Raw genomic sequence first — 288,358 nt, 5'->3', positions numbered from 1 at the left:
AACAGCCTCCTAACTGGTGGCCTTGCATCTACTCTATCCCCCTTCCAGTCTTTCTGTTAGACCCACCGTTCCCTGCCCCTTGGTTAAAACTCTTTAGTGGATCCCCATGGTCCTTAAGATACAGGCCACAGTCTCTACGTAGGCCATGCATTGCCCAGTGTCTGGACATTATCTATGTCTTCCATCTTAGCTCTACCAATCTCCCCCTTCATTGTCCATGCACGATCCTGCAGTCAATTCTGTGACGTGCTAAGCCACTCCTCCCAGGGTCTGAGCACGTACTCTTTGGGCCTGAGAGACCCCTCCTTCCCTTCCTTTTTTATTGATTTCTCCTCATCCTTTAAACAAAGCTTTCCCTGAGCCGGAGCCCAAGTCTCCTTCCTTTGATAAACTGCCTCAGAAAATCTTACTCTTTTCCTTTGAAGCACTTAGCATGGGGTTATTATTAATATTGTGTGTTTATTATTACCAAATAATAAAATTATTTAATGTGATTATTTGTTTGTAATCTGTTTCTCCTAGTAGATGATGAGTCTCATAAGGACAAGAGCAGATTCTGCTCACTTTTACTCCCTGAGCCCCTGGCCAGGGTCAGCTTCATAGATGTGTCATCTATGCAGTTGCACAGGAGGTCTGGAAAGACACTATACCCAGTTTAATGCTCTGCTGTTACTGTCTTAAAATTCTTAATTGTTTGACAAGGGGCTCTCCACATTTTTCCTTTGAGCTTGGATCTGCAAATTATGTAGCTGGTCCTGCAAGCAGCATGATATTTGACACATAAAAGGTACGCAATAAATATATCTTCAATACGTAAAGCATAATTATACTTAGAATGATTAATATACAGCTGACTACGCAGCCAATCTTACAAAAGATACAGACTCATGAATTTTATGTGCAACGGGAGGGATCTTATCCCTGGATTCACAGAGCAAAATCAGTAACATATTGAAATCAAAGGCCTCCAAACCCTGAAGCTTGTGTCCATCTGATCCTAGAAGAATTTATAGACATCCAGGCTTCCCAATAACCACTCACCATCTAGCCATTCATCCATTCATTTTATGTAACAATAATTTTCAAGGCTCTACTATATACCACAAAGTTTGATAGATGCTGAAGGTATGAAATACAATGTCATAGAATTGGCTCAAGAAACTCACACTCTAAACTGGTAGCCCTGCTAACCATAATTTTAATGTGTAGTTGGACTATGTTTGATGTGGGGGGAAAAGAACATTTGAATCACAAGAAGGGAGCCTTTCATTATGCTCAAACAATGAATGAGGAAGCTAGCAGGACACTTTGTTTGTAACTCCTGCATGTAGTATAACATAGTCTGGGTAACGTAAGAATCATGTATATGTGTGTTGTCTGCTCTTTGCTGGCTCACAGTCTCCTTAGCAACCAAGAGGGCGCATTGTACTTCTCCATCCATCTCCCCAGTGCATGCACAGCACAGTGCCCAGCAATGTGCTATTAAGGTTCCTATTGAAATGAGTTGAATTAGAGATGCTTTTTGAGAAAGAATATTGATACTTCAAGTACAAGTAGCAAAAGACTGAGTGATGGACAGAAGGAGAGTCTTTCAAAAGCACCAAAGAATTGGGGCACAACTTGAATGTTATCTTTCTTGCCAAAAAGCTGCTGAAATCAATTTTTATGGACCCATGTACTGACTGTCAGACACTCAAAAACGATGACCCAACAAAAGAGTGGAATGGTCAATTTTGTGACTGGGATTCTTTTTTTTTTTTTAAGTGAATTTATATCCAACTACATTGGATATTTTAAAAGTAAGGAGCCCCAAAGGCTTTAAAACCATGTTCAAAAACTGCCACATGTGAACAGACCCAGTACCCTAGGCTATTTGACCTATTAAAACACAAAGGTTCTCCACTACCTCAGATAGTCATGGAATTTTTCTTTCAAATTTATGAATCAAGGCCTCACTGTGAATAGGCAGTGAGGGAATTTTTTAATGAATCGCCTCCCTATTATCATGGTTCATGACTTTTTACAATGCAATTATTGTGGCACATATCATAACATAATTGAGATTCTAGAAATGGAAATGAGAGGTAATTGAAAGGACAAAGTTACTCAAGAAAATGCAAATGCCATCTTATTTGCAAATTAAATTAAAAATAAGATGAAGTGGGTATAGGCATTGATTGAAAATTTAATTGAGAGAAATGAATTTGGAATAGTTCTGTGAGGGACATCTGTAAGGGATTCTTCTGCTCTGACCCACCTTCTCAGATAATAAAGCTCTTCTTCCTGTTAGCTGAAACTTGAGTGGAAGCCAGACCAAAGGCAGACTTTTAGAATGTGTCAGAATAGCCTGATTTATACACTAAGGCCAAATGGCGAACTCATGGACTTGCCTGGCTTTGAACCACAAGCAACAGGAAATTTTTCCAATGTAAGCTTCTCAATATTTAGGCTAAAGTGTATTTGTTTAACCTTTACCTGCTATTCTCTCTCTCTCTCTCTCTCTCTCTCTCTCTCTCTCTCTCTCTCTCTCTCCCCTTTGCTGATTAAAACAAATAAGTTAAACATACCAAGACATTTTTGTCTCTAAATACTTTAGCATGTGGCTTTTAAGAAAAAAGAAATTCTCTTTCATATTCATGATCTCATCACCACAATCAAGAATCAAGGTGTAAGGGTCTACATTCTATTTGTTTGTCATATCTCTTAAAACTCTTTCATTCTAGAACAGCCCATTACCGCTACCACCTTTTTTAGAAAAAGTTTTGCAGAACACTGACAGGTTGATAAGTCTAGGCCAATTGACTTGTACATTCTTCCCCTTTCTGGACTGTGTCCTCATGATTAGGTTCAGGGTCAAACAGGATCATCGTTTTTAAAAGTAGACCACAACAGTATTTACTGATCACTGTATCTTTTAACAACACACAATTCTTAAAAAGAAATAAAAAATATGAGTTGATCTTTCTAATATTTAACGTATCAAAGAGAAGAGGGAAAGAATTGTTGATTTGTTTTAGTACCAGATTCCTCATAAATGATTCACCCAGATTCACTCAAAAACTCCCTTTCTTCCTTTCCTGGGAGATTTTTGAACTTGAGAATGTAGAAAGTGATTGTTCAGTATCCAAACTCATTTAAAAGAGAAATAGGAGTAGGCGGCACTGTAAAGGAAGAATCTCTGTTGCTGGAATAAGAGACAAAATTTATGACTCTCCCACTGAATCCTCAGCCAACTCTGCCCTCCGCACCCCCACTTCTCCTGAGATTAATACATGCTTGAATTGGAGTAGGCGTTTCCTTCCTTCTGCTCGGTGCCAGTTCTCAGAGGAAAACGTCCACTCTGCTCTTTGATTCTTGTAGCCCAGAGACAGCAATGAAAGAACCTGCTGCTTCCTTGAGTGTGAGGATTTTATTTGGGGGGCTGCAGGGTGTGTGTGCAACAGGCGTGGGTGTGAGAATGATTTTCCCCAGGGCCAGTTAGTTGGCCTGGAGCCCAGAGTGAACCATTCACCCCCCTAAATTGCTCGATGAAACAGAGATGGCTGGGGAAGTCACTAAATGGCCCTGCCACTTGCTGCCAGTTTTCATTCTGCCTCCTTGGTGTGGGATGTCCTAGAAACTGATGCAGTTTTCAGTCTCCTCCTACAGGGGGAGCAAAAGATGTACTTCTCAGTGGGTCAGTAATCTGAGTGTAACTAAAATGTGAATAATTTTACCAAAAAAGCCAGAGTTGGATCTACTCCCATATTTCTATAGTCCTATATTAGCATATGCAAATACACTCTCTGTTTTTAATCATCGGTCGTATTACTAAGACCCTAGTGAATGGCATAGAGGAAAGTGCTCCTGATACAGACAGAATCTCTTCTGACATCTGATGCTCAAACATAGACCCAACTTGACCCATTTTGATCTACAAATGTTTACTTTTTACATTCAGTATCAGGTTGTAAGAAAAAGAAACATGAAATAAAGCACATAAATAAACCTTAAACATGAAATCAGTGTCTGGAACTGTTTCTAATTATGGACACATGAGTTGAAAGCCCAGGGTTGGTGGGAGGTTTGTTTTGTTTTTTTGTTTTTTGTTTTGTTTTTGAGCAAGAAGAAAAGTTTGATCAGGCCACATGCTAAGGATTTGGCCAAGCCTTGGGTGGCTGATTGTCCTGGTTGCCGGGACCTAAGCAATGTCTCAGGACAAGGGATTTTTCAGGGCTAAAACCAGGACGGTCCCGGGCAGATGACGACAATTGGTCCCCTAGCAAGCCTGCAAGTTGCACAGCCCTGAAACATGGACTGCTTGCCTGGTCCAATTGATCTGATGTTTAGACCGAAAAATTTAGAGAACTGAAATACTCACTAAATAGTGAGCTATTTCGTGAATAAAAAAATTCACTAAACAATATCTTAACATCTAAAAGATTAATAAGCCTTTAGAAGAGTCTGTAAACTTCTGATTAAAAATAGTTAAGTGGTGATTTTAGGAAAAAAAAATGTTCATTAGCATCTGAAATACTGACACAGGGTTTTACTTTTCTAGAATAGCCAAATAAAAATAAAAGAAATAGCATATCACAATTATAAGATTTTACTCATGTATCTGAATTTTGTGAACATTTGAGTGGTGATTTCTTCTAATTTATGATGGGCTCCACACATCAGTTTGAAATCAACCTGAGTTAGTTACAGTATATATTATTCTATTTGTATATAGAAGTCATACATCTCTAGTAATTGTATTAATTGATGAAAAATAAAGTTTGAACTGACCTATTTTTTACTCTAATCATGGCTAATTATAAGAACAAGTTAAACAAAAAAATGTGAGTGATTCTAAAAATTGCAGTGATTTTGAGATACTAGTGCAGTTTCAAATCTTCCTATTCATTTTAACACCTTTTTTAAAAAATTCTGTTAGTCATCAAAACTAGATATCCAGTGGTTTTAAAACAATGTTAGATGCTCTGGAACCCTGCTGAGTGTTCCTCTATAACTAAAAAGTTGAGCTGTCTCTGTCATGACAAATTCAGTAAAGTACATTCTTACATTTTTCAAATACAGGTGCTCCTTGACTTAGAGTGGAGTTATGTCCTGATAAGCCCATCCTAAATTGAAAATATGGTAAGTTGAGAATGCATTTAATACACCTAATCTACTGCATGTTATAGCTTAGTCTAGCCTGCCTTCAATGTGTTCAGAACTCTTCCACTAGCCTGCAATTGGTCAATTATCTTGAGCTTCATCTCAAGTGTAATTGCTTTCCTCTTCTCACCAGAAGCAGTAGGCACAGAAGGACATATTATAAACATGACAAGATGCTAAAACACAAAACACAATGTGCAGAAATCGCTGGCAACACAGAACACTGCATACTGTCCGTGGTTTACCTTCGTGATCACCTGGCCAGGCCTGAGCTGTGGCTGGGCTGCCGCCATCCAGAATCAGGAGAGAGTGCCATACCGCATATCTCTAGCATAGGAAAAGGTCAAAACTCAAAATTTCCAGTATGCTTTCTAATGAATGTATATCACTTTGGATGATCATGAAATCAAAAAAAATGTAAGTCAAACACTATTAAGTCAGGGAGCGTATATAGTTCCTGGGACATTTACAGTCAGGAATGGGATATTGGTGAGCTACTATTGCAGATTGGAAATTTAATATATTATTTTGGAATGCTTTTTAATATATAATTAAATTAACTTGTAATGATTAAATTTTCTCTTTGAAATGAAAAATCCATACTAAACACTTTATATATATTATTTGAGTTAATCTTCATAACAATGTGAAATATTATTAATCCCATTTAAAAGACAAGGGAACTGGGGCATAGGAGGGTTAAGAATCTATGGAAGCACAAACAATAAGAGATAATCTAACTCAAAAATCCTCACTCTTAATTACCATTTAATCCTGCCTGCAACAAACTTTTCCGTGATGCTAGAGGGAGGAGAGCCCATGTGGGAGAGAAACACAAGCAGGTTGGGATGGAGAGAGCCAGGACATGGTGTTGAAGAAACCAGAGTAACGCACAGAGTCCTCATCTGAGGACTAAAAAGCTCAGTTGCATCTTGGTCATGAGGGCAGTTTTGGTGACTTTAGTAAGAGCAGTAAAGGAATGGTGGGAACAAAAGCCAGATACCTGCATGAGATAAGAAAGAGATAAGGAAGTTAGGGGTCTAGCCTACTTTGAAAATTGGCTGAAGGGAGAAATGGCCTCAAAGCCAGTTTACTTATTTAGGAAACTCTGGAAAGGGAGAGGCAGAAGAGATGGAAGAATTGGGACAGTGACTATAGGAATGAGATGCCAGACAGTGCTGTTGGGAACCGCCCTGACTGGTATCAGAGGCTGAAACCCCCGCCTAGGCTAAAGCTAAGGGAACGCCCTTGGAACCGTGAGCCAGCAAGGAGACAAAAGCTTATCTCCCTGGCAGGAATGCTGCTTCTGCTGCTTTATTCATGACTGAACCCCCCAAAAGCTTGGTCGGTTAGCCAAAGACGGGTAAGATTCCCCACGGGGGAACGACCTAAGCCAGGCACGATCACTTTGGGAGGCCCCCCCAAAAGAAGGACTTGGGGGGCTGCAGCAAAAGGGGGGTGATGGACCCTCGCTCCTTGGCTTTGACATAGCCTGAGTTCTCAGCGTCTGGAAGAAAATCTCCTTATCTCTCGGTTGCCTTAGTTCCCTTGCTCCACCTAAGCCTGAAACAATGACAGGGTGGTACAGCTCGGTACTGAGAAGTGCGGATTTCCCGGGGTGATCAGGCCTAAGAACATGTAAATTACTGTGAAACCTTCTTTGTTTAGAATGCTCTCAGTTGAATGAGAAGGGTCTTAGGAGGAAGTTATTTTGTTCCTCAGCCTTACAGCTCTTTGACCCCCAACTCAATAGACCGGCAGAGTTCTTTGTTTTCTATAGTTCCTTACTTCCCCTAATGAGTACTGTACTTTACCTGAATTATTATGCAAAATGAGCCTAATAAAAGCAGGTATGGAAGGTAAATCAGCGCGCTCCCCACTAGGGGGGGTGGCCATTCCGTCCCTACTTCCCCACAGAAACTAGTTTGTCTCTGTGCATGTGTTGTTTTTTCTCGCGTATTGTCAAGCCATCCACAGCGTTCCGTGGTCACTGCTGGCCGGTGACCCACGCGCAACAGAGTGCCAAGTGGTTTGGAGGTCATGACTTAGGTCACTGGCCCAGAGGCCTTGAACTTGAGAAAGATGCAAGCTATCCTCTGAGGCAGGAAGACAGATGGAGGAAAACAGTGTGGGTGTGGACGGTACTCAGCTAATGGCTGATGAAGAGCTTACCTGGAATCTTAGTATCCTTGGCGTAAGGACAGCAAGGTCATTCGCTGAGACAGAAAACAAGAGCACTAAGAGGGGGTCTGAAATAGCCTACTAAGTATATGGGAAGTCTTTGGGGGAGCTCGAGAGTGCAATAACTGTGAAATAAAAGCATTGACGGGAACTTTGAGGACCCAGCTAAGACTGGAGGCCAGTTGTTGACAGTGTCCCTGATCTGCCAGGTGACACGGCTTTTCATCCTGAGCGTTCACTGCTCTGAGCGTGGGAGCAGGGGAGGAAGATAGATTCGACTCAGTTTTGTGCAGAAGCAGTGAAAGGATGTAGTAATCAGAAGTAAGGTTGTTACAGGGTGCAGCCAAGACGGGGGACCCCAAATGGGCATTTGAAATGGGGTCCAGAACTTAAGGTGTCCAGGAGATTTTAAGATGTCTCCACCCCCCGCCCCATGGTGTGGTTGGGGGAAGGGACAAATGGAGCAGGGCCATTGAGAGCTGTTTTGCATAGCAACAGCCTTGCAGCTAACCTCTGGCATGGTCATTTAACATATCTATAGCCTTTGGCTGGTCGCTTAGATATGTTAAATAGCTGTGGTCATCTCTGAGCCAGGGGAATGGAAATAACTTCCCCACCAAGATGTGACTGGGGGCAGATCACCCAAGCTACAGCGCCTGCATGGGAGCTCGGAGAAGATTGGCTCCAGGACATGGTGCCACACCTGCCCAGACTCATGATGGCAGCCCAGTAAAGCTGGAAGGATATGAATTCTGGCATGTGAAACCGAGTGTGGGAGGAGTCAGAAATGAGGCTGCAGAGGAAGATTGGCCGCGGGGATTTAAAACCCAGACTTGGTGGCCATTGGAAGGACAGAACCATGCAGCTTTAGCAGAATAGAGAGGACCTCAGCCATTGAGGGAGAACCATGCGCAGCCCTGAGAAGGAGAACCGTGCTGCTTTAGGAGAGAGAACCACGCAGCCTTGACAGAGTGGAGACTCCCACAGCTTTAGAAGGGGAACCACCACCTGGTTTTAGCAGAGATCCTGGCAACTCAGCTGAGGGTGCCAGGAACACAGGGAGGTGTCCCAGTCAAGATGGAGTATTAACTGGAAAGAACCAGAGGACTGCCTGAGCCATGGACTTCTATTTCCTTTCCTGAGATACATACAGTACTCTGGGCTGGGCAAAGGGGGAGGGAAGGAAGGACTGTGTCTGTTTGTGGGTGTTTTTTAGGGACTTTAGGATTTTTGATAAAGACATCAGGTCACTACTTTAAGTTTGTATAGCATTAAATAAACATTTCCTTTCCTTTTCACGAATCTCTGGCATTGAGAGACGTCTTTCCTAGGGTGGTGGACGTGACGGACCTGGGGGCCTTTTAAATAATAGTATATCGTCCCAGGCCCCCCTCGTCTGTTCTGTAACAAGGTGATGGGCAAAAATCATTAAGATTATTCAACTATGCTATTCAGGCCAGAAATAAAATGAGATCCTTGTACCAGTTGTTGGTGAGTTTCTTCCTCCTTGCCCCTTAGTTTCTAATGCCCCCATTCAAGACTTACTCAGCCACAAGTGAAATCATATGCCTAGAATACTTCCTTGAGAGTTCAAGTATTTCACAGTTTGGAAGCCTGGCCTGCAAACACTGCTCCTGGTGCGTAAGGTAATGAACTTGCAAGTCAGATCCTTGCACTGAAACATCAGAAACCAAGAAATGCGCACTAACCTCTACATATCCCACAAAGAAAACTGGTCGGTACGACTCAGAATTCCAAACAATGTCTTCAGTGTGGTCCTCAGAAGGAATTTCTCTCCCTGCCTGTCACAGTCAAGAATGCATTGGCTTTGACAATCACTCTAAGGTAACAAGGTCCTCTCCTGGTTCACATCATTGACAGATGTGCCACATTTCCTCGTCTGAAACAAAAGAATCTTCAAGGTGCAAGAGAGGCTTGACATTATTTAAGGGACCTCTTTTAATTTCCAGAGAAAGAAACTGCAGTCCAAGGAGGTAAAGCATTTTGTAGCAAGAGCTATGATAAGAACCTAATCTTGCTCTTATGTCGTCCTGTCCCTCGAGTTAGAACTCAACCACTTTTTCAGTGGTGACGTTTCCTTTCTTTGAAATTGCCTAATGATTCTTAATCTGAGAAACTTAAAAATAAGCATTTAAAACATTTTAGAAGCCACCTAAAGACATCACTCATGAAGTATTTGCAGGCACTGATAACTTAGACAAAGGAATTGTAATTTGCAGGTATAACGTAACTGAAAGCAGGGATTTGTGAAAAGGCAGAATATCAGACTAACGCCCTTTTCTCAAAACTTACTATTTGAGTGACTAAATTATTAAGTCAACCTCTCTTATCTCTTTTTTTCCCCTGCAGAATAGGTAGAAAAATACTATTTTACAAGGTTTTTATTAAAAAAATTGTAGGCGAACTAACCAAGACTCTGAAATGCAGGGAGTATTTAAAAGAACAGCTATTAGCATTGCTGTTGTGAGAAGACTGCTTCAACTCTCTGTGGTTACGGAGAAAACAAACGGATTACTTCCCAGATCAAAAGCTTTCAGGGGGCTCATAGCTGGCTTCCTCCAAATCAGCAGGGAAAACTTCATCTCTGAGAACATACTCTTTCCATTTGAGACTTAAGGACAGTTAAGTCTGCAACATCTCCAAATGCTAAGGTTTCGGTTAAAGATGTTTTATTTGCTTTTTAACCACCAATGGTGTGTGTGTAGGTAGTTGCTCCCTGCACTTACCTGCCTTTCCTCTCTGCCTCCCAAATCAGGAGGGAGGCACTCCCAGCCCACCTCATGCCCTCCCTGGTAACACTCACAACTTGCCTCTCTCACCGCACCTAGTACCGTTGTTGGGTTTTGTCCATCTTCCTCAACACATCATGAGTGCCTCAAAGGCAAAAAAAATAATCTCACGCCTGTTAGTATTCCCAGTCCTTAGACAGGTAAGAACTGTTTGTTAGTGATGAATTCACAATAGCAGGTCCTGTCCAGCCTCGCCTGTGCTTGTGCTCTTTGGAACACTCAGCTTCAGTCCTTGATTAGCTAATGGGCACTTCAGCTGATTAAACCGAGGCCTCTTCACATAGATCATTGACAGAAGTGGACAGGTGATTGCACTCTCTGCTTCTCTTCCATCCAACATCTCGATTTCCAGCTAGTTTCTTGAGGACAGCTAGTTCTGGCTAGTTGCTCTGTCCAGTGAGAAGAAGCCTTGAATAAAAAAGGAATTATAAAAAAACCAGGCTTCTGTTACCCTGGCTGGTGTAGCTCAGTGGACTGAGTGCAGACAGTGAACTGGAGGGTTGCTGGTTTGATTCCCAGTCAGGGCACATGCCTGGGTTGTGGGCCAGGTCCCCAGTGGGGGTCACATGAGAGGCAACCACTCATTGATGTTTCTCTCTCTTTCTCTTTCCCTTCCCCTCTCTCTAAAAATAAATAAATAAAATATTTTTTTTAAAAAAGAAAGAACCAGGCAGCCTAGCACATATTCCAGTAAAACTTAGGTGTTTATAACAGTGTTGAAAAAACTCAAATCCCTCACTATGTGAAAAGGTAATTAAGTTATTAGGTCAATATGTATTATACAAGCAGACTCAGGATAAGTTAGCAAAAGGGAGGGAGGGGAAAAAAAGAAAAAGAAAAATCCACTTTCCCCCATAAGTGAGAGTGTTCACATAGAACGGAAAATCTTTGAAGGCATTGGCCTGTTAGGGTCCGTTCTGGAAATGTGAAAAAGGGATACTGCACTCATCTGTAAATACAGAGTCAGATAATAAGAAAACATATAAGCTTTTATTCTTCCTTGAGCAGGAAAACTAAGGAGAAAGGAACCCTTACACGCCTGAGGTGAGAGAACCTGGAGAGAGACGGAGCAGGAAGACCGTGAACCAGGCTGACTCACAACCCTCCCGGGAACAGCACAGGGCCCTTTCGCACCAGACATGTGCTCCTTTGGAATGTAGCCCTTCTCCATCCCCTTTTTGATCCAAGTTTCACCCACACCCTTTCGGGTGGTGGAGGAGGATTGGAGATGGCACAGTGGACCATGGCCTCGGGGCACAGGATACAACTGAACAAACCCAAATAATGAGGGGTGGGGGTGGGCGCTGAAGTGTCAGTGCCTTGGAGGGAAGCCACCACACATCCTGCGGGTCGCTAAGGTGGAGGGGGTCTACTCATGCTCTCAGAGCAGCCTGTCTAGGTAGTTGTTTGTTAATCTACCTAATCCTATCACCATCCTATTTTTATGTTTACCTTATAGTAAATTTTAAAATCATTTTTGGTAGTATAGATCACTGGCATTGCTCAAGGGATACTTCTGGAAGCCTTCTAATGTCTCCAAAACCTGTAATACAATTAATTACAAGTAATTATTTCCTCTATCTTTCCAAAGGCTAAATGAGAGCCTAAAGAGAGGTTTGCATACCAATTTTTCAATGCCACTGACAGGAGGCCGATCAGGCCCACTCTCAACTAAGAGATTTGCTCCCACAATCCTGCCTTTGTCAAAGCCCGTGAAATTCAAGATGATTACAAATTTCAGCTTGTCGTTAGCCCTCAGAGGTAACTTGTGAATACTAAAAACCTCACTGTTCCAGCCTGTCAAGGCCCTGAGTCATCTCACCCCAAAGCAGTATGGCTGTCTTTGTGTACCACGTTTCAGGTAAATGCCAATATTTCTGCTCATCTTGCTTTCTGCATTCATTTATTGATTCACTGTTCAATGAAACACTGGTTGAGCCCTGACTGTAAATGAAGCCCACAAGATACAAAATTGAATAAAACACAACTTCTTGTTCTTACCAACTTTGTGATGTGCTGAAAGAAGATAAATAAAAAATATATATTGTAAGCAAACTGCTACGGACCAGATTGTTTTGTTTTTCAGGAGAATGACCTTTTTCTAAGTTATGAGCCCACAAACAAAAGAGATTCTAAGCCCCGGCTGGCGTAGCTCAGTGGATTGAGCGCTGGCTGTGAACCAAAGTGTCACAGGTTCGATTCCCAGTCAGGGTACATGCCTGGGTTGCAGGCCATGACCCCCAGCAACCGCATATTGAGGTTTCTCTCTCTCTGTCTCCCTCCCTTCCCTCTCTGAAAATAAATAAAAATCTTAAAAAAAAAAAAAAGACATTCTAAGAGCAAAATCCCGGACATAAAGATGATTTCTTTCTGGAACCATGGTAAATTATTTTAGAGAAACTGAGAATCGGGAAGTGTTCACCTTTGCAGCATGTACTGCTGATCAAACGAGCCCCATCAGAGGACAGTAAACGTGGACTGATCAGGTGAGAAGCCTGCCTGGAGGACTCCACGGGCAGGTGCTAGTCTTCGGCCACGTCACAGACATTAATGTTCATAGGGTTTGCCTGCAGTTCTTTGCAACAAAACTAGGTTGATGAGATTTCTTTGTAAAAAGTTTACCCAAGAAAATCTTTTGATATAAGAATTCACAAGAAATTTATAGTATACTTTTGTCTCTAGTTTAGAATGAGAAGCTGAAAACATTGGTGTGATGTGATGGTTGAAGAACAAATAAAAATATGAGAACAAACTATTATGATGAAGTCATAACAGTATACACAATATAGTACTTTGTAAATAACATCTTTATCGAGATATAATTCACATGCATACCATACATTTCACCCACTGGAAGCAAACAATGGTTTTTAGTGTATTCACAAAGTTGTGCAACTATTACAACAGCCAGTGTTAGAACATTTTCATCACCCCCAAGAAAACCCTGTACACATTTTTGCCCCACCCCCTCAGTTATAGGCAACCATTAGCCTACTTTCTATCTCTATGGATTTGCGTATTCTGGACATTTCATGTAAATGGAATCATATATGTGCATGTGTGGTGGGGGAGGTAGTTCAGTGCAACAAGAAAGTTCTTGGCAATGTGACTTCATGGCTGGCTGCTAACCCATCCCTCATTGGCTGGGAAGATCTATAACCTGAATCAGGGATACAAACCTACAATATTCATACAAAGCCATATTAAAGAGAATTGACTTCGGCATCTTCTTTGCCTTCCTAGAGAACCCATCACTCATTCCTTCAACAAGACCTGACATGATTTGTCCATTTTCCTCGATTCTATTCTTCACTGGATAAGGGATGGTAGCTAAACTTTGTTAATGACATAACTTGATGGAAGCATGTCTTTGCCAGGTAGTGCTGTCTTCAGGATTGGCGTTAGGGTGACAGGCCCCGGCACGTTCCCAGAAGGAGGAAAGTTTGTGCCCAGCCGACTCCCTCAAGCATAGGGAGGAGGGTCTACCATTTAGGACTCAACATGAGGGACTCGACAGGTTGATAAGAGTTTTTTATGGAACCTGCTCAAAAGAAGTTTAATATACTTCTAAAACATTTTTTAAAAAAAAACATTGAACCTAAAGCTGCCCATTGACTAATTTTTACTGAAGTTGAACATTATATTATGTGTGTAATATTTGCATTTTCTCTACTGTGATTTGTATGTTGGTGACATTTTTCCACTTTTTTATTATGTCATTTATGTTTTTCATATTATTTATAGGCTTTAATATGAGAAAAAAATAACATGATTGTCAAATAAGCAGCAAATATTTTCAAAGTTTTCATTTGCCTTTGTTTTGTTGTTTATGAAATTACTGATGTAGAGACACCCTTCACTGGGATGTAGTCAAATCTGTCCTTCCCACTACAATCTCTTTCATTGAAACATTCCTCTCTTTTATCAAACCTTACTTCACAAATCTACTCAACGGTTTCTAATGCTCCAGAGAGGTCTGGAGGGATGAGGACTGAAGAGGAGCTGTTTGATCAAGCAATTAGAATGTCTTTGATCACATTTAGAGAACAATTTCCGTGTACTTGTGAGTTTTCATTCCAGATTGCTAGAGTACAAACAGCAAATACAGACTGATGTTTCAAGAGCCTTTGCATGAACAGATAGACACTATCACAGTCTGTGGACGTGGGGAACCAAGAGCTGAGCTGAGGATACTGACCTCAGTCTTTCACTGTGGCAGATTCGATGTGTCTTCCAAGATACAGTGTCCTTTCCTGATGTGGCTGTGGCCATCCTGGGTGATTAGTTCTATACTCAGAAAGAAAGTCCTTGACCCTATATTAGCTAGTATCTCAGGAAAAAAGAAGTTATGCATCATCATTAGTGGTAACAAATGAGTTTGAAAGTTTTGAACCATTCATCCACACCATTTCATTTCAGCTTCAAGTGTCAAAATAAGATAGGTAGAGAGGTATCATTACCTGCATTTTATAGAAGAAGAAGAAAATGAATTTCAAAGCATTTAAGTAATTGACTAAGCCCAGTATTGTAGGTACTTCGGTGTGAAATACCAGACTATATTCCCATCGGAAGAAATGTATAGTCTTGTGAGTGACACAGGTATATTACGGAAACAACTAAGAGTTCCCAAGAGAATACACACCAGCATCAAATTAAATAACAATAAAAATACTATAGTGCATGGAGCCAATAATAGATACTGAACAGGTAGCTGAGAAAGGGTCATATCAATGTTGGCTGAATATTACATAAGTTTTCATGGAAATATTTGTATTTCAAATGAGAGTTGTATTTTGGCAAGTAGAGAGAAAGAAAATATTTCAGACAGGAACATAATGAGAAAGAATTAGGGTGGGAATGCCAGACCTGGAGTAGAAGGGGAGGCAACGAAGAAGTTGGCCTGTGGGAACAGCCTTATCAGAAACTGGGTATTAGGCTAGAGGGGTAAAGCCAGAACCTGAAGGGCTTAGAAGATCAGGTGAAAAGTTTGAAACTGAATGGTTAAGTGATGAGAACTATTACCATTGTTTTCGAAGGGGAGGGGAATAATTAAAGAAGCACTTTTTAAGGAGAGTGGTATGATAAGACCATGCAGGGCAGATAGAAGGGAAAGAAAGATAATGGAGGTGAAAAAAGAGTTAAAATGCTAAAACCACCATGCAGATGTGAAGAGATGACATCAGTATGGTGGTGGTGGGCTTAGAAAGCACAGGAATAAATTCAGAATCACAGAGGCTGAAAAACTGCTCCCCCAGAACTGAGTGCCAGAGAATGAAGATAGTCTGATGCCAGTGAATAAGGAGCAGCTAAGAGATCCATTTTATATCTATTTTTATATTTATATTTTACGTATTTTATAGAGTGTACACTTCATATGTCACAGAGTTTTTCATATGGTAGATATGCATTACATCATATGCACACACGCACCCCCTCCACCGTGCTCATGCAGCAGGCACCCAGTGAAGCCTTGCCCTGGGCTCCCCCTCCAGGGCCCAGGAGGTGACACAGCTTAAGAGTGTAGACATGGTGACAGGGATTGTGAGAATTGATGAGCCCTCAGATACAACGAATGTAGATTTTTTTTTTAAATTAAAGGCCCAAGAAGTAAGAATCAAGGAGCGTTCACAGTTAACAAAGAGGAGAAAATAACAAAGGCGATTAAAGGAACAGCAGAGGGTATAGTTTCCTCTGACAACTGCACAATTACCTCCTAAAGCATTGGGTTTAAAGCCTCAGATGCACTGTAAAGGGTGTCAGCGGTGGAGTTAATCGAGAAAGCAGAGTTATTCTGCCAAAGAGACCCATTTGAAAGTGAAATGGAGGTCAAAACCCCACTCTGACATGGAAATTGGAAACTGCCAGATGTTCCCATGCTATGGTTTCGTTCAAAAAGGGCAGAATTGACAGGTTATTAACCATAGCAGCTGGCATTGTGGAATTTATGTTTTCTTTGTTATGTGAAATGTACAATCATAACAGAAGCATTAAAAACCTGAATAGGTTCAAGGAAGGGTAAAACAATATAAATCAAAGTTTACTGTAACAAAGAAAACTGACAGCAGAGGGCGCCATTCAATGCCTGGCAAATTCTCAAGGCAGACAAACTCCAAACCGAGGAACTTTTTATTTTCTGGTAATTTCTGCTAGCAGTTGAACATTTTCATACACGGGGAGAGAGAAAAAACAACTATGCATTTGTAAGTAAATCATAAACTCAATATTTAGACTATCAGGTCCTAAGGCTCCATTCTTTCTTTAAATTTTTTTGTGCTTTTTGCTAATGAGAAACTTTATCTGAAGTTATTAATACAATTCAGGATGGTCTAGTTGTAAAATGCCTCAAGACATTACAGTGATTTCTATGACTTTTCTAATGCATTCCAGACTTTTCGCCTGGTGACACTGCAGTACTTTAGCCTGTGGTCTCTGCATTCAAACACACAACGTGGAAACACATGACTGCTGTCCTCTGCAACCAGGACTTGAACAAGTCAGGGCCTGGAAAAAGCCGATATCTAGTGGAACACCAAGATGTCTTAAAATTAAATCAAAATCCTATTTATATTTTATGAGATATTTTTAAATTAAAGTATTTTTAATTATTTATAAAGCACACTATTCAAGGTAGTAGATTATGTGGTTTGTCCATATTTTCAGCCAGCTATTTTTAATTTATTATGAAAAAGTATGGGTAAGAGTAGGCTTTGCCTCAGAATGTTGTCATTTGATTGGAACCTTGTCCTTAGAAAGTACACTGATTTTTTTCAAAGGACAGTTTTGCTGCTAGCCAAGTAGGGCGCTCTTTTGAATACGGATGTATTTCTGTTCAAATGCACACATTTGGTGGCTTCACTGGCTTCCAGAAGGCATGTCCTTAATCACACCAGGAGTCAGCACATTTCGCCCCTCCAACTCAGGGGCCAAAACCAGCTCACTGCCTGTTTTTGTATGGCCTGCCAGCTAAAAATAATTTTCACATTTTAAATGGTTGGAAAAAATTTAAATATATAATATTTTGCAACATAGAAATTATATGAAATTAAAAGTTTAGTGTTTATAACATTTTACATTTCATTAATAGAAATTTTGTACACATTTGTCTTCTCTCTTGTCACGTGAGTGTTTACACAGTATCCTCAATTTTGTCTCTTGGCCTGCATAGTCTAAAATGTTTTATTTACTACCTAGCTCTACACAGAAAATGTTTGCCAAACCCTGAACTATTCCAAAGCCCAAAACCATAATTTAATGCTTTTTAGACTCTTTATAAATAAAGACTTTGCCCCTTCAATGTTAGAAGCAAACAGTTTACAGTGGTGGTTCCCAAAACTGTCTGTACTTCAGAATCATCTGGGTAGCTCTAAAAAATCTGGACGATTATATCCCAGCCCCAAAGTGGGAGACTTCAATGGTTTGGGGCATTCCCTCAGTGTGGAAAGTTGTGAAAGATGCGTAGGTGGTTCTAACATGCAGTTTGGGAGCCACGGAGTTGTTCCTCTTGCTGATTCCTTAGCACAGGGCTCTCCACGGCTGCTCCAGACCCTCCAAACTCTTCATAAGCCTTTCATTCCTGCTCCCCCGGGCTCCATTTCTGTGAACACGTGACTGCCTCACCAACTTGACTGAGAATATCAAAGCCAAGTCATCACCCAGTCTGCATGTATTGCTTTCAGAATGGAATTCCTTCCTTAAGTTCCTTCTCTTCTGTTTAACCCTTCTAGAAGGAGTATACTCCAGTTGTTATAAAAGAGGTCTTGAATCAGGCAGACCTGACTTTGAGTCCCTGTTCCTCTACTTCCAAGACATGCAAACTTGAATAAATGATTCAATCAGTTTGACCATTCATTTCCTCATTCATCAGTAGTATTAAAAATAACACCCACCTCCCAGGGACCTTTGCGAGGATTACATGAGATTTGCTTGCTACTTTAAGTGTGGTCCTCAGACAAGCATCATCGGCATCACCTGAGCACGTGTTAGAAAGGCAGAATCTCACATCCCACCCAGACCTCCAGAATCAGACTGTGTCTTTTAATGAGATTCGCTGGTGATTTGTATACACACTGAAGTTTGAGAATCATGGTGCTAGCAAGCTTTTCATTCCACTGTATACCCAGGCTGGGTCTCTTCTTAGCCCTCCCACAACGATATTCCATAAGTATGATACTGGGGATGCCCTTGATGGTGACTTTTATGTATCAAAAAAGATTTTCTTGAGTTAAAAAAAAATGGTCTGTCAGCCATGAACAGGATAATTTGAAGTCAGAAGAAACTCGGATGGGGATAAAAATGGTTAAAAAGTGCAGGGTTACTTTGATGCAACTTAAAAAAAATGATACTCCCTCTGAGCACTCATGACCACAGAGCTGCACACCTGGTGAGCCAAGAGTCTTGAGCAATGTAGAAAAACATATTCCTCTGAGCTCCTGCTGTCTGTCTCAGAGTGCAAGTCTTGCCAGATGCACCAGGTACTCAGCCAGTTGTCCTTAGGCAGTATGTGGCAAATTCAGAGATAAGATTTGATGAGGTCTTGAACTAGGGTGTTGTCAATTGGAATGAAAAGCAAGGATGGATTCCAGAAAATGCCAAGTGGTGGAATGCAATTGGGGAAAAGGTAGAGTAGAAAGCAGGCCTGATATTGTTAAGAAAGACTTCTGGGAAGAGGTGGGATTTGATTCAGAGCTCAAAGGTTTGTATAATTGAGATATGGGAGAGGTAGAATCAAATATTTAATATGTTCTAAACAGCAGTGGGTTATGAGAGAGAGAACATTTAGCCAGGGGCACCAGACAGCAAGAAGGACTGTGGACTAGAAGGCTACAGTAGGGCATTGAGGAGTCTGGACTCATTAGACTACAAATATGAAACCATTTTGTTTTCTTTTGATAGCGGTGCCCATCTATGCTAGAACAAGGCCCTTCCCCAACAACAACATCTTAGCCTACTCCATGGTTTTTAGTCACTTTATTTGATTAAGACTTAATGTTGTATCTATCACATTCTTCTCCCTTTCCCCAGCCAAGGGCATGGTCTTAGCAGGTGCCTTCCCCCTTCCTCCTCTTCCCTGTAGTGTAACCTGTCATGTAGAGTTGGAGCAGGACAGAGTGAGGTGCCTATCTGCCCTTAATCACCACCCCTGCTTGACTGTGGCTCCGACATGCTTCCTCCTCCCCGACGTGCTCCCTCTAAGTCACACCTCTAGACGCTGGCGGTTCCTTACAAAATGGGGTCTCATCCCTGACTGACCCCAGCTGGCATTGTTGTGTCACATTCCTTTGTCCCTCACTGAGCGATTCCTCTGGAGATAGTTCCCCCAAACTCTAACTTTCTAGACCGGTTCCTAAGCCTGCGACACACACAGGTGGGAACCATCTCAGAGTCTCTTGAAAAGGGGCACACGTCAAAGTGGAGGACGAGAAACCCAGCAGCCTCTGCACACAGTAGTCCCTTCCACCACATACAAATGCTTGCACATGCGCATTTGTGAACACATACACACACACACACACACACACACAGGGAAGGGCAGAAACAAGCACTCCCCAAAAAGGCTTTTCTTCTCAGTTGTCTGATATTAGCAGAAAGTGAGAAATAGTGGAGGGGTGATGCCAAGTCTGCTGGAACAACTCTTCTCAGTGAAATATACAAGGAGATAGCAGGTCCCAGTAGATGCAGTTCTCAGGGCTTAGAATTTGGGGTGCATTCTCAGCATTGGGTCTTAGTAATGATTCTGGGACAATAGGGAAAATCTCACTTGGCCCTGATGATGCACTGTTACAAATCAAGAAATCTCAGAACAGGGAAGACATTTGCCTGATATAAAAAAAAAGGATGAATTTAAATACCAACTCCATGCTCCTTCCACTGGTTCTTGTTAAATCAACTTACCTATCCATAACTTAAAAGCTTCGAACTAGCTGACTGCTGGCGAGTGAGAGGGAATAGCCACATAGGCACAGCCATTGGTTTTTCCCCGTGAACACTACAAACTGATACAATTAGCCATAGTGCCGAGTGATGAGCCTCATTTACTCATAAGTTACGAGCACATCAACATGCTGTGTTGGTTTAAGACAAAAAGTAAAAGTCTGTCCCCATTACCTGTCATGTTACCTCCGTTGGTGGGAAAACAGCACCAGGCATTGGACCAGTGGCGTCAGACCAGACCTCAGTTCAGTGACCTTGGTACTTGAGTTCTGTCTAAGAAAGGATTCAGAGCCAAGACTCAAACTGTAAGTGCAAGCTTATTTAGAAAATCACAGAGGTGGAAGTGAGCTGTGGACGAAATGGGCTCAGGAAACAAGTTCCAGAGCCAAAAGAAGGGCCCAGGAGCTTGGTGGGGGGGGGGGCGGGGCAAGGAAAACAGGACTGAGGGAGGGGAGTGGAGACAGGTGTCAGCATGCTCCTGAGAGAGAGCTGTGCTGGGTCCTCCATCCTAAGGGCTTTTTCTTCTCTTTGTTTAAAAGATTGTATTTATTTACTTTTTTTAGAGAGAGGGAAAGGGAGGGAGAAAGAGATGGAGAGAAACATCCATGTGTGAGATACATGGTTGCCTGTCATGTGCCCCCTACTGGGGACCTGGCCCACGACACAGACACGTGGCCTGACTGGGAATCAAACCAGTGACCCTTTGGCTCACATGCTGGTGCTCAGTCCACTGACCCACACCAGCCAGGGCTTCATCCTAAGGGCTTTTAAGGTCGGGGATTTTAGGAGAGTTTCCAGAGGAGGATCTTGATAGAATATTCGTCAGCTTTCCAGGTGTGTCCTTTAAGGATCAATCTCCACTGAGTGGTTGGCCCCAGGGCAGAGGGTCATTAGTACAGCCTTGGCATCACTTGTCTGGTTTTGCTGCTTTTCTGGGCCTGGGGCTGAAACACAACTGAGGCTTAGATATATTTGACATGGATCAGAACCTCCTTGTTCTGGGGGCTTAATGCTTAAGGGCTATGCTCCAGCCCCCTTGTTTGTTCCTCCCCTGAGGGCATCCAACCTGCATGACTGCCTGACATACCAGAGGATGAAAGGTCAGGGGAGGGTCCGCACTGCAGAGCCAGCTAGGGGAGCAAAGGTTACCCTGGGGGTGAGGTCCTTGTTTTCCCAGCGTTGCCCATTACTAGGCACCTGGGGCTTCCTGCCCTGGTGACCTTCTGTACCTGGCGCATGGCCCTTGCTCTGCTCATGTCTGTCTAACTGCGTTCCACACCCCACAGACGTTGACTTGTTGAACCCAGGGCAAGTGTTAAATGCCATTAACATTTTGAGCAGCTAGTAAATGAGAAAGAACTTTCCTTGGGAACACTTCTACCTACATCAGGACATTCCAACCTATAGCCATGGACAGCTCTACAAAAGGCAGCTTCCTGTGCTGTCAGAAGGGTCAAGCTAGAGATTATCTTAACTAAACATTTATTTTTAAGTTAGGCTGGCCTACAAGCAAAGGGAGAGAGAATGTTCTGCCACTAGCCAAAGCATTTGGTTCATCTTCAAAAATCAAGCCAAGATCATTTGCAGATATGTTTGGAGGTAAGAAGGACACTGAGTATTTACATACTAAAATCTTCAAGTTACTGAATATTTATGCAATGTTTCATTTTATTGGGGATTAGAAGGTGTTCCTGCATGGGAGACACTAGTCTGAGAAAGCCAGTGCATGGTGGTATTCACAATCTGGCCCACAAATACCACTGGGTCAGATGAAGGTGCTTTAGAGGCGATGCAAGTCAAACGTTATTACTTCAGCGAGCAAGTATTTACTGAGCACCTCCGTGTGCAGCTCTGTGTGGGGGCTGTGCTTTATTACTAAACATAGCTGTACTTTGAGCCAGACATATTTTCTCCCCATGTTTTCTAAAGGCACGCTGGAGAGATATGGTGGTTCAGCCAGATCCTTGATGCTTTGTCCATCCCTGTTTTCACACTGGCCCGTGCTGAGTGGCTCCGATCTTCTTCGGTGCTAGCCAGATAAAAAGCCTGCTATCTCTTGCTTGATCTAATTCATGTTAAGTTGGGAAATTCTTGTTTGCTTCAATTAATTCAGTCCAGTCTAGATTTTTTAAAAAGGAAGGAAAGAAGAAAGCAAGGGAGCAAGGGAGGCTAAGGTTAATTCAGCCCTTAGGTTTATAGCTTAACACATGGTTTTTGAAGTGGAATTAACATGCCATTCTACAGATACTCAATTTGGTAAGGGAAAGAGCCCCAGAGAAGTATTCAAGCATTACTGTTAAAAGAGCCATCACTAAGTATCTCACTGTGGTTAAATGGTGCATTTCCCTCATTTTTATACGTATCCTCTTCCCCTTGACAAGTGGTGATCAGTAAATATGTAACGGATGAATGAAAAAATAAATGTCCAAAGACGCCCCGAGTGTTTACGTGCCCACCTGCAGGCGCAAATGATCTGTGACACCTGGTGAAAGGACACAAAGGCACCAAGAAAAGGCTCAGCAGAGTGCTGGTGCTACCCAGATGAGACATGTTTGGCATTTTAAATGTACAGCAGACACAATAGAAGTTGCTGTTGCTAGAAGATCTTTCTCGTGACCTGGAATAATGAAAATGTAACTTCCTTTCTAGAAATAGCTTAGCCCTGTTTAACACAAAAAGCCAAGAAATCAAGCATCTTATTGGAAGAGATTTTTTTAATGCAGAAAGTAGCAGGGAGGAGACAGGCAGTGGGGAAAGAAGAGAGAAAGATGAATTTCTTCCTTTAGAGCTAACAACGGGGTACAGAGACATAAAATAAAGAATACACCTCTTACTTTAGAGATGGTGTTACATTTGAACTAATGCCACCTATAAGACATCAATTTTCTGCTAATGTCACCGAGAAAAGATGAAGAGCTTCCAGTGGTTTGGGGGCAGCTCAGTGATGACCAGGATCCTGCAGTCTGTTTGCCAATTTTATTTCAGAAATGGGAGAAGACGGAAGTGAAACAACAAAATTTATGTTCCCCCTTGGCCCACAGCAGAAACATCAAGCTCCAGTGTGAGAGAGTAATGCAACAATATCATCCCCTCAAGTGTTTTGTTTCCAAGTATGTGTCTTCCTGCTCCTGGGGCACTCATATGTACCAGAAAATGCAACCACAGATAATCCAACTAATGGGCCTTGTTATGGCATCTGTGTTTCCCTTTAAAATAACTCAGCATAAACAGCATGCGTCAATTTAAGTAAAGCCTCAGGTGCAGTCTGTTGTCCAAAACAGAAATTCCCACCCCAGGGATGGTTAGTAAGCTGGTTAGTTAGTAGTGAGTTGGGAGGCCCACACTCCCGAGGCCAGCACTGGTCTTCAGGTTTCTTTTATTCTATTCATATCAGAGGCTTGGGAAATTAACACAAAGAGTATTAGGAATAAGCCTTCTGTGATTAACTTAATGACACTCTAGATATACGGAAGAGCTCAAATAAAATAGTTTCAAGAAACTTCCTACCCTAAAATAAGGACCTAAGGTGACCTCTGGCCTGTGCCCCCTGTCCTACATCCAGCTGAAATTGGGTCAGAAGACTTCTGTTTGCCTGATGTCTACTCTCAGGGTAACAGAATTCTGCCTCCAGGAAATGGTTGCATCTGCCTCAATTAAACCTCCCATGTACCATGGAGTCGGTTCACCTAAAGACAGAGAACTAGGACCTCCTCAGGCTTTAAAAGCAGAGAGAGGAGCTTAACTTCACCTGCATCACACTATTGGGATCTCCTATTGTCTCCCAAAAATAACTTCCGAGTTGTGTTCCTCCAAAATGGCCTGAGTCAGTTTACAGCAGATAAATCATTAACTTTCGTAGGAAGAGCTGCCTCTGTTTTCTAATGTGGTTTTTTGAGTGTTGAAAAGTACAGCTCAAAAGAGTGATCCTTGAGCACCAGGCCCCTCAAGCCTGAACGTGGACTATCCCAGGTGCTGATTGCAGGGACTGTCGCAGCTGTGACTTTGGCCTCATCTTCATGATCCCTGACACAGTTTGCTTCCTGCTGTGAATGCTGCTTTCAGCACTTCAGCCTCTACTGTGATTTCCTATCTTGCACTGTTTATATGTTCAATATATCTACATATTTACACACCTAGGATATTAATATGGAAGATTAGCGTAACAAGGAACATTAGTGAACATTTGAGACAGAACACATTCCACTAAAGTGAGGCTTGACTTCCAGAAATGTCAAATATGCCATCAACAATTCGACTTTAAGCCATATTAAGCACAAGGCATCAATGCAGTTGGTGTTCAGCAAATTCACTTTCAGCTGAGACCAAGTTGTCTCAAGTGGATCAAAACTTTGGGATAGAAAAAACTTAGGCAAACAGTATTTGATTCAATATTTAGGTTTGGTGATGGCAAACTGACTCATCACAACTAACATTTTTAAGCATATTTCTTGAGAGGGTCTCAAGACATTTAACCAAGGGTTTTTATTTCTTAATTTTTAAAGCATTGCTGTGCTCACTTAGCAGATGAGTAAACTAAAGAATAAAAATTCCTATGCTCAGTCTTCCAATAACATATGAAAGGACAAAAACCTAATGAAAGTAGGGACTCTAAGTGTATTTTGTTTAAAATACAATAATAAAAGTAGATATTCTTTAAAAAATCATTAGTACTACAGAGATAATAAAGAAAAATATCACTAAACTGCCTCACTCTTGCCCACACCCGTTCCTACTTTCCAGTGTCACCTAGTTCTCATTCTTTTAACTATTTTTTCTAAAAGTTATACACATTTAAAAATAATATCTCCATGCTGCTATTCTTACTTTATGCATTTTACACAGTAATTTATTGGTTTTCTATTATGGAAGTTGAAGTTTCTACCAGACTCTTAAGCCCATCAACAAGATTAAATCTATACAAAGACATTAGAATAAGAAGGGAAAGAAGATTTGAGGAGAATTCTTTGGAGAAATTTCCACTTTGACAACCCATTCCTTTTTCACCCGAAAGGGCAGGGATGCAGTGTCAGCTTCAACTTCCTTTGCTTCAGGTCAAAAGACGGCAGGCTTCAAAGTGGTCATCAGAGGAATTCACACATGGGCCCTGCAGCGGAACACAGAAAACATGTCTCTACTACCATCCAGGAAATCCTGAAGGAAAGAGAGGCCAGCAGGCTGCTTTGGTAGCAAGATACAGAGAAGCTGAGCCTCTGTTAGAAGAAACTGTGCTCCTCTCTGACAACAGGTCAAAGGTCTGTAAAACTCAAGGGTCGGGTGTAGAACCTGTGGTGGTATCGTGGATACCACCTAAGGTGACCTCCAATGAGTCATAGTCCTGTACAATCCCCTCTCACAGAACAGGGGCAGAACCTGTGACTTGCTCCTAGCTGGTAGAATATGGTGAGAGCGACCAGATGTCACTGTCTTGATTATGTTGCACAGTATGCCAATGGAATGGGAAGTTACCACCTTAATTAGGCAAAGATGATGGGACAGTCACTCCTGTCATTATATCACATTATATGGCTCCCTCTTTGCAAATGGCAGAGAGAGATTCTCCTGTCTTTGAAAGAGTAGCTGCCATGCAGTCAAAGGGCCTATGATAAGGACACAGGGCAAAATGTTGCAAGTGCCTCCTAGGAGCTGAGAACAGCCCTGGCTGATGGGCAGCCAGAAAACAGGGACCTCAAATCTACAGCCACGCAGAACAGAATTCTGCCAACAATCACATGAGCTTGGAAGAGGACCTCGAGCTCCAGAAGGGAACATGGCCCATCTGACCCCTTAATCACAGCTTTGTGAGACTCTGAGCAGAGGGCCCCATTTCTGACCCATGGAAAATGAGGTAATAAATGTATGTTGTGTTAAGCCCCTAAAGATTCCAGTCATTTTGTATGCATCAATAGAAAGCTAATATAAGAGGAATGCTGTTCTGAGGTGATATCAGAAAGGATCCTGTCCAGAGAACAATGGGCCCCTCAACAGCAGGAGGGCTGTGGGGTAATCACCTAAATCCAGACGCTCATTAAAGAATCTGAGTGTCCTGCCACAGGACAACATGCACTTGCCCATCCCCTCAGTGGTACCTGATGATGGGGTCTCCAGGTCAGGGCAGGAGAGGTGGACTGTCTGACAAGTACAGAGACCTCAAAGCCACCAAAGGCCATTGCCTAACCCAAAGGATGTTAGTAAAACAGCCGTCCAGAGGGAGGAGAGTCCATTTATACAGTATTTGCTCGTCTCTGTGATGTAGATACACCTTCCCTAAATGATCTCAAGCTGCCAACCATTTAACAACCAGCTGATTATTTTCCTGCTGTTTCACAATTGGCTCTAGGAGCCAGTGCTCTAGCACCCACTGTGCCTCGACTTCCTCCAGCCTCTCCCTTTGACCCTGGAGGACTCAGCCAGCCCAGCAGAGGAGGAGTCAGGGAGAGAGCAGATGTCGGACCATGAACAATAGGAACAATAGGTCTCCAGTGGGGGAGGGGGCAGGGGAGAAGAAACTTAACAGTGAATGGAGATTAATTAATGCCTCTGACTTGTCTGTTAGAGAGTTGAGAATCCATATTTGTGACCTAAAATGTAGAATTGCCTGTTACTACAAAGGTGGGCGAAAGGTCATGAAATCTACCCAGATTTTTATACACAGGCTCACATGTGCACACACACTCATACACAGGCACTTAAAATGTGCGAACAAAGTAGATTTTCTCTGCAGGTTAACTTCAAGACAGAGATAAAAATAGAGTGCTATCATTTTCTTTTTGCTTACTATTTCTTAATAGTCTCCTCTTTTCTCAAAATGAATGAGGTCGCTCATAAATTCCAAAGTTCTAAATAGACGAATGAATGATTAAATGGAAAGTCGATTTCCCAATGCGTTTCTCTTTAAAAGTGCTGTCACTGTGCCAAGAAGCCCCCTGCCTAACACTGTTCCCCCAGTTAAGCCCAGCCCGAAGGCATGCTGCTGTGAGACCTCTCGGGAGACTCCAGGGAAAAAACCATCCAACTTTAAGGCAGTGAGAACTGAGTGGCTTTGCACACCTAAACAGACCTGGCAGCTATGTGGGAAGACACATCAGACTAAACACGAATATTTGCTTCAGGAAGCTCACCAGATGCAGAAGAGAAAAGAGACTTAAACACTGCATGAATCTGGAATCAAGATGAATCTGTACTATTTCCACTCCTAAGCTCTCTGGTGAGTTATCTGGGAGCAGTTTGTGCAGTTACCATGGATTATGCTCCTTTTAGAACACCCACCAAGGGATCAAAGCCCTGAGATTTCCCTCCTTGTTTGCCAAGTTCTGGAAGAACATCATTTTGAGTTACACATCCAACAGCTGGGTAGGAGCTGCACATGGCAGGTGTTCTTTGTACACATGATGATGGCACTCCTCACACTAAACCCCTGCCTCCGTCGATTCCACTGCTAGATAGAAGGGCCTCAAAAGTAATGCGTTTCTTTGAAACACAGGGGGTCTGGCACAAATAACGCCCCTTTTTAATATAAAACCTTTTATTACAAAATCATGAGCATGGAATTCTGTAATATAACAATATCACACTCAAGCACACCATGTGGCATTTTAAATGAATTTTCAAATTAAAACTATAAATTATTCCACCCATATTGCCCTACTAACCACACTCAAGCAGGTGTTACTTCTGCTGGACCCTCTGTTTATATCTTCATAGAATTTTTGGACTATCCTTGCTTTCAGATGCAGACTTTAATTCTCACTTCACTAATGAAATGGAAGCAATTAGGAGAACATTTCCGCAGGCTTCTACCAAAATATCTGCTGCCCACATTCTCTGGGTCCCCACCTCCCCCATAGATGAAGTTTCCATTCTAAGGGTCAGCCCCTTCCTCTGTGCGCTAGATCCCCGCCTCCCGCCTAACCAAGGATGTCAGTCCACCAGTTCTTATGTCTATATCCTCAGTCATTAATTTTTCACTGACTTTTTGGATCATTTCTATTGGGATTCAAACATGCTATTATTTGTCCCATCTTAAAAAGAAAATCATCGCTTGTTTTGATCCCACTTTTCCTACCAACACTCTTCCTTTACCCTCCTTTGCAGCAAATTTCCTGCCAGTCTCTACCTTTTTTCTTCTTTGTGTCTTGAATCCACTCAGTCAAGCTTTTGTCTTCACCCTTCTAGTCAGACTGTTCTTGACAAAGTCATCAGTAATTTCCAAGTTACTAAGTCTGATGGTCAATCCTACTGTCAGCCAAGCATGTGACAAGGTTGACTGTTCACACTCCTCTACATGGTTTCCAGGATGACACACTTCCCATTGTCCTTCTTTCTCACGGGCCACTCCTTCCCAATTTCCTTGATTGGTTCTTCTACTTTAGGAAAAAGACTTAGAGTTGGGAAGTCCCAAGCTCAATCCTTAACCACTTCCCTTCTCCATCTACGCTCACTCCCTTAGTGATCTCATTAAGTCCCAGGATGTCCTCATCATGTATATGTGGATGACCTGCAAATGTAGATCACCAATGCAAACTTCTCTAGGTTCATATAGCCAACTGCCTCCTCCATATCTTCACTAGGATGTCTAACCTCTCCAATTTAATAGATCCAAAATGGAGCTTGACCTTGTCCCCAAACCTGCTCCACCTGCAACTTTCTCTATCTCACTTGGGGGTAAAGGCAACTTTATTCTTCTATTTGCTAAGGCCCAAAACATTAAAATCATCCTTGGCTCTTCTTTTTCCTTACTGTGCCCGATACAAGTAGTCAGCAGATTGCACAGGCTTTACTTTCAGAATGTATTAACATTCTGACCACTTCTCGTCAACCCCACTGCTCCCAGATGGATCCACTCACTGTCCTCTCTCATCTAAATTATTGTCGTAGCCTCCGAAATAGCCTCAACAGGCAGAGTAATTAATTTGAAACATAAGCTTCATTAGTCCTCTGTGTCTAGGGGGAAGCACTATAGCCCTCGGCATCCCCCTGCAGAATAACTGCCTAAACAGAGACATTGCAGGTTCTCTAGGCTGTAAGGCCAGTTTCCTGAGTCAGAGAGGAAAAGCTGCTTCTACTGGCAAAGTAAGCAGAATTTAGATGTTCACTTCTTCAGCTACATTAGATCTATCTGCATGTTTCTATCCCAGTTTTCAGGGTCCACTGTTTGCCCATCCATGTCATAACTTTAACACAAGAGATCCTGAGAGGTTTGGAATTCAATTCACTGCTTGTGGTTAGCATATTGACTGTGTCACATAGGTTTCATTATACAGTGTTTTTCTTGTCATTAGTTGTTGCCTAGTTTGTAATTGGGTTTGATATCCTTGTTAAACCAAGATAGCCTGGTTAAAATCCTTGTTTGAAAGAGTGCTTTTAAATGCTAAATGTGTATGTATGTATACATGTACATTTATATGTATATATTTACATGTATATATGTGCATATATACATACATACACATTTTATAGGTATATAAAGATATAATACATATATACACATTTTATACATATGTAAAGATATATATCTTTAAATTATTCTATCCTTGTTAATGTCTGCTTTTATTGTCCTGTTGTGAGATGATATGTATGGTTTCTTCTTTCTTGACTATATTAAAGTTTAATTTACATGGTCTCTCTCTGAGTTCAATCTTTTTTCAATTTTTTTTTACCAGCACCTTTTTCTTTTTTAAACTTTCTGCCATATGTGACTAACTTGGTTTGGGTTTGAAGTGTTGTGTTTTTTTTCCTGTCTATTGAAATAACTCTAGAGTGTTTCCGTTTGACAAGAAGCTTGCAAGTACAGGACGGCCATATGAAAATCTTACTGGAAATGTATCATGTGTAAATTTTCACTTCAAAGCAAAGGGAATGCAAAATGAAGATGTGGAAATAATTCCCTCATCTATAAATATTTAATAAGCTTTGGGGTTCATGGTTGTCAAGGGGAAAGAAAACTTACAGTATTGTATTTATAAATAAAATGCACAAGTTTTATGCAATTGTCTGTGTGAAAAGCTACTCAACCTAACCATTATATTCCTTATACTCAGAATCATTTTTGCCTTATTCACTAGTATATCGTTAATTATAATTATAAAAGGCAATTCTGGCTATGGCCCCTGAGCAACTGTTTGTTACAAAAAATTTAAAACTCTATCTAGGGGAAATGTCATAGGCAGAATCTGTCTGTCCTACAGAAAAGTGATTTTGCAACACTTGGAGTGTATGAGAACTTCCTAGGCCACAATTACGCAGCTTACCTGACTCATTGCATCAGATTCTCCCAGGTGGGGCCCAGGAATGTAAACTGAAAAACTTGCAAATGAGTTTTTCAAGACAAGTTGATAAGCCCTGCACAGACAGATGCTTTTTTCTTTCTTAGTTTTTATTTTGGAATAATATTTGATTTATGGAAAAATTGTTAAAGAAGTACCAAGTTCCCATGTACCTTGCATCCAGCTTTCCTTGATCTTAACATTTTACATATCCATGGAACACCTGTCAAAACTAGGAAATTAACACTGATGCATTGCCATTAATTTCACCAGTTTTTCCACTAATACTCTTTTTCTGTTCCAGGATCCAATCCAGGGGGCCACATTTAAGTTAGTCATTGTGTCTCCTTAGTCTCCTCTAATCTGTCAGAGTTTCTTAGTCTTTGATCATTTCAAGCTCCTTCAGGTTGGCTCCTGTTTTTTTATGACTTTGACACTGTTGAAAAGTACTGGTCAGATATTTTGCAGACCATCCCTCAGTTTCAGTTTTTCTGATGTTGTCTCATGATTTTGGGAAAGAATGCTCCAGAGCTGACATGCTGCACTCATTGCGTTATGTCAGGGATATAATGTCAAAATCACTTATCACTGGTGATGTCAACCTTGCCCATGTGGTAAAAGTGTTGGGGTCAGATAGATTTCCCCTCCCCCACTCCATGCAGGGACAATCTCGCTTCTTTTCTAATTACAATTTGTTAGAAAAGAAGCACTAAATCTGGCCTACACGGAAAGCAAAAACTAATAAGCTGATTTCTTGGAGAGGGATGTAGTATCCACATCTATTCTTGGGAATTCTTCTCTAAGAAAAATATGCTTTCTCTTCTTTATTCATGTTCGTTTATTTGTTTGTTTATCTGATCTGTTCTTTATATTAGTATGAAACCAAGGATTTTTCTTTTTTAGTTTTTGGAATTATAATCCAATATTTTAATTGCTCAAATTGTTCTACTTTGATCATTTCAAGCTCCTTCAGGTTGGCTCCTGTGTTCTTTTTGACATGCTGTACCTTTTTTTTAATTTTCTTTTTGTCTAGCACTACAAACACTTCAGGAATTTTCCTCACCCAGGACTAGAAGCAGAAATTTCTCCTTGTGTTGGAAAATGACATCTAAAAACCAAGGCCAAGGTGATGGGTACGCTTCCTGCTACTGGAGTTTCACTGCTTCTACGCCCTCTCACAGGACGGAGCTAGAGAATATATGCGTGTACACTAATCCATGTACACACATATTTATAATTATTTTTGTATCTATTTGTTCAAATATTAAACTAAACATGAGTTCATACTGATGTTTCCACTCCAATCCTGCACCACAGGGTTTGTCCCAGCGTTCCCCACTCCTCTCTATAACTGCAGTCCCTGACCATGAGAAACCTGGATCCCATCACCTACAATTATTTGCATATTTATTTAGTCCTTTTGTACTTGTAGTTCCAATCACTAATCCATAATTCTATAGGACATAAATTTACTAACTAAAGCGTTAGTAAATGTTTATACATAGTCAGTGTTTATACATATTTTTGTTGTTTTTAGTTTTATGGAATCTAGTAAAAACATTATTTTCCAAAGTTTCTTAGGTCAGGTTTTTTTAACCCCATCAGTTTCTTTTTAAATAATATTTTTTGCCTTGTTGCACAAGTAGCATGCACTCCATGTAGAAAATAAGAGCGGGTAAAAGGGAAAGAAACAGAACTCATCTCAATACTATGACTCAGCAATAACGTATAACCATTCCAGAGTCATGTCCCGATAAGATTCATATTTAAAAAGACCACCCCAGTGGCATGGAGAGAATACGGTGGAGGTGGAGAGAAGAAGGGAGCTATTGAAATCAGAAACGCTAGTTGGGCAGGTAGAATTATCTAGGCTGAGAGATGATATGTGACATATTGAGAGTAACAAAAGAGGACAGTGGATGAATTTGAGAGGCATGTCAAGATAGAATTGTCAGGATTTAGGTGAATGGTTGAATATGGAAGTGAGGAAGAGGAAAGAGTTGAAGATCTCTGACAGTTTAAGATGGAATGGATTTACCAACCATGATGACACTTACCAATGTCCACATAAAACACAAAGCAGAAGATAGGTTTTTACAAAGAAAGCATTTCATTTTCGGACATGTTGTGTTTGAGGTATTTCAGGTCTTCCATGTGTAGTTCAAGAAGTTTGTGTCCAGTACCCAGAGGAGAGAATCAAGCAGAAGGCAGAATAAGTACAAAAAGTAAAAAGGTTGTGGTTCACCCCAGCAGATTGGGGGGAACGACTCAGGGGGATTTGTAAAGCCGAAAACAAGAACAATTGATACGGTTGCAAATTTCTATAACATTTGGTATTTAAGCAAGAGAAAAAGAATCAGCAAAGCAGACAAATGAGAGGAGGAAGTGGTCCAAGAGCTAAGAAGAGAACTAAATGGGAGCGGTGTCTAGAAAGTAGAAAGTGTAGCAAGCTCAGAGAGCAGAATGGTCAACTGTGTCTGTCAGCACCACAGCCACAAGTGATGAGGAGGTATCTCAGGCCTGGAAGAAGCAGGCAGGAATGCTGAAGTAACACGTCAACTCAGGAATACGGAAAGGGAAAAGGGGGCTGAAACATAGTGTGGTATCTTGAGGGGAAGTTATTGTAGGTGAAAGGTATTGTTTTCTGTCTTTCTCTCCTTATTAGAATGACAAGACTGAAGGCCAAAAGGGTGGGAGATGAGAAGGCTCATAGAAATCTGACTGGGCCAGCTGGGTCTCTTGCCCTTTAAGTTACCTTTGTAGCCCAGAGGCCTAGTAAAGAATTATTGTGAAATGTGAAGAAAACCAAAGTTCTTAGTGTGGGTTAGGTGAGGGCAGAGCTGACAGAAAATATTGTGAGCCTTCACAATTTACATGTGGAGAATGCAAGAAGAAATAAAGAAGGTAATTTCTTTAAAATGGTGTTTGGGGAAGCTGTTATCATACATTACTAGAAAAACAGTTTAAAATTCTGGGATTGCCCTGGCTGATGTGGCTCAGTGGATTGAGTGCCGGCCTGCAAAGCAAGGGGTCACCAGTTCGATTCCCAGTCAGGGCACACTTCTGGGCTGTGGGCCAGGTCCCCAGTGGGGGATGCTTGAGAGGCAACCACACATTGATGTTTCTCTCCCTCCCTTCCCCTCTAAAAAAATAAATAAATAAAATCTCAAAAAAAAAAAAAACCCCACCTCACAAAAACAAAAACAAGTAAGCGCAACTGTCAGGAACATTCTTCCAAAAAAAAAAAAAATCCAGGATTACCTGAAGAAAACCATAATTACACAACATTGTGCTTTTTACCTATGGTATCATTTTTTAATGATACTCAGTCAATTTATAAAGCCCAGATGGTTGAAGAACAATAACACATTGTATTTCCTGTAGGGTTTCAGATATGTAAGAACTTTGAGTATGGATGGAAATCCAGTTAACCAGTGTAATACTGTGAGAAACATCTAAATCATAAAGAATGTACATTTCATTCTTCACCTGGGAGTAAATGTTTTAGATTCTTCTAACCAAACAACTTCAACATTTATGTTACATTTTATAGACAAATGTATCGAAAACATAAATAACACCGAACCAAAACATGGGTGGTTTATTTTTTGAATGGCTCTTTAAGAATAATAATAAAGTTAGTCACAGAAGTTAATTATTTCCTTTGTGATGACAGCCTGGAATTTCTTTTAATGTAAACAAAGATACATTTATTTACAAGTAAAATAAAAGGAATCTTTTAAATTAAAATAAAATCACTGGTTTAAATTCTACATTCAATGCATATGGAAATTCTATACTCTGTACTTTGTATACTACTACACTATACCATACATATTATACTATACTATGCTCCATACCTATGACAACGTAAGTATATTCTGGAAAAGAGCCTTAATGGTGAGGAATGAGAGAGAGTCTCGAGTCCCAACCCAAGTTCTATTGCCAAGTGGCAAGTCACTTGCCTTCTCTGGATTTCTGTGGGAGTGCATTTTATGCATTCTTTAATTCCAGTCTCCTATATTAAACATGTTTAAATCCATTTTCGTCTCTGAAAAGCAGAGAGAAAAATCTTTTGATGAAAAGATGAAGGCAAAAATAAATTCATCAACTTACTAAAGATAAAGAACAAAGACATCCAAAGAACCAGAAATAAAATAGAAACTCGCAGTTCACACCAGCATAGCACAGTGGCTAACAGCTCAGACTCTGAATTCGGAGTGCCTGGGCTCAAATCCAGTCTTTGGCACTTACTAGCTGGACCCCGGGAGCATTATGTAACATCCATATTCCCATCCTAAAAATGGGCTAACAATGGACCTTACTGCCGAGGGTTGTTGTAAGGATTGAAGGAGTTAATATAAGAAAAATGCTTAAAACAGCCTTATACATGTGAAGTCTCAAGAAATGTTAGTTGCTCATATAATTTGCACTTTTTTCGTCTTTAACCTTTAAGGGTTTGAATTCTTTAAGTCAAATATGGTGTAGAACTAGTGTTCAAAGAATCATTCAACCAGGAATAGATCCAGGTTTTAAGTGGCCTTAAAATTATGCAGTTTGGGAGGCCTCTTTAAAGAACAGGAACACAGAACACAATTATGAATTTTAAATGCAGCAGAGCCCCTGTTAGAAGCCAGACATTGGAGAAGCCTGAAGTTTAAGCGTCATTAGCATCCTTATATATCCCCTGCTGCTCTCCATCATCACATTATAGAACATAGCATGTTGCTATAACTTGGAAACTCCATCAGTACTCTTGTTGTAAAACAGAACAAATGTAAGAATTATATAATTCAGCCACAGCATAGTCCTAACTCTTCTGAGAGGTTCTTGGATCCCCTACAGCTCAAGGCTAAGAGACTCACAGAATGCTTGAAGTTGGAAGGCCAACTCGATGTTTTTGTTATTAAAGCATGCTTTATGTGCAGGCCCAGAGGCTAGCTCTGGAATTGCTGGGTCCTGAGAACCAGGAGGAGCAGGCGGGGAGTTGAGAGACTGCCAGGGAGCGGGGCCCCAAGCAGCTGCGTGTGGTGTGTGTGTTTGGAGCCGGCATTCTCAGACCGGGCTCAAGTTACCAAACGCCTGGGTGAAGTTAGCTATTACTTATTCCAAAAGAATAGAGTTGGGGAAGGAAAAGGGAGAAGATAAGAGTAAAAGAGAAAGAAAGCAAAAGGTATTTCCTGTCTTTCCTCTTGAAAGGCAATGAGGCATGTTCCCTAATGGCTTCACTCTGACAGGGCAAGACTCCCTTGAGGATGTCACCAGCCAGCAGTGAAGGGAGAGCCAGCTCTTTGAGAGCAGGAGCAAATAAAGGCAATCAGGGAGAGACTTTTACATGTTTTCTTTCTTTCTTTTTTTTTTCTGTTTTCCTTGTAAACCATCCATAACCCTGGCAGTTGTCATTTTTTATGTACACTAAGCAAGCTTAATCATGAATATACTGATAGAATTTCCTTTCCTTAGGAGGGTGGGCAGTGTCAGGAAGTGGGTGGTCTTATGCAAGAAGAAAAAGAGGAACATTGGAATTATCTTTTATAGCATATCTATAAAACTCCTCCTTTGAAGAAGGCAGTGCAGTTCATTATTAACACAGACTGGCTCCATTACTTTATTAGCCTTATCCTGGAAAATGGGTAAACCATTTTTTTCTTTTATCTTCATCCAAGGACATTTTTTCATTGCTTTTTAGAGAGAGAGGAAGGGAGAGAGAGATTGATATAGAGAGAAGCATCAATTGGTTGCCTCCCATACGCACCCAGACAGGGATCTTACCCCGACCAGGGATCAAACCCGCAACCTTTTGGTTATGGGATGGCACTCCAACCAAGTGAGCCACACCAGCCAGGGCAGGTAACCCTTTCTTAATCTTAGTTTCCTTCTATGTGAAATGAGGAGAAACATGGTGCCTACTCATGGGAGTGAGGAGAAGACAATGAGAGTACAGAAACCAAGCTCCTAGCAAAGCGCCTATACCTACTAAGTGCAGCTATTATTATGGTGACTATCAGGCATGACTTGATATTTTCTTAATCTAATGTATTGATTACTTCACTGATCAAGGGAAATATGGTTCAAAGTTTTCTTGAAAGCAACACATACTAAACTTTTATTCTTCTTCTTTAATGTTGACTTTTTTCTTAAAGTGTAAACTTGTTCTTTTAATTTTTAAAATGTGAAAAGTCACCAGCTAAAGGCCCCCAAGTTGACATTTCTCTAGAATGCTAGCTATTGCTGACATTTCTTTAAGAAATAATGTCCTTGATAAGAGCATAATGCTTGGAAACTTATTGTTAACATCTTATTAAAGTAGTAGTATATGTTGAAGTTTCAGTCTTCCTGAAACCTACTCCTGGAAGGACATCCAGACCAGTTGTAAAAGAAAGTGTGGCGCTTGGACCTGAGGGGATTATAATTTAATAGAGCAACTGGCTGTACACAGAATCACATCAATAAATGTAACAGAAGCACATAAGAAAATATTTATGCATAGCTGAGCCCAGCTGCTTAGGTTTACACAGGTGCTAAATAATGTATCAGAGAAAGAAAAATTAAGAAAGTAGTGGTTACTACAGTGCTTGGCAACTAGAATACAAAAAGTATAAGTTTTGAAATTGCATAGAGCTACACACACACGGCCTTCATGGCTGCAAAATGGCATGTTGACATTCAGGAAGCTCGGAGATTAGTAAAGAAGAAAGGAATTCCAAATTATGGGAAAAGCAAGTATAATGGATCAGAAATGAGTGGAGTTAAAGTGTTGTTGACAACTATTTATGACTAACATTTGACCACTTTCACTTAACAGGAATAGGGCTTTATGTGAATGATCTCATTTAACTCTCACAACAACCAAAAAAAGTTGTGTTATTGATACTCACATTTTACAGATGAGGAAGTTGAGGCTCAGGAAAACTGACTTGAACAAAATGTGGATGTAAGAGTCAGAAACTGCCTCAAATGGGATTTGAACCCAGGTCTGTCAGATTCCAAACCTGCCCTCTTAACCTATCCCTCTACTTCCTTGCTGAAAAGATAAGAGAGGTAAAAGGGACCATTTTAAAAATAGACAGTGGGATGAAAAACTATTTACTAAGCCCCTTAAAGTCCTCGATGAAGATCCTGGGCTTTGGCTTCTTCTACCAAACCAAACTGTGTAGAAGAAGTCTAAACAGTGGATTTGGGGAAGAGGAGCCTTGGATAAGGAGAAGCCTGCAAGAGGGGCACCAGAGGCACATACCCATCTTCCATCTACAGCAGGGCTGTCAAACTCCTTTTCACCAGGGGTCACATCAGCCTCATGGTTGCCTTCAAAGGGCTGAAATAATTTTAGGACTGTATAATTGTAACTACTCCTAAACTGTTAAGGAGTTGAAATTACATTCGACCCTTTGAAAGCAACCACGAGGCTGATGTGGCCCCTGGTGAAAATGAGTTTGACACCCCTGATCTAAAGCAATACTGACAAACTCTTTCTTTATTACTAAGAAAGTTGTTTTTACCTGAAAATGTTATCTCCCTAACAAACACTGCAGCATCACAATATCACACAGTAGAAAGTGGACCATCTCAAATTTGCATGGAGATAACCAGAGAGAGTTATTAGTTTCCACTTGGTGACCTGGCCAATTGGTAACTAAACTGGAGAAATATCTGCTGCCCTAATAATGACCCTATCCTGTACTCTGCTCTCAATGAGTTAGTTCCCTATATAGCATTCTCTTACTTTCCTATTAGGATGAGTGTGAGTCTCTGGGGAAGGATGGACCTGGATTCAGTAGAGTCCAGGCTTGGACACCTGTTGGCTTTGTGACCCTAGACAAGTTTCATAAGTGCTCCAGGGATCATCTCTAACATATACATAATAATTCTATCTTAGTGCAATGGAGTGGATTAACTAAGATGATACATGTGAAACAGTATAATGCTTGGCCCACAATAAGCATTCAAACATATAAGCTGTTGTTATTAAAGATATTATAAAACAAGTAAAGCCCTTTTAAGCTCTTCAAAGCAGTCAGAGGCATCCTTTCTCTTTGCTACTGAAATCAGCGATGTTATTCTTATGTTGGGGACACAAAAATCTGCCATTTAGTACTTCTGTGTTAGGCAAGCACGTTTTTGCTGTGACTGCAATTTACGAGGTCTTCCCAGAAGGTATCCAGCCATATAATATGAAAAATAGAGACATTTATTCAAGAAGATACAAGAAACATTGTACATAGGACAATGACACCTCAGTCCCCTTCAAAGTAGGCACCTTGGGATCTCACACAGTTCTCCCGATCTCCATCAGCTGCCCCATCGTATTTTCCTGAATCTCATCAATGGTCTGAAGTCTCTTCCCTTTCAAAGGTGATTTTTGTTTTGGGAAAAGCCAGAAGTTGCAGGGCACCAAATCTGGCCTGTAGGGGGACTGAGTCACCTGGATGTTTTCACCAAAAAACTCTGCACAGGACGTGATGCATGAGTGGGCATGTTGTTGTGATGAAGCTGCCAGTCACCAGTTGCCCATAATTGGGGCCTTCTGAACCATCCAAATGGTTTCCATGGAGGAATGTTCAAGCTTAACACAAAACATGATGCAGATCTGTTGCTCTACTTGCTCATTTTGAATGTGATGGCCACACAGTACGCATGCTCACTCAGTGGCGTCTACTGCCCCCATGGACTAGTACAGTGAAGTCGTCATTGTTCACATACACACATTCCAGTCCACTCTCCTTGGCCACCAGATTACATCGATGTCACACAAACTGATCTTGTATTAGCAATGTGTGGGCTTTTTCCAGATAGACCTCATATCGTACGTTGAACTCCAGTCACCAAATCCTGCAGCTTCAGTGGTGGCAGGGGAGGGGAGTCAACCACCGCATATTTGAACATTTCCTCTCAGGCTTTTTGTTTCCCTTTGACTTCCTGTAATGCTCACCCAGAAACAATTGCAACCAGGATCTGCAGCACAGTTTAATGTTTGGGTGCTGTTCAGTCAAAATGATGTGGGGGTGCAGGGGAGCATAATCTACTGCAGCTGTTCATCATTACCCCAGTAAGCTGGAGAAGCCTCCCAATTAATCTTCTCGTGTAATAAAGCCAATCAGGACATGAAAACAAGAATTTCTCATTTGCTGAAATGATATTTAGCTTGTAATTGCTTTCTGGGAATGTTGAACCAAGTAGAAAACATTAAGAAAATTGCCCTCCTCCCCACAAATTTAAGCTTGGTGATTTTTTTTAAAGGAAAAAGATGAAGAATGTCATTTGGTAGTCTAAGCTATTTTGTCCTGATTTCAAGGTAAAAATAGAAATATATATCTTTTGATGCAACATAATAGACTTAAAACATGCAACTTGGAACCTGAAATAAATTTATGGAGCATATAAATATTTTCATCAGTCTTTGTGGCTTCATAATTTAAATAACAGAAATGAATTTGAAAAATGTATTTTCCTTACCTATATGTTTCATCTTTTCAGAGAAAGAAAATAAATAAAATGTAGTGCTTGTATAAACCAAGGACTCGCCACACATCACCATAAAAAAATTTATAAAGCCAGTCAAATGATAGCATTTTTTGAGATCTTACTGGGTACATGTCACAGTGCTAGGCTGGATGGACAATATAATGTTAAGGGTAAGAAGATTAAACTTCATTAACTTTATCTCTAATAGGCCCTCAGATATTTACTGGAATGAATTGAGTTTAATGGCATTGAATTGAATTAGGACAATTATGAGACACTGTTACTGTACTTAAATCTCTAACCTAGCTAAGGAATTAAAATACAAATGCATGAAATTTTAAATAATACAACTAATTTTGAAATAATAGTAGACACAGAGGAGCTTCAAAAATAGAACTTGGAATTCCATGAACCCTTTACCCAGCCTCTATGGTGGCAACTTACGTGATGGCGATACAATATCACACTCAGTTTTCACCTGCCACTCATTCGTGTGCACACCCATATGTGCATGCTTGTGTGTGCACGTAGTTCTAAACAAGCTAATCCCATGTGTAGATTTGCGTGACCACCACAACAATCAGGATTCAGAACCGTTTCTTCATCATGAAGAAAACCCTTTAGGCTACCTCTTTGAAATTGGGTACCACTGGGTTGTTGTCCTCTGGCAACGACTAATCCTTTCCACATTCCCATTACTTTTTTTTAAATAACCTCTTTATTTTTTTGATAGAAAACCACAACAGGAAATCCTTAGTATATAACTATGTAAGAATATTTACATCCATACAATCAATAAATTTCTTCAAATTCGTGTTTAAAAATAGTTTGAGTGTTAGTTACAGGAGGGCCCTGATGGGATCATTCTGTGACTGGTTCACCTTTATAACAAACTCAAGACACGGCCTGCAGCATTGCTCACATCCAACATAAGCATTCTTGTCAAACTGTTTCAAAGGATTTGAAGTTTGAACATCTCCTCCACCATGATCCTTTGCCCATGAAGACATGGCAGATGTGGCCCAGCTGTATGCATATCCCATTCTGGGTGTTTTGTCGTCAGATAAGCAAGTGTGACACCACCCATTATGCAGAGTGAGGCTCCCAATCATCCAATGAACAGAGCAGCTCCTAGTTCATACTTTTGATCAACATAGGATCAAAGAATTCTGTTGTGATTTTGTTTACATACAGGGAACAACTGGTCATTGAGCACAGCCCTGACAGTATGGATACAATCCCAGCCAAACAAGCAATTTTAGTTCTGGCTTTCCCTAAGCCTCCGACCTTGGTGCACTTCATTCCAAATAGGGCAGTTATGGAACCGTAAAAGCCCAGGCTGAGAGCAGCGGTCGTAAGTCCTCTACGTGCCTGGATGTAACCAGTCACGTTGTGCTGAAGTGTTTTCTTCTGTCTGTCCATGGTTGTAAGGTTTCTCTCTAGCAGTGTTGAGTTTGTTATTCAAGATGATTTCTCTACAGTTTAGCTGTAGGTCCAGATTGGTCTTGGGAGGAGGTTAGTGTAGCTTTCACTTACTCCTCTACCATCTGGGATCTCCTTCGCTATTGCTTTTTAATTTCAATAATATTATATAAGAATCTTAGAGTATGTAAACTTTCAAGATTGGCTTTTTTCACTAAGCATAATGCCCATGCAATCCATTCAAATTTTTGCATATGTCAACAGTTTACTCTTTTTTAGTACTGAGTAATATTCCATGGAATACACATATCAGTGTCCATGTAACCATTTATCCATTAAAGGACATTTGGTTTGTTTCCAGCTTGGGACTATTACAATTAAAGCTGTATGAACATTCATGTATAAGTTTGTCTGTGAGTTTAAGTTTCCATTTCTCTGGGTTAAATGCCCAGGAGTACAAATACCAGGCTGTGTGGTGGCTGCAGGTTTATAAGGAATTGTCATACATTCCTACCCTCACCGCCTGTTTGGGAGAGATCCAGTTGCTCTGTGTGCTCTCCAGTATTTAGGTTTGCTACTATTTTTTTTATTTTAGCCATTATGTTAGGTGTGTAGTGATATGTCTCTGTGGTTTTTAATTTACTTTTCTTCAATATAGAACTATAATTTAAGAGAAGTTGCAGGAGAGTTAATCACCAAATTATGTGGACAAATATTTTCTTATATTTTGGTAGCTCCCAATACTGACTTTACATTGATAGAATCACCTTAAAAGTTTTAAAACCATCAGAAAGCCAAACTGTACCTTAAACCAATTAAATCCAAATCTTTCAGGGTAGAACCAGGCATCATTACTTATTTGTTAAAGTTACCCAGATAATCCTAATATACACCAATGTTGAGAACCAGTGCGGAATCTAATTACTATGTAGACACCAGAAATCCAATCATACTGAAAGCCTTTTGCTGGCTTCATATAACAAGTACTGCAGATAAAACCCAATCTCAACGTCAGACTCCCCCAGATCTTAGTCCCTGCCTGCTCCTCAAGCCTGATCAATAGCCACTTTCTGTCTCCCATTTTAGCTCTGGTAGTAACAAATTATTTGTAGCTTGTCATATATTATGTTCTCATAAATTACGTTTTGCATTACATTTTATGCAAAATTTCTGCAGTTAGAACCTGAGATGTGCATTTTTATCAAGCAGTCCAAATAATCCTGAAAGACACTATTTCCACAAGTTACCAAGTGATTTACTTATTTGTTTGTTTCTCTGTTCTTCACTTACTCACTCATCCAGCAAATATTGAGTACCTCATATGTACCAGGCACTGGAGAGAATAGCTTAGGGTGCAGTGGCGAAAGGTCCTGGCAGACAAGTAAAGATGTAACAAGCAGGACAGGGGTTAAGGGAACTCACAAAAGTGGCACACAGGTACAGAGTCTGTAGGTGTAGCTTGAGACTTGAAGGATAAGTAGGAATTAGTCAGGCAAAGAGAATCCCAGGAAAGAAATAGAGTTTTTCCTAAAAAGCATGCGTAGGCCTGGCTGTTGTGGCAAAATGGAGTGAGTGCTGGCCTGCAAACCTAAGGGTCACTGGTTTGATTCCCTGTCAGGGCACATGTCTGGGTTGCTGGCCAGGTCCCCAGTTGGGGGGCTCATGAAAGGCAACCATACATTGATTTTTCTCCTTCTCTTTCTTCCTCCTTTCCTATCTTCCTAAAAATAAATAAACAATATCTTTTAAAATAATAAAAGAAAAAATAAAAGAGCATGCTTAAAAGCTAACAATAAAATGACATGACTTATTCAGAAAAGTTTTATGACTTTTGGTATGGCTGGAACAGGAAGGGGAAGGTACAGAGATTAACAATGAATGTTCAAGTGCTGTAATTATATTACTTTTTCTAATAAAGTAATACCAATATGTAAGAATCAATGGCTGTGATTGGGTTAAGTCACTTTTCTTAATCAAACAGGAAATACTAATTGCAGCTTGAAGCACTTCGTGAAGATTCAGTTTGGAACTAGCTCTCACTTCATTCAAGTCTATTAACAGCATTTTTTTAAAGCTTCCCACCCTACCCAGGGGTGGTTGGCCTCAACTTCAGGGTCAAGAGAGTTGCTTTAGGCACTTATTTCAGACCCTAACTTTTATGGGAACTAAGTACTCTCTCTTAATGCAAGTGTTCATCTCTGATGGAGGAAATTACTCTGCTCCCTAAATAACACTAACACTCCACTTTTCAGATCACTTCAGCTGTGCTGCTGAGCATCCAGCGCAGATGTCCTTTTGCTGCCTGACTCATGGACTCAAGAAGCTGTCCCAGGGGATTAAAACATAACATCCAAATTGAATCAGCTTAAATTGCTAAAATCACCACAGTCTTTTATGGGAACCAAAAGGAGACAATTTCTTCAAATTAACTGTTGAAAAATTTATCATGAAAACTAAAGAGGAAAATAAAATAAAATTTCATTTTCAAAGTATAACTTTTTTTTTTCAAGGCAAGTCTCATCTCACTGGGGAGCTTCATTGCTCCAAAATGAATTTAAGTCACTTAGGGATATTTTAATTTGATTCATGTTTTGGCAAATTTATGAGCTACAGATCATTTCCTGAAAATAAGACATTTGTGTACAGTCACTGCCAACACTGGGGTAAATTTCACTGTATTAGTAAAACTGTCCGAACTCACAATTTAAAAAAAAATTATTCCAGATGCTCCAGAAGGACTTTTCTCCTTCCCCTAGCTCTCTGAGAACAATGAAAACGTGGTGCCCGCTTGTGGGAGCAATTCTGCAGCAGGAGACCCTGACTCGGAAGTCACCGGTGACCAGCTACAACTTAGGACCTGCCTCCACCACCACCACTGTTGACGTACGCAAGATGTCCAAACCAGCAAGAATTCTTATGAGTTTAGTTGAGCCAAACTGACAATTGCCAGGAAGCAAAATCATAAAGGATTGAGAAAATGCTCCAGAGAATGGCAGTTTTGCACCTTATTTTATATATTACAGTCAAAGGAGGAGGCACAAGAAAGGTCACATGAAATTAATTGCTGATAGATTAGGGAGGCGGGAGAAAGCAAAGAGCAGTGAGGGGAAGGGTCTCTGAGACGGGATAAAAAATAAAATGAAGAGATAAGTACTTCATTCACGTTGGTGGGTCCAGGATAGTTAACAATGAAAGGTTTTGTGGTCTCTTCTCTGGTGCAGTGATTATTCCCTGAGGGGTCTGGAAAAAGGAAATCAGCCTGACCTTCCAAAGGTGTGTTATCATAGATGCAAAAAGACAATGGACAGGCTCAGTTAAGGTAACGATTGACCTTTGTCAACACAGACTCTGGCCTAGGACAGCACTACCCACTGTGACTCTCTTTTAGTTAGGAAGTTTTGGGGGTTTTTTAAAGATTTTATTTATTTTTACAGAGGGGAAAGGGAGGGAGAGAAATAGTGATGGGGGAAAGAAACATCCACCAGCTGTCTCTGCAAGGCCCCCAAAACGGGGACCTGGCCCACAACCCAGGCATGTGCCCTAACCGGGAATCAGAGACACTCAATCAATCCACTGAGCCACACCAGCCAGGGCAGTTAGGACATTTTTATTTCAGACCATCCTATGTGGTTACTCCAGGTCTCTGAATTTGTAAGGCCACCATATAGGCCTCTCCTGAGCTTGTCAGTTTTAGTATGTGTCCTCTCTGTCCACACCACAAAGTTTTAACTAAGCTCATTTCTGGACATGAGACCATGTAGACAGTATAGGGGGAGGTCTTGTGATAAATTTGAGGGTATTTCAAGAAACCACAGAGCAGGACATCAGAAATCAGGACTATTTTAGAAAATCTAGGGCATATGGTCACTGCTGCTGCCCTCAACCAATTTATAATCTAAACCATGTTGTCGTGGAAAGGGATAAGTTGAAAGGAATATTAATCCTTGAACATGTAGTAAGCATGGTTAAGAATTTGTATCCTCAACCAATTATCTTTTGCTCCCTGTCAGCAATCTGCAAACCTTTGAAGGCTCAGAACTCTAATGGACATCAAAAAGGCCCCACCGACCAGCGTCTCAAGCTACTCATCTTTGCCGCATTATGGAACGAAATGAAACACAAAACTCTCTTAATGAGAACTGAACTAGAAATGGGTGTCTTTGTGTTGTGTGCATGGGTGTGTGTTGGGAGATGCCAGAGCTTGAATACAACATGTCCTTATTAAATATCTTAAGCCAATTCCATCCTTGGCTGCCCTTTTCGGGAAGTAACTCTGAAAGGCCAGCCCTTGGATAGCAGAAACCCTGTCACTTCCCCGGGGACAGCCTGAGAGTCCTTCTCTCCTGCTACCAGTCCCTGTTCACCCAACTTTGGTGCTTTGGTTAATATAAAAATAAATAACATTTAAAAATATCTTCCAAATCACTGCCAACACTGAAGCAATTGGTCTTCCCACAACTCCTACATTTTGTCTCTTCCCCACTCATCTCAGAAATCAAATAAGACAGGCAGAGGCATAGCAAATTTCAAACTACCATTTGCCATCCTTCCTCCCCTCCTCTCTCACCCCCAACAGTTCTGAGTCTTCGTCCTCTGCCCTAGAAGTGTCTTATTCCCCCCTCCCATTGTCCTCTGGCAGCCAAAAAGATTGAATGTGACTTGAAGAAATAACATTATATTATGGAAACATCCCTTTATTACGACAGCTGACAACATATGTTAGTGTGTGTGTTCATTCTTTAGATTGCTATGCCATTTTTAGGGCAGAGAGAGGGTTTGGATGGAGTCTTCATGATATTTTTCAAATTGTGTATGCTCTGGAAAAAAGGCAAAGTTTGCTGTTTTCAATTTTTGCAAGTTTATGAGGATTAGGGAGTATTTTCTCCACCCATGATTTAATATCAGCTTTGAAATTTGCCTGGTAACTCCTAACAAGATTTTGATATTATAAAGCCCTAGTAATCTCTGCAAAGAAAAAGCAAAATATAGCTAATTAACAGGATTCCTTCCAGGGAATGGGAAGGTACTTTTCCAGGGTCGAGCTCAGCAAAGATAGGAAAAGTGTTCTCATCATTGTGGCTAGTTCAGGCCTTCAAGCACCATTGTCTTTCTGCAAGTGTGAACTTTCTTTCAAGCTCACATATGAATCCCTGGCATGTTTATAACCTGGCTGTACTTCCCTGGCCTTCCCTTCCTTTCTCTTTTATAGCCCTCACTCCTCTCTTCCATGAGAACTAAGCTGCGGGATGGTGAAAGGAAATGATTTCATCTGGGTGGAGAGGGAAAAGTTGTAACTTTCATCCCAAATTGTGTGTGTTAAATGTGCTGTGCAAGCAAAGCAGCTGCTGAGCAGCAGGCTGTCTCTGTGAGAGGCGGGGCCCTGCTGCCACAGCTCCCTGAGGGACAGAGCAGCACAGAGTGGGGAGGGACATGACCAAGATTCTCAATTCCTTTCATCCTGCTGTCCTTCCCCTCTGTATTTTAGCAGGAACATTTCTCTCCAGAGGTCTAGAGCCCTGCTCTGGCTCCCATAACTTATCTCTCATATACTTTAGAAAGGGGTAAGAAACTACTCATCTTCTCTGCATTGGTCTGTGCAAAGTATCTGTTTCTTAGATTGTTGCATAACATACTGATTCTGAAAACTAATCTAGAAATATATTCAGAAAATAAGATGCTTTTAAAATCTTGGATCTGATTCGATCCGCAACGAGAAAAGCACAGTTAATCCTCAGAGAGAAAAAGTATTGCAAGGCATGTGCTATTAACTCACTCTTGCTCATGCTATTCTTTACCCGCAGCATGCTTCATGGAGGCATACATGCAGAACACATTGAAATGGCCAGGGTGTCAGGGTCCTGAGAGCACCCACAGTAAATGTCGTAAATGTCTGTGGGCTTCCAAGGACATGGAGTCAGCCTCTGGGCTCACCAAACCAAGCTACTAGGGAGTGCAGATTTGGAAATAGCTGTGAACTTACTACTTTGAGTACCAGTTTTGTTTGTGTGTGTCTGTTAATCCTTTTTGGATGGAGATTTAATTTTTTTATGGAGATCTTTTAATATTTCCATATATCTCTGTCCTCATAAACAGGACATTTGCATTATTTTAATTGTTAATGGCTAGGGTTTTTATTATAAAAGTTCACCATCTTACCCACCTCTTTCCCTCAGTCATCTCATTTTTTTTATTCTGTATGTTGCTGTAGAAGCCAGAAGAGGAGACCTGAGATAAGCTTATGTAATGTATTGATTTGAGGTGACTAGGGCCCTTTCAGAAAGCATTGTGACATTATGGTAAGAGCCATGTCTGTTTTCTTACCCTTGTGTGCCCATGTCCTACCATAGAGTTTGACCCCATAGTAGGTGCTCAATAAAATAGTTGTTGAATGGAATGTTGCATTTTAAAAACATGTTGCAGAATAACAAATATAATGTAAAAAATCACATTTGTTTTATGTGTTTATATATTTGTTTAGTATATATGCATATGCATATGCATGGAAAAAATTCTGGAAGAATACTCAGCAAATTAAAGTAGTTATCTTTGGGGAGTGAGACTAGATGGGAAATAGAAGAGAAGTACATCTGCTTTTATTGTAATTACTTCTGTATTCTTAAATTTTTATATGCATTCATTTCTTGCTAATTTTCATGTCAATAAAAGACATAAAATCATTGGAGAAAAGGGAAGAAGAGTGCAGAACGATGAGTTAGCCTTGGCAAGGGTCAAGCCCTCTTCTTCTGAAGGATAATAGTGAACGATGATAAAGTTACACGAAAGAGAAAAAACTAGGGAAACCAACTGTGTGTCTCAATAAAGTAGGAGCCAGTGTTGTCCATGAGACTGAGAGCAGAGGTGACGGACTGGCATCTGTGAGAGGTGGAGAGGGTTCAGAACATGGACTCAGTTTTAGAGCCAGGGAGACCTTGGAGACCATTCAGTTCAGCCACTCACTTTACAAAAGGCTTTGCCAAAGGACACACAGTTTGTAAGTGATGGTGTCAGTCCAGTATAACGGCTTTTAAAAATAAGCAAAAATGATTCAAAATGGATTAATAAATGGATTGCTAAGCATTTCTGAGGAACCTGGTAAGGTTAAAAGGAAGGACTTGTGGTAAAGAGTCTGCACTAAACTCTGGCATTCCAGATCAATGCCAAGTACCCTGTGAGCTGGAGCAGAGGAAAGGAGAAATAGGTACTGAATAGGCAAGCTGGTAAGGAAAGGTGGTGATGAGTCTTGAGAGGCAAAAAAGTGTTTCACAACAATAATTAAATAAACAGATTGAGGAGCTGGAACTTGTCAGCTAATGAGAAAAATTCTGAGCTTAGGAAAATGACAGCAAAATGGGAGAATGTTGCATTGATGATTGACAGATTGGTCTTTGGACTGATTGATTCAAATGAGTGACAGGCCACTTGGTTGCTCCACTTTCATTCGAAGAATCATAACTATGCTAATGTTATGATTGGGAAGTGGGAGGAGGTGTTGCTCCATGTAAAGGCAGTACCCACCAGCTTAATAAGACATGAAATAACATCGGTGAATCAAAACGTCTGCTGGTTCCCAGAATCTTCAGGATGAATCCTGACCTACTACTTTGAGCAACCTTAGCTGCAGTCTCAGCCCTCCACTAACGCAGTGGCTGGTTAAGGCTAAACATCTCGGCAGTTGTTTCTGGAACAGAGGCTCAGCCACCTGACCAGCCTGTTGATCACCCTGCTTGCATTGTGCCTTCTGCCCAGCTCAGCATGGCCGCTCCCAGACTGATGTCCTGCCACCATGTCCAGCAGGATGGGCAGTAGACCACAGCACATGGTATTGTCTGAAAAGGGATCGGAGGCAACTATTTAAGTTACTAGAAGAGTTGGGACTAAGGAGACAGAAGGCACAGAGAATGTTCTTCTGAACTCTCTGTGATTGCTTTGCGTTTTAATGCTCCCGGCCTGTTGCTTTTTATTTGAAACTTTCTTTTTCTTTTATAGTTTATCTACATGTCTGCATCACATGTGGATCTGAAAGGCTGAGTTTGCCTGTGTTCTGCTTTAGCCATATGTACTACTCAAAGCCACCTAATGGTCTCAGATTCCTTGCTGTTTTATTGGGTTAAATAAGAACATTTTTTGTGAAGGCTGAATTCTACTTAGTCTACTTAGCTTTTATATAATAGATTACATAAAATCTGTGAGTAAATAAGGAGTCCAAACCCCCAACTTTCATAATAATAATTCAACATGTTCCTAAGCATCTTGCACATAAGCAGATGTTCCTTGTTCTATTCAGTTTAGTCGGGCTTGTTTCTGCACTTGGCCTTGGGCTTATGAACTTCACATACATTTTGTTGTAGTTTGCCCTTTTATTTTTGCCAATTGTATTTATACATTTAGCATCTTCACAAAGATCAAGGATGAAATGATTCACAGCTAAGAAAGAAATAGGGGCTAACGGAAATGAATGGGATTCAACTTTTTTAACATTATAACTCAATAAGTATTTTTTTGAATGCACCTGCAGGTGAACTAAGGACTAGAATCCACTACCCTTTTCTGCCAGTAGAATCACAATTTCCTGTTGCAGTGTCCGGTGACGTTTGCCTGGTCTTTTGCCATCTCCAGAACTACCAGATTTGATGGCCTATTGTATAAAGGGCCAGTGAAACGCTGTATAATAGAAGGGTGAATCAAGGACAGGAGACATAGTTCCAAATTCTTTTCCTTTTGTGGTCTCCAGCAGCATTTATTATTTTTTTTTCCTGGGCTATGGTTCAGTATCTGGCAGAGTTCAAACTAATAACTCAATTTCTTTTCCCTTGGTTGCATTTCATTTGTTACATGACAAAGCCACAGGTTTTCCTAAGGCACCTAAAATATCGCTTCAGCCACAAATTACCAGACCCTGGACTTAATTATTCCAGCATGGAAGGCCACAGAATAGTCCTCCTGGTGTTGCTTTCTCAACCATCCATCTGCTCCTGGCCCTGGCCAGAACAGTCAGAGCATCTGGGGATCTTTTCTTTCCTAGAACAGGAGAGCCTTGATGCTGAATGGGACCCTAGGCTAATCTTGTCTCTCTTTCCATTTTATGCAAGAAAAGCTGGAAGGCCAGAGAACTTAAGAGACTAGCTCAAGGTTGTGACTAGTAAGGGGCAGCTCTGGGATAAGGACACCAGGTGTCCTTTTCTCCACCTTGTGCTCTTTCCCAGGCCTTCCATGGAGCTGATGGTCATCACTCATCAGAATAGCAGGTTAAAAATCACAGTAGACATTTCCCAAAGGATATCCAGCTGTATTAAGCACAGTAATGTCAGAGGGCCCATCTCTACTAGCCAGCTGGAAGATACGCTTATTTCAAGGTCTTTGGTACATAATCCTATTTACCCAGGAAATCTCTTCTCTTAGAATACAAGCCTGAGCCATGGCAAGCTTAGCTCTTAAAGTGTCTGTGCTCAGGTATTCTAATTAATAGTGAGAGAGAGAAAAGAAGACTTCTTTTTTACTCAGTTGTTTAATGAATTAAATGTCTCCTTCTATTCCATGCTATTTCCCGTCATTCACACAAATGAACTGCGCAGTGCTTCAGTCAGTCTGCCCTTGCCCTTGCCTAAATATGCATGAGTCTTCCCACTCATATGCTTATGTCTATGTTGGTCCATTTGCCTGAAATTCTCTCCCCCAGCACTCTCCACCTGTCTTCCCATACCTAATTCCTATGCCTGTGTGGAGATCCAGGTCCAGTCTATTTGCAATGCCTTCTTTTCTCTCTGAGCTCAAAGAGATCTTGTCCTGCTTCTGCCCCCAGGAGCAGTGGATACGTGCCTATCTTGGGCACTGAGTTGAATTGTAGATATTGCTAGTACCTACGTGTTATACATCTTCCTTACTTAGTTATAAGGTTGTCTCGTAAAATTATCCATAGCATTATCCACAGTACCTTGCACAGTGTGTTTATTATGCATATGTAGTACGGATGTATGGTTTTTCAAAACAAGTCTTTAAAAAAAAGTAAGGGATACAATGAAAAAATCTGATGTAAGAGGAATCTCAAAAAAGAAAAACTTGTCCAAAGCTAAACTCTGTTGTCTCCATTCCCCCTGACCTGCTCTTCCCACGTCCTTCCCATTCTACTAATGGCAAATCTATCGTTCAAGGTTTGCTCAGGCCAAAAACACGGACGTCAGCCTTGAGTACATTTTTCTCTCATTCCCCATATCCAGAAAATCTCATTGGTTCTACATTCAAAATAAACCCAGAATTTGATGGCTTCTCACATCTGATGTTAATATCCAGGCCACTGTCATCTCTTACCTATATTATTGCAAAAACCTATAAATGGTTTCCCTGCTTCCTGCCTCCTCTCTTTCCCTGTAGTCTATTCTTCACAGAGCAGACAAAATAAGTCAGATCATGGCACTCCTCTGCATAGAACCTTCTGAATATTTCCCATCTCGCTCACGGCACATGCCAACATCTTTATAATTATCTCAATGGTCATATATAATTTAACCATGCAGTCCCCTATTTTTATAACTTTATCTCCAACTACTCTTTCCCTCCATCAGTTCATCCAGTTCTTCTTCAACAAGGCAAGCACCATCCACCCTCTTCAGGCTCCATTCTCTATCTCTCTTACCCTGGTTTAGTTTTCTCTATGGCACTCACCATTTGACATATTTCTCTTTATTTCTGCATATTTCTCTTCCTTGAAGATTTATTTCTACCTCTTTCCTGCCCTTGCCTCAACTAGAATGTAAATCATGAAGACAGAAATTTTTGTTTGATTTTTTCTTTTCTGTATCCTCAAAGTCTAGAACAGTGCTGATCAGCAAAGTAGACTGTTGGGAACCACCCTGCCTGGTTTCAGGAGCTGTAACCCCCGCATGGCTAAGGCTGAGTAAGCAACCTTCAGACCAGAAGCCACTAAGGAGACAAAGCTTATCTCCCTGGCAGGAGCGCCACTTCTGCTCCTCTTTTCATAACTAGCCCCTGATGCTTGATCAGTTAGCCCATGACGGGTAAGATTTCCCAAGCGGGGAGTGATGTAAAACAGGCATGATCATGTGGAGGCCCCAGGGAAGGACTTGGGGGGCTATGGAGAAAGGCGGTAATGGACCCTTACCCCTCAGCTTTGACATAGCCTGAGTCCTCATTCTGCTTGCGAGAAGTCTCCTAATCTCTTGGCTGCCTTACTTCCCCTGCGTGACTTAATCCTAAAACAATGACAGAGGGCAGTGCAGCCCTGTGCTGGAAAGGGTGGGTATCCCTGGGTGATCAGGCCTAAGAAAGAATACATAAACTCCTGTGAAATTTGCTTCACTAAGAATGTTCTTAATTAAATGATAAAGATCCGAGCAGGAAATGAGTTTGCTTCCCAGAGTTTTGTTGCCCATTAGCTATCAGACCCTGACTCAGAACAGGCCCTCAGAGTTCTTTGTATGTTATCTATTGTTTCATCCTTACTGACCGACAATGATTAATGAAGTTTACTTGTATCCCTGGGCAAATTAAAAGCCAATAAAAAACCCTGTGAAGGAAGGATAGGGTTGCCCTCCCCTTGAGAGGGTAGCCATGCCATCCCTTTTCCTTCACACAGGACTCAGTAGTCCGTGTGAATGTCTCATGTCTCATCCATGACACTGCAGACACTGCGGGCCGGTGTCTGCACCAGTAGACATTAGAAATGGATGATGAGCCCTGGCTGGCATAGCTCAGTGGATTGAGCGTGGGCTGCAAACCAAAGTGTCGCAGGTTCGATTCCCAGTCAGGGTACATGCATGGGTTGCAGGCCATGACCCCCAGCAACCACATATTGATGTTTCTCTCTCTCTCTCTCTATCTCCCTCCCTTCTCTCTCTAAAAATAAATAAATAAAATCTTTTAAAAAAAAGAAACTTCTTTAAAAAAAAAAAGAAATGGATGATGAATGATGAATCTTATTTAGAGTGTTAAGTATTCAGGAGCTACAGGCCACCTAAGGGATGTGTTAAACAATCCTTGAGAATCTTTCTTCTACAGGCCTGAATCTATACATTTGAACTTTTAGAACGAGATCAGTTTCTCATTCATTAGAGAAGCAATAACTGTATGTGCTTCGACTCCAAACTGTAAAGTTCTATACAAATTCAAGGTATTATTATTGTTATGCTCTCCCTACATCTAATTTTTAAAATATATTTTATTGCTTATACTATTACAGTTGTCCCATTTTTTCTCCCCTTTATTCTCCTTCACCCTGCACCCACCCTACCACAAGCATTCCCCCCACCCTGTTATTCTTGTCCATGGGTCATACGTATAAGTTCTTTGGCTTCTCCATTTCTTGTTGGGAAACGCCCCACCTGGTTTCAGAAGCTGTTAAACACCCCCCCTCCGCCAACACACTCCACGTATGGCTAAGGCTGAGTGAGCGACCTTTGGACCATGAGCCACTAAGGAGACAAAGCTTATCTCCCTGGCAGGAGCACCACGTCTGCTCCTTTTACTTCATCCATAACTGCCCCTAATGCTTGATTGGTTAGCCAATGATGGGTAAGATTCTCCAAGGGGGGAGATGACCTAAGACAGGCATAATCACATGGAGGCCGCAGGGAAGGACTTGGGGGGCTATAGCAAAAGGGGGTGATGGACCCTCACCCCTCAGCTTTGACATAGCCTGAGTCCGCATTATGTCTGCAAGAAGTCTCCTAATCTCTGGGCTGCTTTACTTCCCCTGCCTGGCTTAAGCCTGAAACAATGCCTTAAGCCTGAAACAATGCTGGTGGTGGGTGCAGCCCTGTGCTGGAAAGGGTGGGTTCCCTGGGCAATCAAACCTAAGGAAAAATATGTAAAATCCTGTGAAAACTGCTTTGTTTAGAATGCTCTCAATTAAATGATAAGGGTCCAAGCTGAGAAGTGAGTTAGTTCCTGGCTCTTTAGCTATCTGACCCTAACTCAAAATAGGCCCTGAGTTCTTTGTATGTTTGATTCTTACTGCCTGATAATGATTAATGAGCTTTACCTGTGTTCTTGTGCAAAACAAACCCAATAAAAGCTTGTCCAGGCAAGGGTCTGGGCGCTCTCCTCTTGAGAGAGTGGTTAGGCCACTCTGAGGCACCCTCCCCTTGAGAGAGTAGCTATGCCCTTTTCCTCCACAGGACTCCATAATCAGTATGAATTTGTCTCATGTCTCATCCATAACGCCATGAACACTGCACGCTGGTGTCTGCATCAATTTCTTATACTATTCTTAACCTCCCCCTGTCTATTTTGTACTTACCATTTATGCTTCTTATTCCCTGTACCTTTTCCCCCATTCTCTCCCCACCACCTCCCCGCTGATAACCCTCCATTTGATCTCAATGTCTGTGATCCTGTTCCTGTTCTAATTGTTTGCTTACTTTGTTTTCATTTTTGTTTTTGTTTTTGTTTTTAGGTTCAGTCGTTGATGGTTGTGAGTTTATTGTCATTTTACTGTTCATATTTTTTATCTTTTCTTAAATAAGTCCCTTTAACATTCCATATAATAAGAGCTTGGTGATGATGAACTCCTTTAACTTGACCTTATCTGGGAAGAACTTTATCTGCCCTTCCATTCTAAATGATAGTTTTGCTGAATAGAGTAATCTTGCATGTAGGTCCTTGCCTTTCAGGACTTTGAATACTTCTTTCCAGCCCCTTCTTGCCTGTAAGGTTTCTTTGGAGAAATCAGCTGATAGTCTAATGGGAACTCCTTTGTAGGCAACTCTCTCCTTTTCTCTTACTACATTTAAGATTCTCTCCTTAACCTTAATGTTGGCTAATGTAATTATGATATGCCTTGGTGCGTTCCTCCTTGGGTCCAACTACCTTGGGACTCTGAGTTTCCTGGATGAAAAGTTTTCTTAGGATCCGCCAAGGAATAAGTGCTAATCAGCCACAAAGTTAGGCAATATAGAGCTTTATTGGGGTTTGAGCACCCGGGCGAGGTTCCCCGGTCCACACGGTGGGGCCGAGGAAGTCGCGCCCAAACAGGGAATATGGCGGGGTTTTATTTTGGGTTGGCTCTCTCCGTGGGAGCTGGGGATTGGTCCCTTTTGAACAAAGTGGCAATATATTATTGGTGGTTCTCTTTGGGCTCAGGTTGCCATGTGTATATCCGTTTTGGCAAAGCCCGCCATTTCGGCTCCCTGGGTTGACGTCAGCCGTCTTTTCCGGGCTGTAGTTCAGCCGCCATTTTGTCCTACCCTGCCCATCCTGACACTGGTCATCCTGGAAGTCTATTTCCTCAGCCAGATTGGGGAAGTTCTCCTTCATTACTTTTTCAAATAAGTTTTCAATTTCTTGTTCTTTCTCTTCTCTTTCTGGCACCCCTATGATTTAGATGTTGAAACTTTAAGGTTGTCCCAGAGGTTCCTAAGTCTCTCCTCATTTTTTTGAATTCTTGTTTCTTCATTCTGTTCTGGTTGAATATTTACTTTTCCTTCTGCTCCTAATCATTGATTTGAGTCCCAGTTCCCTTCCCTTTACTGTTGATTCCCTGTATATGTTGCTTTATTTCACTTTGCATAGCTTTCACTTTTTACTCTATTTTGTGACCATACTCAACCATTTCTGTGAGCATCCTGATTACCAGTGTTTTGAATTCTGCATCTAATAGGTTGGCTCTCTCTTCATCACTTAGTTCTATTTTTAGAGCTTTGATCTGGGCCATATTTTTTTCTTGGTATGCTTGTTATTCAGTAAAGGGCAGAGCCTTAGTTATTCATCAGGGCAGGGCAACCTACATCACCGCATCATGGCGCTGTATGTGGGGGAGGGGTCAGAGAGGGAACAATGCCACTCACTGGGCTTTTGCCAGACTTTCAGTCACTTCCCCCACTATCCACAAGCAAATTGGGCCCTTCTGGTGCTGATTCCCAGGTATGTGGTCTTGTATACTCTCTAAGACTCTGTGCATCTCTCCAGTGAACTCTCCTGTGAGGCTGAGAGTTTCTCCAGCTGCCACAAAACCCACAGGTTTTTACAGCCAGCGGTTTTGAGGCTTTATTTCCTTGTGCTGGAGCCCTGGGTTGTGCAGTCTGTCTCACTCCCCAGTTGTTCCTCCTAGTTTATCCATACGCAAATGTGGGACCACCCAGTCTGCCAGCTGCCACCACACCAACTTGGTCCTCCAGCAGCCACCTTGCTGTGTCTTCTCAGTCCCTGGTAGGAGGGGCAGAGATGGCTGCCAGTCTCTGCCCCTCCCACCAGTCTGAATGAATATTTCTCCTTTAGTCCTTGGTTGTCAGACTTCCATACAGTTCAATTTTCTGGAAGTTCTACTTGTTTTTTTGTTTTTAAATTTGTTGTTGTCCTTTTGGTTGTGTGAGGAGGCAAAGTGTATCTACCTACACCTCCATCTTGGCTGGAAGTCATCTAATTTTTTTTCTAAAATCAGTTGATTTCCTAAAGTGAGCACATCCAGCATGCATTTTCAAGAGGATAATGGAAGGGATGCAGAACCAGGCTATAGAGCTTTTCAGTTAAGACCTTACAGACTAGTTTCTGCTGCCCCCTACACCAAAGCAGGTTAGAACATATTTAACCCTCCATTCTGATTACATATCCAATATGGTGACAGCAATCCTTCTCTTAACCCTTCTCTTAAGTAGTCTTCTCTTCCCTTTATAGTGCTATTTCTAAGCTAGTCTTTCTTGAATGTTACACAATTCTTTTTTTTTTTAAGATCTTATTTATGTTCATAGAGATGGGATGGGAAGGAGAGGAACATCAATGTGTAAGAAAACATCAATTAGTTGCCTCTCACACACCCCTAACCAGGGACTAGGTCCACAACTCAGCATATGCCCTGACCAGGAATTGAACCAGTGACCTTTCAGTTCACAGGACAATATTCAACCACTGAGCCATACCAGTCAGGGCTGTTGCCCAATTCTTAATTGTATCATTTCGTTATCAAATTCCAGAAGCTCCTGTTTTATAGTGATCTCATCACTGAGCTAATGGATGTTGACACATCTGTTCTCTGTTGGTTATATTACTCCTAAGCATCAATCATTTCCCTTCAGCTTGATGAACTAATTATCCTAGTAGATGGAAGAGATGACCACATCTGAGATCATCAATAATCCTGGTTAGGGCCATTCTCTTTCATCTGTTTGTTCCACCTTTTTCTCCATCAACCTGAACCACTTGGATTGGGAAGCCCTAATTGCAATTATTATTCCCAAATACTCCTTGAGCGCCCCCAACAGTTTTTGCCCCTGACTTTGGGGCAATCAGAGCTAGTGTGAGCAAAAAGGGCTTCCCAGCTTCCTACTGGTCTCACTGCACTGCCCTCCAGGCCAGGCCCCATCCACCCCAGATGATCCTCTCAAAATTCAAATCTGAATGCTCAGAGCTATTCACAGTAACATATTATAGTTACATTGACCTGGAGGAAATTTTTAAAATGTTATGTACATTTGGTTCATTTTTCTAAGAAACTAATAGATTAAACACATAAGATGAAATATGTATATATATTTTGTATATACAAAATACATAAATGCATGGAAGTTAATGAAACACATGCATACATTGATGTAAGAAGTCCGAAGTATTTACACTCACACATTCTCAGTGTTGGAAGTCATTGCCCCCAGTGTGGTGTGACTCCCAGTGACCAGTATTTCCCACTTTTTTGGTATCTAGAAATTCTAATTATTCTATGATTAAAATAGCTGGTACATTTTAAATTCTTTAAATACAGATATGATCGGGTCAGTCCTGGGCTTAAATTTCTTACCTTAAAAACAAGTGACAACAAGTTTATGACAAGATCGTCAAGGAGGCAAGCAGGAGCAACCCCTGCTCGGTGGTCAGCCGTGAGGTCCCTTGCTGACCGCCCAGCGGCAGGAAGCTAAGGTGGAACAGGCCGGTTCTTTCTGCTCCCACACTCCTCCTCTCAGGCTGAGCTTCTCTTTTGTGAAGGATTCTGGGGGATGTTCAGGCTTTGGGGGAGGAAGAACTGCAAAGGTGCTAGGTGAGGATGGGGACCACCTAAAAGTTGTTCTCTGCTGTACACATTGTGCCTATAAATAGATAACAGAACCGTATTGTGCACTTCAAAACTAGTTAAGAAGTTGTATCTCATGTTACATGTTATGTGTTTATTTTTTAATTTAAAAAAATAGTTCCTTTTTCCATTCGTTTTCTCAGGCTTTTGTACAGGATGTAAAAATGACTGTGACTCACTCACCAGTATTCAGATTTGCATTTGGGAGGATCCTTCTATTGCACAGGGGCTTGAACTGCAGGGCAGGGCAGAGGGACCAGTAGGAGACTAGGAAGGCATTTCTTCGCACACAATTTCCGTCGCCCAAGCGGCCCTGAAGGCGTTGACTGTGCACTGTGAACAGGGGGGCTCAGCTAGCATTTGGCAATCACATGGCTTCCACGCCCCTCCTGTGGCACCTAGTCTCTGATGCTTTTATTCTCTGCGTTAGCGGTTCCTCCTGGAGCACCATCCTTCCCTCCTCCTATCAGATAGGACACAGAACAATTGCCCCCTTTTTTCTGAAACTTTTCCTGACTCCCCCTAATCAAGTCTAGGTAAAAGGTTTGTTCTGTACATTTTGTTAGCAGCATGCCTAGACTTTCCTTTTGAACTCCTGTTAATCACTTTGCATTCTTTAGAAGGTCTACTTATGGTCTGTCCTACCAGACTCTTCACTCCTTGAGAATTAGGATCGTGATTTTAATAATTTTACCCTCAACATGTAACCTGCCATACTGTGTTTAATAAGAGCTGATTAAGTGGATGGATGGATGGAATGCAGGGACCACATGCTAAAGACAAGTGAGGCTGTGATGAGTGCCATAATCAGGAGAAAAGACATATACTATCCACCTCCCGAACAAAAGCCTGAGAAATGAATGCTCAGAAGAACAACTTTTAGGCACCCTCGCAGCTGCTGCCCTTCAGATCGTCTGAGCTATCTGAGTCTTTCACAGAGGAGAAGCTGGGCCTGAGAGGAGGGGAGTGAGCTGAAAAGGAGACATCCTCTTCCACCCTCCTGCAGCTTGATTGTTGGCAAGAGATTGCAGGGCAGGGGATTGCTCCTGCTTGCTTCTCTGACCACCAATCTCATCATAAACTTGTCACTAATACACAACCACCCCCTCAACAATCCTCTGGCTAATTATGTCCAAGATTAGCACCTAAACATCCAAAATAGCATCTGATGTGACTTTCTATTTACAGAAGGGCACACGGGAGGCATTAACAACACCCTCACTAGATTCCTGGATGCTGTGGACAAGCCCAGCCACCAAGTGCTGAAGGGAATGGGCAGACTTGATAGTCATCTGCTGATAACTGCACTAGAAGACTCAGAAGGGAATTCCAGCAACTTCTTTTGATAAAGCCTTCAAACCACCAGATCTGCTGCTGCCAAAAGTAAAAATAGCTTGGTCTAGCAGGAAAAGCATTGGTCTGGGAGTGAGAAGATGTGGGGCCCTCATTTTGCATGAACTGGCTCAGTGTCCTTGCCATTTAACCTCTTAGCCTGTCTGAACATCGGTACTGTCTTCTGTGTACTGGGAATAACGGGGCAGACTCTTTCCGTCCTGGAGTAGGTGGGAGTCCCAAAGGAGATAATGGACATGAAAGCACTTGGTGACTGCCTGGCCCCAATCTCAGGAAAGCAAGGGAGAGTCATGATAAGAAAGCAGCCACAGTGGAGACACTCCCCAGTTGTTGTTTTAGCAAAAATAAAATCCTCTCACATTCAGGCCTCTGATGGTCTGGGAGTGGCCCTTTGCTGTAAAACAGTCAGCCATGCTGTCCTTGTGTGTGTGTCCTGGGATCTGTGACTGCCTCATTCATGGTTAGCACAGGGGAGGCCCACGTAGCAGCCAGAAATATGAACAGCTATTCTCAGCAAGTGGGAGGTTACCCAAGTCACAGGATAAATAAACATGGCTATTTTTCTTCTTTAAAAATAGTTATTCTGTTCTTTTTTAAGTCTTTAAAATACATATATATTTAAAGAGTATATAATGAGCACTATTTGTCAACCTGTATTAACACTTTATTTATATTATTTCATTTACTATTCATAATTAACTCAGTGAAAGAGGTATAATTATCCCCATTTTACAGATAAGGAAACTGACATTTAGAAGCACTAAGTCATGTGTCAAGGTTCCAGAACTTCTGTAAGCAAATCTAAGATGTATTGTTTCATTTAAAAAAAATGCTCCTGTATATTATGCTGTTTTGCCTTAAAAATAATGATAGTATCTGCAGGAAGAAGAAGAGTTAGAAGCATATACTTAATCAAAAATAAAAGTCCATAGGTCTTGGACAAATATATTGCTACTCACACCACCCAAGCCTTTCATATAACTGGAGCTCACCACCTGTTGAGCAGGAGAGGTGGCCCTGGGTCAGATTTAAAAAGTGTGTGATTGGTTGACAGTTAACAAAGAAAAGGACAGGATCCTTCAGAAAACAAAAATGAGAAGAGCTTTTCTGTACTACAGAGGTCTACATCTGAAGTCATAATATGATGTGTACAATTATCATCATTATCGTCATTACTACTTAAAGTTCTTTTAAAGGGAGAGTGGGACAGGATGATTGAGAATCCTTTTTCCTCATCAGAGTCTGGCCATCTGTCTCCCAACAAGTGTCTCAGAGAACCAGCAGTGGGTGGAAATGGGGTGACACAGTAAACCTGACAAGCTCAGGGGAGGCCTTCATGGTGGTCTTACACACTCGACACTGAAAGTAACCACACAGGATGGCCTGAAGTAAAAATTCTTACCCGAAGGCCAGTCATAAAAATTTAGGCTTGTAGCTTCCTTAGCAAAGGTCAGTCTTAACTAGATGAGACTGATTATTATCTTCTTGCATCTAAGATAACATACATACCTTTGAAATGTCAGTACTCTTTTCCAGGCCCCTCAGGGCACACCCCACCCTAGGTATCAGAACAGAGACCACAGAATCCCTCATTGTTACCTTATTCCCAAATACCAGCTCCACGGGATGTAAATGTTAATTATTAACTATCCTGTACCCACCCAGGTAAAGATGTAAAACAAGTGTCTCTGTCTCTCCATTCTACTTTTTATCTGATCCCAGAAATATGCCTGCTTTGCTTTCTCAGCCCCTTTAATCAACCACCAATATATGTCATGTAACCCTCTCTCCGTCTCCTTTGGTTTTAATGTACAAAATAAGCTGCAAAACTGACACTCTTCAGAGCATTTTCTCAATCCATTGAGATGTTTGCTTCCCAGAAATTGTCGCCAGTTTGGCTTCAATAAACTCATAAAAATTCTTGACAGGTTTGGACACTTCTTACAACCAAACCAAACATATATTTTTAAGTTCTTTTATTTAACTTAGTCAATTAACCAGTTTATATGGAAGAAAATGATCATAATTAGGCTTACTGCTTCATTGTAACACTATTTTTATATCTTAAAATGAAGACATTACAAACATTTTGGGATATATGGAAACTTTGGGCTTGTTCCAGCTTTGGCACTTTTGTATCATACCATTTTATCATTTACCACAGGTGACTTTAGCATCAGATTTACCTGGGTTTTACCAAATGTGAAACAGTACCTATCACGTGGGAAATAGTGGAGATAGAATTAAATGAGGTAATTTATGCAAAGTCAGGGTCACATAGAAGTAGTCAAAAATGGGAGTGCCATCTCTCCTCCCTCTGAATTCAGGGCCTTTGTTTCACGAGTTTCCAGCATTGCAAATGGAAAAGACAGTTATCACTAGTGAGGTCTGCATTCAAACCTCCAGTCAGCTTTCTCCCAGCTGTGTGACCTTGGACAAATGTCATAGTCTCTCAGAACTTCCCTTTTCTTCTGTGAAAAGGAAATCATAGTCCTCTCTCACAGGAATTTTGTCAGATACTTGGCATATTTATTTGCCAAGTATCTGACATGTGGTTGGTACAGAATAAATGGTTGTTTCCTTTATCCTTAGATAAAATGACTGTTGTCCTATAAAATAGAGCTAATGATTAGGTTTTCTGAAAATGCTTTATTGCGTAATTGCTAGTGATTTCAAACACCTGGAAACTTACTTGATATCATTATATGTTTGTCTCATCTAATCCTTTTCGTCAGGTTTGGGTCTTGTGGGAATGTTTAAAACTCCATTAAAAAGCCAGTGTAAGCTGGGATACCTATCAGCTGTAGTGGCCACTGACCCATCCACAGGGGTAGCCAATTTCTCCCCAAAGTCTTGGAAAGGTTACAGGACTCAGAGATGTAGTAGACAAGAGATTACAAGCCAAGAGGAAGAGGTAGGGGCTGTGGGCAGTATATTTGACAGGCTCATACACTGCAAGCCTTGTTCCGGCCCCTTACAAAGCACCTCTTTAGGATGAAAACAAGATGTTCTTTGTAAATAAAAGTTCATGCATTTAAGTAATGAAGTCATTTTCCAGCACTGCAGTGAAAGATATTCTTCTCCGAAGTCCTCTGGGTGAGGACTGTTAGGAGGAAGAGGGGTAGCCTGTCAGTCTCAGGAGAAGATATTTGCACAAAGAGTGCAGAAGCCCATCTCTAAAAACTGAGAAACCTTGTTCGAGAAAGTGAGTGTCCTTCCGCTCTGCATCTGAAATCATCTACCTCTAGCTCCTGCCTCCAGGATCCCTTTTCCACCCACTTTCCTGCAAACTAGGGGTGGGGGTGGGGGGACATAAAAGATCTATATAAATATAGATAAGACATCCCAGGCACCTTGGATAAATAAATAAGAGATGTGAGGAAGCAGTCACAAAAAGCTGAATATTCATCTGGGTTCTTTGGAGGGGCTCCAAACTGACAGGGGAGGGGAGGCCTCAGGGGAAAGCCCGACCTCAGTGTGTGAAAGGCCAAGTTGGAAGGGGAGGGCCTGGAAGTAAAAGGTAAAAAGGGAGTGGTGAAAATGGGTGTGGGACGGGAGCCAGGACTGCGCAGCCCTCAGTCAGACCGCCGCCCGCCCGGGGACAGGAGGTGGCTGGCGCTGGCGGGGCTCGCCCAATTCAGTCTGCCTTTTGATGCTTAGCTTTTGAGTTTCATCCATCTGTATGTTCTTCAGCCAGAACCTCTGGGAAGAGAGAGAGGCAAACCGTAGGGAAAGAGAGGAGAGAGGAAGGAGGGAGGGAGGGAGGGAGGGAAGGAGGGAGGGGAGAGAGAGGAAGGGAAACTCACAAGCATACTCTGCTTACTCTCACTCCCCCACCCCACCCCCCCTTTTTTTTTTTTCCTAAATTGGCCCTTGGGCTGCCTTGCCTTGAGTTCCCACATCTGGATACTGCAAAGGCAGAGAAGGTAAAGTTAGTGAGGCATCTTCGCACCACGGAGGGTCCCATCGAGGACAGTTGCCGAGCCCCTGAAAGCCCTGCTGGATGTCAGCGGACTGATGGCTTTGAGCTCAGCCTGGTGCTTAGTCCTGCCTCTGGGGCTCCTCTGGGGCGCTGCGGGCTCCGGCGAGGCTCAAGGGGACGACAAAGCTTTTCCTTTTGACATTGAAGAGAGCTCAGCAGTTGGCAGACAAGACCCGCCTGAGACCAGCGAGCCCCGCGTGGTTCCCGGAAGGCTGCCGCCTACTGCAGAGGTACGGTGTTCCTGCCATTGTCACCCCGCGGGGCACCTGCGCCCCGCGGGCTGTGTGCGCCGCGCGCTCCTGTCCCTCTCCTCTCCCCTCTCCTCTTCTTCCCTCTCCTATCTGCCTTGAGTTGCACCTGGATCAGGTCAGTTCAGAAACTTGAAATAAAGAGTTTGACTTTCTAAGTTGGATATAGACCCTGTGAGTCGAGAGCTGAGGCTTTGGAACTTGTCACCTTTCAAACTGGCAAAAGTGCATATGTCCTGTGTACTCTCAATCAGCCTGCTAGACGGTCACCGGCGGCTGCAGTGGCACCTCCAGGGCTTTCTGCTCCTCGGATGCTCCAGGAGAGCCATTTTTGTCAAGCCCTGGTGCGTACTGCCCGTGCCCTGTCACTGGCTTCCTGCTCCTCTGTGATGTTAGGATAGAGCGAACAATAAAGCAGGACCAGTCCTTGTGTCACAAAGTAAACAAAAGGTCCCCTGCAATGGGGGAGAGTGAAGGGGTGCCTGTGGGTGACCGGGCACTGAAGAAGTTATTAGGAAACTGCAGAGCAGATGCCTTAAATAGACCTGAGCCATTATATTCCCAGAAACAGGACTTACACAGAAAACCGAGCCCTATCCCAAAAGATATGCTGTCGATGATATGCTTATTTAGAGTTGTTTATTGTAACATCTTACCAAAGCTTTTAGATTGAAAGCGTACACAAAGTGTAGAAATTGGGTAAAAAGATGAACCCACAGTAAGTGATTTAAGAGCCCCTGAGGCAAAACAGAAAACGAACAGCACCTCCAGGGTGTGGGAGATGCTCAGTAGGAGGAAAATGAAGTCGCCTAAGTTCATGGGAAAGGAAGGAACAACTGATCTAACACACACACACACACACCCTATAGGGATGGTTACAGCAAGGGTAGAACCAAAGCTGTTATGTGGATTGACACCATTTCCAACAACATAGAAGTCTGGATAATTGCTGTTAATTTTACTAATTGTTAGTATAACTGTAGTTATTAATTACTACTGATAAAATAGGTTGCATGAAGATGGTGCTTCTCCAGGAGTGAGCTCTACCCATGCCCCCAAAAGAGGAGATGTGGGTAGGTCCAGAGCACAGCAACCTCCCACTGTAACGCTGAGCACAGCCACTGCGAGAAAGGGGGCAAGGCATCATCTGGTCACCTTAGCACTCAGACAGGGGCCCAGCCAGAGGCTCCTGGGAAGTCCTGAGAAGGCACCACTTCTCTTTAGCCTTGCGTGCCACCCTGGGTGGCATTGTCTCCACCTGTAGCTTTGAGCATAAAATGTCCCTGAATGCAATGCTTGCCTTAAGAGTAAAGAGTTGCCAGAAACAATACAAGCTGCTCAATTAAATTTGAATTTCAGATAAACAAATAGACTTTTTATGTTACAAATATCACATGGGACATATTTAAACTAAAAATTATTCGTTGTGTATGTGAAATTCAAATTATCTGAGCAGCCTGTATTGTCTGCTAATTCTAAAGAGACAGGCATGCATAACGTTTTGTAACTTTCTTCCTGTAAAACAAAACAAAATAATTATTAGGGAATGTTGAATTTATTAAGACCCTGAGCAATTTCTTATGTATTTGTATGTTCAGTGAAATGATAGGAAGATGGCACACTGGAGAATTTACTTGTAGATTTGGCAGTCTAATGATCCCAAGTTCAAATTTCAACTTATCTGCTCCTTATGTCAGGCAAACTATAGATGCACAAGTTACAGATTAAAAGAGGTGAGGAGTTATTAATGTCTACTCCACATTTCATACAGTTTTTGTGATGAAATTAGCTAAAATATAGAGTGCTTAACACAGTGCCTGACATAGTATAAATGCTTTATAAATCCTAAGTATCATTATTATTATAAAATACATGGATGAGTGGATAAAAAGAAACACTTATCTGGGAATATTTCTCAGAACTTAATTTTTTCCGTGCTGTTTTACTTAATATTGCTCATCTCAGTCTCTGTCCTTCCAGCCAGGAAGAAAGTCCTATAGTGAGTTAAATTTGTAATACTGTCAGAGTCTTACAGGTTCAGAGAACCAGTTGAGGCCTTTCATTTAGGGAAACAGAAAGACACTATTAATCGTTCCAGGAAGGTCAAAGTATATGATGTAGAATGGGTTGGATTGGGTAATTATGTTCCCACTGCATAGTTTCACACGATGCATCCAGTTAGCCTGCAGTCCCACAGGATCCCAGAGCCCCACCGTTGGGTTTCCCATGCTCTTTATAGCCAGTGTGGGGACCTTAAACCAAATACATTCCAGAGGTTTAACAACATGGTACAAGCATCCTACTGAGTCACTTCAGGAGATTGTATCTATTATCTATAGCGGAGAAGAACACAGAAACATACAATACATTATCTGTGAGAGGCTGGAGTTGTGAATGGAGGGACATTCTAAAAAGACATTCATTTTATTTGAATTAGATTTACATGAATGGTTATTCCTCAACTCCCCTTCAAGGGGAAGGAAGAAGAGTACTGAAGCAAACAGGCAGCATTGGGAGGCACTTGGCAAAGGTCTTTTAAATTCCCCGAGCTCCTCGATAGCAGGGCTTGTGTCCTCTTCACCCCTGGGTCCTCAACCTGTGACATGGACTTCGGCACACTGTGGTGCACAGTGACAGTTAGGGGAACAAACACAGGAATTACGCATAGAATGGAAGGTTGAAGAGCACTGTCTGTGCAAGGAGAAAGCCCCCTCCTTTCCTTCCGAAACAAGTCCCAGCTCCCTTCCACCCTGCTGCCACGCAAATAATTTAGAAACAAGAGCATCCATGGGTAACTCTGTGCTCACTGGGATGATGTTCTCACCTTCTGCTTTTTTACAAGCAGTTTGTTGAGTCCATATTTGCTGAGTTTATGGTGAGAATAGTGATTCTTAGGAGGTGGAGGTAGGCAAAGGAGAAACTAGGCAGTTTCAAAAGTATATTCAGTGTTCTGATACTTCACATTTAAGAAAATAAAGTCTTTATTGTGTCATAATCACTATAGCAAGTAAAACTAGACAAACGTCTTAACCATATGGATGTACAAAAGAACTAGAGGGTTGGAGATGGAAACAGTCCCCAAGGAGAGGCTGTCAGAGTGTTCTTGGAAGGAGTGACATTCTGTCTATCAAAATGAAGCAGGACTTAGAAACAAGGTCAAGAACACTAGGCTGGAAATCCATACTGCATGGCTGCAAAGAAGCCACACAGAGATTCAGAAGGAGAGTATGGGGACTCTGCTGGAAGGGCAAGGTGGGAGGCAGGCGGTGGAGGGTCGAGGTGCTGTTACTGCCTTTGGCAGATAATTGAGAAAATAAGGGATGTAATTGACAATATGAGCAAACTTCCCCAAGAGGAGAAAACTGGAATTTATCTCTTGGTAATCTGATGAGTGTTGTTGTTGTTGTTGGCTTCCATCCAAGAAAAATCTATTGCCCTGTGAGCCAAATGTGCCAATGTACTCCATCCACACTGGACAAACTTACCTACTAAATAAAAACAAAGACTATGAACTAGACTAGTTCGGAGGGACTTTTGTTCTGGACTCTTTCCGTAGTTGATGTATGAGTCTAGTGCTCCAGCACAAACATGCCCGGCCACTAAAAGGCTGCAGAACCTTTATTGAAAGCCCAGTTTAGATCTCCTTCACTCTCTCCTTTCCTTTTCTGTATCCTGGCCCCTTACTTTGAAAAAGGCCATGTAGAGTCATACTAAGACCTCCAGTCACTGGCTTGCTCAAAACCAACGAGCAGGTTTTGACCTTACCACACGCAGAGCAATAAAGTAGGTACCAAGAGGGACAGAAGGCAAGCAGTTACATCCCTACCCTCAAGGAGTAAGCATTCTGAGAAAGAAAAATATATACAGAGCCACTATATAAAGCAGATGAGTCAACATTCTGTAAGAGAGGCTACAACATAAGTTCCATGAACATAACAAGGAAAAGTATTACTCCTGAACCACACCAGTAGGGTACAATTACCTACTCACCAGACAACCCAGGAAGCTTCCTGGAAACATTATTTTAGAATGATCAGAATATTGTCGTGGCAGTGGTAATAATAATAGCATGGCCTATAGCTAACACTCATTGAGTATTTATCATGTACCAGACACTGGGCTAAGCACTTTCCACGAGCTATTTCCTTTAACCCTCCTGACAACTCAACAGGACTGATACAGTTATTTTCTCATTTTGCAAACATGGAAACTGAGACACAGAACTTTTGTCCTGGCACCCTACCTGGTGAGTAACACAACTACAAAAGAGTTTATGAAAGTAATTTTGACTGTGTAGGAGTATCTAGGAAAAGGTAGTTAGGTAAATAGAACTCTATACAGTTGTAATTTCAGTCAAAGTTTTAGGAATTTCTTAATATGAAGATATATAAAATGCTATTCAAAGAACATTTATGTTGTGCTTGCTGGATGAATAGCATTTAAGTAGCATAAATCTTAGGATGACCAAATAATTGAGATAACTTCCCTTCCTGCCCTGTCTATTAACTACTTCTTAAACTACTACTCAAATAGAAAAGGAAACAATGAACACTTATAGACTTCTACTATATCCCATGGACCTACATGCATTATCTTATTTAATACTCACAGTGAAAATTATACCCATTTCACAGATGAGCAAATTGACAGGGATGGTCTACAGCATGGATTATTGGTCTAGTCTGAAAAAGGACTTATTTTAACACAAGTGTTATTGCTATGGGGTTTCTGAATTCCATTCTCGTTTTCCAAGCCTATCACTGGGTCTCCTTGATAGATTTCTTTCTTCTTTTTTCTTTAAGTATAGAATTTTCCTATATCTTGTTTTCCTTTTATAAGCATGTTCTAGTATGTTTCCCAGCATAATACTACAGTCTACTTTAGAAGCTCAATTCAAAACAAAAACACCTACAGCAGTATATACAAGGACTATTTTGCAGAATTTATTATAAAATTCCTAGAAAATAGAGAACAGCTTTTGCTATTTTCAGGGTCCTCTGATTTAACATACACACAAAAGGGTTTTTTTAGTTGTCATAAGTACATATAACATAAAATTTACCATTTTAACCATTTTCAGTGACATTAGGTACATTCACATGGTTATACAACCATCACCACCATCCATCTTCAAAATGTTTTTCATTCTTCCAAACTGAAACTTGGTCCCCATTAAACAATAACTTTTTATAAACTCTTTCCCCCAGGCCCTGGCAACCACTATTCCACTTTCTATCCCTATGAATCTGACTACTCTAGGGACCTCATATAAGTGGAATCTAAATATTTGTCCTTTTGTGCCAATATTTGTCCTTTGCTTCATTTCACCTGGTATTGCCTTCAAGGCTCATCCATGGGTTAGCATGTGTCCAAACTCTTCTTTATTTATTTAATTGTCAGTATAAATCCTATTTTGTTTATCTCTGTACCTGCCAATGGACATTTGGGTTGTTTCTACCTTTTGCCTACTGTGAATAGTGCTGCTCGGAACATTAGTGCACGTGTGTAAGTTTGAGTCACAATGTAAGCCCTTTTGGGTATACACCCAGAAGTGGAATTGCTGATCATATGACACAGAGAACGTTAGAAAACTCAGATTCTTAGAGAGGCCAAACAAAACACATCCCGTGAGTGATGGAGCCAAAACAACAGGAGAGGAAGGGGCGCCTCTTCCAGAGGGGCAGCGATCTCTCCATGTTGCCAGCTCTTCCGCTTTTTTTCAAGACAAGACAGAATCTAGATTCTTAAGGGAAATTGTTGACTCAATTTTTAAAAAATGCTCTGTGGGAAGTACATCTGATGGCCCAATTCAGCCTGAGGCTTGTTTATTTGCAGTCTTGAATTAAAACGTTTGAAACTCACCTTTCATCAAAGGCACAGTGTGGGCATCTAGCCAGACGAATGTGCTATGAACCCAGCTCCACTACTTTCTAGCTGTTTGACTTTGGGCAAATTTGTTCATCTTTCAGAGGCTGCATTTGTGTGATTGCAAAATGAACAGGAATGTATTTGCCTTTCAAGACTGTTGTGAAATTTAAGTGAAATAATATGTATATAAGCTGCCTAACTCCAAGTCTGCCCTCAGTTCTTTCCCCCTTCTGTACTTCACACCTCACCTGTCTTTCTTCTACTTTGTTTTTATTCCTCTGCAAGTTAAGATATGTAGTATCAGTCTATTTTTATTTATTCTGTAAATTGATTCCTTCCCCCCTCCTTTTTTTTTGCTTAGAAATTTGTGGACTATCCAGCGTTGCAGAAGAAAGAGACTGTAGTTTTTATAATCATTGTATCCCTAATGGTTCTTCAAACATAGCCTTCTGCAGCAATAGGGTGATCTGAGCAGTTAAGAGAAATGAGTTTTTCTAAATCCTCAAAAATCAAAAAACAAACAAACAAAAATAAAAACAAACACAAACTATCTTTGATATGACAAGGACTATAACTTCTTTTTTCTTTCATAGTTAAGATCTCAAATCTGACTTGTCCCAGTTTCTTGGAGTATATAATGCCAAAAAACACTTCTCTCTTTTAGGGTTTTTTCTTGCTCAAAGTAATTATATAAATATAATGATAGCCAGACATAATTTTGAGACATCTGATCAATTAGAAACCATTAAAATCAGATTGCCAATACATGCTTTGAGTTCCAAAACTTAGCATTTGCAAACAACTACTTACTTGTTTTCTAAAACAAGTAAATCTGCAAGTTCATCATGATACATGACCACAGAGAAGAATAGTTGTATATCTACTCCAGCATTTGCCAAAGAAGAGCAGCATTTTTTTAACAGTTTCTCTTTTTGCTCCTAGTGTGGTAAGGTTAAATTCTGGGAAATGGTTTACTAAAGGGAAGTTTAGCCACAGATGTTTGTAATTCCAACTTAAGTTTCCCATCAAAGTCTTAATGAAATTCAGCTGCCAGCAGTTCGGCTCTGCATCGGAGTCTTTTTATCATGAGAAACTTGGGGAAAACGGCATTCCAAGGCTGAATGGTAGTGGGAAAATGTTCATATACAAACCCAAGTCCTCTGCATAAAGAAAAAAGTACATAAATAAACAAATTCTGTTTTAAAAACAAAAGGAGAGAGGGGTGGTTAAATGTACTTTGGGTAATATGCAATATGACCCTTTTTTCACTTCCAGGACTTTCTTAGTCCATGTAACATATTTGGGTGGAAGCTAGTGAGCCAGTGTTTACCTAAATGCAGTCAAGGGTCTCCATTTATGACCGCATGAGAACGGATGGTTGGAGAAATCCCGTAACAGTAACAGCTACACTAGCCCAAGACTCTTGCAGCCCAGACCAGTAATCCATGCTGTATACCACAGTTAAAAAGACCCCTGAGCATAGTACAGATTTTGTGTATTAATATTTATTCAGAAATTATGCCCTCCAATAGATGAAGTGGCATGATTACTTCAACGGAAATCAGGGAGTCCAAAGATCAAAGGTGTTCTTACTAAAACTCACTTCAAACGTGACTGTTACATGCAGTACTGCTGCCTATTTACCAAGTGAACTGCAGCATGGCATACTGAATGAAGCAGCTCTGTAAAGCCACATATCGGCCCCCCAAAATGCACAATATAAACAGCAGCTGAAGGCAACAGAAATGTCTAGTGAGCCTCAAATGTCTAGTGAGCCTCATATGCTAGGGCTGCAGAACCATCTAGAATCACAATGAGAGCCAGAGCACATATCCAGCATCTTAGACTTAAACTTCTGGCTGGCCCCTTCTCCCAAAGCAGTTATTCCACACTGCCTTCCAAGTTTCATGGCCACATGTGTGTGATTCCCCTGGGCCAACAGTGATAGAACCTGACAAGCTAAGAGCACCCTAAGTGTAACCTTCCTTCCTGCTGATATGACATGAGTCCTAGGAGCATCAGAGTGGTTCTGTCATCTGTGATTCTGTCAATCCTCAGACCACAGGTGAGGGGTGAAATGCCTGTTATTTGAAGATCAATCAGACTCTGAATGCCTGGAGACGAACCAGTGTTTCTCTGTGGTGCACGATGAACTGCCTCCTTCTGTTTTGTTCCCTTGGAATTGCTCTGTCAAGGTCAATGCTAGTAGAAACCATGAAGTCCCATTCATAAGAGACAAGCCCTGAAGCCTCTGCTGCCTCACAGAATTCAGCATAAAGGGGGCCTGTTTGAATGCAGAGCCAGTGGGTGGCTATTATTGGATGTATAACTCTATTATACCCTGCAATTTAGAGATCCCATCCCCTCATTTTGTAGGTGAGGAAACTGAGTCTCAAGAGGGAGTTGGGGTCCTTCACTCAAGGAATCAAAGCTCATTAGCAGCACTGCCAGGAACTTCCAGCCTTATGTTCTTCCACATTGTTTCAGTGAACTTAATCATCCTTAGCTTTAGAACTGGAGATAATTAAGGGAAAATATATATTTTTTAAAGAGAAAAATTGTTTACATCTAATGTACCGTTATTCACTTTCCTCTTTATTGTTTCTACTTGTCCCTAAGTTGATTCATTGGTAGGAGAGTCTCACAGAATGGAGTGAAACGGGACAAGCACTGCACTGTGAGTCTGGAACTGGCTAGTCTGGCTCCTGGCCTTGCCACTACCAACCAGATTACCTTGACTAGTGAAGGGAAACTTGGCAGGTCCCTTCACCTCCCAGGGCCTCAAATTCTACAGATTAAAAACAACAAAGCAAAACAAAGGTTACTACTACCAACAAAATTATATAATTTAATAAATAAATCAAAATGTATACTAATTAAGGGGAAGCTGGCTTAAGGAGCAAAATCACTCAGAGTCACAGCTGCTATTCTAGTTAGAACCTGGAGATTTGGGAGCCCAGAGCCTGAGGGAAATACTGGCTGATCTGGAAGGGCCATGGAGTGTGGCTGTTGTAATGGAATCGTGTTTCCTGCTTCTTCACAACCCGAGGTACAGGGCTGAGGATGGCTTGCAGGCCAGAGCAATGGCCCATAGACATGAGCCTTTCCAAAGTGACACACCAAGAGGCATCCCAGATAGCATTAGCTGCAGATGCCTAAGGGTGTCCAATGAGTGTCAATAGTCTCCCACACCAGGGTTCCTAGGTGCTGCCACCTGCCTTATCCAGACCATTCAGGATGACTCTGAACATGAAGCTCCACACAGAGAAACAGGAAGGATGGCAGTGGAAGAGGTAAGGGACATGGAGAACTACTGAGAGGAGGCTCATGTCATGCGTCTCATAGCAGTTAAGTGGCATATGACAGAAGGTCAAGAGAGGAGAATGTGTTTTCATGCAGTGCAGAAGGAAGAGAAGGCTGGTGACGGACTATTGATTCATGATATACATCCACTAAAATCGTGGTATAGCATTCACAGTCTGGCTGTCCACTGAGCCTTCATGATCTAGACTGGACAGAAAGCAACATTTGGAAGCAAGTATTTTCAGGAACCTCTCTGGATGTCAAAATGGTCACAGAATGAGGGAAACTGCCCTGTTGTGTGAATGCTCCGATTGCTACTGGCTGTGGGGAAGAGGAGTCTAAAGTGTAGTGGCTCAAAGTGTGGTCCAGGATGGCGGCATCAGCAGCACAGGGCACGTGTTAGAGATGCAGCCTCTCAGCTCTCTCTCCCAGATCAGAACCTGCATTTTCACCAGATCCCCAGGTCTTTCATATGCACACTGAAGTATGAGAAGTGTGAGCCTCTAAAATGCAGCTGGGTTTGAATTTTAATGGATTTACAGGAAATTAAGAATACAGGAAAGGGAAGCTGTTTTGATATACTGTAATTATAGGAAGGCCTAAAATATAAAACCAAATCAGGGTTGTGTGAGGCTAGTGAGGGACTCACAGGCCCACCCAGGTACTAAGCACTAGCCTCTGGCCTGAAAAGTTATACTTTAGAATTTAAAAGAAAAAAATGCTTCAAAGCAAACTGTTGCTTCAATATATCTGAAGAATCCGCAAAGGTTGTATCACTCACTGGCCTACACACAGTAGGTACTCAGAAGCGGTTTTAAGGATAACATGAAATGATAGGGAAGATTTCCTACTCCTACCTACTTCCCAGCACCCCTAGACTAAACTACAACGTCTGGACACCCTGTGTCCTTGAGGAGAGGGGAGGGGAAGCAGAGGAAGAGTTTATTTGTGGAATCTGCTTGAAAATAGGGTGTTGCTCATACTCTTCAGGAAATAGTGGGATTGTAATGTTTTTCTTCTTAACAAGGGAGGCTTCCTGATCAGGTTAATGCATCTTCAGGGAGTGAGGAGTATGGTCTTCGGTCCTAGACTAGAAAGATAATGTTAGAAGATAAGGAACAGCTAGTTTCCCACAATGGACATTGCCCAGGCTAGTGCTCAAGCTGGTACTTTCCTAGAGGAATTGAGATCTGCAGGAAAGTGCTCTGAAGTCAGAGTCTGGGCCTCCCCAAGCAACAGAGGAGGCCTGGTGATCTCCTGGCACAGTCCAGGTCTCCTCGACACAGACTCAGCCCTGAGAGGGCCCCTGGCTGTTTTATAACAGCCTTAAAGAACAGCAACTATCCCCTATTCTCATGCCCTGAACCTGTTCAGAATTGATAACTGGCTGATTTCGAAGATCCTTTGAACTTTAATTCCTAAATCCTTGATTAGCACTTGCTGTGTCCAAGGCATTGTTCCAAGCACTTTGAGTATTTTAGTTCATTTATTTCTCATACCATAATAAGGAAGGCACTACTATTAGCACCATTTTACAGGTGAGAAAACTGAGTTATGTATAAGTTGAGCAACTTATCCAAGGTCACAGTTTAGGAAATCTGGCTTCAGGATCTTAAGCCTTGTCCTGTAAAGACTCTCCAAACAGCTGTGTTTTTAAATCTCAGGGTGTCTTAGACTCCCAGCTAACAAGACTCCTTACCCAGGAATGCCAGTGGTCTCAGTAGATCAGGAGTCTATGAATAACATTTAAATTAGTGCTAAGCATTAGTCATTTCAGTGGAATCCTGAGTTTACTTTAGGGACCTACTACTTAAAAGAACTTGAGGGAAGGATAAGAAAAGAACTTGAAAGGGAGTAAGAGCAGCACCTCAGAGGAAATGATTGGACAGAGTGTGTCAATCATAGAAAAAGTGAGTGAAAGTTTAGAAACAGTTTATTTTTAAAGTTTTTTTTTCTATAAATGACAATAATTTTTGAAAAAAGGAAGTTTAGCAACAGAAAGGATTTATCAGACCTAAAAGAAACAGGCTGTTAACTCCTTTCTTGGAAATTTTTAAGCACTGTATGAAACAATGTGTCTGAAATAAGTGAGTTACTGGCTCGTTGCACGCTAAGAGCTGAGTGCCAGAGGCACCACCCGAGGCACCCGCGATTCCCTGTGGCTCAGTCCCAGGTAGTCTCTGCCCTCCTGGACTAGGAGACCAGCTGTGGGAGCGGTGAAGACCCTTAACTTGGGAGGGGGAATGTATTACAGTGGGGGTTCCCCCAAATTCTCATGCCCAAGAATCTCTACTATTTCTTCTAGTCCTCTAGCCTTGTGTTTTGAAATATTTTGCCTAATGTATTTGTTTGCTAGGGTTGCCATAATAAAATATCACAGACCAGGAGGCTTAAACAACAGGTTTATATTCTCACAGTTCTGGAGGCTAGAAATCCAAGACCAAGGAGCTCTCAGGGTAGGTTTCTGGCGATTGCTGTCCTCCTGACTTGTAGATAGCTGTCTTCGGTCCAAGGCCTCCCGGGGCCTTTCTTCTGTGTGTATGGAGAGGGAGAGACATCCCTGGTGTCTCTTCCTCTGTTATGAAGATACTAGTTCTATCAGAATAAGGTCTTACCCTTATTTATGACCTCACTTAACCTTTATTCTTTCTTTATAGACCCTATCTTGTATATTAGGCATTGCACCTTCAACATAGGAAACGGGGGTGAGAGGAGGTGCATAATTGAGTCCATGCCGACAAAGAAAATTATGCTAATCAATAACTTATTTTTTTTTTAATGAGGCAAAGTAATTTGTAACTGCAAAAGAGAGTTTCTGGTAAAATAAGATAACCAGTGTTTTCTGTATTAACTTCAAACAAAAAGCAAAAGCAAACAAAACTTAGTATTTCATCTAAATATGAAAATTTAGCATTTCATCTTAGTTGTACATTTTCAAAGGGTATGTCACAATTAACTCTCATGAGATATTTTAAAATATGAAAAATAGGGGGTTGGGCCCTATGTTGTCACTTCGTATTCCTGAGATGACTTGACTAATCAGCATTAATATATTCTCTTATTTTAAAAGAAGTTACCCACTACCTTTTTTAAAGCAAGTGCTATGTATTCTACAAAGGTGAATAAACATGATCAAAGAGATAAAACAAGTGCATTGGTAGTGTAATACAGCTAAATTGGTGTGTTATTAGAAAACATTTGAAGGATATAGAAGGAAGGTCCACTCCTGGTGGGAAGTTCACAGGCGACTCATGGGAGAGGTGGCATTTTAGTGGAACCTTTAGAATGAAGAAAATTTAAGCTGAGCAGACTGGATCAGTAAAGACAAAAGACACAGGATTTCTTCTCAAGAGGCATATAGTCTCAGTGGGACTGAACAGCAGGGAGCCATGGAAGATTTCAGAGGAGAAAAGAAACTCATGAGAATTGCATTTCATCAACATTGATCTGTGAACGGGCTGTCGGATGGATTGGGCAGCAGGCAGCAGAGAGCGTGGCATCGGGGTAACCTGTGCCGTGCTCCAGAAGGGAAGAAGCAGATCCCAGAGTCATTGCAGAGATTCTATCCAAACGACTTGCCATGTATTTGGAGAGCAAAAATGATGGAGAAGTCCAGGTGTTTATAGAAATATATTACATCATGGGACAAAACAAACTCTTAAGAGAATTTTTAACATAAGTCCTATTAAATCACTGGCTTTCAAGCTAAGATTTCATGGAAATGACTCAGGTATAACTTGGGGTGGGAAGGCTGAACACTAGGAAGTTGGGGTTCTGCTTCCTTCAATCAGAGGATCTTTTAAAATTGTTTTATGGATGAGTTCCATATATGGTTTCACTGGGATGGGGTGGTAGCGAGGAAAATTTCTCTGTTCTAAAGTGTTCAAGAACCATTATTATGCTGGGATATCTCAAGCTGATATTCTAAATCATGACAGTTCTCCAAATTGTTACTCAAAATCTTGTGCAAACCAGTGCCCCCCAGGTCATTTCCCATACTACACGCACCGCCTTAGGCCAGGATTTAGTGCTGATAACTCAGCTGCCGATCCTCTGAGCTCCTCTGTTGTGGCTGCAAACAGGAGCTAGCAATCTCCAAACAATTGTTGCTCTCGGAGAGGTATTTTTATGCTTCCTGTTCCCTGTCTGAGGATATTTTTGGCTCTTTCTTAGGAAATTAGGAGATTCTATTTTTTGTCTTAGTTATTACCTGGGAGGGCTGAGGAAAACAACAAAGGAATTTTGGAAAAAGGATAGGGTGGTAGTGAGTAGACCAGACAACTGTTATCTTTTGATCCTCATAGGGAGTGGTCGGATGTTCGCTTAGCTCTTGTTTTTCTAAACCAATTAGTCCATCACCTTTAACAGCATCTGATCCTAAGACCTAAACCACAGTTTCTTACCTGCACCCTGAGCTAAACAAGGTTGTTCCTAGTCTCTTTCCCCTCCATCAACACAGTGTTATACCTGTCTGTGGTCCTTTATCTCCAAAAGTCAAAATGCTTCCACTATAAATGCTATGTCTATTAAAAGGGAGAAAATAAATATTAAACAGTATTTTATCCTTTCTTTTTCATTTGAGTGAAAAAGTAACACCTGAACATTTCAGTGTCGTGAAAGCAAGCTGCAGCTTGCTTTGTTTGGCTTTATGACATGTGTGCAGAACACCAGGGGAGAACTGGTCTTTTGGTGGATTAGGAAAGCTTTCTTTATGTCTCAACCCATAGCTTGAAGTATTTAGCATTTAAAAAGCTATTGATATTGGACAAATGTTATTCACAACTGCAGAGTACTGGAATTTGCATTAACTACTAACTCAGTTGAAAATAATGTTAGTACTTATAAAGCTCCCATAGATTGTAAGGTATATTTCTACAGACTTCCACCTTCATTCCTCACAATTGTCTTACAAACCAGGTGATTATTAATCTAATTCATGAAATCATGGAGCTGTTAAGTCATATGCCCAAACTCTCACAGCACATAACCTTATTGAGGCAGCAGAAAATTTTATAGAATTCTAGAATGTTAGTGTGGGAAGAGCCTAAAAATCATCACACCACTGATGTCATTGAAAGAGGAGCAAACCAGAGCCGGAAGTGTAGTCACTTCCTCGAGGTTTTTAGAATTGGAAACAGAACCAAGTTTCCTGGCACTTAGGTCGGTCCTCTTCCCTTTGTGCATCATAGCAGGCTTGCAGAACAAACAATAGGGGTGAGGACCACCCGGTGATCTGTGTGTTGGGACATTGAACAGGCTGGATGAGACAACAGTATATCCATGTTTACCTTCTTGTTATGTCATACGGCACCATCTGTGCCTGAGTCCTAAGTAATTTAACTACTAACATATTAGAAGTTCTCTTGGCCTTTGGGTCATTATGTTTATCCCACTTTTGAATTTAATTTATAACCACATTAATCATGCCTTTTCTTTTATTTCAGGGATTTTTGCTTTGGCCTCATATGGTTATTGACCCCTGAAACTATGCTTTCAGCATATGTACTTAGAAAGCTTTCAAGTACAATAAGATTTTAGAATTTCCGGCTAGAGTTTTCTCTTGGTCATGTAAAAATAAACAACACGTACTGGACCTTAAAAGGAAGAAAGAAAGAAAAAATAACCACTTCAAAAATGAACAATGATGTTTTTGTTGTAAAACAATAGGAAGAACTAATTTCAAACATTGCCTAATACATAATGTCGGTTATTGTCCCTACACACCATCTTTTAGGTTTCCATATAACCTCAGAAACTCTGCAATCATGTACCAAAGACATTGAAACATGAGAATTAATGAAGAATATGAAATATGTGATAGCACCAAAGTGGTCTACCCTGGCAGTCACAGCCCACTGAAACCTTCCCAACCAGCCTTACAACCATTCTGAGTTTCAGCTTCTCCATTGTATTTGTGGAGCTTTTTCACTGCTGATTTCAAAGCCAAGTCCACCAACTCTTCTAATAGCAAGGAAATACATTAATACCTGTTTCTCAAAGAAAATCTGCCAACTCCCAACAAACCTACTCACATAGTTCATAAAATCCAGGGACTGCCCCATGAATAACATCCGCTTAGACGAGTCCTGCGTCTAATAAAGGGTAAAAAACAAGAAGGATTTCAAGGGGTTAGGGAAGCCCGCATAGGGTGAACAAGATAAGAAAGACTTTGGAAGGCTGGGCAGCTCTAACCGGCTGCCCACTCAATGATTCATTTTCAAAGTGCGGGCACTGCCACCCCTGGCCCTCTCCCCTAGTCTCTGATGTGAGGAGGATCCCTGGTACGGTGAGAGTAATATACTGTGTACAAGGTGATATAAATGTCTTCATAAGATCAGAGTAATAATCTCGGGAGGGAAGGAGAATACTCTTTGTAAGGTGCTTAAAATTTCTGGGTTTTATTAAAGGGCTGGGCACTTTTCTACTCTCAAAGAGTATTTGTGATTATTTTGGCAGATGAAGCACATTTTTCCTGTGACCTGTGTTTTTAGATCTGCAATATATCAAAATGTTCAGTGGAAATAAGCATTTTGTTGGTTTTATTCTGTAGAACATTTTTTTCTCTGCTCTTCCATTTGATTATTTTGAAAACTAACAACTGTTGGATTTTTTTTTTAAGCTTTATGATATTATATCTTCATCTCAGGTTATTTAAACTGTTTTTGATTTTTCTTTAATTACACTCTCTTTTCTTTTGATCTGCTAACATGAACTCATGTTAATCTAGAAAATGGGCTTTCTCCTCAAAGTTGAGTCAGTATGAATTACCTATGAGATTAGTTCAAATCATCTAAGAAATTTACAAATTTTGTACTGGCTGATGTGGTTCAGTTGATTGAGTGTTGTCCTTCAAACTGAAAGGTCTCTGGTTTGACTCGCAGTCAGGGCACAAGCCTGGGACGTAGGATCTGTCCCTGGTCAGAGTGCCATCAAAAGGCAACCAGTCAGTGTTTCTCTCTCACATCAGTGTTACTCTCCCACTCTCTCCCTCTCCCTTCCCCTCTCTCTAATAAATAAATAAAGTTTTTAAAAATTTTTACAAATTTTAGAAAAAGGAAAAAAACTGAAATGAAGCCTTAAATGAGGAGAGTTTTTGCTCTATATCAGCTGTTCAAGAACTGGGCTATTGACAATAGACTATTGAAAAACCCAAACACCAGGTTCTTGCTTTAATTCTTGGTAGGTGCTAAGTCAACTAACTCAATTTTGTAGCTGCTCAGAGAGCCACACAACTAAGTATTTCCACTACCATTCTTTTGCTCATCTCACTTTGGACAACATAAATTAAATAGCAGAATAAAAAAGGATAAAATAAAAACATTTTCTTTTTGTAGTTGAATGACATTCTCCCTATGCATAAATTATAATTTGGAAATTATGGTTGATTTTCAAATTCCTATATTTTAAGCTATTGGAGAGTCACTTATAAATCCTGGTGACCACAAAGAATTAATGTGGCGTCTAGGCACACCTAACTCTTATTTCAGGAATTAGGCCATATCTTCAATATTATCTACAAAAATATAGAAAGAGAGGGGTGGTATCTCTTCATGAGCAAGCTGTTAAGTCAGAAGGTTGCTGAAGACATTAAACAAGTGTAATCGCTGATATTAAACTAATCCTTCCAAAGAAGTTGCCAGCAAGTAGGAAAAAAGTAAGTCCTTCTGGTACCTTTATTGAAGGAAATTACCAGAAAAGGAGAATGCCATTAAACAATTAAAAATGCCTTATGTTTTCCAGCCTTTCAGCTTCAGCTTTCCTCCTTCCAGAAAATCCTGCTCCCATGCCCCTTCCTCCAAAGAAACATTCTCCACCCCACCCCCCCCATGTTAAAAGTAACCTATCTTCCTTCTTAGTCTCTCAGCATTTCTCTGTGCCTCTCTTATATGATAATTCTTAGCACTTTCTGCTTCATATTACACATGCACCTTAAATGCCCTGTAAACTCCTGGAGGCCCGCAGTGTCCTTAATTCATCTTCTCATTCCCCAGACTGCCTGGCCAAGTGCCTTTAGTATCAGAGGTGCTCCAAAAAAATAAGTTATGCATTCTTCAGTTACTTGTTAAATGCCTGATGTGTGCCACACCCCGAACCGAGCCCCAGGTAAACAGTGGTACGTGAAACAAAGAGAGAGAATGAATGTGTGACCATACCAAGTACTAAAAGCCAAAATAGTGCCGGGTATTCTGCTGGTAGCACATACACTACATATGGACGTAATTTTGTCATGTAATTCTGATGAACAAATCGGCTTTCAGTTTGACATCAGTAGGGAACCATGGTATTCCTAAGCTATTCAGTCCAGGAGCTCTGCACCCCAGGCGAGAATGCCTTTTAAGCTAAAAGTGTTGTCTTTCCCACTGTATATGGAAAAATTGACCGTGCACTTTCATGGAGAAGATCTAGCTAAGAAATGTTTATATTGGAACAAGCCCCATCTCTAAATCTGGGCTTGTTGCTGAATGGTATTTTGTTTCCTTGGATCAGGGAAGGGGTCTGGAAACATCTGTAACAAGAGTATTGTTTTAAAATCAGCACACTTTCCCCCCCTCAAATGACAGATAACAGAATTGCTTTAAATCAAACATTCTCAGCCTTCCCCATCCATTTCCTTTCGTAAATGTGTATTATTTTGTTGTCATTAGAGCGGCAGTGCGTAGAACAGATCTGTAGTACCCCAGGCGCTGCCACCTCCTCTGCAGTCATTTTCCCTCACTTCGGTGTGTGCACTTTAGCTGCCTTTTGTGAACTCTCTGTAACACAGTGACTGTCTGGATCCCACCTTTACTTGCAGGGGGTGGGGCGGGGGGGGGGGGAGGTTTTAAAGCTACAAACAGATAACACCACATCTTGAAGTGATTTTGAAACTAAGCTCCAGAATTTTTACTAAAAAGAAATTTGCAGATTATATATGACATTCATAAATGTAAAATAGAATGCAATAAAGGTGTAAATTAAATAGTATTTTACCAGAATCATAACATGAAATCTTAGCGGAGGGAAGTTAGGGAGAAAAATTGCAGGAAATAATTCCAAATAACAAGCAAAGAATGGAAATTCTGTGCCAATTTTGAATATCACTCGTGTTCTAAAAAGAATAGAAGTAGCTTACAAACACTTCATGATATTTTAGTTAACATTTTGTTAGTATAGATTTACACTTGTTGGAGAAGTTTCTTTTTTTTTCTTTCTTTTTTTGAGAAGCTTCTTTTTTTAATTGGTCCCCCAAATTAAGGAGCTAAATTTTCAGGATGGTAACTCATTTGCTTTGCTTTCTGTGAGCAGTTAGTGTTTGATATATTTATTTATGAGCGATTTGAAAATGGACCTATCAACAGAGTTTCTGAATTAATGACCACTCAAATATGTTGATCTTGGTCTGAAGTTTCATTCTTCTAGACTTCTAAGCCTCAGAAGATGTAACACATAATAAAGATGTAAAATATTTGTTTAATGAATTCTACTGCTCATGTTTTACACAGAAGGACACTTGAAGTAGAGTCTTATTGTCATTTGTCTTACAAAATTTGCTCATAAAATACATCCATGGCAGTGTGCAGGGTCAACACTCTTGTCTTGAGCCCATCGCCAACCCTCTGAGGGATCTAACCTCCCTAAGTGTGGAAGGATGAAGCAGTTGGTTTCATGGCTCAGTCAAAATTGGAGTGATGGCATTTTATTAGTGCATTTGTGGGCCCTAGTTTTCCTGTTAGGTGGGACCAGACATATGTCAAGCCGTCATACCTTCCCCCTAACCAGACATCTGCTTCTGATTCATAAGGGGAAACACCTGCACACTTGCTGGTGCATATTTCACAAAGGGGCATCCTTTCCAAGACTCATTGTCAGATCCCTTAGCAGAACAAAGGAGGTGTCAGGAACACAGCTGGATGGCATACAGTCAGCTTTAATAAGGGTTGCCTTCTCTAATGACTAATCGGTATTACTTCCTTGCTGTCCTCTCTATCTGCCCTACATAGAAACTGTTAAAAATGGAAATATCAGTGTAAATTATTATACTTAAATTAAGAATGATTGCCATATGCCAAACCAAGTAATTACTGAGGAACAATGTTTCCTGCCTTGACCGAGACACACACACAGAACAACCCTGAATAAGGCTTAAAAGTGTTTCCTCTCCCTTTATCCACCCTTGCTTCTTTTTTTTTAACCCTCAACCTATGATATGTTTATTGCCTTTAGAGAGAGGAAGGGAAAGAGAGCGAGGTACAGAGAGAAACATCAATGTGAGAGGAAAACATTGATTGGTTGCCTTCTGCACACATCAAGACCCAGGAATGCACCTGCATCCTAGGTATGTACCCTGGCTAGGAATCGAACCCACAACCTTTCAATGTACAGGACAATGGTCCAACCACCTGAGCGATCCAGCCAGGGCAACCCACTTCCACTTCTCCCCCCAGTTCCACTACTCTTTCCTTATCTCTGTCTGAGGAGTAGTAGGTACTAAGACCTTTTGATGATCATGGTGGCACTCAATCTGTAAAAACAAGGGAGATGGTACTAATGGAATAAATGGAATGATTTTGATAAATCTGATAACCATGAGCGAGTTGATTTTTATCCCAGATGTACCTGGGAAAGGCAGACGTGGACAGTGTGCCTGCTTGCAGCCCAGAAGGGATGTGAGCTACAGCATGACCCTGACAATTCTCAACATCATTTTCTTCTTCATCATCATCATCAAAAAGTGTGGTTTAATGGAAGGAGTACTAAGGGTGGCATTAATCTGCTCTATGTAAATGACTTTTGGTGAGTTCCTTACTTCTCTAAGTCTCAGTTTTCCCAAATTCAAAATGAAGGGTCAGAGGAGGTAACCCCTAAGATCCTAGCCAGCACTGGAATCCTGCGATTCTGTGATGCCGAGATACATTCCACACATATTCACTAAGCACCTGCTATGCAAGGCACTGAGGATATAGGACAAAATCAGACAAATTTATTTTCTGTTCTTTTGGAGTTAAATCTTCAGAAGAAGAGAGGCAATAAGCCAGTAACCTCAGGGGTCATTGCGAAGCTGCGTGCCATAAAGAAAGAAAGAGTTACAGCTCATTGAAGAGCTACCAGTTAAAACAGATGACTGGCACAGAAACATCCAAAAGGAAGGGAAGAAACTAAGAGCTACTAAAGCCTTTCCAGGCCTTTCTTTTGGACTGTAACTGCACAACATTAGTTGATCCTCACAACCACTCTAGGAGATAATATAGATCACTGCTGTTTTTTCAGAAAGGGGAACTGAGACCTAGAGTTAAATTACCTGGGTGAAGTCGCCCAGTGGTGAGCTGGAATTGTAATCCAAACATGATCTCATGTTTCCCCCTGTTCCAGTTGTCTCCAAAGGATGTAACCCTAGGGAATGATGGCTGCTGTAAGCAATAGATTGTAGTGCATCCCATCAATGCACATAGGAGATAAATCAGTGAGGTTTAGAAATTGGGGGTATATCCTGAATTCAAGCATATTTGGAGAAGTTTGATTCATTCATTCAAATATTTATTGAATGGCCAGATGCATGGTTGACAAATGGGGACTTGAATATAAACACACATTTGTGGTTTTCTTAAAATGCTAAAGAGTAGATTTTCATTATATTCTGGCAATTTGGGCTGAAATTCTTTTAAAAAATTACCTAAAGGTATGTGTTACTGGGGCAGGGAGAGGATTTGTAAATTGTTAGAAGAATAAGGAAAAGAATACATCTGAAAGGCAATTCTCCTCCTGCCTATGAAATGCTCTTAATTTTCTTGGCTTACCAATGAATTTACCACATTACATTCAGAAACTTATCAAAACTGATTATTTGAAAGGGATCCTACCTTTAGGTACTCTGTCAACTGAACAGGGGAAATAAGCAACTTTTTAAAAAAAGATTTTATTTATTCATTTCTAGAGAGGGAAGGGAGGGAGAAAGAGAGAGAGAGAGAGAGAGAGAGAGACATCAATGTGTGGTTGCTCGGGGTCATGGCCTGCAACCCAGGCATGTGCCCTGACTAGAAATCGAACCTGCGATGCTTTGGTTCAGAGCCCATGCTCAATCCACTGAGCTATGCCAGCCAGGGAGGAAATATGCAACTTTTTAAAAAAATGTTACAAATTATGATAGAAGAGTCCAAATGTCTGAAGTGCAGTCCATCTTTAGATCCTGCCATTTTAATCCCTAGATGGATAGAATTCAATTTGTTAGCTGTTTTCAGTCCTGTACAAGCTATTCCAAAAATATGTCTTGCAAGAGGCATATATATCCATGCTTTTTACTGACTGTGGCCGCTAATAAAATTACTTAAAATTCTGTTGTCACCACCAAATTAATGTTTGGAATAATTACAGCTAAAAAATTCTTTTTAACAAAGAATAGTTATTGCCCAGGAGTTGATTAAATTTATGTGAAATGTAAAGTTCAGTTCAGGATGTTGGAGGAGGTGATGGGTATGGTTATGATTTTGCCTGTTTTCGGAGGCTCATGCCTGAGGAAGGCTGAAGAAAAGGCTCCCCAAGGAGGTGAAAACCACAAAGGAGGGTCACTGCTCTCCACCAACAAAGATGGTGGTGAGAAGTGGGGTCATAAGGAAGTGCGATTAAAAAGAAGCAGGATGTAAATAATCCTAAACTTTAGGCCTAGTTCTAGCTCAATCCACACAACCACAGGAATTTCTGGTATCACCTTTAATAATTTCTAACAAAAATTGACTTTGCTTCTGTTTCAAGGTTTAAAACCATCCTAATGATAAATTAACATTTTTTAATGAGCCTTCAAAGATTTAATAAAAGCAATTTGATTATTTGAAAGTGGCCTTAGCCTAGGACTGTCTGAGAAAGAAAGTCAAGCAGATGTGATTTCACACGTCTACCAGACCATATGATAGTCCCCAGATAAGGAGCTGGCAGGTCCTCTATTTCCTACCATTACTTCAATACCCACTTGTGAGAATGGGGGTGTGCTGGTTATTCTGCACCTGCCCGAGTTCATTCCCACTGCATTCGAGCTCTGCCTGTCTGCCTACCTCCTTGCTCTTTCTCCAGAGGCTGACCTGTGCAAACTGCAGCAATCAGGCACCCTTGCTGAGCCAGAGGTGGGCAGTCTGCCCAGTTGCCTCTCTGCCTCAGCCCTGCCTCTTGGGCAAACCTGTAACCTTCCCAAGACTGCAGCTACCATGGCAGTCTGTTCTCCACACCTCTGTCCTCTCCCTGGGTTAGTGTAACAAGCTTTCTTTGCTCCCTGGGCCCCAGGGGTGATAGGACTTTGTCCCCTTTGGCCTGCCCACGATTCTGCAAACTATCCATTTGTTCTTTTTCTTCATTCTCTTCACTTAAACCATCTGAAGTGAATTCTCTTTCCTGATGGGCCACTGACTAACTGACTGACTATGTCAATGACAACTCCTCTTTCAAAATCCGTGACTTTTTCCATTTCCTTTCTGGTGGAGAAACCCTTTCCAAAAACGCCTGCTGCAACCAGCTGTTTCAATTCCAAATTATTTTAATTTTATGTAAGGGAATAATGGAGAAAAGACTACGCCAAAAACAATTAGCAAACTATAAGAACTAAATCTTAAACTCCACAATTCAGCTTCATTTGGTTTGAATCATTGCATATTTCCCTGTTCCCCCATTTCAGCTGCAGACCAGCTGGAGAGGGCAACCTTTATTCAGCGTTTGTGGGTCACTCTGCCGTGTTCTGCCAATGCAACCAGGGATGGTTGGGGCTCCCATTATACCTGTCTTGGTCCCTGAGGAGACAGGGGTTTCTGTGTTTGGACCCCAACTCCCCTCTTAGGACAGAAATCTAGCCTGTAAGCCCTCTTGCTTGGATTTTAACATTTTAGTTTCTCAGGCATCAGACAATGGGAATATTGTTCACTGTTTTACCTTTGCCTAAAATTAGTACGTCCCAGCTAGAATGAATAAGTACCCCAGACATCCCCCAGGTTGTACAGGTAGCCTGATATACGCTTTCATTGAAACAGATACAGACATGTGAAAGGCTTCCACAGGGGATGTGGTCGCTGCTGGCTGTTAAAATGAAAAACAAAGGAAGAACAAATTAAGAAAGGAATGTTCTCATGCTTGTTTTTTTTAGCTGTGTATAATGATAATAATACATAAAATGAATAACAAGGAAGTTAGGGAAATCATACACAACATCTGAATCTATTGTCAAGACCACATTAGTCACTTCCTAGACTTGGTGTTTTAGAGACCTCACCAGGTCTAGACATGGAAATCCAATATCCAGCCAACCTAAGTGGGATCTTTTGTTTTCCTTTTCTTTTCTCTTCCTGTATTTCTCTCTTGCCTTCTTTTCATAAGCATTTTGTCCCCTCCATGTAACTTAAGAAATAAAATATTGCCCATATAATTAAAGCCCATATACCCTTCTTCAATCTCATTCCCCTCTTCTACCTTCAATTGGCCTGATTTCTCATATTCCCATTCATTTCTTTATACTTTTTTATATGTGTGTATCTGTATACAATGTGTTGCCTGTGTATCTGTATACAATGTGTTGCCTAGTATTATTTTGCATGTTTTTTAATGCAATGTAAATATTATATTGTTTTTGTTCTGCAGCTGGCTTTTTCCCTCAACATTATATTTAAAAGATTCATTCATAATTGGAGATCTTCATTTGTGAAATCTACCAAATCGCTCTCCAAAGTTTATACATGATTTGCCCTCACTTGGCTCACTCTTTACAGATTCAAATCTATTTTGTCAATGTATTTTCAGTATCTACTTGCTATTTGCTAAGCACTGTGATAGATGATGAGGATACAAAAACAAATAAGACATTATCACTGTTCTCAAGTTGTTCACAGTGATTTCAGAGAGTCAGGAGTGTAAATTAAAAATTGTAATAGCATGTTCCATGTGCTCTAATGAGGTGTGTGCAAAGTGCCATGTGAGCACAGAGGATGTGCAAGTGAGTCAGAGACCAAGGAAAGTATTCATAGGTGTTGGAGGGGAGAAAGACACTGTAAGTCTCTATGAAAGTGTGTGCAAAGTCAGGGTGGGCAAGATAATGACATATTTGGGTGGGAGAGGGGAGAAAGGGTGGTTGGACTAATTAGAGCAGAGGCAGTAGAGGTTGACCCTAAAGAGATAGTTTGGTTGGATTATAAAAGAGGAGACTTGTAAGTCATGCAAAGAAATTATATGTAGTCGTGTAGTCAATAGAAAACCAGTGGGAGTTTTGAAGCAGAAAAGTAGTATAATAAGGATTTTTTTTAATTTGGTACTTAACAGTAGACTTGGAAGAAAGAAAGTCTGGTGAGTAGAGGCAATTATAATAATCCAGAAGCAAAACACCATTGTCCTGAACTCAACTGTGTATTGGGAGCAAGGTGGAAGAATTATCTTGGCAAATATCTCAGAGGTAGAGGGTAAACTGTATGTGGCACTGGTTTACAAAGGATCACCACAGTCTAACCTGCCTGGAGGCAGTGAGGAGCACATTGTGTGTAGAGAATTTAAAGGCAATAATAAAATTTACTAAACCTCAGTCTGCATTTCATTATCACCCTGTGTCAGCAATTCTAAACAATGTCAGCAACAAGATTCTCCTCCCTGAAAAATCATTTGTTGTCTAAGTTCTAAGCAGTTGTGGTTACTGCTCAGCTTAAATAATATAACAAATATGTAAGTTTCAAATGAGCACATTCTGATCACTTAACCTTTAATAAACATTGTATTCTACACAGAAATTAATTCAATGAACTTCTAGTCCTGCCGTTCCCCTAAAGAGATAGAGGTATTAGTTTAGAAAGTAAATTTATAATAGCTCAGAACTACGTAAGATTATTTCTGACTTAAAACTTTACCATTTGAAAACCATAGATTTGAAATAAACAATGATAGCACCATATTGTGAGTGCTTAAATTTCATCATTCGATGTGCACACTGTTCGCTGATTTCTGCAGGGTTCACTCTTTTGGAAGTATTTTCCAAAAATACAGTAATGCAAAATACATTAATAAAATTTAAAATATTAATCTATTTTTCCTTTTATGTTCTATAATATTTATCACTAACTGGGATATCATATAAGGAAGAAACAGATTGGGGAGAAAATACAGAAAGGTCAGTGTAGGACACATTCATTTCCATGTGTCTATAAAAGCAGAGATGGACTTGTCTACATAACAAGCACTATGAACAAGAATGTGGCATGAAAGAGCAAGATCGAGGACAGTGGAGAGATTTGGGAGTCCCCTAGAGTATATGTGGAGGATGAAACCGTGGGAGAGGTCAACAGCATGAAGTATGTACCCAAAATGTATATAGAGGAAAAAAAGGGACATGGAATTTGTCTTGGAGAACAACAAAAGGGACAACTGTGGAAGAGGAACAATCTTCTCTTCCTCCTCCCACAACTCCCCCTAGAAAAAAATACTGAGAATGATAAGCAGGAGAAGAAACCCTAAAGTGAGACTTGTCCTAAAAAATAAGAGAAGGGAGAATTTTATGGACGGACTTTCAATAATGTTAAGGACTGGAATGGTGACAAGTAGTATTAGAAAAGCCAGGCCACAAAGACACCAGCCAACAGTTTGCCAGGGCAGTTTCAGCAGCACGATAGAGGCAGAAGCCAGACAATAGACAGAGGTGCAGATTGGCATGTAGGGAACACCGCAAGTGTGACTGAGTTCTTACTCAAGAGGCTTGGCTGAGCAAGAAAGGATGAAAACAAAGGGCAGGCGGAGCTGAGGAAAGGTGTTTTTAGTATCTGAGCCCAGAGGACAAAGTCAAGGCTCATCCAACACAGGATCCAGCACCTAATTGTACTCTGCCTCTTCTCACCCCTGTGGGAGCAAAGAGATGGATGGGTCTGGGTCTACAGACCACAGATATGTATGTCCCAGGGCACAGAGAAAGGATTAGTCTTTCCTCAAATGAGAAGCACTACCTTGTCTGAGGTGGGCACAGGACGTTAGAATGAGTCAAGGTGAATTTTGAGACGAAGAGAGATAGTGTGAGATCTTACATCCAATGGCCTTTATTGTCTCACTAAAAGAGGAAGCAAGGTTATCTCCTAAGAATAAGTGGGTGCAGTAGAGGTTGGGAATGCATTTCTCCTTTCCTACTAATGCACAATAACATCTCTTCAGTGATGCATAAACCCTGAGGGAGAGTATAAGGAGACAAAGACTCATCCTGACACCCCTTTTGGCTCTGCATCTTGTGAGATCCAGGATGAGGGTAGCACTGAAGTGCATGTGGGTGCCACAGGACAAAAGCAGGTGCATCCACTAACGGAAATGAATGGAATACCCCAACCAGAGAAGCCACCCAAGGAAGCACCGCTGCCTGCCCTGGGCACACTCAAGAGAAGCCATTGTCAATGGACATATAATTAAACCTCCCAACTTCTTTCAAAAAGGAAAGGTAATTTAAGCAGATTTTTACAAGAATATGGGCCACTTAATGGTCATGATCAAATTAGAATGTTTATGAAAGCACTTAGTGCCTAGTGTCTGTCAGTAAATATTAGCTGTTATTATTCATCAAAACCCAGAGGAAGGTGACAGAGATGTCCATCATCTCACAACTTTGGTTCCTGCTCTAAGTGGTTAAAGAGTAGTATCAAAATCCCCTGAATGCCTGAGGCTCTGAAGCCACAGCTCTTCCTTTCTTGGAAATGTGTCCAGGGCATTTGCACTAGTAAGTTAAATTAAACTGAGTCACTTTTCAGATATAAAAAAAATCTGGCAAAGGTTATGTTGTGTAACCATAGCTCGGAAGGCGAGGAGTGAAAAGAACAAGCCAGTTATGTGAGGTAATGTGAGGAGGACCTGAAGCTCAAAGCCAGATGTTCGAGGGAGATTTTTTTTTTTTTAAGGAAAATAAGACACCACTAAAGCTCTATTATGTTATATAAGTGGCAATCATTACTATAAATGAGCAAGTTAAGTGTTTTAAGTAACTTTTCAAGAAGAAAGTTTTAAAACTTTTTATCAAAATTCATGAACATAATCACCCCAAATTCAATATTTCATAAGGAAAGTCTTTATGGCTTTCTGGCCCTAAACCTTCTCATTTGATCCTTTTAGTTACACAACTAAAGGTAGCTATTTATTAGCAAGTGTGGTAAGTACTTCATCACAGGCTGAGTCTCTTGGTATCTATAGTCCAAATAATCATTTGATTGAGTGCAGGATTTGAGAGCAGTTGAGATCTCTGAGCAAAACACTGGTTTTCATGTCTGAGGGAATATGCCCAGGGCCCATTAAAAGTGCTGAATAATGTCCATGTAAATACCACATAAATGCCATGATAAATGTCTCCCTACTTTTCAAAGGGACCTAGCTTCACTGTCAAGACAGCTCTGTACTCTTCAGAATTCCCCAGGACCTGGATTATTCTCTATTTCATTCGGTGGTTAAATTGAGAGCTGGAGTGTTTTTGCAAGATGGCCCAAGGCCTGGCAGACACAAATCTGAAGCAATAAACCCAAAGGAAGCTCCCAGAACCAACTAGGAGAAACAGGCACCATAGTTTGTGTCCAGCTGATGCGCTAGCTTCAGTCTGTCAATCCTAAGAAGAAATACCTTTGAACTGGATAAACCTCTGAGAAATGTTGAAACTACTTTACTCATAAAACTATGGTGAAATCACTGTCAAACTCCAAAATTTGACTTCGCCTACTGAAATGCGGGGAATTTCAATTTCACAAACAAGAGCTTAAAGAGACCCAGGGGAGGCTACATGGGAAATTCCCTCAATGTCCAAGTAAAATTAATCAAGAAGCCAACTTTTTGCTAACTAGAGCATGTTGTGCAGTACATTTAACTTATTTTGGCACTTTGAGAACAGCTTTCTATGTGAACAATCAGAGCTTGTTAAGCCCCACTTCAAAAAAAATATAGAGCCAAACTTATCAATAGCTTAATTCAGAACTGCTTTCCATCCCGCTCTGTCTTCTATTTTTATAAACACAGAAAAAATGGTCTGTGAGATGCCAACCCATGTAATAAATGCATATGTTCTCAGAAGTCACTCCTCTTCAGCAAAGGCTAAACTGATATTTTTGAGATTAAATTGAACTATGGATCCCTACTGGAAGATTCCCAAATGCTGCCTAATTCCTACGTCTGCCCACCTTTAAGCAGATGGAAGTCAACGTTATGTAGGACCCATGGACTCTGAGTAAAGGCACAAAGCTTTAGCTCCTAACTGAACATAATATTTATATTAAGGTGACTAAATTTTAAGCTGACTCACTTAATAAAACAAAAATTGGAATTCACTAAAACTAGAGCCAAAATCTTTGTTTCCTAGGAACAAGAGGAAGTGGATTCATTAAATACAAACAAAAACCTAAGCTTGAAAATGAAAGCTCCTTGAATGTGTGTTGTTAAATTTGAAGAATACTAATTTGGAAAGTAGCAATAACTCAGACACAATCGAATGAATTCAGAGAGGTTTGTTTTTTTCAATGTTTCCACATTGAGCCTCAGTAAATTAAAGCAAAAGTTGATGAATAAAAATTCTAGAAATCTAATTCAGAAAGCAAAGTGAGTCGATATTTATAAAGTGTTTGTAGATCCTTGGTTGAAAGCACAATGCAAATATCTATTCTAACTATAGGTCAAATCCTACTAGAATGGACACCAGGACTGTAGCGTGTGCTCTTGGCAATGGAATTTCAGTTTAATTCATTGTTGTCTGCTGAAGCTGGAGATTAGGGTCTGGTTCTCTAGGACACGAGTACCTTCTTTTAGAGATCTCCAAATGTAGCTCACACCCTCAGAGGACAACTTCAGACTCCTCCTAAATCCAGTCAGTTTTTGCCACTGTCAGTTACTGGCTACTTTGTTTTAATGAGTGATTTAATGAGTGAGTGGAGACCGTAGATTTCTAGAGAATGCTATTAGAACATTTAAGTTATTTAATCAATCAGGCTTTTTTTTAAAAGGAGATTTAAAAAAAACTATATTTTATTGATTATGCTATTACAGTTGTCCCATTCCCCCCCCACCTTTATTCCCCTCCACCTTGCACACCCCCTCCCACCCACATTTCCCCCCTTTAGTTCATGTCCATGGGTCATGCATACAAGTTCTTTGGCTTCTACACTTCCTATACTATTCTTAACCTCCCCCTGTCTATTTTCTACCTACCATTTATGCTACCTATTCTCTGTACCTTTTCCGCCGCTATCTCCCACCCACTCCCCCACTGATAACCCTCCAAGTAATCTTCATTTGTGTGATTCTGTTTCTGTTCTTTGCTGTAGTTGTTTGCTTAGTTTGTTTTTGTTTTTGTTTTAGGTCCAGTTGTTAATAACTGTGAGTTTGTTGTCATTTTACTGTTCACATTTTTTATCTTCTTTTTCTTAGCTAAGTTCCTTTAACATTTCATATAACAAGGGCTTGGTGATGATGAACTCCTTTAACTTGGCCTTATCTGGGAAACACTTTACCTGCCCTTCCATTCTAAATGATAGCTTTGCTGGATGGAGTAATCTTGCATGTAGGTCCTTGCCTTTCATGACTTTGAATACTTCTTTCCAGCACCTTCTTTCCTATAAGGTTTCTTTGGAGAAATCAGCTGATAGATGAATGGGAACTTCTTTGTAGGCAACTCACTCCTTTTGTCTTGCTGCATTTAAGATTCTGTCCTTATCTTTAATCTTGGGTAATGTAATTATGGTGTGCCTTGGTGAGTGCTTCCTTGGGTCCAACTTCTTTGGGACTCTCTGAGCTTCCTGGACATCCTGGAAGTCTATTTCCTTTGCCAGATTGGGGGAGTTCTCCATTGTTTTTTCAAATGAATTTTCAATTTCTTGTTCTTCCTCTTCTCTTTCTGGCACCCCTATAATTTGGATATTGGAACATTTAAAGATGTCCTGGAGATTCATAAGCCTCTCCTCCTTTTTTTGAATTTTTGTTTCTTCATTCTGTTCTGGTTGAATATTTCTTTCTTCCTTCTGCTCCAAACCATTGATTTGAGTTCTGGTTTCCTTCCCATCACTGTTGGTTTCCTGTAGATTTTTCTTTATTTCACATAATGCAATCTTCATTGCTGCCTGGGTCTTTTTTATGCTGCTGAAGTACCCAGTGAGTTCCTGGAGCATCCTGATAACCAGTGTTTTGAACTCTGCATCTGATGGTTTGGCTATCTCTTTGCCACTTAGTTTTACTTTTTCTGGAGCCTTGAACTGTTTTTTCGTTTGGGCCATTTTTTTTTTTTTACCTCTGGGCATGCCTGTTCCATAGTAAGGGGTGGAGCCTTAGGTATTCACCAGAGCGGGACAACCAATGTCTCTGGCTGTCTGTGGGGGAGGGTCCAAGAGGGAACTGTGCCACTTGCTCCACCCTCTGCTGGTTTTCAGTCACTTTCCCTGTTTCCCACAACCAAATTGGGCCCTTCTGGTGCTGATTCCCATGTGGGTGGGTTTGTGTACATTCTGGGACCCTGTGGGTCTCTCCAACTAACTCTCCTGTGAGGCTGGGAGTTTCTCCTGCTGCCGCCTCAACCCCCACAGGTGTTTTCAGTTAGAGGCTTTGAGGCTCTATTTCCCGGAGATGGAGCCCTGGGTTGCGAGGTCCATCTCGCTCCCCAGTTGTTCCTCCCAGTTATCTGCACAAGAATGTGGTATTGCCCAGTCTACAAGCCACCACCTCATCTGGTCTGTCAGCTGCCACCTTGTCCACCCCAGTCCTCCAGCTGCTGCCTTGCCCCGAGTCCTCTCCATCCTGCTGCCTGTCTCTGCCCCTCCTACCAGTCTGAATGAATGTTCCTTCTTTAACTCCTTGGTTGTTGGACTTCCATATTGTTCTATTTTCTGTCAGTTCTGTTGTTTTTGTTTTTAAATTTAGTGTTGTTCTTTTGGTTGTGTGAGGAGGCACAGTGTGTCTACCTACACCTCCATCTTGGCCGAAAGTCCTCAATCAGGCTTTTTGACAGAAATTCTGAAGCTCTCAGAAATTTAGTGTCTGTGCAAAAGTAATGGCTTGTGGCCAGTTAAATAACTCCTGTGACAACATTTGCAAAACACAAAGAGATTTTTGTGAAAGTTTTCCATGTAAATTGATATTACATAGTTTGGTACTATATTTATTTAATTACCCCAACTGCCTTTTAGAGTTTTCTACACCTAGAGGGTGCATACTATACTACAAAAGAGCATGTGTTAAAAGGGATGAAGCAAAAAAGAAAAATGAGAGAGAGAAAGAACTCATGGAATGAACTACAGTGTGCTTATTGCAGGGAGGAGAGGAGTGGGTAGAGGTAGAAGAGGGTATAGGGAGGATAAATTGTAATGGAAAAAATACAATAAAATTTTTTAAATCTAAAAAATGAAAATACAAAAATGTTCAGTACAATGAGAGTAGTATTGGTTTAAGTCTATTGTTCTCAAGGGGACTTCAAATGAGGACAAAAATGATCAATCAGCTACATAAATGTTATTCTCTTTGTTAAAAAACAATTTTACTTCATTATAATGATATCTTATGAAATAATTAATATTATGACTGCATGATAGACCTCTGGAAATAATGCCCCCTGCAATGATATGAACATATATGTGCAATGAACATATATTGTCACTCAGTTCCTTTAAATATAAGTGGCACATGGGCATACCACACTGATTTACTCTTGAAGTTTCATCTAGTTCTAATTTCTATAAATATAAAATTGGTCAAGTACATATACATTGATTTTTACTCCAAGCCAGACATCACACGAATCGTAACCAAGTAAGCAAATGGCAATTTTCATTCTTATTCTTCAAAAGTAGAAGTAAATATTTTTGATTAATCCCATCTTAGTGTTAGAGCACAAGGCAAGCTGTAATAATAAGGTGGCTTAATAATGGAGAACTGTAAGAGGTCTGTGAATGACTTAGTGGCAAGTAATTACTTGGTCAAAATAACAGTTTGGCTGAAAGAGTTTAAAAAGTAAATATTCCAATTCAATGGTTTTCATATATTAATAACTTTATATATTTCTAAGCATGTATCTATTTTTTAAGTTTTTTTTCTGGGGCTTGAAAAGGGGAATTTTTATATTTTTTATTCATTTCAGCCTGTGTTGGACTGTAGCACCTAAAAACTGATTGTAAGACTTTTTCTCTTGCTCACATACAAATATGTAGGTATACACCAGCTTTGTTTAGTAAATTCTGGAGACTATTCCAAAATAAAGCAGACACTCTTTGTGGGGGAAAATAGTCAGCTTTTGCGGGCCTCTAAAAATACAGGTCTTAGAGTTACTTACCAAAGACACTATTAACCAGGAGCAAAGCTAAAAAGGTCTCTGCTATTATTCCTGAAAATATCTACCTTAAATAACAAAGGCCAGTTTTACCAGTTCCTAGAGAATTTCAAGAAGAGATTCAGTAAAAATTGAAGAACTTTCTGGAGGAAAAAATAACAGCATTTCTAAAAATAAAAAAAAAATTAAAAAACAAACTTAAACAGCTCTTCCTAGAGAATACTCAAACATTCTTGAGCTACTTAACAATTTACCACTCCAAAGAACACTAGAGTTCCACAGCACAAGGTTATGGGGATTCTTTCCCAAAATGTGACATTTGGGCACGTCAGTTTTTTTGAGCCAAAGGCAATCAAGATACCGCAAGCTCATAACCACATTTTACCTTTTCATTAAAGAGTTTAAATTAAGAACCTTGCTCCTAATAAGAGTTGAGCTATCAGCAGAAAGACCTTTTTATGGCCTATCTAGAGGGCAGGGCACACTTCTAATTGCTGAACATCTGCTCTTCTTTTTGTCCTGTGTATGACCTTCCTTCCCTGTCAAGCCCCAAGGCTCTCACCTCATTCCTTAGCTCAGAATATCGTTATTACTCCATTTCTCACTGTCTCTGAACCTCTCATGCATGTGGGGTCTCTGACTCTCTTGTGTATGTGGGGTTCCCATATGTATGAATGCAATTAAATGTGGTTATTTTCTCTTGTTGATCCATCTCATGTCAGTTTGACTATTAGACGAGCCAAAAGAACCTAGATGTATAAAGAAAACTTTCTTCCTCTCTCACAAGATCCAAGGTATCTAAGTGTGTGATAGATTCTAGTTTTGGTATCAGAAGCTTCCCATGACTAGGGTTTCCATTAGTCTAGGTGGTGCCTTTATGTGAATTTAGAAATGGTGACTTACCTTTGGATAGATGAGTTAGAAAATATGGTACTTTCAGGTGTGCAAAACCCAGCAGGAAACAAGTTGGCCAGGTTCCCACCCCTCTACCTCACCCTCTTGGCAGAGGTTGTGTGCTTCACACAACCTTATTCCTGCCCCCCTTTTTCTTCCCATCTAATACAGTATAAGAGACCGGAGCCATGTCATCCTTCACACAAGGTCAGAGCCTTAGGCTAGGGAGTGAATAAGTGGATAATGTCAGATTCTGAGAGTGAAGTCTCCTCCTTAACTAGACATAACATAGAGATTTCATCTTGCACACAGTCCAGTCTATACAGTGGCTGCCAGGACTGTGTTGAGAAAGATTGGAGACCAAATCCAGCACAAGCAATGAGCGGTGGGTGGATTAGCAATATAAAACATTCGTTTCCAACAGCGCATATGCTTTCATTTTCCTGTCCTGATCCAAACTATTAAAATAGCAAGCATTCACTGAGCAATTAACATATACAAGTCACTGTGACTGATGCTTTGAACCAGTTCTTCCAAATCTGGTCACACACTGGAATCTTTGAGGTACTTTTAAAAATACAGATCCTTTGGCTGTGACCAATGTGGCTCAATTGGTTGGGCATTGTCCTACAAAGAGAAATGTCATTGGTTCAATTTCTGGTCAGGATTCATGCCTGGGATCCTGGATGGGTTCAGTCTCAGATTACGGTGTGTATGAGAGGCAAACAATCAATGTTTCTCTTCTTTTTACCCCTCCCTTTCCCGCTCTCTAAAAATAAATACATAAAATCATTTAAGAAAATACAAATCCTTTGTTTTATTCAGAACTTCATGGAGTTAGTTTACATGTTGGATAGCTTACATCTCTCACTGTGAAAGCACTGGTGGTACTGGAGTCACAGGCTCACCCCACCTGCATCTGCACACATTTGTAGCTATTGTATTCCTGATGATTTGCTGGGCTCTGTCTTCTATAGTCACACTCTAGCACTGACATATTGAGTTATGATGCAAAACCAAACAATTTTCCCTTGCTTTACATGGTATTTTTGTACTTGGAAAATGCACTGCCTGTTGAAAGCTTGCAAAAACATTTATGTTTAATATGAAAAATAAAATTAGGTTGTGGGTTCAGAGAAACAGACTTTTAAACTAAAGAAATACTCTGTCACCCGACATTACCAAATATTGCAGGATACAGGATAATTCCTTATTGTGTGGGACCCTCAAACATTGCACCATGGCCAGCATGCCCTGCTTAGGACACGCCAATGTGTCCCACATTCTTCCAGAAGGTTCCCTAAGGCCTGTAGAAAACAAAAAGATCCTGTTTAATTTTCTGTAAACTAAAGCTATTCTAAAATCCAAAAATTACCAATTACTTGGTTTCTTTTCATCAGTTTTTTTAATGTTGTGACAATTTTATTTTTATTTTTAAAAAAAATGAGTCTTGATTTAGCCAGGGCCTCAGGGATATAAGGGATTAGCCACTGTCATATTCAAAGTGATGCATTTATTCAGGGCAAGTTTTAATTTTCTATGTCTTCTTCAGAAGAAAAAGCCATAGGAATGCCTAAAAGACTATAAGTATCATCACATTGAAACAGCTTTACTGACACTTGATTCCTTGAACCAAAGGAGTTGATGGTCCTCACTGTAGTTGGTGGGACAAGTAGATCTCATGGACTGCTCCCAGGCATCACCACCAGACTCCCTGACACCACAGTGCGCTTTTCTCCTGCAAATTCACCTCCGATCTCTGCCCCACTCATTGGAACTCATAGACCAGAGACCAGAACGGTGCTTACAGAAGATGGGGGTGGAGGAAATGGACAGAGGTTGGTCAAAGTGTATAAGCTTCCAGTTATAAGATTAAAACATTATGGGGATCTAATGTACAGCACTGTGGTTAGAGTTAATAATACTGTATTCATCACTTAAACAATTGCTAACAGTAAATCTTAAATGTTCTCAAAACAAAAAGAAATGCAGGTTATGTGACATGGCAGAGATGCTAGCCAAAGCTGTGATGGTAATCATTTTATAATATGTGTATCAAATTAACACATTGTACACCTTAAATTTGCAGAATTTTATATGTCAGTTATATCTCAATAAAGCTGGGGCAGAAGAATTAATTAAAATTTTAAATTTTAATACGATATTTATTGTATTGAAAAATACTGATTCTTTGGCTTTAACATCAGAATTACTGAACCAGAGGCTCCCCAGATACCTGTAATTTGGTCACTTAGAGAGCTCAAAAACCACCCTTTGGCAGCGACTAAGATGACTAATTCAAAGTTCCTCACTACTTCCATTCATTTCTCTTATAATTACAACTCTCCTAATGTCAAACTGCAAGAAGAAGCATAGTTAACATAATCACATTAATTTTATGTTTTATGAGCAGGATATATTTTTTAAATAAAATAAAGAAGTTTAAGGTACACACACACACATTCAGAAAAATGATACATATGAATGTATATATATTGCATAACAATGAAAACCTGTATTTTTATATTTTGAAACAAAAGTAAAAAATGTGAAATTAGATAGTCTGAATTAAATGCCTCCAGCTACAACTTTAGCACCTTTCCCCCTCTTTTGTTCTCTAGTGAAAATTAAGAAAAAGGCTATCACCCACAAACTCTCCATTATAAATTATAAATTTGTTGTCACTCTGCCTTACTATTATCTCACTTAGTAAAATGGCATTTCTATGTCTTTTCTTTATGAGTTAATGTCATTATACTGCATTAAATTTCTCCAAATGGAATACATTACATTTTAGTTTTAGGATCCAAACTGGTGGTGTTTTTATACTGTGAATGGTGTCCAGTGAAGTTTTTTTCTTTCTTTACAGAGGAAAAAAGTAAGAGGAAATGGGTTTGCATAGCAGTCAGAGGGCCTTCAGCCAGATATAATGAAAATTTCCTGGTAGCCAAGACAGTATACAAACTACAGTGAGTCGATTGGGTGGTGGGAAGTGATGTGAAATCTCCTACTTTGTAAGTTTGAGGAAACAACCCAGATTCTTATCTGTCTGGAATTCTTTAGATGTAAATCCATCTGGTGGGTAGGGAGTAGACTTCCAAGACTTTAAGGCCATTTCTTCCTTATGTCATCGAGACATGCCAAACAAACATAAAATACATATCTATAAACCATTGCATAAACCAGGAACAACTTCACAAAGTCTCAGCCAGAGCACTAGTGACATCTGGGGAGGGCAATTCGTGGTCATGCAGGCCGAGGGGTGCATTGGAAGGTGGTTTAACATTGTCACAACCCAGTCAGCACCTCTGGGTCTGATTATCTTTTCACTAGAATGAAGGAAGACAATGTGTTCCTCACAGAGTTAAGAGGATAAATGGAATGTGTGAACAGCACCCACACAGGATCCACCCTCTAAGATTTTAGGGCCTGAAAAGATAAAAATTTTAAGAGCACAAGCTTATAAGAGACACGGGTCTCAGTTGTTACACCATAGCCAATAATTTCTGAAAACAATTTTTATAGGGTGCATGATGCTATTCCTCACCCCAATAGTCATGATTTTGTTTCCTTTTTTGTTTTGTTTTGTTTTGAGAGAAAACACTAACATTTCTTCTCTTTCACTGTTACCCGAAGTCTACTGATTCTCCCTTACAATGATGGAATACTGTTGAAGTTATTCCTGTTTTCCTGCAGAGTGAAAGAAGAGATTAAAATATTTGTAACAAAGAAATTGAATATATATTATCTGTCACTGAATGTTAGTATATATATTTTAGTATGTTTTGTAAAGAAAGGTTTGGATAGTTTCATAATCATCTCCCCTTATTACTCTCAGAACATAGTGACCAAAATTGATCTTTTCATAAGGAAAATGCTTGTCCTGTGTCTGTTTCAGACCTGTGACGCTGGATTCTTCCTCGCCCACTCAGGAGAATGTTTGCCCTGTGACTGTAACGGAAATGCCAACGAGTGCATGGACGGCTCTGGACTCTGTGTGGTAAGTCTGGGCCCCTCATCACGTCTCACGTATTTCATTGTCCCTTTGCATCTTGGGTGGGAATGGAATATTCCTCCCGGACGTGCGAGCTACCTAGGAACAAACCACTGCTAATCAGGCTCTTTTTTTGTACTTTTCACCTTTTCCTGTAAAACACCTCATATAAACTGCTTGGGACTGTAAGTGGCCACCAAGACGTATGACTGAATGTGCACTGTGCTCCTGGGGCAACTGCCTCACCACCCTCTGCAGCTGGCTTCCTGCGGTGGGCCAGCGAGCGACTGAAAATAACACTCCTGGGAGGAAGTCACCCATCCAAATTCCGCTGTAATAGTATAGTTTGCCATATGTTTGGCTTCACTCCACATAAACTGGGAGAATAAAACAGTTGTTTCATAGTCTATTTTACAACTTATAAAGTAGTCAGGTCTATAGATCAAAATGTTAAAAAATTAGGTTTGAACCAAATTACTACTAAAAATGAAAGTTTTGGCCTTGTGGTATTTGCAATTCTTTGATCAAACTCCCAGAAGACTTTTTTTTTTCTCTTAACTGAAGTGAATTCTCCAATAGACTATTCTTCAGTGAACTATAATAGAGACTTATGAAGGAGACTTAGAAGCCTTCTAGCAAAAAAACTACTTGCTACATATTTCCCATTTTCCCTGAATGGACTGATATATAAAGTGGAAATTGAAAATTTTACCAGACTTAGCTTCTGTAGAAGTCACGGGAAGCATTTTTAAAGACCTGTGCCCTAAGATCATATTTTCCTTTGTGAGCCAGGCTACACAGCAGGAAAATTAGGTTCTTCATATTCCTGTGAGGCAAGAGGCTTTCCAAAACTGCAAGAGCATTTTTGCATAAAATATAAGAATAATTAATTGAATATACCTATTTACCTCAAAATTAACATAATTGCTCTGTTAAGCAGATAATTTTGATTATAAATGGCCTCCAAGGTGTGTACATTAAGGTGTTATTTTACCCATGATTTGCATTAAGATGTGAATGAAAGCATTTTCATTTATTTTAAACCTAGCAGTTACCATTTTTCTAGGGATAGAGAGAATTAAGTGGCGAACCCTCACCGTCGCTCTCTGTGTGGTGCTTGTCTAGTCCTGGTGTTTCTGTTTTCCCCCTCCCCCATCTTCCTAAATACCCGTTACATCCAGGATGTCCTCTGTAGCAGTGTAGGCACATGCAGCTGCCAAAATCGACCCCTTTCTAATGCTTCCATCTCCGGTTTCCTGTTATTTTAATCCCAGTGACATTTGAAAAGAAAATCCCATGGATGCACTTGAACTATTAATGTACAGCTCTGATAGTTTGACTAATTAAAGGCTCTTTGTTATCTGGTTTATTAAAATATAAGGCAATAGGAACTGGCAAGTCCATTGTCAGGCAGTCAATAAGATGGAGGACAAATAAATGAAAAGGAAATAAGTTCCTCCTGCCAGTTCTTTGGAGAGCTATGATAAAGCCACTCATAGCTGACAATGACATGGTCAGAATAGGAGCTATCATGGTTTTTCTGTGACTGGACATGACCTAAGGGGACAGTTATCATGTGTTTCCTTCACAGCACCTGGGGTATATGGGGTCCTAATAAAATTTGGGGATGGGTAGGGTTATAAACACTTTTATGCACACTCAAGGGAGTTGCCAAACTTCCTACAATTTGTTGCAAAACAGACCATTTTTAAAAAAAAGAAAAGAGAAAGAATAACCATCCTATTCATCCTAATGGTTGTTCCTCCACCCCACCCTACCTGGAGGCAAATACTTTTTCTTACTACTTAAGTAATATATGCTCAATGTAGGAAAAAAATACAAACAAAACAACTATACAGGTATATATTGTACATGAAATTCAAAGGGAAAAATCTTATCTCCCAGAGCTGAAATATTAATATATTCTTATTAATTTAATTTACAAGGACTGAGAATATAATTTGTGTTTAAGCACAAGTGAGGGAGCAGAGGAGGTTTGCCAACATAGAAAAAAATATGTTTTGAAGTTTTTTTTTCTTTTATTGATTCTAGAGAAGAGGGAGGGAAGGCAGAAAGAGAGAGAGAAACAGCAATCAGTCACCTCCTGCACACACCCTGACCAAGGACCTGGCCCACAACCCAGGCTTGTGCCCTGAGTGCTGATGGCAATTGAACCAGTGACCTTTCAGTTTTCAGGATGATGACCAACCAACTGAGCCACACCAGCCAGGGTTAGAAAGAATATGATGCCATTTAGTTGACAAATACATTGTCCATGATACCCGTTTCCTTTTGCATCCCTGTTCTGCCATCTGGTCGAGCTGGGCCCATTTCTCAGCTCCTGCCTATTAGCCCCTGCTCATCTCAGCTCTCAGGGAGCCGAATAAGCAACAGCTCCACATGGACACTTCCTTGCAGCTCACTGGGCACCAGAGTTTCACTCAGTTGTTGCAGTTCGCCTGGCCTAACTCATGTCTTCCATCTTACATAAGCAACTAAAATTAAAAGGCCTTCTTTTATTTCATTTTATTTTGTTTTTATTTTAAAGGCTTATAACGCCTCTTCTCTGTCCTCCCTCAAATGTTTCTAATTCTTCTTCCATTCCAATGTCCAATGTCAATTTGACCTTATATTTTGCAGACTGATTTTAAGGAACTCAGCCATTTGACAATAAAATTTGTAGTTACTATTTTGGACATATGAAAAAAGCTTAGAGATTTTTTTTTCAGAAGAGGAATGATAACTTTTCAAATACAGAAAGGTGGCTAAGTAAAAAGGGGCTTAACTAATGAAATCCAGCTTGCATTGGGTGTCTCTCCAAAAGGCCACCTTTCATCTTATCAGAACTGGAGCATGTTGGGCTAAGTCTGTTAGGCAGTGCCCCCAAAGCCAGGCAACTCTAGTGGGTATGGCAGACTCCCCAGGAAAGCTTCCAAAAGCATGAAGGAATTAGGAAGCAGATAGATGGCTCGTAGTAGGAATGCCTACTCCAGACTGTCCCTTCCCTGATGTGTCTTCCTCACTAGCAGTGGAGACACCTCTCAAAAACAGAGCCTAATCAAGGCACCTGCCTTTCTAAAATTCTTTAGGAACTTCTATTCCAGCCCCACTGAGCTTCTCTCTCAGAGCCACCTGAACTCACCCTGTGCTCTCACACTCTGTGTTGAAACTTGCTCCCCTGTTCTCTGCCTTGGAGTTCTTCCTCAACCTTCAAGTCCTAATTCAAATGTCACCACCTTTATTAACCTTTTCCAATTTCTCAGGAAAAGCTAGAACCTTTCCCTCTTTGTCCCACAGCAAGAATGTACTTAATACACACCTCAGTCCAAGCACAGACACTATATTATTCTTTGTTATCTCTTTTTCCTTCACAAGTCTGTGAGCTGATGGGACGAAGGAACCAACCTTTCTTCATTTTAGTAATAGTCACAGCTTGTTATCTGTCAGGATATCTATCAGCTTAATCCAGGTTTGTCAAGTGAATGAATGAATTGGTTGATAAAATAACTGAATTTATTTTAAATCAAAGAAAAAGCCTTTGATTTTATAATTTAGGAGACACTTGGGTCAATATTTCAGAAAAAGGTACTGCCTGTTATGCTGGAGACTCAGGCTCAGGTTCAATGCTGAGGAACTAGCAATGTTACGTCTTCTAGGTGTTTCTAACCAGACACTTGCTTCTCAAAGTTCAATCTAGGCCAGAAGCATTGACGACACTTGGAAGCTTGTTAGAAATGCAGGCACACAGGCCATAGCCCAGACGTCCTGAATGAGAACCCGCATTTTCACAAGATGCCCAGGGCGTTCATGTGCACACTGAAGTTTGAGAAGCACTGCTCTAGACAGAGCAGCATTTCTCAGATTTTAGGGACTCATGAATCCTTTATACTTCTAAGAATTATTCAGGTCACCAAATGGCTTTTGCTTATGTGAATTATATCTACCTATATTTTCTGCATTTGAAATTTAAAACTGAAAATTTTTAATATCTTCCTATTAATGTATTTGAAAATAATAATAATAAACCTGTTGCATGTTAGTATTTTTATAAAAATAAATGTATTTTGCAGATTGAAAAATATTTAATGTCTGGTTTAATGGAGGGCAACTGGATCTCATGTCTGCTTCTGCATCAACCTGTGGTGACATCTCCAGTCTTGCAGCATCTGGAGAACTCCACCTTATACACATGAGGAAACTAGAGTGCAGAAGAAAATGAAATCTTAGTATTATTATAAAAATAGTCTTCACCTCCCTGGGCATACCTTGATAACCACAGATCTGGATAGACTATCGTTTTGCACAAAGCATGTGACAAACCACACCAAGGCTAACCTGATCCCTCAGGCCTTCTTCCTACATTATGCTGGTATTGTGGCCAAGTCAGCAAGAAACATCACTTTCCGTGTGAAAGAGACACAGCTAGTATCCAAATGTCATTCCTAATACTAACGTGCAATCCATCACCTGGATAGTAGCTTTCTTAACCACTGGCCAAAGATTAGAATTTTTTTTTTTATGTTTAAGTGAGGTCAGTTTTATTTAAAAATAGCTGTTCTCCAACAGCATACTTGCTGCTTGTTGTCATTTTGTTTTCTGGGTTTTTAAAAGGGAGAGCCTTGAAGGTAAAGGGGTATTTGCAATATCAGAGTAAAAAATTTTCAGAACTACAGAAAACATGATAGGCCATCTAATCTAGATCCTCATTTTACAGCTAGAGAATAGAGACCCAGCAAAGGTCTAGTGACTTGTTCAAAGTCGAACGGCTAGAAAATTGAACAGCTAGTCCCTGCTTCTGGCACTCTCCCTGCCCATCTGCCAGGCTGTGCATCAATGCCTTTTAGGGAATTTTGTTACAAACCCTTTTAAAGGAGGCAGATGAGGAAAGTCAGTGTTTGCACACTGAATATTTAGAGGTTGGGAGATTTGGTAGCTTTGCTCTTGAGGGTAACTGCCTCCTGTGGCTGCTGTGGCAGGATTAGAGCCCTGACAAGGAATCCAAGGCATCTGCTGAGCCATAAGGGACAGAATTGGGGATTAGCTCATTTTTTGCCACTTAATAGGCATTTCAGGCACCAAAAAAAATGCCCTGCACAGATGGGCTTCATCTGTCCAACAAGGACTCAGACAAATTTGACCCTGGTTACGAGTAGCCTGGTCGGATTGCTCACGGCATAGATTCCTGGCAGCTGGTCAAGGCTTGTTGGTTTTCCCTGGGATGAGAGATTGCCACTGGTTTTCAGTTGCCTTTGGGTTTATGCTAATTTCTTTTATTTGCACCAGACACTAATTGACTAATTTATTCTTTGTCACTTTTTCATTCATTTTTCCCCAACAAATAAATATTTACCGACAACTGACTTACCATAAGATACAGTATTAAGAACTTTGAAGAAACAATGTTAACATCCTGTTGTTTGCACATCATACTTTATTTTTCAGAGTTTCTAACTGATCTGTCAGGCAATCTGAACTATCCCTTAAATTCTTTTCTAACATAATTCTAATCAGGGGCCAAAGATGACCGATTTAGTGTGCAAAGGGTGTTCAACCAGGACAGCTTCTTGCCCACATTAGGGCTCCTCTTTTTGACTCGTGTGTTGTACTTCATCTGAAGCTCAAGCTGTTCATATAATTGTGTGGCATCTTCTCACGCATTCATTTTGTGACACTTTTGGAAAGGAACGTTTCTCTAACACACTGGAGGAGACGTGTAATGTGGGAACAAATAGCCTCACCTCTGGAGCCAGATTGCCTGAGTTTGAATGTCACATTTGACACCTGTCATCTGCATGACATTGGGAAATGTACTTAACCTCTCTGTGCCTCCATCTCTTCGTATGTAAACTGGTGGGAAAATATAACTTTCCCTAGAATTATTGTGAGAATTAATCTCTGTAAAATGTTTATAGTGGGGCCTCACTATTATTCTATTTTGAACCTCAACATATAACATAAAGACAAAAGAGCTCAGAGTTCAGCCTCCTACTACTTCATCTTGCCTTCCCCAGGCTTCCTCCACAGAGCACTGTTTGGAAAAAGAATTTCTTTTGAAGCTCTCTGCATAGGTCTTACCAAAGGAATTGTTTAAACAGGAGTGTGTCTCTTCAATGGGATTCTGATTCTAACGATACAATTTTTTACCGAATACCCTATTCAATCTCTAGCCACTCTGATGACTGTAAAGATGAAAATACTATAATACAAATGGCATTGCCTTGTGCAATCCCAGCCAGTCCAGTTGGAGAAAACTATCAGTGAACTAGCATCACTGCCTCTTATGAAGAAATAGTCAGAAACCAATCCATTGTCTTGACAAAGAGCTATGAGTACCTACCCACTCAAGCTGATGGCAGTAGTGGTTAAAGATTAGGTGGGAGCAGATGATAACAGTACAATGTAGACAGTGGTAGGAGGGGAGCATCAGGGAGGAATTCCTGGAAGTTCTGAGACCAGGTGAAGATTTTGAATAATGAACAGTCATCTGGCAGAAGAATCAGCCTGTTCTGTTCTTTCTTTCTAATGACCCTCACAACAAATGGAGAAATCATACCAATAAACAAGCTTACTATTTCTTGTATGTCACTATCCAAGATACCAATCCATTAACAGGAAATTCTTTATCTACCTTCTACTCCTTTTATGCTTCACTATGACACATTTGTTCTTCCAAGCCCATAAATCCTTAAATTGTTCCCACTATCATGGGTAAGCACCAGAGAAATTTTATTTTATTTTTTCATTACATATTCATTGCAAGTCAGTTAGCTGATGCTACTACAACATCCAGAGTTTGATCATTCTGATTATCATTCTGAATTGAAATAAGTAACTCATGAGTAATCCCCTCTCTCACAAACTCTAAAGAGAGTCCCAGGCTGCCAGCACACATACCAAGTACAGGATGAAGCCATGCATCATCAGGCACGCTTTGTAGCACTGACTGGGCAGCTCCTTTCCGATGATCCGTACCGATGCACACCATCTCTTCTGTCAAGCCTGCCATCGTCTTTGCTAGAAGTATTACTTGGTTCCCAGATTCACTGTCTATACAAATTCTTTTATGTACTTTTCAATTTTCCTATCTCTTGTCTCATAGAACTGCCAGCGGAACACGACAGGAGAGCACTGTGAGAGATGTCTAGATGGTTATATCGGAGATTCCATCAGGGGACCCCCGCAGCTCTGCCAGCCATGCCCCTGTCCCCTACCACAACTGGCCAAGTAAGTCCTAAAGGAAAATGGGTTTTTCTGCTGCTCATCCCCCTCTTTTTGGCCCTGTCCAGAGTTCTGAGGTTTTTTCCATAGTTAAAATTGTGTACCTCATGTTGAGATGAAACTGGAAAAAGTACTGAAAGGGTCTTAGCCTAAATACACCTTCAGGGAAGCTTAAGCACATGCAGTATAGGTGATGACTCTATTCCCAAAATATTATGATGAATAATAAAGTTAATGAAATGTCTCAAGTTTTATAAGCAAAGTTAGTCTCATCTTTTCTTAATTATGCCTTGACCTAGAGAGATCACAACTGTTAATGCCAACAGATTTATTATAACCCAATATTTTCAATGGGAGTGTTTCTTCTGACTCTGACAAAGCAGACATTCCCTACATAGGCTTTTCAATAAGAATTAAAACACAGATAAACAGAATGCATGATTTAGGCTAATTACTTCATAGAAGATCTCTAAGAAAACTAATTTTCAACTCTGGTTATGTTTTGACGTGAGTGAGAAATTAAAGAGAATAGACATGCATCTTAATGGAAATAATGATTTTTTTCAGGTACCTAATATATATATAAATCCACTAGTGAAGTCATGACTAGCCATTGTATTGGCTTTAAAATGACCAAATGTAGAATTAAAATGGTGTAGTAGTGTTTCATTTTCCAAATATTATCCAATTCTTCAGCTTTTTAAATGCCAACTCAGTATCCTACAATCAATTCAATTCTGCCACTAACTACCCAGAGTTAGTGCAGACCCCAGAATTTAAGGACTCAGTCCCACTGCAGAAGCCAGCCAAAATGAGGTCTCCAGGCTTTTCTCATTTTTTCCAATTAACTACAAATTTGGGGACTCCTCAGCCCCACTTAGGTTTGGCAATTATCTAGAATGAGTTACAGAACTCTGGAAAGTGAGTTTTATTATAAAGGATAAAAATCAGGAACAGCCCAATGGAAAAGATGCATAGGGTGCAGTATGGATGAGGAGTTGGGAGGGACCGGAGCTTCTGTGTGCTTGCTCCCCAGGGGCACCACCTTTCCAGCATGTCAGTGTGTCACCAGCGCAGCAGCTCCCCAAACCTTGCTTGAAGAGCTTTATTGGAGTTCTATTACATAGTCCTGATTGATTAAATGATTGGTAATTAAACTCAACCGTCAGCCCCTCTCCCTTCTCCTGAAGTCGTAGAGGGATAGGGTTGAAAGTTCCAGCCTCCAACAGTGTGGTTGGTTCCTCTGACAGACCAGCCTCCATCCAGGAGCCATCAAGAATCACTTCATTATCATCAACTCTGCTATGGTTGAAAGCAACTCATTATGAATGATAAAGACAGTCTTGAAATTCCAAAGTTTTAGGAGTACTGGACACCAGAATCTGAGTCAAAAACTATAAATATAAAATACTTGAGGTAGACAGAGTAATGAAACTAGTTTAATAACTGTGCTCTGGCAAATAATAGCTATGTGATCTCAGACAAGGTCTCAATTTCAATGGGATTTGGGGTCCAGAAAACTAGATTCAGATCTTGTTCTATTCATTGATGTTTTCAGCCACTCTCATAGAGCTTGGACTAGGATAATATGTGTGGACCATTTGGGTTGGTGCCTTACACATGGAAGGTATATGGTAGGTGTTGGATTTATTAAATTCATACTTTATATTTTTTCTGACACTTATATTCTGCTTCCTCCATGGCAGGCACTGTTCTAAGAGTTTGGATGTAATATTTACTTGATGGCTGTTGTAAAGATTAAATTAAAAAATGCATGTAAGATAAATAAAAAAGGCCTGAATAGCTGCCACACATGCGCATGCATACACACTTTCTTAAAAAGAGAAAAAAGATGACAACCAAATATTCCCTAATTTTTTGTCCTTAATTGCATACCAATATTGACGAACATTTCACCTAATAGCTTGTAATTTGTTCAAATCCTCCGATGGCTCTGACAGCTGGTGAGGAAGTCAGACATTTTGCAGCCCCATCTTACTTTAAAAATCATTAAACTGTCTCAGCTGTTCTTTGCATTTTTCATGTCTGGTGATATTAACAATGTGTGCAAAATTGATGGTACTGAGAGTGAGAGTAGAAAACTCCAACATTAGATGTTCTGTTATTTCCTCTCAAGTGCACCCAACTTATGAGCTCCCTTTGCCTCATCTAGGTGTATTGTTTCATTGTTCACTGATATTCTGTTCTCAAACATCAGTCTTAACCGCACCTAATGACATATTTAGCATGCTGCTCTCTTACTTATATAGTCATTTTGTTAAATATATTTACTTCCAGCTTCCCAATAACAGGTTTCACTCATTTGCCATGTAAACAAAGAGGCTGTATAGCATTAACTGTTCAAAACCAGTTTAGAAGCTTTGAACTGCAGTTTATATCAAAACAAACAGATGAATTAGAAAGGAAATCCCAAATGCTAAGTGTATTGTCTGACTTTTGCACTTCTTATCACATTCCTATGACAAGACTTTCTTATCTAAATTATTTGATGTCAATGTCTTGAGACAAGAGAAGAGACTCTTGAACCCTTACTTCTGTGGATTGAGAAGTTTTGTCTGCATGCAATCAACAAATATTTATCAAGCACTTTAGTGCCAGTCATGTACCAGTCACTGGTGACAGTGGTGAAGAAAACCGTTCAAAAGTCCTGCCTTTATTAAGATAGGTCAGAGTACAGCAGCACAATGAAACTCCTAAAGCAAATGACCTTTTCCCATTTGAGCCAGATTATCCAGTATTTCACTTGATTAAGAAGCTATTATGAAGGCTGCTAACTCATTTAAATAATTGAAGCAGAAGCTTGCCAATTGGGTAAAACCTTCTTGCCTTGAAAGAGGAAAGTTTCCATAGGCATCAAGGATCACCATTTTTACCATATTCTTTCTCTCTGTGAGTGGATCCCAGTTCCAAAGAACAATCAAAAGTCTTAGGGAATGTGCTGTGCAGTTGGGAACGTGTTCACAGACACGAAAACTGAAGTATCCATAGTACAGATTTAAGATTGGAAAACCTGCTGGAAATTAACACAAAAACAGAAATACATCACCCACAAGTAACATATGTGGGGATGTGGAGGAATTGGGAAGGGTGTGAGAGGCCTGCTTGTGTTTTGTTTTGTTTTTTGTTTTTGTTTTTTGTTTGTAGTGGCAATAGTTCTGCTTCTTGAATCCCTTGTGGTAAAAAAACTGGCTACAAAAATGGGAATGGGAAGGTAGTCTGTGATTGTAGAACAGGACAAATCCGCCTGTATCCTACGAAGTTCTAGCCTTTGACCTGGACTTGTTATTGACTTAGTTAATGGATCTCAAATGTTAATCAAATATATTATCAAAAATCAGCTATACCATTGCCTCCTTCATATTTTTTAAAATTCATATTTCTACTTTCTATAAAAATGAAACTGTGAGTACTGTTATTTAAGCTCTGAAAGGCACCAAGTATGAAGTCTAGATTACACTTTCAAAGATCCGCTGTTTGAGCCTACAGACCCAGGATTTGGATTTCAAGTTACAATAGCCACATTGGAAAGCAAGGAAATAACGTCTGAGGGAGTTAGCAAACAAACAGTGCTGCCTCTATTTTTCTTTAAGTTGCCTGTGGGTTTTCCGAGAGCAAAAGGCTCCCTTCCCCTTTGAAAGGGTGCCATGGTTGTTATTATGGCTTAGAAAGGTGCAGTGTTTTCATTTCCTTAGCTGAGACAGACTTTACTCTGAGGAAAATACAAACAATGAATGCTGATGAAAAACAAAAAGAGGAACCCTCAGTGTCTGGTGTTGCCTCTGAGTCTCCCACCACAGACACAAATGGTCATGCAGCTACTCCCAGGGACCATTTGCACAGAATTCATTTATTTATTTTGGGGTTGGCCAGACATCCTCCATGTCTGCTAGTAGCTATGGTAATGGCTCCAATTAAGGAAAATGTCATCTGTATGAAACAGCAGGACATTAGCTCAAGGCAGACGACTCCAGACACCGACAGATGTTTCAGTCCTTCAAGCAGTAGGCAGGCTGCTGGGTGAAACATCTTCAAAGAAGCCTGTGTGAGGGTTTGTTCGTGTTCTGGACTCTTAACTGACAGTGTTTCTTTAAGCAGGCTAAGGAATAAGAGCAAGCAAAATAAAGAGTAAAGACCAAAGACATGTACTTTTGTGGGAATGTTTTTAATCAAACTGTTAGAGAAAATAAATTGTGGGTATTACCTTTCACTGAGAAGCACATATTGTTTTCTGACTGATTGTATAAATATCTTCAAACAAAGCAAACACATCCATTTGCTTTCCTCCAAAAGCCCATTAGGGTAAAATTGCTGAGACATGCAGGAATGTGAGAACAGCAGATCATAGTCCATCGATTGCACAGCACCTAGGCCAAAACTAATTTAAAAGTCTTTAAAACTTTCCACCCACCTCATATGGGTGGGTTCATGTCTCGATGTAGAATTTTCCAAACATGAGGAGAATAATATTTTATTTCTCCTGCCTCAATATTTAAGATGGTTATTTATTCTGCTGAACTAATATTTTTATTACTTTTCTGTCCTAATTTTTATTATCTACAACAAAAAATGAAGATGAAGAATTAAGAGAGGGGTTTCATAGACTAGAATCCTTTCACTGTGGGTCCTATTGCTTGAGTACTTGCTTCGTGACTTTAATCAACTAAGCCCATCCCTCCATTCTCCATTTCTAATCTTCAAGGTACACATAAAAGAAATTAAGGTTCCGTGAAGATTGGATAGAATTATACAATAGTTTAGAATTGGTTCATATCCTTGAAGAGTGGCAGAGATCTAGGGAAGAAAAAAGGGTGGGGCAGACTTCCAAACTTATATATAAAAAGTGACAAGAATAAGAGGAAATTCTCATATAAATCTAAAGTTGCAGGCAAAATTTGATTGTTTTATTTGTCTTTGGAATATATATGGTTTTCCGATATTCCCACTGCTCCAAGGAAAAAATAATGAAATGCCCCTATGAAACCTGGAAAATGATTTCACAAATGGAGTGGCACTTTCTGGCTGAGACTGTTGGTCTAAACTTTCCTGAAAGCAAGAAGATTTATTTAAATAAAGCAAATGACCACACTCATTTGCAGAATGTCTTTTCAATGATTTATGGAATTGACTTCTAATATTCCCTTACAATTCTAGTTTTGCAGAATCCTGCTACAGGAAAAATGGAGCTGTTCGGTGTATTTGTAAAGAAAACTATGCTGGGCCTAACTGTGAAAGGTAAGCTAATAAAACATACTCTTTTCTTTGTGGGTCAAAGGAGGCCTTCTGTTTCTTGCACTTATCACCTCTGCCTTGGTCCCCTTCAGTAGGCCCTGAAGTGTGTGCTTGAGAGAAAGGAGTGGGTGACGGTGCTTCAAAACCCTGTGGGGGCGCTTTCTTAATCCCCTCCCCCAGATACAGATATAATGACATGCTCCCTAGGGGTCCAGGCCAGGGACACGTCAGGATAAATGCATGTGGAAAGATGTAATGAGTATGCATATTTTAAAAAGATTTTCTGGGTGGTTTTGGTAACACTTACCTCTCTATCACTGAGAACCAATAGTATAATTAATAGAGATTCCTCGGCATATAAAAAGTGAATCCAATCCTCTATTAGAGCAATACATTGAAAATACATTGAGATGCACTGAAATAAAATGGAAGCTTGAAAATATATCCTCTATCAGGAAAATCTACTGAAATATAGCATTCTTTACACCACTTCCTCTCCTGAAAAATGAACACATTTCATAAGGCTTTGTTTCTGAGTCCCTGTTTGGTATTTACACTAACTCTTTTGGTGGACTTGCTTGGGGCTCTGCTCAATCAAGAAAGGCCTTGGTGGTTAAGGACCTGAGGCTCCCTACTGAATTATTTCTTGGCAAGACATTTCCCATTCTCCCTACCTGTCAGCTGTTCACAGTTTTCTATAATGAAGTGGTTTTCACTAAAAAAGCCTCACAAAGAGGTCTTATAATTCTTAAAAGAAATACCATTAACATTGGCCACATCATTCTGTTTAGGCAGCAAAATGATATGTGGTGCCATAAAGACAGGGAGGGAAGGGCCAAGAGGGTCCAGTCAGACTTGTAGTCTGACATCGGCAGTGTGGTCTCCTCACAACAACACACTCCTTGCTGCCCTGAAGGTGACTTACTTGGCCTCGGGCTCAAAGTGTAAACCTTAAATTATAAGCCATCTCACTTACAAAGAAGAAAAATAAAATACCTTCCACCCCTCAAAAATTAGTTCTGCAACTCTTAATAAAAAGTCACAATGTCTATGGTACAGGGAAAATCTCTGCACTCAGAGGTCATTGCTATTATGATTATTAAATGTGCAAAATGTGAATAATTCTTTTCCTAAAGAGTTGTGTGGGAATTTTCTTTTTCCTTTCTTTCCTTTTTCCATTTTTTCCCTCTCTCTCTCTCTTGCTGTAAAGTGGGAGGAAAAGTAAAAGCTGAGGGCCCATATTAATTTTATCCTCTAGAGATGATCAGATTACCTTTGGTTGATTGTTTGTGACACATTCATGCTGTATTTCCTTGGGGACCCAGTAATATGAGGCACTTGATTTACTCATTTCCTGGCTCAGTGGGGGCCTGAGAGGACTGTTAATCAGCCAGGGATGGAGCTTTTTCTCCCTGATGTCCAAGGTTAAACTTGGTTTAGTCTGGTAAGGATTGAGCTGTATTACCAGATAATGAATGTTCAGTGGCTCCTGTGAGGGGAATTAATGGCCTTAAATAGATCCCTGCTAACCTCATGCAAGAACTTCCAGAAGTGAAGTAATCTTAGCCCCAAAAGCTCAGTCCTGCAAAATCACACAGAGGTGCAGCTAAAGTTCTGTCAGCAATAGTGGGGGACCTGGCACAGGAAAACATGCCCACCTGAGAGGTAGGACTGTAGATGATAAATCCCCCAACCCACATGAGAGGCTCCTGGGACCTGCCATTACCAGCAAGGCCAAGTGGGACTTGGTGCTTGTGATGGACCTGGATCGACAGACTGGAGGAGACAGCACTAGTTTGGAAAGTGGAAGTGGACCCTGACTGAGTTGGTATCTCAACTCTAGCCCTTTGTGATCCTCCTGGGCAAGTTATCTTGACCTCTAAGTTATTTCTACATCTCCAGAATGGAGAAAATGAAAATACCCACCTTATAAAACTGGTTGTGGGGTGATACTGTCAAGTTTTTAGTATGGCACCCAGCACTTAATAAAGGCTCAATGAAAACTAACTGGTGACAGTACAGGTCGCTGTGGTCCTTCTCCAGTTCCCACCACTGGCACAGTGTGTGTCTAGGACATGTTGGCTCATTTCCCTGAATCTCAGTTTCCAGAGGTAGAAATTATGGCTTTGGAGTAAATAGTGCCTTTTACTGATTGTCTCTTGCGTCCCCATTGCTTTACATTCCTCATCTCTCAGGCTGACAACCCTCCTAAGAGGAGGCATATTTTGTCATTTGGTAGATGAGAAAACAGAGGGTAAGGGAGGTGATGGGACTTGTCTTAAGTCACATTACTGCTATGTGGAGGAACCAGGATTTGCAGTTTAACTTAAACATCTGAACTCTCCTCTTTCCCCTCCTGCTTTCCCCAAATGTCTTCCTATTTTAAACATTGACAATTAATGAATTAGATGACTCTCTTACATGCAGGAGAAAAATCGTTGGTCTGTTACTAATTTCCTTCTACAGGAGGCTACACCTGCAAAGGTGCTAGAAGTAAGCGTCCCTTCTAAGTCCTTTTACCTGCGTTGGGGTAGGATCAATTCGAGCAACTTTTTCTTCTCCTCTCCTTCTCTGTCCACCCTTCCTCATACCCAACACTTATAAAGAGAATGTACTGAGGTCTTTTACATCAAAAGTTGACTTTACAAACCAGGGGATTCCTCCTAAAAATGGAAATGATCACTCAGCACATTGGTGGAGTGGGTAGGGATGCAGAAACATCTGAGACATGATTTATTGTTCTCAATGAAAGTCAAGGCCAGGGGAGGAGACAAGCCTGAAAACCATCCATTACAAAGGCAGAGAAAAAAAATGCTAAATAGAAAAACAAGCAAAGACTCTTCAAGAGTGTAGTGGAAAGAGTGAATTCTTTCCCATGGAGAGGCAGGATCATTAAAAAAAGGTGGTCTCAGCTGCTTTTGATTTGTGTTTGACCCTGGAGAGGAGAGAGAATATCTGTTTTGAGTTTAGCAGCCAAGTTGTGAAGTTGTCCCAGTTAAACTTCACCTAATCTATGCTCTCAATGTACTTGTGAACTTGGACTTGTCCACAAGATTGTTTCAAAATATGCAGCTGATTACATGGGTATCTATTTCAAACAAAAATAAAAGTCCAAACCAAGAACATTCTGGGTGTTTTCTGTACAGAGAGACAATTTAATCAAGTGTTGATCTTCAAATCTGACTGTGTGTGAGTATCTCCTGAAAACCTTCAGATTCCTGGGCCCTCCTCCAAATCTCTCCATGCCCCCACTGTAAAAGGACCCCTAGAAGTGAGTCCAGGGGCCCGTATTTTGACTGTGCATTGCATTCTCCCACCAGTCCTCCCACTGCACTGTGAACTGCTGCCACGTGTCAATCTTCAACACCACACCCACAGAATAAAAAACAGGTTTCTCAAACTGTGGCTCCAGGACCCTGGTATCCTTGAAAATATTTGTGAAGTTTTATGGGTTCTCAGTAAATATTAATTTTGTGTTTAATTTCAATGATAATCTTGATTTTAAAAAGTTAATTGAACATGTTCTGAACTTGCTGTACAATTTTATAATAAACAGCTGGGGAGAAAATAACAGCCAATGATGTGTCAGTGACACATTACAGACAACGGAGGCTGAAAGGCATGACATCAAAGCAAACAGAGTTATCACATAGCTCGGGGCAGCATATGTGTGCTGAACTCAGACAGTCCCGCCATGTCATATCACAAGTGGCTATTTGCTTGTAACAAGACATCAGCTATTATATTGAATTAATACTGTTAATTTGAATTTGATTAACTTTACTTTTTTTTGTTTTATTCAGAAAATTCATCTTGGATTTCAAGATCTTAAAAGCCACAGACATAAGGAGTTTCTACCTATGTTTGAAATATTTAAATATTTAAAGATAATTTAAATGGACACAGGACAAAGTATTCTATAAAATGTTTCTTGTATCACAGGGATTCCTACCACACACAAGTTTGAGAAACGCGGTCTAAAGCAAAAACATGAGCCTCTCACTGTACCGTGTAAAACAGCTCAAACACGTGTTTTCCCAGTGAGGTCAACATTTCTTAGCCTGCTCTGGCCCCTGCCTGTCTCTTCCCAAAGTCCTTTTCCCACCTCACAGTTTAAAATTCACCTGTTGCACCTGCTGCTCTCAAAGTCCACTAGACCAACGGTAGAGCTCACCACATTGTATTCTGATGATGATGGTAAAAATGATGGCTAGCATGTATTGTATACTGTCTGTCAGGCCCTAATGTAAACACTTTACATACAATGATACATTTAAGCCAAAAAGATCCTATGAGATCCATTTTTATTCTTTTACAGAAGAAAAGAAGTGAGATACAAAGAGGTTAAGATATTTGCCCAAAAATCAGAGAATTTTTAAAAGATCTGAACTATTAAATTATGAGTTTTTCAACAAAAATAGCATAATTTCTTTAGCCACTCTTTCCCCATCACAGTATCGCATGTGGTAGGCACTTGGTTATATTTGTTTCCATAATGCTTTATTTTTTTTTTTACTAAAACAACAACAGTATTTTTAATGTCCGTTTAAAAGACACCATGTAGTGAAAAGTCAGTCCTTTCTTCCCCCATGTGACCCCTCACTTCCTACCTCATGCCAAGAAGTAGAAAAGGGCTTCCCAAGTTACTGTCCTCTAGCTGAACAGAGCTTCCAAAGAGAAGTTACCTTCTGATACAAACAACCTTAGAATGCACAACCTTAGAGATAAGAGATTTTCAATTCTCATCCCAATGTGATCTTTCCTCTGCTCCTAAAAAGTACATTTCAAAGATGATGACTCTGAGGTTCAGAGCCGTGTGGAGGTTTAATCTGAGGTCACACAGGCAGTTAGTGGTAAACCTGAAACCAAACCTACAACCTTCCATATTCAATCCAAAGTTTTCCATCAGTAAAGGTATATGATGTCAATGCTTCACTATTCCTCATTGTCTCTGATGGCAGCTTTAATAGCATGCCTTTATCCGTTCGATTTTGCAGTGGAGTGAGAGACATGCTAAGACCAGGTGAGCATTTATTATGTGGATCATGTTGTTTAAGGATCGGAAGAGAAGAATGGGGCAAATTAAAGCAAATCCCAGTGGACCTTACAACCCTAACAAGAAAGGTTAATCATAACATCATAATAGATGATGATGATAACAGTGACAATGATTTTGATGTTGGCTTTGATGATAGAAAAGTAAAGAAGAGGAGGAGAATTTTTTTCTTTTTTCTTTTCTCATTTATCAAGGTTATTATGATTCAGGGGTTTATTTTGATTCTTTCTACAAGTACTAAGTTTTTCAAAGTTCTGTTATCTGTAAAGAATGCTTCTTATGTTTCCCTACTCTCTGCCTTGCTACACTTCTGGATTCCTGTCTTGTGACCTTGATGGGTTGCTTACATTTTCCTAGTCTTATGTCCTTGTCTTTCATAGAGAAGCAGAGAGCGTTTATATGCCACCTACTATGCAACAGGCACTTTTGTTCATCATTTAATTAAATCCCAATGACAGCTACAGAGAAAAACTTCTGTGCCACCTGTGAGTTTTGGCATCTTCGGTAAAGGCATTCACTGACACCTGTGGGGCCCTGGGAGAAGAGGCAGAGGAGAGGAAAAGAGCTCCAGAAATTCCCAGAATAATAATTACTGGTAGAAATTTAGTGTGATTTCAAAAAAATATCCTTTTGTTTTCCATTTTGCCCAAACAGCATAATCACTAACTGATATGACAACATTCATATGCCACAATTCTTTCATTTAGACTCTGAATTTCTTAGCTCTATTTCCTCTTAGTGAATCAAGTCACCAATAAAGCTAGAAATTAGGTTATGGAGGAAAAAAAAAAACAAGTGAGACCAAGATTCTGGGTACCAGAGCTCCAATACTGACTCTAAATCCAACTATTGATCCTTTCATATCCTTTCTCATTTTTCCTTTGAAGTCAGGAATAGGATGCATTGATATCATTTGATTATTCAACTGTTATAATCATTAATTGATCACTTACTTAATGTATATGAATGCCAGACTTATGGAGTAGAAAGAGGATTAAATTGGGAGTCCATTAATTGGTTTGAGCCCTGTAGCAATGAGCAGATTTTTAGCTTCTCCGTGATCTAGTTTCCTTATCTATAAAAGTAGGGAATTCTATGAGACTGTGGGTCAGAAACCTAGCTATGTGACCCTATAAAATCTGCAGGGTTGAAGTTTGGACTATGACTTCAGAGTTGCCTCTGAACTACCATCAAAAAATGTTCTCGAAACGCAAGGTAACTTAAAGTAGGTTTCCACTGTGATTGAGATTCTGACTTACAGGATAGAGAACTGGGTTTTTCTCTTGTGCAAGACCAGGGTACAGTCTATGGAGATCAAATACAGTGGATTAAACAGAGAAAAGAAAGTAACTGTCATCTGATTTCTGTGAGCTTGAGCAAGTCCTTTTGCTCCTGAGACCTCAGGATTCCCAGCTGCACATTAAGGTGACAGATCTGGTCCCATTTCAGTGAGCCCGAGAGTCTAATACTCTGGTGAACTGTAGCAAAGGTTAGAAATTCAATCCAGCCTCGTGTTCCATAGAGGAATGATTTATGCTGGCTTGGGGACCAGAGGGCCAGTAAATTAGAGGTGCAAAGACATGAATGAGTATGAATGCAAAACTAATTAAACATTTTCTCTTGGGGATGTCTCTTTGTAGGTTGTGTAGCACTTAAATTCAGTCTTATCTTTATCATAGACTTTGATTTCTACAGTTCATGATATTATGTATAATTATGCTTAATTTGTTTTCTGTTCTTTCAGTGTATGGGCTATGTGGTTTTCCCTCTTCCTGTCTCTCTGTGCCTTTCATAAAGTAGCTATGAATTGTCCCTCTGTTGGATGAATTCACTCATTCATTTATAGCAGCAGCGCTGTGATCCAGCATGGAGTGAAGGAAAGAACATGAGGGTCAGAAGGTCTGGGTCTTGTGCTGTGACTTCCTAGCTATGTGAGCCTGGGAAACCAAAGTAATCTCTCAAGTTTAGAATGTCAGGCCTGTGTGGCCTACCTCCCGGTTGTCTGTGGTAACTAAGGAAACTCACCTAAGTGAAGCTATGAGCTACAAGGCAAGTTAAGGATGTAGAGATTGAACATACACAGTCATTACAACTACACCAAAAAACTGAGACATAGGAATAAGGTTGGAAGATTGTATGCAAAATGCTGAACAATGATTTTATTAGGGTCTTGGGATTACAGGTGTGTTTTGTTTTTCTCTATTTTTCAAATGTTCTTTTTTTGTGTGATGTAGTTCTTGTTTTTATTTCTTTTTTGTTCTTTTTTTACCTTTATTTTTTTATGCTTTTTTATTGCTGTTCAAGAACAGTTGTTTCCATTTTCTCCCCACCACTCCTCCCCCACCCCAGCCATCTCCACTTCCCACCCTTGATCCTAACCCCCTTTGGTTTTGTCCACGTGTCCTATATAGATGTTCCTGAAAACCCTTCTCCCTTTTCCCCCCCATCCCCTCCCGCCTCCCCTCTGGTTACTGTCAGTTTGTTCTTAATTTCTTGATTATGATTTTATTACTTTAAATGGGAGCTTTTAAAAATGTAGCGTCTTATTACTACTAGCTAGGTGTTACTAATTGCCTTGGAAAGTTCTACCTTCCTTTCCATTTCCAAGGCCAGTGCTCTATCTCAGGCCCTCCACACCGCAGCCGGTCTCCCCAGTCCAGACTGCAGTCCCCCTTACACCCTGAGGCCAACACTGGCTTCCTTACTTTCATCGCATTCAAAAACCTTCACTAGCTCTTTCTTTTTCTCTCCCATGTCAGAACTACCTCCTGTGCCTGAACTTCAGTCCCATGATAATATGATTGCACATTCTTTCCAGCCACTCCCGAAGAATCTTCAGCTCCAGTTGACCAATCTTCAACACTAAGTTAAGGTCTACAGCAGAAAGGAGGCCACAGCCAGCCAGCAAACATGTATAGTTTGGCTCATACAATATTGTTACAAAGTTTGAGCCAACCTTGAAAAGTTGAGATTTCACATAAAATCCAAATTTTAATTTCTCTTTAAAAAAAGAAAGACATATAGGTCCTTCCTTCCCTCAGGGCTACAATCTGGCAACAGTTGACAGGAGCCAAGTAGCAGCTGGCCCTTAGATGGAGTCTGCAGTCCCGCCACCCACAGCAGGGCCTTTCCTGGCCCACAGAGCACCTTTGGGAAAATTGAGAAAGGCATTTCTTCCTCTGAGCAGAGGCAGACCCACCCAGAGTGCACAGGTTGACAAGGCCAGCAAAAGTGGGATGGGTTTCAGTTACCACTCTCCAGCAGGGCTAGGCTATCTCCTTAAGGGCCCAGCCAGCGTGACTATGGGCACCAGCTGTGCCCCCACAACAAATGCAGTTAGGTGGCCGGCCTCTGTGGGCTCAATGATATAAGATGTTCAGAAGAATGGCTACCTAGGCTCCAACTCTGTTGATCTGTGGTACTCTCTCCTGTGCCCTCTGCTTCGTCTCCACATTGCCTTCCCTCAGTCACAATATGACTGTCAGAGCTAAGAGCACTACCTGACTCCTCATTTACCTGCAGATGAAAAGAATGCCATCCCATAACCCTCAAACAAGAGCCCTGAGCTTTACTCCAGTTGACTCACTCTTGAGCCAATCCATTTCAGGTTTAGGTTATCTGATCTATAGCAAGGCGAATGGTGACTTTTACCAGTGTTTCTCAACAAACGTATTATTAACATTTTGAGCAGGAGAATTAGCTGCATACTAGTGGTGGATCTCATTGCAGTATATTAACATATCTGGCACCACCAATCACATGCCAGCTGTGCACTCCAGTTGTTGGGATGACCCAAAATGCCCACATACTAGTCACATCCACACACTCCTGCATCTGGAGGTTTGGCCAAACTGAGTGGACTGTAACTGAGTAAGGAGGGGTAGTTTCTTTAAAAAGTCTAGTCTTATTAGAAGATGAGAGATGTGGATAAATTCTGGGAAAGCAAACCATGAATATTAACTACCCTTTTTTCTAGGTGGGAAAGATAAAAAGGAAGAAAAGCTGTGGCTGCTAAATTTTTCACATGTGATTCCCCTTCAGATGTGCTCCTGGTTACTATGGAAACCCCTTGCTTATTGGAAGCACCTGTAAGAAATGTGACTGCAGTGGAAATTCAGATCCCAACCTGATTTTTGAAGACTGTGATGAGGTCACTGGCCAGTGTAGGAACTGCTTACGTAACACCACGGGATTCAAGTGTGAACGCTGCGCCCCCGGCTACTACGGAGATGCCAGGATAGCCAAGAACTGTGCAGGTGAGCGAGTCAAGGGGAGAGCTTAATCATCCTTCAGTTTCCTCAAGTTGTCAGAGCAAATATCTCAGGTAGAGTATAAGAACTGACTCCAGTTAGACTGAAATGTACACATTTTATTCATACTTTTTCTAACCCATTTGCCACATAGAGTGAAGCTCTTCAGAAGTCAAGTTAAATCGCCTTCCTCTAGAAATAAAGGAAGGCTGAGACTGAATATTTCTTACTCTTTTGTGACTTTGAGGGGAGGAAGGGTGAGGAAGAGATATTGTACTCTTGTGGCATGATCTTTTTGGAAACCCCCTCACTAAAACAGAGTCCCCCTTAAATAGACTTTAAGAAGTGAAAAGTTTCATACTGAGAAGAAAACACATGTGAACTGCAGAAATCACAATAAAGCAAACATGTCTGCAAGAAAGCAGTCTGCACAGAGGCACAATACCGGGATGATGCAGGGAAGAAAGGAACTCTGTGTCCAGCCCGACTACAGAAGAAACGCGGGCGTCAGAAAGAGTGCTGACAAAATCAAGGCCTTAGACATCAACGTTCTCATTCTCAAAACATTTCCTAAACTCAGGCTTAAACTGCATAGAAGCAGAACACTCTTAGAAAAGAAGCTAATGTTTGAAGCAATAAAGCATGATCTTGCTGAATTGTTTAATAAATCTACACTTTGTGAAACACGAAACAGCTGAAATATAATAAACGCATTGCCCCTTAAGCTAAATTTTTATGATTTTTCTGTAAGGACAGTTAAGAGGTAGGAGAGAATCAGCTTATTTTAACATGGATAGCTTAGGAATTCCTTTTTAAATATTATGAATTTATTTCTACTCTGAAACACAGTGGAAAATGAACAGACTGATGAGATGGGGGTTTTGATTTTTGTTTTTTCCCAAAAGACTTTCTTGGAAGACATCAGTAAATGAAAAACGGGCTCTCGGGTCTTCTAAATTTATGTAAATATGTTCCTAGTTCTTTCCCTGATATTATTCTTGCATCCCACGGATAGCTCTCATTTGGAGGTTTGGGCTCAGCCTTGCCAAGGGTCAAGCACTGTGGAAGCCAAGATTCACTCTTGGGCCTCCTCACTCTCTCCTCGCTGGGCTGCTCCTCCCTCACACCTGGCAACGATCAACCCTGCAGTTGGATTAAACTGGAGAATCAGCCTGCAATGAAAGGCTGGCTTTCAGATTCCAGTTGAATAATGGGCTCCATGACTATCTCGTACCTTGTGAAATTTACTCAGCTCTTTCTGGACTGAAGCAGTCGCACAGTCATGTCAGAATGCCCCCCAAATTGGGAAGGGAGTCCTAGGAAATTTAAATTGCTTTTGCCCCACGGTCATCTTTGAAAATCTCACAGGGCTGGGGCTTAACTGGGTGAGGGGCACAATCTCTATATTATAGAATAATTAATCCCCATTGAGTAGTTATATCTGATAGCCAATATTTTTAGAAGCCATGAGAATGCTGCCATATTTTAAGCATTAGGAAATAATTCCCTAATCTCTTGTTTTTGTTTCCCACAGTGTGCAATTGTGGGGGAGGCCCCTGTGACAGTGTAACCGGAGAATGCTTGGAAGAAGGTTTTGAAGCCCCTACAGGCATGGACTGCCCAACCATAAGTAAAAATAACAGTACATGATTAACTAACCCCACTTTCTCTAATGTGCTGCAGGTGTAGGATTAAGGAGAGCTATGCAATACCCTCTCTCTAGAAACTGTCTGAGTTCCACCCGACTTGAACCCTGTCTGTGCCTCAAACAAAAGGACCCTAAACAAAAAATATTCAGTCGTCTCCTTGATTTCAATTAGCAAATAGGTGATTTATATTTAAACACCTCTATTTTACAAAACATATTTTCTCAGGTCTTTAAGGTTAGCATCTTACCTAATGGGTAAAGGCAAATTCAGAAATACAATTCCCAACGCCTGAGTTTATTTTAGCTCCCTTTCCTCTTCAGGCCACCAGATAATACGACATACAGACAATGCTTTACAATTCTGAGAAAATGAGATGCCAAGAGATTTCCGTGGCTTTTCCCAAATCACTCCAAACCTGAAGTGACACCAGAAATAAAATTTTCAGGCCTTATGAAAAGGATTATGTCCTGGATTTCTCCTGTACTCCTGTCAATCAAATCATGAGCAGTCCTGATGGTATAAGGATCTGAAGGAACATTTCAAGTTCTGGGAACAGGGTCCCAGAACTGATCTTAATAACTTTTTAAGCATCCTTCAAGCCCTTAGTCTAGAATAGTCCATTATTGATTCTCAGAAGGATTTAAGGAAAGCTTTGCCCTAGAAAGCCTTCTATCAAGAAAGTAACTAATATTTACCTTTACCTAGAATGCTTTAAAGACTGTCTTAACATTATGTATCCCCTCCCCCAAACAAAAGTCTCCCAACCTCTGAGTCCCTCTGAGCACAAGAGATTAATATTACACATGAATCACACTGTAGAAGATGGCACAGACTGTTAGGCACAAGCAAGGCAAAGTTTACACACTCATGCCATAGGTGGTCCCCTAAGCAAGGTCACTTTAAGGACATCAAGATGCCTGCCTGGCCCATCATCCCCTCCTGCCTGATGTTCCTCTGAGAATGGATATGAGTAAGACCATGTTAAACTTCATGTAACAAATTAACATATTAACGCCTATTAACACTTCAGTCTCCATTTATCGGTTCTCTGGAAGAAAGCACAGTCTGGGAGAAAGAGATTGAGAACAGGGAAGTTTCAAAGGGTATCCCTGTGAATGTGCCCAACGGGGTCCTGGGTCCCTGCAGGGCGATGGCAGTGGTCAGAGGAACTCTGCAGGGAGCAACAAGAAATTGCAGTGACCCCACCAGACAGGAGGTCAGGCCATGGGGAGGCACAGAGTCACCCCTGGGGTGAAGCTAAGAGGTGGTACTAGAACCTGAATCAAGGTGAGGAAAGGTGATAGGGAAGGAGGAGTGCCTAGCAAATAGCCATCTTCACCTGCAGCACCAAGCGAAAGCCCAAAGCCGACGTGAAGGGAGTCATCACAGAGGGCTGTGCAGCACTGAAGAAAAGTGGGCAGAGCTCTGCCCTGCCTGCCCACCTCAGATGGCTTGCCCTTTTGTGCTTTCTTTCTGTCTCATTCAGCACTCAGAATTCGTGTTAACCTGCTTTCCCTGCTGCATGTGTCATGTGCTTTTGTCATGTTTTAAGTGGCAGTAGTGCTTGGTGTGCAGTTTGGCTCATCTCGGGCTCTTCTCCACTTCGAATACAAGGACTGGTTCTGTGGCCCAGAATGGCACCTCAAAATGCAAACATGAAAATAGCATTAACTAAGGGAGTATGTAGAGTGATGTACTTAAAGCAGCCTGCTTCGCAGCCAACTCTTGATTCCCAGGAAATGACGTACCCGTTCTACCTCCAGGCTGTGATAAGTGCATCTGGGATCTGACGGACGACCTGCGGTTGGCGGCGCTCTCCATCGAAGAAAGCAAGTCTGGTCTCTTGAGTGTGTCCTCTGGTGCTGCTGCCCACAGACATGTGAATGAAATGAACTCCACCATCTACCTCCTCAAAGTAAGCAGCGATAGTGTACCTTCTCCGTGTTTTCCTTCTGCTTCCACACAGTCGCTCCTGCTAACTCCTCTCCCTTTTGGTATCTGAGCCTCAGGGCTGTATGACAGATTGTGAGACCTGGAAAATTATGAAAATTTAATTGTAAACATGAGCTTCAGCCTAAACCAAGAGCTGCCATCTATAAAAGACGTTACTACAGACAATGAAATGACTAAAAAGCTAGTATCAATGTACAAAGCTACTGAAGAATGTGAAACACTCATTTCCTTGGTGAAGCTGCACATTGCTCATTCAAGTAATCACCACAAACTTACCATTACCTTAGCCTCAATTTTCAATGTTTTGAGGAGTTTTTCTGGAAATGTCTCTGTCTCTCTGTTTCTGCCTCTACCATTATTCTTTCGATCTCTATCTCTACCCCCTGCCCTTAGCTCTCCTTCTCACTGTCATACTTCCTCTCATTTTCCCACACTGCACACACACTCTGTTTATCCTCACAGGTCTGGTGATTAATCTCTAATAAACAAGTGAAAGGCAGGCAACAGACTAACTGTGCTTGTGTATCTAAGCTTTCCGAAGTGGTTTTATTTTCTCCCTCTAAACCATGGGCTTCTATCACAACCAACAGATATTTTAAAAAAGACAACAATAACAATTAGCTAAAAGGACAATAGAATTAATACCAACACACTTTTTTGTTAGTTTAGTATAATAGTTAAGAGCATAGACTTTAAATTTAGATTGCTTGCCTTCAAATAACAGTTCTGACACTTACTAGTTATGTAAACTTAAACTTAGGTAGATTATTGAACCTCTTTATTCTTCAGTTTTCTTGTGTGGAATGAGGAAAACTATTGAACCATCTTGTGAACTGTTCAGAGATTCAGTGCGATATGTGTAAAGCAATTAGAACAGTATCTAGCATAGCAAGTGCTCTTTACTTTTTGGAGATGCAAATGACATATGCAACAATGGGCCAAATATGCAAAGTGCAGAACAAACAAAAATCACAAAATTGTAGAGCTGGATGAAACCTTAGTGAGCCTCCTATTCCAAACTTAGAAATTGTTCTAGTCCAAACTCATCTGTTTGGACACATGAAGGCACTGTTCTCAGAGGAGTCACCCAGACGCAGGCCTCCTGATACGGCTCAAATCCTTTCCCCGGCGGCACAGTGTCAGCGTAGACATAATTTCAGCTGACAGGAAGGCTGTGCCCAGACCAATGCACTTACTTCAAAGTAATCTGAGGAAAGCAACATTTGAACCAAACTCCTCAAAAATGAAAAAGAAAGGCACAAATGGTCTGAAATAAAGAGAATTGCTCTCCTTATACAAAAAAGAAAAAAAGAAGGAGGAGGAGAAGGAGGTGGGAGGAGGGAAAGGGGAAAGAAGAAAATTTCTAAACTCCATTTACATTGATCTATGTGGGTTGACCATTTCTTCCTTCCAAAGAGATTAATTTAGGCCTTCCAAAATTGGCATCTTAAAGCACAGACACCCAAGGCCACCACCAGTCTATTTTGTGCATTTGTGCCAATTAGAAAAAGGTGTCGTTTCCCCATGGCCAGCACATCCCAGACCTGGGTCTCCGCCTGATGAGCAGAGCCCAAAGAATTTTAGCCCCTAGGGCCCTGAGAACCCTGCTGCAGACCCCAACCTCCATGCCAGCCTGCCACAGCCCGCAGACCCCACTACATTAGGGGCAGAGGTTCACATTCTCCTCTGCGTCCTCTAACACTGGAAGACTTTTGTGTTCATTTTTTCAAACCTGGTATGTATATCTACTGATTATTTTCAAAACATTTTTTTCCACAGACAAAATTGTCAGAAAGAGAAAACCAGTATGTCCTCAGGAAGATACAAATCAACAATGCTGAGAATACAATGAAAAGCCTTCTGTCTGACCTAGATGAACTAGCTGAAAGGGTAAGCAGTCCATGTCTGGGCCTGACTTCAGAGAAAGGATTTAGCTGGTGTGAGCCTAGCTAGTCACCAGCAACTGAGGCTTAACACAGCTCAGAAAATATGCAGTGACTCAAGTACCTTAAAATAAATCAAGGGTATACTTAGACTCTACTGTTTCTTCCTATTTTGACTGGTTTCCTTAAAAAAAAACTATCTTTTATGGGGAACTTTTTAAAAATATTTGCTGCTGGTTAATATGGTTGATATGTTTCAATTAAGATAATTGTTCAGGTGTTTGCCTTAGCATTTTATTATTAAGTCATAGAGCATCCAGATATAAGCTTTACTCTATAGAATATAAAGTGTAAATGTTTGCTAAAGGATGAATGAAATTATAAAGGGAAAGAAGAACTGTGCAGAGAAAGCAATTTTGCACTTTGACAGGGAAAAAACTCACTTTCCACCCTCACCTTTTACCATATTCTAAAATAAAATTCCAGATAAAGACTTAAGTTTAAATCTCAAATTCACAAGAAAACAGAACTAAATATTTATTTAAAAATGAAATGAAATAAAAATACATTTAAGTACAGCATAAGGAATTACAATAAAAAGATATAATAGATTGACAAGGTAAAAGTTCAAATACCGAGTAAAACAAATAAATAAATGAAAAAGTCAACAAGACTAAGAAAAATATTGAGGGAAATATGACGTGTACAATTGAGCAGAGTCAATGTGAGAGACTATTAAATACACTCCCCAAAAAGCTAGTGGAAAAATATCTATTCTCTGTAGTAATGAAAAAAATGCAATTAAGCCACAAGGCACCAAATTTAACATATTAAAACCTTTAACACATTTTTTATCCTTGTTCTGCTCCACCAGTGCCGCCCAGAGTACTCAGGGATTTCTGCTTTTCTATACTGGTGTTTGACAGAAACTTTTGAAATGCTTTTCAAAAACAATTATCATTTTCCATAAAAATTAACTCTGGTAATCTCTTTTGACCTTGGAGCCCTCAAACTTCTAAGAGATTAAGCTTCTAAAAATATTAATTGCATTAATTGGCTCCTTGGAAAATTCAACTACTTTGAAATGCATATGAAAATTTTTCTTGCTTCCCCTGCAATGCCACATATTAATCCAACTCTCAGCATTTGAAAAGCAGTGAGATTTCTTAAGTTTCAAAAGAGATACCAGGAAAGAAATCTTTATGAAAAGCTCATTGTGATTTCATTTTAGTATCAGGGCTGGAACTTGCCAAAAGTGTCTCAATTTTTGAGGAAATGTTCTCACCAAGATTAAGTCCTCCCACAGCTCAGACTGGGTGTAACAAATCATTTTGTTGTGTAGTTCTTCAACTTTTGATATAAGTTAAATGCATGCTTTCACAGGGAGAAATAATGCAAGCTTGAAAGTAATATCCTGGTAGAAAAGGCTCCTGGGCAAGAACACACCACCAACACAGGACGTTGATGAGAACACTACTGGAACGGTCACCCAGCTGTTTCCACTGATTCTTACTGAAAATAGGTGCTTCTGACTACAACCGTTCTGACAGTACAAGAACCTGCTGAAACATTTCAAAATAAATGCCTAGAACTTTTCATAAGGACTTCTCAAGTATCCTCAAGCCCTTAGTCTAGAAGAGTCCACAATTGATTCTAAGAAGCATTTAAGAAAAGCTTTGTCTTAGAAAGCTTTTAATCAAGAAAGTAACTAATGTTTGGTTTTAAATAGAGTGAGAGATTTCACTGTAGATTCCCACAGTGATAAAAATCACACTAATGCTGCTTCTTGAACTTCAAAATAACTCTGTATACAAATTACCTGTCACATGAATCTCATGTAACCCAAATCTCACAAAATTTACATTAACTGAAAGTTATTGATTTTGTCCCAATACCCATATCCAAGTTCTCTAGCCCCTTTTTAGGAAATCCTATCGCACTTTAATACACCCTGCTTCTGGGACCACCCTAAAGGAAGTCCACGCATTCAATGAAAACAGATCTTTAGGCCCTGACACGTGTGGCTCAGTTGGTTGTAGTGTCATCCTGTAGACCAAAGAGTCACGGGTTTGACTGTTAGTCAGGGCACGTACCCAGGTTTTGGGTTCAATCCCAGGTCGGGGCATGTATGAGCAGGCAACCAACTGATCGTTCTCTCTCACACTATTGATGTCTGTCTGTCTGTCTCTCTCTCTCTCTCAAAGCAATAAAAAATGTCCTCAGGTGGCCCTGAGGCTGGCATAGCTCAGTGGATTGAGCGCGGGCTGCAAACCAAAGTGTCGCAGGTTTGATTCCCAGTCAGGGCACATGCCTGGGTAGCAGGCCCCGGCCTCCAGCAACCACACATTGATGTTTCTCTCTCTCTCTCTTTCTCCCTCCCCTCCCTCTCTAAAAATAAATAAATAAAATCTTAAAAAAAAAAAGTCCTCAGGTGAGGCCGAAAAAAGAGAGATTGATTTAGGAATGGAAGGAAAGTAGGTCACCTCCACATATCAAAAACATCTTAGTTTCCTTTCTGATTCTGACAAAAAGGCAAGACAAAAAATAAAAATATGTTTCAATTCCAAAAGAATTACTTAATACTTGGTATATAACCATAATTGTGCTAGGTGCTACAGATACTGAAATGAATACAATAAAACCCCTGGTCTTAACTTACAGTCTAGTAGGAAAATGAGACATCTGAAAAAAAAGTATAGCAGCATTCAATAATTGAGATATGATACAGCCTAAAAAGATAACTCTAAAGAAGAAACAATGAACTGATTCAGCAGGGGTCCTTTAGGGAAGACTCCTCAGGGAAGATGAGCACTGACCTGTGCGTTGAAAATGACTAGGAGTTTATCGAGTACTTCCAAGCAAGGGAAAATTACCGCAAAACCGGGAGATATAAAGCAACACTTTGTATTCTTGGCCTTGGCCTTCTAGAAAATTAATTTAAGACAAGAAGCAGGAAATAATGCTAAAAAAATTCTCAGAGGCCAGACCATGAAGATCCTTGCTCACCATGCTGGGAACATATGAATTTCATCTTGTGGATTTTGGACGATATTGAAGCATTTGCTTAGAACAAGGAGCTTATCATATTCTGAATTTCAGAAGCATTCCTCCTCAGTAAGGATGCCAGACTGGAGAGTAATGACTCTGAAGACAGGGACACAAATTAGGAGACTGCCACAGCAATCTAAACCAGAGTGGCTGACAGCTTTGTTGTCTTCACTTGAAAAGAATTGCAGTGAACAGGGATCAGCTGAGACCTGGGAGTGGGGAACAGGAGGAGGGCCCGAATGGCAAGTGGAATAAAAACAATTTGGTGACCAATTGGACAGGAGGATAAATAAGGAGGAAAACCTCTGGCTTGCAGAAATGGATGGCTACGACTAAAAACCCAGAATTGATTACCTTGGACATTTTAAGGATGAGGAATCTAAGGATAATGTCAGAGATTTGAGTCTGTTGCTCAGGGAAGAGACCAAGGCTGGAGAGGTATTTGGAAGTCTTAATGTTTAGGAGGTGGGCAAATCCACAGAAGTAGGTATCATTGTACAGATTCTGAAGTGGCACACCAACATTCCTACTATTTTGTTCAAGACCGTCCCTGTTTATGCGTTTATGCTTATCTCCCGGAATGGTTATTACAGGCTCCCCGCTTTCACTTTCAAAAGTGTCCCCTTTTAAACAATAAAATATATCATCACCCTAGATGGATTTGAGTATTATCCTCATTTAATGTGGTTGATTTTTTTTTAATTAGTATTCTAGGTACATTACTCTTTATGAACTTTATGACAAAAACTTATTGTGACTTTTATATCAAATATGTACATGGAGAATTCACTATTTATGTGAGTAAATGACTACTCTGTTTGCAGCGTAAACCATTAATTGATTTATGGTTATGAAATAATTTTTTAATTTCAGCTTTTCTTAAAGCAAGGGGCACCTGTTTTACCATGTACTCATTTCATTAATTTTCTTCCATAAGCAAAGTTACATAAATAAAATGTAACATTTACATAAGTATGTATTATAGCCAGTAATCTTGCAGTTTTAAAGTAATAGATGTTCCTCTTTGCCCCTGAGTCTTTTGTTAAGTATAAACAAGCGCCCTCTGGTGTTTGTCAGAAGGAAGCAGTTTTCTTAAAGACAACATCCTCCAGCTGTCTTTTATTGCTTCAATTCAAAGTTTCCATAATAAGTTAAATGAGCACACTAATAACAACAACATTTTTCCTTGAAGGATGAAGCCGAAGTCAGAAATATGATGTTGTGCTCTGCAAATGTAACTCAGTTTAAACTAGACCAAAAATCAACTTAATTTTTTAAAATGTTCTAAATGGTTTTGTTTATATTTTTTAAAAGGCTGAGGTGACATCAAGAATAATATTCATCTTATTTTCTGCATCATCTAATTTTAAAATGACCACAAATTTTGAGTCACTGGAAAGCATTAGAGCAAGCCAAGAGAAAGCCGGGAATTGGACAAAGGAACACACTGACTCAGAATGTGGTGTCTGTTCAGAGAGCCCACTGTTTAGGGAAGGGACCGATGGCTGCGTGACTGCTATGCAGGGAGCTTCACCTGGAGCGGATTTCAGACTTGCCTGATAAAGAAGCCTCTAGGGCTTACGTTTCTTATGATACAATTTCTGCACTCTCTTCCCTGAGTAGGGGCCACTTGCTTAGGTTATTCCGGGAAGGGTAAAAATATTCCAGGTAGAATCATAGCATAATTTTCTGGCTAAAACACTGGATGAAAGGAGAGAAGTCTGAAATGCCTACTTCCCTGTCCTGGGTAAACTGCAGCGGGTCGACCAGCGCTCTGTGTGGTGGATCACACTGCTATTCAGGTACCATAGCCCTTAGTGACAGAGCTGGATTAAAAAACACACAAACAAACAGCACCAGATGAATAAAGTGGGCATCTCCCAAGTGCCTGACTGAAGGAATTCTCCTCCTCTTAAATATAACCCAAGAGTCAATCTTCTAATGCCAAAAGGAAGTGCACGTCCCCCAGGCCTTGCACACTGACCAGCAGCATCCTGTCCTTGAACCATTTCTTGGATCAGCTCTGCCCTTAACACATAGAGATAAATAACATACATACACACGCACCCCCACACATCCTTCAGAAGCCACATTTGAGTTGGGATGTCGTTTTAACAAATACTATGTGGGAACTCAGAAACAGAAGGTCCCAAGTTGAGAGAATGGAGTCAGCTTCTCAGAGAAGAGCCCCATTCATTCTGAGCCAAATCTGCTGGAACAGTTTTTTGTGCACAAGGGCCATAGAGTGTTGATGAGAATCTGAAGAGCAGCACTGAAAACAGCATTGAGCCCAGTGAGCACAACCCTTTGAATTTCCATGGTGATTCAGTTTCACCAGCAGCTGGACCACCCAGGAGCCATGGGGTGCACGGAGAGCTTCAAGATCTGCCTACTTTCTCAGCATTTTTCCCTTTGAAGCTTTAAGCTCTTTAGTCAGCACAATGTCAAACTGATCAGCACACGTGGAAAATCTAGTCTGGCATTTTGAGATACAGTGAAAATTCATAGGGCAAATTACCTATGAAAGCTGGTCAGTTTGGATTGAACTGTGACTGATGGCACAGGAGTGGCATTTGATCTTCTAGCATTCTGTAATCCTAAAGCTGGTCATCACTTCAGCCTTCGTGCATGGTTTCTGGGACCATTTATTGTGTTACAGAACTTTCTTAAGTCAGGGAAATTTGTACTTAAAAAATACATTATACCCACCCGCCCCCACCTACACAAATGCAATATTCCTTTCTTGTAAACTTAATCTGGTGTTTACACGGATTATTTCTAGGAAAGTCAAGCCTCAAGAAAGAGCCAACTGGCTCAGAAGGAAAGTACGGATACCATTAACCATGCAACTCAGCTTGTAGAGCAAGCCCACGACATGAGGGATAAAATCCAAGGTAAATATATCCTCTTCTGGTCCAGTTTAATGTCAAGGAATCATTCCTGTTATTAACAACAATAAAAAAATAATAGCTACTGTTAGTGCTTACGACTGTGCCAAGAACTGTTGTTAGGGTATTACAGGTTTGAACTCACGTAAGGTCTGCCTTTCAACTTTGTTTATCTGGGATTTCTGAATACTAAACCTTGCTTACAATCTGTAAATTTTCAAGAATAAATGTACAGAATCATTCTCTTCCCAGGCCTTTTACAAAAGTGGAATGCCAAAATGGCTTTTTGGCAGAGGAAATTGTATGCTATGGAGTCTCTAAAATGCAACAGTTGAATAGAATTCATATTTTTCTTGATTATTTGTAGCAAAAACACCGCCTTTAGAGTGGCAGTAAACTGTCCGCTAACCCAACTAGTCCTGAGCTGTCTCTGATGCTCTTTCCCAAGAACCAGGCAGGCAGCCTGCTCTCATCTCCAATCCAGAAGAAGAGCAAAGCTAGGGGTTGGGGGGCAGGGGAAGCTTTGTGGTAGATTTTACCTTCTGTCTTGTGGGTTCACTTATTTGTGCTCTAATCTCTGGTAAGTACAGGTTACATTTTAAAGATTATTTTAACAATGCATTGAAAACCAGGCTTCATTTACCAACAGAAAACAGGCAATTTTGTTTGTTCTAAGACACAGAGAAATTTCTTGTGTTATAGTCTGCTAAAAAGCAGTATGTGTGTCTTTCCATAGTTTTTATTATCCTAGATATTAAGAGCTAGACAACATCAAGTGCATCTCAGGTCACAACAGCAGTAAAGGGACCCACAGTAGGAGAGCCATATTTTTATACTGAGGTATGGGGGGGGGGGGGGCATGTTCCAAGAAAAAAGATATATCAAGCCAAAATTAATCATTTTCTATATTTCCTTTGGTGCCTATAATGCACAATAAAAACAAATGGCATACATTTGAAACACTTCCCACTCCCCTCATCATTATTGCATGCTTTTGCATCTACCAATAAAATATCCTTTTCCTATAACATTTTAGAGTAAGCATTGATTTGTTCTAAAAGTAAGATTGAGCCTGGATTAGCTGACCTCATCTAATTAAGAAATATATGTCCCTCTAGGCAGCACACAAAGCCAGCATCCTAGTAAGCCAATCAGAGAACATAATTCACCTTTGCTTTCGTAACTCAAATTTTTATTCGAAAGCATTTTATTAGGAAAGTTTCTAAGCCCTCTATTTGACCCTTTAAGCCAGTGATTTTCAAACATGTTTGTCTCATGGAACACATAAACTAATACTAAAATTCTGCAGCCCACCCAAAAAAAAATTGTTTTGCAGATCTGACCAAAAAAGGATATAATTTTGATTCATTCACAGCAAATGACTACTGTTGTGTTAACTGCTGTCATCTTTTTGTTTGGCAATCTAAGGGGAAAGAGGTCAATGTCCCTGACTGAATAGTGCAGTATTGCATGTTTTAAAAATTTTGTAGCACATCGATTGAAAATCACTGCTTTAAGCATAAGAAAAGATTTTTAAAATTATGAAAGAATGTAAATGGGAAACAATAATTTTCATCAGTTTTTACCTTTTTGTAATAAGGTATGAACAGTCTCCAAAGGCCAAAGGCAAAAATGCTATTGTCTACATTTCCTGTTTCTAATTCCACCAGAAGCAGCTAAAATAAAACAGACCAAAACTGTAAATATAACATTTTTATCAAAACCAAAGAATTTAGCCTTGCAACTGCTAGTTCAAAGGGGAAAAAATCTATGTTTACTTTATTTCAGGAGTTAGTGTTTTAGAATTTCTTGAAAAGTGAATGCTTAATCCCTTCATATTTTTAGCATATCTAAGTGTCCCTATAATGTTCTCAGTAATATTTCTAGCATTCAATCCTTTTTCCTCACTTGTCTCCCTTCCTTCCCAATTCAGGAATGTTGCCCAACACCAATAGTGTGTCATTCCTACTCCCAACTGTCCCTCAGATAACTACTGGTGACCTTCAAGCTATTAGCCATATAAAATACAAGCTCTTATTTGGTGTGATTTATGTGAATGCAATGTTTGTCTGGCCAACCACATAGATCATAATAAACCAAAGACATACAATTTCATTTATGCCAGGAAGATAAAATGCTTCCTGAGAAGACAAGGTGGAAATTATAGAATTTTCATCTGATCACATGTAACGAAAACAGGGAGTCAGAGAACTCCTCAGCTCTGCTGGTGTTTAGACCACTCACCCAGTCCCTGGGAACCACAGTGGGCCTTCCAATTCTGAAATTCTCTATCCAACTTTTGGGCGTGGAGTGAAAATGGTCCACAGTCAAAATAACACAATCTTGACAAACAGTCATACTACAGAATGAAAATAGCAATAGCAAGAAAAAAAAAAGCATGTCAGAACAAATGCACAAACCTTTATATTATATCTAGTCTGTAAAACAAAATGAAAAACTCACTTGAACAACTATAGTATACTCTCATGTTGACTTAAAGCCTTGATAAACCCTTTGCTAAAGTATAATTAATACATAATTAATAAAATATACATTAAAGTATAATTAATATCTCTAATACATCCTACATATGACAGGAAATACCTCAGAATATCTCCATGTTTTGTGTGACTTAAATGTTTATGTTTTTTTAATCACTGTGGAAACCAGGTACTGCTGAAATCAGGGCAGGCTTTGCATTAATCCCATCCCCATTCTAAAGACCCTAATGAAAAGCAAAGAGGAGTGGTTTACTTAGATTTTACTTCTCCCTGGAATAAATGTTGAACTCAGATGCTGGATTCAGTATTTGCACTATGAACATCAGTATGCTGTCTTTCAATGAGTCTGTCTTTCCATGTGAGGACCAGCCCTGCCCTTTGCCCTCACTTGCCCATGTTTTCAATGTAAAAATGCCTAGTCATCTCTCCCTGCTGTCTTCATCATGCCCTTCCTTTCAGAGATCAACAGCAAGATGCTCTATTATGGGGAGGAGCAGGAGCTTAGCCCTGAAGAAATCTCTGAGAAGCTGGAGTTGGCCCAGAAGATGCTGGAGGAGATTAGAAGCCGTCAACCATTCTTCACTCAACGGGAGCTTGTGGATGAGGAGGCAGACGAAGCCTATGAATGTAGGTGCATTCAACTCCTACGGCCTAGCACATCTCTGCTTTTTTTGTGGGTCCAGGGCAACATTTGGCCAAAGCAACCAATTCCCAATATTCAGAGCTATTTCGAACTTACCCGTGGCCTCAGGGAATCATTCAGCACAACTTGACTAGATGACCATGGGTTTTAGATCCAGGTCCACTCTTAAGCTTTTGAGAAACAGCTGAGGTTCCATGAGGAATCTATCAAACTTTTACTCCTGAGAAGAAGAAATGAAGACTTAGCTGTTGCTGAAAATGTATAAAACAGAGGAGGGAAGGCTAATGGGAACCAATTCCCTGAACTACAGTAAGTAAAATTATGTTGAGAAGCCAGTAAATCTACAAGTTCAGCAACATTCATGTTCCAAAGTCCATGAATGACTTTTAATGAGTTTTAACCTCAGTGGGAATTTAATATTTCCTTTAATGATGCATGTAGACATCAAATCACAATAGTATTGGTGAACTTCTGAGTTGGTCCCTACATCAGTTATCAATTAATCAATTACTGTCTAACAATCCACCCAAACATATTCATTTAAAACAGTAACTATTTATTTGCTCATGATTTCACGGGTTGGCTACTTGGGCTAGACTCAAGCTGAACAGCTCATCTCCGCCCCATGTGGCATGGTTGAGCTCACTGACATGTCTGGGGCCTTAGCTGAGATGTCTGGGCCTCTCCTTCCACAGCTTAACCTCAAGGAAGCTAGGTGGCTGCCTTCCAAGGTGGCAAGAATGGAAAGTGTGAGGTCTCTTGAGGCCTATCCTTGCAACCCAACAATGCCGTATCCATTCTATTGGTCATGGCCAACCCAGATTCAAGGGCTAAGGATATAGACTCTACTTTTGATGGGAACAATTGCAAAGCATTTGTGTCCATTTTAATCTATACAACTAACAAAAGAAGCCACCGGTTTGCATATTATATTTTAACTGTTGCTGTTATCTCAAAACATTAAATTCATTGATAATTCAAAATTATAGTAGTTATTAATCCCACCTCTAAATCTCATTATTTTATGCATTAATAAGGAAACATATTATTATATTACCAATTTGTTTTTAATATATCAGTCTCCTTTTTAATTCTATGCATTTTATTTTACGCATTTAAAAAACATCACAAAAAGGATTTACTAGATTACACCTGCACAGAAAGGATTAGGAACACCTGCACTGGACCATTTCCCTGGGCAATTGTCATGATCAATTTCTGCTGACAATTAATGTAAACACTCTAGAAGAGGAATGTTCTTGGGAATGCCTATTATGATAGCAAACGAACAAAATCAGAGTAAAGCCAAAGTAGAATCTCAGGTCCCATTTCTGAGTCGAGATGAAGCCCGCAGTGAGGAAGGCTGACACTCCAGTTCACAGCCAGAGGCTTCGACACTCCTTCTGTTTTTTGGAATGTAACGAGACGGCCCCGGGGAAATGGGGCCAATCACCTCTCCTACTCAGCTACCTTCCACCTAGTGACAGCATCTTCAACCACTTTCCTCACTCAGCCATGAACTTGTGTCTTCTGCTCATGGTGAGGAAAGAAAATACAAAACATGAACAAGGCAGACTGATATTCCCTGGAGGAAAAAAAAATTAAGGTGCCTGGTCAATGCATGTAACTTTGATCAGAGAACTAAAGCATGGTGAGGAAAGAAAATACAAAACATGAACAAGGCAGACTGATATTCCCTGGAGGAAAAAAAAATTAAGGTGCCTGGTCAATGCATGTAACTTTGATCAGAGAACTAAAGCATACACAAGGTTTAAGAATAGACCATTGCCATTTCATCTTCTTTTCATCCAAAATAATGATTTAGGTTTGACGGAAAGGAACCAACTAAAAACAGTTAGCTGGAGAAAATACAAAAAAATGAATGGTCATAAACATCACTTGTCAGTAACAGACCAGGTAATTTTGGTTATTTTAATAGTAACACTATAATATATCTAAAGCCCCTTTAAATGGTAAAATTAGGAATAATCTGGGCAATAATCAGCATAGTATAATGCCATGGTTTCCACCTAAAACATAATCTCAGTAGGAAAGCTGACTTTTGGCTGCCTACCCTCCAGGGGCTCTTCAACCCTACAAAATAGTATATATTTTTTTACTTCAAATAGAAAACATGGGCTTATTTTGTGAACAACACCATCAATCTCTATTGCTAAAGAAGGCATAGCCTGACAAGTTTGCATCTCAAAATGCTGATGGAAGGGGAGGAGACCGCAGAAGTGCAGACTGACTTTCCATGTCATTTTTCTTCCCAGTGTTAAGCCAGGCTGAGAGTTGGCAGCGACTATACAATGACACCCGCTCTCTGTTTCCTGTGGTCCTGGAGCAGCTGGATGACTACAACGCTAAGTTGTCAGACCTCCAGGGATCACTTCACCAGGCCCTTGATCACATCAGGGATGCAGAAGACATGAACAGAGCCACGGCAGCCAGGCAGCGGGACCACGAGGTACAGTGGACACTAGAACTGTCAATGCATTTCAGGCATAAGCAACACCCCACAAAAGTGTGTCGAAAGGGTGCAGTCGGTATACAATTTTTAAAATACTGGCACATTTAAATGTGCCAGTATTTAAATTCACATTTTAAAAACATTTGTACATTTTGCCACTATAATTTGTTAATGTAAATGTGTACATTTAAAATGAAGTTGAAACCATGAAAATTGCTTAGATTTTGCACTAATAAGAATGCAATCATTCTTGGTGTTTGAGTTCTCCTGTATGACTGTGTTGCTCTTGCAAGTGATTAATTATTGCACTGTTCTTGTGCCTAACTTTTATATTTTTATACTGACAGCACTAGAACACCAGAACAACCCAGAACCATGTTCCTGTGGGGATATGCGTAATTTTTGGAAAGGCATGACAAATAAATCTCACAGCCTGGCTGGTCAGCAGCTGCAGTCATAGGGAGTTTAATTCAAGCCAAGGTCATGCAAATACAAAGAAGTGAGGAAAATCCCAGATGTGTCCATAGCTTGCAAAGGCAGTTACCCCTGTGGGGCCAGGATTTGTGTGTGCATACAAATCCAGAGCTAAGAACAGCTGTGGTCACTTGTGTATTCCAAGCAATGCATGCACTCACACCACCACTGAGAGGAATCCTCTGATGAAAAGACATGTGCGCATGTTGACATACTTATGAATGCTAGAATGAAAAATTAGGAAACTATGAGCAACTTCATTAATTCACGTATGTTTATTTTTATGGTGGGCAAAATCAACTTAAATTGGGCTCTTCACCTGATTTTCAGTCATCACTGCTTCTCTGTAAGTCCTTGTAAAATGTCCTAAATAAAAGTGAATTACATATATCACCACCATTTTCTAATAGCAGCAATCCCTCGGCCAATATTTTTTAGAATATTAATGGTCAGGATAGCATTCTTTGTTAAACAAATGCATGATTACCTTATGCAACAAAATTGTAAGTGTAACCAAGATAATTCCTTCAAGTAGATTTCAAGAGAGTTACTGAGACTCATCCTTATTGTTGAATTTCCCTTCTTTCTCACCTCCCACATGTAGTCAACCACAGGATCTTGCCAATTTTACCATCGGATTATTTTTAGTTTTGTTTTCTCTTTCTCCATAACTTCTCCAGCGTGGGAGAAGTTATTTCTCAACCAAAATAGCCTCGTCCTCCTTCTCCTCCATTTCTGCTCCCTTCCAAGCCATCCTCCCATCTTGCCCGAGTGGGAGGCCCCTCCCTCTGGAGTGCTGACCGCTGTTGTCCTTTTGCCTTACAGCCTATACAATGCCTTTAACACTACAGCTTTCAACCATTTGTTGCTGAGGTTTTCAACCTTTTGCGTCTCATGACGCACATAAACTGACTACTAAATTTCTGCAGCACACCAAGGAACATACTGTTTGTGGCCAATCTGACAAAGCAAAATAGGTATAATTTTGATTCACTCATACCTAACGACTATTTTTGTATTAGCTATTATCTTTTTTTCCCCCAATTTGGCAATCTAAGAGAAAAGAGGTCAGTGCCCCTGACTAAATAGTCAGGTATTGCATGTTTTAAAAATTCTTTCAGCACACTGGTTGAAAGTCACTGATTTAGTGAATCATAAAATAAGTTTTGAGTGCTTGTAACCAGCATTTTTTTTTTTTGAGGAAAAAAAATTTCTATTTTAGTTAGGTATGGTTACTGGATTGCAACATATTGTAAAATACATTGTTTTCCTGTGAGTCATGGTTAAAAAAAAATTTGAAAGATACGTCCTATAAGATAGTCTATGCTGTTTCACGTGGTACATGGAAGTCTCTCCGAGGGGCCCTTGCCAGCCTCCTCAGCTGTACCTCTTGCCATCTCCCTGCTTCACACATTCAGTTCAGCAATATCACTCTACTGATAACCCCATGTGCCTGAGAAGCAGACTTCTTTTCTCCTTTACCTGGATACCCCCAGGTATCACCTCCTCCAGGAGGCCTGCCCCACTCTTCTGAATTAGCAGGAGCACCAATGCAGCAGTCCTATAGGATGCCTTGCACTCATCTCTTTCTGCACCGTGACCAATCTCTTAGTGGGTCTGTCTCCCCAACTACTTCTCCTTGTGAAGATAAGAATAATTAACCCCAGATAGTCACACTGTATTAAGCTTGATGGATACCGAGATTTTTAATGTTCTTGCATTATGAGGATGTTCAAATGGGATTCTTTTCTGTTCCTAGACCTTCGTCTTCCCCTGTAGCAACACGTTTGGAGGAGATGGACTCCATCTTCCCTTCCACTAAATCAGGAAAGGCCTCAGGCAGTCAGAAAAACATTAAGATGAACTTAGAAAGTTTTAATGTATATCCTACTATATCTGGGCTTCTCTCATTATTCCTGGGATATCCTAGATTATACCATCACTTACATATTTCAACCCCAACTCAAATTATTGTATCTAAAGTAACTTAAAGTCATTTTTTACTCAGATTGTAAAATGAGTCTTTTACTTTTTCCTCTTAAAGTTTCATTTTGTGTCGCTCTCAAACTCTGAACTCATTTGAAGCTCCATAATATTTCTTCACAATCACAACATCCAGTAGTGAAGGTGGAAATTCAAGCATTCATCAAGAAATATATTAGCAACTTGGGCAATTTCCCTTCTCAAAAATTCTGAGCATTTAACATAATGAGCTCAGAGTGGAAGAAAGCAAGATCACAATTTTGTGCTTTGATAATAAGGCCATTTTAAATTTTATAAAGGACATTAAGATTGTTTTGTCTATGCTTTATTCCCATGCAAATGAGCTATTTGTGCCCCAAGTTAGCACATGATAAACACTTTTCGAATTCGTTCATTTTCCTGTTATTGCAAATGGAAAGCTTACCGTTCAATCCTGTATTCATAATTTCACTTTATATTCATGAAGAGTCAAGTGTTAACTCTGAAATAATAACAACCACGTTTCAAAGCTCCAAGGTGCTTCCTTCTGTTCTCTCCATGTCGTAAATGAGAAAACTGAGCATTCAGAAGGTAGAATTCCCCAAAGTCACACAGCAATTAGGTAGGTGGTGGGGCTGAGATTGGAACCCCATCTGTCTGGGTGCAAAGACAACGAGTTGACATTGACCACTCTGTCCCATGCTTTCTCTAAAGCCACCTTCTCATCCTCCCTCCTTTGCTCTTCCTTCCTGCAGAAACAACATGACAAAGTGAGGGAACATATGGATGGGGTAAACGCTTCCCTGAGGATGTCTTCAAACTCTCTGATAATCCCTCGTCTGACCCTTGCAGAACTTGATGATATAATAAAGGTAAGAATGCATGTGACCTGTTCAGTTTTGTACTGATAGCAGATTAGAACAGCAGCTCCGTGTCACAGAACAATTGAATCCAGTTCAAATCTATCAAGTTAGCTGGCATTATAAAAATAAGATCAGGTGACTGATTTTTTCAGTTTCATTGAACTGTGGCCACTACCCATATATGGCTACTTAAATTTAAATTTAAATAATTTAAATTAAAATTTTAATTCCTCAATCACATTAGCCATAGTTCAAGTGCTCAGAAGTGCCACATGAGGCAAGTGGCTACTATAATGCCCACTCCAACAATTCTCTGGCCACATGGAGACCTCCTCCACTTCACTCATCCTTTTTTCATATCATCTCTGTATCATCTCTTCCCTCTAAGCAGCTAAAATTATCAATATAATCATTCTATAATCACAGATATCATCACAGAAAGTTCTGTTAGAAGTGCAACTCAGGAATATCCTAACTGTACTCATAAGTTGTGTGTGTAATACAGCTGGCTGTCAAAAAATAAAAGTCATACTTTTTAAAGTAGAAAACTTCCAATAAAATGTAGTGAAACAGGCTGTCACCAAATTACTCTTAGCTGATCTTTACTACTTTTGAAAGTTATCTGATCAGCCCTAACTGATAATGGCTCAGTTTGTTGGAGCATCATTCCATAAACTGAAAGCTCATGGGTTTGATTTCTGGTCAGGGCACATGCCTAGGTTGCAGGTTTGGTCCCTGGTCAGGCCAGGTCAGAGTGCATACGAGAAGTAACTGATCGATGTTTCTCTCTCACGCTGATGTTTTTTTCTCTCTCTCTCTCTCTCCCTCCCTTCCTCTCTCTAAAGTTAATAAACATATCCTTGGGTAAGGATTAAAAAAAGTTATCTGATCACCATTCATTATTTCAGCACCAATCTCCCTATCTTCCTCTCCATCCCTACTCCCATTACCATCCTTAGAGAGATCAAGATCCAGAGGGATGAGCCCACCAGCTCTCAGACCTCCAGCTCCCTCAAGTCCTGTCCCACAAGCTTTTCTTCCCACCTACTCCTGTAATGCCAGTTATGGCCACACCCAAGTCTTGTCATCAACAACAGTACCTCTTCCCAAATCCCAGTTTTAAGCACTTCCTTCCCATAGTACCATCTCTTAACTCACTCACTCTAGAATGTCCACTCCAACAATTCTCTGGCCACAGGGAGACCTCCTCCACTTCATTTATCCTTTTCTCATATCATCTCTTCCCTCTGAGCAGCTAAAGTTGTCAGTATAATCATTCTTTGCAAACATCCTTAACTTCCATGCTATTCCCCTACTGTATTCACCTAAGAATTCTAACCCTGTTTCCCCAATAAACACAAGTACCCCCAACATCATAGCCACACCCAGCGCCGCCAACGTAACTGGTGGAAAACTCACCTCCTGTTCTATCTGTCTGGCTGGTGAATTTGCTTCATGCTTCGCTAAAAAATTAAGAACAAAAAGAACTCCCCTCATATTTCCACCCCAAATCTACCAGCTCACCTGCATCTGTATCAAGACTTCTACTTTCCTTCCTGTAATAAATAATAAAGCATTCTTCTTCCATCACAGTCCCATCCCTCCACCTGTTTTCTAAATCCTACCCTTCCCCACCTTGACAGCAAGGTAACATGGTGTGGCTCCCGAAAGCATTCCCTCTCTGATTCACCCAGTTCTTACCCTTCACTGGATCATTGCTGCCAATGTACAGACATGCCTAATAGTCCCTATCTTTTAAAAATTAAAAAGAAAAAAAGCTCTGGCTCACATTCCCTTTAATGCCTGCCTCATTACTATTATGAGCTTCATAGCAAAATATCTGAAGTCCTTTACAGTTGCCATTTCCACCCGCCAGCCCCACACTGTCTACTGTACTCAACTCACACCAAATGAAAGTCCATGCCCCTCCACTGAGGCTGTGCTTGTCCAAGGTGCCAGCAACCTCAACGTAGCCAAAACCATGGCTGCACTTCTCTCCTCAGCATTCTCAGCCTTGCACTGTGAACCTTTCCTCCTTATTTAAAGATCCCGTCCTGGGTCCTCCAATACCACACTCAACCTGGCTCCTCTCCCACCTCATCGGTCATTTCTTCCCAGCCTCCTTTGCTGGCTTCACCGCTGCACACCCTCTCGGTGGTAAATATTTCAGGCTCTGCAGGCCAAATGTCCTTCCTTATTCTTTTCTTGGTTTTTGTTTATTTTCATTTTTTTACAATTTTTTTAAAATGTAAAAACTATTTGGGCTTTGGGCCATACAAGGCATTGGGCCAGGTTGACCCCTGCTCTGGACAATAAATGGCCCACTACTCAGTCCTGGGCCTTTCTGTCTATTCACACTCTCCTGCTCATTAATCCCATTGAACCCCGTGACTTTATAAAATAATTATGTGCATTATTCCATGATTTATACCTCTGACTCCGATACCTTCACCGAATTCCAAACTCTTGTATGCAAATGCTTACTTGATGTTTTCAAGTAAGAACTCTGCATGGTTTGTAGCAAAACTACAATTTCATCTACTACTTTGATATATAACAGGCATATCAAATGTAAATAGTCTGAATAAAATCTGCTTTGGTTTTCTAGTCTTCCCCACCTCCGTACATAGCACAACTCATCAGCTCAAATCAAAATTCTGGAGTCATTCTTGATTTCTGCTTTCTTTTCACTCCCATTTCAACAAGACCTGTTGGCCCTACCTCCAGGATAAATGCTTACCCTTTTCTCTGCTGCTACTCCTCAGTCTAAGTCTCTTCATTTCCAGTGTGATCTGCCTCCTACTGATCCGTTTGCCTCCACTCCTGCCCCTCAAGACTCATCCTCTGCAGTAGCAGAACAGTTCTTTAAGTACATAATCAGATCACGTTATTTCTCCTACATAAAACCTCCAGGGACACTTAAAGTAGGAAACACCTCATTTTACCATGGCCCAGGAGACCCCAAGTGACCTAGCTCTGGCCCCCGCTTCTGACGTCCTGCCCCACTGTCTCCCTCACCCACTACACTCCAGACTGTCACACCCCAGCTCCTCTCTATTTTTCTAACACACCATATTTTTTTCCTACTTCAGGACATTTTTACCCGCTGTCCCAAAATTTTCCAATGGCTAGTGTTCTTGTGACCATTCAATCTAAGTGGGCCTCTTACTTCTGATCACTCTCCAACACCTCTCACCTGTTGTATCTTATTCAATAGGCTTTTACTTCCTGAACTTAGCTTGCTCACTTATTTTATCACTTGTTTACTATCTGTATGTTCCCAGCAGATTGTAAATTCCTTGAGAGCAGAGACTGTGTTGCAACTAGACATTCAATCTCCTAAAAGAGTGCCTGGCACATAGTAGGCACAAAATAAATATTCTGTGAATGAGTCAATGAGTAAAGGTAGAATGTCCATGGCATTTTTTCTGTTTATACAATTAAAAATATGTTTTTAAGTATTGATCCCCAGGTGACCAACCAAAATGCTAGAGGTTTAATACTGCCTCCATAAAAAGAAACCCTCTGTGCCAAGAAGTATATTACATTCTGGGAATGCAAAATACATTAAACATAGTTTCTGTCTCCCAAGATTGTGTAATCTGGTGAGTGCAATATTCAAATGAAAGGATTACTGTAATGAAGTATGTAGATTTAAAACCTATGTGACCACACTGAACTCACCCTGGAGAAGCTAGGGATAGCTTCATAAGGGAAGTGATATTTGAGATGAATGTGGAAGGATGCATAGAACTTTTCCAGATGGATGATACAGAAAACAAGGGAACAGTATTCTGCAGACAGAGAAAATAGTATGTGCAAAGACACAGGGGCCTATGTAGTATGGTGAAGAACGGTGAGAAATGAAATTGGTGTGAGAGAAGGGGGTCAGTTGATGAGACATGCTAAGGGGTGCTAAGGAATTGAGTTCATACCTGCAAAGCAAGAGCTGATTTTGAGAAGGGAAATAACACAATCAGATTAGCCCAATAGAAGGATCAGCATTCCTGCAGGATGGCAGAGAATGAATTCGAAGACTTCAAAGACTGGGCTCAGAGAAAGGAGTTAGATTTCTTGGGAAGAAAAGGACTGAGTCAGACCCTGAGGAACACCGGCTTTTAAGTTCTCCTTCCTGACCAGAGAAATAGGAGACTGACTGGGAGAAAGCAGCGACACAGATGCTAGCTTAGTTTAGTTTTCAGGTCAGAGATGGCAGAGCATGTCTGAATGCTAGGAAGAAATGTATAGAGAACAAGGAATTGAAGATGCAAGGGAAATAGATAAATATTGATATCTACTTATAGAATTGTAGGCTTATGTTGACCTGGCCTGAAATTGACTGAACTGTATAATGGGGAATGATAGAGATTACCTTTTGATGCTCCCTGGGGAATATGTTTTTAAGTTTTTCTAAATTAAATTCATTTTTAAAAATATTTAGAATGCATCGGGGATTTATGCTGAAATAGATGGAGCCAGAGATGAACTACAGGGAAAGCTGTTCAACCTAAGTAATCTCAGTCATGATTTAGTCCAAGAAGCTGTTGACCACGCACACAACCTTCAACAAGAGGCTGATGAACTGAGCAGGTAATATCCTGGTTTTAGAAATGCAGATATCTATATGGGCTGATTAACTTATTTTTATTCAATTCCATATGCCAGGGTTACTGGGATATAATGTTAGCAGGTTGGTTTAAAGATTGGATTTGTTCATTTATTGATGGCTAGTCTGAGAACCAATAATTTTTTTATTATAATTGCTTTGGGGAGGCAGTTTTTCAATTTAAAAAAATCTGTCAGATCATAGACCTGTGTTTGGGGTGAAGGAGGTTCTGTTTTACAGTTATTAATAGAATGGCCTAATGCATTCACTTAGGGTAATAATTGTTGCAAAAAATATATCAAATAAATCAGATCCCTTTACAAGGTCTAAGTCTATCATTACCGTATTTATTTCATAGGCATTATTAGTTTTCTACACTTAAGTGTCTTAAGTAAAGCTGGTTGGAAGTTGGCAATACAACTGACTTCAGGTGAACACTCTCAGCACACCGCAGTTCCCAACAGGATCTGTTCGATCTCGACACCTATTAAGAGAAAAATCAATGGACAATTTCCCTCATAGCATTTAGGACAGAGTGGTGCATCCCTTGAGCAGTCAATTAATGTTAATTGAAATGTGCTGAAAAATTGGCATTGAATTCATGATCCTGAAATAATAGATAAATAATGAGATAATTATAGAGAAAGGACTGCAAATCTGGCAATTAGGAGCAAGAATCAGTAAAGGTCATGAACAAAATAAGAACCAACAGCAACTTCTGTTCAAAACTTAAATCATCTTTTTATTCCTGATTGTCAAAAATTTCAGATATCTTTCCAAGTCTCCTGAGAATTGAGAGAGAGAGAGGGAGAGAAGTCACATAAAGTCTAGGTGTATGAGATGGCACTATATCCAGCTCTGTGTCATGCTCCCAGAAAATGTGCTTTTGATGAAGACAATAAAATGGGACTTGGATGAAATACTGCTTAGATAATATGCTATATTGGCAGAATATTATTTTTGAGACCCAGTTTGTGATAATCTTCAACATTCCTTTGTTATTGTAACAACCAGCCTACTGATTGTAGGCCACACACACATCTCTCAATGCCGCTCTGCAGCAAGCAGTGTTCTAGCACGGCTCTAAGTTACAGCATGCTTTCCATGAAACGTGTTCAGGAATATCAATCACCCTGAGGTCCCTTTTGTGTTTAGGATATTTCTGACTAAAAATATGCAGGGCAATATCCAAATGTATAGGCATATTTCCTTTCAAATGTGTATTTTACATACCCAATGATTTGCCTGCTGTGCTTCAAAAATAGATAAAGATAATTCATCAAGAAGCTTCCATTTCAAAAGCATGTTTCAATGTGTATATTTATAAAGTACCTGTTTTGTGCCTATTTATAAAAGCAAATAATGAAGGCTTTGTTTCAAGCTCCTTGGTACATCTTCTTACCACTCTAGCTCGAAAAATTTTAAAATATTAATAAATAGTTGTTGCATTTTATTTATTTTATCCCTTTGTTTTAAAACTTCCTTGGTTTTTACTTTCTAAGCCATTTCTGAGAACAAGGGGTTGCAGGGAGGAAGAAGCAGAAAATCAGAATTATCTCTGCAGAGCAGCGCTGCCCTGTGATGTTCATGCGCCCTAGGTACTTTTGGCTCTGTGGGCTTCTTCCCTCATAAAAAGTTAAAAATTATATATCATGACTGCAATAATATAAAAACAAAACAGTATGGAATTTCCTCAGAAAACTAAAGATGGGACTGCCTTTTGACCTGGCAATTCCACTGCTGGAATTATACCCTAAGAATCCTGAAACACCAATTTAAAAGAACCTATGCACCCCAATGTTCATAGCAGCACAATTTACAATAGCCAAGTGTTGGAAGCAACCTAAGTGCCCATCAGTAAATGAGTGGATCAAAAAACTGTGGTACTTTTACACAATGGAATACTACTCGGCAGAAAGAAAGAAGAAACTCCTACCCTTCACAACACCATGGATGGAACTGGAGAGCATTATGCTAAGTGAAATAAGCTAGGTGGTGAAAGACAAGTACCAAATGATCTCACATGTAAGTGGAACCTAATCATCAAACAAACAAGCAAGCAAAATATAACCAGAGACATTGAAATAAAGAACAAACTGACAGTGACCAGAAGGGAGGAAGGAGGGGACAAGTGGGGGTGGGGGGAAGGATCATCAAGGAACATGTATATATAAAGGACACATGGACAAAGCCAAAGGGGGGTAGGATCGAGGGTGGGAGGTAGGGATGGGTGGGGTGAAAATGGAGGCAATTATACTTGAACAACATTAAAAAACATAAAAATAAATTAAAAATAAAAACAAATGTTATCATTATACTCATTTTTTCTTCTGCTAAAAAAATTAAGATGAAAACATTTCTGTGGGCCCCTACTATGCCCTGTGGATAAGTCAGCCCTACAGCAGAAGAGCCAGAATACTAATGACCTTGAACAATGAAAGAGGAGGAAATTGCCAAGGATACACAGAGGAAGTCGGTCAGAGCCTTAGAGAGCATACAAGAAGTGAAACTGGATGCAGGAGACTGAGAAACCATTCACTGAGCTCAGCAGGTCAGGGCATTTGAAGCGATGAACCAATGTGGGATCTGATATCTCAATACTGATCACAGAGAATCTTCTGGAAGTTACTGCTGAATTAAGGGATATTACTTGCCAATGTTTGAAACAGAAAAAAATGTGAATCTAGTAGATTTAAAACTGACTAAAATTGAGACAAATAACTGAGCATGAGCCACAGAAGAGGGGGTGGCATTTATGTTATAAAGGAAAAAGAAGTATTTGTCAATAAAATGAATTATTGACTAGTTTGAAATTACAATTCAGGAAATACCTTGCTATAAAAATAAATCCTGATGTTTACCAAATGCCAGGCATGGCTCTAATCATTTCACATGTTTTACCCCTGTTGTATGAGTTCTCTGAGACAGATACTGTTATCAGCCCCTCTGTGAGTGTCCAGTGCATTACGGGTACTCAATATATATTAGATAAACATTACAGAAGCCAGAAAGGGACAAAAGCAGAGAACACGGTGTATAGGGCAGAGGTCAGGGAGGGTATGAATACAGCTGTGTGCTTCAAGGAGGCAGCTGGGCCTCAAGAGTGAGACCAGCCTTATCAATGTGTGCCTTGGGCAAGCAGTGTACCCTCTCTCAGAGCCTTACTTGCTTCTGTAAAAAGGTCATGGATATGTTAAGAGCACATATATGCTCCGTGCATGTTATTCTCTTTCTTAAGGAAAAATATGATCTGTAATATAAGGGAAATAGGAACATATTAGAAAGGAAAAAAATAAGGTTGAATCAACAGTGAAACCAGCTGATACCTAACACTGTGCTGAGGTTGTACACTGCCTCTGAGACCCTTGGTTTCTTCTATGGAGAGGGAAATAGCAATGGTGAACCGGGTAAGTTGTAGATGGAGATGATTGTGGGTCCATTCCTCTGCCTGACCGCCACCACACATAAACTCTGGTTTGAAGAAGTTGAAGAGGTGTACAGAGTTGTTTTTAAATTATTTCCTTTTCTTGTGGCTACTGCCAGGCAGGCAGCCACCATGGAGCCAAAACAGTGGTTTTGGAGTCACCAGAGGCAGAGGAATGCAGAGAAGATGTGCCCCTAGGAAAGGAGCTTGTGAAAACCTTCTCAAGCCAGGCGACTGTGAATAACAGGAAGTGCCTGGGGTCCTGGCAGTGTCCAGTCAAGCCCCACAAATGGCCCTGTTTCCCAAGGAGATAAAATAGAAAAGTAATGACAAGTTTGTTCATTAACAGGAATTTACACAGTTCAGATATGAACGGGCTGGTTCAGAAGGCTTTGGATGCTTCAAATGTCTATGAAAATATTGCCAATTATGTTAGTGAAGCCAACGATACAGCAGAATTGGCTTTGAACATCACTGACCAAATTTATGATGTGAGTGTTCCTTTATTTTAAAGTTAATTTATATAATGCCTTTTCCCAGCTATGACCTTTCTGTTTCCTAATGTCATCTGTTGAGCTTCCAATGTAACAAAATGGCAGAAAGCAGAACTAAAAAATCATTTTATTTATGTTATGAATGTTTCAATAGTGCAAGTTCTTCAAGATGTATCCTACTCCAGACAGCAAATGCCACTTTCTTGTACAGTGTTTTTTTAAGCCATGGTCCTGAATAAAACATATTTAAGACTAGTTCCTGGTGATAGAGAATATGCTTATGCATATATTCAGATTTTTTCTTTTGTTTTTTCAATTTATTTCCCAATTACAGTTGACATACAATATTATATTAGTTTTGGTGTACAACATAGTAATTAGACATTTATATACCTTACAAAGTGATCAACCCTATAAGTCTAATACCCACCTGGCACCATACATGGTTATTAGGATGTTATTGATTAAATCCCTATATTCCCTTTACATTTCCAGGACTATTTTTATAACTGGCAATTTGTACTTCTTAATCCCTTTCATCTTCTGATTTTTTCAACTCATAAGTTGTTTATTGATGGCTTCTACATGGCAAGCACTCTTATGGGACCTCAGCCAGGGACTATTCCTGGTTCACTGAGCTTTCCTCAAAAAACATTTATCTTGAAAATGCCAAGGACATTATTGTCTCATGTTCACATTTTACCTTACTTTTGAGCTATGAAATTGAACCTGTATGAATTTTGCTTTGTGTTTAGCAAATAAACTGCATCATTTAAATCCTAAAATCACGAATAGCTCTTCTGCGATCATTCTTACTTTCTCCACTCAATTCCTTTGTAGGCTGTGAGTGGGATTGATACACAAATCATTTACCATAAAGATGAGAGCGAGAACCTCCTTAATCAAGCCAGACAACTGCAAATGAAGGCAGATTCCAGTAAGTATCTTCACTTTCCCAGCTTCCTTCAGATTTATAGCTGCTTCCTCCTTTCATACAATACTCTTGCATGTAGACAGATTTCAAAATTCTATGATTAAAGAATAAATGATATTTCAACTGAATTAGACATGAATAGTTCCTGCTCAGAGTCAAGGCATAATAAAGCACAGATTAGATATTTTAAAATAAATTGTGAGTTTTTAAAAAATCCTTTCATATAGTTAAACATGTGATAGATATTATTTTATGTTTTTAAATCTTCACCTGAGGATACATATTTATTCATTCTAGAGAGAGAGGAAGGGGAAGAGAGAGGGAAAGAGAGAAAAACATTGATGGGAGGCAGAAATATTGATCCATTGCCCAGCGATCAAACCTGCTGTGCTTTAATGTACAGGATGACACTCCAACCAACTGAACCACCCAGGCAGGGCCATGTGGTAGATGTTCTTGCTAATCAATTAGACTGATTAATACAAACTTACCATAAATACTAATTTTTACAGAAATAATGCCATAAAATATACATAACACTCAAACTATATTGCATATAATTCACACTTTCTTGGACAGTTCAGGAGTTTCCTTAAAATTTTACCCGTGATGACCCATTCAAGTCATCACTGTGAGTTGGGACGGTAAGGTACCTCAAAGCTGTTCTGTTATTTATACTTTCTTATAGTTTGTGTTCAAGTTTACTGTAGTTAGGACAAGCCTAATGACCAGAGAGAAAGAAGCACTTTCAAAGGCTGGTGTTTGTATCTGCTAAAGCAAGTACCTCCAAGTGTGAGAGGAGAGGAAGAAAAAGAGGGAATAACTTTAGTCAATTTTGTATCTTGCAAGTTACTCTTAAAAACAATTGAATCGATTAAGAATTTCATTGAACATTATTCATCTCTGAGGTAATGAACTCATTTCTAAGGATATTCGAGCATTGACTAATGAGACTGAAATCCATTATCTAGCTAACTTCCAGCTACCACCTAAAAACAAAGGCCAAGTTTGAAACTGAAAACTTCATGGAATTTTATCAAAGCAATTAATCTCAAGCCTAATTGTGCTTTTATTTTTTACAAAGAAATACATAGAAAATAAATGCACTTGTTTTTCATATGAAGAATATTAACTATTTAATTACCATAAAGCAACTATTAATTTATGTTTCTGGGTAAAGAAAGGCAATAAAAATGCTATTAAGTTTCTCAGTTCTAATTAATTATATAAGTCCAGTCTTGAACATACTCTTTAGAAATGAATTAGAGTATGAGCAGTGAAGAATTTGATTCGTAGTACAATATTTTAAAATAAATGTTGCCATATGTATGTATTGCTTTTGTTTCATGTGGTGTGAAAACCAGAATATGCAGATCTTCATGATTCAATGACTTAAATAGTTTATTCTCTTTTGTAATTTGCAAGGTATTTTCTCAGCCCTGTCATTATTGACCTCATAAAGCAATTTTTCCACTTTGGGAATATCTCTTCAAAGTTCCGTATTTTGTATACAGATAAATCTCTCTGCATTGGTCTCTTTGAATGTATTATAGATTTGGTCACCTACTTCATGATTTTGTTTGGTTAAATCCCTTCATTTATTTATTTGTAAAAGGGACACCGAAGGACAATTAAAACTGTGTGGTTAAGAACTTGTCTCCCTTTAAACAATACACATTTGTGATATAAATCCAAATTTTCAAACTGAACCATATTCATCTACTGAGTTACAATGTAATTTCAGATTACTATTAATTTATATCCCAATGACGTTCAATGATCAATCATCTTTATTTTCCAGCTTTCCTTTTCTTCATTGTCTATAGAAAATAGCAATCTATAATAAACTCAGGAAGCAGCTATTTAAAGGAATTGTCTATTGAATCCATTTGTAAAATTTGAAAAAACATTTATGTAAATCATGAGTTCCAAATAGGACATACTATTTATGAAACATTTCTTCTTATAAACATCCAGCCCAAAATAGATTTTTGTTCTCTTATTTTTATCAAGAGCTCCAAATATAGAGTTAAATATATTCTTTCTCAGTATATCAGCCAGTGTTTTTTGCAGTCACAGGATCCAAAAAGAAGAGCTAAAAAGATTTTTTGTACCACAATATTCAAAAAATAAAGCTAAAAGAGGGAGAGTGTAATACAACTAAAAAAATATGTTTAAGTCCCTCATTGAATTCTGGGAAATTCTTGGGCACTACCCAGAGGAAATAAGAAAGAAGTGCTGTTACTTTGGTTACATTGTACTTGATGACAGAATCAACTAAGCACCACCCATTGTATACCCATTATACACGTGGGAGGAAAAGATAACTGAACAAAAACCAAGCACACCAGACTATACAATAGAAAAGAATAAGTACCCCATGGGAGAGTATAAGTTTATTTATAATCCCATTGGAAAGAAAGAGTATAATGGGAAATGAAAAAAATATTTTTCTGTTCATTGAGAAGCATAAATTCCTTGATGATTTGTAAATTAAAGAAAGCATGAACCCAACATTTTGGAGAAGTTGATTTTTCAGTTCAGATGACAAGTTTTATTCCATCTTAACTTGTCTGGATTTGGTCCAAGATAACCCAATTTAAGGACTATGTTACAAGCACGCTTTCAAGAATCATTTTTTAAGAAAAAGACTATCAAAAAAGATACAAGGACAAATAGAAAACCCGATGGAGAGTATATACATGCATAAGGTATAATAAATTTAATCAGTAATTAAACCCTTCCCAAGGGTTAATTACAAGGAAATCTCAAGTCTCTGATGGCTTCATCAATGAATCTTCCAAACTTTTTAAGAAATAACACCACTCATATATAAAATCTTCCAAAAATAGAAAAAGAGGAAATGCTCTCTAACTTACTCTATGAGGTGAACAAAACTTAGGTACCAAAGTTGGACAAGGATATTATAAAAAAGGAAAATTATAAACTAAATTCTCTCATAAAAAGATATAAAAATCCAGATATAGAAATCAAGATATCAATAAATCAAATCTAACATACATAAAAATGATAATATGTGATCAACTTAAGTTTATTCCAGCCTTCAGTTAGTTTAAATTTAACACTTAGAACATCAATTGTAATTCACCACTCTTATAGAATATAGAAAAAAATTTATACAATCATCTCACTATGTGCAGGAAAATTATTTAACAAAACTCAACACTTATTCATGCTTTAAAAAAACCTCATGGCAAAACAGACATAGAGTTAAGCTTTTATAATTTAATAAAGAATAATGAAAATAATATTCAGCAAATTAATACTAAAATATTGAAAACTTTCCCACCAAGAATGAAAGCAAGACAAGGAAGCCCCACATTACCAGTTTAGTTCTATGTATACCAATTAAAAATTAACTTTTTAAAATAACACCATTTGCAATAGCATAAAATACCTAGCAATAAAGCTGATGAAAGATGCTAAGATCTCTACATGGAAAATTCTAATACACTACTGAAAGAAATTATAAAATTTCTAAATAAATGGAGATCAAAACCAGAATTTAGACCTAAAGAACAGTGATTAAAACTGTATTAATTAAGACAAAATCTCAAATTTGTAAAAATGGCAATTTTGAAAAAATTATCTATACATTCAATATAATACCAATTAAAGTACCAGCACTATATGCAGAAAAATTCTAGAATTTCTATGGACATGGGGAGGGGCAAGAATAGCCAACACAATCTTGAAAAATAGAAACAAAGAGGAAGACTTAAACTACTAGGTATAGCTCGGTAAGACTTATAACTCTACAGAAATTAAAATGGATACAAAAAATAAAAAAAATTATAGTAGGGTATTATTTTTTAATACAATTTCAAAACAGATACAACTAACACACAGATATAAAATTCGGAATAGTGGTCATCTTTGGGTAACCACAGAAGGCCCAGTAAACTACAGGGGTGCTAATAATATCTTATTTTCTTGACCTGGATTCTGGGTACATTTTGTGTTTGGTTTGTGAAAATTCATCAAGGTGTGCATTTATAATGTGTGGTCTTTTCAAGATGTATGTTGTGGATCAATTAAAATTTTATTGAAACAATTCAGAAAAAAAGAATTATTCTTACATAACCAGTCATCGCCATAAATATAGATGGGTCTTTTCAGCTCTTAATCAACTGTGCTGCTAGGTCTTATTAGTCACAACAGTGCTATATTTTTCAGTCAGAGAAATTAGCCAGTATCTCTATATCTTTTATGAGTCACTTTATGGCATCTGAAATTACTCTCAAGCAGCTACCCAGTTTCCTGTACTCCCATACCTCTTAGTTGAAATGCCACTCTCCAGAATTGGTGTTCTATGATCATGCCATATTCAGAACATTGCAGATGACCCCATGGTACAAATCAGAATTTTTTTGTTGAAATGGATATCTTTTCCTGGCATCCTGGCCCTACTGGAACTTCTTTCAACTTCTTCTCTACAGGCAATGTTGAGGCTGTGGCTGACACCAGCAGGCGTGTGGGTGGAGCTCTAGCAAGAAAGAGTGCCCTTAAAAACAGATTAAATGATGCCATTAAGCAACTGCAAGCCACAGAAAGAGGTAAGGATCAGACATAATGGACAGAACTTAAGCCTCACCTGTTTGTTCACTGGTATTAAGATTCACCTTTGAGGAAGGAGTAGGTGATTCCTTGCTTATAGACTGTTTTATAAATAAATATTATTTTCTGATGACAAAAGAAACTATGTTCATATCACACACACACATTCCAAAAAATAAATTCTGAAAAATAATGATAAAAGCTGTAACCACACCATGTAGGGGTGACCATTAAATTTGAATTTTCCTCCAGTTGTTTGTACATGTGTGTGTTTTTTCATAGAATCATACTGTTTATATGTACTGTTCAGTAATCTATTTTGTCAACATCCTTCTTTATTAATAAATATTCCCTAATATGGTTATTGGGTTTCTCTGGCCCCAACTGTAAACAGCTGGCCTCTGTTACATGCCATGTCATTCTTATAGTGCAAGCAAGGAGACCAGCGAGCCAAATGGAGAAACAAGAGTGCTCACTCATGTTGCCTAATCTGAGACTACACTGGTATTTTAGAAAGACCTGATTGGAAGCAGATGTGCCTTCCCCAGCATGGTGGGAGTTAAAACATGACCACTAGATGTGGACACTTTACTACACAAAGCAAGTCCAGCTACACCAAAGCCCAAGACAGGATAGTGTCATCCATTGAGAATCCCTGTCATCAGCACCATCAGAGCCACCACATGCTAGGCACTGGGCTGTGTTTTTCATAGATTATCTCACATGGGAAAGTATCACCATTAGCTTTAGGCTGATGTGAATCTTGAGGCTTGTCAAGGTCAGGGAACTTGCTCCAAAAGGCGCAGTCCCAGAAAGGAGCAGACCCAGGAGTTAACACTATTTCCCCATTTAAAAGAAAAAATGGAGCTACAACCCACCTGACTGATTTTTAATTCTTTTTTTTTTTACAGAAATAATGCATGAGCATTATAGAAAGATTAGAAAATATAGACTAGGAGAAAGAATAAGAGAAGAAAGATATTTTATTTTCTCATTACCTAGGAAAAATATTTTGTTGTAAACATTTTTATATTATATATATATATATAGACTTCCAATAAAAATTGAATTCATTATATACGCTCTTTTGAAACTTGCTTTTCTTATTCAAAAATACTTTTCCTTACCAGTTTACTCAGGACTAGAGCATCATTTTTATAGCAAAAATTGTTCCACCTAGAAGAAAGTGACATTTACAATAAATTTCAGACACAAACATTGTATGAGTTAATTCTCACATGCATTTTCTGTGGCTTTCTTACCAGATCTCTAATCTAAAGAAATAATAATTACTCTTTTTTTTAAACTTACTTCTAATTGGCAAATATTTTAAGTGAGCTACATAATTTTAATGAGACTTTCAAGTCTTTTAAACTTACTTATTGATATTACTTACAATATTCTTGTGCACCTAACTTATACCATAATTAACATATATTTAAAGATCTTAGTTTGGCTTAAAAGCTCTAAGTTTAACATCTGTTTTACCCATTGATTAAAGGGCTGTTAATGTTCCCAAGAAACGTCCTGCTTCTCTGCATAGTGACTGTCTTTGTGTTCTGTGTGAAGGTGACACTCAGCAGCGCCTGGGTCAGTCCAAGCTGATCACCGGGGAAGCAAACAGGACCACAGTGGAAGTCCAGCAGGCTACCGCCCCGATGGCTCACAATCTAACCAACTGGTCACAGAATCTTCAAACTTTTGACTCTACTGCTTACAACACTGCAGTGGACTCTGCCAGAGATGCAGGTATCCCTTAGAAACACCTCAATTTGCATCCAGTTGAGGAATTGGCCATTGAATTCAGCACATAGTTTGTTAAGAAGCAATTTTCTTTATTTGAGTTTCAGATTGGAATACTGTAGAAGTTAACTTAGAAAAGGAGAAAAAGTTTTTTAAAGAGATTTATTTACTTATTTATTTATTTTAGAGAGAGGGGAAAGGAAGGAGAAGATGAGAGACAGAAACATCATTGTGAAAGAGAAACATTGACCAATTGCCTCTTGCACCCACCCCAACTGGGGACCAAACCTCAACCCAGGCACATGCTCTGACCAGGAATCAGACCTGAGACCTTTTGGTTTGCGGGACTATGCCCAACCAACTGAGCCACTCTGGCCAAGGCAGGGAAAAAAACTTTTTCTCTGTTCATCTATCAATGTGTGTGTGTGTACACAAGAAATATATATATATTTCACATAAACACTAAATAGATTGGTTAAAAGTCATAATTATTTTCTATGTGAAATATGGTACTATTTGTTTTTATGTATGTGAGCCTGACCTCCTCAGGAAGGTCAATCACATGTTAGGGTAAATAATCTTCACAATCTTGCTTTCAGGAAAAGAAATTCACTAAGCAGTAACATTGCTTTATGCTTATTCCAAAAAAAGCAGGTTGTAACCAACAAGTACTGAATATGACCAAACATCACTGAAGATTCTCACCAAGGACAGTTTGTCGGCCAACTGGAACACAAATTTATAGCAATGAAAATTAAATATTTGGATGCCTACCTAATTTATTTAGTTTCACAAAGATGTTTAAATCACATCTTGGGAAATTTTCTTTTTTCCATTCTCACATTTCTATTGCCTTTAATATCAATGTCTTTGTCATGACTAGAACTTTCTGTTCTCAAACATGGTTTCATGTTTGTGTTTTTTTATTTTAACTTTATGTTTTAAATTACAGTTAGCATACAATATTCAATTTAGGTGTACAACATAGTTCATCTGTGATTTTGCAGATCATATTACCTTTACTTCCATCTGAATTAAGAAATAACTTTATTAATCCATATATGATCACTAGAAATTTGATCCAAAGTTGCAAATATCCATTACCATAACTTCTATTGTTCATTTTTTAAGTATATAGTCATGAATTCTTTCATGTCCCCACTCACTTCATTGCTTTTAAAACTTGGTCTTTAAAGAGTTGCCTACATTACATTCAACATTAACATTTATAAAAACATCATCTCAGAAATATTTACTAAATCTGTGTTGAATTTCCCTCTCTTTTTTCAGTTCTGTTTGTGCTTTCAGTGAGCATTCAGAACTAGCACTAATTGAAACAGTTTCAATTACTCTGTTTTCCTCAAATAGCATTTTGTGATTCAAAACAAGTGAAAGAGCATACCATAATGTAAGATACTTTATAAAGAATCTCATATAAGGTGGCTTTCTTTCTCTGAGAGAAGTAAGGGCAGGGGAACCTCTTCATATATATTTCCATAATCAAAATTTAATATAATACTTTAAATATACTTTATTACCTCTATTTTTAAAATATCATTATATTATAAAATGCCTATTATGACCAGTGATCCAAACAACAAATATTTATCTCTGCATTAATTAATACAATAAACTGATAGTTGCTATTATTTTATTTAATCCCATTCTCTGTGCTGGAGAAGCATCTTGTTTCCTAAGTACAAAACAGAGGTATTTCCTTGGTCCTTACGGATGTAGTCTCCTCAATCTGAGTTTAGTTTGGTTTCAGTAAGAGGCTTGCTCTTGTCCAGCTTCTAACACTCAGTGACTGTGGCTCTGCCCTTGTGTAGGAGAATACCCACAAGATACTAATTTTGAGTCCACTGTTTCTCAAACACTAGTGTGCATCAGAATCATCTGTGCCCCACTCCCAGAGTTCCTGATTCAGTAGATTTGGGGTGGGACCAAACAATTTGCATTTCCAGCAAGTTCCCTGGTGAAACTGACACCATTAGTCTGGGAACCACACGTCTAGAACCACTGCTCCAGTTCATGAGACTTTGGACAAAGGTGTGCCATTCTCCATGTTTGGGGTTTCTTTCAACAAGCTGTATCCTTATGGTTTATGCCCTTTTCTCTGTGTATCTTATACATCAAAAACAAAACATAACCTAAAAAGTCAGTATGATCTGCTTGTACCATCACCTTTGTTGGGCCCATAGCCCATAACAGCCCACACTCCCCTTGGCACAACTACCACTATTCTGGGTGCTCCCTTATCTCCTCCGTCCACCTCTGCCCCTGCCAGGCCCATTGCAGCAGCAGTGTGAGGTGTGAGTGTGTGTCCTGGAACACAGCCTTTCCCCCTCCTTGTGCCCAGCATTTTTAAACTGTTATATCAGTTATATTGGAAATGCAAACGGAACCTATGCTATGTAGTGAAAAGAACATCTGCATATTTGTTGTGGATCCTGCTTTTCAGATATTTACTCTATAAGTCAGCTTGTTCTGCATACATTTATAAATTGATATGTGCTATAAATATCACAGACTAGGAATCAATTATGCCTGGAGTTTAACTATTAATTTTACAGAATTAAAAATAATTTCTTAATAGTTCTACCAGAGGTAACATGTTTGTCTCTTCACCTGATTCCTGAAAGCTAGTTAATAATGAAATATTTACTCACATGATTAATTTTTATTAACTGCAGTAAGAAATCTGACAGAGGTTGTCCCTCAGCTCCTGGATCAGCTTCGTACAGTTGAGCAGAAGCGACCTGCAAGCAACGTTTCCACCAGCATCCAGAAGATCCGAGAGCTCATTGCTCAGACCAGAAGTGTTGCCAGCAAGGTAACCCATGAAAGGAGTCATCATCATCAGTCACTCAGTGACAATGAGAACAGGAAGAGCAGCTTCCAGAGACTTGTGTACTGTATTATCCAGCTCTGTACTTCTCAGCTCTCTCTGTTCATCAGAATCACATGAAGAGCTTTGAAAACTAAGCCCTCTCCTAGTCCCAGGCTCAAAGCAATATACCAGGCTCTCAAGAGAAAAGGTTCAACACCTGTATTTTCTTAAAGCTCCCAGTGATTCTAATGTGTAGCTGAGATTTAGGACCACAACTTAACCTAGTCAACAAAGCTCACAGAGCAAAAGAAATTGAGTATAACCAAGCACAATAAAAGACTCACTTATTATTTTTATTATTATTAATTAACAGTTATTTTAGTGCAATTGCTATGTGGAATAATCTTGCCCATCCAACCTTTGCAAAGAATTTTGTGGCATAACACAGAGGATATGAAGCTTTTACTGACCCCTCCACAGGCTTAACTGAGGAACCACATGCCAGTTAAACTGAGTAATCTCAACAAAGACCCTATTCTGAGCTGCTTGTACAGAAGCAACACAGCAGCACCACACTAGCACCAGCATTGGTAGGAATTATCCCGATGCAACAGCTAACATTTATAGTGTGGCAAAACACGGCTTGTTCTTGGCCTTCTTTTTAATTTTTTCTTTATTGATTTATAGGCCAGCAGCATTTTTTACATCCAAATTATAGGATTTTATTTTCTCAATTGAGAATTGACCTGAACAGACAATTAGCCTGAATTACTGACAGAAATAAGAGTTGAAAATCAGCTATTTTGTAATGAGGGAGATAACAAGTGGTAAATACACCTGCCCTCTGAATGATACATGGTAATTGATTCCACATCACAAATTACTTTTTTTAGATACCTTGGAGAACATTTCAAAACAGGTTTATTGTCAAGAAATGACATTTCCAAAGCTGGGTTCTCTGTGAGTGCTTTCTCGTAATTTTATTCGTATAGAGTAGAATCTGGGAGCCTTAAACACCTCAGATCATTTTCTAAAGCGTCTTGGCAATGACTCTGGAGCCCACTAGGCTTCTCAAAGTGAGATGCTTTCTGTGCAGATAATACATCCTCCTTCAACTCTCAGTTTTTACACGAATTCCACACACTGCTTGATTATTTATTAAGATGTGTTGATGTCTACTCAACTGACAACATAGGACAGCTGCACTCTAAGCACCTGGGAATATAATCTTGAGCTCACTCACCATCACTATTAACCAAATCAATATTAATGAACTGATGTAGATACATCCAGTCATTCAGAAATATTTGTATAAGTGGCATGCATATACAGTCTAATCTGCTTATGAATACTCTGAAAATCACCTCAAATCAGACTTATTTAGCATATCATATTGGGCCTCTTAGAAATACATTTACTGAGTTTTGCTTTGTTGTGATGCCATTCTGAGAATCGTTTTAAAAAAAACATTAATGAACTCATCCTTGGAATTGTTACAATGATAGCACCAGGTCCTAGAAAGCATTTTTATGTGTATCATCTTATTTCATTCTCACAACAGATTTATTGTCCTCATTTTACAGATGAGGAAACTGCAGGTTAGGTGATGTGTTTGTGATTATGTAACCAGGAAGTGGCAGAGCCAGGTTTCAAGTCCTGTCTCAGACTTCAGAGCTGGGTCTAGACCCCTCTTAATTGTCCAGACTCACCCATGCTCTTCTTTTAAAGACCCTGGGGACAAATTCCTATCTGTACTATTACCCCAGATTAGTTATACTTCTCCTGACCAGTTCATTGCTGTTAATCTTATAGACCCCTGTGAACTGTATAACTAAGTATCCCTTCAAGCTGCTAAATTCACCATGACCAAGTATGTAGTTCATTGTGGAGTTCATATTTATAATCATTCTTGGACTAACTTTGTCACCCCATTTTAAATTAAAATATTTTATTACCATCCACCTTAAAGCCTTCCTCTAACAAGGTGAGGACATAAGTAAACAAAGGCCCAGAGGAGAGAAGGGCTCAGAGGCACATCAGGAATGAGGGAGGCCCACTGAGAGAACCATGGGAAAGCTCTATGCCCATTTCTGCCACATACTTTTAATGGAATAAATTTTGTAACTCCAGATCCAAGTCTCCATGATGTTTGACGGCCAGTCCGCAGTCGAAGTGCACCCTAAAACCAATGTGGAAGACTTGAAGACCTTCACGTCCCTGAGCCTGTACGTGAAGCCTCCGGTCGTGAAGCAGCCAGAACCAGCTGGGACCGCAGACCAGTTTATCCTATACCTTGGAAGTAAAAATGTAAGAATGTGAGGTTTTATTTGTGTTTTTTATTCTTATTTTTCAATTACAGTTTACACTCAATATAATGTTTGTACTAGTGTCAGGTGTACAGCATAGTGGTTAGACAATCACATACTTGACAAAGTGTGCCCCCTGTTATTTCCAGTACCCACCTGGTACCGTGCATAGTTAGCACAATATCATTGACCGTATGTTTTATTTTACATCCTGTGACTATTTTGTAACTACTAATTTGTACTTCTTAAAAAGAGGGAATAATATTAAATGGAAAAATAGATGCTTCTCCCTTGCCTTACAACAAAGCTACGTAGGCCAACAACAAAATTCCCATTCTGGTAACTCAAAAGGTATAGATTGTTTTAATGCCCAGACTAAAGTAGTGAGTTAAAGGCAAGTAATTCTTTCTGTGTGGAATATTTCAAGGCTTGCTTCATATCATCCTCACACTGCTAACTTTGAAGTGTCTGAAGGTAGCATTTCAAAGACCTTCAGAATACAGAAGCCTCTTCCGTTTGATGCTGAACTCTGTTTGAAGAAGCATAGCAACTGGTATTGCCCAGCTGCAATATGTCCCTGGCTAACTAAGCAAGGTTAGCACACTCTCCTGGCAGCCATCAAATGTCCACAAGCCTGCAGTTGCTTGCCTCCCTGTCCAAATGCACATGGACAAGCTCAGGGGGACTGCAGACTGATACCGCCACAGAGAGGAGGGAAAGGAAGAGGCACTGCCCAGTCTAACAGTAACTTTGGTAATAATTCATCCAGACACACCTTGATACAGCCAAGCATTGGAATTGCTTATTGTTCTTTAAAGAAATGAAAGCAAAAGATGATATTTATTCATTTGGATTTTATTTAAGCAATGTCTTCACATTTCAGGCCAAAAAAGAATACATGGGTCTTGCAATCAAAAACGATAACCTGGTATATGTTTATAATTTGGGAGCTAAGGATGTAGAGATTCCCCTGGACTCCAAGCCCGTCAGTTCATGGCCTGCTTACTTCAGCATTGTCAAGATTGAAAGGTAAAGTGAATCCATGACACAGGGCTTGTGTGCACATTTTATAAGACACAAATACATACACACCACTTAACAGTCTTCCTGTGGATGTTGTAAGTAGCATTTTCTTTCCTTTTCTTCCTCCTCTTTCTTCCATTATTCCTGTACTTCTTCCCAAGTATCTTAGTGAAAAACAAAATATTAGAATATATAGTCATCATTTTTTTAAAAGATTTTATTTATTTTTAGAGAGGGAAGGAAGTGGAGAGAGAGAGAGAGAGAGAGAGGGAAACATCCATGTATGGTTGCTGGGGGTCATGGCCTGCAACCCAGGCATGTACCCTGACTGGGAATCGAACCTGCGACACTTTGGTTCGCAGCCTGCGCTCAATCCACTGAGCTATGCCAGCCAGGGCTTATAGTCATCATTTTTAGATACCAATCTGATTATTAGATCTTTTTATCTGGCCAACCCATGAATTAATTCAGAGATGGAATGTCTTTTTTGCCCTTCCCATTGATTGTTGACATTCTACAAATGCTTATGAGTATGACAAAATCAAATCACCAATTCTGTGACAAGGTAACGTTAACATTGTGACATTAAAAATAGGTATTTTCTATAAATTATTAGGCTAGTAAAGAGTGTAAATTCTTTATCTCAACAGGGTAGGAAAACATGGAAAGGTGTTTTTAACAGTCCCAAGTCTCAGCAGCACTGCAGAGGAGAAGTTTATTAAAAAGGGGGAGTTTGTGGGGGATGACTCTTTGTTGGATCTGGACCCTGAGGACACTGTGTTTTATGTTGGTGGCGTGCCTTCAAACTTCAAGGTAAGCTCTCTACCTATATTTTGGTTTATGGCAAATCTACAATAATTGTTTTCAAAAATCCATAAGACCTACAATGATTTGGGGATGGGATAGTAATTTTGATATTTTAAGAAAGAATTGAGCTCAGTAGGTAGTAGAATTCTGAACCAGGATCTATAAATCTGGTCTCTGCTGCCATATTTTTATAGTGTCAAATGCACTCAAGCTGTAGCTAACACCTGAATATCAGTTCATTTCATTCTGATACATGCATATGTTGTTAATATTACTACCATCTACGGCAGGAGTATCTGTACCTTGTGGATTTGTATCTTCAGGTTCACAGATGACCATTTCAAAAGCTCAGTTATCTCAATTAATATAAGCATAAAATAAAATACAAAGGAGGGGTGGGACCTGGGGGAAAATGTTAGACCTGATGAAAGGCAAATAAAGGAAAGACCCAAGAAGATGGGGAATCAATCTAGGATTCAATTCTAGGCTTTTTACTATTTATAGCACATTATTGAGCCTGAGAATTACTTTCTCTTTATATGAGAACAGGAATAACTACTTCCAAGAGCTGGTATAAGGATTGATTTTGGTGATGAATTCATTGCCCCGTGGGTGTCTGGCACATAGTATATGCTCAATAAATCTTACCCTCTCTGCTTAGATATGTACAACTGAAAAATCATGATTTAGCTAAATGGCTTGGCATAGAGTAGACACAAACTCAGGGCTAGAAAGATGTCTATACCAGTGGGTAGATCTCCTAGACCTGCTATTTGTTAAATTGCCTGTTCTGTGTCCTCCTGGTGAAATGTGATCATGGGACAGTTGACCATGCTTTGCCTGTTGCACAGCTTCCTGCGAGCTTAAACCTGCCCGGCTTCACTGGCTGCCTGGAGCTGGCCACTTTGAATAATGATGTGATGAGCTTGTACAACTTTAAGCACATCTATGATATGGATCCCTCGAAATCAGTGCCCTGTGCCAGGTAAGAAACTGTTGAGTATGGAAGACTTTGAGAGCCATACCAGAGCAGTGGATAAGACAAGTGTGAGCCCGTATCTAGTTCTCAATCTTTTCTTTGGGGAAACTGGTTTTGAAGCTGCATAATAGCCTGCAAAACACTTTTCAGATTTTCTCTTCCATGGATGAACATGAACAGTTCATCCATGGGTGTTAAAGTATTTGTTTGCAGCATTGATTTAGGATTCCAGAGACTGGGGTTTCACTAAAGACTTCTGTTCTCTTAGCACATAGGGTAAAGAAGAAACCCATTAAAAACAATTCATTTACCTTACCTGTAAATGCTTCTGTATGTCACCATTCAGACCTCACGACCTCACTGAAATCCTGGAAGGTCCAAGGAAGATGTCATGAGATGGATTAAAAGGACCTCCCTTGAAAAGCACAACATTGCAATACTTATATGATCCTTGTGTTTTTATTTCAGAGATAAGCTGGCCTTCACTCAGAGTCGGGCTGCCAGCTACTTCTTTGATGGCTCCAGTTATGCCGTGGTGAGGGATATCACCAGGAGAGGGAAATATGGTCAGGTGACTCGTTTTGACATAGAAGTTCGAACACCAGCTGACAATGGACTTGTACTTCTGATGGTCAATGGAGTGAGTGCAAATCAAAAGTCCCACATTTTCTCCTTTATTTCATTTACTTTCTGCTATGCATATATCTAGGAACCTTCCAAGGTTGTGTCCAGCTGAAGTTTTAGTTTACAAATCAAACTAAAGTTTAGTTTACCCAATCAAAATTGGGTTATTCTGACTAAACTGGATGTCAGCAAAAGTAAATGCAGCCCTGAAATGCATTTCCATGCACTGCATTTTATTAAATATTACATGTACATTAAACATCTCCTCTTTAATACACTGAGGAAATTTTTAAAAATCAGTGCCAAGATAAAGAAAAAGAGTGTGTCTACAGAAATTTAACACTGGCTTTTTAAATTATCTGCCCCAATCAGTAAAAAATAGTTTGAATGTTTACTATATATGAAAGTGTGTATCTACATCTATATCTATATAGTTCTTTATTATACCATATATGAATAGAATATTCAATATTGTGAATAAAAGACAACTTATATAAAGATAATATTGAGTAAAAATAAATGTTATTTTAAAATAAAGATGAAATTAAATAAACTCATTTATTTGTTAATGTTACAAAATTATTCTTAATAGCAGTTTTCAAACAATGCAATTAAATATGTTTAAGTATTTTTGAAAATCTCAATAACCAATTTGTGATAGAAGGATTCAAAGTCTTGTCCAAAGTCTAGTTTACTTCAATTTTAAGTTTTATTGGCTGTTATAACTGGACAGGATACCTCATAAAGGTAAAGCTATAAGAAGTTTACCACTGGCTTTGCTTACTAACTCATGATACCATTTTTCAGTCTCATTCATCAACTGGCAAATTTAAATTTGTCTGGTACATTTCCAGCATTTCTGATGTCAGTCTTGCCAGCTAATTATATATTGTGTCATTTTGTGCACTTTAACAAAAGAGTTCAAAACCACTGGAAACTTCATCTGGAAGATTTTTAAACAGATTAGAAGTTTCTTCCCAGAAGTGTTTTAATCTTGCAGATACGAGTGTTTTTATAAGGACACTCATTGTGTTCATCAACAAGTTCACTTCATAATAGAAAAATTTCCAAACATTTTTTTGAAAACCATCTCTTCCAGTGTATAACTTTCTTCACAAAAATTTACTATCTCATCAATTGTTATAATACACCCACCCTGAAATGATAGATCACATGTTGTTTTAAATAATGAATAGGTTTCATACTACTGAAAGACACTAGTCATCACAGATGAAGGTGAATAAACTTAGAATAATTCATTTTATAAAGAAAAATGTCTAACTCTCTTTAAACATCAGCATTTTTAATAATTTGCAGTATGTAATCTGCAAACATCTATGTGTCTCAAAGTACTGTCACTTACTGTGTCTCAATAGAAAATCAATGTAAATATTCCATTATTTAAATCATCTTACCTCTAAATGCACGTAACCAAGCTCACTCCAATAAACTGCAAGAGGCTCAAAGTAAAGAAATGGGTGAGGGGCTACTGCCAGCCTTCAAGTGTGGAGCTTCACCCTTTACGCCTCATATGATGCGTGAGTCCCATGAAACCCATTCATAGGACAAACTGAAGGCCTAGGGTCAGTCCATGGGTTAAATATGAGAAGTTAGTTTCTCTTTATAGTTTAGAGTGTTTAAATGAGTATAAATAGAAGTTGAAATATTTCTTTATGTTCCCCAATGGATTGTTGTCCACATTCTCAGGAGAATGCAAAGTCTACTTGGAATATCAATTTCTGTAAAACAGGGACTTTGCATAATACCTTATCACTCAAATCCATTGAATTCTTGTATCTATGAACTATCTTCTGAAACGAGCAAGCCTGACTAGTGAGTATTATAGTGTAAGTGTAATATTCAAGTGACTATTACAGAATTACTCTGGTTCTTGAACATAATGTGGTCCAAGTGAATAATAATTTCATATTTATTTGCAAGAATTCAGTGCATCAGGATAACACAGAAATGGCCTTCTTTTTTATATCCATATTTGCTGATAATTTTTAAGGCTCTTTTTGGAGCCCCTTGGAATTTGTTTTAAATATCACCAATGTTCCTCTTAAAATTAAATGCAATCACATATATTGGCTTGTTATAACTTTCAAAAGTTGCCTGGAGAAAAGGCAGTTGAATGCATTTTGCCTATAATACTCTGTTTTCAAAATTTTTAAAAGAAAAGGAAACCTGATTTTGGTGGTGAACACACTAGGATATTTCATGTAATTGTATACCTAAAACCTATGTAATTTTATTAACCAATGTCACTCCAATAAATTCAATACAATGAAAAAAATTAAAAACTAAAATAAAAATTTTTAAAGGTCAACAAGGTAAATGTGTAATTTTATTAATTCATAGAGTAAATAAAAACAACAGAAGATAGTTATTTAAAATTGTATGTAAGTATTAACATTCTGGTATATTAATATGAAACATAACCACTGATGTAGTTATAATTTTAAGAACTTCATGAGATATCCTTAGGCTTCCAACAATTTCAGTAATACAGAATACAGTATTACTTCTCAAATTCAGCTAAATCTGCACTTTTATAATAGCAGATGCTCACATTATAACTTCCTTTTCTCCACAGAGTAGATTTTTCAGCCTGGAAATGCGCAATGGTTACCTGCACGTGTTCTATGACTTTGGATTTAGCAATGGCCCTGTGCATCTTGAAGACACTTTGAAGAAAGCTCAAATTAATGATGCAAAATATCATGAGGTACAAATCATTGCAATTTGAGTAGTTACTCTGTTTTATTTGGTTTTGTTTGAATGTGAATCTATTGATCAATAGATTGATCTAATCTATTGATCTAATCAGATGTTCAACTGAGAGAGGTGGGAAAATAATTACACTAAACACCTCTGTATCTAAAGACTGACTGAAGGACTCTCATCTGCTTAACTCAGGGATGATATTTGCTTTAAAAAATGGATGTTTTTGTCATATTGACTTTTCTAAAAAGAGTCACTGAAAGATGCACTGTAGTTGCTTCATTAACCAAGAGGCCCCTGTCATGCTCACTATCTTGATTACAGTGACACTCCTGTAGAATCCTTCTGTACATTTGTTGAAAATGCCAAAGGGTAGTTATATAGCCATTCGTTTACTTATCCTCTGAGCCCCACTAAATACAAAAAGAGTACATATAAGTAAATAGAGAATCTCCTTTTAAACCATTTATCCAGAACTTAGAAAATACCAATATAGTTTCCTTATAAAGAGAACCGACAAAGAACACTCTTTAGTCTTAAAACAGATGTGTAGTATACATCTATTTTTATTAATAACTACTTTAACTCTACAACTTAATAAAATGTTAAAAAGGCATAATATCTTTGAAGTTGAACTGAAATGCAGAGAGAAATAAGAGGCTACATTTCTCTTCTCAGTAAGTCTATACCCTTCATGAGGATGGTTTACAATAAAAGATTGTTTTAACTATTTATCTGACTAGCATTTTTGCAGATTTGTTAAGGCTTCTCAGTGTGTCACCAAAAAGTAACACCTGGTAACATGCAGCCTAGGTTCCAGGAGGTACCTGTTTATAGTTCTTTCCCCAATCTCCTCAAAGGGACCAAAGAAATCAACTGGTCTCGTGACAAATTTTCCCTGAAGTAGTTCCTTCCTCATATAGAAATCCTTCTTCAGGAAATGTGAATTTCTGCATGTCTGTGATTAAAAAAGGAAAACCTGTTCTCCATTTTGTAAACGAACAAGCATGAGAACATGGAAGTCCAGCTGTTTTAACCAGAATAATTAAAATATACAGTAGTCTTCAAAAAGTTGCATGTTAACCAGTAGTCAAGAGTTACTATGCCTTATTTCTCCCAGATCTCAATCATTTACCACAACGATAAGAAAATGATTCTGGTGGTTGACAGACGGCATGTCAAGAGCATGGACAACGAAAAGATGAAAATACCTTTTACGGACATATACATTGGTGGGGCTCCCCCAGAAGTCTTACAATCCAGGTAAGTTTTCTTTGTTAAGTGGTTGCTTGTTCCTAACAATTTACTGGCTGAGTATTCAACACCCAGGATAGGTCTAGCAAAAGGTTTAAGCTCCCTCCCTTGCTACTTTCACACATGTGCACAGGCACATGCACACATGCATGTACTTTGGGCCCTCTGCAGCCAACCCTCATGACCCCCTTAAATCAGTATCTGCTAGATGTGATCTACGGATTTCTTTAATTGTGTCCCTTTACTTTTGTTTTAGTCTTCTTTTAAATTTATTTGAATTCTCAAATAGCATCTGAAGGTAAAAAATTTAAGCTTATCCAAGTGTTTGTGAATTATGTATGGTGAAATATGATTCTAACATATTCAAAAATTCACTGTCTCTTGTTACATTTAATTCATAGCATCAGAGACCTGAAAGACTGAGAGACAACTTTATGATATTCCAGTCCAGTGGTTCTCAACCCTGGTTCTCTTTAGAATAACCTGGAAAGCTTTCATAAACACCACTGTCCATGACCACTCTCCAAAAATTCTGAGTGCTCCGAGATAAAGCCACAATATAAATATAAAATTAAAAAACAAAAACAAAAACAAAAAAAAACCCTTCCCCAACCAGGCAATTCTACTGAGCAACTAGGGCTGAGAAATGCTGATAGAGTTCACCCTCTCATCCAATACAGAATCCATATCTCCATTAGCCCTCACACCTCTCTTTGAATAAATGTGATGATGTAGCTATGATTAGCTGTGAATGCAAAAAAAATCAGCTTTAATGACTTCAATTTTTATAAAGCTTTTCCTTATATTGAATCACAACTAGTACAATCCCCCTTCCATGTCACAATGCTCCATATGTTTAAAAGGCTCCCCAAGATTCCTCTTCAAACTAAATAGCCTCTTCAGTCCTTCAACTGTGTCACGCTAGACCTTTACCCGCCATGCTTGCCATTATGTGCACCCCAGTCCGTCCATCAGTGTGACCCTCCCAGTATGATCTTGTTGGTGTACAATATAGGGGCCAGTTAACTCCTTAGTTTGGCTAGTGTTCATCTTAAATACATTGAAGACATTGTAATTTGAATAAAACTAACTTCATTCAATATCCAATAACACATTCTTGGGTACTCCTATATACTAAGCATGATAATAGGTACTAGGACTACAGTACTGAGAAAAATGCCATCCCTTATCTTATAGACAAAATATTTCTTACTTTCCTAATAATCCCAAGGCCCAGCATTCACACTAGCATTAGTTGATTAGAGTGTGTAACAAATTAAACCAAGAAGATAAGTTTACAACCCAAGTGGATTGGCAGAAGACTGAGGACTGTATTGAGATCCTCACTTACCAGTTGTGACATAAGAAATTAATGTTTCTCAGTTTATTTTGGTAACTTATACCATGTGAAATTGCCAAGAACTGACCATTTTTACCCTTTAAATAAGTCAGTTATAAATGATTAGAAATAAAATTAAATTGCATGGCCTGTGTACATAGGGTAACATTGTCCTCACAGCTAAAGAAGTACATATATAAAGAAGTACATGTATCATTAAAGATTTTTTTTTCAGGACTCTAAGAGCACACCTTCCTCTAGATATAAACTTCAGAGGGTGCATGAAGGGTTTCCAGTTCCAAAAGAAAGATTTTAATTTATTAGAGCAGACAGAAACCCTGGGACTTGGCTATGGATGCCCCGAAGACTCTCTTGTAAGTACCAATCAGAATCTTTTTAATAAGAATAAATAATAGATATAAAAGTTATCGCTCTCAAAAGTTGTAAAGCTCTTTTCAGCTTCTTTATAATCCTAGGTACACCTTGGGCTCCGCTCTGCCACCGTCAGAAAGAATCATTAAGCCAGGAAGGCCTGTGGGGTTTCTCTGTGACTGGTCCAGTTTGCCTCAGTTTTCCAGGGGTGGGGCTTCCAAAGCTCAGAGAGGCTGTGTGAGCATCTTTACTCACTCAGGGTAGAGGAAGTAAAGAAGTTGAAACCCCATCTGTTGTTAGAGGAACACAGAAAGAAGGTTCACATGCTTCAATTTCATTATAAACCAGAAGTTTAACAAAAGACTATTAATACAGAAACTAGCAGACAAGACCTCTGGCATGTCAGAATATGCATTTTAAGCATTTGATAATTATCACAAACACTAAATTCACTCTTTCAACACACAGATATCTCGCAGAGCATATTTCAATGGACAGAGTTATATTGCTTCAACTCAGAAAATATCTTTCTTTGATGGCTTTGAAGGAGGATTTAATTTCCAAACATTACAGCCAAACGGGTTACTCTTCTATTATGCTTCAGGGGTAAGTATTTGTTTTTCCCCAAGGAAACATCTTTGTAATGTTTGTTTTGTCTATTAAAAATACTTTTAAGCACATGAATAGTGCTTAGAGATTTTTTTATTCAGATTCATTTTGACTCACATGTACACACACAGAATACCTCATTGCATACACTTTATAAAATATTATATGTATTGTACATCAGAGGTTCTTAACCTGGGATTCATGTACCCTAACCCACTCCTCAAGGGGTCCTGAAAAGAATTCAGGAGGTCTGTAGATTTGGGTAGGGTTAAATCGCATCTTTATTTGTTCCAACTAAAATTTAGCATTTTCTTCAATTGTGAATATTGACACAAATCACAATAATATCAGCAGTACCTCTAACTTTTTTATTAATAGAAATCATAAGTAGTTTTCACTTCACATTTAAGTTATCACAGATATCTCAAAATATTAGTTTTGCTCATAGCTACTTCTAAATTACAATAGTTATTAGATCTAATGCTAGATTTTATTATTTAATGCCTTCATAAAAAGTACATATATGACTCTACCACAGATTTATTGTTTTGGTATCTTAAAACTGTATTTCAATGTAATTTGTTTCCTTTGAGTTCTTACATATTTTCTTTTATGCATATTAAAACATTATTTCATGAAGGGGCCCATATGTATCACCAAACTGCCAAAGGAGTCCATGGCAGAAAAAGTTTTAAGAACCACTTCATGTTAAGAACAAACATACATGTGATTTATGTTATAAATAACTAAAAAGAATGTACTTCTCTCTTCTTGCATTTGCTGAACACTTGGGCTCAACTTCAAGATACATTATTTCAAGAATAAAATGAGATCTGTAGAGGTTCAGTGATCTTGGTCATCACCAGTAGATACACTGGGGGACTAAGTCATAATATACGTAATTTATGACAGCAGCTTTCACTGTTTGTGCTTACTACTTTGTATCTATCACATACATATTGAATTTAATTTCAATCAGTAGCATCTATGAGAATCTACCCAAAGCACTTTTTAAGCCCTCTGTCACCTAACCTGCCTCAGGTTACCATGGTTAATTAAATAACACTTTTGGTCCCCCCAAAAATAGTTACATGCTGGGCTAGCTGTAGAGTTTGGTGACCATATTGGGGAAGAGAAGCAAGATTATCATGTTGCCAATATTTGAAGACAGATGATAAGAAATTCAGAAAAAGAGATGTTAAACTGCTTTTTAAAGTATTTCTCTTCTGTCTCTATATATCAAAAATGTGAAACATTTAAAAAGCCAAACTAGCAAATTAATGTTTGCCTCGTCACCTAGCTACATCCTCAGGGAGATTCCAATATTGCCTTGTGCACAGGGATTAAAAGTGAGACGTGGTAGAATAGAAATGCTTGAGTCAGGAAAGTAACTGTAACTGACATTAAGACAACTCTTAATATGATAAAATCACCAGAAATATTCAGTTCTAAATATAGTGGTTTTTTTCCGTTAAAACATGTCTAATTTTATAGGTAATATCAACAACAAGCAATTAAGTATTTTGTTTTTGTTGTTATTCATAGAAAGTATTTTACAAGCAAACTTCCTTCACACTGGGTATTCCTTTAAGCAATAGCATTAAGTAAATGTTGAAAACACGTTTACCTTTTGGATACATGGATCCCTACTTGAAAACCTGTGCTTGCCTTTCAGTCAGACGTGTTCTCCATTTCGTTGGATAATGGCACCGTGGTCATGAACGTGAAGGGAACCAAGGTGCAGTCGACAGATAAGCAGTACCATGACGGGCTGCCCCACTTCATCGTTACCTCTGTCTCACCCACAAGGTACCGCTCCTCCCCATGTAGTCTTCCCATCGGATGGCTTTGTATGTAGGGCAGGATTCTGTCAAAGGACCACTCTGAATAATAGGCTATCCTACTACTTTTCCAGTGTTAAAAAAATATATTGAAAGGAGTTATTTAACTCCTGTTTTTAAAAATTGCTCTTAATTTTCAAGACATGCAAAGTAAGTCACTATAAAATTACTTAACATGAATATAAAGGTTTTTCCCCCAGTAAAAGTATAGGCTATAATCTCCTTGAGAGAAGTGCCTGGATATAGTACTCACTCAGTGGAGGACAGTGATTGGCACATAGAAGGAGCTCAGCAAAAACTGGTTCCATTTAGTTTTAAATTTGGCAGTTGAGAATGCCACATTGATGGCAGTATTTTAAAATCTCTAATTTTATTGTTAAAATATATACTGAATTTCATTTCCACAATAAGAAAACTTTCTGGGGTAAGACACGAACGTCTGTTGTAGACTGCTCCTACATGCCCAGTTCCATGGGCCCCTCCCAACATAGGAAAACATAATGGGCCTTTTCTGGACTCCGTTTCCAATCAGAATTAAAACCACTTAGTGAGCATTTTACAGTGGAAATGCTCTCCCACAAATGTGTTTAAATGATCACCATGAAGTATGTTCTGGGGTTTTTTCCATCAAAAAGAAAGAAAAAAACAATGCTGATGACTAGTCATCTTAACTTCTTGCTTTTATGGGTTTAAATTCCAATCATGGTTTGGAAGTTCTTTCTGTGTTTGGAAATATTAATTGTTTCATCCTAGGCCTCATAAAGAGTCTAGAAAACTACTGTTTCTTTATTAACCAGATGTCCCATTTCAATTCCATGAGAAAATCTGCAACCTTGAACTCGAGGTAGAATGTTAGCTGTGTGGTACGTAAACAAGCCTTGTCCTTTGCAGATATGAACTGATAGTAGATCAAAGCAGACTCGGGAGTAAGAACCCCACCAAAGGGAAAGCGGAGCACACACAAGCTGGTGAAAAGAAGTTTTACTTCGGTGGCTCACCCATCAGCCCCCAGTACGCTAACTTCACCGGCTGTATAAGTAATGCCTACTTTACCAGGTATACTTTTATTTTTTATAAATCTGCATGAATGATAAAGAAGATCAAGTCAGTAATGAAAATATTTACATCATTGAAACAGCTATGAATGTGTCAGAGGCATTAGGGTAGTATTAGAAGCTTGCACAGCTGCTTGAGCAGCTGACATTCTTGGGTTTGCAATTACATTTTCTTGCCCTTTAATTTCTGTATGACTTGGTGAAGTAAACTGTTATTACTTCACCTGCACAATACAGATAATAGTAGTGCCTGCCTGGTATGCTTGTTACGAGGATTAAATGAGATAATACACATAAAGTACCAGGCATACAGCGAGCTATAAACATTATATGTGATTATTTCTGTACTTCTTATTAAAGATACAGCACAGAGCAACATACTCAAACCCTTGTTAGAGGCTTAAGAAAGCGTTCTTAATTTAATGCATGACTTTAAACAAAGACATTAATCCAGGCCCTTAGCAAAGACAATGAGGACTCCCTGAGTACAAGAAAAAGCAAGGGAGGAATTTCATACAGATTAAGGAAGACAGAGGTAGCCCCAATCATCCAGAGTGTGGTGAGGAAAATCATGTTCATCTGTCAGAGTGTGCTGGTACCAGGCACAAAGTTATTAGTAAATTGGTTAAATGATCATATCAAGGATTCTGATTAAGGTAGAGGTTGATGGATACAGACCCATCACACACACACACACACACAAAAATTTAATGGCTAAAGTTCTCTGACTTCCATAGTTTTTGTCATGTAATTCTGAACAGTATTTTTAAATCTTTTTTACCCCATTCTTACAAACATAGGTTGGACAGAGATGTGGAGGTAGAAGATTTCCAGCGATATTCTGAAAAAGTCCACACTTCTCTTTATGAGTGTCCCATCGAATCTTCACCATTGTTGCTCCTTCACAAAAAAGGAAAAAATTCCTCGAAATCTAAAACAAGTCAGAATAAAAAGGTAAAAGATAATGCTGTGCTAAGTTCCCAATTGCCCTTAGATAGTCCATGCATACGACTTTACATGCTAATGCTTCGGAGAATTTACCCTAGTTTACAAAGACAGGATTCTTGTAGTAGCAGATATTCCAGTTTCCCAGCTTTGTCACATCTATTCTTGTTCCTTAAAAAACAGTTTGAATCCATTTTTACCCATGCTTCCAACTACTTTTTGATAGCATCATATATTGCTCCATACTTAACAATTTGTATATATCATGTTATTAGTACCTTTTATTCTTTAGTATCATTTGCTTTTGTGCAGCAGTCTCAGGCTTTTGTCGTAATCATGGATATTACTAAAGTTTCTGATCTTACCCTTGTTTCCCCCTCTTTCCCCTCCACTTCAACCACTCACATGTACAGTTGATCTGTGTCAACTAGAGCTGCCATCTTAGCTTCCATTATCAAAACCTTGAGTTTTATAAAATATATTTTATTGATTATGCTATTACAGTTGTCCCAATTTTTCACCCTTTGCCCCCCTCCACCCAGTACCCACCATTCCCTCCAGCAATCCTCCCCCTTATTCATGTCCATGGGTCATGGGTATAAGTTCTTTGGCTTCTCCATTTCCTATACTGTTCTTTTTATATATATAATTTTTTAAAATTTATTTTGAGAGAGGGAAGGGAGAAAGAAAGAGAAAGAGAGAGAAACATCAATGTGCAGTTGCTGGGGGCCATGGCCCGCAACCCAAGCATGTGCCCTGACTGGGAACTGAACCTGCGATGCTTTGGTTCTCAGCCCACGCTCAATCCACTGAGCTACACCAGCCAGGGCTTTATTTCCTATACTGTTCTTAACATCCCTCTGTCTGTTGTGTATCTACCAATGTGTACTTCTTAACCCCTGCACCTTTTCCCCTATTCTCCATCTTCCCCCTGTTTACTGATAATCCTCCAAATGGTCTCCATATCTATTATTCTGTTTCTGTTCTGCTTGTTTGCTGACTTTGTTCTTTAGATTCAATCATTGATAGTTGTGAATTTATTGCCATTTTAATGTTCATAGTTTGAACATTAAACTATGTTCTTGATCTTCTTCCTTTTCTTAAATAAGTCCCTTTAACATTTCATATAATAATGGCTTGGTGATGATGAATTCCTTTAGCTTTACCTTGTCTTGGAAGTGCTTTATCTCCCCTTCCATGATAGCTTTGCTGGATAGAGTGATCTGGGTTGTAGGTCCTTGCTTTTCATCACTTCAAATACTTCTTTTCAGTCCCTTCTTGCCTGCAAAGTTTCTTTTGAGAATTCAGCTGCGAGCCTTATGGGAACTCCTTTGTAGGTAACTTTCTTTTCTCTTGCTGCTTCTAAGACTCTCTCTTTATCTTTAATCTTTGACACTTTAATTATGATGTGTCTTGGTGTGGTCCTCTTTGTGTCCATCTTGTTTGGGGCTCTCTGTGCTTCCTGGACTTGCATGTCTATTTCCTTTACCAAATTAGGGAAGTTTTCTTTCATTATTTTTTTCAAATAAGTTTTCAATTTCTTCCTCTTTCTCTTTTCCTTCCAGCACCCCTGTGATTCAAATACCAGTGTGTCTGAAGTTGGCCCAGAGGCTCCTTTCCCTGTCCTCACTTTTTTGGATTCTTTTTACTTCTTGCTGTTCTGATTGAATGTTTTTTTTCTTCCTTATGTTCTAAATCATCAATTTGATTCTCAGCTTCATCCACTCTGCTGTTGATGCCCTGCAATTTTTTCTTTATTTCACTTCATTTCAGCCTGGGTCTTTCTTATGCTGTGGGAGTACCCAATGAGTTCCTTGAGCATCGTGATCACCAGTGTTTTGAACTCTGCATCTTATAGACTGATTATCTCCATTTTGTTTAGTTATTTTTCTGGAGTTTTGTTCTGTTCTTTCATTTGGGCCATATTTCTTTGTCTCCTCATTTTGGCAGCCTCCCTGTGTTTGTGTCTATATATTAGGTAGAGCTACTTCCTTGTCTTAGTAGCATGGCCTATTGTAGAAAGTGCACCCATAAGTTGGATAGGGCAGAGGCTTAGGTAGTCACCAGGGTGGGGAAACCCATGTGAACCAGGTTGATCGAGTCTCAGATTAATGTTGCTGCTCTGTGGCTGTGTGTGGAAAAGAGCTCAGAAAAAGGACAATGGCTGATGCCTGGCCTCTGGAGTTTTGTCCTGGAGGAAGCCGTCCCCAAGAACTCACCCTAATGCCAGATACTTCAGTTTCTCCCCATATGCCACTCATGCCCTTCCAGCTGCTTTCCTGGGGCTAGAGCCCAGAAGGAGTGAATCTGTGTAAGTCCTAAGTCCATTGCAGTTCCTGTAAGAGGAAATGCCTGAGAATCCTGAAGTTTCTTCTGCCACTCCAACCCCTACTGGTTTTTCCAGCCAGAAGTTATGGGGATTTTTCTTCCTGGCACTGGAACCCTGGGCTGGGTGGTCTGGTATGGGGCTGGGATCCCTTGCTCCCTAGGTATCCCTCTTGATTTTTATCCACCACATGTGGGTGTGGGATTGCCCATTCCACATATCCATGTCTCTGCCCCTCTTAACTGTCTGGATGAATGTGACTTCTTTAATTCCTTGGTTGTTGGACCTCCATACAGCTTGATTTTCTGATGATTCTGAGTTGTAGTTTAGTTGTGATTTTTTCTGTGGCTGTGTGAGGTGGTGAGCCATGTTTACCTATGTCTCTATCTTGACTAGAAGTCCAAAATCTTGAGTTCTTTTTTTTTCAGATTTTATTTATTTATTTTTAGAGAGGGGGGAAGGGAGGGAGAAAGAGAGGGAGAGAAACATCAATGTGTGGTTGCTTCTCATGTGGCCCCCAGTGGGGACCTAGGTGGCCCACAACCCAGGCATGTACCCTGACTGGGAATAGAACTGGCAACCCTTTGGTCCACAGCCTGTGCTCAATCCACTGAGCTACACCAGCCAGGGCTTAAATCTTGAATTCTTAAATTGCATTCTCTGACTACCACTCTTTCTCATTCTTTTAGCCTAACATTTCCCACCCATCCTTCCCTGTGCAATTTTAACAATGTGCTCAGGGGCCAATGTTTCCCCCCAGTCCAAGCCACTATCATCTCCCATCTGAATTACTGCAACAGTCTCTCAGCAGGCCTCCTCGCTTCTATCTGGCTCTCCAACAGTCTCTTCTCGACACAACTGCCAGATTCTTATGAATATATTATATTATGTCACTCCTCTGCTCAACATGGACCCCAACTTCACTCAGAATAAAAACCCAAGTTCATACAATGTCATCACAGGTCTTATATTATCCTTATTCCCTCACATGTTCTTCCCCCCACACTGATTGTCTGGCTATCCCTAGAATGGACCATGCACACTCCAGCTTTAAGGGGTTTACTTGAGTTTTCCTTCTGCCTAGACTACTCTTTCCCCAAATATCTGCACAAACAACTCCTTCTCCTCCTCCTTCCCTTAGGATTGCTCAATTTTCATCTTCTTAATGAGGCTTATTTTTAACCCCTTACTTTAAGGTATACTCTTGTCTTCTTTCCACAACACTGTCACCAGTGACAATGAAGTCCTTTCACAGAGTCACAAGTAAAGCATTGCAGGGCCCTATGTATGGGAGGATGGGAGGTTGTGACATGGCAGTAAGGTTTATTGAAGCAGCTGAAGCAAACACTGGGGTTCAGCTCCGGTGCCTCATCTCCATCTGTCTCACCATAAAAAAATGTCTAGCCTTGTCTTCATCAACTCCAGTACAACGGCCAAGGTCCAAAAGTTCTGTGCCATTGGTTCAGCCCAGTCCAGTCTTTGTCACCATCTGGCTGACTTAGTCTGTGTTCCCGGCTGTGTTCCAGCTCACTGTGTACCCAGGCCTGCACAGTCTGCTGTGGGCACCAGGTGGCTGCAATAGAGAGAAAATGCACCAGCAAACACAGCAAGCACATATTACTGAGGGAGAGAGTTTCTTTGTTAAGCTGGGATTATACTATCTCGGGTTTGGGATGGATGAGGCACTTCTTCAAACTAACCAATCGACACCCCAAGCTTTCATGGGTTTGCATTGGATCCTCCCCCTAACCAATTCAGATCCTAGATGAGGGTTCTTTCTGTGTTCCTTCTACAACCTGAACCTTTTTCCAGGCTAGACAGACAGACCTTTATGGTCACCATCTTAGCTGCTTCTGCAAATGCCTCGAAGTGGAATTTTACCCCCTCCTTAGCTTACCCCCTCCTTACCTGCCATCTTAGCTTCAACTGGGCATGTGCCCACATGGAGAATGTCTCCTTTATTGTTTTATCCCTCCCCATAGTGATCTTTAGGGAATGGACCAGTGGTCCCCTGGGGAGTGTGTGAAGTTGTAGCTTCCTAGTGAAGCAGGCCCAATATTGAATTCAGCTTCCCAGTTTATTGGCTTCTTAATGTGTGATTCTTTTTCCCCCTTTTTTTTATTAATACCTAGCTACCTACACTAATAGTGCTACTGATTTCCTTTGCCTTCTTCTGCTTGCTCTTTTTTCCATAGTGCTTGTCATATTTTAATTGATTATGTACTTTATTATGTTTATTATTTATTGTCTGTCTCGTCTGCTAGAATGCAAGCTACTTTGTTTTATTCACTGATACATCCTAAGATCTTAAAGCAATGTACATAATAGGTCTTTAATAAATATTAGCTGTCTTCATCATAGGGTTGAGATAAGGGTTAATGAGCTAATGCATGAAATGCTCTTAACACAATGCCTGGCATAGAGTAAACATTCAGTACACAAGCCATTATATGTTTATAAAGCCTCATGAGTGTTTCTGGAGGTCAATTCCTAAAAGTGGAATTGCTTAGACAAAGGGAATTACACTGTCACAAGTAGCATTTGAAAGAATCTATAGTCCCTCACAATTGCTAACACTAGATATGGTCAAATTTTTATAATTTAGTCAATTTAATGATCTCATTTGGGTTTTTAATTTGTATGTTCTTGAATGCTAGTGAGGTTGAGCATATTTTCAGGGGAAGAACTAATTTCTTCCTAAAACTGGCTTTGGAACCATCAGCAGAGGGGAGCATGCCCACCAGCTTCTTGGTTCTGATGGTTTTACACTACCCATGCGTTCCAGGTTATGTAGGACCCTTCTTAGAATCCCTGTGAAACTTCCCTTTGTTACATGATTTCTTTATCAGTGTTAATAATTTTGTTCATGTGTGATAAAGTCTTAGAAGTTTTTCAGGATTCCTTCCTGAATTTCACATGAAAGATTTTATGAAGTGATTCAGGCAGACAAATAATTTCAGTAGTTTTTATGAAGGATTTTGCTAAAGGATACTTGATGTGTGGGTCACCGGCCAGCAGTGATCACGGAATGCTGCGGATGGCTCCACAATACGCGAGAAAAAACATGCACAGAGACAAACTAGTTTCTGTGGAGAAGTAGGGACAGAATGGCCACCTCCTCTAGTGGGGAGCGCACCGATTTACCGTCCAAACCTGCTTTTATTGGCCTCATTTTGCATAATAATTCAGGTAAAGTACTTTACTCATTATGAGGAAGTAAGGAACCATAAGACTTTGAGGAACAAACTAACTTCCTCCTTGGACCCTTCTCATTCAACTGAGAGCATTCTAAACAAAGAAGGTTTTACAGTAATTTACATGTTCTTTCTTAGGCCTGATCACCCGGGAACCCGCCCTTTTCAGCACAGAGCTGCACCACCCTGTCATTGTTTCAGGCTTAGGTGGAGCAAGGGAACTAAGGCAACCAAGAGATAAGGAGATTTTCTCCCAGATGATGAGAACTCAGGCTATGTCAAAGCCAAGGAGCGAGGGTCCATCACCCCCTTTTGCTGTAGCCCCCAAAGTCCTTCTTTGGGGGGCCTCCCACGTGATCGTGCCTGTCTTAGGTCGTTCCCCCCTTGAGGAATCTTACCCGTCTTTGGCTAACCGACCAAGCTTTGGGGTTCAGTTATGAATGAAGCAGCAGAAGCAGCGTTCCTGCCAGGGAGATAAGCTTTTGTCTCCTTGCTGGCTTACGGTTCCAAAGGCATTCCCTTAGCCTTAGCCTAGGTGGGGGTTTCATCTTCTGATACCAGTCAGAGCAGTTCCCAATAGATACTTTGAAGGATTTTTCATAGGAGACTAGAAAATTATAATAGAATCCTACTGTAATCTTTATATTTTGATGCTAAAAAGTTTACTCTGAGAATTTTTTAGCTGAGCAATGCTCAGTGGATCATAGAAAGCAGGTTAATATCATAGGCTGATGGAGAACATCAACCTTCTAAAGCAAACAGTTTATCCCTTTAAATGGATACAGCTTTCTGTATGAAGCTGTCTACCTAATGTAGTTTCCCAAACAAACATTCATAGCTTCAAGGTTACAATCAACAGCTCTTGGAACTATTAACACAAATTTTTCAATATTGTAAGGACCTCTTAGTCTTTATGGTAAAAAGTCTTAGAAACTCAAGTTTGTAATAAGATACAGAATCAGTATAGATCTTATCTACATTATTTGGTAATTAAAATGACATTGTTTGACAAGCAAAATATAGCCAAAGATACTGAAATTGAGAATAGGCTGACAGTGACCAGAGGGGAGAGGGGAGGGAATTTCATGGGAAAAGGGGAAGGGTTTGCAAAAACAAGTATAAAGGACACTTGGACAATAACGGCGGGGGGGGGGTGGAAACAGGAGGGAAGTGGGGAGGGCTGGGGGAGTAGGCTGGGATGGGGGAAAGGAAGCAAACTGTACTTGAACAACAATAAAAATATATCTATTTAAAAAAACTATATTTATATCTAAAAAATTAAATTAAATTAAATGTCAGTGTTTGCTAACTTCTCCTATATTTTTACCCTTGTATCAATAGCTTCTTAAACAGCTACCAAGAAAAACTTTGGCCTCTAGTTTAAATTTTTATCAAGGCTCAATGATGGCAATTTTAGCTTACAATAATTTTCTTAAAGATTTTATTTATTTATTTTTAGAAAGAGGGGAAGGGAGGGAGAAAAAGAGGGAGAGAGACAAATATTCCATTTTATGCATTTATTATAATGTATTTAACCACTAATAGACTTCCAGTTGTTTCCAGTTTTCTTTCTTTTATGGATAAAGATCATAGTACATTAATCTTTGACCATATTGCTGAATAAATTTTTAGGATGTATTCCTAGAATTGGAATTACTGGGTCAAAGCAAATTATTTTCCAAAAAAGTAAAAGTGATTTTATATTTCTTCAATTGTATATAAGAGTACCTGTCTTACCACCTATGTTCCAGCCTGAAAGTTTTTTGTAATTTTTATGTTTTCAAATTTAATTGGAAAATTATCTTCTCGTTTGGTGTTTAATGTGATAACAAACATTCTCTGCATTGTAATAGACTCATTCTCAGATATCTGGCTAACTCTGCCCTCCTTTGAGAACTGACTCCTTACCTGCCAGGGAGCCCCAGTGTTTTAGGTGTGTGACTTCATCTGCATTGATATGGATGATTAGACTAGTGTAGATCATGTCAGCTAAGCTGTGCCATCATGTTCTGTTTGTGGAAACTCAGAACCCAGAGAGACTAGTCTAGGCTGCTCATTGAATAGAAAACATGTAAACCTAAGAGCTCAATGTTAATCCTTAGCAGGGGTGTCCAACCTGTGGCCCACGGGCTGCATGTGGCCCAGGATGGCTGTGAATGTGGTCCAAAACAAATCATAAATTTAATTAAAACATTATAAGATTTTTTGTTTTTGTTGGTGTTTGTGTACTTAATGTGTCACCCAAGACAACTCTTCTTCTTCCAGTATGGCCCAGAGACACCAAAAGGTTGGATGCCCCTGAATTCTACAGAAAAAGAAAATTGCTTTACAGAGAAAGAGAAAAAGGCAGAAAGCTTTCTTTTAGATAAAGAATAACAGACATTCTGAGAAAAACAAAGCCGAGATACCAGAACTCCCAGAAAAGGAGTGCCTTGTGTCTTCCTAGCTTTCCAATTCCTGATTCTTACCCCTGGTAGGACCCCACTATACTATCTTCTCTTAGATTGTGTTCTCAAGACACTCCCACATCCTTATAACATACTGCCCTTTTTTCCTTAAGTAACTTAAATAGTTTTGCCGTTACCTAAAACAAAAGAATATTGCTAAATTGAAATTAGTACCACTAGTTGGATTGCAACTAATAGACCCTCAGAGAAGTAAGTTACATGGGGAAGGTCAGAGTCTAATGGGGTTCAGTGAGAATCTGCCCTCCCCCCACACACACACACAGATATTTTAGGATAATAAAGTGTCTCTGTACTTTGTGGTACTGAAGTGATTAAATTATAACCTCTCTTTTTTATTAGCATTAATATCCAAAGGAATTATAGTGTTTGGTTGCCATATATAAAGATATCAGTGTTTATTAATTTTTGTAGAAGGCAAGAGAAAGAACCTAGTCCATGTATTCCCACAGTGAAGCACAGAAAGACAGAGCAGATAAACTGAGATTGTCATGGTCCAATAACCTTAGGCTTTGCTGAGCCCCTGTAGTCTAAATCCACTGTTGCTCTCTTCCCCTAGTTAAGTGGGTGCACTGACTGAGAAAGAGTGAGATCCTCTCTGTAGGAATGGAGAGAATGAGGGACAGCCAGAATTGGAGCAAACCCTCAACCCACCACCACCCTCTCACCCCCACCTGCCAGGCCCCACGCAGAGCATTTCCTGTGCCCTTCAATGAGACAAAGATGATCATATCTCCCATTCTAAGGCATGTTGCTTCACTAAGATTGGAATACGGCATGGAGTTTGGGGAAATTTCCCAAGTTATATTGGAGGAAAAGTCTCCCTGAAGCCCTGCTCCGTCCTCTTGTGCCCACTCATGGCTTGAAGCTAAGGCCATTGTTCACAGGTGAGGGACTGGGCCAAGACACACCAGTGACTGCATGTATTTCCTCCATCCAAGAGAGAAACCTTGTTCTGCAGCAGGAATCAGGTTCCAAGTCCTGACTACTATGTAAGGAAGGGAAGAGGAGATGGGGGAATGAGGTGGGCTTTTCTTTAGGATGGGTCTCTGAGCACCACCTCACTTTCTCTAACCAAACCGCCACTGTGAGAGTCTCCCCTGCCAGAACCAGGCTGAGAACTGTTGTCAGAGCAGAGCACTGGCACAGCTGCTCTGCCCTCTGCCTTCTGACCTCTGCCTTCTGACCACCACACTTGGATTTGAGAGTAATTCTGGCTTTTCCCTGAAACTGATTTTGTGGTGAGGTCCCTTCTTTTACCCACATAAAAGTAAGAATTTTGTTGTCAGTCTGTTTCAAAGTATCTTATATCTCCTGGAAATTTTTGTACTGCTTTGTTCTTCTAGTACAAACCCTCCTAGATGTCCAGGACTAGGATGGATTTATTTTTATGTGAATAGTTCCTCTGACATTTCAATAGGGATTAAGGAGGGGTAGAAACTAAAAGTGTATGTTCATTCAATAATCTGGAACCTGGATTTTTTTTTCCCCTACCTAATCCTGTATCTCACTCATCCTGGCTCCTGCTGAGTTCTCTAGTTCTCCCCACTACCCAACATTTTCTCTATCTGCCATTTCCTGTGTTACAAGCTTTCTTAAGTGGATCAAATCTGGCAACTCTCTGCTTTTAAAACCTTTGTGACTCCCCATCACTTAAAAAACAAAAACCCATCCTGTAGCAAGTAATCTAATCACCAATTTGTCTTCCAATTTATTACTTATATGCCTATCCTTTTAAATAGATTTTCATTTTCTTAAAATACAAGAACAATTTCTCACTCACCTTTCTATTCCCTACCACACACTATCCAAGGAAGCTTACAGAAACATTGATTTTTTTCTCTTTCACTCTGCCTAATAGGTAATCAATAAACATTTGCTTGAATAAATGCCTGAATGATCAGATTTATTTGCATTTGCTTTTGCTTCAGAAAGACTAAATAATCATTAAATAGTAGCCTATAGTTTCACAACTCTAAATTTTAAAATCAACAGTGCAATTTTAAGAATGCAAGATAATTTTGTAAAGTTGTTCTATATCCTTCACATAAATGTGTGCTACATATCTTATCACCAAAAATATTCTTAAATATTTTGAAGACATTCCTAAGTATTTTACCTTTTTACACAGCATGTATAAATAATAATGTGTGTGTTAAAGTGATATTGTTGCCCATAATATGTGGATTTTATTAATTGATGCTTTAGGGTTATTTTATTGCCAACTTTGTTGTTCTTCACCATTGGTTAAGATGTGCATTTAATTTAAATGATAGAGCATTACCCCTGTAGCTTCAGTTTAACTCTGCTTTACTATTGCAGACTAGAATTTTGGATTTGTTAACAAGTTATGTTGCTGCTGGTTGCTGCTGTTGTTGCAGCCACTGCTGTCATTTGCTTATGGTGGTGAGCATAAATACCACTTCATTAATGGGAAATGCACAAACAGTACCTCTGTTAATTATTTTATTGTTGTTATTGTTGTTAAGGAAATAACAAATGAATTTTTGCTACTAGTATGTCACTTTTATCCCTTAATGTTATTTGTTTCCTATTCTTATAGGGAGAGAAAAATAAAGATGCACCTTCATGGGATCCTGTTGGCCTGAAATTCCCAGAGAGGAATGCTCCAAGAGACTCCCATTGCCACCTCTCCAACAGCCCTAGAGCGATAGAGCATGCCTATCAGTACGGAGGGACAGCCAACAGCCGCCAAGAGTTTGAACACTTAAAAGGAGATTTTGGTGAAAAGTAAAGTATCACTCTGTTTTTCCCAAAACTTAATACCATGACTGGGCTTCGTCTTAATTTACCATGCATCATCTTTTTCCTATAATATGTCCTCTCTGGGCCACCTTAATCATATTATTTTACCATCAAAATAAATAATAAATAGTATACAATTTATGCTTTCTGATAAATTATATTCTCTGTGACTTTCTTCCCAAAAGGTGTATAAAGCAGCATTTCTCCTAGTTTTCTTGTGTCTTACCAAAAAGAAAAGACAATTAAAGAAAGGAAGATGGGGCAGATTTCAAGGCCTCGTCTAACTCTGACATCACCTTCCGTCCCACATACCAACTGCTTTCAGATTATAAACAGGAATGCTTCTGAACTGCTGGAAGGTTCATAAGGAAAGACACTAAAAATACAGATATCCTTCCATCTCTGTTGGCCCTCGGGCTATCTCTGTAGCCTCTCATCCCTTCCTGGTATTTTACAAATCTCTAGGTTATTTAGTATTATTGAAATTTCCCTTAAAGCATGAGCATCCAAATATTCTTATTTAGGTCTTTTATATAGCTCTTTCAAATACTTATACAGGCAGTGCATTCAATAAGAAACCCCTACCTAATGCCTTCTAATTTGCTATTTACCTATAGAGAAAATCAGTATTTTGTATTATTCAAGAAGAATTTAGAAGTTAACCTAATAAGTGTATCTTATCTATGACCTGGAAAGTTTTAATTTCTACATACTTTGGTAGCTGTGTTTAACATGTGATATCCATCAATTAGTTTTTACTGGGAAAAAAATGAATCTGTATTTTAGATAGGATACAAATCATGTTGTTTTTAGGCAAATTTCTATATACACATTAATTACTCAATAGTTTGTCCACATGAATAAGCTTCCTGAACATACAGATTTTTGCTAAACTAATTGCAACCACATTTTTAAAGGAAGGCACAATATGATCCTTAACTGAAACACTTCCATAAACGTGGAATGTATCTTGGTTGTATAAGGCAAAGGAGAAGGATTTACATTTTTGAACTAGCTATGCTTACCCAATATTCATTAATAATGCTAAGGGATCATTAGAAGCAATGCTGCTTGGGAGTAGATAACATGGCTCCTTATTGCTTTGGGAAGTCAAAGATCACCTGCAGTCTCAGTTTACAGGTGGTAAACTTCTTCTTTTCATTTACCAGGTCTCAGTTTTCCATTCGTCTGAAAACACGTTCCTCCCATGGGATGATTTTCTATGTCTCAGATCAAGAAGAAAATGACTTCATGACACTATTCTTAGCCCATGGCCGCCTGGTTTTCATGTTTAATGTTGGTCACAAGAAACTGAAGATTAGAAGCCAAGAGAAATATAATGATGGATTGTGGCATGATGTAAGTTGAAGGCAGAGAATATTAGTACCTGCAAATACCCACCACTGGCAAATGAACTGACACTATTACCCTACTGTGACTTTCTCTAGAAACCATCTATTTAAAAATTATTTCTATATGCTCGTAGTTCAGTTTCAAGAACTTTTATTAATTTCTTATAAAAATCCTGAAACACACTATTTAAAAGAGATACAGGTCGAATATAATTTTCTGACCAATCAACTTTTTTATTTTAACGCAATTATTTTGACCAAAGAATCAATGGCCAACACAAACTGAAGTTTGGTTTCCAAGAATTTTTCCCTTGATTTTTTTTCCTACTGCCTATAATGTTCTAAATATTCAACAACAATTGGTGAATGTCTTTTATGGACTAAGCTTGGAAGATACAAAGTGAGAAGTATATCTGTTAAGAACACAGGATATAACAGGGAGAACTACCTAAGTATTGAAGGAAGTCAGTGTGTATGGATTGGAAAGACTAAACAATATAAACTGACTTAAAATAAATTGCAATAAATTTAGGAGATAGCATGTGGGCTGGCCAACTGGGAAGAGCTCTGTTAAATATAAGCTATATTCAGAAATTAAGCCTGTAACTTTCAGTCAAGCATTAAAGGAAGAGACAAACTTCTGACCTTCAGAGAAAGACAACTTTTTCTAAAGAACTGTTACAGATTTTCCACAGTATTGCAATAAGTTGGGAGGAAAGGCAACATAGCCTTTCCCCTAATCCTGGAATGTACTTGAGATGTGCTGTTTTCCTTCTCTCCATCTAGGTGATATTTATTCGGGAAAAGAGCAGTGGCCGATTGGTAATTGATGGCCTTCGAGTTCTAGAAGAAAGTCTTCCTCCTACTAGAGCTTCCTGGAGAATCAAAGGACCTATTTATTTGGGAGGTGTGGCTCCTGGTAGAGCTGTGAAAAATGTCCAGGTAAGCCAGGCTGTGACTAGGTGGAGTCATTTAAAGCTGGAAGATCACTTAATCCGGCCCTCATTGTGTGATTAGGAACCTGGCCCGTGTGAAACTATAGTTCAGCTGGAGATAGGGTATCAAAGTGAGTGCAAAGTTAGGAGTGGTCTTTCAATTCTAAGGTAGAGGTGAAATGAAAAAAGTTTCAGAGGTATAAATTGTCATGAAAATTTATGTCTCAAGAAGATGCTGATTATTTCAGCTAGTACCCATACTTTTAGAGTAAAAAAAAAAGTCCTTTCATTATGCATTATTGGGTGAAAAAAATCTTTCAGGCAATTATGTAAACTATGATCTCATGTTTGTTTCTTACACACACACACAATTTGTAAATGTGCAAGGAAATATGGTTACTGCTAGGCAGAAGTGAGGGTATAATAAGAAGCATGTTATTTTTATAATTTAAAAGTTTAAAATATTATAATTTAAAAAACTAGCATTAAAGGGAATGCATAAAGGACTAAATTTTTCTTATATAAATGTAGCTTTAACATTGAGAGTTAATACATTTCTAAGACTCATTAATATATGCAGTTAAAGCAAAAAAGGGGAGGTGGGGTTTGTGTTTAATTAGATTTTAGGTAAGTAGCCCTTTTTTTTATGAAAACTTCTTTAAAAGATTTCCAAAGCAGTGTGAAATCAGTTATCCAAATGGGCCCAGCTTCATGTCCTGTGTTATAAATGCTCAAGCACAAAAACAGCTATGAAGCCAGAAATACAAGCTTTCTGTTTATCTAACTGTAGTATTGATTTAACAGTTAAAATTTTCACTACCCCTCATCAGTGTTAGGTGATCTTGGGCATAACTATCATTCTTGAAGGAAAAAAAAACTAGGATACTTCTAATATTCAATTTGAAAGCACAGCTGCAATTTATTTGGTCATCACATATGTAAAAATTTTCATAGGTTAACTATTTCAGGCTGACATTAGTCAAAAACAAAATTCCAGCTTCAAAGAATTAGTTAAAAAGCAACTACCTAGAAAACTATCGATCATTCAGATAGCTGAGATAAATTAGGAATCGCTTGGTTTCTTTCAAGATTCAAATCCCTTCTTTTGATTCCCTTTGGTGCGTCTGTGTTGAGAAAATGGATTGTAAGAAATGTCTTCTTCTCGCAGATAAACTCAGTCTACAGTTTCAGTGGCTGTCTCAGCAACCTCCAGCTCAATGGGGCCTCCATCACCTCAGCTTCTCAGACATTTAGCGTGACTCCTTGTTTCGAGGGTCCAATGGAAACAGGAACATACTTTTCAACAGAGGGAGGATACGCAGTTCTAGGTAACAATGACTTGTGTTGAAAACATGAATCATGAACCACTTTTTTCCCAGAGGTGGCTTACAGAGAATTGGGGCTGAGTTAAAACATCAGAATGCCAAACTCACTCAGTTCTAGTGAACAGCCTCTTTCCCAAAGGACCACTTTCTCCCTTCCCACCTCTCCAAACAAGACACCCATACCCATGCCTGTTTTCCCCGCCAGAGCTTCTCCACAGCTGCTGAACCTCCAGACGTAGACCATTGGGCTCCTTTAGAATTCGCTGTGCTGCTTTGTGGTCTGCTCCACTATCAGCGCTCGACACCCAGTTCTCTAGGTCTTCCCTGTTCCCTCAGAGCATGCATGACCCATTGCCCCTGCTGAAGGAAGTTCCACGTCCTCCCTTGCCCTGCAACAGCAGCAGACGGCACTAACCTGCAGAAATTTTATTTCTGAATTTTTACTCTCCTTGACTATTACTCTCATTCATTCAACAGTTTTTATTGTGTGCTTTCAGTATGACAGTCCCTCTGCCAGGTGATGGAACATAATAGTTCTAAAAATAAGTAAAATCTTAACAGACTACACACCATCACCATCGAATACATTGCAACAATCTTTAGCGCAACCATTAGGTGTGAGCATCAGGGGAGGTGTTGGGAAAGAGGACAGGAAAAAAGTATGAAATGTTCCACACGTTCCCTGCTCTCAAGCCCCTGAGGCACTTTGTACGTCCCCTTGAATAAAGACATTCCAGTGCAGCCAAGTGAACCTTCTTAGACCACTGCCGTGTCCAGTGGAGTAACCGGAAGAAATGTTTTCTCTCTCATCCAGCTCATGATTTTACTTTCCTTTCCTTTTTCCCTACTAAAACACCTACACTCACATTTCTCTGTCCTTCATTAAATTTCAGTGAGAAGACACAGAGATATGGACACCTTAAATTGATAGCAACCTGTACAATTTATGTTCTCCATAAACATTAACTATTAATAGCAGGAAAAATTAAAAAGTGATTTATAAGAAGACACATCAAGTGAACATCATTAAGGTGCCCAGTTTGCATGAGTCTCTTGGAGGGAACTGCTATTCTTCAAAAGAATTCATTTTCTTTCATCATTGCAATAGATGTTCCTAACTGCCTTTGCTGAACGCACTTTCTTATAAAATGCTCTGCAGCCCTGAATCAGTTATCTTTTGTTTAAGAATTTGCTGTATAATGCAGATCTGATCAAGTCAGCTTTGTTGTTTAATGAATTCAAAATAAAATCTAACTTCCGTGCTTGCACACAGAGCCCCTCCACACTCACCTTGCCTCCTCCTCCCTTCCAGGGGACAGTCCAGCCACACTGGCCCCCACAGTACTCTCCGAACATTCCAGCCTCTGTACCTGTTGTGCCCTTCCCTCCTTTCTCACTTTGGAGTATTAAATGGGCCTGCTAGTTGGAATCAGTTCCTCTTCCCCAGAACTCCCACAGCCATAGCGTATTTTCAGCGTGCTGTCCCCACCCTCCACCCCACAGGAGTGATGTGCCAGTACCTCCGTCCTCCACAGAGCTTTCCACAGTGTGTTTGACATGGAAAACGCCACTTTCTACTTCTCTGCTGAACAATGTGTCAAACTTTCAAAAACAGATACAAAAACATATTATTACAAAATCACACCATAGTTACAAACATTAGGTTGCTGTTCTTGAGACCTAACTACTATTTCTTTCCACAGACGAGTCTTTCAATATTGGATTGAAGTTTGAGATTTCATTTGAAGTCCGTCCCAGAAGCAGCTCTGGAACCCTTGTCCACGGCCACAGTGTCAATGGGGAGTACCTGAACGTTCACATGAAAAACGGGCAGGTAGTGTGTCAGCAATTGTTTTAACAGTCTGTCTCCTATGCCCTTGGATTCTAGATCAAAAGCAGATTTATTTTACAGAATGATATCATTAATTTTTCCTAACTGGAAGAAAAAAACACAGGGAAGCTAGTGCATAAAATTCAATCAAATTTATATGTTGGGAATTCATTTGTTTAGAACAAAGGGGCATGAAAATGTGGCATAGATTTTAAAAAAAAAGATCATTAACTATAACCACATAATTAAAGAGTTTTAACAAAAGAGATAGACCTTTTTAAAACAAATGGAAACAACATACATCCTCAACCATCAAAACGAACAAACATTAAAACATGTATCTATTATATATACCAGGTAATAAGTATATTAATTTTAAAGCTAGAAACAAAAATTGTTATAAACACCAATTTCATTCTAAAATATTACCAAAGAACATTCATGAGATTACTCAACTATAAGAAAGAAAAAGCAACATATTATATTTTATTGGTGTCCTTAACTTGATACATATAATTGATTTTTATTTGAGTTCTGATCCATCCTATTAAAATGAATCCTTATGTGGTGCTTACTATGTGTGAGGTGCTATTCTAAATGCTCCATATGCAGCAATTCATTTAATCCGCTCGGTAGCTCTGTGAAGCAGGTGTCATCATCATCATCCTTGTTTTACAAATGAGAAAACCAGCACAGAGTGGCAGAGCTGGGGCACCAACACAGCCAGTATGGCTCCAAAGTCCATGCCCTTCACCATCACCGTAACTGCTTTGTGTAATGTCTTTAAAAGTTAAAGGAATTAATTCTGTTAAGGAATTCTGTTATCTTATAGCCCCTCCCCATCTGTCCTATCATCATTTTGTTCTCTCTCTTCGGAGCATTCAGTTTAAACTATTGCTGCAGCCTACCGCAGAGTGACCCCTTGTGTTCAGATTCCATAGTGTGTATGGATGTTGGTTAAAGTATTGCCTCCCTGGGAATCATTTAAGAAATGTAGTTTTATCATGATGAAGAGAAATGAAATTAAGATGTACAGCGTACCCGGTCTGTTGCAGGTCACAGTGAAAGTCAACAATGGCATTAGAGACTTTTCCACCTCAGTAACGCCCAAGCAGAGTCTCTGTGATGGCAGGTGGCACCGGATCACAGGTGAGGAGAGCTGTGCGTGCTGGGTTTGCTCTGTAACGTGCGTCTCCTCGCCCACCTGTGGAGTGGTGTTTGGCAGAACTACGACGGTAACTTACGTGATGGCACAGATGATAAATGAGAGTCTAGAGTCTGCCAAGAAGAGAATCAAATGTTACTGTACTAAATTGTGTATATTGAATCCACATGTATTTGAAAAAATATGAATGCTGCCAAAATAGTCTTGGGGAGCTATTTAAATAATACATAACGTATGGGACAAAAACATGGCAGTGTTTTAAATATTCCTAAATATTTACATGAAAAGAGTATCTTAAATATCCTCCTTCAAAGGAAAATGTCACGACGACTGCTTGGCTAGACATTGATGTTTTCAATGACGTAGAAAAAAGTGTGGATTTATTCTGAATAAAAGCTATTGCTGTGATAAATCAGCCCCTTTCACATGAAAATGGGTTCCTGCAGCACCACCTGTGACCATCTCCGCCCTGTGTTCTAGTTATTCGAGACTCCAATGTGGTTCAGTTGGATGTGGACTCTGAAGTGAACCACGTCGTTGGGCCCCTGAATCCAAAGCCAGTCGATCACAGGGAGCCTGTGTTTGTTGGAGGTGTTCCAGGTAAGAGCTGCTTAAAAAGGACAAGTTCCAAATCCAAAAACAATAACTTTTCACCATTGTTGTTATGATATTAAGAATTGAGCTGTATGTTATCATAATTTACCTAACAACTCTAAGGACTTTATGTGCAATGTACTTTCATGGGGAAAAGTACACAGACAACTGTGACTCCTCCCAACAAAATAACACCTAAGAATTAGACCCCAGCATTCTAATCCGTAAATATTACTCTCCCTCTGCCAGTTTTGCCTATTTTTTTTCTTTCCCCTTTACGTAGCCAACTCAAATACATACAGCGAAACACACACTATTTTATCGCTAACACAAAGAACACTCGTCTTCTAATACTGCTCTTGGGTCTGAGAATCTTGGAGGACTAAAAATTTGCCAATAATTGCTCCCCTTGCTTAGTAAGAAAGAAGAGAATACACAGCTCTCCCTGTCCAGATTAGGCCGAATTTCACAGACAGTTGTTCCCATGTAGCGACATCTCCTAAGAGAGGTCCCCAGCTGCAATTCTGTAATCATCATGAGCCCCATTGCTGCTGCCATCTGCCAAGAATGCTGTATAATCCAGGATGGCGAGAGGACAAAATTTATGGACACCCCACAATTGTTTTAAACTTTAGACGCAAGGACCACGACCTTTTACTGAATGTGTTTGTTTTCAAATATTTCACTAATTTGGAAAAACCGAATGCTATATATAGCTGAAGAGAAAGAAATAAGAAGATAACGAAGCTTTTACATCTGGAATTTGGTGTGGAGTTTAAGGGAAAACATGTTGAAACTAAATAAGCCTTGCCTCCTAACTAGGTTACTTTAGACTGATGCATGTAAAGGCAAATAATGCTTTAATTAGGAGAGTGAGAAACCACACATAAAATTATACATCTGACTTTGGGTACTCCCAAAGTAGTAATAACTAAATTTTCTTCTGCTTTGTAAAATGTAAATTTTTCAAACACTAGTGTTGACGATGACAGTAACTCACAGATGAAAGAAATATTTGGGGCACCCAGAAGCAACCCTTCCTCTCCTTTATTTTCCCACTCCCTTCCCATCTCCATTCCCAAACCCTCTCCACCTGCTTCTGGTTTCCATTCCAAAAGGGAATCTTGGCAAAGGCCACCACTACATTCATGTGGGTACCATGTAGAAAATGTGTCACATCATTTCTTACATTGCCTCACATTGTTTCCATTCTAGAAATCACAGTATAGTTTAAAAAAATTCAAATTTCCTAAGGGCCCACAGGATCTAGTTGAGCACGGTGTGCAAGGTCCTTAATCATCTAACCGCTCCTTGCACTGCCTTTGGGTCTTCCCACACCTTCCGGGACTTGCAGTTCCCTGAGTGCTCAATGATGCCCTCTGCTCCAGGCCTTTGCACAAGTGCACAGGGCCTCAGTTTCTAGAAAATGTTCTTCTGTTTTTCCTCCCCTAGTACCTTTCAAAAATCAAGTTCTCCCACTCCTCCCCCAACGCAATTCCTTGTTGGCCTTCAGGACTCGGCTCAGACTTCTGCTTGCACACATGTGCCCTTTCTCTCCCTAGGATGTGCTATGCATACCACTGTTACAGCATTTATAACACAATGTTGTTGAAACTAAATAAATGTACGCTCCTTGCTGCCAAGGAACTGACTTCATTCAGCACACAACAGAGGTCTACTAAGCACTGTGCTAGGTTCCAGAAGATGGACAAAACAAGCATAGCCTTCTTCATGGAAGTTATAATATTTCTTCTCTACTTTGCACTATATCATGCAAACAAATATTTGTCTGATTTGTGTTAGTTTTTAAAGTCGGATCCCAGCATTACATACTGTCTTCATCGCTCACTACAGCACTGGCTAAGCTCCACAGACTGGGTAGGCAAGATGCACCTGAAGCCAACTTCAGCCTGCCTGAGACACATAATGAATAGCAAATGTTAGCTAATGAGCCAGCACGCAGGAACTAGCAGGCCAGGGGGGCCTAACCACCAGCCCACAGCTTTTATTTCCTTCCAGGAATCATGCCAGCAAACTTAGAACAAAAACAACTTTAATTTAAGCTGAATGTCATTAACTGCATCATTTTAAGCTGTTCAAGATTAATTCCACCAAAATTACATCAGAAATTGGGGCATGAAAGAAAATAACTAAAGGAAATTAGACATAAATAAAACCCCTACATGAACTGAATTCCCCTGGAATCCCGACCATTTCTCTTTTACCACATGAAACTTTGGTGACATTATTTCTATTAATAAAGTTACTGTATTAAAATTCAATGAGACATATACCAAAATAAGTCAACTTTACTGTATGATAATTTAAAAATCAAAATTGGAAGTAAAACAAATTTAATATTACCAGCAGAGAGAGAAAAAGAGAGAGTTCTGACCATTCATTCCTCTACTGAAAATCCTACATTTTTCTGTATATGGCCAAGCTTTCAATCTGAGGAATGTTCATTCTTAAAATCATGTATCAATTTTATTAATCATTTACATTAGGCTTCTGGAGCACTTTATTGTCTTTACCAACAATAAATTGTGTGGTGAAATATGCACACCATAATTTCTGTTGAATTATTTCCTCTAGATGATGTCCCCATGAACTAAATGGTATAACCTTGGACAGAATCAAAATCCATGTTCTAAAACTAGTCTCCAAAATGGGTAGAAGAAAATAGATATTTCTACCCTTGTAGTCTTTCCTGTTCACTCGTTTTTATTCTGATGATATATGTTGATCAGGCTTGAAGAATATATGTAGTCACACTAATCTAGACAAAGAGAGAATTGATCTTTCAGGCCTCTTCCAAATCTAAAACTTTATAATTATTGTAAATATGAAATGCTATTTCCATGATTTATTTTCAGTACAAAGCTTCTGCATATTCTTAACCCATATTGCTTAGAAAACTTATTACAGCTGCTTGATGTTTAATTTGCTAAGCTGTTTTATGTTCCTTCCTGACTTACTGATTTCTAAGTGTTTTGCCTTTTTTATCTGCTATTGCTCACATAGTTCTTTGTACATAATAATAAGCTTTGACTAAATGGATTTTAATTTCATGATCTTTCTTAGCTCTCTAAATTGCTTTAAATTATATTTCTTCTATCACCCCAGTACATTTAATTGTGTCTGTACAATTAATAAGCATAAGGCTTCTTCTAGATCTCTAATTAAGATAAGGGAGGAAAGTTCTCCTGGCACCTCTGCCCACACGAAGACTAGGCTAGTTATTACTCTATTTATAGTTCTTAAACCCAGAGCTCAAAAAAATTAAAATTTGGTTTATTTAATTATTTTCTCATTATATTTTATTAGCTTGGCAAAAATGTGGAGGCTTAAGGGTGAGCAATAATGATATGAATTAAATAGAAACATTAACCAAGTCTAAAATTAGTATAGAAGCTAAAATCTACCCCCAACCCTTCTCAGCGAAAGACAAAATAAATGAGGCTCATGAGGCTCATAAATGAGGCTTTTTGGAGTGAACTCCAAAAAGCATAGGTAGATCCTAAAAATTTACCACTGAGGCATTATGTGTAAATGGCAAAGTGCAGCGTTGTAAGACAGCTAAAGCATACTTAGAAATTTGATGGTGACAAGCATGGCAAACAAAACTTTATAATTACCACATGTTCAAAAGCAGATTATTTTCCTGAGAAAATTAGTGAATAACTACATTCCATGTTTGATGCATGTATCATCTTGATGTGAGCAATCACTATGTATATTTTTACCATGAAGTATTATCTGGGCTTGGAAGCCTGCAAGTGCAATCCTGGATTTCTTTCTTTCTTCAGAGTCTCTACTGACCCCACACTTGGCCCCCAGCAGACCCTTCACAGGCTGTATCCGTCACTTTGTGATTGATGGCCGCCCAGTGAGCTTCAATAAAGCAGCGCTGGTTAGCGGCGCTGTGAGCATCAACTCCTGTCCAGCAGCCTGACACAGCAGAGCGAAGACGCCCAAGCACAGAGTTCTTCAGAGCACTGAAAGAAACACGAAGCCAGCCAGGAGGAACAACAACTCTTCCTCCGGTGGAAGCTTTCAACTGGTGGGGCAGGACTTAAGTGAATCATCAGGGACTGGATGTTTATTATTTCTCATTTGGATTCTTACCTTGGATCCAGACTATCTGCAATGTATGAAAACTGAATGAGAATGAGTGTTAAACTTACTTGTATTACTTCCTGCTGGTGAAATTACTGTTCCTGTTTCTAATAAAATAGAAGGAATTCTAAATAAACACTGGCACACATTTTTAAAGTGTGGCTAGAGTCTCAGATTCATCTTTTCCTCCAAAGGTAACTTTCAATCTAAACCAAAATATTTTTGGTATACTTTTCTTTATTCCTAGAAAGATTTTTCTAATCTATATAAAATCTAAATTTAGAAGACAGATTTGCTTTTAGCACTTTTGTTTGGTCTGTAAGTATCATAAGAATATTATAGGTTTATAGCTGTTATCAAGCTTTACTAAAGTAAATTTCTAACAAATCATTAGCAAAATTAAAGTATAATTTGATTTTTTCTAGATAATGAATAAGGAATTAAACTACTCTTTTCCTTATTTCTTTAAAATAAAAATAAAGCTGTACATAAGGGGAGGCTTCTATAGAAATCCTCACAAACATTAAGCAGAAAGAGTAGGACAAAATAATAAATTTGATTTAAAAGTATAAAAGTCCCTTTACTAAAAATTTTCCTACATATCTGTAACACAACTAGTTTTATTTCTAAAATTGTATGATCTTTTTAAAATATATATATTAATAAAGACTAAAAAAGAAAATAGACTTGAATAGCTGGTGGAATATTAAAATATAGAAACTGAAATAAAATAATTATACATGTAAGAATAATTAAACTCAAAAACAAAATGAGGGAAAATAGGCCCTCATATCAACAAGATTAATGATATGGAAAAAATAACTTTGGAGCAAGGGTAGGGAATGAAATATTTTGAGGAATTACTAAGGGAATAATATAATCCCTTACCTTGGAAATGTTATATATATACACTTAAATTCCCTTGCTACCCTTCTGTCTCAGATACATTAATAATAATGTTGAAGACATAAATAAAAATAGCTAACATTAATTCATAGAGGACTTACTAAGTGTCAGGCTCCATGATAAGCTAAAGTTAATTTCATGTGATGATCATACTAATCCTATAAGGTAGCATTTGCAGATGAGAAAGCTAAGACTTCGAACAGTAAAGTAACTTGTCAGTCGTCATTCAGCCAGAATGACAACTGGCCAAAGAGCCAGGGTTTGAATGAGGGGCAGGGTGATTACACCCCTCGCTTTCTGCCTCCAGAGGACTATCTGCCTTCAGGCCAGCTCTCAGCTAGTCTCTAAAGCTGGGATCACAAACCCAAATGTCCATGCAGCCACTGAAGTGCCGTAAAGCAGCAAAGCTGGTGGGGTGTGACTGAGCAAATCAATAGGGCACTGGCCATAGCTGTCTAGAAACACAACAGGTGCTCAACGCAGCTGACTGTCACCATGAAAGAACACAAGTCTTTTTTTTTAATATATTTTATTGATTATGCTATTACAGTTGTCCCATTTCCCCCCCTTCACTCCCCTCCACCCTGTACACCCTCTCCCACCCACATTCCCCCCTTTAGTTCATGTCCGTGTGTCATACTTATAAGGAAAGGACACAAGTCTTAAAGGGCTGGAATATCCAAAAGAAGCTGGAAATATGAAATGGCAGAGTTTGAGGGTGGGAGAGGCAGGAGGTGGAAATGACCTGATTTTTCAGTTGGTAACTAAATTAAAGCACCAGCCACCAGAATAGGAAAATACCAGACTGACCAAACCAAACCTGCTGAGCCATATAAGACTTTGGGACTAAAACTTCTGAATCCAGGAGTCTAGGACCTTAACTGGTACAGACTGGAACCCTTGCTTCAAATACACCAAACCCTCACAACATTGACTCTTTAAGACCTAAACAGTAAGGAGTGGCTCTGAAACTGTCTACCACTTTCTTTTCCAAAAGAGTTCTTGAGGCATTCTGGAAGGCCACTCTACCCTCTCATTCTCAGCAGGAGCACAAAGCAAACCAAACTAGCCGAGCTGCAGATCCTGTCTGGACCTCCAGCAGCTCTGGCAGGCATGTGCACAAACTCACATATACACAGACTAAAACCACAAAAATTCTTCTACCTGCTCCAAAATGTAGGGAGGAATTTGCAGAGTTAGTCCTTCATATTCTTATACTCGGCAAAGGAGAATCTATTGGCCCATATACCTCTTATGACCACACGATGACTTTCTGAAACTTTGAACTTAACATTTATAAGAGCTTGATTTAGTTCTTAGATGGGACCCTCATCTTCTCCAGCTTCTGTCTAGGGAGAAAATAACTAGATCTTTTTTCTTTCAGTCAAACAGGATATGGGAAGTTCATATAGAGAAATATGGATTGGGTGCTCCTACTATCTTGAGCAGTTATTTTCATGGTCCCTGCCAGCTCAGAGCCCCTTCAGAATGGAAGAGGCCTCCCATAGCCCCAGCACAAAGGACTAACTGCGTCCACCTCCTCCTCTCCTGGCCACAGCTGATTAGATGGGGGAACCATCCAATAGATTCCCAGTGAAGCAACACCCCATTATCTGATGGTATGAAAAGAGAAATTCCAACAATTTAATATTTTCTCTCAAAATTTTGAATTGAGAAACATCAAAAGAATCAAACAGTAAAAGCTAAAGCCAAAATGAAACTCTGAAAGTATGGTTTTAAGTGTTTACTGCAGGCACATATAGACACATTTTTTAAAAAGCATTTTCCATTCTGTAGACCTAGGAGAATATATCAACCTGCCTTTATCTAGTACAAGCCACCACAGTTCTCAGCCCAGAGTGTGTAGGAGTGGGAGGAGGACAGATTTCAGCAGATACTGGAACACATTTGTCTTCTGAACTCCCACGCCTTTGTGTGCAACATGGCAGTAGAGGGTGTCAAGTAGTCTTTCCTGTTTCCATAAATTTGTGGCTACAGCCTATAGCTGGGACCATAAAACAATAAATACGCCACATTTTAAGTTCACCAAACTGAAGTGTGGAGCCAGTCCCTTCTATGTTAGGACTGACTCAGGGAAGCCATGTCAGCACAACCAGCAATGTGACACTACATGCCCCAACACAACACACACACACACACACACACACACACACACACACACACAATCTAGAGACTAAAAAGGCAACACAGGAGGAGGAACTGTGCAGAATGTAAGCTCCACAGATTTTTGTGTTATGCATGGTTGTGTTATAAAAGCCTAGAATAGTGTCTGACATGTAGATATATACTCCATAAATATTTGTTGAGTAAATTTCAGGAAAGCAGAGTTTTCACGGAAGTTATCCCTTTACCTCACCTTCCTAAGCAATCACTTAGAAAGTGCTTGGGAGTCTGAGAAAAAGAAAGTGGATTCCCCTGAGCCTCAGAGATCTCTGACTTGCTTGAGGGTGTGGCAGCGTGGTGAGGGAAAAAATGGCAGCACCTAACAGCAATACAGAAGCACTTCCTCACGTCTTTGGTAACGTTTAAGTCCTGAGAAGTCTCAAAAAGTTGGGAAGAAAGTTGACTACCACGGATGAAGCCACTTAGTTTATAAACTTCACACCAGAGGGCACCATTCCCGGATGACACTGTTAGGGGACAAGATGGGGTGGGCAGGGGCCAAGCTGAGATTGAGGGATGAAAGTCTGATATCAGTTGCCAAAGCATGGGACAGGGAGGCACACACTTAAGAGGAATGTAGTTTGACACTACCTATCAGAAGTAGCAGTTGATTCCCTCGAGAAGTTTCTGAAATGCAGTAACGGTGTCTGCTTAGCATTAAGTCCCATAGTGAGTTTACATACTGAGTGTACAGTGTGTTAGATCAGCCACCTCAGTAGACCATGTTTTCAAATGATCATGTCCTAAGACAGCTGATTAATGAGCTGATGTCAACCTGGAGGCAGATTATAAAGGAATGAGGCTGTGGGGTTGCCCTAAGACCTGTTTATAACAGTCCCTTATAGAAAGATCATATCTAGGAACATAGTCAATGTGTGAAACCATTTGTTCAAGTCAGAAGCTTTAGAAGACTAAAGAATTCATCATGTTAAAAAAAATCTCATTTATCCTTTTAATGTCTTTATGATCTGTAGTAATGTCCCCAGTCTCATTCCTGATATCAGTAATTTGTCTTTTTTTATCTGATAATTCTGTCTAAAGGTTTGTAAATTTTATTGATCTTTGTAAAGGATCAGCTTTTGGCTTCATTGATTTTCTCTACTATTTGTCTGTCTTTTATGTCATTGATTTCTGGTTTTCATTATTTCTCTCTTTCTGCTTATTTTAGGTTTAGTTTGTTCATCACTCCTCCTGCTCTCTTAAAGTAAAACCTCTGATCATTGACTTAAGATGTTTCTCCTTTTCTGATAAAAAAAATTAATGCTTTCTAACCACTATTAAACTGCACTCCATGCATTTTGATATGCTATGTTTGGATTTTCACTCAGTTTAAAATAGTCTCTAATTTCTGCATCATTTCTTCTTTTATTCATGGGTTATTTGGAAGCATCATTTGATATCCCAATATTTGGAGATATCCCAGATATTTTTCTTACTGATTTCCAATTTTTTATGGAACATACTTTGCATATTCTGCATACCTTGCCTGCTATTCAATTCATTGAGACTTGTTTTGTCCCCTACGTATGGTCTATTCTTGGTCAATTTTCCACATGTGCTTGAATAGAAGTACTGTTGTACTGTCATTCTACCAGTTGTTGACAGACGTTGAAATCTCCAACTGTAAATATGGAGTTCTTTCTCTTTTCAATTTCATTGTTTTTATTCATGTACTTTGAAGCTCTGCATAAATATTTTTGTTATGACCCCTTTATCTTCTTGAAATGTCTCTTTATCCTTGGTAGTATTCCTTGCTCTAAAATCTTGTCTATTATTAATGTGGCTACTCCAGCATTTTTTACTTAAAAGCCTTTTTTTAAAGATTTTATTTATTTATTTATTTCTAGAAAGAGGGAAAAGGAGGGAGAAACAGGGAAAGAAACATCAATGTGTGGTTGCCTCTCATGTGCCCCCTACTGGGGACCTGAACTGGCCCAAAACCCAGGTATGTGCCCTGATTGGGACTCAGACTGGTGACCCTCTGGTTCAATTCACTCTGTCTACTGAGCTACTCCAGCCAGGGCTGACTGAAAAGTCTTGTCTTCACAATATTATTTGATGGTTTTAAAGATATTGTTCCATTGCCCTTTTATTTGCATGTTTCTGATGAAGAGTGTACTCTCATTTTTATTTTTGTTCCTCTAAATGAATGTGTCATTTTTCTCTGTCAGGTTTTAAGATTATTTCTTTATCATTGGTTTTCATATACTTTAATTGTGTGGTTTTTGTTTGTCTTCTTTTCTACATGTTTATTCTCCTAAGATTGGTTAAGCTACTTGGATCTATGAATTTATAGTTTCCATCAAATAGGAAACAATTCAGCCATTATTTCTTCAAATATTTTTTTGTCCTCCCTCTCCTCCTTCTGGAAAGCCACTTACATACAGGCAAAAGTAGGTTTATAGTTGTTCATATGGAAGACAATACAATCCCTAATAAATAATACAAGAGTAAGCTGTTTCATGTAATCACAAATGTAAACCTACTTTTGTCTTCATCCTTATATTTTAGACCGCTTCATATTAAAATATAATATTTATGCTTTTTTCAGCCTTTTTTGTTGTATTTTATTTTCTATAATTCAGAACTGTGTCTTCAAGTTCATTAATATTTTATCTCCAGTATCTAATCTACTTTTGATCCCATTCAGTTTATATTCTTTTTAAGTATTTTTTATTGATTATGCTGTTACACTTTTCCCAATTTTCCCCTCTTATCCCCCCTCCACCCTGCCTTGCAACCCTCTAGCATCCCCCTACCTTAGTTCATGTCCATAGATTGTACATACAAGTTCTTTGAGTCCTCTGTTTCCTATACCATTTTTTATCTCTACTCATCTATTTTATGCCTACTAATTATGCTTCTTCTTCCCTGTACCTTTTCCCTCCTTCCACCTCCCCACTGAAATCCCTCTGTGTGATGTGCATTTCTCTGATTCTGTTCCTGTCTGGTTGTTTGCTTAGTTTTTGTTTTTGTTGTTTCTCTTTTCTTTTGGGTTCATTTGTTGATAGTTGTGAGTTTGTTGTCATTTTACTGTTCATTTTTTATCTTCTTTTTTCTTAGGTAAGTCCCTTTAACATTTCATATAATAAGGCCTTGGTGATGATGAACTCCTTTAACTTGAGCTTATCTGGGAAACACTTTATCTGCCCTTCCATCCTAAATGAAAGCTTTGCTGGATAGAATAATCTTGGATGTAGGTCCTTGCCTTTCATGACTTCAAATACTTCTTTCCAGCCCCTTCTTGCCTGCAGGATTTCTTTTCAGAAATCAGCTGATATCATAATGGATACCCTTTTGTAGGTAACTCTCTCCTTTCCCCTTGCTTCTTTTAGGATTTTATCTTTGTCTTTAATCTTGGGTAACTTAATGATGATGTGCCTTGGTGTGTTCCTCATTGGTTCCAACTCCTTTGGGACTCTCTGGGCTTCCTGGACTTCCTGGAAGTTTTCCTTCAGCAGGTTGGGGAAGTTTTCCTTCATTATTTGTTTAAATAAGTTTTCAACTTCTTGCTGTTGTTTTTCTCCTTTTGGCACCCCTATGATTCAGATATTGGAATGTTTCAGGTTATCCCAGAGATTCCTCAACCTCTCTTCAGTTTTTGGGATTCTTGTTTCTTAATTCTGATCTGGTTGGATGTTTATTTCTTCCTTTTGTTCGAAATTGTTGCTTTGAATCCTAGTTTCCTTCCTGTCACTGTTGGTACCCTGAATATTTTACTTTATTTTGGGTATTTTTCATTCGTTCTGTCATTTTTCAAACAAGCTCAATCGCTTCTGTGAGCATTTTGATTACCAGGGCTCTAAATTCTCCATCAGATAGGTTGGCAATCTCCTCATTGTTTAGTTCTCTTTCTGAGGCTTTGCACTGTTCTTTCATTTGGGCCCTATTTCTTTGTCTTGGCACAGCTGATACATTGTAAGGAGTGGGACCTTAGGTATTTACCCAAAGAAGGACAACCCTCTTTGCTGCGCTGCAACACTGCCTGTGGGGGAGGGACCAGAGAGGGAATAGTGCTGCTCATCTGCTCATCTCTAACACACTTTCCAATGGACTCAAGACTGGGAGAAACTCCCACTGTGGCAACCCTGCCATAGCCCACAGTCAGCTCTGAGTCTCCGTTTTCCCCTTAAGTCAGTCCCTCCCTTGCAGCCCAGGGAGCACCACAGCCAGCCCCGCCCCCACAGTGGGTTGTGTGGCTCAATGCTGCAGTTTTTCTGAGTAGGCTGCGTGGTCCAATGTCTTACTGGTCTGGTTGTTCTGGTTGATTTTTTCTTTAATTCCTTGGTTGTTGGAGTTCCTTGCAGTTTTATTTTCTGGCGCTTTTGGTTGTTTATTGATTTTAGATTGGTTGTTATCCTCCTTTTGGTTGTGCAAGGAAGCAAAGTGTTTCCACCTATGCCTCCATCTTGGCCGGAACTCTCCCATTCAGGTTATATTCTTATTTCAGATATTGTATTTTTCATGTCTGAAAGTTCAGCTTGGGTTCTTTCTATACCTTCCATTTCTCTCCTCATCATGCTTTTATCCACTACTGTATTGTGGTAGCTTGTCTGTTAATGCTATCATCTGTCAGTCTGTCTTTTTCTGCTGACTGATTCTCTTGACTTTAGTTTGTATATTCTTTCTTTATCCCATATGTGGTAATTTTTTATTAGATACTAATCATTGTGAATTTTACACTTTTGGTGCAGTATTTTATTATAGCTCTTTACATTTTGAGGAGGGTTTTTTTCCCTCCTTGGATGCAGTCTACTTACTTGAAAATAGTTTGATCCTTTCAAGTTTTGCTCTCGTTAGCACAGGTCCAGAGCTGCCTTCAGTCTAAAGTTATTCCTACCCCCACCCCACCCCCACTCCCACTGAAATAATATCTTGCTGAACTCAGTACTCCATGTATTAAAAGATCTTTCCACTGTGGTTGAAACATAAATTACTCCAAGCCTTTTATGAACTCTGAGAATTTTTCATCACTCCTTTCTCCTGTCCTGTTATTCTTTCCCCCACCTGAGGCAATTACTTTCCTGGATTTTTTTCTCCTCCTTTAAGGAAAATTAAATTTTTATTTGGCAGATAATTAAGTTACTTGGGGATCACCTTGATTCTCTCAAATTTCATTTTTAAGCTTCGTTAAAGTTGGTATACATTAGCTTTTAGTCTAGTGCAGACTTAGACCTCCTACTAAGGCATGGCTTTTCTGACGTCTCTCTACTCGATGCCCCACATGTTTAACAAGGTCTGTCCTCTCTGGCTGGTTGGAATTCAAATGCCTCCCAGCACTGTATGAATTTTTCTAGTTTATACATATGATATATTATTACATATCTTATTATTACATAGTATATATGATATATAAAACTCATAGAATTTCTCCATTTATAAATTCCTGGCAGTTCTCTTTTTCACCTCATGCAGTATATATGCATCTACATCCATGTAATTATAAACTAATAATTTTTTCACTTTCAAAGGCTTATATGTGTGTATACCTTCAGGAGGTGCAAGGTAGACAAGAAACTAGAGGAACTGTACCTAATGCTAAAGTCAGTCTTTTGTAGAAGACCAGTTCATTGGATAGATGAGGGCAAACATCAGGAGGAAAAGAAACCAGGCTGAGTTTCTTGGGACTATTCCAAGAAGAAAAAGAAAAACATGGAGAGTTGGCCTAGACCTCAAAGCTGATCCTTGAGTCTAATCAAACAAAGCTCCATCTGAAGCTTCTCCATACAAATGATAATTTCAAGATGACTGGCTGGGACTTGAGGCACAGTGTGATGATGGGCCATCATTTTTCCTAAAAAAAAAAAAATGGGGCTAGAACCATACCCTTTACCTTATTATAATAAATGTAACCAATAACCTGAGCTCCCATGTGCAAACACTTTATACACTTTGCAGGTTAACCATGGACTAAAAACTTTTTTTTTGGTCTTTGGTATCCTTCCAAAATGCACAATTCACAGAGCTTCATTTCTCATCTCCTATAATTATTCTTTCGCAGAGCATATCAAAAGATAGCAAGCCAGTTTGAAACTGGCTTAGGGTATTCAAGTAAAAAGATTCAGCTAAACAGCAACTCAAATATAAGCAAAGGAAATAGGCCTAAAGCACATTATGCATTTAGAATGGACCAGTCCTGCATGATAATCAAGGTGGAATAAGCACCCTGAAGTATTATTAATGATCCACTGAGAGCAAGATGATCTCTAAGGTACTTTCTAACTGTGAAATATTATTCTGTCTTATCTATCAAAAATAACTGATGGCTTATTACTACACGTTTTACAGACGACATTTCCGTCTTTTCCTACTAAAAATAAATATTTCAACTGTTGTCATCATCCAAAGGTGCCACCGCTTTTATTTGTTTACCAGATCATAAGATGATACTGACCCACTACCCTTGACCTAGTCAACCTCTACGAAAGACTTAATGATGCTATTTAGGATGCATTTCCTTGCTGCTTTGTGCAGGCAGCTTTCGCATAGTCGCGTAGACAGTGATGGGAACATCAGTTATTGTCAGGCAATGACTTCCATGGCATCTTCGGAGCTGTCTAAACAGAAGAGCAAGTGACATGTAGTTAGACACTAAAAGGGAAACTTTTTCAGAGCACCTAAATTTTAGTAAATGTTCAACCGTTTTAAATAATTTTGATATCTTTGAATATCACAAAGTAATTATGACACAATGGCAGTGATGAGGCAGACAGTTTAGACTTATGTTGCAAGGAAGTTGTAGTTATTACCACACATTTAATCACAGGGAATTCATAACCTCAAAGATAACCCTCCAAGTGTTCATTTTGAAAAGTACACTATAATTGCTAAATGGCCAAACATTTTAAAAAGGAGGGTGTGCATAGTTTTAACATGAGTGATAATACTAAGGCAATTCATACATATATGCAACTTAAAATCACTTCAGTTGAGTCTATTTAAAAACTAGAATATTTGTGGAAAATATAAAACTGAACACATTATTCCGTATACTGTTCAAATGTTAACGGAATTTCAGGTTCAAAAGAGCACTTAAATGACATCTAGTCCCAAAATGCATCTAGTGCTTGAGATTCCTTTCCAGCATTTCCACCAAATCATTATCCAACATTAAACATTGTTAAAGACAAGTGCTCCTGGCTGGCGTAGCTCAGTGGATTGAGCGCGGGCTGGGAACCAAAGTGTCCCAGGTTCGATTCCCAGCCAGGGTACATTCCTGGGTTGCAGGCCATAACCCCCAGCAACCGCACATTGATGTCTCTCTCTCTCTCTCTCTCTATCTATCTCTCTCTCTCTCTCTCTCCCTCCTTTCCCTCCCTAAAAATAAATAAATAAAATCCTTAAAAAAAAAAGACAAGTGCTCAGTATTTCCCAAAGCAGCCACTTCCACCCTTGAATAACTCTGATTTTTAAAGTACCTATCTTAGTAAGCTTAAATGTGTGTTCTAAAAATTATCAGTTTTTAAAGAAACCTAACAATGTAGTATTTGACATTTTACTATGGTAAGCAGCAGAAAAGTGGAACAAATTCTAGTATAGTTTTCTTCAATTTGGCAAAAAATTATTTTGTTTTATAGAATCTTCATGTTCTCTATCATTCTCCACCAAAGTCAAAGTGACACTAAATCTAAGATCCGCATCTTCATATTCAAGATTTTCTTGTTTAGTCGGAATTTAACTAAACATGAAACTATCAACAAAAAAAAACAAAAAAAATTATTTTAGAAAAAGAATTGTCCTGTCATTAAGACTTACAAAGACTTACAGAGGTATAAAATACAGACTGTGCTAAGAAAACCTGAGATCTGTTAAAACCAGTTTAATAACAGCAATGTCCCTGGGCTCTTTTCTTGCTAATATTGAACCTCTGCTACAGCTCATATCAATGACAGCCATTACACATTTCCTCAGCTGGCAAGGTGAGAAGACTTTACCTGGCTGGTGATATCTCTTTCCCATTACAGGCAACACTGGACCTCAGGCCAGGTCCCAGCCCAATTGTAGAATCTCCTCCTTCCACTGGAAACCTCCGTGGCTGAGTCCCAAACCGAAAAGGCATAATTCACTGAAAACCTAGATTAGAAAGCTATAATAATGGATGGAGGTGGGGGGTGAGTTATCCTCAGATAGTTGTTTGGAATTTTTTAATGTTAATATTGATATTTTGTTACAGGCATATTCCAACATTCAGAAAATGACATTAAAATATCTATAAAAATAAATTCTAATACCTATGATATTAGTCTTACAACAAATACAGAATGGCCACTAGTTAATAAAACTGTGTCCTATGGTTAACATAACAAGTCCATTTTTGCTGTGTGAAAAAAAATTTAGTTTGCTTTTATGGTTATTGCAATCAATAAGCTAGAACCCTTATTCTGACCTCCTACTGCCTCTCTGCCTGTCTAAGCCCTTGTCTTCCTTTGAAGTACAGCTGAGTTTCACGTCATCATGGTATCTTCTGCTAACCCTCTATTCCTGGTCATCACTCATTCCCCACTGCCTCTCTATATTTACAGTATATTAGTTAAGAAAGTCCTGAGAGAGTTGAATTGACTATGTGATCTTAGGCAAGGTACTTAATGAAGTATGTTTCCCAAGGATAAATCAGAAATAATAATAGCATCTACTTCCAGGGCAGTAGTGAGGATTAAATAAGATAATACATGTAAAGTGCGGTACCTAACACAGAGTTAGTGCTCAATAAATGTTAACTATTATTATTCGGCAGATGCTACTGAGCATTATTAAATATATACACATATATATTGTAATCTGTGTGTAAAAATACACACACACATACACAGCTATATAAAATAAGCTCTTTACTGCCTACTGTTGTCTCTGCTTGGAACCCTTCCTCACCCCAGTGCTCCCGCCCTTTATTTGTTAGAGCCAACTCATTCATTAAGTCTAAATTCATATTTCACTTTCTCAGAAGAGCCTTCCATAACCCCCTCCCATTATGTAAGTTTTAATAGCATACTTTATTTCTGTCTTGTAACAGTTATCATCATTGTAATTTAGGATTTCTCAACTGTGACACTATTGACTTTAGGATAGCATATTTTTTGTTGGGGAGGGAGGAGACTTCCTGGGCATTGTAGGATATTTTGCAGCAGCCAAGGTCTCCACCTACTACATGCCAAAATTGTACACCTCTCCCAAACTTCTGACATTCAAAAATGTTTCCAGACATTGCCAAACAACGTCTAGCAGAGAAAGAAGATGGGGGTGGGGGTCACCTTCTGTTGCGAACCAGGACACTAATTTTTTATAAATGTTTTTGTTTAATCATTGTACCCACACCGCATTCCATGTCTGTCTTTGTCACCATTGTCTGACTCCTCGATACCTGGAACAGTGTCTGGCACATAGCAGATAATTAACAACTCTATCTTATGTAAATTTGCATGTCTTCAGTAAAAGATAGGGAAAATGAAAAATGTCTTACAACTGTTTCTTGTGCTCAGTTTAGTATCCTATGCCTAGTAAGTAAATGTTTACTGTGGTGATGATGAAACTAAATGAAGTTTAAGAATTTGATTATTATGTAACCATCTTTATAGACTGTGTGTCAGTTATCAAGTAAGAATTTACGCTCAATGACAAGTTAGTAAAATCTGTGGTTTGGTATAGCTATCTTATATAGATATTAGGTTTTATTATCTTGCTCAAGGATGCATAGACTTACCAAAATAGGCTGAGTCTGATTCCTGTAGAGGTGAATAAATCAATTGCTTCTACTGACCTTCCATAGAAGCCTGAATTGCTGAAGGAATGATGATCAAATGTTCCAGTGACACCCAGAAATTGTGACATCAGACGATTCTTTTACATAGTTTCCTACCTGCTAAATAAGAAAATGTCACAATTCATAGCTCCAGTAACAACCTAGAACGTAGCTAAAAATTGTGTCTCCAAAGTTTGTTTGAAGGTTTTTTCTTATTGTCACTGCCTTGTTTATTTTTCTAACATGAACAATATTTTAATCTGTGAATGAATTTATCTATAGCTATTTTAGACCTACAGTCTAATCAATCTGCACAAAATCTCATGAGATTCTTCTCACTTTGAATCCCATTTCCTCTCTATCTTCTAGACTTTCCTTTAACAAGTACCACGGATTATAAATCAAGTCTACTTATATCCTCCTCGCACTTCAATGGCCTCAAACTACACCTTTATAAGTCTGTCTATAGCTCCTACTGTGTATGATTCTTTACAGCTCTCTCTAGTACCTGGACTACCTCTTTTTTCTGTTTCCTCAAATGAGCCTTGAAATTCCCAAGGCTCTTTTCCAAGTGAAATTCCAAATGACTGCAACAGTGATGGCTGAGAAAGGAAGACTACATCTTGCACTGTCCTCTCCTGTTCCCTGGGCCCTGAAGTTCTCTGTTCGTAACATCTTTGCCAAAGGAATGATAATCAACTGTCCCTGTAACATCCACCAATTATGACATCAGGAATTCTTTCACGTAGTTTTCTACCCGCTAAAGAATAAAATGTCTCAATTCTTAGCTCGAGCAGCAAGCTGAAAATTATCGTCTGGACTTCCCTCCCTCTCCCAATTTCTGAAACAACAGTAATCTTACTGAATGTAATACTTAAGTTTAACACTTAAGACAGAAATTACTCTTCAATTAACATTTTTAAAATTTTTCCTAACTGATGACTGAACTATTAAATGCTAGCAAGCATTTTTATATTTAATGAAAATCCTTTTTAATACCTACATTTAGTGTTAAGTTCCCACTGCCCTGTTTTCATGTGATTTATGTTATAGGGAATTGGCACTTTATATATTTAAGTTGATATTAGACAAAAATCTTACCTCTACCTTCTTTTTCTCACTAGGGTGCTATCAGTGAATAGATGATTACAGTTTTATCTTAGAGCAACCATTTAACTGACTGTGTCACAGTCAGACACGTTGCAATAACTGCTGGCCATTGTTAGCTACTGTATCCATCATCAGGACCTAAAGATTTGACCCCCAGGATGGCAATTTTTTTAGTAGTTTAAAAATAAGGATTTTGACATCAAAATTAGATTTGAATTTTAAAACCATATTAACTATGAGACTTTGCACAAATCACTAAAAAGTTTGTCCATTATATAATATAAATCCCTTCATGTAGAGTTGTTTTGAGGAATAAAAAAAAAATCTAACATGTAATAAAGCCAATGTCTCAGATATGAAAGTCAAATCAGCACATTTTCTTTTGCATAGTTCTTGAAATCAGAGTGCTGAGTCATGATTTCACTTTCTAGGTATCAATGTATCTTTAAACTACAAAGTAAAGTATCTGCTAGTGGAATATTCTTTAATTACTCTTTTAACTTTTTTTTTACTAGTTTATTTGGCACAAGCTGTACCAAGTTTCTTTTTTTAATATGGGTGATATCATGAAACAAACTAAACAGTAGCTTTAATCATGAAATTTTCCAGCACAAAAAATAACTTACAAGAAAGGAAATGAACTGACTCTCCAGCAGATCTTCACAGAGAAATGAACTAATAAGTGAAATGTAAATAATGGGGGGGGGGGGGGATAGTGAAACCTCTAAATATTCTCCTTAATTCTCTTAAGTCCAAGAATAATAATCTTTCAATCCTTAGCATATTGATTCGGCATATTGATTCGTGACATGCAGAAAAGGAGTGGTGTTTGAACAAGTCATCTCCTAAGAAAATAGATCCATTATTAGAATTCATTCATACAGCAAGTAATTGCTGAGGATCCACCAGCCAGGCATGTGTTTAAAGCTGAAAATAAAATATTGAACATAACAAATACATTGTCTCTCCTAGTGGAGTTTAAAGGTTAGGATAGGGTATGTCCTTGACTAGGATATCAAACCTAAATCTAAAGGACAAGTTGGCATCAACTAGATGGAAATGGGTGGGAAGAAAAGACAATGAGACAGTTGGGGAGGAAACAGCATGTGCAAAAGTCATCTGCCAGTAGAGAAGACAGCCGAAGACTTGAACTAATAATGGCAGAGAAAATAAAGAAATCAAGTCAGATAAATAAGTTGAAGCTAAACTGTACTGGAACATAAATCCAAGTTAAAGATTCTAAACTTTATCTTACATGCAAGGCAGCCCAAAAAGAATCTTAATCTCTCAGGAAACACATACAGGTTTCACTGATTCTTCTCTATTAATTTTCTGTTTTCTATTTATTTGATTTCTACTCCAATCTTTAGTATTTACTTTTTTCTGTTTAGTTTGGGTTTAATTTTTTAATTTGGGGGTCTTAAAATGGAAGCTTAGGTCATTGATTTGAGATCTACTTCCTTAACATAGGCATTTAATTTTATAAATTTTTATCAAAGCACTACTTTACCTTCATTACATAAAATTTAAAAGTTTGTATTGTTCATTTCATTCATTTAAAATTTCCCTTTCATTTCCTTCTTTGGTCTCTGGGTAAATAACACAGAGGCTAAATAAAATAATGTAGTTTTTTAAATAAAAACTACATTATTTTGTTTGCAAATATTTAGGAATTTTCTACCTATATCTCTGTTATCAATTTCTTACATTCCATTCTTGTCAGAGAACATTTTGCATGGTTTGAATTATTTTAAATTTATTGACCTTTGTTTATGGCCAGAATACATTCTGTCCTGGTAAATAATCCATATACATTTGAAAAGAATGTGTATTCTGCTGTTATTTGGTGAAATGTTCTAAACATGTAATTAGTTGGTTCACAGAGTTGTTCAAGTCTTCTTCATTCTTACTGATTTACTGGATACCTGCTTATGAAATATTGAAGTAATGATATCTCCAGTTATAATCATAAATTCATCTGTTTCTCCTTTCTATTCTGTCAGTTTTTGCTTTATATATTTTGGAGCTCATCATTAGGTGCATAAATATTTAGTAGTATTATGTCCTCTTGATGAATTGAAACCTTTATTATTATAAAATATCCTTCTTTATCCCTAGTAATACTCTTTGCTCTAAAATATGCTTTGAAAAAATTATTAAATAAATAACAAAATAAAATAACTATGCTTTGTTTTAAATTTATACAGGTACTCTTTATTTATTAGTGTTAATATCATGTATTTATCTTTTCTAATTTTTTTTACTTTTAACCTATTTAGTCTTTATATTCATGGCTTTAGTCTTTATATTAGTCTATTAGTCTATTTACTCTTTATATTAGAAGTGGCTTTTTAATAAACAGTATATAGTTGGATTTTGCTATTTACCTATTCTAACAATCCCTTGCTTTTAATTAACCAAATATTTTTGCTATTTACACTTAAGATGATATAATTAAACTTAAATCTGACCTCTTGCCATTTGTATTTGACTTGTGCTGTCAGTTCTTTGTTCACTTTTTCTTATTATTCTGTTCTTTTGAAGCAACTGAGTGTATTCTATGATCTATTTTATCTCCATTACCTGTTTATTGCTATACAACTTTCATGTGTTGTTTTGCTTTGTTTTGATTATTTTAGGCTTTATAATATATATTTTAACTTTTCAGTCCACCTTCAGTAACATTACACCACTTCCCATATACTAAAAGAAACTTACAAGAGTGTATTCCATTCCCCCTCCCATCCTATTATTTTTGTACTATTTTGTCATATATAAAATAATGAACATTTGAATAATGAAATGAAATAAAACATTTTACTTCTACCTATATCATAAACCCCACAACATTATTGGTTTTTCTTTAAGCAATTATCTTTTTTAAGACATTTTTAAAACCATTAGATGTCTTTTATATTTATCCACATATTTATCATTTTCCATTTTCTTTATCCCCTTAAGTAGACCCAGATTTCCATCCAACATCGTTTTACTTTTACCTGAAGGTTTTCATTTAACAGTTCTGCTCTCCGGGCTATTAAGTCATCCAAATTTTGTATGTTTTTACTTCATCTTCGTTTTAGAACAAAATTTTTGGTGCACATACAATCCTAAATCAACAGTTTTGTTTCAAGTACTTTAAAGATTTTGTTCCACTGTTTCTGGCTTACATTGGTTCCAACAAGAAAGTCTGCTGTTATTCTTATCCTCATTTTTCTATTTCTAGTGTGTCTTTTTCCTCTAGGTACTTTAATATTTTCTGTTTATGACTGATATTAAGCAATTTTATTATAGTGTGCTTGGTGGAGATTTATTTCTGTGTCTAAAGTTTCATTGAGCTTCTTAAATCTATGAATTTATAATTTTTACCACACTTGGAAACTTCTCAGCCATTGTTTTTTCAAGTATTTCTTGTTTCCTCCTTCTAGAACTCCCATTACATGAATACCAGGCTGCCTGAAATTGTCCCATAGCTCACTGAACCTCCTTTTTATTATGATTTTTCCTCTGTTTTATTTTGGATAGTTTCTATTGCTATGTCTTTAAGTTAACTACTCTATTCTTTTGCAATGTCTAACCTACTCTTAATTCCATCCAGTATATTTTTCATCTCATACATTGTATTTCTTATTTCTAGAGGTCTAATTTGTGTCTTTTATATTTGTCTCTTCTTAATGTTTTTATGCTTCCTTCTACCTTCTTGAATATAAAAAACTATATTTGTAAGTTGTTTTAATGTCCTTGTCTACTAATTCTTTCATTTGTGCCATATCTTGGTTTGTTTTTACTGATTTTTAAAATCTCATTATGGAGTATATTTTTCTACATTTTACATGTCTTGCAATTTCTTATTTGATACTAGACATTGTAAGTTGTACATTGTTGAATGTTCAATTTTATTTTCAGTCCTCTAAGTATTTTCAAGTTTTATTCTGGGACACAGTTATTTGGAAACAGCTTGGTCCTTTAGAGAATTGATTTCATGAGTTCTTGGGCTAGATCAGAACAGTCTTTCATCTGTAGCTAATTTTTCTTCACTAACGAGGCAATAGCCTCCTATGTATTTAACTCAGTGCTCCCATGTATTACAAGGTCTTTCCACTCAAGATACTGAGAATGTGAACTAGCCCTGTGAGAACCCCAGGAATTATCCATCCTGCTTCTTTCCAGTCATTCTTTCCTCAGTCTTGGGTAGTTTCCACATCTCTACTGATCAGTATTCAGTGTAAGGCTCACCAGGAATTCCCTGAAGATCTCCAGGGATTTCTCTTTATACTCACTCATTTCTGGGACTCTGCCCTGCAAATTCTAGCTGCCTTGGTCCCCCGGAATTCTCAACCCTGTCTTCCCAACTCAGAGTAGCTACTTAGCTGTGTCTGGGCCATATGTATTAGAAAGAGGTCACTAGGTCCAGCCCAGACTCAAAGGGAAGGCACTATACAAAAATAGGAGACAGCAATCATTGGGTGTCATCTTGGAGTCTGCCTGACATGCTGTGCTATGATGTTACACATGAGAATGCTTGTGATGTACTTACACGTTTGTCAAATATTTCTGGATTTCTCTATTTCAGAAATTGCAATTCCCCTATGATTATGTGGAGCCCATTGACTAGTTCAGGCCAGTGAGTTAGCAAAAGCCATTAAATGCAGTGCAAGACCCTCCTGAGTTGTCCTCTCTGCCACAAAACCAGGAATGAACCAAACAGTGGTAGCTCAGCAACTTAAGTACCAGAGTGAGGATAACACAAATCATAGCCACCAGACATCCTCCTCACAATGGACATGTATTATGTGCAAAAAATTAAACATTTGTTGTTTTACACCACTGAGCTTTGGGGGTTGGTTGTTACCACAGCATAACTAAACTTATCCTGACTTATGCAGACTTAGGTCCAAGCGTAGATACTGCCATAACAACAAACCTAATATATATGTAACTCTTTAAAGCAAGTGGTCAAGCAGCAAGTGACATGGAAATTGTTCTTGGAAGCTGAAAGTATAGGTAGGTATCTATGTTACTCAGTGGTAACCTACTGGAAAAACCTTTGGAAATTTTTGTAATAACCTAGAAGGCAGATGATTTACTAGTGAACTTTAATGCTAAGTGAAAAGGTTGAAAGAATGTTGGTAACACTTTGGTTGCTATTGCTATATTTGTCAAGATATACATAAAAGAGATAGGCTCAGAAGACTATACTTTCAGGGATCATTTCCATAGTTCTTTAAAAGAGATCGGCTCAGAAATGCAGTGTGCAAGCAGAATAAAAATGAATAGAGTACCCAGAAATCCAAACTATATTTTATGACAACTTGAAAAACTATATAATTTTTAGAACACATTTTCTTTCCCCATGGAACTTTGTAACATTTTTTTCAATATATCCCAGAACTGACTGTCCTATACATGAGCCTAAATAAGCCTAATTGCTTTTTCTCCATGCCCCCTCCTTTTGTTTCTTGACTGGGTACCTAAAGAATTCTTTCTTTATTCTGAAAATTTAGAAACTTAACCAGGATATATACCTTAATGTTGACTGTCCTACATAAATTTTCCATGGAATATAGTGTATACTTTCAACCTATGCATTTTTATTCCTTTATTATTTTTTATATCAGTAAGAATATTTCTTTTCCATTGGCTGTGTTCTCCATTTCAGGGGGACTTTTTAATCTTACATTGAACTATATTGTCTCTTATACATATATTATCTTTTAAGAGAGTTAATATCTTTTTCTTTTGCTTTACTATTCTCTTTGATTTTTTTCAAGGCTTTCCTCTACATCATTATTTTAAGTTTAAGCTCTCTAGTTTTCTTCATGCTTCTAATTATTTACTAGTCCTTTAAGGTGTTCTGGCCTTCTATTAAATTCCTTTGCTCTTTTATCTCCATTCGAATTCATTTATTCATCAAATATTTATCAACTACCTACAGTAAACCAGGCAATCTTCTAGTTAGTAAGGATATAAAGTGAACAACACAGGTAAGATTCAGCCCTCACAGATCATACTTCTCAATATATTGCTAGCATTTTTAAGTCCCTGTGTTATTCAGTTCATACTCTTATTATTAAGTTCCTCTAAAGCACAAACAATATATGAAGAATTTTGTTTTTTCCCCCTTAAGTAGTTTTTATCCAGGTCATATACTTCATCCATCTTTTGAATGCCATTTTCCTTTCTTCCTTCTTTCTTTCCTTCTTTCATTCCTTCCTTTTATAGTAGTAGCCTGCATAATTCTCAATTTTTTTTCTCTTGCTCATATTTAACATTAAATTCTGCCCAATCTGGGTTTTTCTGTTGGTGGTATTTTGTGTTTTTGGTTTTGGTTTTGGTTTGTCAGTCAGCTATTGCTCTAATATTTCAATTTTTGGCTTCAACTAAAATTATTTTACTTTCTCATAAGACTGTGGATAGTCTTCTATTCAGCTGATCTCCACTTGCCTCACCTGGGTATGCCAATGATAACTAGGACTCTGCATCTCGAGATTCAGACTCAGATATGATCCATGTCTTCATTATTTTGCAAACAGCAACCAATTGAGGCAGTTTTTCATAGGAAAAATAGCAAAGTCCAAGAGATGAAAGCACATCTCAAACCCCTTTTAGTTTCCAATAAATAAATAAATAAATAAATAAAGCCCCTTCTAGTTTCATACCTGACTTCATTCCATTGGCCAAAGGAAGCCACGTGACCAAACCCAGAGTCAACGAGGCAAAGATGTGTACTCTACCTACTCTACTATACCAGAAGGTTCTACATAGTCATGTGCAGAAGGGATGGGTAAAGAATTTAGAACAATAACTCAATCTACCATACTCTACTATTGTGTGGGCAAGTTCTTCTTTTCCACTTATCCGAAACTTGTTCTTCCACTTACAGCTAGAGCATGAAAGTTAAGTCATATTTTCCTTTTCATTGTGTTTTTATTAGAGGAAGTACTATATTAGCAAGAATTCCCCTAAGCTGTGTGTAGCTTTCCAGGATGACCTGGGTTCTACTTGCTCTTCTGAGAGTAGGTTGAATATCTTAAATGAGGTCTCAGTTCATTTATTAGGACTGAATTCAACTGCAGGATACGCTCAGATTTATGACTTCAGTGTGGACTCCTGGAAAACATAAATTCTATCTTAAATCTTTTTTGCCTCTACTGAGGTCCTGAAGTAGTGGTATGCAAGGTTCTACCTTCATTTTTAAACAGAATTGCCTCTCAGTCTTATTCTCTCCAGGATAAAGTTATTAATGAGACTTGTTAGGGCTTTCTTAATTTAACTTCATTCCCATGTAAGATCTCTGGAGAATAATGACTGGGAGAGAACCACAGCATGTGCGGTAGAGCTCTGCAGAGGCCAGAATACCAGAGAAGATGGAACCATAGATCACCGACTCACACCTACAAACATCACTGTCTACAAACTGAACCAAACTTTGCAAACTTTGGAAGCCCCAGACTTTGGGATTTCAACAACAAGACTTAAAGTGAAATGTTGGAGGTGCCACATTGCACCTCCACCGCTGACTCCACTGACTTCACTAAAAGGTAGTTAAGAGTAAAATCCAGCAATTACAAAAAAAACTGATTAAAAGTTGCCTATTAATCACAAAAGATTTAAGTACTAAGGTGAAAAACATCCAAATATAAATGTGGGAAAGCCTCAATGCCATGAACCACCATTGCAACTTCAAACTTAACAACTATCAGAAAAACATGGTCACAACTATTATTTGTCCTGGTGAAGTAAAGTGTTCCTAATACCACACATTAATTGCACATATACTTTAACTTTTTTTTATGAAGACTTCCTAGAATTTTAGAGCTCCTCCAAATTTTTGTGGAAAATATTAATTTCATTTCAGATTGAGTTCTTGGTTGAAATCTCATCCAAGTTTATCAATAAGGGTTTACAGTATTCAATGTTTGACAATTTTAAGGAGTTAGTAATTTTAAGGAATGTATTATTTTTCGATCTTTTCTTTCTTTTACCCGTCTAAGCACTGTATATGAATCAAATGCCTAGTTTTAATTTCATCTCTCTCAACAGCCTTCTGTTGACTCATTTACACCCTCTTCCACTGAATCCTACTGCATTTAGCACCACACAATGTTTTAAGTCACAATTACTTAACTACTTCGTGTGTATCTTCAATTAGATTGTAACTTGCTTGGAATCTATGTCTTAACTTCTTTTGTACAGGCCCCCCAGAGGGCCTGTACGCTAATGTTGAAAATCTACAGCTTTGACAAACACTGATTGGGTCTCTAAAGCGCCATTTTGCAAACCACCAAGTTTCGGTTGCACCTTGCCACGCCTACTAGTCTGAGGTTTCTTTGTGCTCACCAATCTTCGTTTTCTATTTAGAACAAAGGGCTTGTTGGACAGAGACACTAACGCACCGACCCGAGGAACCTGCAAGAAGGGAATTTGACCCGCTGCGCAGGGTGTTGAGCCTGTAAACGAAGGCTAAACCTCTAAGGAGAGCCCACCAACAGTTTTAAAGACACATGTTTTAAAATCCTACTCAAAGCTGAGTTACCCTCCAGTTACCCTGGCCTCGGGTGCTGCAGATGCTAAAAGATGTTGATAAGGCAGCGAGGAGCTAAGGTCCGAGACCCTGTCGCTATGGTAACAACCAGACGCAGGCGCACTTGGCGGCCTTCGAGTGAGAACCTAGAGAGTGGCGACGGCAGCAACTTGCGACAGCAGAGTGACTTACGGCTGCCCCGCCCCCGGGAAGCTCTGTGGGCGGGCCGAGGAAATACGAAAGGTAGCGCGGGCTCTCGCGGGCCCTGTGCAGGCTGACCCGCAGTATGACCCAGTCGGTGGTCGTACAGGGTAAGCTGAACCGGGAGGGTGAGGACCCAGCCGGCGCTGGGCCCAGGGTCCTTGTTAGCCGCCTAATGTCTGCTCCTTTTCTTCCTCTCCCGGATCGCAGTCGGCCAGTGCGGAAACCAGATCGGCTGCTGTTTCTGGGACTTGGCGCTGAGGGAGCACGCTGCGGTCAACCAGGTACCCGCCCTGCCTCCGGACAGCCCTCCTTGCCTGTCACCGCGAAATTTCCTCTATTGAGCTTTTACCTGATGGATATTCGTTGTATCGGACCTTATCAGCAAAGAGCAAACGTTTTTAAATGTATATTGACAATAGACACATAATAAACTGAACTGGCAGAGACGTTTCCCTAATTCTCAGGGTCTCATCTTTATCAGCATTCTTGTGAAGACAAATGAGATAGTATATGTGAAAACACCTTGTAAATAGTTAACGTGTGGTATTCCTTGATTGTAAAAAAGGCAACTTGTGGTATTCCTTGATTTAACCAATCAGCATTGAAAATGATCACCAAGAATTCAGAGGAAGCTCTCATTTGATTCTGCAGTCCTATGAGGACGTCAACACCCTTCCTTGAATTTAAGTCATAGGTCTCAGGGCATTACTCTTCTGTAGATCGGAAGAATCAGTCAAAGCATTTTATGATAATTTGCTTTTACTTATCTAACCACACATCAGCCTTTACAGAATTATGGTGTTATTAAATTGAAAGGACTTCATTTGGGAAAGAGGCAAAACTTAATCAAACGTTGTAAATATTTTCTTTCTTTTTAGAAGGGAATTTATGATGAGGCAATAAGCAGCTTCTTTAGAAATGTGGATACCAGGTAAGTTGGTGTTAAAGTCTATCACATACTGCAGTGATTTTCAGCTAGTATTCCGTGGCATATTGGTGTGCTGCAAGAATTTTTAAAACATGCAATAACTGACTACTTGGTCAGGGGCACTGACCTCTTTTTCCCTTAAATTATCAAATGAAAAAAATGACAACAGCCAACACAACATAGCCATCTGGTGTGAATGAATCAAAATCATACCTATTATTTTTTGCCTGATCAGCAAAAAATACATTTTTGGTGTGCCACAGAATTTTAGTAATTAGTTTAAGTGCCATGAGATGAAAAAATGTCAAAATCGCTGACATAGCATAATGATACTTTTCATGTCAACAGATTGGACCAGAATTCTTCAAAGGATAAAAAAACAGTTGGTAACTGTAAAGTTGTCTGGCTTTTTTGTTTGCTTTTTTCATTAAAATCATATTTCTCAGCCCTGGCTGGCGTAGCTCAGTGAATTGAGCGTGGGCTGGGAACCAAAGTGTCCCAGGTTCGATTCCCAGCCAGGGTACATTCCTGGGTTGCAGGCCATAACCCCCAGCAACCGCACATTGATGTTTCTCTCTCTCTCTCTCCCCCTCCCTTCCCTCTCTAAAAATAAATAAATAAATAAAATCTTTTTAAAAAATCATATTTCTCATTCTCATTAATATTCTCATATCATTCTTCAGAGCAGGACAACAGGTTTTCTTTTGACTATATTAAGTAGCAAAAAGAAGCTTTAGTGTTCCTTCTTTTAACTTGACCTGTAAATAAAGTTTCACTTAAAAGGAGTGCTGAAAAGTGCTCCTAGGGTATCTTCTTAATGCATCCTGTAATGGCTAACTTTTGAAAGAAAAATATATGGTTTACATTTATGTTATTCATGGTTAGGAATATTGGCTCTATGAGTAGAATGTGTTGAAAGGGAGAATGCTGTCAGATTACTTTTGTTTATTTAATACAGGGTACATGTAGTTATATATCTCTATCTGAAAGTAATTTGACATTCAAGGTTTGTTCATAAGCTCTTTTTTTTTTTTTTAATCCTTACCCAAGGATATGTTTATTGATTTTGGAGAGAGAGGAAGGGAGAGAGAAAGAGAATAACATCAATGTGAGAGAAACATTGATGTGAGAGAGAAACATTGATCTGTTGCCTCCTGTATATACCCTGACCAGGGTATGAACTCACAACCTAGGTATGTGCCCTGACCCGGGATCAAACCTGCAACCTTTTGGTGTACAGGAGGATGTTCCAACTGACTGAATCTGGCCAGGGCTCTTGATAAGCTTTCAATCTTAAATTATTAAGTTCATGCATCTTCAAAACACTTAAAGCTAAATTGGTGGGCTTGAACTGAAAAATGCATACTTAATATCTAATTTGAATTAGTTGGTTGGGTATTTGCGGAAGTTATCTCCAAGTTAGTCCTCCACTTGGTGAATTCTAGAGTCTGATCCTTAGGCTTGCAAACCTTGTTGACAACTTGAGAATGGGTCCAGTGCTGTCTAGTACAGGCAGATACACCAAACTAGAGGCAGAAAGTCAATGTCTTCAAGTCTGTCACAGTCTGTGTCACATCTCACCTTGGCCATTATAGTGTGAATGCAGGTAGTATATAAACAAATGGGTATAGGTGTTGATACATGTTTAGTTATAACAGGAAACCTTGTTAATGGTGGTTTAAGTGATATGGATATCCAGTTACTTCAGATACAAATAAATCAGGAAATTGAATGTTCTAGGTTTGGAGAAGTGCCTTAAAGACCAAGATTCTGTCTATCGTTTCATTATTCTTAGTGTGTTGACTTTTTGCCTCCATGTTTATTACCTTACAACTGAAATGGCAGCCTCCAATCTAGGAATCACATTCATGTTCATGTTCAAGGTAGGAAAATGGAAGAATTAGCACCAACTGCATCTCCTTTTTACTAGAAAAGCTTCCCAAAATACCTTTCTCTTCTCATTTGACAGAACTGAATTACATGGGCAGCACTAACTACAAAGGAAGCCAGGGAAATAAGTCCCTCACTTTTTTAGCCTAATGGGAGGTAGGCAAGGGAGATGATTTGGAATGGTGACTCCTGTTTTATCTTTTGTGTCTGTCTCACCTGGCCTATAAGTGGCTTTATTATATAAATGGAAGTCAACTTCAATACCTGATAGCTCTAATAGCCATGGAAGATCTTACAATTTTTTCCTTATTTTTTATCTTTCAGAGTGGTTGGTGATGGTGGCAGTATTTCCAAGGGGAAAATTTGTTCTTTAAAAGCACGAGTAAGATATATACACTTGGCATCTTTCATTGCATGTGTTTTTAAAATAACCATATTTCTGTAATAATCATGACAGTAAAATTTAAATTTTCGAATGAAAAAAAGTACTTACTAAGCCACATTTAATATAATTAAGCGGACATTTGTGTCTGCCTGAAACTTTAGGGGGAATATTTTGTGCTTAAAGTAAAAACACTGCATATTTACCATTTTTTCCTAAATCTTTCAGAAGAAATATGTCTAGATAAATGATGAAACATTTCTTAACTCTTGCATTATTATGTATTAAGTACAGACCTCCTGAACAAAAGTATTTTCAGTCAGTAGCCCATTCATTCCAACAACACTTCTTTTCAGTGATTGTCTGTCTACAACAAACTTTTTTTCCAGTTATTGATTAGTAACCTTTGACTTTAACACAAGTTTAGATGCCAAGGAAGTGACTGAGGTGATAAGGATCAGATCTGGAGTACTGGCTAAAAGAATGGAAAGCAGTAGTGTTGTACCTGGGAACCATTTTGTATCTTTGTTGTCCTTGAAAAACAAATTTAGGACAGAGACCATCTGCTTGTAGGCTATCAGCATAATTAATCAACACTTGGTATATTCCATGCCATAGACAGTGCTAACATCCCAGTCCAGATCTTACACAGAAAAAGAAATGTTGACATTTCCTAGACTGCTCCCAATTTGAGCTCTTTCCTACTGCCATGTCAGCAGGCAAGGCGGAGGAAACTATTGGAAAAGAATACATCAGTGTGTTTCTGTAGGCTTTGATTTGTCCTAGAAGGTGCTCTTCCACTTCTCCTTGGGAGCCATTGGCATTACAGGGCTGTGATCACTGAGGAGCCTAGGCTTCAGAAGATAACTTGGTGGTTGGGCCCCTCCACTGTCTCAAGGATCTGAAGTTGAGGCAAATACTCAGAACTGGGTAAATTTTATGTTACAATTAAGGGAATGCTCAATGCCAGGAGGCTATCCCCAGGTGGCTCCGGAAGAAAATAAGAAACATCAAATTCTGGAACTGTGGTGACACCAGACTTGGAATTGCTAAGCAAGGAACCCAGAGTCATTTCTCCTAATTTTAATTAATTTCCAAGAAAAAATCAGAAGAGTTATGTACTCCGTCAGGATTTTAATGCTAAGTGACTTTAAGGATTTTTAAATCCTTAAAGGATTTAAGGATAAAGGATTTAAAAATCCTTAAAGGATTAAGGATTTTAATGTGAAGTGATGATGCTTCCAAAACTGACATTGAAGTGCTTGAATGTCAGCCTGTTTTCTGTTTGCTGCTGCTTTTGCCAGGTTGCAGTAATGGAGGGTATGGCCCAAACATGTTTAATCTCAGTCACCATTTCAGAGACAGTAACTAAATGGTTTCTTCAGGCCCCCCAAAAATGTTTAATCTTCCACAAATGATTTCAATAAATCTATTTGGAATAAGGCCACTATATGGTAAAAATTGCATATTCTTAAAAATCTCTAAAATTAGCAGTAAATACCCCTATATTGCCTTGTCTATGTAGGGCATATGTATATTTATTATTGTATGTAAAGGAGCACATTTATAAATAATTTTAGAGTTTTTCTAATATACTGCTATAATATACTAATACTGTGTCAAATAGTATTATACAATTAAAATACAATGTTTCTAATATACTGTGTAATACTATTTTAATTGCCAGCTTACAATAAAATAATTAACTACATAAATAGTTAAATTCACAAATTGTAACTCCACTGAAGTCAGTATTCTAGAAATATCAAACTTGACTCTCTTTCTTCAATAAGATGGTACAGCATATAGTTCAGTGGTTAGGAGTCAGTATTCTGCACCCTGGCTAGCCAGGTTTGAATCTCTGCTCTACCGCTTACTAGCTGGGTGATCATTGCCAAGTTATTTAACTTTTCTAGGCCTCAGTTTCCTCAATGTGTAAAGCAGGGATAGTTATAGTACCTATACATAGGGTTGTGAGGTTAGATGGGGTGGTACATGTAAGTACTTAGAATAGTGGTATATGTAGTAAGTGCTGAACATTAATGATCACAAGGGCTAAAAATGCCCATAAACCAGGCACTTTTCTCTATGACAGTGAATTAGTGTTAATAGCTTTATAGTATACCCTAAGATTATTTCAGAATGTTTTCTTCAGCTTTGCTGTATCTACTTAACTACTGCTTCCCCTCACTATAGAAAATATGGGAAGTAAAGCACAAGACAGTGCAGGTACAGGGTATACAGTGTCCTTGCCAATCTATCTCTGCTTATATTTTGCTGTATTTCCTTCCAGTCTTCTTTATTCTTTCCATAATTAATTCTATGTTTTATATTCTATTTTTCCTCTTAGTAATGGAGATTCTCTCCTATGTCAGTAAAGTTTGTGGTAATGAATTAGATTATGAGTTACTTGGGGGAGGACTCTGTAGTCATCTTTGGCATCTACCTAGCACTTTGGCTTTGCACACTTACTGGCTTTAATTGGACAATTTTTGTGATTCGGGCAGCATGGTCACGCCTAGTGAGCAAATGCATTAATGCACCCTCCATTGAGAATTTTCTCTGGTTAAGATTACTTTATACATTTCTGAGACCATGTTCTCAAGAAATTTAGTCACATAGACACATGAATGAAAGAATAGTTAGAAAATCAGTTGAGGGGATTATTTAGTTCCTCCCCCGCCCCCCGTCCCCCCTTGATAATTTTGAGTATGGTAAGACTTTTGAATCTATCTTTTACTGGGTTTCACCTTTCAAGCAGAGTGAAATTATTTCTTAATTTTTATATCAGAGCCTACATAAAGATTTAAATAAAGATGTGATTAAGCTTAAATTATAAAAAGAACAATGCAGCTTTTAGCTCCTAAGTTATTTTCATTTACAGAGTGACTAACTCTAAAGAAAAATATGCTGATTCAATTTTATTTCTGTTCCTCAGGCCGTCTTGATTGACATGGAGGAAGGGGTAGTAAATGAAATTCTGCAGGGACCTTTGAGAGATGTATTTGATAGCAAGCAGCTCATCACGGATATTTCTGGCTCAGGGAATAATTGGTGAGAATATGCTAAACATTAAAATGAGCAGTATTTCCTTCACTCTAATAGGTTCCACTGACATGAAATCAGAATGCAACTTGCCATACCTAATTCTAGGCCTTTCAGCCATCATCTTTTCCTTGATAAATGGTAGTGTTTCAGAATTTTTAGAAGTCCCCTATATTCTACTTCTTTCTCATTGTTTTAAGAAAAAAGTGAATCATGAAAAATTGATTTGCTAAATTCCCTTGTTGTCAATTGAATCTTGCATAATGCTAAATAGTGAAAAGTTATAAGTAGTTTTATAAACAGTTCACTTACCTATATTATTTGACTCTCAAGTTCAACCGCTGGTCAGATTTAATAGAATTGTCACAGAGATGCCAGCCAGACCAGTGTCCCAGCATTCAAGCTCAGCCCAAGGCTCTGTTTGGCCCCTAATTACAATTGCTGTGCCTCCGTAACAGTAAAAAGCTCCAACGGTGATCATTTAAATTTTTACATTTAGACTTGTTTAAAACTTCAGTAGCTCCTTGCTGTTTGTAAATCTAATATTTATTATTTTATTAATAACTAATTGCACTCCATCCCTTGAGTTCATAATGTGTAGCGATGTATAATTTTACTAAAGCATGAATTTGAATCTTGTGTTCTGGGAGAGTCTCTTGGGGAAAACCAGTCACTAAATAAGTGAGTCCACCTGACCACCCAGTTGGCTTTTCTCTGATCCTGAATAACTTATTCTGTAACTTTTGAGTTACACCTGACTGCATATTGTGAGAAAATCATGCTTATTTTTTAGTTCATCGTAGTGCTACTTGCAAATTTAGGCAGGTAAAAGGCTTGCGGATCCTGATGAATATTAGTTTTCTACTGTGTGCCCTTTCATCTAGTAATAACATGATGTGACCAGTGCTTTTCTCCTTTTAAACAAAAGCTTTAAAATTTTTTGTCTTTCTGCTGACCATGTTGTGACCACATTCTGCTTTTTATATATAAAAGTCACTGCAATTATAGTTCTTTAAATGGAAATGAGAAAAACTGTATAACTAAAATCTTTTGTTGTAATTATAGCTTAAGAAAAAATAAGAAAAATTTAGAAAACCATAGTTTACTATCCATCAATAATGATCTATATCTTATCAGGATATCTAAGGATTATACACATATATTTGCAAAATTTTCTACCTAGTATCTTTGAGATATGATTTATTGATATGAATCAGGACTCAGAAATAAAATCTTGAAATACAAGGAATTTCTTTAAGCCTATATTCTTTTTTTCAGGGCTGTGGGGCACAAAGTGTTTGGCCATCTTTATCAAGAGCAGATTTTAGAGAAACTCAGAAAGTCGGCAGAGCACTGTGATTGTTTGCAGTGTTTTTTTGTAATACATTCCATGGGAGGAGGTAAAGCTGTTCATTTATTTGCCTGTAACAATATGAAAGTGAAAGTGGGAGCTCATTTGTAAACATAAGTCTTGTTTTCCATCCCATGCCTGATAGAGAACTGTTAAGGGCATGTGTGTTTATGAATGTGTGTACATTTTTATCTTAATTTATTAAAGTGTGTCACTAGTACCATTTAAAAAAATACACCCTTTTAAGAGTTAATACAAAAAAGTCAGTAGAATGGAATCTGAAATTTTTCTTCTACGTTTAGTTTATTTTGTAAATTTCCAGCTACATTTCAGTATATATGAGCTTTTGGGAAATGCTGACTTTCTCCTAAGAGTTTGCTTGTGCATTCTTTATCCTAACTAGAGCTAAGTATTTCTGGCATATTCACAGGTAGAATTGTAAAAGACTATCCTTTCTATAACTACCTACAAAACTTTGTTGTGTTCAGTAAGTAAAAGAAATCATTTTAGTGAACCTTCAGTCATTCCTCACGTGGTAATGAATCGCCTTGGCCTATAACAAATGATCTGCATGGCCCCCTTTCCTGGGGATCCTGTACTGTGCAAGTGAATCTTTTGCTCCCTGTTCCATGAAATAGAAACAGATCATAATATGCTAATTTCATAATAGGATTAGGTGATTTTAAAAGAAAAATTTGCCATGCTTTTCCTTCAAGCTGAGATTAAGATTTTATATTCAGCAGGTTATATACAGTTGACTTTTTATAGATATCCATTATTCATTGTGATCCATTTTACAATTAAAGTCACAATTGCTATGTAACCATGCTTATGGAAGACCATCATAATCATTAAATTAAGAACCAAATGTTTTTGTACTAGTATAATTAACATGTAAGTTTGAGTTTTTCCAAAAAGCAATTTGAATTATAGTTCATTTTGGTGCCTTTTTAATCCCTCTATTACTCAAAATCTCAGAATATTATAACTCATAATTCACTGAAAATAACAAAAATATTTGAAATAATACTGAAGGTAAAAAATGGAGGTCTCCTTTCCCACATTCACTCCCTGGTGTCTCTCCTCACAGGTTACTAAGCTGACAATGTCATTCTTCCAGATTTTTTCTATGACTTTTAGAAGTATGCACGTGCTGTGTTTTTACAAACAAGATTATGCAATATGTATTATTCTGTAATTTTTTCACTTTATGTTTTTCCCAAATGTCTTTCATTATCAGCTGTCTCATAGAATTCAATTGCATAAATAGGTAACAATTGTGAAAGTGAGTCTTCATTGATGGATGTTCATTTGGGGTGTTTAGTTATCACAATCCCCAGTGAACATCTGGTACATACGTCTCTGTTCATTTGTGCCACTATAGCTGTAGGCAATATTCCTAGAAAGGAAAGGGAGATCAAAGAATATGTACATTTTAACTTTTGACTGATTACTAAATATCTTACATTATTGCACCAATCCATATTATTAGCAACAATTTATAAAAGTTTACTTCCCCACACTTATCACCATCACAAAGTATTATGAGACATAAATCTAATATGTTCAAAATTATATTGTTTTAAATTGCATTCCTTTAATTAGAAGACAAGTTGAGCATCTTCACATCTATTTTCCACTTGGTTTATCTTGAGTTAGATATTTATATACTTAGCCCATTTGTTAGTGCATTCCTATTTTTTTGGTTGTTGATTTGTGAGACCTCTTTATTAAAGAAATTTAGTCCTCCATCATATGTGTTGAAGACTTTTTCTTAGTTTGCCTTTTTATTAGTTTATGGTTTCTTTATATATGTATAGAAATTTTGCTTATTTTTCATGGAATCAAAATTGTCTTTTCTATAATGGCTTTGGTTTTGTATAATGCTTAGAAATTCCTTCTCATTAAAGATTAACCAAAAAAATCCCCCTCACTTTCATCTAGAATTTTTAACACCATAGAATCTTACTACTTATCTATATGTGTTAGAGCATTGGCTTTTAACTTCTTTTTAATCAGAACAGCATGAAATATATTTTACATCACAACCAAACACACACACAAACATATACAAACAGAGGACTCAAAAAACATTACCACCTATACCACATGCAACACATTGGTATTTCTACTATTTAAAAAAACAAAATAGTGGTCCTAACCTAATAAATTAGTTTCATAGACCACTATTAGTTCACAACCCAGTTTAAAAAACATCAGCTTAGAATACTCTAGTTTTACCTCTTCAAAGTTCTTAAAAATTTCTGAATTTATTTAAATGTAACTATGTGTCAGAAAGTTATCTGAAAGGGATTCCTAGAATTTCTGCTTTTAAATAAATAGTAAAAAAAAAGTTTCCTACTTGAAAATATTGTAAATTCAAGGTAGTAATGATCAATTTCAAACAATTTTAACTTAGTGTTTAAGTTGTTTAAGTCATGATAGTATTCTTCATGATTAAGTATGTTGAGGTCTGTCCAGAAAGTATCCATCTGAGTAATATGAAAAATAGAGGCATTTATTGAAGAGGATAAAAGATACAAGAAACATTGTATATAGGACAATGATACCTCAGTCCCCTTCAAAGTAGGCACTTTGGGACCTCACACAGTTCTCCCAGTCATCATCAGCTGCCCTATCATATTTTCCTGAATCTCATTGACAGTCTGAAATCTTTTCCCTTTCAAAGGTGATTTTAGTTTTGGGAAAAGCCAGATGTAGCAGGGCACCCAATCTGCACTGTAGGGGGACTGAGTCACCTGGGTGATTTGATGTTTCTCCAAAAACTCTGCACAAGACATGATACATGAGCAGGCACATTGTCATAATGAAGCTGCCAATCACCAGTTGCCCATAGCTGCAACATTCTGAGTCATCCAAATGGTCTCCATGGAGGAATGTTCAAGCTTAAAGCAAAATTTGATGCACATTTGTTGCTCTACTTGCTTACTCATTCTGAATGTGATAGCCACACAGTACACATGCTCACTCAATAGCATCTCCCACCCCCACTGACTATTACAGTGAGGTCATCATTGTTCATGCATGCGCATTCCAGTCCACTCGTCTTGGCTGTCGGGTTATATTGATGTTGCACAAACGGTTCTTGTTACATTAACAATGGCTGAACTTTTTCTGGACAGACCAAAATGTTAGGATAGTTTTCATTTTTTATAGTTGTCTAATATCAAGTGTAGACTGAATGCTGTCTTGTTTGAATTTTTTATCCTTCATTCAGTTCTTTTGGCATAATAGAGATACAACTTAACTGTGAAAACAAGTGAAATACAGAAAGCCCTCCCAACCTCACAGTAAGAATCAACAGATTGAATTTAGAACTTCAATCCTCACTACCCATGTTGTCTTCATTTCCTTATTTGAAATTAGATTAGATAATGTATAATCACAGGTGTAAGTTGAAAATTAAAAGTTCTTAATATATATTTCTACAAAAAAGTAAAATTCCGAGTTCCTCACAGTTATATTCTGAACCATTTATGCTGGTTTTTTTTTGAAATTCAACCCTCAGGAACAGGATCTGGACTTGGCACATTTCTTTTAAAGGTGCTTGAGGATGAATTCCCAGAAGTATACAGATTTGTGACTTCAATTTATCCTTCTGGTGAGGATGATGTCATAACTTCACCTTACAATAGCATCTTGGCAATGAAGGAACTCAATGAGCATGCAGACTGTGTGTTGCCCGTTGACAACCAAGTAAGAAATGACATTGTAATTTATGGACATATGCATATACAGTCATTCCTGTGTTACGCTTATGTGTTTATAAGTTTAAATTGTTTTTCTTTCTCTTTCCTTCTTGGTAAAATGTCATCTATATCCACTCTTCTTAATAGCTTCTCTCCAATATTTTTCTTTTAAAAGTCTTTATTTGACATCATTAGCAAAATTGACCTCATGGTGAATTCCGGAAAGTTGGGTACAACTGTAAAGCCAAAGAGTCTGGTTACCTCAAGTGCTGGGGCTTTTAAAAAGCGGCAGGAAAAGCCCTTCGATGCCATGAACAACATCGTGGCAAATTTGCTGCTCAACCTAACGAGGTAATCCTAATGATGGTGTTCACTGTGCGTTTGAGGATGTTGGCAATAGCATTTTGTTTTTAGTTATTCTAAATTGTCAGAGCTTCTTTCATTTTTATTTTGTCTACTGGTTTCAAATCTTACTGTGATAGACCAGTATTTTAATTTCTATGACTCCAAAGGAGCATTTGCCCAGATATAGTCCGTGGTGTGTTACTAGGTGTTAATATAATAAAAGGTTTTATCATAGATACACTGGAGAAACACTTGGTTAGACAAAAGTAAACATTATTTTTGCTGTGGAACATCTTAATCTATAAAACCAGTTAATCTGTACCTTGTCATTCACTGATCCACAATATTTCCTTGTCTTTGATCTAAAAGATTATCTTGGCATTATTCCAAAATATAGAGCTTATTAAGCAGATGCCTGAGGAATTTAGTGAAGATTACAGAATAAATAAATAATTATTGACGCGTATGTGTTTAACTAGGTCTATAGTCTGTTTTTAGTAAGATATTTTTATATATGTAATGAGCAACTGTAATGCTGTGTTGGTTATGCTTCAGATAAGCCAGAAGTAAGAGTTACTATAGAAGTTGTATTATACTTTAAATATATTTATACATCATGTTCATAATACTAAATTTCACTAATACAGGGGGAAAAATATATGTTCTCTACTGAAGAACAGGGTATGAAAGTATTTAATATTTAAGAACATGCCTGCTGAATAAATCAAGCTACATTTAAAGTGTTTAACTATACAATTAATTTTTTCTCATGCTTTACTGTTAATTTTTTAGTTCTGCAAGGTTTGAAGGATCCCTTAATATGGACCTTAATGAAATCAGCATGAATTTAGTTCCTTTTCCTCAGCTGCATTATCTTGTGTCAAGCCTAACACCTCTGTATACACTGGCAGATGTTAACATTCCTCCTCGAAGGTGAGCTGTAGTAACTTTATTCCAGTTACTTGAGAACTTGAATTACCTTTTTAAAAAATGTAAGAGAAAAGTTTATAATAACTCTACTTCTTCATATCATTTTTTTATGAGAAATATATAAAATACAGTTGATGACAGCCATTTTTCCATTGTATGAATGTGTCTTTATTTAGGAGTCATTGTTTAAAAAAATCTGTATTAAACTGTTTGAAATTAAATCTAATAATTAAATATCTAAGCTTATGAAAATTAATATATAAGATTTAAGGGCCTTGAAGTTTGACATACTTAAGTCTGAATACAGTTCTCTCACTAGTAGCAAGTTTGCCACTATTTTTGTTTTTCTTTTCTTAATATAGTTTATTGATTATGCTATTACAGTTGTCCCATTTCCCCCCTGCACTCCGCTCTACCCTGCACACCCCCTCCCACCCACATTCCCCCCTTTAGTTCCTGTCCATGTGTCATAAGTTCTTTAGCTTCCACATTTCCCATACTATTCTTACCCTCCCCCTGTTTATTTTCTACCTACCATCTATGCTACTTATTCTCTGTACCTTTTCCCCTTCTCTCTTCCTCCCACTCCCCTGTTGCTAACCCTCCATGTGATCTCCATTTCTGTGGTTCTGTTCCTGTTCTAGTTGTTTGCTTAGTTTGTTTTTATTTTTGTTTTAGGTGTGGTTGTTAATGATTGTGAGTTTGCTGTCATTTTACTGTACATGTTTTTTATCTTCTTTTTCTTAGATAAGTTCCTTTAACATTTCATATAATAAGGGCTTGGTGATGATGAACTCCTTTAACTTGACCTTATCTGAGAAGCACTTTATCTGCCCTTCCATTCTAAATGAAAGCTTTGCTGGATAGAGCAGTCTTGGATGGAGGTCCTTGTCTTTCATGACTTGGAATACTTCTTTCCAGCTCCTTCTTGCCTATAAGGTCTCTTTTGAGAAATCAGGTGACAGTCTTAGGGGAACTCCTTTGTAGGTTACTGTCCCCTTATCTCTTGCTGCTTCTAGGATTCTCTCCTTCGTTTTAATCTTGGGTAATGTAATTATGATGTGCCTTGGTGTGTTCCTCCTTGGGTCCAACTTCTCTGGGACTCTCTGAGCTTCCTGGACTTCCTGGAAGTCTGTTTCCTTTACCAGATTGGGGAAGTTCTCCTTCATTATTTGTTCAAGTAACTTTTCTACTTATGGCTCTTCCTCTTCTCCTTCTGGCACCCCTATGCCAGATGCCCTATTTTTCAGATGTTGGAATGTTTAAAGATGTCCTGGAGGTTCCTAAGCCTCTCTTCATTTTTCTGAATTCTTATTTCTTCATTCTGTTCTGATTGAATGTTTCTTTCTTCCTTCTGGTCCATACCGTTGATTTGAGTCCCAGTTGCCTTCGCATCATTGTTGGTTCCCTATGCATTTCCCTGTGCATTTGCCTTTATTTCACTTAGCATAGCCTTCATTTTTTTCATCTAATTTGCAACCAAATTCAGCCAAATCAGTGAGCATCCTGATCACCAGTGCTTTGAACTGTGCATCTGATATGTTGGCTATCTCTTCATCGCTTAGTTGTATTTTTTCTGGAGCTTTGATCTGTTCTTTTGTTTGAGCCGTTTTTTTGGTCTCAACACGTCTGTTACATAGTTAGGGGCAGAACCTTAGGTATTCACCAGGGTGGGGCAACCCACTTTGCTGCGTTGTGATGCTGTGTGGGAGGGAGGAGTCTGAGAGGGAACAGTGGCGCTTGCTCCACTCTCTGCTGGATTTCAGTCACTTCCCCTGCTTCCCCCAAGCAATCTGGGCCCTTCTGGTGCTGGTTCCCAGGTGGGTGGGTTTGTGTATGTTCTAGGACCCTGTGGGTTTCTCCAGCAAACTCTCCTGTGAGGTTGGAGTCTCTCCCGGAACCTCAATCCCCACAGGTGTTTTCAGTTGATGTTTTGAGGCTTTATTTTCCCATGCTGGAACCCTGGGTTGCTCAGTCTGTCTGGCTCCCCAGTTTCGCCTGGTTTATCTGCAAATGTGGGACTGCCCAGTCCACCAGACCCCTAGTGCACCTCACCCTTCCACAATCTGCCGCCTGGCTGGTTCTGCCCAGCTTCCCAACTCCACCCTTCCTACCTGTTTAGATGAATGTTTCTTTAACTCCTTGATTGTCGGACTTCCACGCAGTTCAATTTTCTGTCAGTACTGGTTTTTTGTTTCTAAATTTTTGTTGTCCTTATTTTGGTTGTGCGAGGAGGCACAGTGTGTTTACCTACACCTCCATGTTGGCTGGAAGTCTATTTTCAGTTTTGCTCATCTGTGAAAATGAGAGTCGAAGCACCCACCTCATACACCTATTAGGTGTATTAAATAATGTTAATTCTATACCTAGTTCATTTTTAGCAAGTGAAAACAATAAGTATGCGAGTGTATTTTTTTAAATTTCATATTTCTAATGTAAGTAAAGGTAAGTATCCCAATAATTATAAATGCCTGCTTAATAGTTTTTTCTATTTTGTGACAAAAGATGGATCAAGAATTAAGTTTGACCACTTGTTGTTTAGCAGTTAACCTTTTCTGGATTTCCTTGACTCCACAAAAATGCCAGAAAGCACATACACACCAAATTTTGAAACCAATAGCAAAGGATGCATGAATGCCCAAAGCTCACAATCCCCTAAGGGAGTTCTCTAATCCGTCTTGCTATAGGATAATCAGGATAGAATGTAGTCTTCATTGGAGGAGATTTTCTGTTGGTGTTCACTGCTGGGTCTCAGTAATTAGAATCGAGCTTGGTACATAGTAGACATTCAGTAAATATCTGTTGAATGGATAGGTAGCGTAGTGTGATTTCTGTAGCTCTTCTCAGACGTGATGCAAATTCAGCACAGAGCTCTGGCTAGAGATATCTAAGGATCCTAATCATGCTTGTATTGAGTTAAATGGGGCATGTTAAGGACCTGCAAGGCTGTGTACTGTTAGATGTGAACTTTATTGGTCACCCCTGTCTTCCGCTCTTTAACTCAAGGATTAAAGAATGAAGTTAAAAGACTCCATTCACTTAAAAGTCTTCCTTTTTAGGAACACTACTATAGAGTTCCATCTTTGATAAGAGAGCCTAACATTGTCCTTTGATGGTTTCCTCTTGATTATTCCTAATTTATGATGTATTTTACAGTGATAAATTAGTCTCTTAATATTGTCAGCTTTTAATTAGTTTTGATAGTTGTGATACAAGAAGTAGATAAGCATACTGAAATAAGTAATAACGACACAAGTTCCCGAAATCAGCACTTCACAGAGCTCACTAATGATACAGTTAACATTGTGTTGCTGAAATCACCAATATATTACAGAAGATTTTTATTCCGAAAAAAAAAGATGTTATATGACCTCCTCTGTGTTCATATTCCATTAAAGATTGCTGAGAAGATTACAGCACAAATTATTATCTTTCCATTTTATAGTTATACAGAGAAGATGTAATATTTTGTATAAACAGCACCTCTGATTGTTCTAGGTTGGATCAAATGTTTTCAGATGCCTTTAGTAAAGATCATCAGCTAATTCAGGCCGACCCCAAACATAGTCTGTACCTCGCCTGTGCCCTCATGGTTAGAGGAAATGTCCAGATTTCAGATCTTCGCAGAAATATTGAAAGGTTTGATTTTATATATATATATATTTTTTTTTTTTTAAGATTTTATTTATTTATTTGGGGGGGGGAGGGAGGGAGAAAGAGAGGGAGAAAAGCATGGATGTCACATGCTCCCTAAACAGGGACTAGGCCTACAAGCCAGGCATGTGTCCTGACCAGGAACAGAACCCATGACCTTGCACTTTGTGGGATGATGCCCAAGCAACTGAGCCATGCCAGCCAGGGTGGTTTTATACTTTTCTCAAGATAATTAGTTATGTGTATTGCTTATGACAGTGGTAGTATAGTGGTTAGGGTGGTCTGTTGCTGAATTCTAGCATTACCACTTAGGTAGAGTGTGAGTTTGAGCAAGCTACATAGCCTCTGTTAGCATTATTTTCCTCAAATGTAAAATAAGAATAATAATAGTACAGAGCTGTTATTTACAAGTACTAAATCATGTATGAGATGTTTTATTTCCTGAAAGTGTTAGAATACTTAACTATTATGTTTATTACCACCACTACTACCACTCCACTTCTAAGTTTCTGTTTTACTATTTATTGGCAGTCTATTTTTAGGAAAACTACTCTGTGGAATTACAAAGTGAAGAAAATGATAATACCTTCATTTCTTTCCATCCCCAGATTTTCATGTTAAGGAATATGTTTCTAGCTTTCTGAATCACCATCACAACTAATCCAATGTCCTTTTACTAAATATCCCTAATTAACTGTCCAGTTAGTAGACTGTACCACTACACTGCTCATAGTAAAAAACAGATAACTTACATTATAAACTAATGGTATCAGTAGTAGTGTCCTAGTTTAACTCATGTGGGCTGCTGTAATATGGCAGGCGTTTTTAGTACCTTAATTCTTACCATAAGTTTTTGTATCTCAGATTAAAACCTTCTCTACAGTTTGTCTCCTGGAATCAAGAAGGCTGGAAGACCAGCCTGTGTTCAGTGCCTCCCGTGGGCCACTACCATTCATTACTAGCGTTAGCAAATAACACATGTGTGAAGCCCACCTTCATGGACCTGAGAGAGAGATTCACGAGGCTCTACAAGAAAAAGGTAATTACTTATAACAGTATGTGTTTTTTTTAACTATTTATGCTATATTCCACTATATGTTTGTCTATTTAAGATGTGTTCCCAAGAATTATGTTATTACAGTGCGAGTTCTCCTATATGCTATGTTCATTGCGCTGACTGTAACTGAAGAGGGTAGGCTTACTAAGACTGTCTAAATGAGAAGTCTCATGAGTTCATAGGATTTGAGTTCTCATTTCTTTTACAAATCTGAGTGAACTATCATTTTAATAAAGAATGTTTACATTATAGGGTAGTTGTACATACTAAATTTCCTGAAAATAGTCAACATAATTCAGTTTTTTTTTAAATTTGTAGGCTCATCTTCATCACTATCTGCAAATCGAAGGGATGGAGGAAAGCTGTTTCTCAGAAGCCCTGTCATCTTTATCAGCACTCATACAGGAGTACAGCCAGCTGGACGCCACGAAAAGCATGCCCGTGGAAGATCTGCCTAGACTAAGCGTAGCCGTGTAAAACAGAAACCCAAAAGACGCTTTCACTTTTTCTTAATTTCACATGTTTTTTTTTGTCATCTTACCTTTCTGTTTCAGAATCTTTGTAATTCAGAAAGCCTGGTTTGTGTTTTTCATATTAGGAAGTATTTTCCTGTGAGAGAGTTGTTTCATTTCATGACCAGTTGTTGGTAATACCACTGTGTGAAATTAGTAAAGTCCTAGTACCTTAACTTCAAATATTGTCTTCAGAAAATTCCCTTTTTCTAAAACTGAGAGAATAGAGTCCTTCAGCATTTTACTTTATTTATAATCTCATATTTAGGCATTTATACAGTAAAAATCATGGCTTCAATAAAAATTTGTACAGATATATTTTTACATTTATTTATAATTTATGTTTTCATATTCTGTTTAAATTCTTATCATTCTTTCAAAGTAAGTACAGGGAGTTGAAAACCACAATATAAATATTTCTGTGAAATATCCACTGGCTTCAGGGATAGTTTTTATTACAACTACTGAGGTTTTGTTTCTTTGGATAATCTTGTTTGCACTGCACTCCACAATTTACACTTGTAATATATATTTGTTTTAAATTATTTTTAAGTAATGCTTTGTAATTAAGCTAGCTGATTTTGTAATAATAAATGTCCCTATTTTTGAACAGCACTACTTGTTATTGTTTTTCTTGTCACTGTACAAATGCACATTATAAAGCTTAACATCTTCCTCCAAACTTTACAGTAAATGGCTGTCATCCCCTAGTGAAAGTCTTCCAGTTACTATAATCTCCAGTTTTATCTTTAACATTTATTTATTTTTAATCATAATTTATATTTTAAATCTGTATGTGGATTTATCATTTGGAAGTAATTTTTAGGAACAAATTATTTTCAAGCTGAAATAATTCATTGTGTGCTTTCTTCAGTGTTGATTTTTTAAGGTCCTTTTATTTTCAAAGTAAGGGTACTCCTCTTGGTCTTTGTCTTGGAAATTTTGTTTTTTATAGTATTTGGTATAAAAACATTAAATTACAGTTGTCAACAGGAGCCAATGAAATTTCATTTTCTCCTTCCCAAAGAAATTGTAATGAACTGATACTCAGCACAGGGCAATGGAAATTATAAATACATATACAGTTTAAGCTTGCTCCTGTTTAAGAGTCAACCCAGAATCCTGCTCACCCTGTAATGGTTACATCTGAGCAGTAGTACCTGGGCTACATTGTTGAAGCACAGATAAAGTGTTAAATTTTAATATGCTTTTTATACATCTTTAAAATATTCCAGATTTTATAAAGTAAATGTTTTTTATACCTTGTGTGGTTTTTCCATTGTATATGGTAAATGTAGGTGGAACAAAGGATCTGTGTATTATATAATTACAAAATATATTTTAAAGTTAAAAGTTTAATTTTTTTTCAAATTTTATATATTTTTGTAGGAGTACCTTTTTAAAATCTCCTAATGCCTTAAATACAGCCATCTGTCAATAGGTATTCTTACCATCTTAAACCATTAAGGAAGTTTCACCATTTTTTAAAAACCATTTTAACTTTTTGATGTAATGACAGGGTTGACTAACGTTGAGTTTTCCCCCATGTGCTTAACTTCATAGAATCTTGAGCTCAGAAAATACATCTCCTGGATCTCTGCAGTTTCTTTGACAGACGCAGGATGTGATCCACAGCATCTTCCATTTAAAGGACCCTTCATTGGGGCAATCGAATTGAATGGTAATCATTTTAGACTTATTGGGAACACAGCATCTCTTATCCAGACACATTCCACAGAAAGTGGGTTTGTAACTTTGAGTGCTTGAACATCCAGAAAAGACTAATTTTTCAGCTTTCAAGAGTTGGAAAGTAGGTTGGCACGTTTTTCCTTTGGGGATCTAAAAAGATACATGACAGTAATGTCTTTAAATTTGATTATAACAGTGATACTAAATAGAACATTTTATAACAAACACACAGATATAAGTTATTTTCAGCACATTGTTTTCTGCCTGTAAAATCCTCTCCCCACAGAGGTCTGTCTGTCCTCCTTATTCTTCCTCCACCGTGTTAGAGAATCCACTCCCCAGTGGTTTTTGCTACATTTCACCTAGCCCCAGAATAAACGAAAATATCAAGAGCCAGGTCTTATTAAATGTTTGTTTACCTACAAATCAGCAAATTCCCTTACACAGCTCAGACATTTTTTAGTGGATGAATAGGTGAATAAATATCTTAATCCCTTTAAAATGGAGTTGTTAACTTCTAATAGGGAATAACCTAGGGATGAGAGGGATTCTGTAGCATTTCTGAAAATTACTTGGGACAGCCATCCTGTACAGCTCTAAAAGTAGGACCAACTCCAGTTACACCACAGAATGTTTCATCATGGTCTCAGCAAGCTCGCCAAGCACAAGGCATTTTGGAAATGGTATAGTTCCCTCTCCAAGTTGGTGATATATAACTAAGATCAGAACTTCTCTCATGTCCATGATATTTATTTTTATAATTATATTAACAACCAAAATCTTTTATCCATTGCTTTTATTTCATGCATAACATTCATACAGAAAAAAGTTAGAATCTAAAAAGGATCTACTCTTAAAAAACAACATACATGGTACAACAATTCAGGCTGACCACGACCCCCACTTTTAAGCTGTTAGAGTATCTAACAGGTTAACATTATGTTCCTGCTTGGTGAAATTCTCCCCACAAAGTGCAGTTAGAGTAACATCTGCTGTCCTCCCAGATAGTTTGACTTTAAGAGTTATAATATGGTGATGGATGGAACCAAACACCATCCATCCCTCCAAAACACATACACGCTTTTCAGGAATCTCTTAATACTGAAGTATAATGAAGTTAAATCTAAACTTTACCTTTACTGTCTTTAATATATTACTGTCACAAGGCTGAATGTAACACAGTCTTCTCTCTTTTCTCATCTGACATTTGTTATTCTCATTGGTTACCCTATTAGAAATTCCCATCCCACATGTTCTGGAGCAAGGGGTCCACTTTGTTGCTTGCACAAGACATTTTCTTTTCCAGATAAGTGGGAGATTCCTATAAGCTAAAATAAAGGGGGAAAAGTACATGTGTATACATATATATATACTCATGTAGACAGATCATCTTTAAATCATTTTAAGCTAATAGTTAATAGATCCAAACTTGTACTTTTCCATAATGTAACTCAGAGTCAAATAAGCTTATGATCTAATTCATCGTTCTCCCATGCCCCAAATTACTTTTCAGTCATGTGTCACAGTCCATTTACTTAAGAGGGATAAACTTTTTACCTTTGAAAAACTGAACAGATATACCCATTTGCTGCTTTCTGCTTAGGTTCTGATGGATATATCTGCCTCTTCTCTGGTTCTTGCCTCATGCTTGATATTCACACCAGACATTAAAATACACATTAGTAGGACTAGGGAATTTAAGATGTCAATTAATTGATGTGGTTTAAATGTTAAATTTCATGATATATTAAAATCTAAAATAGAGCAGTTATATTTAAGAATTAAACTACAAATAAAACTAATTCTTTTTCCTCTGCTTGTTTTAATCTAGTCTTTTATGAAATAAATTACACCTAATAATCTAAATACTCATATGCTAAGACATGGCAAATGTGTAATCTTTTATTCATGCAGCTTAACATTCCCTGTGATCCCAGGCTTGTGGTATTCTCTCCATTGGCTAGCCATTTCAAATCACTTAGAGGAACACTTGGAGAATGAATGGATTGATGGATTATGGATGGGTAGATGTGTGGTTAGATAGATGGAACCCCCTTCACTGCCTGCTCCTTAGGAGAAACAAAGGGCTGAAGGGGGTAAATAATGAAAATATCAAGAAAATAAAAGAGGGCATAATACTCTTCCATCTTGTAAATCCATTGGGAGCTTCTTTTTCTGCTCATGAATAAATCTGGCCTTTGGTTGATTTTAAGCAAACTATATATTGATTTATTATCTCAAAGTATTTCCTAAAATCGATGCTTTGGGAATAAGGTTGTGATGTGAGTTTGTAATTGAACATTGCAAAGTTCTGACTATATTACATCAAAATGTCAATTTAAAACTTGAAAAAGACCCCCCAAAAATGCCTTTGTGATAGGAAATATCAGTCACTTTGGAGCATGTGCTATTTTTAAATAAAATGATCCTTTGATACCGTTTTTGGTGTTATTACAATAGGATCTTGCAACTGCACATAGAACTGAGGGAGAGGAAGCAGAAACGTGAAGATACCTGGAAGGCAGGCAACAGTTTAAAGACCTCAATGCAGGAAGCAGATTAAAAGCCTGGCGCGCATCTGCAATAAATAAAGGTAGGTTCAATTATTGTATCACCAATAACCCCACTTAAAGTTAAGCCAAGAGCTGCAGTTCAGGAATTTGCTGAACATTCATTAACAAGCAAGAAAACTAGAAGAGATTTTTAAAGTAGAAGTTTAGTGTTTGGTGAGCCATAAGAAAAGCATGGGGCGTCGTGTCATTGCGTGCTTCACACTGACCAAGCAAAAGCTAGATTCTAACCATAAACCGCCTGGAATTAACTATGTATATAAATTACTATCACAAACACATCTTAACGTATGTATTTGTCACTGTGCTTAACTTTAAAAGCCAAACTCCTGTTTGGACCCATAAATTCAGCTTTACGGTTAAGCAGAAGAGAGATAACTAGACTGAACATATACTTCCTTAGAAACACAGCTAGGCCCAACTCTCAATTACCAGAGAGATTTTTCTTGGGGTTTTTTGTTTTGTTGTATTTTCTTTTCTTGTATCGAAGCACTAACCACTGAGAATGACTGTCTGACTGACACCTCCAACCAGGTTCCAAGTGAATCCACTGAAACAGCTCTCACTCTACAAATCAGACCACTTGAACTGTATCCAAAGGTCTTTGCTTGTGGCAAACTGCTGCTCTAAGGTAGTCTGTCTAACCAAAGAGGTTCTCAGAAAGTATATTGAGTCACTCGGGCCCAGTACAGAAAAACAACTGCTCTTGTACATTCTGAAAGCAAGAGTAATTTGGCCTGTAATTTCAGAAGTGTTTGAGCAGCAGCTGTGTCGTGCTGTTCCCTGAATAAACTGTGTGGTATATGCAAATTCACTACAACCTATTAATCTTTTTTTCAAATTAACTAGTATAATTGAAATCTCCAAGGATGTTGTTTGCATATAGTTTTTAAATTTCTAAAACTCATTTCTCTGATTAAAGTTGCTTTTATTAATTATCTACATAATACATGAACTCTGGAGTTTTTTGCATAAATATTGGGTATTTCCTAGGCAGCTTTCATTCACTAAGCTCCAAATTTAAAAAAAAAAGCATTGATTTCTGGATGAAAACATGGATGTGAATAATAACCAGGCATCAGTTTTGCACTTTTTAAGTCCTCCATCGTGTGTTTCATGTGATGGCATTTTTGAAACTCCTATCTCCAGAACACCCTGGCAGTGAGGTAAGACGCTAACTCAGAGCAGGCCAGAAGACACAGTGCATGAATGTACTGACACTAAATGGCCAGACATTCAAGATGAGAGAGAAAGATTCTCATTCCATGTTCCCAGCTACATACATACCTGTGGAACCTACCTAAGAATGCCTATGTGTGTGTTTATTCACAGAGAAAGAGATTGATAATTAAAGGATAATTTTATATCAGTACTTTTCTACTTTTAGAAATATTTATAAATTCAAAACATGTTCTCAAATATTTCTAATCAATAGCCTTCCATTTTGGTTTTTATCATATAGAAAAACTGCCTTTGAAAATTTTTAGAACTGGATGGTTCACATTTCTTGCCCCAAAAATAACAGTATAAATGAAAGTTTTTCCAGGGTACATATGAACAACATTTGGTCAATTTCCCTGAGAAGAAGATGAATGGGAATAAGCAGAGTAAGAGTTTTACTGACCTAGTACAGCTTTTAAAAACGGGAATGTTTTAGGACTTCTGGTTAAGATGGCAGCACAGGTAAACATAGCTCGCCTCCTCACACAACCACATCAAAATTACAACTAAAATACAGAACAATCATCACTCAGAACTGTCAGAAATCTAGTTGAATGGAAAACTGACAAGTACAGAATTAAAGAAACCACATTCATCCAGACTGGTAGGTGGGGCGCAGATGCAGAACAGGCTGGTCCCACATCCACGTGTGGTGGATAAAAATCTGGGAGGGATATCTTGGGAGCAAGGAGTCTCAACCCCACATCAGGACCTGCAGCTCAGGGTTCCATTGCCTGGAAGATAAGTCCCCATACCTTCTGGCTACAAAAACCAGGGGGGATTGAGTCAATGGAAGAAACTTCTGGAATCCCAAATAGTTCCTCTTAAAGAATTCACACACAGACTTACTGAAACTCACACCCTCTGAGCTCCAGCACCAGGGTAGCATCTTGAAAGGCACCAGTGGCAGACAGGGAGAAGCCGTGAAGTGTCTGGCATCAAGGCAAGAGCTAGGGGACTGCTTTCTCCCAAACAGAAAGGTGGGCAGAGGCTCTTGTCCCTTTTCTGAGCGCTCCTCCCACAGAACCACAGAGCCAGCAGGTGGGTACTATATCTGAGAATCCATCAGCCTGGCTCACACTGTTGGCCCAGCCCTGGAGATCCCCTGAGACTCCGGCCCACCCAACTTACTGGCCCACCCAAACTGTTAACTGTGACTTTTCCATATGAATGGCTAGTCTAGGCTCATGTTTCACAACTTCCTAAATCCTCTCAAACAAGCAACAGCCAGCCTTAGTGAGCCCCTAGCCTCCATGTCTCTTGCTAAGTGGCCCCAGGCCCGGCACTAGCAACAGCTAGCCTAGATTGGCTTTACCTTGGAATCTTCAAGCCCAGCACAAGTAGCAGCCATCTCAGATGCTTTATAGCTCATGCAGCATGTCCCTGGGCAAAACAAGGGTAGAGGCTGACCTTGGCCTGTACCACCCAGGAAACCCCAGGGCCTACACACCCAATGGACAGCTACAGGCCATGGTGGAGCACCACCATCCTGCCCCTGCACAGCTGATCCTCCACAGACAGCAGAGGTTGGTGGTCAGTGGTCACAGCCAGTCCTTGCAGCTGACTGGCCAGGATAAATCCCTCTCACTGACCTACCAACAGCAACCAAGGCTCAACTACAGAAGGAGGGGCCACACATTGAGTACCCAACTTGGGTGATAGGGGAGTCTTTGCCACTGGACCCTATAGGACACCAACTACATTAGGCCAGGCTACCAAGACACAGAGTCATAGTAGCTCTACCTAATACACAGAAACAAACACAGGGAAGCTGCCAAAATGAGAAGACAAAGAAACATGGCCCAAATAAAAGAACAGATCAAAATTCTGGAAAAAGAACTCAACATAATAGAGATAAGCAGTCTTTTAGATGCAAAGTTCAAAAGCTCAGCAGCATAAAAAAGATCCAATCAGAAATGAAGGACACACTAATTGAAATAAAGAACAATTTACAGAGAAACAACAATAGAGTGGATAAAGCCGAGACTCAGATTGATGATTTGGAAAATAAGGAAGCAAAAACAACCAATCAGAACAACAAGAAGAAAAAAGGATAGTAAACAGCCTCTAGCTTGAGGCTGAATGTTGGACAACCTCAAGCATTCCAACATTTGCATCATAGGGGTACCAGAAGAAGAGAAAGAGCAAGAAATTGGAAATCTATTTGAAAACATAATGAAAGAAAACTTCCCTAATTCAGTGAAGGAAATAGACATGCAAGTCTAGGAAACACAGAGAGTCCCAAACAAGATGGATGCAAAGAGGCCTACTCCAAGACACATCATAATTAAAATGCCAAATGTTAAAGATAAAGAGAATCTTAAAAGCAGCAAGAAAAAGAAGTTAGTTACCTACAGGGGAGTTCCCATAAGACTGTCAGCTGATTTCTCAAGAGAAACTTTGCAGGCTAGAAGGGATTGACAAGACATATTCACAGTCATGAAAAGTGAGGACCTACAGCTAAAATTGCTCTACCCAGCAAAGATATTTAGAATCCAAAGCAGATAAAGAGCTTCCCAGACAAGAAAAAACTAAAGGAGTTCATCATCACCAAACCATTATTATATGAAATGTTAAAGGGTCTAATTTAAGAAAAAGAAGATCAAAACTATAAACAATAAAATGGCAAAAAAATACATATGTATCAATAGTTGAATCTGAAAAAAACAAACTAAGCAAACAAGAACAGAGACAGAATCGTGGATACAGAGAGGGTTTTGATGGTTGCCAAATGGAAGGGGGTTTGAAGGAATGGGTGAAGAGGTGAAGGGATTAAGAAGTACAAATAGGTATTTATGGAATAGCCATGGGGATGTACAGTCCAGTATAAGAAGTGGCGTAGCCAATGAACCTACAAATAACCCATGGACATGAACAATGGTGGGAGGATTGCCTGAGGGAATAGGGGGTACTGAGTGGAGGGAAGCAAAGGGGGAAAAATCAGGACAACTGTAATAGCATAATCAATAAAATATAATTAAAAGTAAATAAAAACTGGAATATTTTACTGAAAAAATCTAAAACAGTACATAGTTTTCTTTTCAGGTACTTAGAATAGACCTGCCTGAAGCAGAGGCTGAGTAAGACAGCACACTCAAACTAAATCCTACACCGACCACCAGTCAGGAAGTACTTACTGAGCACCTATGGTACATTAAAGGGACATGAAGTAAAATCACAAAGAAGTAATACTTGAGAAACAGTTCTGCTTGTGAGCACCTGGCATTGTTTTGTAGGTTGTTGAGAGCTGCTGTTGTAATGGGCCCAGGCCACAGTTTTTTTTATCAGACTTCTTTCCACCTTTAGCCCCAGAGCAGTGACGGTCAGTCAGCTTCGGTATGAACAAAGGTGTGCATCCAATGGTCCCGCTCACACAGAGGCAGCTGAACAGGGGATTGGGCTGAAACACTTGGCCATTATGGTAACGTATCCTGTTGAACTCACATCCCACAGCCACCAGGTCTGAAGAGAGAATAAAGCAAAATCACCACAAAGAAGCCATAACTGATAGTGTAGACCTCCCACTTTAAGCCATTGAGGAAATAGCTGTCTCCTTCACAAAATATAGTTCTCAATTTCCTAGGCCCCATCTGGGACCTCTTTCACAGAACATCTGTAAGAGGTGAAAATGAAACACTCACTACACTGTGGGGGTCTATCAACCTCAAATGGTCACTTCCAGAATTAAGACCAAGTTATAGGATCTGTTCTGGAGTAAAGTTAATAAAAAATACGATGAGTATAGCAGTGAGATAAAGATCATAAATCTGAGAGGTGAGCTGGCTGGTGGCTGGTGAGAGTGAGGTTTCCCCAGATGTCCAGCAATAGCCTAAGATATATTCTTAGGAAGTTAAGACACATGAATGGCTGAAAAAATTATAATTTATTTAACTGCAGCACTGCATGGTAACTGATTTTTTGTTGAGAGAATTGGAGGAAACTCTCTCTTCTGCTGAGGGGGATTCTTGATATGGACAGTCAGTTTTCAAAGGGTGGCCAACTGACTCCTTGGTGGTGCCTGAGGCCCACCTCAGAGAATCTGCAAAGTCAGAACTCTTTTTTTTTTTTTTTAGGTTCTTTTTTTCTCCCCCATGAACTACTTTATTGTTTAATTACAGTTGTCTGCATTTTTGCTCCACCACTCCCCCAACCCCATCCAAACCCACCTCCCTCCCTTGCTTCCACCCTCCCCCTTTTTCAGAGTACTAAGATATGACTGACTTTTTTCACTGTGTTAATATTTGCACTGATGGTGCAAAAGAAATGCTGTCCAGAAGTGCTGTTGGCACCTTAGAGCAAGAAGCAAACTGCACAGGCTAATTGCTGTATTTTTCCCTGCTGTGCACTTGTACATAAATGTACTTGAACAAAACAAACAAAAAAGTTAGTTTTACTTAAAAGCATCCTTGATAGCACCGTAAAAACTAAAATTTTCTTAAATCTTAAGCATTAAATATATGTCTTTTAAATATTCTCTGTGACAAAATGGAAATATACATAGAGCATCTCTGTCAATGTACTGAAGTACAATAGGTACCTTGAGGGAAGGCACCTGTGCTGTTTGAGTTGTGGGCGAAACTAACCACTTTTTTAGTGGGAATTTCACCTGAAGAAATGCCTGACGACAGATAAACCATGGTTATTCAGACAGGGGTATTTGGCAGACATCTTGAAAATGAACAAAGTGAGTTTGCAACTTCAAGGAAAACAACTGACAGTATTTATTGCCAATGATAGAGTTCAAGCTTTCAAGCAAAAAGTTAGAATTTTGGGAAACTTCTATCTCTGGGAATTTTATAGCTACTCAATATATAGAATTTTCTGACAAAATTAAGATTAATTAATGTGATTAAAAAAATATTATATAACTACATATATCATTTGGAATTTCCACAACCCGTTGCTCCAAATTGATATTTACCAAATAACCAATGCATAATACAAAATTATGCATGGGTTAAACGCCCATTCCAAGTAGATCTTAGATAGACCAATGTATTTTAATATCAGAGTTTGACATTGGTGTGGTTAATTGATGTGGTTTTAGATCCTATTATCTAACTAATTTTTAAGAAATTACCACTTTTCAAGTTTTAATGTAATATCAAAAAAAATATTCACAATCATCTGAAGAGTCTGTTAGAATATTCCTTCCTTTTCCAATAATGTATCTGTGTGAGGCTGGATTCCCTTTCATGTATTTCCACCAAAACATCCTCTAGCAATAGATTGAAAGCAGGAGCAGATGTGAGAATCTAGCTATGTTCTGTTAAATTAGACATTAGAGTTGTAAAAATGTAAAACAATTCTATTCTCACTAAATTTTTCTTTGTTTTAGAAAATAATTTTTTTCATAAATTATATAACATTCCTATTAATTTGCAGTATTTTTGTTACTTACTAAATGAATTAGCAAATATTTTTAAATTTCCAATCTATTAAATACCAATAGAGATAACTCACTTAAACAAAAGTTCTTTGGGTCTTTATTAATCTCTAAAAAAAAAAAAAAGAGGAGTGTCCTCAAACCAAAAAGTTTAACACCATTTGTCTACATCATGGATCAGCAAGTTTCTGTGAAGGGCCAAATAGTCAATATCTTAGTCTTTACAGACCACCCAGAGACTGGGTGGTCTCTGTCACCACTACTAAATTCTGCCATTGTAAAACAGTCACAGACTACATGTAACTGAATGGGTGTGGCTGTGTTCCAATAAAACGTTATGTATAAAATCAGGTGAGAGCCAAGATGTGCCCCTGAGCTACAGTTTGCAAACTCAGTTATAGATTATCCCCAACCCCAACCTCATGGCTGTGCTGTGTTAAAATACTCCATCACAGTATGTGAAATCATTTGTGAAAATATCTGTCTGACACAATAAACTTGGACTCTGTGAGGGCAGGTCTGTATCTCCTGCAACCAGACCCCGCTGTGTTCACATCCTCAGCTGTGGATCACTACGTATTGGTTAGGTTAATGAAATAACCCCCCCAGCACTGTTTGGAAGAAAAGGGGGTCCTGAATGCCAGAGTCTGACAGATCATGTCTTCCTGTTGAATTTCCATGCATAACAACTAACATTTTGGCAGTCTACTGCATACCAGATATTTTGCTAGGTGTCTTGGGGTTTGTTTCATTATTTTCACTTAATCCTCCTAGAAACTTGATGAAATAGGAAGTACATATGGTGTAAATAAGTCACATGTTATGTTAAACAACATAACATGACCCAGGTCACCCAGCAGACAGAGCCCAGAGCCTACATCTTAACCGATATGATAGAGTGCTGACGGGGCAGCAGGCTATTCGACCTGAACAGCTCTGCACCTGCAGCCCAGCTCCCAATGTGCTCAGATTCCATGCTCACAAGCAAACTTCTGGGAGTCGTTCGCCTTCCCACTTGGACTTTTCTACTGAGTGACTAAACTGCCCAGCTAACAGACTCTTTCTCTTACCTTAGAAATTTATTTCTTCATCCTAAATCAGCATCCTGCATTATTATCAAGATGTTGTAAGTTTAGATGGTCTCAATCAAACTCTAGAGCTAAGGCCCTGGAGCTTAGGCCCCAGAGCTTAGGCCCTTTAGCTAAGGGCCTAAGGCCCTCAGCTAAAGCTGAGGGTCAGGGTGTGATTTGGGGTGCTCCTACCTTCTTTTTTACAAATCTATTTCAGTAAAAAGTATGGTAACTTGATGATAAGTGGGGAAGGCTGAGATTAAAACAGTATGTCTGAATACCAGATGTATATCCTTATATTTTAAGCAAGATTACTTTTTAGTTACAGAAAAGGTTGAATTCAAATTGCTTTTAACAATACTAACAATAGCTGTCATTTTGTGGCATTTTAAGAAATTAGACTCTTTATATAATTCCTCATATTTTAATCATTAAAAGCAATTATGTGAGAACTGCAAGATCACTTCAGTGCAATTAAAATAACAGGTGTCTGAACATGTGTAAACATCTGTTAATTTCACGTGGTGTCTAATATGACAAAGCCAGTCCCATTGGTGCGTAAAAACTAAAACCACCTTATAGTTAGCAGACTAAGCTGATTATTCCAAATGAACAGTTGCAGAAAAAATATCCTGTCTACACTCGTTTTCCAGCAGGTCCAGAAGAAGACACTTACATGCACACACTCCGGTCTCATACCTAGGCCTGTCTGCCGAGTAGTCACAATACAGCCCTTTGTGTGGGTCGCAGAGGTCAGCTTCATTGCAGATGTCCCCCGGTTGCTTGGCACAGATTTTACAGCATCCACAGCCGTCCCTCACCAAGCTCACTCCAGGAGGGCAACTGGGCTTCGGAGGGCATTTACAGGGCCAGTGACAAAACTGTTTTCGATGATGCACTTCTGATACTTCTCCAGGCCTTCCTTCGGGCGTCACATCTAATGGCCCAGTACCCTGTGCCCTGCAACAGAACTTCAGTTGATAATAAAGGTAATGTTAGAAATGATTCCTCAAACTAATTTCCCAGGCTTTATAGAAATAGAAGGTTTCCCCCAGATTGGCAGAATACAGTATGGTAAATATAACAATAATATGTATCAGTATTTGGCAGTCACTCTCACCTTAAACCTCTCCCTCAGTTCCCAACACATGGCTTTCTCACTCCTCTTTTCCCATGGATTGCTCCTTCTCAGTCTCCTTTGCTGGTTTCTCCACCTCTTCATCTCTAGACACTGGAGCCCCCTGTGGTTAAGACCTCTAAATATCTTTCCTCATTACATCTCATATCTCCCACCCAGACTTGTCTTCGGAACTCAGACTCAAACTGCCTACTTAACAGATCCCCACTTAGATATTTGATAGGTATAGCAAATTTGACATGACTAAGGATAATCTTCCCTTCCGATATACTTTTCCATATACATCTCTATTTGAGCAAATGCCAGTTTCATTTTTCCAAAATACCTTGGAGTCTGGTCATTCTTGACTCTTCTCACGTTTTATTCCCCATCCCATCAGTATATCCTGTTGGTTATATCTTCAAAATATACCCACTCTTATTTTTTCTTAACAACCCCACAGCTACCCCAGTGATCCAAGCCACCATTCTCTGTCACTTAGGTGATGGCAATTGTCTCCTAAAGGTTCTCCTTGCTTCCCCTTTTGTCCTCTACATTTTCTACCCAGAAGAAAGCTTCTTTTATTTTTTTAAAGGCAAAAGTAAGTAAGTGGGATTACATCAAACTAAAAAGCTCTACACAACAAAGGAAATAATCAACAAATTAAAGGGCAACCTACATAACAGGAGAAAAATGTATGTAAACTATATATGTAATAAGGGATTAATACCCCAAATCTATCAGGAACTCATACAACTCAATGGCAAATAAATAAATAAACCAGTTAAAAAATGGGCAAAGACTTAAATAGACATTTCTGCAAAGAAGACGTACAAATGGCCATCAATACATGAAAAGGTGCTCAACATCACTAATCATCAGGGAAATGCAAATGCAAACCACACTGAGATACCACCTCACACCTGTTAGGATGACTATTACTAAACAAAAGATAAGTATTGGTATGTAGGGAAAAGAAAACCCTGGCACACTGTTGGTGGGAATGTAAAGTGGTACAGCCATTCTGGAAAACAATATGGAGGTTCCTCAAAAAGAATAATAAATAAAATTACCATATGGTTCCCCACTTTCACTTTGGGTATTTATTCAAAGGAATTGAAATTAGGATCTCAAAGAGATACCTGTACAAGGAGGGACCCCCCCAAAGACAATTTATTTATTAAAAATTGTGTATTTATTCTTACATGTTTTAACTTCAGTCACTTTCAAAGTAGCCTCGATTTGATGCAATACACATATCAAGGCATTGTTTCCTCTGCTCAAAAGTTTTTGAACTCGTCAATTTTGACACCTTTTAGTACATTTTTGTTTCACCTCTTCCACATTGGCAAGACATTTCGCTCTGAGGAATTTTTTCATTTGGGAGAACAAAAAAAAGTCACTTGGGGCAAGATTGGGTGAAGAGGAAGGGTTCAGTATGGGGGTTGTGCTGTTTTTGCTCAAAAACTGAACATACAGCACGGTGTGAGCAGGTACACTTGTAAATCACCCATCATGAAATGGGCAAACGCACTGAGTCTTCAAAAAAAATTCACTGAAGCCAAATGCAGCCTCTCACAACAATGCCAGCTGATGCACTGATACAGATGGGTTCCTCGAACACTCACCTAGCAGGGGAAGCCTGTACTATAAGGGGCCTCCTCTCCAGAAGATAATTTGGGGTCCCTCATACTCTGTTCTCCCATGATCATTCATTGCAACATTATTCATGATAACCAAGACATGGAAACAAAATAAATGTCCATTCATGCATGAGTAGATAAAGAAAATGCAGTATAAACATATAGTGCAGTATTTCCTTCTCTTTAAAAAAGGAAATCCTGCCATTTGCAACATCATGGATGGACCTAAAAGACACTATCTAAAGTAAAATAAGGCATACACAGAAAGACAAATACTGTATAATCTCACACATATGTGGAATCTAAAATAGACTCAGAAGTGGAGAGTAGAAAAGTGGTTGCCAGCACTTGAGGAGTAGAGGAAATGGGAAGGTGATGCTCAGAGGGTAGGAGGTTTCACTTATGCAAGATAAGTAAGTTCTGAAGATCTGCACAGCAAGGCGCTTGTCGCTATCAATACTGTATTGTATATTTAAAGAGAGATCTTATGTTAAATGTTCTCACCACAAAATTAGTAATAAAGGGGGCAGGAAGAGACTTTGGGAGGTGATAGATATCTTTATGGCCTTGATGGTGATGAAGGTTTCACAAGTATATACTTATCCCTGAAATCATCAAATTGTATATATTAAATATGTTCATCTTTGTACATGCCCATCATACCTCAATTCATGTCACTCTTGCTCGTGGCTTCCCATTTCAATATAGACAGCTCACTACCCTCCAAGGCCCTGCAACATCTTGTCCTCACTCCCTGTCTCACTCTGCCCACCACCACTCACCCCCTTGCTGGCTTCGCTTAGAACACACTGGCCTCTCTTGGTCTTTAAATTCTGCAAGTATGTTCTTCCCCCAGGTGTCTCTGTGGCTCACTCTTTCACTTGCTTCAGGTCTGTGTTCACATTTATCAGTGAAGCTGTTCTTGACCACCCTTCATAAAATAGCACCCTACCCCAGCTCTCTCCCCAGGGACCTTCTTACTACCTACTTTATTACCTGTATATTTTACTTGCTCATTTTCTGAGCTGCACATCAAGAATTTGAGCTTTTTGGGGCAAGCTCTTTGCCTTATGTCTGTCTTGTCTGTAATAAGTATTTTTGAATGAAAGAACATGGTACTGCCTATGTGCCAAGTACCTTACATGTATATATCATCTAACCTTCACAACAACAGTGTGGAGTACTTACTATCCCCATGTGATAAGCACAGTAATGGTTCCCCAAAGATGTTTATGTCCTAATCCAAGGGGATTCAGAGAGGATTTAAGAGTCAAATGCCTTAAGGGGTAAGGGGAAGACCTAGAGACTCCATGAACATGAGCCTAGCTGGGAGGCCATGGAACCTGGCAAAGAGTCCCTAGTAACCCCGGCTGAACCTGTGCAAAATTAAGAAGTAGGCACTCATTATTTCTAGCCTCACTATTTCTACTCCCTTCTTGACTGTGTTTTCTTCTCCCTGTTCTTGGTTTTCATGACACCAGGCCCTTCCAGTTCTACCTCTACCTCTCAACATATGTTCTTAATCTCCTTTGCAGGAGATGTAGACTTATTGGTGTTTCTTGACTTTAATGTATTGCTTTTCTCACTTGCACACTGTCTCTTGGCAATCTTATTATAGGGGAACTCAAAAGTTAAAGATTTTAGCTTCAGTCATAGTTGATAGGCTTAAGTGACTAATGCATGTGACAAGCTATTATTGCAGGAACTGGAATGCATGAGCACGTGATTCCAGGAGTCAACCAGCAATTCTGCCCCAGGGCAATGGTATCTGAACCATTGTATTCCAGGGAGGGGACAGTCAATTACTCAGATAAGGAAGTAATCTTTAGAAGATCGACTTTATCTGTCCATCTGTCAGATAAAGAAGTACTAGGAAAACCCTGCTAGACTACAACTCATCAAATCAACTTTTTCTTCCAAACCTCTTACCTACTGCTTCTTCTCCTTATAAGAAGGTGGGTTTGAGATGAGATGTGAAGACAGTTTTTAAGTGTACATAACCCACTGTCTTCTCAGATCACCGGCATCTGAGTAAAGCACTCATAAAGACTCAATCCTTGTCTCTACTTACTGGTTCTAGTAGTGACAGGCTCCAGTTTCATTACCTAATCCCTTGCCTTCAATTCCCACCCCATGCAAGCTTCAGAACTAAATTTCTATCCAGGACTTCTCCACTGAGGTCCAGACCCATACAGCTGACTGCTTACTGGATGTCTCCACCAGAATGCCCTACAGGAAAAATTCATGTCTGAAACTCATCCTCCCCTCGCTCACCCCCAGACAGCTTCTTCCAGGTTTAGAGTTAGAAAGCTAGGAGTCATCCAGGCCATCTTCCTCTTCCTCACCTCCCACATCCATTCAAATGACTAATCCTGCTTGTTGTCCTCATATCCCTAGAACTAGTCACTCTTCCCTCATGTTCACTGCTACTAAGTACTATTGCAATAAGTTCCTGACTGATCTTCCTCCCCTAAGAATGAATTCTCAGACAAACCTGCCACATTGCTGCTAGAGGGAGCTCTTTAAAAAACCTCTGATTGTATTATTCCTCTCCCTACAGCCCATCAGGGCTTCCCTACTGTCTACAGTATACAGTCCAAACTTCTGAGAATGATATCTAGAGCTCTGCCCATGCAGGTTCATGCCTTTCTCTCTAGCCTTAACTTTCAATGCACTCTCCTCCTCTGCCTTCCAGTTTACTAGACTCATGGGGTTGGTTTTCTTCTGCATGGCTTTCTTCACATTGCTCCAATGAAATGCCCACTCCTAAAACTTCCCACCTGAGCAAACCTGTTTATCTTTCCAGCCTAGAAGCATTTTTATACAATCTCTGAGGTCACAAGGTAACACTATTGAAAACCAAGGATAAAGAGAAAAATCTTCAAAGCAGCCTGAGAAAAGGAAAGCATTATATACAAGAGAACAATACTAAGAATGAGATCTGACTTCTCATCAAAAGAAGAAGAGAAAGGTGTCCTTTAGTAGGATACACTGTGGTACATCCAGACAATGAAATGTTATTCAGTGCTAAAAAGAAATGACCTATCAGACCATGAAAAAAACATGCATATTACTAAGTGAAAGAAAGCAATCTGAAAATTCTACATACTGTATGATTCCAATTAAATGGCATTCTAGAAATGGCTAAACTACAGAGAAGGTAAAAAAAACAGTGGTTGCCAGAGGTTGAGGGAAGGGGTGAGCAGGTGGAGCACAGAGGCTTTGGGGGGCAGTGAAAACACTCTGTATACACTGTAGTGGTGCATGCATATCATTATACATTTGTCCAAACCCACAGAATGTACAACACCGAAAGTGAACCCTAAATAAACTATGGACTATGGGTAATGATGTGTCAATGTAGGCTCATCAGCTGGAACAAACGTACCACTCTGGGCGGGGAATGTTGACAGCGGGGGAGGCTGTGCCTGTGTGAAGGTAGGGGGTGTCTGCGAAATTGCCGTACCTTCTTCTCAAATTTGGTGTTACCTTAAAACTGCTATAAAAAATAATCTTTAAAAAAAGAGGAGGAGAACAAAACACCCAGAGAAAATGCTGAAAGAAAAAAAAACTGTCACTCTGGAATTCTATCCTCAGTGAAACTATCTTTCAAAAATGAAGATGAAATCAAAGACATTTCCAGATAAACAAAAACTGAGAGAAATTTTTGCTAGCATGTCTACCTCACAACAAATACTGATGGAATATCTTCAATCTGAGGGAAATTGCAATAGACAGTAATTCAGAAATACAGGGGGGAAATGTCCTGGAAATGACAAAAATGTGGATAAATATAAAGAATTGTCTGTATTTTTTCTCTTTAGGTATTGATACTTTTCCAAATCAAAATCTCAAAACAAGAGCCCTGGCTGGCGTAGCTCAGTGGATTGAGCGTGGGCTGCGAACCAAAGTGTCGCAGGTTCAATTCCCAGTCAGGGTACATGCCTGGGTTGCAGGCCATGACCCCCAGCGACCGCACATTGATGTTTCTCTCTCTCTCTCTTTCTGCCTCCCTTCCCTCTCTAAAAATAAATAAATAAAATCTTTTTTAAAAATCTCAAAACAAGAGTCTTCAGAACAGTGTGATGGAAAATCAGAGTATTGACGACAAAGCTGAGCTTCAGTATGGCTCTGTCATCTTAGGTCATTTTCTATCATTTATTTGATCTTTGTGCCTCAGTTTTCATCTAAAAAATAACCACCATACAACGTTATGTCGAGGATTAAGGTGACAACTGAAGTGCCTAGCACAGTGGTTAGCACGGAAGAGATGTTCAATGAATAGTAGGTATTATTGGAGCTTTCAAAAATTTATAATGGCAAAATAGCACTCCTGTTGCTTTATGTATAACACATTTTTACTGTTGCTGTAGCTTTTGTTTTGAGCACAGGTATCTGTGCTGTAGCTCTCACCCCACAGAAATGGCAGGGCTTTCCCGGAGACTGGCGGGGTGAAGCTCGCAGCCCACCGCGCTTCCTCCGGGGAAATGTGCCCCTCTGCGCAACAGGGCCGCTGAATGAACTGTGCCAGCGCACACGGTTCTTGCTGTGAGACTTTTAAGATCTTAAATCTCTCCCTACGTAATATGACAAATTTCAACCCCCCCTTTTCTAAGATCCATCTACTACTTACCACCCCAGTCGAGTGTTAACTCACAGACACATCTATGTTTGCTAAATCGCCAGGTTTCTAAAGCTCTGTTTTCTATGCAATCAATAACCTTCACCATTGTAAATAAATCCACAAGTAATTCACCCTATTTTAATCTTCTTACTAAAATATACTAAGGCAATGAATCAATCACATGAAATTAAAATTCCCTTTAGTTTGTTGCTTGGAATATTTCAAAGTCTCTGTGAACTGATTTCCTTCTATGAAAAGTAAGAAACACATAGGTTGAGAAAAGACAAAGTCATAGAATGTTTTCAAAATATAAATGTCTGTTGCAAAGGGCTCCTTTCCAACAGGAACAGGCTTAACTGAAGAAAGTGATCAAAATCACTTTCTCCAGTGGCTCTGTGCACACTTTGGTCACAACCGTGGAAAGTCGAGCCCCAGCCTGGAGTCCAGATGAAGAAGCCCCGTTCACTCCACTGCGCTGGGCAGGGTTGCTGCCTCCCAAATGCATGCACAGTGTTACACTCCAGGAAAAATATATACGTTACTAAAGTTTTGGAGCTGTTCAAATATATCGAAAGTCGGATTAAGTGGCATTACCTAAAAGGGAAAAATGTTTTCCATTTCTTCCCTGAAGCTAATAAACTGAAACAGAACTTTATTTGGAGAGGAAAATGGCTCCCTATTTCTCATGAAGTAGTTCCACAAGGAATTTACCTCCTCCTCTTCCCCCATCTTCTTCATTCCTATTTTTGACCTAAAAAAATAAAATAAAATGAGGACTGCCGTAGTCTCCTGAAGGGAAGGAGTAAGGAGAGGAAACTTACCTGTGACGGAGCAGCGAGGAGAAGGGTGGCGAGCAGGAGCCCCTGCATGTTCCCAGGACCAGGCAGCACAACCAGAGATAGGAGGCCGGGCGCCCCCTGGGCCGGCGGCACAAAGCTCCCCTCTGTCTCCTCAGCAGAAGAACTGAACACGCCTCCACCTCCCTGGCTACTGAGTTTGTGCTCATACTCTCAGACTCAGCTTTGGCTTTCTCGGACCTTTTTAAATACCTTGTTTACTTTCACAGGACTCCTCATATTTACCTCTCGTGGAGCATGTCAGGAGGGTGTGAGCACTATCCCCCAGGGAATGAAAAGGGGTAGTTCAAGTGCTGACTTGTTTCTGAGTACAGATTCTACCTGTTCCTAAAGATCAGAGCCTGCCTCTGGGCAAAGGGTAAGGTTAGATGCATCCACCCTCCTTACTGGCTGCCTCTGGGGTCAGGATGTGCCCTGCCCCAGGCATGCCTGGTGCTGCCTTATTTTCCCGCTGGGCTCTCAAGCACAGGGTACTGGCCTGGTCTCAGCCTACAGCACCCCACCCACACCAGCTTCGGTTCTCTGTCACATCAACAACGGGTTTCCAAAGGCCTGCCCTGACTCTTCCAGCTTCTGATTCTCCCTCTGCCGCTCCCACAGTGCCCTGGACTTAACCTCTGTCACAGCTCATTTCTCACATTAGGGGGGTTATGACTGGGGAAAATGTAGATGGAACAGGTACACGGTGGGGGGTCAGTCCTGTCCTGGACTCACTGCTCACCTTGTTTCCATCCAAGGCAGTCACAGCTGTATGAAGACAGTGAGCGAAGCTCAGGCCTGTGCCAAGGGTCCAGGGAAAAGCAGGGCTTTCTGCCATCAATGGGGAATCTGGGGCCCTTGGAGAGCCAGGGACTCCACAAAACATGCAAACAAACTCTAGGCAGCTTACTAAGTGGTTAATTAAACCATTATTGTACATACTGAACAACAAGAAATACCCAGTGTGCTTTTATGGTGTCACCTCCTTACCCTGCCTCCCTAATAAACAGGACAAAACCCAAGAAAGGCGTAGTAAAGCAAAGTGTGTCTGTTTTGGTCCAATCTGATCAACTTCTTTCTAGTTTAGCTCCATTTGATCTTTAGCTTCCCAGCCTCTGTGATTCGGGCACCACACCGTCCAGGAGGATGGATCATGTCTCGTTCCTTACTGGTCCATTAAAAGCAGAGAAGTCTTCCCCCGGGACTAGTGTTGTCTTCCTCTGTATCCCTCCAGCCTCTGTTCTCGCTGTTCCAATGTGATGCCGCACACATCCGTGCAGTGATGGACTCAGGAGATTCATGCTCCTCCCGTTTGCCCTCTGTGAAATACAAGCAGTAGCAGCCATTGTTCTGGAAACAGCTTCTCACGCTCTGTAATACCTCTGCCACAGGCAGGGAAGGTGGTGTAATCACCGACCTTGCCTCCTGGTAGGAAAGGAACAGCTTCATTGAGAACTAACTTGTAGAACCTCCCCTGGTGCACAGAACTGATGGGCTCTGGGATACGTGCCGTCGCACATGTTGAGACACCTCCAGCCACAGACATGCTCTCATTAAACTATTCCAAGCCTACCGAGGACGGACTGAGTGAGAACCTTACACAAGAAGAGCGATCACGGCGCACATCCTGCTCTAAGCACTTCCCTCTGTTACCTCATTTCACAGAACGCTAACCTGTCTAGGAACTCAGTTCTCAAGTATTTGGCTTGTGAGGTCCATTCTCAAGTAGACATGGTACTGAGCATAATTAATATTTACATCCTGTTTTATAGTTTACAGGAAGTTTCATAGGTATTATCTTTTTTTTTTTTAATTTCACAGCCCAGTGAGGTAGGCAAAAGCCGTATTACCATTGTCACCTGGCAGATTAAAAACTTAAAGTTGAATGATTGTACTTGGTCAATAAAACACTTAATCCCTGCCCTCTAGAGCTGTGTAATCTGCTGGGTGAGAAGACACCAAACAAAAACACTAAGTAGCCACCTTAAATTGAACAAAGGCCAATAATAAAGAACAAAAAACTGGAAGGATGACAGGTAGGAGCTAATTTAGATTAGGGGGCACCGAGGGCATCTGTGAGGAGTGTCTCTTAGGGAGTTGAGAGATCCAGCGCTCTTTCCACGGGCAAAATGCACACTTTGATGGTGATGAGCTCCATCTGCACAGAGCACCCCAGGGCCTGAAGTCACCCTACAAAGAACATCATCAAGCTGGAACATTCTCTTCTGGTTGGATTGGCTGTTTAGGGCAGGCAGAGATCAGAAGCCGCACCTGTCGTTGGCATAGTTAGCCCAGGATGAGTTCTCCTTTCCTGTCCTCTCTTCCTTCTTTTCCTTTCTTATTAGTTGTGAAGATGGAGCTATTGTCAGCTGTGAAAAGAGACATTGTTGTCGCTAGCCACTGAGGGTGTCCTATGAGGGAGAGTCAGTATTTGCATCAGTGACACTACAGCTATAGTATTAGGTTGGCCAAAAAGTTCGTGTGGCCTTTTTTCCTGTAAAATAAAAGACATGTTTTTCGTTTTTGCCAATGACTTTATTAATTTGGATATTATGAGTATGTTGGCTGTCTCCTGTGTGGTATACTGTTGATTGTTCTCAATTAATGTCTCGATTTGATCACTGTCAACTTCAACTGGTCTACCCAACCATGGAACATCGTCCAGTGAGAAATCTCCAGCACAAAACTTCACAATCCTCTTCTGACACATTCTATCAGTCTCAGCACCTTCTCCATACACTGCACAAATCTTTTTTTTTTTTTTTTGCATTTCAGTTGTGTTTTTACCTTTCTTTAAGTAGTAAAGCATAATATGCCAGGATCAGTGACTTATGATCACTTATGATCACAGGAAATGTCACATATTTTCTTCCATCTTCAACAGGCCTACACAAAAATCCACCAACTTGGATAAGTTTTTTTTTCAATGTATGCTGATATGACTGACAGCTGTCACAATATAATCTAACAAAATAGTTTCAAATGAGGTTAAAGTCAACTAAGTGCTACTAGAGCCATTGTATGAAAAAAAACCAGAACAAACTTTTTGGTCAACCTAATACTAGCAACTGCCCATTAATGAGTGCTTGAGGTGTCCCATCATTGTGCTGAGGACTGTGATGCTCACAGTACTCACAGAAACCTCACGAAACCTCACAGAAACATGACCAGACATGTACTGTTATTACCATCTTTGTTTTATTAACGAGGGGAGCGAGGCAAGGCCGCATAGATAGCAAGAAGTATTGTAAAACCAAGATTTCAAGCATTTAATCCCCCTGCTCTGCTGCCTCTCTGCATGACCTACCATTTACATCACAATCTGTAGCAGGATGATTTATTTTACTAATTTGAATTGTATTTTCAACGATTTTCTTCCTCCTGCTCTCTTCTGCAATTCTAAGAAGTTAGTGAGGATTTTTATATTTTTCTCTATTTAGTCTACAAGCAGAAAAAGGAAGCCGCTGGCATGCTTTCTCTTGTCTTTTAGGGAAGCGTGATCTCACTGAAGAGGTGATGCTGGGAGAGGAGAGAGGGGAGGGAATTGGAGGTAGCCAAGAGGAGGAGGAAGAGAGTGAAGCCATGGGTGGGTGAGGGCTGGACCATGGCAGTGACAAAGCCCAGAGGGACCCAGTGTAAACATAATGCTCCCAGGAGACACACCCAGTGCCAGTGTTCCTCAGTGGCAAGTGCCAACGAACTCTATGTGCGCGCAAAGCTTTTAGTATCTGTGCACACATGTGGGCAGAAAACTGAAACAGTGAAGACCAGAGAGGCCTGATCCTTTCCTAGGTACTGGGGAGGCCCCTCAGGTGGTTGTTCAACCTCTGCTGGTGGTGATGGTGGTGAGGGTGGGGGAAGGTAGAGCACCAGCATCAGCTTAGAATACATCTATCTGCAGATGGAGACGGGGAGGGTGGTTCAGAGCCAGGTTTCATTTTAATTGTAACTTGAATTAAAAAGTCATTATTTAAATTTTTCATTTTAATTGAAAGAAATAAGTATTTCCTTCACTCTTGGATTTTGTGGAATCATAGTCCTACTTGCTATAAAATACCATAAGTTTCACAAAATCACCATTTTCTTTGAGTGTATACTCTCCCCTGAAAAACCACAGACCTCAGATTCAAAACCAGGGCTGGGGACCTCTGTCCCATCAGCTCTGGCTCTCTGCCGACTCCCCGGGTTTGCAGTAGATCTCTGGTAACTCAGGGGTTCTTGCAGCCTGGCAGCTACTGCAGGCCCAGCAGTGCTGAAGGACGTTCACATGGCAGCTGTTAAATAAAAACTTGTTGGTGATTTTAAATCACCCTATAACTTCCAAAGTTAAGCATGTCTATAATGTTGCATACATTAATTTATCCACTGCATCATTTTGTGCTTGTTTTCTGTTATTAATTATTGCACTTCTTACTTACCTTTTTTCCTATACATATATATTCTGTTAAATGCATCTCCAATTTTTTTTTTTTTTTACAAAACTCTAACCTCAAGAACTCACCATGATTTTCATGATACAGGCAGGAGAGCGTAGGCGAATCCTCTCTTCTTTCTCTGTGAACATACACGAGCCGGTTAATCAGCACCTGCGCATTCTCAGAGGGGCGGCGCTGTGTGTGCTAAGGCGCTGCCAGTGCCCCCACCTCAGAGCGAGGGCGGAAGAGTTGCCAGGGTCTGCTTGGCCTTCCATCCAACTTTTAGTGAACCAGGTCCAAGAGCGAGCAGGCCCGGAAAACCACAAAAGCCCGGCCCTGCCATCTGCCTGGGCCTCACAACAGAGTCTCCTTGAAAAGAAACAGGTGCCCTCATTCCCAGGGCATCAGAAAGTCAGGCTGTGGCCCAAGAAAAACAAGGCCAAATACCTCAGAAGGGCCTAATTCACTCTGTCACTTGGCCCTGTTAGTCTGGTTTGCGGGGGGAGCCCTGTGTGGGAAAGAGGGCTGCATTAGTCAGAGGCAGGCATTGAGAACAGCCACAGGAGAAGCAGGAAGGGAGAGGGGAGCAAGGTGTTTTTCATATTTCCCTATTTGGGTGGAGCTCATCTTTCAGCAAAGGAAAAGCATGCATAATGTGGGGTGTCGTTTCTGATTTAGAAATGACTGCATGTGCGAATCATAATCCAACCAGATGGACAGGCCCCTTGGCAGGGCGACAAGCACACTGGACTTGGAACCAAAGAACCCAGTTCATATCCAAGCTCTGCTACTTAGGAGCTCACTGACCTTGGACAATTTCCTCCAGGTCTCCCCACCTCCTGGCTTCCTAACCTCTCCCATACACCACCCAACACTGCTGCCAGGTTTCTCCTCCTTAAATACAAATCTGACAGTGTCACTCTCCTCAGAATCTTTCACTCCCCTTGCATGTGGAGGAAAATCCAGCTCCTGGTGCATGAAAGAAGGCCCTCAGTGATGCAGCTACCACGCCTATGGCCTCTTCCCTCTTTGGGCCTGCGCTCCAGCAGCACAGCACTGCTAGGCTGTGAGTTCCCCCAGCGCCTCGCCTCAGCCGATGCTCTTCCACCAGGGGAACCCTGCCCACTAGTCAGTGGTCCTGTGAACCACCCCCTGAGAAGCCTTCCTAACCAGCAGCACCCCGGTGAAGTTCCTCAAGCCCTTGGTGCGGGAAGGCTGGGCCTTGTAACACCTGTGCTGCAATCCTGTGTTTCCAGGGAGAATTGTTTGGTTTAGCTAATAGAAATAATGATAATGGTAATGATAAATGCCCAGTTAGGTTTTTTTTTAGTGTCAATATATCGCAGACATACTTATACAAAAAAATTGTTTGTTGTTAACCTGAAACTTAAATTGAACTGAGCATGTGCATATCTGGATTTTCCCCACCGGACTGAGGTACGTGAAAGTGGACACTGATGAGACCTGCCCTATCGGTACAGCCTTGGAACCCTCAAACTGGCAGGTGCTTGATAATCTTTATTTACTTCACGTGATTGGCACTTGGTGTTTCTAGCCTTAAACTTATCCATTTTACAGGAAAATGAATAAACATTTCACTCACCTTTTCTTTGTCTTTTAACATTAGACTGATTTTTGAAGGCTAAGGGCTACCCCCCCATGCACAATGGAGATGTAGTTTCTGACTTTCCAGATTCAACCTACAGTGAACACTGACGGACTCTAGATGGCGCAATGAACTAACGCACTAGCCTCCCTGCTCCCGGGTGCGGGCTCTGCGGGAAGAAAGAAGCGGTGGTTCTGCCGCAGAGCCCTGCATTATTGATTGTGATGCTGCGGCAGAGGTGGGCGGAGCCCGCCGCCATTTAGCCAAGTCCCTGGCAGCAACGGGAACGCCCTTCCAGAGGTGCCCCCACTCCTCGCCCAGCAAAGCCTTCTATTTGTGAAGAGAGAAAGCTCTATTCCACACACCGCTTCTTTCATTCATAAGAAAATCGGACCTTTCAGTAGTCAGAATCATTTTTATTTCTTTATCTATCTATTTATGGTTTTATTTAGGCTGGGTACAGTGAACTTTATTGATATTACATGACAAAGTAGGGCTCCGTATGCCGCTCGCGTCTTGGGGGGGGCGTGTAGGATGGAAACTGGAGGTCAGGAGATTCTCAGTGTGATTGATGGGGGATCAACTTGGGGCAAGGACTCCCCAGCAGCTGAGGGCCTCTCTTCCTGTCGCTGGGGCTGGTTCACATTGTCATTGTGAAAAACGGCACCGAAGAATCCTAGCTGTACTTTTGAAGGCCACTGCCTTTTAAATCAACATCAATTTAAACATATTACCGAGTGTAATTAAAAGGCAGTAAAATCGTGTGGGAGTGAGGTGAGGATGTTTATCACCCAATCATAAAACATTTTTACATAAATAGATGAAAATAATTTGGATGTGAAATAATTTCATTATATTGATATAACCATGGCTACATTTTCAACCTGCTTTGCAACGGAAAATCTGCACATTCTAACAAAATAGATGCTCTGACACTAACCCGTGGGTGGGGCTTCCACCATGGGTGGTATCCCTCCCTCGTGGCCAGTAGAGGGCGATAAAGCATTCAGACAAAAAGGGCATCACACAAAAGATGCAGATATACAGCAAACATTTTATTGTAACAGGGAACTTAAAATGTATGTTCACTCACAAATCTTTTTTTAAATATATTTTATTGATTATGCTATTACAGTTGTCCTATGTTCTCCCCTTTATTCCCCTCCACCCTGCACACCCTCTCCCACCAGCATTCCCCTCCTTTAGTTCTTGTCCATGGGTCATCATACATGTAAGTTTTTTGGCTTCTATATTTCCTATACTATTCTTAACATCCCCCAGTCTATTTTCTACCTACCATTTATTCTACTTATTCTCTGTACCTTTTCCCCCTCTCTCCCCTTCCCACTCCCTCACTGATAACCCTCCATGTGATTTCCATTTCTGGGATTCTGTTCCTGTTCTAATTATTTGCTTAGTTTGTTCTTGTTTTATTTGTTTGTTTGTTTTTTATAGGTTCAGTTGATTGTTAATAGCTGTGAGTTTATTGTCATTTTACTGTTCATATTTTTTACCTTCTTTTTCTTAGATAAGTTCCTTTAACATTTCATATAATAAGGGCTTGGTGATGATGAACTCCTTGAACTTGACCTTATCTGGGAAGCACTTTATCTGCCCCTCCATTCTAAATGAAAGCTTTGCTGGATAGAGTCATCTTGGATGTAGGTCCTTGCCTTTCATGACTTGGAATACTTCTTTCCAGCCCCTTCTTGCCTGCAAGGTTTCTTTTGAGAAATCAACAAATAGTCTTATGGGAACTCCTTTGTAGATAACTGTCTCCTTTTCTCTTGCTGCTTTTAAGAGTCTCTCCTTATCTTTAATCTTGGGCAATGTAATTATGATGTGCCTTGGTGTGTGCTTCCTTAGAACCAGCTTCTTTGGGACTCAGCTTCCCGGACATCCTGAAAGTCTATTTCCTTTGCCAGATTGGGGAAGTTCTCCTTCATTACTTTTTAAAATAAGTTTTCAATTTCTTGTTCTTCCTCTTCTCCTTCTGGCATCCCTATGATTTGGATGTTGGAACATTAAAATTGTCCTGAAGGTTCCTAAGCCTCTCCTCATTTTTTTGAATTCTTGTTTCTTCATTCTGTTCTGGTTGAATGTTTCTTTCTTCCTTCTGCTCCAAACTGTTGATTTGAGTCCAGGTTTCCTTCCCATCACTGTTGGTTCCCTGTACATTTTCCCTTATTTCACTTTTCATAGCCTTCACTTTTTCCTCTATTTTGTGACCATACTCCACCAATTCTGTGAGCTTTCTGATTACCAGTGTTTTGAACTGTGCATCTGATAGGTTGGCTATCTCTTCGTCACTTGGTTGTATTTTTTCTGGAGCTTTGATCTGTTCTTTCATTTGGGCCATTTTGTCCCCGTGTTCCTGTTACGTAGTAAGGGGCAGGGCCTTAGGTGTTCACCAAGGCGGGGCCACCCGAGTTGCTACATTGTGATGCTGTAAGTTTGGGAGAGGTCTGAGAGGGAACAGTGCTCTGCTCTCTGCCAGTTTTCAGTCTCTTCCCATGCTACCCAAAAGCCAATCGGCCATTCTGGTGCTGATTCCTGGGTGGGTGGGTTTGTGTACATTCTAGGACCCTGTGGGTCTCGCCAATGAACTCTCCTGTGAGGCTGGGAGTTTCTCCTGCCACCTCAACCCCACAGGTGTTTTCAGTCAGAGGCTGAAACAAAACTTTATTTCCCCGAGCTGGAGCCCTGGGTTGCAGGGTCTCTCTTCCCAGTTGTTCTTCCCGGTTTATCTGCATGCAAATGTGGGACCTCCCTGTCTGCCAGCCACCACCTTGACACAAGTCCTTTCCATCTGGCTGCCCATCTCTGCCCCTCCTACCGGGCTGGGTGAGTGTTTCTTCTTTAACTCCTTGGTTGTCAGACTTACATACAGTTCAATTTTCTGTCAGTTCTGGTTGTTTTTTGTTTTTAAATTTGTTGACCTTCTTTTGGTTGTGTGAGGAGGCAAAGTATATCTACCTACGCCTCCATCTTGGCTAGAAGTCTCACAAATCTTTTAATTGGGCCAATATCTTTTCTTCAAATATGGATTTTCTTATTAGAGTGCTGTATTGTTCCCTTTCTTTGCAAACCACACACATCCCCTATGTTGTTTCATTGGGTTTTCTTAGCGAAATGAAACTTTAAAGACAGTGAAAAACTTCCCTTAAGAATACTTCCAGATGCTGTACTGATTGGTAACCATCAAATATAATGCAACAACACTTTCTAAAGTGACTTTCTTTCATTGACTCTTTCCCAAACATTACACGTAATTTTCATTGATAACGCATCCCTCTTTCTGTGTGTGCTTGTGTATTACTGGTTTTAATACTATTTGGTCAAATTGTGTAATCACCAAAATGCAATCAACTAGAATGAACCATTAGGAAAGAAGCAGACTACACACTGCGGGCCAACTAAACGGTAGCCTCCTGTCACAGCTGCCACCAGCCCTCCGAGGGCTCTGGGCGTCAGTGTGTTAGGTCAGGCTGCTGTGAGAAGGGACCATAGACTGGGTGCCTCATACACAACGGAAGTGTAATTCTCACAGTTCTAGAGACTGAAAGTCTAAGATCAGGGTCATGGGCAAGTTCAGGTGATGGCCCACTTCCTGGTCAAAGAAGTCTTTTCTCTGTACTTTCATGGGTTGAAAAGAGGACGAGAGAGCTCTTTGGGGTCCCTAATACCATCATTTGGGGAGTTAAGATTCCAAAAATTAATTTTGAAGGAATACATTCAGTCTATTACAGTCTGTTTCACAAAAGAAAAAAAATTGAAGAGTTAGTTAATCTGGCCAATCAGTTACAAGGAGGTCAGTTAAGAGAGCTTTTACTTGAATTCAGAAAAGTGATAATCATTTTCCAAAAAAGACTAATGAAAATATATACTAATCTACCACTTAACCAAATCCACAGGTAATGTAATGGAGTCAACTGCTAAATCCCATGCCGTTCTAACTCTGTCCTGGCAGAACAAACCTGAGCTCTCTCTCACGCCCAGTGGGGCGGTCAGCTGATGAAGCCCATCCACAGAGGATTCCCCAAAGTGAGCCTCAGGCCAAAGTTTCAGAGTGTGGGAAGCAGCTCTTCAGCCCTGGCTGCTGACTTGCCATCTGTGACCTCTGACAGTCACATAGACACTGTCCTAACCGGGCCCTCAGATTTTATTTTCAAATGTACTATATCTGATTGCAGCATATAAAAATTTTAATTTTAAAACTCAGAAATACATATATTTTAGAATTCCTTAAATAAAGTTATTGACAGACATGACTCCAAGTCCCCCATTCCACTGAACTCTTGGGAAATTGAATCATAATCATTATTGGGTACCTGCTCCATTCTGGTACCCAATCATCCCAGGCCACAGGCCACATCGTCCCAGGCCCCACGGTTCCTTTAAGTTGGACCCTCTGCTGTTTCTGTACCACTCTTGGGGCACAGGATCATTGGTGAGTTGGCAAGTCCTGCATATGGAGTCCCATATCTCTGGTCAAGGTCACCTCTAGGGATATCCTGCCATGTCCCCAGCACATAGCCAAGAAAGGAAGGGTGAGAGGCCCCCACCATCACAAAACCTGTGACAAGTCCGTTGTAGGGGGAATCTCTCCCTCACCACCTGGCTGCCTCCAACGACATGCCTCTTTTCCTTCCCACTGTAAGGAAGAATTTATGGTCAACAGTGGCAGCTGCGAACCCTTTCGGACAGGCTCACCAACCCCTCAGAACCCGAGGGGTGGTAGAAACAGTTTGGGATTGGCATTGCCTGGGAATAGGTTTTGTTCTAATGGGGACAAGTTAACATTAAAGATTCAAAGCAGCTCTGATCAAGAATACTCTGACTTTCCTGGACGGTTATAAAAAGAGGGGGGACAAAAATGTCCCCACCACAGAAAATGTGGGGTTTCTGCTTTTGGGCTATTGAAGCCTTTCCACATCTAAATATTCCATTTTATTAAGAACATTTCCAGGTGGCATGTTCTATCAGTCCCACCTCCAGTGAAGCACATGCATTAAATTTTCAGTATCAGCAGCAAACGTCCCTCTAGACCAAAAGAAAAAAATGCCTCTTACAATTGTACACCATGTTTTACTATAGAAAAGAAGTATCTCAAGTTTATCTGATGTAAATGTTGACTTTGAAAAAATGAATATGGAAGCAAGTCAAAAAATAATCTACAGAAAGCAAAGCAGTGGGAAAGATGACTGGAACTCACAGCTCCTGGGAGTCTGAAAACGTCCCAGGGTCAGCAAGCCCCCCTGAGGGAGCTCATTGTTTCAGAAGACAGCCCACGCCATTGCTGGGAGCCTCAGTGGCGACCCGGTCTAGTACAATGTTCCACGATGATGGAGCTACTCCAGAATATAGAGTCATGGTGCTGGGCTTGCTGTTGGGCACTAAGAATATGGCTAGTACAAGTCAGACATGAATTTTAATCTTTTTAAATGTTAATTAACTTCATTTAAATTTAAATAATCATAGGTGGCCAGGGGCTAGCACGTTGGACAGCATGAAGCTGTAGTCACTTTCCCTATTAATCCATGATTTATACCTCACTTCCTCTCACAAAGGCTCCAAGATGGCTTACCAAAAAGTCAAGCACAACAGGAAACAGGGAAATTAAAAAAAATTTAACTATTAAAACAAAAAGTAAAAGAAGAAAGCAGTTCTTTGAAAGACAGCAGAGAAACAGGTGTTCCCAGATACATGAATGAGTTAATCATTGCCATTAAAAATTACATTTATTTCCAAATTGCTGGAGTAAGGCAAAAATGCGAGGTCAGGCAGGAGGCAAGGTTGAAATCTGTAGTTAACAACCGCCTGACCGAGAACAGCCCTTAGTTTCTGGGCATGGTTCACCTGCCCCTGAAGCCCCCAGCCCTCTCACCTACTTGGCTATGGCAGAGTCACTTGGGGTGACCCTACTTCTGGCACCTAACCTAGTGGCCGTGGCTGGCCAATCACAGTCGTCTCCTTCAGAGACTGGACTTGGGACACAGGAAGATGTGATCTCACCCAGGGCCAATGGACAGCAGATGTGAAAACTGAAGACATGGAGCTGAGGGGCGGAGGAGGGCAGTCTGTACCGAGACGGGAGAAAGCTCTGGGCCTACACTGCTCTCTCACTAGTTGTGTGATGTTGGTCACGTACCCTAACTTCTCCAGAGCTCCTCCTCTGTGGCCTGGCAGTGCTTTTAGTTCAGATTTCATCAAGTTGCTGTAATATAAATGCAAGAACATAATAAGTGCCCCAAAGATATCACTATCAATTTTAATAATATTAGGGGCAGAATTTCAGCAACATTCAAGTCACTGGATTTGTGTCATTGCCAAAGTCTTAGCAATTATCAGCTCTTGGGCTCCATGACACACAATCCTCCCCCACATTCTTAAAACGATATTTCTGTTGCCTTTAAGCTAATTCGGGTTGGATTTCAGGCAACTTGTGTCCAGCAGAGTTCTCACTTGTTCACCATTTTGGCTGGAAATCTAACTTGTCCTCTTTCCTGCGTAGAAGGCCAGGAGTACCTAACCCTCCACAATCCCTTACCACAGGCAAGGGGCATGTATTAGGGGGACTCACAAGGACACAACCTTAACGTTACTATCTTTAGAGAACATTTGCCATGTTTTGGGCTTCCCAGAGCTTCAGAATATGCCTCTTGAGGGAAGACAGGGCCTACCTCTTGCTATAGGAGCTGAAGTTTGCCAAATGACATTTTCTCTGCCCCTTGGCAATCTGTGTGCCACTGTATGACCTGGGCTGGGCTAACTGAGTGCTCTTTTGGAAGAAGACCACCAACATGTCATCGAGGCAGTGGAGTTGATGTCCAGAGCCCAGCTCTATAGGGAGCAGCACCAGTGCTGACCAGGTAGCTCCTGCAACATGACCTTCACTACTCCCCTTGCCCAACCTCTCATTTTTTAAGCCTAGTTTTGCAAACTTCCTGTCAACTCTCTGAGCTACCAAATATGCTTCCAGTGAGTTCCTTCTCTGCATAAGCTAGCTAGGAGGAGGTCTTTGGGCTGGATTCAAGAAACTTGCTTTTCCCTTTCACCCCTCTGAGTAATTCAGCAACCAAAAGCAAACACAGCTTGTTCCTTGGGCTCTTGCTACATTATAATCAACTAATATTACCGTTCCAGCCCCCAAGGTGGGCATGTTTCTAACAATTCTTGCACAATCCTGTGGCGCTTGGACTGCCATTTGGCTACATTTCGCCAGACTAGTACACCTTCCATCACCTTGGCACAGCCTGTGATGGAAGAGTCCAGAAGAACCATGCAGGTACCAGACATGCTGCCCTGCTCCCAGAGTTACCGGTATCAGATTTGGGGCTGACAAGGTACTCTGGGAGAGAGGAAAATAAGTTTTATTCAGAATGACTAACTTTACATATAAGTCAAATTTTCATCTTCTGCATAGAATGGACATGCCAGAACATCTTATAATGATCCTATCATTTAGATTAATAGATTAGTATTCTCTATTGATAAAGTATTATATTTTCACCTTCTACTACAAAGTTCTTCCTGGAAACTTTTAGTTGAACAGTTTATTCACTATGGCCTCTTCTCTGAATTTTAGGTGGACAAGGGCATGTATACCCAGTGCCTAGGAGTATTCCCAGAAAACAGTAGATAATGTTTGTTGAATGAATAAATCAGGGAGCTAATTAATAAATCAATGCATAAGTGGTCTACCAGAGTGGAATGAGGAGTCAGCCACTTGTGTCTTCCCACACCTAGCTCCCCACACCCCTCAAAAGACAGACCTTCTATGAGCAGGAATGGAGAAGAAAGAGCAGGGCTGATGATCTAGAACCTCCACTCATTACAAAAGTATGAGACTCTTTTGGTCTGTTTGTTTTTCATCATGAGGAAAATTCACAGTTAAGTCCTTCTGTTAAGGTAATAAGCACAGTCAGCAAGAGACTTAGACTCAAGCTGCAAGACAGTCATTGATGGGGAGTTGTGATCGTGTAAGATGGTGGAGTTAGATGTCCTAACACAACCCTTTACAGTGAAGAGTTCACCCCTGGCACTTGAGGGCTTCTCCTTAACTCCTCTCTCTTCATTCGCCCTGCGTCGCTCTCCAGGAACACCGGGATCAGCAGACTCTTCTATATCTGGCTCCGAGTCATTTGGATGATCTGACTAATCTCTTAGAGCCTAATTTCTGATTTTTCCCCATTCTTCATTGAATCCAAAACGAAGAAGGAAAAGAACCATTTCTGACACCATTTGTCACATGTATAAATAACAACACATTTCTTCTGCTTTGACCACACCAGGGGAATGCTCCTAGAATATTTTCACCAATTGGAAATCACCTCACTTAAAATATTGACTAACTGGTCTTTGAAAAATTCAATTTGAGCACCTTGGAGGATCCTTCAAGGCAGTCATCCTCCAGGATAGCAGAGCTGACATGTAGGAGGCCAGGGTGACAGCTGATGGGGAGGGATGTGCCTTTGACATTAAATGAATGAAGACACAGCCACACAGGTAGACATGCCAGATCACGGATTTTAAGTGGAGCAGAACTGCTCTTCACATGGCAACTCCACTTAGATCAGAGCTTCTCAAACAAATACAAATTGCACAAGGCCTATGATTCAGGATCTGGGTGGAGACTGAAGTTCAGCATTTTTAACCAGCTCTGGGGTGCAGTCAGTGCTGGTGGTCCTCAGACCCCACTGGAAGTAGGGGGGTCAGGTCCGAGGTGAGTGACACAGACAGTTATGTATGAACAGTGGCTGACAATTTCCCAGAGTGATTTTTGGCATAACACATACACTCAGTAAAGGAACCCTACAGTATAGAAGAAAAAAATGATTTTATATATTCCCCTTCCCATTTCCCTGAAGCAGTGGCTCTCAATGAATTTGGCTGCAATTAGAATCATTTGGGGAGCTTTAAATACCCCAGGGCCTAGGATCCACTTCAGACCAATGACATCAGCATCTCCAAGGGTAAGCTCCAGGTGTCAGGATGTTTTACAGCTCCCCCAGGTGATTCTAGTGTGTGGCCAGGGTTGAGACTGGCTGCCCAAAGCAAGCCTCTGCTGAGTCATTGGTATGAACTGCCAGCTCGACCTCTCACTGCTCCCTTGCCTGGCCGCCTCCTGTGCGTGGACTGGTGCTATACTCCACCTGCCTGTGGACCCAGGCTCCCCACCTGAGGTTTGGGAATAAAAGCCATCAGCCCATTTGCCATGGAGAGTTCATCTCTCTGGCATCTAGGCCTATTTGTGCTCTTGGACCAGCCACAGACCTTGCCGTCTGCCAGGGCATGGCTCCCAAAGTCTGTTCTGCACAACACAAATTCCACAGGGATGCTAACTGATGCTATTTTAGAAGGAAAATAAATGTAGTTTTATTAAAGTAGTTTGGGCTAAATAAAGTCAACCAGATTTATTTACTTTAGGACTCCTCAGATCTTTTAATATTTAATAGGCCAGTGTACTCATCCCCAATAAGAAGATATGGCAGGCAATATTTTCCACAATAAATTTGACCATAAAAGCTTTAAAAAAAAAGCCAAATCTAGTAAACAGTCTTCAAAATGTACTGCTGCAGGATACAATTTAAATTTTAAACTTTCCTGGATAAGTTTCTTAATATTTTCAATACTGATGTTATCATGCATGTGCTTCACTCAATCGGCTTGTGTTTTATGGGGAACCACTTTATGCTGTGTGTCACATCAGGCACCAGGAGGTAGGAATTTGGTATCTGGTTTCATGAAACAATTGTAGAATAGCTGTGCTTAGCTGTGTTGTGCTGTTCCAGCACAATGAAATTTAATTAAAATAAAGGAATAGTAAGAGAGGACTACCTTTTAGAGGAGGGAGGCCTTTTAGAGGAAGTGGTACCTTCCTTAAAGAGTTTGAAGAATGAGTAAGATTTAGATAGATAGGCAAGAGAACAGACAAAATAGCACAAAGCAGAACTTAAAGCAGGAGAGAGTCGGGTAGGTTGTGAAAGGGGGTAGGGCTTGGGGCGTGGGACCACTGAGAGGGCCCCCCTGAATACATGGTGTGGGAATACTTCAGTATACACAAAAATAAAAACTCTTACTCATAAGGTGATATCCAATTTTCCCAATGAGATGGTTATTTTTAATCACTTTTCCATAACCAGCCTGAATGTATATCTGTGTAAGAATATAGTTGAACTGGTCAATGTCTTTTTGCACTATTCATTAATGTAGTATCCTTACTCTCATAGGGTGAGTTCTCTGGAGCAAGATGCTGAGAGGGAGTTTGGGGTACAAAATATTTACTAGAGATGAACATTTGTGAAAGGAAGGGGGAAGAAGCCAGACTGGGCAGAGAAAGATGTTAAATTGTGATACAGGCCTGACAAAGCTTCTGCCAGTGCTGCAGGAAGCTGGGAGCGAGTGTGGGCTCCCTGCATGATCCCAAGTGAAGCCGCAGGGGCGGGGCCTGCATACCCGCACCTCCATTGGTCACTGGGTGGGGCTGCCGCAGGACTGACACTGATGTTAGGCAGCGAGTTCGTCCTTAAAGATCTGGGTAGTGCGTCTCTGTGTTTAATGCATGTGCCTTTTCACAATCACATCTCATGCAACATACATGCACTGTTTTTTCCAGTCTCGCTTCCTATAACCCAGTTTCTTAAACACTTCTTACATATCTTCACATGCATCATCATCATCATCATCATCATCACATACAGCTGTATTTTGAGTCACCCATTGCAACTTGACAGAGCACACCATCTTTACTATCATCTGAGGTGCTGGACGTCCCACAAGACTTAAATCCATGTGCAAAGTTCTTACTAAATGTTTTATCTAAGCTGCAAATCTACCAGTGCCATCCCATTAAGTCAGTTTTTTAAAAATCTTTTTAAAGTTACATACTCATCATGTCCGCCAAGTAACCTCTTACTGTATTTTTCTAAGTAACTTTAAAAACATCACTTTAAAAATCTTAGAAGTAAGGTCATACTCCCAGAAATAAAACTAAACATTGTTAAATTTCTTTGCTTACCTATTTGTTAAATAATTCTTACAGGCAACCTCAATAGGCATCCCAAACTAGCATTGGTCTAATATGTATTCTCTAAGCAGTGATTTTGTTTCTAATAAAGTAGTTGCAAAAATAGTTATATTACAGGTGTTCTTTACAAAAGGCACCAAACTTTGTAAAGACTTAAATATAGAGTGACTTTTCTCTTTCCAGAGAAATGATATTGGGGGAGAAATCTTGATTGGCATGTGGGACGTAAATGGTAAGTTTGTCCAGGTGACACGAAGCCAGGTCTCAGAAGCTCTCAAGTCCAAGGGGGGAGGTTGAGGTGGAACACCATCATGGTTATAGAGCTGGGAAATGGCCTAATAAACATCATCTTAGGAAACTCAGTGCTGCTGAAGAAATTTTCAAGATGTGTTTGGGGAAATATTTTGGACACAAGAAAGTCATCTACCAGCTATTTATAACGAGAGGCTGTAATAGCCTGGACTACAGGGATGGCACAGGAAGTGAGAGGGAAAGAGTGAATGGAAAAGCTTTTCTAGGAGAACTAATGACCTTGGAGGTGTGGTGGGCATCGAGCTAGTAGGGAAATGAAGGGTCAAACATGCCTTTAAGTACTTGAACACTTTAAATATGTAATTGATGTATTCCTGAGGGATGGTTTTATAACTGTTCCATAACTACAAACTTCTAGTTGATGAATTTCTTGAAAGGTTGTAAGCCACAATAGGACACAGTACCTACCATCACCAAAAATCAGAGTTCTTCCTCTACTACCAGGGCTGACCACCCAATGTGATGTAGTCACAATCAGTAATGGCAGGAGCCTAAGCTGACTCTAACCTCTGTGTTGGCTAGGACCACAGAATCATCAGATGCCTCCCACTTTACTGCCTTCCTGGGCCAAGTTTTTGTCTTTGATCCTGCAGCCATGATGAAGGAAGCTTTTACTCTAAAACCAAGGATTGCACTTTTATATTATTCGGATTCTCCTACGGGTAATCATGCATATTGGTTATCATAGTAAACATGGTAGGTGTTTCCATAGAAATGTAGGGTCAGTTGGCTGGCTAGTTGTTTGACTGGATAGTTGGTTGGTTGGCTGAGTCTCTGTACAGAAATCCTGACTGTCTTCTGGCTGTTGTTCTCACATGTCCATCCCAGTGCTTCTCAAACTTTAATGTGCATATGAATCACCTGAGTGGTCTCATTAAAATGCAGATTTGGTTCCAGCAAAACTGGCGTGGAGCCTGAGATTCTATAATGCTAACAAGCTCCCCTGATGACTACGTTTCTGTAAAAGGCTCCTCCCTCTCAAGGTAGCAGGGAACCACTGGGAACTGACCACACCTTAGAGTGTGTGCCCATATTATAGAGCACTGAGGTATCCATGGTGAATTCAGAAAAGCCAGGAAACTAAAGGCAACAGGACTGCAGAGCAGGTAGACCCATCTGCAACCCCCGACTGAGAAGCCCTAATGGCCAGGGTGTGGATACTATGTTGGCAGCAACATTCTAGGACTTGGAGAAACCTGCAGAGCAACTGTCAGTCAGCTGCCTCTCAGAGGAGGCCACGGAGGAGGTGGTGCCAATTTTGGCAAGAATGAGGACTATTTTATTATGGAGAACTCCCTAATTATGCCATTAGAAAGCCGTGTGTGGCACATTCCAGAGCCTCCACTGCTCCCATAAGGATTCCTCTGTTAATTTTAAGAAGAGAAAGAGCAATGCAACTTTCTCAACTCCCACACCATTCACAGATTGAATTTGTGTGCCAACTCAAAGCATACCCACTGGAAATGAAAACAGAGTTAAAGCCAACCCTTAAACCGAAGCTGTCCGCTATGGAGATCTACAGGGGAAGGACTTTGTTTCCTTTCCCCCATTTCAAAACAAATTTTCCTCTGCTGGTTTTAAAATTTATGTCAGACATATATTTGTTAAATCAAAATTACCAGAACCCCAGTAGCCTAACACAGAGTCCTCCACATAGTAGGACCATGTTTATTTATTGCCTGAGTGGTCTTTTGTACATTTGATGATCTACCTAAGGAAGCACCCTCCAATAAGAGCCCTGGGTGAACGTAACCACTCTCTGGAGGCTCCCCAAGCAAGTCAGTCAGGTATGGTCCCTCCCTTTGGAAATGTGAGCAGGCAACACGGATGGGACTATTAGGTCACAAGAGACTGAGGGACAATGAGACAGCAAATCTGGTCCTCATTGCTGGCCCACTCCAGCCCACTCTGTCCTGGAGGAGCACCGAACTCTGCAGGGGAAGGGCTTGCAAGTTTCCTGGACTACAGCTCTCAGTAAGAAAAATATTTTACATCACATCCCTTTTCTCTCTCTTTCTCTTTTCCTTTCTCTCTTACACACACACACACACACACACACACTCAAACAAAAGCTTTATGAATTCACAGTCACCCTCACAATATAGAGTGCACCCTGTATTTGAATGACAGATGGTTCAAATGCATCATTCAGGCAATTCCTTAAACCACACCCCTTTTTCATGAAATTTTAACAAAGAAAAATAAATGGCAGCTTTTTTCTGATCTCACAGTATTTTAAAGTACCATTTTAGCAATTCATTTTTCTTCATTATCGTTTTCAATGCATTGCTGCTATTGCTCTTTGCCTTATCAATTATTTTTATTCTCCTCATTAAAACCTAGGGAAGCAATTAGCACAATGATGAGCACATGGATGGAGTCCAGAGCCAGACCTGCCTCCCTTCTCTGTTGTATAACCTTGGCCAAGTTACTTAAACTCTCTGTGTCTCAGTTTCTGCATCTGTAAAAGCGTGATACTAACAAGGCTACCTCATAGAGTTGGTGTGAGGATTTAGTGTTTTCCTACAGATAGAGCACTTAGAAGATCACCGAGCACAGAGTAAGGCAACTGTTACCACAGCTGGTGTTACTGCTCACATTCTCTCCTCTAGGAGGAGGTGGCCGCTGTGAGAACCTCCTGCCAATCTTTGCAGCACTCTGCACCCAAACCAGAGAGCCTTCTTTAGCCTCTGGAGAGTAATGCTATACTTATCCTGCATTTTTCTGACCACTGGCATCAACATTTTAAGTGTATAAATTTCTTTTCTTTTTAATGTTTCTAAAATACATTATTTAACTTAAATGACTTCAGAAGATACTCAATGTACTTCAGACTTATCAGATCACAGATGGCCATTATTAAAAATATCAGTTACAACACGAGGCAGTATCACAGTGATGCCTTCTGGGCCCATGATAAACTCCTCCTTCCATGTCTCCCAAAATGTTGCTGTGAGGCTGGGACCCCAGAGAAGCATGTTTGTTAGGAGAATGAACAAAATCATGAGAATACATGAATTATACCTGAGGACCTCTTCAGTGAACAGAGTGCATGCACTTTGGTGTATGTGTTTCAGAACTTTTTTTTTTTTTTTGCTGATCTAGGGCACTGGTTTTCAACAACACTTCAGACCATCGCTGTTACCCACAAAGGTCATCCTGATCACTGAGGTCTGCTATCCAGTGTTCTCATGGCATTTCATGAGTATGTGTAGCTTTTCCCCAACCTGATGTAAATAAAGCATAGAAACTGATTTTTTCCCATTAGAGAAGCAATTTATTTTTCGATTATTTTTTAAATTAAAACAAATTTACTTGAATAATTAAAATAAAAATAAATAAATAAAACAAATTTAAATTACAGTTTACCTTATTATTTTGTATTAGTTTCAGGTGTACAGCATAGTGGTTAGAGGATCATATAATTTACAAAGTATTCCCCCTGATATTTCTAGTATAATATATACAATATCATTGACTATATTTCCTATGCTATAGTTATTTTTTTATTTCACTCATTCATTCAGTGAATCTTTCAACAATTACCCAGAACCCAAGGCACCAGGGGTTAAGCCAGGTGATAGGAATAATAACAAGCATGTATGCAGGACTTGGCAGCACTTTTGGGTAAATTACCTCATTTATTCCTCTAAACAGCTTTTTGAGGTAAGTCATCTTATTCCCATTTACAGACAAAAATAATAATGCAAAAGAAAAAGTAAAGAGGAAAAAAAAGAAGGTTTTTATCAATCGACCAAAAGTCCTGAGCACCCCATCCCCATTGGTGTCGATGGAAGGACGACACACCCGAGGGGCAAGGGCCTTGCTCCTGCTTTGCCCAGCCCAGCACTGTGCGCAGGGAGTCACTTAAGAAGTACTTTGGAGGAGGACAATTTTGATGTTGGTGAGACTTCAGGTCATCTCTGAAGTGAGAAGGGAGACAGGATAGTAATGCATTCCAGGAGCCAGGAGAAAGGAGAAGATTGAAAGGAGATTGAAAGGAGAAGATTGATTGACACTGGCCTAAATATGGGGGTGGGAGAATGGGCAAGACTTAAAGAAATGTCATGAGGTTGATTTCAGTGTGGGGAAGAGGACAGCCCAACAAAAAGGACGCGGGCCCTACGAAGGCATTCAAGCACAGGGCGCAGAGACCTATGATCCAGGGACTGTTTCCAGGATGTTATATGCTGGCCTCAAGAAAAAGGAAACACTCTTCTTCATGCTTTCAGCAACAACTTCCAGCCAACAAAGTGGTTCCAGATTTCTGGCAGCCTTTGAAATTAGCTTCGGTCCCAATTCAAAGCAGAAAATGTCCTAGATTCCTCTGTTTCTCAAAATTTCCCTTTTCTGCTGCACCAGGCAGCTCAAGATACTCCTTATGGGTGACCTTGTGAATACTTAAATATTGTGGCTTCACAGATGACTCAATGAGCCAAATATTTATTGGAGATTTTGGTGCTCTCATGGTAAGGTGTGATGTGATGAGGATCGACTATAAGTATCACAGATACAGATAGGCGTGGCTGACAACCAACACTGCATGCTGATTGGCTGCAGAACACTATCATATATCCTTGTGTGTAGACAATAAGAGAGTTTCTATCTGAATAGGAGGTCGGATCAGATAGGTAGGGTGGGGCCATATCACAAAAAGCCTAAATAGAGAGGAAGATAGGTCAAAAGTAATTAAAATCTGGTGACATGGTAGAAGTCCAAATCTATTCTATGCATGCATGCATGCATAATTTTAAAGATTTTATTTTTACTTATTTTTAGAGAGAGGAGGAGGGAGAGAAAGATGGAGAGAAATATCAATGTGACAGAGAGACATCGATTGGTTGCCTCTTGCATGCACTCCAATCAGAGACCAAACCTTGCAGGTTTGGTCTCTGCAAGGCACACGCCCTGACCAGGAATTCAACCAGTGACCTTTTGATTTGTGAGACAACACCCAACCAAGTGAGCCACACCAGTCAGGGCTACATGAATAATTTTAAATGAGCATGTTATCCCAGACCAAGGACACAATCATCTTCTCTAAATGAATGGTCCCAGGATGTCAAATTTTGTTGAAGCACAAGCATGTTTAGATGTTTTGATCTTTCTAAAAATTGTTTTGAGATTATGGACAGATAGAGGTCTAACCTTTTCCTGGAGACAGTGACTTTTGACTCCCTGAATCTCTGTGATCACTTGGAAACTGAGGAGGGGAGCTGAAAGAGAACAATGCTTGGTAGATAGAGGGCACACCCCATTAATCACTAGAGAAATGATGTGTGAAAAAGGAAAGAAGCCACTGTGATTGCCAAATTCTCCCTCTCCCCCCAAAAATGGCTCCAGGGATAGCACTCTCAGAGAACAGGGAGACTTGGGGAACAGATTCACCAAGACACCTGCTCCATCCCTGCTGAACCAGCCACTTCTCTAAAGGACAGTCCATACTGACCACTAAGTCCTAAATGCCATGATTCTTTGTGCCCTCCTAAGCCTAAAATCCTTTCTAGTATAAAGTCCTTCAGATGAAAAGTGTACTAATCACAGAGGATGCTTCCAAACAAACTTCAGTGGAGGAGCTCTCATCTGGATTACTCTGGAACAGAACTGTGGGCACCTCAGAGTTCTCTCATATCACTCCTGCTTTCTTTCTGGACACAAACCATGGCATGTTTATCAGACCCTCAGATCAGTCCTAGGGCAACTGCCTTTTTGTATACTAGCCCAACCTTGATAATTTGAACATAATAACAAGTGAAAATCTACTTGAGCCAATGTCATCATCTTCACGAACAAGTCATCTGCAAAGAGTGTCAGCAAGGGGAGTTGTCCAAGAGGGCTGTGGTGAGTTGAGCCTGCCACATACAACATGTAGCATGATTCTTACCATAATTCCCTTAAATTTCTCTTAAACTTGTCTGAACTGCTCTCAGCCTCAGAGCAGTTAAGAATAGCAGGGCATTTCTTCAACAATCCTTCCCTTCCCCACAATATGAGACTCAAGCAGTGAGAATATTGGCCTTACCATGAGGGCTCCATGCTTTTGTGTTTTCTTTGTGACTAAACCATCATTTGATGGTGGTGTAAGCCTGTGGCTTCTCTGGATCTCACACTTCTTAGCTGCCTCAGTTGGTTTGCACTTCATTTGGCCAATATAAAGGAAGGAGTTACCAGTAGAGACTTCTAGATATATACAAGTACAATGACTTCAAATCAAAAACCCATTACTCCATCCAAGTTTTATTGATTCTAGTACCTGAGTAGGTATCCCAGAGGTCACTGATCTCACAAGGCACATTTTCTTAAAATGAGTTCTGAGGGCTGGATAGAACAGAAGTGGGAATAAGGAAGAAGAGGGAGGAGAAACAATGGCAAACTAAAGCTCCAATCTCCTGGTTTTGCCTTCTAGAGGACAGTAATCACCCTACCACTTGGGAACTATTGACCCAGATACTTGATGGTAAAACTTCTACTGGGATGGTGGTGGTCCTCTGACCCTTTCATGAAGGACTGAAATGTATACCCTGACTTAGAGTTGCATCCTTTAGTTTTTTCAAATTGATTTGAGAGAGAGAGAGAGAAACATGGATTTGTTGTTCCACTTATTTGTGCATTCATCAGTTTATTCTTGTATGTGCCCCGACATGGGATGGAACCCACAACCTTGGCATATCAGGGCAATGTGCTGTCCAACTGAGCTACCCCACCAGGACAATAGCTGTGTCCTTTAACTAGGGGTATTCACTCTGTGTACTAATATCTTACCTCTCAAGAGGAGAGATCATGTAACTCCAATTGCATTGTGAGACTCTATCTATGAGAGCAGCTTTTGGAATCTGCCTTCCTCTACACTCAGGAAGGGTAATCTGAGCTCACCACTGCTTAACCAACAACAACCGCAGTAGATCAGCTGCTCTGGTGGCAATTTTCCAACATTATCATGGATAATCTTATGTCACTTTAGACTTTAGTAGAGTCGACTACTTTCGTAAGCACATGGCTGCAAGTATCCAAGCACAATAAAATGTGGTTAGGCAGTCAAAATTCATAGGTCTTGATAGCCCTACGGACCTAAATGGAACAGGGTGCCTGAAAATCCCTGCCAAAAATATGCAGGTTTTACTTATAATGTCAGAATATATTGTTGAATTCAACATATTTTAATATATTGATTTTTATGTATCTATTTAATGACTGATATGTACAATGCTTGGTGCTGTGGGAATTAAAAATTCAGACACAGTCCATGCTTTGTAATAAGGGTGTAACATGTAATATACTCACACTGAAATAAATCTTGTTTAAGCTCTATTCTGGAAGGAGTGTGGCTTTCTGAATTTTCCCACTGGATAGATTTGCATTATTAGGTAGGTCAACTCCATCCAGCAAGCATAATCAAGGACTTTAATTGAGGACATACCCAAAGTATTTGCTGGGAAAAGACTGGACCAATACATTAGAATGAGAACTGTATGCATGTTGCCAAACAGCTCACTTAGAAATCTCTAAACACACAAGTTCGTGTGATGGTATGCACTGGGATATGAGACACAATTTCACCTATTTATCATTCAGGAACTAGTGAAAACCAGTTTGCTGCCAACTCGTTTGAGTTCTGATGTGCCCAGTTTTCTCACCTAGCGTTGCCCCGTCTTGGCTGCCCCTGCTGTTGGCTGGCACCTGTTTGGGCCTCTCGCCTGGCTTCATGCCTCCTGCACACTCTGCACCATGCTGACTGCCAAGTGGGTCTTCCCTGTCACTTGAGGACTGGCTTATCCCACACCCTCTCTCTGCTGTGAGAGCTGTCCTGGTCATGTCCGCTGGACCCAGTGGTGCTCTGTGCCACTGTGCCCTTTAATAAAATGGTAGAAGGGAAGAGTGTGATGGAAAGAGTGATTTCCAGCATTTGGGACTGAGATAAACTTGGATCTGGCCTTAAGCAGAAATGAGACTCCTGATGCAGCCTGTGTAACTGTTAACTGACCAGTGACTTGTTTTCCAGCTTCACCTTTGACTCCAGCCATCATGTGGGTTGGGTAGGGGTGAAAGTATGAGAGGCTTTACCCAGAAAAGCACAATTGAAGAGTCACAGAAAAGCAATACCTGCCAATAGCCATGTTTCCAAATAATGTCACATTCTGAAGTCCTGAGAACTTCGTTCATTGTGATCTTACCTCACTCCATCCCCTTCCCATTCTCTTTATTGCTCAGTAACAGGAAAGCAATCTAAATGCTGTACACATGTATCCACAGTATTGCTTCTTTTATGATATGAAAGTAAATTGAGGACTGTTCATGATTGATTTGGTGTTCACCAACATTGGAAGTCGGTTCTTCACCACCACCTTCCTTGCATGGTTTTTGATCTTGGACCTTCATGACCCACCACACCTTCCCCCTGTCCCGCCAATGTCTATCTGAATGCCCGTCTACTATAAGACTGAGCTTTGCAAGGGCAGGTCTTATGTCTGACACAATCATAATGCTATTCCTGTGCCCAGACATTCTGACAAACATAATAGGAGAGCTCAATGATTATTTACTGATTAATTAATGCAACAATAAGTCATTAGCTTTCAGTCCAGTCCCAAGGTAGGGAGAATCATGCACCCCCACCCCCATCTTTTACTCTATGGTATCTCAATGTAACATCCTAAAATCCCAGACAGAAAACATCAAAACTCTCAGAAATACAATCAAATAGTAAAAAGCACAGAAAACCCATTATAAAACTTGTAAAACATCTGCTACAGTTCTATTCTTCTATGGTTTTTTCCCACGGAAATGAGGGTAAATAATATCCTGAGCACCACATAATGGCAATAACCACAACTACCATAATTAAGTATTGGGGTGGCCCAAAAGTCCGTATGGTTTTTTCTACAAAATATAAGACACATTTTTTCATTTCCACCAATAACTTTATTAATTTGAATATTTTGAGTATGTCAGCTATCTCTCATGTGGTATAATGTCGATTATTCTCAATGTCTCAATTTGATCGCTATCAATTTCAGCTGGTCAATCTGACTGTAGAACATCGTCCAGTGAGAAATCTCTAGCACAAAACTTCACAAACCATTTTTGACATGTTCAATCAGTCACAGCACCTTCTCCATCTTTTTTTGTGTTTCAGTTGCATTTTTACCTTTCTTGAAATAATAAAGCATAATATGCTGAAAATGTTGCTTATTTTCTTCCATCTTCAATATTAAAATGGCTTCACAAAAATTCACCAGTTTTGATAAGTCTTTTAAAATGCACACTGATATGACAACTGCTACAATACAGTTTAACAAAACTGTTTCAAATGAAGACAAAGACAACTAAGTATTGCTAGAGCCATCTTATGGAAAAAAACAAATGAACGTTTGGCCAACCCAATATTTAGCACCCCACCCCCACTCTGCACCACCACCATTTCTACTGTGCTCTGTCGATGCACAGGACACAGCATGCTGTGGTTTCAACAGCACAGATCTGGATTCCAGTCCTGGCTCCGCCACTGGGCAATTGTTATTAGGTAATTAGTGAAACTTAATTAAAATGTATGTGGGGTACACAGGCGCTTTGGGAAAGAGTGTAAATATGTATAATCCCCTGGCCAAAATGACCACCAGGAAATCCAATCAGCCATTCAACAGTAATTCATTTAGCATTCACTATGTCCTAGGTGCCATTTTAGGCATTAGACATAGGGCAATGGATAAAACTGAAACAAAAATAAAATCCATGTCTTCATAGACTTCATATTCTGGGGAGGGAAAAAGACAATCAACTCAAAAACCAAGTAACATATATATATTATGTCAGATAGTAATAAGCGAAACAGAAAATGAAAGTGGGGATATATGTGGGGTGAGGATTTACACGGGACACCATTTTAGGCCACACTCCAGGAAGGCCTCATTGAGAAGATGACAGTTGAAATACTTAAAGGAAGTGAGGGAGTGAGTGTCAGATATCTGGGAGAAGAGCATTCTAGGAAGAAGAACAGCAAGTGCAAAGGCCCTAGGCAGGAGTAGTCAAAGAACGAGAAGAAGGCAAGCATGGCTGGAATGAGAGAGGGTGAGGAGTATGAGCTGGAGAGGAAGTGAGGGAGCTAACAGGGCCAAGTTGTAGAGGGCCTTGGGGTCGTAATAAGAACTTTGGCTTCTGCTCTCAGGGCGCTGGGGAGGCATAGGAAGGATCTGTGTGGGTGGTCTCTTCTCAATGTCAGGGGCAAGGGAGAATGCAAGGTGGCAAGTTAGAGGCTTTTGCAATGATTCCAACAAGAGGTGACAGTGGCTTGGCCAAGATGTTAGTGGCAGTGATGGTGATTCTGGATATATTTTAAGGGTGGAGCAAGCAGGATTCACTAAGCAGGGGGTGAAATAGGAAATAAAGAGAGGAGTTATGGGTGATTCCAGGGTTTCTGGCCAGAGCAACTGAAAGAGTAGAATTTTCTTTTTATCTAAGACAGGGAGCACTATGAGAAGAGCAGGTGTACGAGGAATCTTGGGAGTGTGGTTCTGGATGCACAGGGCTTGAGATGCTTGTTGGATGTGGTGCTCATTTTCTATGGCTGCCATAACAAATAACCACAGACTTGATGGCTAAAA

At 39.5% G+C, this 288,358-nt stretch overlaps 4 protein-coding genes across 10 annotated transcripts; 2 read left to right on the top strand and 2 right to left on the bottom strand.

Annotated features, from left to right (window-relative positions):
• Positions 1–63,387: 63,387 nt before the first annotated feature.
• On the top strand, positions 63,388–199,935 carry LAMA4 (laminin subunit alpha 4). Of its 2 annotated transcripts, none has more exons than XM_045843474.1 (38): positions 63,388–63,785; positions 101,009–101,110; positions 108,204–108,328; positions 113,495–113,575; positions 122,670–122,884; positions 124,413–124,487; positions 126,291–126,442; positions 128,260–128,370; positions 134,194–134,305; positions 137,260–137,427; positions 139,720–139,913; positions 143,108–143,224; positions 147,657–147,805; positions 151,595–151,736; positions 152,580–152,676; positions 157,134–157,250; positions 158,821–159,000; positions 161,688–161,827; positions 163,955–164,131; positions 165,014–165,159; positions 165,804–165,966; positions 166,812–166,945; positions 167,408–167,579; positions 170,160–170,291; positions 171,408–171,550; positions 173,116–173,254; positions 173,721–173,858; positions 175,537–175,670; positions 176,594–176,758; positions 177,558–177,711; positions 188,251–188,438; positions 189,623–189,812; positions 190,592–190,747; positions 191,909–192,068; positions 193,769–193,899; positions 194,952–195,045; positions 195,542–195,661; positions 199,465–199,935. In XM_045843474.1, the coding sequence occupies exons 1-38, from the start codon at positions 63,591–63,593 to the stop codon at positions 199,608–199,610; spliced, it is 5,454 nt and encodes a 1,817-aa protein (XP_045699430.1). In that variant the 5' UTR covers positions 63,388–63,590; the 3' UTR covers positions 199,611–199,935. The 2 variants fall into 2 exon arrangements, with proteins under 2 accessions (XP_045699430.1, XP_045699429.1); XM_045843473.1 differs by having other exon boundaries at positions 124,413–124,508.
• A 9,351-nt stretch (positions 199,936–209,286) lies between these two features.
• FAM229B (family with sequence similarity 229 member B) lies at positions 209,287–216,792 on the bottom strand. Its single transcript, XM_045844029.1, has 4 exons — positions 216,710–216,792; positions 212,562–212,720; positions 210,799–210,950; positions 209,287–209,421 (listed from the first exon to the last, which is right to left on the bottom strand). Exons 3-4 carry the CDS (start codon positions 210,921–210,923, stop codon positions 209,304–209,306), a joined length of 243 nt encoding a protein of 80 aa, XP_045699985.1. The 5' UTR covers positions 210,924–210,950; positions 212,562–212,720; positions 216,710–216,792; the 3' UTR covers positions 209,287–209,303.
• A 5,650-nt stretch (positions 216,793–222,442) lies between these two features.
• Positions 222,443–240,209, top strand: TUBE1 (tubulin epsilon 1). Its single transcript, XM_045844022.1, has 12 exons — positions 222,443–222,545; positions 222,646–222,719; positions 223,317–223,369; positions 225,581–225,638; positions 228,577–228,692; positions 229,962–230,083; positions 233,564–233,751; positions 233,920–234,095; positions 234,882–235,022; positions 238,518–238,658; positions 239,538–239,712; positions 240,049–240,209. The coding sequence occupies exons 1-12, from the start codon at positions 222,521–222,523 to the stop codon at positions 240,205–240,207; spliced, it is 1,428 nt and encodes a 475-aa protein (XP_045699978.1). The 5' UTR covers positions 222,443–222,520; the 3' UTR covers positions 240,208–240,209.
• A 1,567-nt stretch (positions 240,210–241,776) lies between these two features.
• On the bottom strand, positions 241,777–265,165 carry CCN6 (cellular communication network factor 6). 6 transcript variants are annotated; one of them, XM_045844024.1, is made up of 5 exons: positions 264,900–265,165; positions 252,855–253,149; positions 248,942–249,184; positions 243,066–243,259; positions 241,777–242,081 (listed from the first exon to the last, which is right to left on the bottom strand). In XM_045844024.1, exons 1-5 carry the CDS (start codon positions 264,960–264,962, stop codon positions 241,800–241,802), a joined length of 1,077 nt encoding a protein of 358 aa, XP_045699980.1. In that variant the 5' UTR covers positions 264,963–265,165; the 3' UTR covers positions 241,777–241,799. The 6 variants fall into 6 exon arrangements, with proteins under 6 accessions (XP_045699980.1, XP_045699979.1, XP_045699981.1 ...); XM_045844023.1 differs by lacking the exon at positions 264,900–265,165 and adding an exon at positions 260,384–260,682 and having other exon boundaries at positions 252,855–253,138; XM_045844025.1 differs by lacking the exon at positions 264,900–265,165 and adding an exon at positions 260,384–260,677.
• Between the last annotated feature and the right edge of the window lie 23,193 nt (positions 265,166–288,358).

Source organism: Phyllostomus hastatus, unplaced genomic scaffold (assembly GCF_019186645.2).
Source record: "Phyllostomus hastatus isolate PE091 unplaced genomic scaffold, TTU_PhHast_1.1 phas_contig_40, whole genome shotgun sequence".
NCBI lineage: Eukaryota > Metazoa > Chordata > Mammalia > Chiroptera > Phyllostomidae > Phyllostomus > Phyllostomus hastatus.
This window is presented reverse-complemented; position numbering and strand designations above follow the sequence as displayed.

Excerpts from the sequence above, each read along its gene's own strand:
- LAMA4 (XM_045843473.1), top strand. The coding sequence starts at position 63,591 with ATGGCTTTGAGCTCAGCCTGGTGCTTAGTCCTGCCTCTGGGGCTCCTC. Across the intron at positions 167,580-170,159 it reads TACTTCTGATGGTCAATGGA|AGTAGATTTTTCAGCCTGGA; the intron begins GTGAGTGCAAAT and ends TTTTCTCCACAG. Across the intron at positions 173,255-173,720 it reads GATGCCCCGAAGACTCTCTT|ATATCTCGCAGAGCATATTT; the intron begins GTAAGTACCAAT and ends TTCAACACACAG.
- FAM229B (XM_045844029.1), bottom strand. The coding sequence starts at position 210,923 with ATGCCTTTTCGGTTTGGGACTCAGCCACGGAGGTTTCCAGTGGAAGGA. Across the intron at positions 209,422-210,798 it reads AAAGAGATATCACCAGCCAG|ACAGCTCCGAAGATGCCATG; the intron begins GTAAAGTCTTCT and ends TCTTCTGTTTAG.
- TUBE1 (XM_045844022.1), top strand. The coding sequence starts at position 222,521 with ATGACCCAGTCGGTGGTCGTACAGG. Across the intron at positions 230,084-233,563 it reads AATACATTCCATGGGAGGAG|GAACAGGATCTGGACTTGGC; the intron begins GTAAAGCTGTTC and ends TTCAACCCTCAG. Across the intron at positions 239,713-240,048 it reads CGAGGCTCTACAAGAAAAAG|GCTCATCTTCATCACTATCT; the intron begins GTAATTACTTAT and ends TTAAATTTGTAG.
- CCN6 (XM_045844023.1), bottom strand. The coding sequence starts at position 260,568 with ATGAGCACAAACTCAGTAGCCAGGGAGGTGGAGGCGTGTTCAGTTCTT. Across the intron at positions 249,185-252,854 it reads TGAGACCGGAGTGTGTGCAT|ACCTGGTGGCTGTGGGATGT; the intron begins GTAAGTGTCTTC and ends TTCTCTCTTCAG. Across the intron at positions 243,260-248,941 it reads AACCTACAAAACAATGCCAG|CTTATAGGAATCTCCCACTT; the intron begins GTGCTCACAAGC and ends CCTTTATTTTAG.